Genomic DNA, 288,358 nt, shown 5'->3' on the forward strand with positions numbered 1-288,358 from the left:
GAAACAGCTATCTCATTTTTCTGTGTATTCCTAGTACCTTTCCCCTTTTGGCTGGGCACAATGCTGAAATTTCATCATTCCATTTTGTTTCCTTTAGGTCTGTATTAGTCAGGATTCTTTTGGTTGTAAGCAGCAGAAACTCAGCTCAAACTAGTGTAAGCAATAAGAGGAATTTACTGACTCACCAGATCCAAGGAAAATTTGAACAACCAAATTATGTGAAAGGCAGGGAAAGCTGAACTTCAGGAAGAACCGGCATCAGGAACTTAGTGCCAGGATTCTCCTCCATCCCCTTTCTCAGTATGTTGACATCATTCTCACTGCAGACCAGCTTTTTCTGTAAGGTGGTGTTGGAGGCTATGCCAATGTACCACGAGGTGTCCTTGAGGTGACCATGAGAATGTGACTCAGAGATCCCCCGACTACAGAGAGCTGCATTGACCAAGGGCTACAGCTACTGTCTTCTGAAGGTCATTACCTGTGTTTGCCCTGAGGCTACACTTCCCATGGGCTATTCTCTTCCTCCCTTCCCATGGGCTACTCCCTTGCCACCATCTAATGTGGCAAGGACACTAAGACAAGTCCATTCCTGGAAGATCCAGGAACCCTTGATGACTAATTTGGCTTAAGGACTCCCTAACAACCTTGCCAAACCTTCCTCTCATAGGTGACTGACCTAATAAAATTTTTGCACCTTCAATCCTGCCTTAGTGTTGGCTTCTCAGGGGGCTGAACTAACACATTCCTTCAAAAGAGCCTGCTGTGGGGTGCAGAGTTGACCAAAAGGCCTATCTGCACCCTTCTGGATCCTCATAGTTTCCCCTCAGACTGCTTCCAGCCAATAACTGAGCATGGTGCTAGCCTGGTGCTATGGACAACTTTGGCTTGAGGACTCCCACTGGCCTGACTAAAACTTTCTTAGAACTGTGCTTCAGTCTGAGATTCTTCCTATCCCATCTTCCTTTCTTCCCCCTCTTCTTTCATAGGTGCCAGAACTGTCCTACTCCTGCTCCCTTCCCTTTATTGTTCCAGGTGTTTCCCTAAGAAATCTCTTGTCTAATTCTATGTTGGCATCTGCTTATCAGAAGACCTGAACTGGTAAAGATGGTAAAAAGTCTTGCGTTTTTCCCTTATAGCTCCCATTAACATAAAAACTAGTTATTAATCTTTATTCTAAAAAAAAAGAAACAAACTCCCAGGGAAAGATTCTGATTGGCTTGGCCTGGGTTAGGTGAACGAATCAAGTGTAATCAAGAGACTGAGTCATGTAAAAATATGGCAGCCATGTGGGTGTAGTGTGGGAGAAAGTTTCAAGAAAAGATGAGGGAAGAGAATGCTAGACAGTGTAATAAACATTTTCTGCTGGGTCTTGGTGCCATCCTGGGCTCTCAGAGTCCCTTGGAAAATCCATGGCCTTAAGAGGGGGATAATTCTTAAATCTTATCTGCTGGTATTTTGAGGTTAATGAAGATTGTTAACCCAGAGCAAAGCATTATGGGTAGTGTTCAGGGGAGAGCAGCAGCATCAGGCCTGGGCCAGTGACCCTGGAATGGGAGTGGGAAGGCAGTAGAGGTGAACTTGTATCTTCTTTACCATTCTGTTGGGACAAGCCTTATCTTTGTCCCCATATTTAATGGAGAAGCAAAGGTATAGTCCTTTAGCATTATAATGGTTAATATGTAAAAATATTATTTTTTTTTTTATATATTGCTGTTGTTGTGTGTTGTTGAGTCAATTCCTACTCATAGCAACCCTATATGACAGAGTAGAACTGCCCTATAGGGTTTCCTAGACTGAAATCTCTGTGAAAGCAGACTGCCACATTTTTCTCCTGCAGAGCAGCTGGCAGGTTTCGACCCCCAACCTTTTTGTTAGTTGCTGAGCATCTAACCATTGCACCACCAGGGCTCCTTGTATCATGTACACAATGGTTAAATATCAAAAATGATTCAGGAGACCTGAAGTCCAAATGCCAGAAACAGAGACAAGCTGAATGAAATCCAAAAGGGGTCAGAAGCAGGTATCAAAGTCAGGGAATGGAGCCAGGAGCTCAGAGCAGGGAGATCGGATTGATCTGAGTGGGCTAGGATCAGATAGCAGTGGGGATTGGCTGGCCTTGAGGGATTGCCCAGAGTACCAGCTACTGTTTATAGCTTGCTTTTAAGATCTAGCAGGAAAGTGGGGAGTGGGTGGGATGGGTTTATTGAAAGGTCCAGGGTGGAACAGCCACAGCACAGTCCAAAATGCACACCCTGAACTCTTACTGTGAGCCAAATTGAGCCACAATTATAGATTAGTATATTTGAAGCCTTAATGGAATTTTCCAGGGGGATTCAGTGCTGGAAAGCCCTCTACTCTCCAAATAGGAATCCGTAATTCTTGGGTATTGGAGATTTTGGGAAATAGAAGGAATAACTGCAAAAGAAGATTTGGGATATTTGTTTTTTTATAGGTCTTCTGAGGAAACTTTGTGACTGCCAGCTGGGGAGGGTACAAATACAGGCTCACAGGCTTCAAGCTGTGGAAGTCAGAGGTCTAGGACCCTGTGCCTATCCTGTACGGTGACTGAACTGTCACAGCCCCTCTCTTCTGAGCACATGCCAGGTGCCATCCCTGCACTTACGATCTGCCAGACATCATACTAAACAACGCAGAAAAACCCTATAAGGTAATTACCATGATTACTCCCATTTTGTAGATAAAGAAATTGAGGGTCACAGAAGTGAAGTCAATTGCCAAAGTCACACGGCTAGCAAAAAAGTGAGTCAGGAACTTCAGCATCAAAGCCTGTGTGATTAATCATCCCAGCATACTCCTCCACCCTGCTTTCAATTCTCTCCACATCTGCCTTTGATGCCCACAGTTGTCCTTTCAGCTGTACCCTGGATCTTATTGACTATTATTAAAAACCATTTTTTGTTTGTGCTTTTTTGAGCTTGGGTTTTCTTATTTTTTAACTTTTAATATAGGCAGTTGTGGATCAGTGGTACGATTCTCTCCTTCAATGCAGGAGGCCCAGTTTCAATGCCCAGTGAATGCCCCTCAAACATAACTACCACCCGTCTGTCACTGGCGGCTTGCATGTGGCTATGGTGCTGAATAGGCTTCAGTGCCGCTTCCAGACTAAGATGGAGAAGGAAGAAAGTCCTGCAGATCTATTTCCAAAAGTCAGCCATTGAAAACCCTGTGGAGCACAGCAGTCCAATCTCATTGTGCATGGCGTCACCATGAGTTGGGGGCCAACTCGACAGCAGCTAACACAACAATATAGGCAAATGATACAAAATTTAAAGATGCAAAAGGGCATATAGGCATTTCCTCTGCCCCCCAGTCACCCAGTTCTCTTATTATGCATAAAGTTTAGAAGCCATTTGTATTTCCTTTCTTTCACACTGTTATCTATCTTGCTATAGCACTGTCAGTGTTTTTTTTTTTTTTTTTCTTATTGCTATACAGGAGCGTTTAATATATTAAGGACATTAGTGCTATTTTTGTGGTATGAGTTGCAAATATTTTTCCCAGTTTGTCTTTCGCCTTTTACAAAGTTTTTTTTTCCACCATGAAGAAACATTATGGTACTCAAATTTACCTTCTTTTTTTTTAATTTTATGACTTCTAGGGTGTATCAATTCTTAGACAGCTATACCTCACTCCAAGATTACAAAACAAAAATTTCCACATTTTTCTTCTAGTACTGTTTTGGTTTTGATCCATCTGGAATTTCTTTTTATGTAATGTGTGAGATAGGGATTCAACTTAACTTTTTCCCCAAGATAACTATCCAGTTATCTCAGCAACACTTACTGAATAATCTTGTTCCCCCACTGATTTGAAATGCCACGTTTATTTTATATTAAATATCTGAATATATTGGAAACCCTGGTGGTGTAGTGGTTAAGTGCTATGGCTGGTAACCAAAAGGTCAGCAGTTCAAATCTACCAGGCGCTCCTTGGAAACTCTACAGGGCAGTTCTACCCTGTCCTATAGAGTCGCTATGAGTCGGAATCGACTCGATGGCAGTGGTTTTTTTTTTTTAATCTGAATATATTAGGTTTATTTCTGAACCTTTTCTTTATCGATCTGTCTGTGACTTGAGGCACAAGTTTCACACTGTCTGAATTACTGAAGCTTAGTAACATGTCTTAATGTCTGGTAGAGCTAGTCTCTCCATTTCTACTCTTCTCTTTCAGAATTCTCTTAACTATTCCTGCTTGTTTATTTTTTCATATGAATTTCAGGGTCTATTTATCTAGTTCACCCCCCAAATCTGTTGGTATTTTATATTGGAATGGTGTTAAATTTACAGACTAACTTAGGAAGAAATGACATCTTTATGATGTTGAGTCTTCCTATCCAAAAACATAATACATCCTTCCTTTGTTCAAGTGTTCTTTTGTCTCCCTTAGTAATCTTAGTTTTTAAAAAATAGAGTTTGCACACATCTTGTTAAGTTTGTTGATGGATAATTGAGCCTTTTTTATTGCTACTGTGAATAATTTTTTCCCTTCCAGCCTATTTACTAACTGGATGTTGTTTTGGCAACAATTTTAACTCTCCACTTTGGCTGTTTTACCTCAGGATGTCTTGGGGAACTTCCTATCTGATTTGACCTGGGCTCCAATTCCCATTCCCATTTGCTGGCAAGACTCAGACCTCTTGAGGGATAGATGGCATTGGAGGGTTCTGAGCAGAGGGGATGTCCTATACTGAAGGAACTCTAGGATGGGCGCCATGGATGCTAAAACAGGTTGATGATGTTATGAATATTATAAATAACTACAAATCTGTATGAATCTAGTGCCATTTTGTCCACTGTGAGGTGTCCACACCAGGGCAGAGACGGCAAATTAAAGCTTATATTGCTTCAATCTGAGACTCTTTAGATAGACTTGTCTCTAGTGTCCTGAAGAGTGGTCACCTTGAAGAATCTGAGGCAGCCTTCAGTATTATATTTGGCACTGTATTTTCCTCAAATCAGGAAAGGCAATAAGGTGTCCAGTGTCCTCCCAGAAAAATGGAATCTTCGGCCTCCCAGTAGACCCCACTAACTGCCTTTGTGGCCAACATTGGAATTAGAAGTCAATGCTTGTTAGTGTCCTTAACCAATACTACCATTCAATGGGCACTTGCTATCTATGTGCCATCCTGTGCTGGGAGTCAGGGACACAGAACTGAATAAAGCCACAATGTCTTCCCTAGAGTAATCCACTGTCCAGTGGGGAATCAGGCAGAAAGTCAGTATAATGCACATAAATACCCAAAAGAGTTTTGTTCAACATGCCCTGGGAATGCAGAGCAGGGAGCCGTGGAATTTGTTTGGGATTATAGGTGGTGACTTCTGAGCTGGACTTTGAAACATGGGGAGTAGTTATCTAGATTGTCAAGGGTAGCAAATGGTATTAGCGCACTACCCAAACCCCCTCACCGTGAACTCTACTTGAGAATTTTCTCTGGTGCAGAAATGTGCCTGGCCCTTGCACATGGCAGGCTGCTGGGAAGTTAACACCCCTAGGAGCAAAATGCAACCTATCTTGAATGGAATTTAGTAGATAAATGCTCTAGCTCAAGTGGGATGTCTTCCAGATGTGTTCTATAGTATCTCACTGGGATTGAGCCCTAGTAGCCAAAAGCGATAAACACTCACTGATCAACCTTGTGCTGGCTTCCTTCCCTTCCCTATCTCACTTCCCCCGCAATGGAGCCTCCTGGGATCGCTTCTCAAGTAAACTATTTGCACTCCAATCCTAGTCAAATCAAATCAGGGTCTGTTTCTGGGAGAACCAAACCTAATACAGCAAAGTGAGGGCACAGAACATTCTAGAAAGAAGGAATGGCATCAGAAGGGGCACAGAGGCATGGTAGAAAGGAGCTGAGTATGGCTGAAGAGCAGTTCAAGGAATTCGAGAAGATGAACTAGAAAGGTAGGATGGAGAATCATGAATGCCTTGCCAACAAGTGGCTTTACCTTCCGTGGAAGGAAGGATGGTGAGATTAGAATGGAATTTTTTAAGAAGTCCCTCAGATGATTTGGCAGTGGGCAGGGCACTGTCTGGAGCAGGAAGAAAAAAGACCCTCTGTTCCTCCCTGGCTCAGTTGCCCAATGCTCCAGGCTCTGTGCTCCAGCTCTGCAGAGCTCTGGGGCTCAGATCCCCACTCCAGCCTGACCTCCTGCCTTTCTGCTTAATTTGTAGCTGCCTTCATCACTGCCAGGCTGAGCCTGCTGGGCTGCGGCACAGTTGCTGGGGATGGGCGGAGCTCCGGTCGGCCAACAGGCGGCCACACTTGTTACCAGGTCTGGGGCTGCAGCTTATCCCCACAGGCTCTGCACGCGGAGTTTTCCTTTCTGCAGCCATGCTTTACCGCGCACCCCTTGCCTGTCTCCACCCTCGCTGCAGCGCGCATCCGAGGGTTCCCATTCGGCAGTCATTGATATTCCTGTCTTGTTGTTGGCTCCTGTCAATGGAGAATTGGGAGGCATTTGCCCAGTAGGCTGGGGAAGGACCAGGTGCTTTTCCGGTCTGCCTGGATACAGAGATGGGAGATTTGTTGGAGCAGGTTTTGATAAGCAGTTCTGTGCCTGGTTTTCTGTCCCTCCTGTGCTTCTTTTACTTTAATTCTTTCTTTCTCCCTTCCTTACGCCTGCCAGGCCCTGGACAGACATTCAGGATTCTGAGATGACTCAGACAAAATCTCTGCTGTCAGAAAGACCCCAGTCTAATGGGGGGAAACAGAACATGAACCAATAATTACAATATTGTGTGCTGACTACTATGATTGAGTTATTTACGTATTTTGATTATTTGTTGAATGAAGAAATGAAAGAATGTTAGGGTAGGGACAGGGAGGCCCAGGCAGGGAAGGCTCCATGGAGGTGAGGGCACCTGAGCTGCATTTGGAAGGGCTGGTTATAGTCAGGAGCGTCTGCTGTCAGCACCATACTAGGCTCTTTGAGCTCCAGTGCTCACGAGAACACTATGGGGTAGATAGCCCTACTTCACAGAGGAAGAAACCCCCAGGGAGATTAGATAAATTGCTTGAGACCATAAAGGAGCAAGTGGTATAGTCAGGATTCCCAAAACAGCTCTGTCTTCCAAAAAGCCTGGGGTTATTCCACTCCACCATACTGCAGGGCCTGGGGAGCAGTTTGGGCAAAGGTTTGGAGGCACATCAAAGATGACACAGGGGCTGATTTCTGGGACCCTTGGCTGCCATGCTCTCTAACCCCCAGCACTTTCCAAAGCTCTCGCTATGGCTTGTAGGAAAAGTCTAAGTGGCCAGTGAATGAATGTTCAACCCTTCTTCCTAAAGTTGGGAATTAGAGTTTGAACCTCAGCTCTTCTGTGTAGGCTTTGTGACGTTAGGGAAGTCTTCTCCCCTCTGTGAGCCTGTTTCTTCATTTCAAAATAATAGTACGATTATTATCCTGTAAAGTAGTGAGAATTCAAGGGAAGATATGATCTGTTCAAGATGACATTAGGATACCCGGGGCTGGCTCCCGATGGAGGGGTTGGCTGAATCATCAACCGAGGGGACTTTTAAATAATTGGATGGAAGATGTCTACTATCTGCCAAGAAATGAGAGTGCTGGCAGAAAGCCTACAGCTAGCTTGCTTCGAATGGACCAGATGCTATTTCGGAGATGAGAAAAGGCATTCTCTTGATACTGGCAGTGCTGGGAGAAGATAAAAACCAGAGAATAGGAATACTGACTCACTCCTGAGCAGTAACACAGGTAGGCAAGCCAACCAGGTGCCTTCAGTCCTCCACCCCGTGTGTTGGCACAGTCCTGCAAGCATGCAGGGTCAAGGGGAGGGGGCGGAGAGAGAGTGTTGACGGGCTTTCAGGGAGAATCAAATTCAGTGAGACAACAGTCAAGTATTCGACCTTGTACCTTCAGATCCCTGGAGCTGGCTGTTTCCAAGAGCAGAAGAAATGGGGCCATCTGCTCAGAGCTGGCCCTGGCACTAAGGAACCTTTCCCTGGGGACAACTGTGTGGGAACTCACACAGTGTGGAGTCATGGGGTAGGGCTAGGGAAAGCTTTCTTCTTAACGTACCACCACTTACACCAAGAGCGAGGATAGGGTTGGTTCATTTTCACTTTGCCACTTACTAACACGTTGCTCTTCTTCCTTAACTGAAAATTTGTGAAAATGATTCCTACCTCCTAGGGTTGTTATGAGGATTAAATGAGAGAACAAAAGTTTTCTCTTACAATGCTTAGGGCTTAGTGTTGTTAGGTGCCATTGAGTCGATTTCAATTCACAGCGACCCCATGTGGCAGAGTAGAACTGCCCCATAGGATTTTGTAGGCTGTAATCTTTACAAGAGCAGATTGCTAGGTCTTTCTCCTGTGGAACTGCTGAGTGGGTTCAAACTGCCAACCTGCCAGTTAGCAGCCAACCACTTAACGCTTGTGCCACCAGGGCTCCTGAAAAAACCAAACCTGTTGCTGTTTGAAGGAGTGGCTGGTGGATTTGAACTGCTGACCTTTTGGTTAGCAGCGGTACTGCTGCACTGCTAGGACTCCATACCAGGGCTCCTAAAAAAAAAAAAAAAAACAACACATCAAGTCGATTCTGACCCATAACAACCCTATAGGACAGGTTAGAACTGCCCCATAGGGTTTCCAAGGAGCGGCTGGTGGATTTGAACTGCAGCCGTATCACTTAACCATTATGCTACCAGGGCTCCCCAGGGCTCCTAGACAGTGCTCGATAAAGATGGCTATAATTCTGACCTTATGCCATCTCACCAATAAAGGAGAGCTCAACTTTTTTGTTTTTCTTTTTAGCCCAAATCAGCTTCCCAAGAGAGGTATTAGAATCACACTTTAAAAATAAAATCTTCACATGGAACCTCATAGGTCATCCCAATCCTTTCATTTTACATATGAGGAAACTGAGACTCAAAATAGAATTGACTTTAGAATATTACATAGGTATTAAGCAGTAGGAGTCCCTGGGTAATGGCTGAGTCCCTGGATTCATCTGTTAACCAAAAGGTTGGGGGTTCAAGTCCACCCAGAGGCATCTTGGAAGAAAGGCCTGGTGATCTACTTCCAAAAAAAAAAAAAAATCAGCCATTAAAAACCGTATGGAGAGCACAGTTTTACTTTGACATACAAGAAATCACTATAAGTCAGAGTTGGCTTGATGGCAACTAGTTTTTTTTTTTATTAAGTGGTGAACCAGGGATTCAAATACATTATCTGTCTGTTTCATTATGTTTCTTTATTTTAAAAAATTGTAGCTATCATGTTCCAGACACTGCATCGGGCACTTTTCACACATGATCTCATTTTAATATTCTGTGACAACTCTGCAACAAATGATTAATCCCACTTTGCAGATGAACAGCCTGAGTCTCATGTAAGAAACTACATGAGATGGCATTGCTAGTGACTGAGGCAGAGGATAGAACCACGTGGCCAGACGCTCAAGATCTAACTGGCCCACAGTCTGAGAGTCTCCAAACAAGGCTGGGGGAGTCAGGGGCTGCCTGCTGACTCTAAACCAATAGCGTGTGTATTGGCTACTTGTAAATATTTCTTGCTACCACCTGCAAGGTTCCTTCTTGGAGAGACGCTGTAGCAGAGGTCGAGGGAGGGGATTGCCTTCCGCACTGACTTGGTACAGAAAGCTCAGCTGTGACCCTGGGGTGCATCAAACGCTGAGTGTAAAGGTTGCTCTTTCGTTCATCTTGAAGTGGTGTGATGTTGGTGCTGGGAAACAGTCTCTAATGAATCCTATGAGTTTCTCAGATGGGTGAAACCCACTCTTTGCTGCTCATGTGTGCATGACAGAGATGTTCCTCTGTCACCATGGCAACAGCCAATACACTGGCATCCCACAAGAGGCCAGAGCTGCTCTGTGGGGAGCTGTGGTCCTAGCTAGGCGGGGGAAGAAGTAGGGTGGAGTGGTGGTGGTGGTGGTGGTGGTAGTGGTGGTGGTGGTGGGATGTCTCATCAGCTAGATTCTTTTTGCTTGAGTCTAGCTCATTCCTGGGGCAGGAATGTTTATACAGGGTCGCTGCTGCACAACCCTCCTATGTCTGCAGGATTTGGGGCAAAGGGAGATGGCAGGGAAAGTTACAAGGACAGTCCTGGAGGGTATATTATTTCTCCTATGGCTTCTGATAAAAGTGTTTATTAGGTAAGCTACTGATGGATGGCACCTTTTGAGGGGTCTGTCAGTATATCATAATGGAGAATCTCATGGGTTTTGCAGGCAGCCAGGCCTGCCTTCCAGCCCTGCAACTTTTTTTTAGTTCTAAGATCTCATGTTTATTGGTGTAACCTAAGTCTAAATTGCTTCTTTGGTTAAAAGGGGCTATTCAACCCCTCCCTTGTGAGAGACTGAATGAGATAACACATGGGCAGTGTCTGGCAGGCAGTAGGTATCTAGTCAGTAGTAGTTATTATTGTGTCCCCAATACTGTGAGAGAAATGAAGATTTAGGAAGGGGACCATCTAGACTCTCTTAAGTCAGGGGCAGACTTGGAATTAGAATTCATGTCACCTGTGCTTCTCCTGGGCTCCTCTGCTTCTCTCTCTCCCTAAACCATCTGGTCTGTCAGTGTTCCGTGCTTGCTCCCCAGATTTGGCTCCTGTATGCCTTGGCTGAGCCCAGTAACATCAGGTGATTGTTTCCCTCTGTGAGGCTCCCCTCAGAGAATCTCGCAACACTAGACCTTGGGGATCACCCAGCACAGCTACCTCTCCCTCATCTCCAGGCCAGGAAATGGAAGCCTAGAGAGAGTTGTTAAGTGCCTTGGTCAAGGTCACCTAGGAAGGTAGAAGCCATTAGTCGAAGTGGTTGTTTCGTTTATTTTAGCAGATATGACTAAGCCAGGGAGTCACAGAAGAGAATCAACCTCATGTATGCCTGCATTCTCTTGAGTGTTTGATGTTGAGATAAGTGTGTGGGGAGAGTCCTTCTTTGTGTTTTAGTTGTGGGGCTGGCAAGCTCTGAGATTCCCTTCGTGTCATAGGTATTAATAGCTAACATTTGCACAGTGTTTTACAGCTTATAAAATGCACTCATATACTTACCTCATTTAGTCCTCACAATAGTGCTTCAAGGTAGTTATGATAATTATCATTCTTCTTTTACAGATGGGGAAACTGAGGTTAAAAGTGACTTGCTCAAAGTCACACAGTTACCAAGTAGCAGATTTTGGAATTGAGCTTATATCTGTGTGATTCCTAACTATAGCAAACTGGCCCTGTTGACATGGGGTTATCTTTGGGGAACTTAATTTTGGGGGCATAGCTGTCTTCTGCTGACCCTACCCAGAAGTAAAGAGGGAAGCATCCACAGGGATGACTGCAGCATTGTCAAGAAGGCCCACCTGAATGAAGATTGGGTTCTCCAAAACGTTAGCTAAAGTGCTTTGTCACTTTCTAAAGTGCTTCCCAAGGCAGACACTAAAAGCCAGTTGCTGTCAAGTCAATTCCAACTCATAGCGACTCATGTGTTTCAGAGTAGAACCATGCTCCACAGGGCTTTTAATGGCTAATTTTTCTGAAGTAGATCTCCAGACCTTTCTTCGAAGGTGCCTCTGCGTGGGTTCAAACTGCCAACTCTTCAGTTAGTAGTCAAGCACGTAACTATTTGCACCACCCAGAGACTCCAAGGCAGACACTCTGTCTGTCACTAATTGGGAAGTCAAAGACTGGAATTGCAGATTGGAATTGCAGAGCCGGGACTAGAAGCCACAATTTCTGACTCTTAAATTCTTTCTGCTTCTCTTTAGGACAGGTAGGTTCCTGATTCTGAGAGGTGAGCAGGGACCAAGGATGGCATGGCTCCAGAAAATTTCCTTGTCTAACAGGTAACCCAGACAAGCATTTTGCCAGGTGGCTGGGTGCCGCAGGTTTTCCTTTAAGCTAGGATTTTGAGCTCTGCCTACAGAAGGACACTCAATTCCGTGATGTACTCAACCTTCTCCTTGTGAGCTTTTCCACAGCATTGTTGCTCCGGGGAAGAGAGAAATCAGAGAGGCGAAAAAGCATTTAAATTAGTTCCTGATTTTAGCAGGATTCTTTCATCTGCAGTCTCCAGATGTTTACTTGTGTTTACAGTTCAGTGGAAAGATGAAGAAAACGCAAGAAGAACCTCAAAGAGTCCTGGGCTGCCAGAACTAGAAGGGACTCCCGAGATTCTGACAGTTGGCTGAGGCGGTGGCTGAGTGATGGAGAAAGTGAGGGGAGACCCCTCCACTGATTGCTCTGGGAGAAGTGCCTTCCACCTGGAGACAGGAGAATGGCTGGTTGACCTCAGAGTGATAGGCAGAAAAGGCCCTGACTGCTCCAGAATTCTATATTTTGTAGAACTTCCTGGATCCAAATCCTGTTTCTCCTTCAATTCCAGGGAAATGGCGGGACATAAAATAGACTGATGTTAGCTGCCGCTGAGTCAGCCCCCAACTTATGGTGACCTCATGGACAATGGAGTGAAATGCTGTCTGGTTCTTGGTTGGGCCATCCCCTATGATTGCCATGACTGGCAGATCAGACCACTATTATCCATCAGATTTTCACTGGCTGATTTTTTCAGAAGATTGTCAGGGCTTTCTTCCTTGTCCATCTTAGTTTGGAAGCTCTATTGAAAGCTGTTCAGCATCATAACAACATACAAGACTCCCCTGACAGACCGCTGGTGGCTGCACGTGAGGTGCATAGGCCAATACTGCTATAATATTCTCCCTGAATTTGGAATCTGGATCTACAGGTAAGAAAAAGGGAAAGATTTTCATTGTAGCTGACTACAATTCTAGTCCATTTATAATAAAACATCTTTGCCTGCTGCAAAGACACTTCTTGGTGAAGACTCACTGGAACATGGAGGATATTTGTTTAAGCAGATATGATTTACGGTTGTACCAACTAATGAAAGACTTCTGATCATATACAACTGATTAATGATCACCCGTGCCCAATTATTAGACAATATAGTCTGTTCTTCCATAATAATAATATTATTATTAAAACCTACTAGAGAATAACCGAATAATTTAATGGAATATTTGATAAACATTTTTAATGGTCACGTGGGTGTCTATGGTTTCAATGAGGAATCTAAAGAAGCTCTCTGGGAACATCCTGATCCTGCTCCCAAGATTGGGGCACTTGCTGTGTGTTGGATGTTATGTCAGGCTTTGTGGATTTTTCCTGAGGGAAGCAGAAGACAGAATCCCTCACCTTGAGGTGCTTGAAAAAAATCTAAGCTGGATAGACAAAAGACTATCCATAAACATACACATACACATACACATACACGTACACGTACACGTACACGTACACGTACACGTACACGTACACGTACACGTACACGTACACGTACACATACACATACACATATACACAAGTACAACCTCTCAGAGCCTCCCCAACAAATGTTTGAGTACATACTACATGCCAGGTGCTATTTATTCCAAGGCTTAGGAAATATAGTGTAAACAACACAGAGAAGGTCTTTTTCTTCAAGGAGTAGATCTACACATTCTTACAACTTCCACAGTCCAGCCTCCCTGACTTTCTCTTGCCACCTCGCCTGTCTTGGTTGCCTTCTCCACTCTTTCCTGCCTGTCTGCAGTTCATCCATTTTATAAGACCTAATCCCTACCTCCACTGTGAAATCTCCTACTCCAGAGATCTCCTGTTCCTCTGGTTCCTTCAATACTCACTGTCTGCTCCACTTTCTGATCACTCACAGAATGCTCTAGTTGTATGTTGCTAGTTATGTGTTCACTTGTTTATGAGCTGTTTTCTTAAGGGCAGAATTTGGGTCTTATTCATTCGTGAATCCTCAGTAGCCTTCAGTACCTAGCTTAATGCCTAGCACATATTAGGCATTATTGATTGGCTGATTTTTTCTATTATACATACACTATAAGCTTAATGGTTAAGGGGAATTATTTAGTGAAACATAAAAAAGTAAAAACCCACTGTGATCATTAAGTTTGTATGTCAGCTTGGCTGGGCCATGATTCTCAATGGTTTGGTGGTTATGGTGTAGTTTGGCAGTCATCTAATGATGTGATCACCTCTATGATGAGATTTGATATAATGTGATCACATCCATATGGGATCAGCTATGAGTAGCCAATCTGTTGAAAGGGAGTTTCCTTGGGGGTGTGGCCGGCATCCAATATAGGTGAGCTTTCTGGCAAGGCTAGGGGGCTTTTGCTCGCTCTGAGTCTTGCAGCTGGCTCCTGTTTGTTTGACTTCTGGTTCTTGGGACTTGAGCTGCTGTCTTGCCTGCCAGTCTTAGGATTCATCAATCTCCACAGCCTGTGAGCCTGGTGAAGCCTCCAGTCTGACTCACAGACTTGGTACTCTGCAGCCTCTACAACTGTGTGAGCCATTTCCTTGATATAAATCTCTCTTTATGTATATATTTATAGAGATTTATATCAAAGAAATGGTTGAGTGCTACGGCTGCTAACCAAAGGGTCGGCAGTTTGAATCCACCAGGCGCTCCTTGGAAACTCTATGGGGCAGTTCTACTCTGTCCTATAGGGTCACTATGAGTCGAAATCGACTCGAGGGCACTGGGTATGGGTATATATATTTATATGCTTTACTGGTTTTGCTTCTCTAGAGAACTCAGCCTAAGACACCCTCTATCAAAAAAAAAAAATTGAAGTTATGCAGTGTCTGAAATCCCACCATTAGAGAATCATGTCTTTGGATAAGATTCCTTTGATCATCTTAAAAACACTCCTAGGAAGGGCAATATATTAAATTAATTCATATTATAAATGACGTATCAGCTTTTTTTCTCCAATAGACACAAGAATTGAATTGGTTAAGAGTACAGTTCAGTTCTCAAATAACTGAGTCCTTACTATGTGCCAGGCACTGTGCTTGGTGTTGGCCTATCTTTGAAAAGCTTACATCCTAGTTAGGGAAAGAAAAGAGTTGCCAGAATATTTTATTATAATTTCTTTGGGGCTATGGCAAAGTCACAGGATATGAAACACTTAGCCCAGAGAGTTGAGGGAAGGCTTACTAGAGGAGTCATCAACTTGTGTACCTCCATGTCTTCTCTGTCTGAGTGTTTCCCCCTTCTCTGCTGGTAAACTCCTACAGCTGCCTCAAGACCCATCTCAAATGTCATCTCCTCTGAGAAGCCTTTCCTAACCCTCACAGGCAGAATGATCACTCCTTTCTTGGTGTTCTTAAACTACCTTGCCCAATTGTATTATACATCCAATTGTGAATCATTGTTTCTCTGTCTCTCCTTGCCCTCTTAATCCCCCAGTTCACATAGATTGTGAGCTTCCTGCAGGTAGGGACCACTTTTCATGCATTTCAGTCTTCCCAGTTCTTACCAGTGTGCCTGGCACATGGCAGATGGGAAGACTACTGCATTAGTATAGTTGCGTAGAGGCCTCTCTGACACCACTGGGTCTCTGGCTCAGAGCTGGATTGTGTATCTCCAGGCCCCCAACTGAGTGCCAGCTGTGACGCAGGGAGCATGATCTGCCTGCCAATATTAGTGACAAGCCCCTCATTGATTCCATTCAGCCCAGTAAATACTTCCCGAAAACCAATTCAAATAAGAATAAGAATTCAGCCACCACTACTGTCATACCTACTGTGTACCAGGTGCTTTACATACATTAAATCCGTGTAATAACTTTGAAAAGTGTTATTTGTCCCCTTTTGTGAGCTGAGGAAAAAAAGGCTCAGAGGGGCAATTTGCCCAAGGTCACACATTACCCAGGGCCGCCTGACTACAAAGTATATCTGCCATATCCTGCTCCAATACAACGGAGGTAATAAGCGTATCTCATGAGAGGTGAAAACGAAGGTTCAGGGGTCACACAAGATTTAGTGAGTACACATGGGAAGACTATCAGAGAAGTCTTCATGGAGGCTGAGGCAGCTGCGACCAGTGAATGACCTGGGAAAACTAACAGAAAAATTTTGAAGAAATGGCCTTCCTGGTACTACATAGGATGGCAAGGTATGTCAACAAAGCAAACACTGGAGGGCTGGGGAGTCTTAGATATCCCACCGGGGGCTCCTGCGCGGGGCGGGGGATAGGGGCGGCAGCAGCCTTACCCGTGCTCTCCTTTCTCTGGTTAATGAGGAGGGGGAGAGGAGTACGAGCTGTCAGATGAGCCATGCATAAAGTGCAGGCACTGGAAATGCACCCCATGCCCCCTTCCAAAGCAGGGTGGAGAGAGTCCTCTGGATCCGTTTTCCCCCATCCAAAGTGGAAGAAATAGCCCTTTCCATCCCTACGCGGATGGGAGGGGGTAACTTGCCTCTGTCACCTTGGAGTAGGGGAGATGTCTCCTTTTCTCCCCAGCATTGAGGAAAGGGTAGTTTTTTTTCTTCTCACCACGGGGTGTGTGTGTATGGAGGAGGGGGGCGGATTATTCCTTTCTGTTTCACCTGGGGTTGGGGAGACGGCACCTTTCTCCCCAGCATTGGGGAAGGAGACAGTTCTTTTTTTTCTTTATATACGGTGTGTGGGGGGTGTGTGTGGGGGGGGGTGTGCGTGCGTGTGCGTGTGTGTGTGTGTGTGTGTGTGTGTGTGTGTGTGTGTGTGAGGGAGATGGCTCTTTTCTCCCTCACCTCAGGGCAGAGAAGCTGACGCCTCTCTTCCCTCCAAAGGGGGTGGGAAAGGTTCCCTTCGCTTCCATCTCGGGGGAAGGGAGACATGGCTCTTTTCTCCCATCCAAAAAGGTGGTAGGGACTCTGGGCCCCCTTTCCCTCCCTTCGGGGACAAGGACGGCTCTTACGCCCTCCCCACACGCACACAGGTGGCAGAAGGGCTCCCGGCGACGCGCTTCGCGCGCCAGCGGCAGGTCGGGGCGGGGCCGGCTCTGCGGCGCGGGGCGGGGCTACCCGAGGCCCCGCCCCGCCCCGCCCCCGGCCGCCCGCCCCCTCGCGCCGAGCGCCGCGCCGCCCGGCTCGCTGGCCCAGTCCGCGGCGGCTGTCTGCTGGGCTCGCGCCGCGGGGTCTGCCGGGCTCGCGCCGCGCGGGCCGCACCTCAGCCGCCTCGGGCGCCGCCTGGGTCTCGCCCCCCGCCCCTCGTCCGCCCTCCGCCCGCGCCGCCGGCCCGCCGCCCCGCGCGCCCCAGCCCCTCCGGCCAGATGATGAACTTCCTGCGGCGCCGGCTGTCGGACAGCAGCTTCATCGCCAACCTGCCCAATGGCTACATGACCGACCTGCAGCGGCCCGAGCCCCAGCAGCCGCCGCCGCCGCCGCCCCCCGGCTCGGGCGCCGCCCCGGCCTCGTCGGCAGCCCCGGCCGCGTCGCCCGGCCCCGAGCGGAGGCCGCCGCCCGCGCCGCAGCCCGCGCCCCAGCCCGCCGCGGCGCCGTCGGTGGGCAGCAGCTTCTTCAGCTCGCTGTCCCAAGCCGTGAAGCAGACGGCCGCCTCGGCGGGCCTGGTGGAGGCGCCCGCGCCCGCCGCCGCCCGGAAGGCCAAGGTGCTGCTGGTCGTCGACGAGCCGCACGCCGACTGGTGGGTGCCGGCCGCCGGGCTGCGGGGCTCGCGAGGAGGAGCGGTCGCGGGGCTCCGGGGAGGGGTTAAGGCCCCCCCAAAAAGGGGCCCCGCGCTGTCCCGCGGGGGGGACGAGGTGGGGGGCAACGCGTGTGCACTGGGGGTGACCCCGCTTGGCTGCAAAGGGGAACCCGAGCTAAAGCACTTCGTCAGTTGGCTCAAGCCCCCAAGAGAAATCAGAGGAGGAGCTACTTTATGCAACAGAGACGGCTCTTAAATAAGAGTTTCTTTTGGGGGGGAGGGGTTTCACACTTTTCAGCTTAGACATCCAAAAACGGAGGTGAAAATGGTCCCGAAGGGGCGTTTCAGGCCGATAAGAAAGGTCCTACTTTAGGGGGCACGGAGTGGGAACGGACCTGGGTATTTTTTTGAGGGGAAGGTGATGGTGTATTTTAACCCGGACCTCAGAAGGCCGACAGCAAGGTTGATAAGGTGACAGGTGGCGGCCCAGGGGTACTTGGGCTTGTTCCCCCCGAGCGTGTTTGTATTTTATGCAGCAGGAAGGGGTTTGTGCATTTGTCTGTTTTTGGATGTGTGTGTGGGGGGAGGGTTGGAAATGATGGTGGCTTATTTCAGCTGAAAAGATGAAGACTGAGGTTAAAAAATATTCTGGATCATGAGAAGGACACAAATAGAAAAAGAAGTCTACCTGAGTGCAGTAAACGGGGAACTTCAAGAAATTGTTTTTCCTTTTTTTTTTTTAAAGGGAAGCGTAGCATTTTTCCAACTTAAAATGGTGAAGGATGGGGGGAAATGTTACCTCTAGTTGTTGGAAGCACGAATGAGGTCCCAGGAAGACAAATGAATTAAAAGAGGATGTATTTTACGCAGCAGAAGTTACCCCAGGGGATGGTTTGGGTGGGTGGTGGTGGTGGAATTGACTGGTGAAGGGACAGACAGCTTGAAGAAATGACAGGTGAGGAATCTGGGTTGCTTTTTCTTCAGGAATATGGGGAAGAGTTTTTTTTTTTTTTCTTCCCCCTTTCTCACAGGGTTTGAGGTTGGAGACTGAACCTGAGTGCCCCCTCCCAAGAGGGAGGCACAGAGGGACCACAGAGATGTTTATTTCCATTTCCTCTTTTGGCTGCTTAACTGCTTCTCTCTCTGTCATTCTCTCATTGGGAGATGGGAGAGAGGGAGGGCGGGCTGGTGTGGGTGTGATGGAAGTGAGATGTACATACATGCAGTGGAGATGCCCTCCTGCTGGCCGCTGATGTGACCATTCTGAACAGTCATTTGGGAGACTTGTGTGTTTGGCCTTTTCTCTTCAAGACAGAAAGTAGAAAATCAAAAGGGACCTTTTGCCAGGAAATGACAAAGACACAAATAAAAGTTGGCCATTGGCAGCCCCCCAGGACAATTATTCTCACTCAGTTCAGATCAACAAGTACTTATGAACAGTTTCATGATCCAGTTATTTTCTGCTTTGAGTTTTTTGTTGATGCCATGTGTTTTCATTAATGGAAGTATGCTGAATCATTGCGTGTGTCTGAATTTTTGGTAGGTGATAGGGATTTTTTTTTTCATTGCCCCCTCCCACAAGGAGGCATATGATATACTATTAATTCTACCCCAGAGTCCCCACCAGAGTCTACTGGTACATGTGTGTAACAAATAAAAATTTTCCAAAAATTTCTATTTTTCCTACCAAAAAATCAGACACCTCATATAATAAATACCCTGTAAAAACAGTAATTTGCAGCACACACCCGTTGCTTTGGTTTCAAACAGCCATAAAAGCCCCTGTCTTGTGGTAGCACACACTCTCAGTGGTACAACAGCTTCCCAATAAGCCCCAGAGGCTGAAAAAGTTCATGGTTGGGATACACAAACACTGGGCACAAAAGGATTAAAGAGGAAGGGAAGGTAACTAAACTTTAAAGGACGTCCGTTATGGCCAAACAGTGTTCTAGGAGCATAATATCTCACTGAATTCTCACCAGGAAACTGAGGTTTAGAAAAGGTAAGTAATGTGCTCACAGATAGACAGGCCAGCCAATGACAGAACCAGGATTTGAATTTAGGCCCCTCTGACTCCGCTATTGCCACTCCACTGTGTTATATTGCCCTTCTATTATCATTATTAGAAATATTAACAGTAAGCTCTTTATAAGTGCTAGGCAGTGTGAGGGCTTTAAGAAGAGCTCACACTCAAATTTAGGAGACAAGCAGGATACATGAAACAGTTAACAAAAGGAATCTTAAATTATTGGTTGAGACATTGTTTCAGACATTCAATAAACAGAGTAATTAGTGAGAATCAGGGTTATTGGGGAGGGCTTCACAAAAGTTGAATCTTGAAGAAAGGCCAGGAAAAGAGAGAAATGGAAATGAGATTGGTGCGTCATTTTTCCATGCAAGAATCTGACCCTCCTGCACCTTGTCCTGACCGCCTATCCTGTTAAAGATGTTTGTTTGTTTTGGGTCTAATGACCACTTACCTGAAGCCACAGCTAGGTAGATACGCATTTGTATGGGTACTATGAGGTTGCTGCAGACTTGTGTTTGGTTCTGAATGCCTCAGTGGTGTGAGCTTGGAAACCCTTTGGAGAGTAGTATTCTCTAGGAAGACTGTCTGCGTGGACCAGAGAATTTGCCTTTTTTTTTAGACTTAGCTTCTCATGGAAGTAGTACAAGCTGCTTTTTCTGTGGGCTGACTTTCAACTGTTTTCTGATTTTCTCTGAAGTAATAACATTGATTTAATGAAACCCAGTTTGAGTCTAGTGCCTGACAGCAGTTCTGTGTTTCTGTCCTTAATAGCAGTTCCCAGAATTGCAGAGTTTGTGTTCTTCTAACATGTGTCTCAGATTTGTTAAAAAAAAAAATCTCAGTTAAATATTGATGAACAGTTTTATTATTGAAAGGTCTCTGTGAGTTAAGGAGCAGGTGCCTGCTTATGACAAGTATAGTAACTTAAAAGGGTGCTTTTTGCTGTAAAGACTGATTTTAGATTAATTTGACTCATAGCTTAAGCAACCTAGATAGTATTCAGGGAACAGGTGTCATGTATGCCCAACATTATTTTCCTGGTGCTTAAATAGAAAAGCAGAGTGGAGCCACCCAGTAGAATTTAAGAATGTTGGTCCCATCTGAATTATAGAATGCTATTATTAAGGAGGATTTTAACAGGTATTTAAATAATTGGCGATTTAAAAGAAGGGCTTAAAATAGGCGGCCTCTCGGAGCAGTCTTAATACACAGCAGATTACTTTGAACTTCCATCAGTGTAATTGTGGGCAGTGGAATGGAAGTCCCTGGGTGGCACAGATGGTCAAGTGCCGGGCTGCTAGCTGAACGGTTGGCAGTTTGAGTCCACCCACACGTGCCTGGGAAGAAAGGCCTGGCAATCTACTCCCCAATAAAGCAGCCTTTGAAAGCTCTATAGAGCACAATTCTACTCTCACACACATGGGGAGTCCACTCAACAGCAACTGGTTGTTATTTTTTTGGGGGGGGGGTGGGGGAGACCTGATTAGATTGATAGAAAAATTGAGGACTGTTCTTTTTGTCTGTCTCTGTCCCATTCTAGCTCAAAATGTGTTTTCATGGTTTGCCTGAGATCTTTAGATTAATTGCACACTCAAGAATCATTGAAAAATATATCTGTGCCACTAAAAAATGAAATCAAGCTCATATACATTATTAATAATTGTTATTAGTGTTTTTTATGTCTCCTTTTAAGGTTCATTCCTAAGTTTGAAGCGCAGTTAAGACTGAACTTTAATGATCTTCCTGCCTAAGCAAGGAACAGGCATTCATTCGTGTGTGTTGTTTTTTTCTTCTGTGTATTTTAACTGGTGAAGAGGTAATTTTTCTTTTCTCAGAGTTGCTTTTGCCTCCATTCCAGGGACACGTGAGATTCATGCGTTTCTGATTCCAGTGGCCAGGTGAGCTCTTTGATCTAGCGCATCTGTGTTTAATTTGAAAATCAGCATAGCACAAGCACTCTTGATTATCTAGAGACTGCGGGTATGCTAAGTCAACAGATGTTTATTGAGCACGTTCTCTGTATAGGGTAGGTATGCCAAGAAATACGAGACATAGTACCTGCTTGCTAGGAGCTTACTGTCCAGGTGAGTAGATAAGATTTTTTTTTTTTTTTAAGTTTACTAAAAACTAGCCCCTTGTATTCAAAGTATGGTCCCTGCCTCAGCAGCGTTAGCATCAACCAGGAGCTTGTTTAAAAAAAAAAGACCAGTTGCTGTCCAGTCAGTTTCAACTCATGGCAACCCCACATGTGTCAGAGTAGAACTGGGTTCCTTAGGGTTTTCAATGGCTGATTTTTTGGAAGTAGATTTTTTTTTTTTTTTAGATAGCCAGGCCTTTCTTCTGAGGTGCTTTAGGTAGACTTGAACCTCCAGCCTTTAGGTTAGCAACTGAGCGCATTAGCCATTTGCACTAGTGGATCTACGAGCTTGTTAGAAATACAGAATCTCGGGTCCCATCTCACATCTATTGAATCAAAATTTGCATTTGAACAAATCTTCAGGTGATTCATGTGCACAGTAAATTCAAAATGTGCTGAATTAAAAGATATGTGATTAGTGCTAAAGTAGTAGCCACACCCCAACTACTATCCATTATTCAACAACTGCTATGTACCAGATGTACTTAGGCCTTTACAAATCACATTTAATCTTTACAATAGCAATCCAAATGGGAACTACTGTAGAAGTTTAAAAGAATAAGAGATGGATGTGGGTTAGAGTGGGAAGGGAAAGTTTCACGGAAGAAGTGAGATTTGAACTGAGCCTTGAATAATTTTTTTTTTATTGTACTTTAGATGAAGGTTTACAGAACAAACTAGTTTCTCATTAAATAGTTAGTACACATATTGTTTTATGACATTGGTTAACAACCCCACGACATGTCAGCACTCCCCTTCTCGACCTTGGGTTCCCTATTACCAGCTTTCCTGTCCTCTCCTGCCTTCTCCTCCTTGCTCCTGGATTGTTGTACCCCTTTAGTCTCATTTTGTTTTATGGGCCTGTCTAATCTTTGGCTGAAGGGTGAACCTCGGGAATGACTTCATTACTGAGCTAAAAGGGTGTCCAGGGGCCATATTCTCCAGAAAAAAAAAAAAAAAAAAGAGCCTTAGATAATTTGAATCCAAAGAAGTAGTGTTGATTCAGTCCAGACAGTAGAGGGCATAAGGAAAATACAGTGGCAAAAAAAGAGGGAGACAACTAAGAGCCGGGGTTAATGCATTATGTAGGCAGCTCCTGTTCCCATTCTTTTTCTGGCCAGCCTTTGGGCATCTCATTAAGAATAGGGGAATTTGAAGTGCATTAGTTAGTTTGGATCAGGGCTTGTGAGTGGCTCTGGAAAAATCTATGGGTTGGAACTTGGGGAAAGCTCAAGTGAGGTTTGGAGTATTTCTCTGCTAAGTATTTATATGTCCTTGTTTCTGACTAACACAAGCATACGGATTCCATAGAACTTTATTGTTTATAGCAGCAGTAGCCTATACTTTAGAATTCTAGAATATTAGATTTGGAAGACCATCTGGGTTACTTTATATATGGGGAAGTCTTGGTCTGGAGAGAGGAAGTGGCTTGTTCAAAGCCACTCAGCTCATTAATGCCAGAAACCAGAACTAGAATCCAGAACTTCATTCTCTCTACCAAGCTTTTTTCACTATATCATAGTACTACAGTATCTTTGTATTTTTATTGCCTTTCTGCCTTCCTGACTTATCTTTCTGCATCCCTGATTCAAAGATCAGTGGACACCATTAATCTTATAATGATAGCATTTTGAACTTGAAGGACCGGAGTGCTCATCTAGCCAAGAGAAATGGAATAATTTGCCCAAGGTCAAATAAGTTAATGAGAGAGTGAGAACTAAAACTCACCGTCTTCTGACTCCAGCTGAAGTTTCTTTCTACTTTTATGTCACTCTTTCAGTAGATCCCTCAAATATATCCTTTTTCTTCTTAAAAATACTGTTTATGTCTTCTTGTAAAGACTCATTGTGGAACTGTTAGTAAATGCTTAAAAAAGTACCACATGAACACTCGTAAAAAACGTGTTGCTGTCGAGTTGATCCCAATACATAGCGACCCTATTGGACAGTATAGAGCTGCACCTTAGGGTTTCCAAGGAGTGGCTGGTGGATTTGAACAGCCAACCTTTTGGTTAGTAGCCGAGCTCTTAAGCACTGCGCCACCAGGGCTCGCACATGAGCACATCACACTATAACCACACCAGCAATTACACTGTTTTTATTTGTGTTACTATTGTTTCAGTGTAGTCATTCTAAAGTAGTTGAAGGAGACTCTTAGAGACCTTGGCATTGAAATCCAACTCTCTGATAAAGTTAATAGGACCTGTGTTGCAATGATGACTTTCCTTTCAGGAACCTGTTTTTACTGTAGTGTCCTTGTCTACCCAAGATTGCTTACTATATTTCTGTACTGAAGTTCAGATCTGTGGTAAGAATAAGCCATTACCGTTGAGTTGATCCTGATTCATAGCATAGTCTTTTTAAATATTGTGCTGCACCCCCTACAAAGGAAAAAAGTAATGGAGGCCTGAATAGGAAACTTGTCAGAAGTGCATACCTTCCCTTCAAAATTTTTTAAATAATATTTTATTGTGTTTTTGGTGAAAGTTTACATAGAAATTAGGTTCCCATTTAACAATTTCTTTACATACTGTTTAGTGACATTGGTTACATTTTTAATAGTTTATCAACATTCTTGTTTCCCTTCTGGTTGTACTGTTCCCATTAATCTAGCTTCCCTGCCCCCTTTACATTCCCATCTTTGTTTTAGGGTAAATGTTCACTGTTTGGTCTCATATAGGATGATTTTTCAAAAAGAGCTCAGTACTCGCTGGTGGTATTGTTTATTTTATGAGCCAATCTGTTATTTAGCTGAAAGCTGACCTCTGGGTGTGATTGTAATTTCAAGTTGAAGGGTATCTCAGGGCAACAGTCTTGAGGGTGTCTGTAGTCACTACTGGTACAGTAAGTCTGGTCTTTTTTAAGAATTTGAGTTTTGTTCTACATTTTTCTCCCGTTCTGTCTGGGACCATCTATTGTGTCCCTGGTCAGAATTGTTGGCAATGATCTAGTTCTTCTGGTCTCAGGATAGATACGTGCTATTAATCCTGCAGAGTAGTTTCTTCTATGAGTCTTTGAATTCCTTCTTTCTCTTTTGTTCCAGAGGAATAGAGACTAATAGTTAGAAGGCTGCTCACAAGCTTTTAAGACCCCAGATGCTACTCACCAAAGTAGAATGTAGAACATAAAGTTTATTGACTATGTTATGCCAATTGACAGAATTGTCCCCCAAGACTATGATAATAAACCTTTAAACCCAGTAAACCAGTCCCTTGAGATGTTTGGTTATGTCTAGGAAATACCTGTAATTGTGCCTCCTGTGTGGTTTATTATATATGTGAACGTATATCAGCACACGCAAACATACATGTACATATGCCTGCCGACGCACCAGTATATGCATATGCATATACTCACATATGCTTTTCCATACACATATGTGCATGCTTATCTACCTATGTGTTATGGATTGAATTGTGTCCCCCAGAAATATCTGTCAACTTGGCTGTCATGATTCCCAGTACTGTATGATTGTCTACCATTTTATCATCTGATGTGATTCCCTGTGTGTTGTAAATCCTATCACTATGATGTAATAAGATGGATTAGCGGCAGTTATATTGATGAGATCTGTAGGATTAGTGTCTTAAGCTGATCTCTTTTGAGATATAAAAGAGAGAAGTGAGCAGAGAGACATGGGGACTTCATACCACAGAGAAAGCAGTGCTGGGAACAGAGCACATACTTTGGACCTGAGGCTCCTGCCTTGAGATTCTCCCAGACCAAGGGAAGACTGATGACAAGGACCTTCCTCCAGAGTTGAAAGAGAGAGAAAGGCTTTCCCTGGAGCCAGTGCCCTGAATTCAGACTTCTAGCCTACCGAAGTGTGAGAGAATAAACTTCTCTTTGTTAAAGCCATCCACTTGTGGTATTTCTGTTACAGCAGCACTAGATGACTAAGACACTATGTAAACACACACATATTTTTTGGTCGTTGTTGCTGTTGTTGCAAAATTGCATAATATTTGCCAAAACATCCCTTATTCTTGTGTACTTCTTAGTGTCATCATTTACCTTGGTCAGGTTGTGCAGACTTCACCTACACTTGATAGTGCCTTTCCCATCACCAAAAGTAAGAATTATCTACTTTCTAGAAAGTGATTCCCCCTCCCTCCTCCTCTCATCCCCGGTAACTAGTAAAGAACATTTTTTGTATATGTATACCTATTCTTGTCTTTTTATAAAAGTGAGGCCATACAGTATTTGTCCTTTTTGATAGACTTATTTCACTCAACATAATGTCCTCCAGATTCCTTCATGCTGTGTTTTGAGAACTTGTCATTATTCTTTATAGCTGTGTAGTATTCCATTGTATGTAGGTACCACAGTTTGTTTACCCAGTTACCTGCTGATGGGCACTTGTTTCCATCTTTTTGCTATCATGAATAATGCTGGAATGAACATAGGTATGCATATGTTTATTTGTAACACTGCTATTAGATCTCTAGGGTATATACCTAGGAATGGGATTGCTGGATCATAAGGTATTTTTATTTCTGGCTTTGAGAAAGTGCCATACCATTTTCCATAATGGTTGTACCATTTTACAATCCCAGTGAATAAGGGTTTCAATCTCCCCACAACCTCACCAGAATTTGTTGTTTTTGGTTTTTTGATACTCAGTCCTGTTTTTGCAGGGGCGAGGTGGTATCTCATTGTACTGTTGATTTGCATCTCTAATGACTAGTGATTCTTCTCCTCAAATTTATAAAACAGTTTTACCTGTGATATGGTTCTTTTTTTTTTTTTTTTATGGTTCAGTGCAAAGTCTCTAGGTACTTTACTGCTAACCTAAAGGTTGGCAGTTGGAACCCACCTAGTAGCACTGCAGAAGATAGACTTGGTGATTTGCTTCCATTAAGATTAAAAAAACCCTATTAGGGAGTTCTACCCTGTAACACTTGGGGTTCTCACAAATCAGAATTGACTTGAGGGCAACTAACAACAGCAGCAACGTGGTTCGATGCAATTGAGCATCTGCCATAAGCCAGGTGCTTGGGTTTATAAGGATGAGTTGGGCATAGGCCTTGTCTCCTGGGAACTTCCAGTTCAAATAATGGAAAAGACACCATTTAAACAGAATTTTAATATAGAATGGTAATTAGTGTACAGAGGGTGCTGTGGAAACATAGAGGTCGGCTATCCTGAGGGGTGATGATATGGTTGTCCGAACCTTAGAAATGCTTGTTCAATAAAAACATGCTACCATGTATTTGGAAACCCTGGTGGTGTAGTGGTTAAGTGCTGCCAATGCTAACCAAAAGGCCAGCAGTTGGAATCCCCCTGGCGCTCCTTGGAAACTCTATGGGGCAGTTCTACTCTGTCCTGTAGGGTTGCTATGAGTCAGAATCCACTTGACGGCAACGGGTTTTTTTTTTTTTTTTGGTTATCATGTATTCTTATGTAAACCAGTTTGTGTCTTTGGACTTTGATTCTCTAAAGTCTATTGAATGAAAGGATTGGAACAAATATTCTCTAAGATCCTTTCCAGCACTACATCATTTCCATGGTGCAGTTTTATGCCATTTTCTTTTATAAATTTTAATTCTATAATTTTTTTCTATGTGGTAATGCTTGTAATCTTTGCAAGAGGAGACGTATGTCAGTACATGACTAAATATTTCTTTCTTAGATATCTAGTGTTACTATAACAGAAATACCACAAGTGGATGGCTTTAGCAAAGACAAATTTATTCTTTCACAGTCTAGGAGGCTGGAAGTCCGAATTCAGGGTGCCAGCTCTAAGGGAAGGCTTTCTTTGTCTGTTGGTTCTTGGGGAAGGTCCTTGTCATCAGTCTTCCCTGGTCTGGTTGCTTCTCAGCACAGGAAGGTTAGCCTTTTGGTTAGCAGCCGAGAGCTTAATCATTGCACCACCAGGGCTCATTTGACCAAGAATGACCCATTGCTGTTGAACTGATTCCGAGTCACAGCGACCATATAGGACAGAGTAGAACTGCCCGTAGGTTTCCAAGGAGCAGCTGGTGGATTCAAACTGCTGACCTTTTGGTTAGCAACCAAGCTCTTATCCACTGTGCCACCAGGGCTTCTTGACCAAGAATAGGAGGGTACATATTGGCCTTGATGTTTGTCCCTTGACAGCCGGCATTTCTGAAATTATAGCTAGTTTGGAGTAAAATTATAAAACAGATTAAGATTATAATTCAGTCTCCCTACCCTTTTCTCAACACAATGATCTGTTTATACATCTGCCTTCCCCCACTAGATTGTGAGCTCTTTGAGGACAGGCTTAGTATTTTGTTCATTTTTGTATCCTTAACATTCAGTCAAGTGCCCGATACATAGTTTGAAGTCAATAAATCTTTGCCAAGTTGAGATGAACAGAGAGAGATTTAGAAAATGAGGAAAAGGATAGAAGAGAACAATGGAGAAAAGTATTCTAGAATTAGAGATATATGCTATTATGTTGGAAGTCATCTTCATTCACATCAAATACAAGCTTTAGAATGCTTTTGCTCTTACTTATGTTCTGTGAAATACAAATTAACTTAATTACTAATTTTTAACCACTGCAAATTGTAAATCTTTAAAGACTTAGTTCTGAATTAAAGAATGAACCAAGTGGGCCAAATACTGGGAAGTATTTAGTCCATGGTAGCTATGGGCAAAGCGAAGGCCGAGTGGAATAACACGATTTCTCTTCCCTAGTCTACATTGACAGTTGGCTCTCATGGAGTCTGTTTTTCTGAAATTAACACTGCCTTCTTGCCATATACCCACAGAACTTGTACCTCAGTGTGAAATTCCAATATTTGTCCACCCAAGCTGCTTGTTTCTTTCTATTTAGTGGAAGTTCATTTGTGGTACTGGTTTGCCTCCCATCATTAAAGTTTTATGTGGCTTCTTCTACACAGCTTTTTTGAACCTCAAAAAAGCTTCCTTTTGCCTCAACTGCATAGTAGGAGTATGGGAATGATTTAACTTGCTGATCTCTAAGGGCTCTTCGAAACTATCACAGTATATTCGTGTTTTTGAAAATAAAAAAAGCTTAAATGGTCGTAAATAGTATAATGGTAGGATAGAGTTTGGGACAACCAAAACAGTATTATGACTGAAAAATGTCAAAAGTACACAGCAAACCCTTTATTATCTGACTATTTTTTCAGTTTTACCTTTCTTTGATTTCCTCACCCACTTTTCTAAAAAAAAAAAAGCCATGACAAACTGCTTAGAATTAACTGAGTGTGCCAAGCCCCTATGTCTTTATTTATACTGTTACCTGGAATGCTTTTCTTCTTCTGTATCTTTGCCTGGATAATTCTTGATCATCTTTAAAACTCAGGTCAGTTCTTGACTCTTCCAGCCAACTTTCTTTAGTTCTTAATTCTTTCAATTTGTCTTAAAAAAAAACAAACAAACCCAGTGCTGTCGAGTCGATTCTGACTCATAGCGACGCTATAGGACAGAGTAGAACTGCCCCATAGAGTTTCCAAGGAGTGCCTGGCAGATTCGAACTGCTGTCCCTTTGGTTAGCAGCCGTAGCTCTTAACTACTATGCCACCAGGGTTTCCCAATTTGTCTTAGAAACCATAATATACTTGTGTATCTCTCACAGCAACTAACTCAGTATATTGTAATCAGATTTTATTTGTCTATCTCCTCATCTCTCTACCTTCAACAATGCTAAGATCCCCTTGAGGGCAATGACTGTAACTTTTATATCAGTATCCTCAGGCATTTGGTATGACAAAGGAGGTTGAACTTATAAATGACTCATGAAAGAATTATGAAATTACAAATGATGAGCAAAAGCAACTCTTCATTTCCTTGAAAATATGAACAATTGGCAACTACATTAAACGAAGTGATTAGTCAAGAAGATGTGGGATACATAAAAATCTTTATAAACTGTAAGGTGCCATAAAAGCCTTAATTATTGTTACTTAATTATTGCAGGATGTAAGCTAGTATGTTTACACCCTCCCTCACATGAGGGTGATGTGTACCTGTCCCTCCGTCTCTAATTCATCCTTCCCTGATGTGCATAAACACCCCATGCTTGCCCTTTCTGGAGTGCAGCTGTTATGCTCTCTGCTTGTTCCCCTTGCAGCCTAGGCACCATGATGTCGTTGTTCACTTAACTTGGTTGGGCCTTTCCCAACAAGTCGTATGGATTGTTCCTTTTTTTCTTCTTCCTGTTTAGGGCTATTTTTCCATTCCAGTCCTCCCAAGCACAACTATAATCCCTTTTCCAGGCTACATCATACCTTTTATCTATTTCTCCATTTAATGGATCTAACAACTTTATACAATAATTTCGGCCTGATTTAATCCTGCACGAAGAGGCTTGGGCTTTGTATGATGAAATTGAGGTCGCCTTTCTTGGAAGGCCCCAAGGATTCATAATGATCATATCATAATGTTATAATGATAACTCAGCTAAAGACTGTTTATTTTGTACCTCTAGGTTTTAGTGATCTGAAGTTAGTCTTTTCTTTGTTGGTCCCTGTGATGTGACTCTGGGGATATGTATGAATATATTTCCGTCTTCTGCCCCATCTCCCCTGGTGAATTGCTGATGGTGAGAAATTAAGTTCTACAAATTCATGTTTTCATTAACATTTTAACCGTCATATAAAAGGGCATCAATGAAAGATCAGTCAGCTCATCGATCAGCAAATAGCTATTAACTCTAGTGTGGCAGTTGCCACGGTGGTTACAAAACCAGCGAAATACTTGGAATCAGATAATTATAGCATATATGCTTTCAATTTTTTTGTTTTTAATTTTTATTGTGCTTTAAGTGAAAGTTTACAAATCAAGTCAGTCTCTCACACAAAAACTTATATACACCTTTCTACATACTCCCAATTGCTTTCCCTCTAATCAGGCAGCCTGCTTCCTCCCTCTGCGCTCTCTTTTCGTGTCCATTTCGTCAGCTTTTAACCCCCTCTACCCTCTCATCTCCCCTCCAGGGAGGAGGTGCCAACATAGTCTCAAGTGTCCACCTGATCCAAGAAGCTCACTCCTCATCAGCATCCCTCTCCAACCCATTGTCCAGTCCAATCCCTGTCTGAAGAGTTGGCCTTGGGAATGGTTCCTGTCCTGGGCCAAAAGAAGGTCTGTGGGCCATAACCACTGGGATCCTTCTAGTCTCAGTCAGACCGTTAAGTCTGGTCTTTTTATGAGAATTTGGGGTCTGCATCCCACTGCTCTCCTGCTCCCTCAGGGGTTTTCTGTTGTGTTCCCTGTCAGGGCAGTCATGGGTTGTAGCCGGGCACCATCTAGCTCTTCTGGTCTCAGGCTGATGTAGTCTCTGGTTTATGTGGCGCCTTCTGTCTTGGGCCCATAATTACCTTGTGTCCTTGGTGTTCTTCTTTCTCCTTTGATCCAGGTGGGTTGAGACCAATTCATGCATCTTAAATGGCTGCTTGCTAGCGTTTAAGACCCTAGACGCCACTCTCCAAAGCAGAATGCAGAATGTTTTCGAATGCAGAATGTTTTCTTAATAGATTTTATTATGCCAATTGACTTAGATGTTCCCTGAAACCATGGTCCCCAAGCCCCCGCCCCTGCTACGCTGGTCTTCAAAGCATTCAGTTTATTCAGGAAACTTGTTTGCTTTTGGTTTAGTCCAGTTGTGCTGACCTCTCCTGTATTGTGTGTCGTCTTTCCCGTCACCTAAAGTTGTTCTTGTCTGCGATCTAATTAGTGAATACCCCTCTGCCACCCCCCGCTTCTTGTAACCATCAAAGAATATTTTCTTCTCTGTTTAAACTATTTCTCGAGTTCTTATAATAGTGGTCTTAAACAATATTTGTCCTTTTGCAACTAATTTCACTCAGCAGAATGCCTTCCAGATTTCTCCATGTTATGAAATGTTTCACAGATTCATCGCTGTTCTTTATCGCTGCATACTATTCTTTTGTGTGACTATACCATAATTTATTTATCCATTCATCCATTGATGGGTATCTTGGTTGCTTCCATCTTTTTGCTATTGTAAACAGTGCTGCAGTGAACATGGGTGTGCATATATCTGTTTGTGTAAAGGCTCTTATCTCTGTAGGATATATTCCCAGGAGTGGGATTGCTGGATTGTATGGTAGTTCTATTTCTAGCTTTTTAAGGAAGCACCAAATCGATTTCCAAAGTGCTTGTAAGATTTTACAATCCCACCAGCAGTGTATAAGTGTTCCAGTCTCACCACAGCCTCTCCAACATTTATGGGTTTTGAGTTTTTTGGATTAATGCCAGCCTTTTTGGAATGAGATGAAATCTCATTGTGGTTTTGATTTGCATTTCTCTAATGGCTGATGATCGTGAGCATTTCCTCATGTATCTGTTAGCTACCTGAATGTCTTCTTTAGTGCAGTGTCTGTTCATATCTTTTGCCCATTTTTTAATTGGGTTATTTGCCTTTTTGTAGTTGAGTTTTTGGAGTATCATGTAGATTTTAGAGATCTGGCACTCACTGGAAATGTCATAGCTAAAAAATTTTTCCCAGTCTTTAGGTAATCTTTTTACTCTTTTGGTGAAGTCTTTGGATGAGCATAGGTGTTTGATTTTTAGGAGCTCCCAGTTATCTAGTTTTTCTTCTGCATTGTTAGTAATGTTTTGTATACTGTTTATGCCATGTGTTAGGGCTCCTAACATTGTCCCTATTTTTTCTTCCATGATCTTTATCGTTTTAGATTTTATATTTAGGTCTTTGATCCATTTTGAGTTAGTTTTTGTGCATGGAGTGAGGTATGGGTCTTGTTTCATTTATTTGCAGATGGATATCCAGTTATGCCAGCACCAATTGTTAAAAAGACTGTCTTTTCCCCATTTAACTGTTTTGGGGCCTTTGACAAATATCAACTGCCCATTTGTGGATGGATTTATTTCTGGATTCTCAATTCTGTCCCACTGGTCTATGTATCTGTTGTTGTACCAGTACCAGGCTGTTTTGACTACTGTGGCAGTATAACAGGTTCTAAAATCAGATAGAGTGAGGCTTCCCACTTTGTTCTTCTTTTTCAGTAATGCTTTACTTATCCGGGGCCTCTTTCCCTTCCATGTGAAGTTGGTGATTTGTTTCTCCATCTCAGTAAAGAATGTCGTTGGAATTTGGATCGGAATTGCATTGAATGTATAGATTGCTTTTGGTAGAATAGACATTTTTATAATGTTTAGTCTTCCTATCCATGAGCAAGGCATGTTTTTCCACATACGTAGGTCTCTTGGTTTCTTGCAGAAGTGTTTTGTACTTTATATAAGTCTTTTACATCTCTGGTAAGATTTATTCCTAAGTATTTTATCATCCTGAGGGCTACTGTAAATGGTATTGATTTGGTGATTTCCTCTTTGATGTTCTTTTTGTTGGTGTGTAGGAATCCAACTGAGTTTTATATGCTTATCTTGTATCCCGATACTCTGCTGAACTCCTCTCTTAGTAGCAGGAATAGTGGTAAATCATTTTTTTGATACGTTGTTGAATTCTATTGGGTAGAATTTTGTTGGGGATTTTTGCATCTAAGTTCATGAGGGATGTAGGTCCATAATTTTCTTTTTTAGTGATGTCTTTACCTGGTTTTGGTATCAGGGATATGCTGGCTTCATAGAATGAGTTTGGGAGTATTCCGTCCTATGCTCTGAAATACCTTTAGTAGTAGTGGTGTTAACTCTTCTCTGAAAGTTTGGTAGAACTCTTCAGTGAAGCCGTCTGGACTAGGGCTTTTTTTTGTTGGGGGAGTTTTGATTACCTTTTCAATCTCTTGTTTTGTTTTGGGTCTGTTTAGTTGTTCTACCTCTGTTTGTGTTAGTTTAGGTAGGTTGTGTGTTTGTAGGAATTCATCCATTTCTTCTAGGTTTTCAAATTTGTTAGAGTACAGTTTTTCATAGTAATCTGATATGATTTTTTTAATTTCAGTTGAGTCTGCTGTAATATCGCCCATCTCATTTCTTATTCGGGTTATTTGGGTCCTCTCCTGTTTTTCTTTTGTCAATTTGGCCAGTGGTTTATCAATTTTGTTGATTTGTTCAAAGAACCAGCTTTTGGTCTTGTTAATTCTTTGAATTGTTTTTCTGTTTCATTTAGTTCTGCTCTAATTTTTATTATTTGTTTTCTTCTGGTGCCTGAGGGTTTCTTTTGTTGCTCTCTATTTGTTCAAGTTGTAGGGATAATTCTTTGATTGTGGCCCTTTCTTCTTGTATGTGTGCATTTATTGACCTCTGAGCACTGCTTTTGCTGTGTCCCAAAGGTTCTGATAGGAAGTGTTTTCATTCTCATTGGATTCTCTGAATTTCTTTATTCCATCCTTAATGTCTTCTATAATCCAGTCTTTTTTGAGCAGGGTATTGCTTAGTTTCCAAGTGTTTGATTTCTTTTCCCTGCTTTTTCTGTTATTGATTTCTACTTTTATGGCCTTATGGTCAGAGAAGATGCTTTGTAATATTTCGATGTTTTGAATTCTGCTAAGGCTTGCTTTATGACCTAATATTTGGTCTATTCTAGAGAATGTTCCATGTGCACTAGAAAAGAAAGTATAGTTGGTTGCTGTTGGGTGGGGTGTTCTGTCTGTGAGGTCAAGTTGGTTGATTGTGGCATTTAGATCTTTCGTGTCTTTATTGAACTTCTTTCTGGATGTCCTGTCCGTCACCGAAAGTGGTGTGTTGAAGTCTCCAACTATTACTGTGGAGCTGTCTATCAATGCTGATAGAGTTTGTTTTATGTATCTTGCAGCCCTATCATTGTGTGCATGAATATTTAATATGGTTATGTCTTTGGTATATTGTCCCTTTAGTCATTATATAGTGTCCTTCCTTATCCTTTCTGATGGGTTTAACTTTCAAGTCTATTTGTCAGAAATTAATATTGCTACTTCTACTCTTTTTTGATTGTTGTTTGCTTGATATATTTTTTTCCATCCTTTGAGTTTTAGTTTGTGTCTCTAAGTCTAAGGTGTGTCTTTTGTAGCCAGCATATAGATGGATCTTATTTTTTAATCCATTCTGCCACCCTCTGTCTCTTTATTTGTGCATTTAGTCCATTTACATTCAGCGTAATTATGGATAGGTATGAATTTAGTGCTATCATTTTGATATCTTTTTTTTAATGTGTTGTTGATAGTTTCTTTTTCCCACTTAATTCTATGTGTTGAGTAGATTATCTATATATATTGCCCTTTTCTCATATTTGTTGTTGTTGATTTTGTTTCTGCTGAGTCTCTATTTTTTTCTTGTATTTTATTTTGATGTGTAGGATAGTTTGTCTCCTTTGTGGTTATCTTTACCCCGATTTTTCTATGTTTAAACCTAACTTTTATTTCTTTGTATCACCTTGTCCTCCTCTCCATATGGAATATCTATGACTACATTTCGTAGTCCCTCTTTATTGTTTTAATGTTGTCTTCTTTTACATGATAATATCGCTGTTACCCTGTTTTGAGTGTGGTTTTTTTTTTTTTTTTATTATTTCCCTTTCTGGGATGACTTCTGATTGCCCTGCCCAGTGATCTCGTCTTGGGTCGATACCTGATGTTATTGATTTTCTAACCAAGAAATTCCCTTTAGTATATCTTGTAGTTTTGGTTTGGTTTTTATGAATTCCCTAAACTTCTGTTTATCTGGAAATGTCCTAATTTTACCTTCATATTTAAGAGACAGTTTTGCTGGGTATATGATTCTTGGCTGGTAATTTTTTTCCTTCAATTTTTAAAATAAGTCATCCTGTTGCCTTCGTGCCTGCGTGGTTTCTGCCACGTAGTCCATGCTTATTCCTATTGGCTTTCCTTTGTAGGTGACTTTTCGTTTATCCCTCGCTGTTCTTATAATTCTCTCTTTATCTTTGGTTTTGGCAAGTTTGATCATAATATGTCTTGGTGACTGTCTTTTAACATCTACCTTATGTGGAGGTTGATGAGCATCTTGGATAGGTATCTTCTCATCTTTCACAATATCAGGGAAGTTTTCTGCCAAGAAATCTTCAACAATTCTCTCTATATTTTCTGTTATCCCTCCCTGTTCTGGTACTGCAATCACTCGTAGGTTATTTCTCTTGATAGAGTCTGACATGATTTCTAAGGTTTCTTCATTTTTAAAAATTATTTTATCTGATTTTTCTTCAAATATATTAGTGCCAAGTGATTTATCTTCAAGTTCAGAAATTCTGCCTTCCACTTGCTCAGTTCTGCTCCTCTGACTTTCTATTGAGTTGTCTACTTCTGTAATTTTATTGTTAATCTTCTGAATTTCTGATTGCTGTCTCTCTGTGGATTTTTCCAGCTTATTAAAGTTTTCATTATGTTCCTGAATAATCTTTCTAATTTCTTCAGTTGCTTTATCTGTGTGTTCCTTGGCTTGTTCTGCATATTGCCTGATTTCCTTCCTAATGTCTTGAAGGGTTCTGTATATTAATCTTTTGTATTCTGCCTCTGGTAATTCCAGGAAGGCACTTTCATCTAGAAGATCCCTTGATTCTTTGTTTTGAGAGCTTGTTGAGGTGATCATGGTCTGTTTCTTTACATGACTTGATACTGACTGTTGTTTCCAAGCCATCTATAAGTTATTGTATTAATTTTATGTTTGCTTACTATGTTGTAGCTTCTTGCTTTGTTTGATATGTCCAAATGCGTTGCTTGAGTGAGCTAGCTTGAATATTTTTGCCTTTGGAACTCTGACGTCCTGTCCCCAGATGGCTAGAGCTGTTATCAGGTATATCAGGCTAGGAGTCTATTCAGTTTTCTTGTATGAATTCAGCTCAGGTTTCCAGGTAGCTGATCATCAAGTGTGTGGTACAGGCTCTGTCCTACAGTCTTAGAGGGGCAGGAGTTATTGGTGTAGGTACCGGGATCTGGTTGCAGAAGGGGGTCACGCTCTGAACAAGGCAGGGGGCTGAGAACCGTCCCACATGTATCTCTGAGGAAAGCATGTCACTGATCCCTAGGGTGTACAGCTGGGTGGGTTCTACAGAGGGACTATGGGCACCCAATGTTTTTGGTTGTAAGGATTGGGAGGTACCAGCTATCCTTGGACCCCTGTTGCAGGTGACTGGGTTATCTGAGCGGAGCTACCAGTCCTTATGCCCCTGATGTGGGCAGGTGAGGACTCTGTTTAATAGGCAAAGCAATGTCAAACATCAAACGCCCAACTCTCTGCCCCACAGCTGAAAAGGTTGGAGTCTGCCAACAAGGGTCTAGTCTCCTGAAACAGGCCCACATAGGGCCACGCAGAGGGGAAAGCTACTCAAAGTCCATGGACCGTTTATGCCTGGACAGGAGCCGCTTCTGTCCTGAGCTCCCCCAGTTAGTACCACTGGCAAATTATCTTTTCCCCCAGTTGCAAATTTTTTCCTTCTCCAAGGCCGGGAGGATGGCTCTAGGCGCTCAGCAGGGCCTATCTCAGGCCCAGGGAATTCAGCCTCTGAAGCCGGCTTGGGGGTGGAGGGCACAGTAAAAATATACGCAAGCACTTAGCTTTTGCTGAGAGCGCCATTCTTCTCTGGTTCCGAAGGTGTGAGTAGGCTGTGTGGCTGGCTTCTTCTCCCTGAGGTAACTGCAGCCGATCCCTAGTACCAGCCTGCCGCCACTTCGGGAATGGTGCCTGAGGGCTCCCTACGATTCAGGTCCAGTAACTCCTCTCTGCTTCTGAACCGTCTCTTCCTCCCCCTGCTCTTCGGTTTGTTTTCTAAGCTTGCCTTTCATTCTCAGGGATCCTAGCTTGTCATAAATTTACTTGTTTCACTTGTTTTTTCAGGTCTTTGTTGTAAAGAGGGCTCCCTGGAAGTGTCTGTCGATTCTGCCATCTTGGCTCCATCTCCTGCTAATCTATGCTTTCAGTTTTGAAGACTCGTGGGATAACATGTCCTGCTCAGTGCACTGTAACTTTGAGACAACACTTCAAACCTGCGTAGCACTCACAGGCTGTACTGGTTTCTGGATAGCCAGGAGGCCATTAGAAAAAAGGGCACTAATAACTATATGAATCACTCCAAAAACACCATGTCCGTCTGACCAGATCCTGAACACATGCTAGCATATGGAAAGGAGCTTTTATTACTTATGAGAATCAGACATCTTATAACAGAAGAAGTTCCTTTGCAAGAGTCACCCCTCGAAAGCTCTCTGGGCACAGATGATGACTCTTTCTTGCTTACCCCACTTTGTGCCATGGGTTAGGGGCCTTAATGGGACTCTACCTACTGCCAGTCTTCCCCTGGGCAGGTAGGTCCACTTCGGTGGACTGTAAGCTTATGCTGTGTGCCCCATCTGCCCCATAGCTGTGGAGACTAAGAAAACGTCCTCTCCCAGCTATTTTATACTCCCAGTATAAGTGACTAATTGTATCTTTTTAACCCTACTAACAAACATCCTACTGTATCATGTCCCCCTGACTTCCTCAGGAGGGGAGGTAGTTAGCCCAGGATTGTATCTGTTTAACCCTGTTAACAACCATCAGGCCTCAGTAGGGGTGGTAGTTTGTTCTGAGGCCAAAAGATGCCAGCAGGGGGTGGAATGGTGAAAACCATGGCTGTCTGGCTTGTCCAGAGCATTTGCTCCTCACAGGACTCCTACAGAACCTCAAGGGAAACAAAATTAGGATATTATAGTGGACCTGGTGGTCTGCTCCCATAGAGATTATGACCTTGAAAATCCTATGGGAAAGTTCTACTCTGTCCTTAGGGTCCATTGGGTCAGAATCGACTCAACAGCACACAACAAGAAAGTGGAAAGAGCAATGCTAACACTTAAAACATCTGGATTCAAATCTTGACTCTGCCAACTAAGTTTGTGTCACTGTAACAATTTAATTTTTTAAGCCTTAATTTCTGTTTCAGAAATTAGGGATTTGGGCTAAATTGTCTGTCTTTTAGCAGTGATTTCTAAAGGTTGAGTTGTTTGACAGTATAAAGAGTTCAGAAAAGGAAAAAAAAATCATGTAGGCTGGAGAAGTAAAAAAACGTTTTGTATGAGGGGTAGATCTTAGCTGGGCTTAGAAGGCTGGGTGGAATTTAGATTTGTGAGGAAGGAGAGAGGCGTTTCAGTTAAAAGGAAGAGAAAGAGCAAAAACATAACAGTAATGAGTAAAATATGTGTAGAGGAAATTTAGGCTAGTTGGCATAGAGGTTTCAGGGGAAGAAAAAGAGAAAGAGGAGTTTGGATAGCAAGGTGGAAGAAATAATGATAACAATACCTAAGTATGGGGTACTTACTATGTTCTGTTGTTGTTGTTAGGTGCCATTGAGTCGGTTCAGACTCATAGCGACCCTATGCACAACAGAACGAAACACTGCCTGGTCCTGTGCCATCCTTACAATCGTTGTTATGCTTGAGCTCATTGTTGCAGCCACTGTGTCAGTCCACCTTGTTGAGGGTCTTCCTCTTTTCCGCTGACCCTGTACCCTGCCAAGCATGATGTCCTCCTCCAGAGACTGATTCCTCCTGACAACATATCCAAAGTACGGAAGACACAGTCTCGCCATCCTTGCCTCTAAGGAGCATCCTGACTGCACTTCTTCCAAGACAGATTTGTTTGTTCTTTTGGCAGTCCGTGGTATATTCAATATTTTTCGCCAACACCACAATTCAAAGGCATCAACTCTTCTTCGGTCTTCTTTATTCATTGTCCAGCTTTCACATGCATATGGTGTGATTGAAAATTCCATGGCTTGGGTCAGGTGCACCATAGTCTTCAGGGTGACATCATTGCTCTTCAACACTTTGAAGAGGTCCTTTGCAGCAGATTTGCCCAATGTAACGCGTCTTTTGATTTCTTGACTGCAGCTTCCATGGGTGTTGATTGTGGATCCAAGTAAAATGAAATCCTTGACAACTTCAATCTTTTCTCTGTTTATCATGATGTTGCTCATTGGTCCAGTTGTGAGAATTTTTGTTTTCTTTATGTTGAGGTGTAATCCATACTGAAGGCTGTGGTCTTTGATCTTCATTAGTAAGTGCTTCAAGTCCTCTTCACTTTCAGCAAGCAAGGTTGTGTCAGCTGCATAACGCAGGTTGTTAATGAGTCTTCCTCCAGTCCTGATGCCCCGTTCTTCTTCATATAGTCCCAGCTTCTCGGATTATTTTTTCAGCATACAGATTAAATAGGTATGGTGAAAGAATACAACCCTAACGTATACTTTTCCTGACTTTAAACCAGTCAATATCCCTTTGTTCTGTCCGAACAACTACCTCTTGATCCATGTAAAGGTTCCTCATGAGCACAATTAAGTGTTCTGGAATTCCCATTCTTTGCAGTGTTATCCATAGTTTGTTATGATCCACACAGTCGAATGCCTTTGCGTAGTCAATATAACACAGGTAGACATCCTTCTGGTATTCTCTGCTTTCAGCCAGGATCCATCTGACATCAGCAATGATATCCCTGGTTCCATGTCCTCTTCTGAAACCAGCCTGAATTTCTGGCAGTTCCCTGTCAATATACTGCTGCAGCCATTTTTGAATGATCTTCAGCAAAATTTTGCTTGCGTGCAATATTAATGATATTGTTCTATAATTTCCACATTTGGTTGGATCAGCTTTCTTGGGAATAGGCATAAACATGGATCTCTTCCAGTCAGTTGGCCAGGAAGCTGTCTTCCATAATTCTTGGCATAGACGAGTGAGCACCTCCAGCGCTGCATCTGTTTCTTGAAACATCTCAGTTGATATTCCATCAATTCCTGGAGCCTTATTTATTGCCAATGCCTTCAGAGCAGCTTGGACTTCTTCCTTCAGTACCATCGGTTCCTGATCATATGCCACCTCTTGAAATGGTTGAATATTGACTCATTCTTTTTGGTATAATGACTCTTTGTATTCTTTCCATCTTCTTTTGATGCTTCCTGCATCATTTAATATTTTCCCCATGGAATCCTTCACTATTGCGACTCGAGGCTTGAATTTTTTCTTCAGTTCTTTCAGCTTGAGAAACGCCGAGCGTGTTCTTCCGTTTTGGTTTTCCATCTCCAGCTCTTTGCACATGTCATTATAGTACTTTGTCTTCTTGAGAGGCCCTTTGAAATCATCAGTTCTTTTACTTCATCAATTCTGCCTTTTGCTTTAGCTGCTCGACGCTCAAGAGCAGGTTTCAGAGTCTTCTCTGACATCCATCTTGGTCTTTTCTTTTTTTCCTGTCTTTTCAGTGACCTCTTGCTTTCTTCATGGATGATGTCCTTGATGTCATTCCATAACTCGTCCTGTCTTCGGTCACCAGTGTTCAATGCGTCAAATCTATTCTTGAGATGGTCTCTAAATTCAGGTGAGATATACTCAAGGTCATATTTTGGCTCTCGTGGACTTGCTCTGGTTTTCTTCAGTTTCAGCTTGAACTTGCATATGAGCAATTGATGGTCTGTTCCACAGTTGGCCCCTGGCCTTGTTCTGACTGATGATATTGAGCTTTTCTGCAGTACGACAAACTGGCAGACATGTGGGGGTACTACATTCTAAGTAGATGTATTTTTTTTTTTTTTTTGATCTGTAGTCAATGCCCATGAAAGCAGCAATCAGGAAATCAAATGATGTATTGCATTCAGCAAATCTGCAAAAGACTTCTCTACAGTGTTTAAAAGCAAAGATGTCACTTTGAGGCCAAAGTGCACCTGAACCAAGCCCCACGGTATCTTCAGTCGCCTCGTATGCACGCAAAAGCTAGACAGTGAATACAGAAGACTAAAGAAGAATCCATGCATTTGAATTATAGTGTCAATGAAAAATATTGAATATTTTTATGGACTGCCAGAAGAACGAACAAACCTGTTTTAGAAGAAATACAGCCAGAAGGCTTCTTAGAAGTGAGGATGGTGAGACTTTGTCTCACTTACTTTGGCCATGTTATGAGGAGGGACCAATCCCTGAGGAATGACATCATGTTTGGTAGGCAGAGGGTCAGCGAAAAAGAAGGAGACCCTCAACAAGGTGGATTGATGTAGTGGATGCAACACTGGGCACAAACATAGCAACAACAACTGGGAGAATGGCCCAGGACCAGGTAATGTTCTGTTATACATAGGATCACTGTGAATCAGAATGGACTTGACAGCACCTAACAACAAGTAGATATATTAACGTATTTGCCAGATTATGAACTAGATTGCTATTATTAACCTCATTTTACAAATAAGGAAACTAAAGCTCACAGTAAATCTGAGATTTGAACCCATGCAGCCTAACTTCAGAATTCATTCTCTTAGTCACCACAGTCTGTAATCACTGGATCCTAGTGTTCCAAACTTCTTGTCGCTAAACATCTTCTTGTTTCTTTTCCTCAATGATAAAGACATATGCTTGACCTTGGGCAATTTCTTGATCTCTCTGAACTTCAGTTTCTTCATCTCTAAAGAGGAGGTAATGTATAAGAATTCTTATGAGAATCAATTGAAATAAAGCCAGAAAATGTCCAACATAGTGACTGGCACATGAATGATGTCCAGTATATCTTCCACCATAACAAGCAGATTTTCATAGCTGCTTTAAGACGACAACTTACCGTATGAGTATTTATAGGATTCTTCAAGTCAAATACAGTCGTTTATGGAAAGGCTTCCATGACACTAAAAATGATTATGAAAAATAGAACAAACCTTTATGAATAATGAATTTTCTTTCATTTTGGTTGGACTGGTTCGTTGCATATAGTTTAGAAAACACTGATTTCCAGTGTTTTTAAAACAGTCTTCAGGGAAGATGTTTTTGACTAGTTTATTTGTAGAAACTTTATACTTTGAGCACTATTACAGACATTGTTTCATTTAATCCTCCACACAATAGTATCTGTAAGGTTGTAATTAATATTTTTATCATTTTACATATGAAGATTTAATCAGGGAGGTTAAGATGGTTATCTAGGTTCACATAGCCAGAAAGTGGTAAAGTTAGGTAGAACACAGGTCTTTTGAGATCCTGGGTATATTTCTACAGACTTTCTAGACTGAGTTTCAGTATTATAGAGCTACGTGGAATTACTAGGTGTGTAGTTAGTCTAGTTGGAAACTCGTATTAAGTGGGCCAGAGTATCAGTTCTTCGAGGCATTTTCCAGGCTTCATTGTCTTCCAAGGTCATTTAGTTTATTGGTCTTTCTTTTGTGATAGTTTGGGATTCTCTTGCAAAACCTTCTAGATACTGACACAGAAGGCCAATAACAGTGCTATGGAAGGTTGGGACTGGTGTTTATCTTCTCTGGAGAGAATGGAGGTAAAAGCATCATGGTGGTTCTAGAAAGCACAGGAGATTTGGAGTCAGAAGATCTGGGTTTAATTCAGACCATGAGCAAGTTGCCATACCTCTTCTCTGAATCTTAATTTCCTCATTCTTAAAATTGGAGTAATAATACCTGCCCTACTTTCTTCATAAGATTGTTGTGAGGTCACATGGAACAATGTCCATGAAAGAGCTTTGCAAATTATAACACACACTACAGACTTAAATATAGATGGGCTGATACTAAAGCAACTCGTGGGGCTGAGGATAGATATGAGGAGGAATTCCCCGTTTAATTCATTTGTAAGTATTGTCATGAGCAATTTTTCTAATTATTAGGAGTAAGAATTTAGGGGAAAAAACAGGTTTTCCTTTGTATCAGGACTGCTGATTGTAGTCAGAACTGTGGAAGTAGATATATTTGTTTTTTACTTTTTTTGTGCCCTCTGTCCCTGCTGACGCTTCTCATTCTCTGTCCATAGACATATGTCCTATGAGCTGGAACTCATGCCAGAGGTGAACATATTTTCTGAAACAAAATTGGTACATCAGGCCTGGGAGACTTTAGATGCTGAAATGTGGGAATTTTGAGAAATGCTGGCGATTGAAGAGTGTGAGACTTAAAACTTGAAGTCAGCAGGTTCTTGGGAGATGTAGGACAAATTGTTGGCATTATCTGTTTGTGGCCCTTACTTTTTGGCAGTCTGAGTTAACCTTAGCTCAACTATGAGCTGTTAATGGCTATTGGCAATCCCTATTGAGGTTTTGCATTTACATACAAGAAGCTATAAAATATAAAAGCTTCTCTAACCCTAGGAATGACTTACTAGTAGCGGATACTAAGATTGGGTAGAAAGGAGAATCATTTTTTAGAGCCACCTGCCTACATGAAACGTCTCTCTTTGGAAGGATAAACCATTAGTTGATTTGACAGAGTGGGCGAGGCTGATCTTCCTGCAGCCACTAGATGATTTAAACAGGTTTGGTTGAGAAATGGATTCATTTCACCTTCGACTCTGGAAGCAAATTATAACATTTAGTGGGTTATGATTCTTTAATAGGTCATATATTTAATTAAAATCTTAAAATTATTATGTACTTTGACTTGCATGCATCGTCTCATTTGTCACCTTAACCTTGTAAGGTAAATTGGTATAAATTCCTGTTAAGATTAGTAAACCAAGGCTTAGAGAGATTGTAATTTGTTTAATTGGAGTAGGTAGAGCTACATCTAAAATCTAAATTCTTCTTACCTTGTACCTTTTCTCCTTACTCAATACCCTTTTTCTCTGTGCAGCTAAACTCCTGAGCTCTACATTAGTCAATTGATGATGTTTTTGCACAGAAGTACCAAGGATGAATAAAAAATTGCTTAAGCTGGAAAGAGCCTTTATGGTCTGTGACAGGTGCTGTGTAGGTTGATTGAAAAATAACTTAAAGATTGTCTCCTTTTCCTGTGTGTTTTTGTTAATGCTTATAATACTTTTATGGCTTAGAGTCCTTCTGGTGCTTCTGGTATATTTCAGACTGATTTTGAGTTGTCAGGAAAGGGGATTTTCACTCCAGAGCTCAATTCTTTTAAAGCTTCTTATGTTATTTTGTACCTGGAAATTTATTTCTTTGTCAGAGCTCAGGGTGGTGTCAGCCTTAAGTTTGTACAAAAAAGACTGTTCCCTGCTGATCTATTTTTTTCTGCCCCCCTCCCTTTTTTTTTTTTCAAGGCACTCTGTCTTGCCTACCCCTCCCCACAACTTACCTCCAGCTGTACTTACGTAGAAGATTCTGGGAGTCAAATGGCAGTGAGTTTTGGGGCAGGGAAAGGTCATGAAGCTCCTGTTCCTTCTGACTGTTTTTCTCTTCCCAGAAGATCATGGAAGTACTCTGCTGCTGTACCCACCTCCCAAGACCCTGTGCCTTTCTCCAGAACCTTTAGGACCAAAGATCTGGGCAGTGGCCTTGAGGGAAGAAAGGCTTCCCAGAAATTCTTGAGTGGGTTGATTTGGGTTTCTCAGAGTTGGAAATTAGAGATGAGCCTTATGTTTTTAATGATCCATCCCTTCTCCTCTTCTTAAGGGTGTTTATTTTGAGGATTCTTGTGTATATTTTATTCATTCTATCATGAATTATTCAGTAGAAACTGGTGTGATTATGCTGAGCACAAGAGACATTGTCCTGTCTTCACAAAGCTTATGGTCTAGTGGAGAGGACAGGCAATTAAACAAGGAAGGTAATAAAGGCAATTAGACAAAGAATGTAATTAAAGAAAGTTTTAAATAGAAAATGTTTCTCTCATAATTTCACCATACAAATAGAGCAGCTGCCTTCACATTTTTCATATTCTCTTCTAATATTTGCCCAAATGTAAACATTTTTACATAATTGTGATTGTTGTCTAGCTACAATTTAATATTTTGTCTTTTCCACTTATAAATAATTTTTACATGTTGTTACACAGTCTTAATGATTATATTTTTTCATGGCTGATGTACCATGATTTAACCAATTGTATTTCTATTAGAGAACTACATTGATTTCCAGTTTTTCACCATCATACATAGCATAGCCATAATCATTCTTAATTTTCAGGAGAGGAACTACTTGATCAAAGATTATGATGACTTATGTAGCATTATTGCTATATTGCTTTCTAAAAAAGTTTTTTCCTATTTGCAGCCCACCAACCATTTTAACTTTACTTGCCTGTCATAGTATTATATTTTTTTAAGTGTTAATATAATAGGTATAAAGCAATATTTGACTATTTTAACATGTATTTCTATGAGTACAAGTAGGGTTGAATATTTCCCCCAGTATTGGTTTATAAATATGTGAAATGTCTGTTCTTGCGTTTTGGCAGTTTACCTGTTGGCATCGTGGTGATTTGATTTTGAATGGAGCTGTCATTGTCAATGAAGAGGAATGTATGGCAGTGGCTACACTGTCTCCTTGAGGATTTGCTTGAACTTGGCAAAAGAGTTCAGTGACTGTAGAGTCAAGAATCAGATTCTTGACAACATAACAACAAAAAGACAAATAACCTAGTCATAAAATGGGGAAAGGACTTGAATAGACATTGACCAAAGAGGACATTCAAATGGCTACCAAACACATGAGAAGATGCCATCAAGAGATGTAAATCAATGAGATACCATTTCACTCCCACTGGGACAGCTAAGATTTAAAAAAAACAAAACAAAATAAAAAATGTTGGCAAGAATGTGGGGAAATTAGAACCCTTATCTATTGCTGGTGGGAATACAAAATGATACACTCATGGAAAACAGCATAGCGGTTCCTCAGAAAAGTAAAAGTAGAACTACCGTATGTCCCAGAAATTCCATTCCTAGGTATATACCCACAAAACTTGGAAGTTGGGACTCAAATAGAGACTTGTACATCAATGTTCATTATAGCACTATTCACAATCACCAAAAGATGGAAACAACCTAAATACCCATCAACAGATGAATGGTTAAACAAAATGTGGTACACACATACGATGGAATACTACTCAGCCAGTAGGAGAAACAAAGCCTTGATACATGCTACAGTATGGATGGAGCTTGAAGACGTTGTGCTGACTGAAATCAGTCAATCACAAAAGGACAAATATTGTGTGACCTCACTTATATAAAAAGACAAGAAAAGGCAAATGTACAGAGACCAAAGTTTATGGGTGGTTACCAGGGGTGGGGAGGAGGGGGAAAGGGGGGGATTAACAGTGATGGAAAAATCACATTGAATAAGGATAGGGTTGCACAGCCAATTATTGTAATTGCTGCCAATAAATGGTATACCTGTAAAAAGTTGAGTTGGCAAAAGTTGTGTGATAGATATATTTACAACAATGACAAAAAAACAAAACAAAGCAAACAAACAAAAAGGGTATCTGCTGAGGCCGCTTATGTACAACCAAAAACCTATGGGATTTGGTTCCTTGGTTTGGAGGTTTAGGGTCATAGTTTGTCATGCGACATCCTAGTTAATTGGCTTAATAACAAGTTTAGTGCTTCTGTTCTACCTCATAGTTCATTGCATAGTGCCTGGGGTCTTAAAAGCTTACAAGGGGCCATCCAAGGCACAACAATTGGTCTCTATTTGCCTGGAGCAACAGAGGGAGAAGGAGAGTCAGGAATAGGAGGAAGATATGGACTATATGGCTGGTTGCCTCCATGAACAACTGCCTCCTTTGCCATGAGACCAGAACTGAATGGTGCCCAGCTACCATTACTGAATATTTTGATCAAAAGACTTCTTAGAAGAATCCTGATCAAGAGGGGGGAAATGTAGAACAGAATATCAAATTTCCATGGACTCCAGACTTTCTGGAGCCATGGCGCCTGGCTGAACCCTTGAAACTATTGCCCCAAGATAGTCTTTAAACTTTAAACCAAAAATACCCCCTGACGTGTTCTTAAAACCAAACAGTAGTCTAACTTAACTAGTAAAAAAAGTCTGCCTTGAGCACAATGCTTTTTTAAGAACTCTTTATATTATCAAAGTGACAATAGCAACTCAAAAGATTAGATAGGAACCTAAGGGGGCAGTAAGTTTATGTTAATGGGGGAGGAACAACTCAGAAAAGAGTAGGAATGGTTGTACAACTCAGAGAATGTAATCAATGTCACTGAATTGTACATATAGAAATGGTTGAACTGGTGTATGTTGGGCTGTATATATTCTCAACAACAACAAAAACCCTTTAGGGCGGTTCTACTCTGTCACATTTGATTGCTATGAGTTGGGTTCTGCTCAATGGCACCTAACAATGACAACAATCAAGTATATAGGAGTCCATGGGTCATGTAAATGGTTAAGTGCTAGATTACTAATCAAAAGGTTGATGGTTTGAATCCACTTAGAATACCTTGGAAGAATAGTCCTGGTTACTTGCTTCTGGAAGATTGACTCACTGACAACTGATTTTTTTTCGTATCGAGTATAGAGAAAAATTAAAAAAAAAAAAACTAAATATAATAAATTAGCTACAAAAAAAGAAAATCAGATTCTTTGAGCTAGAGTTGATCCTACATGGAGGATTGATGCCTGTGGGGACTGTATTAGGCTCTGAGTTCCTTCAGGGCAAGGACTATGTTATATTCTTTTCCTCAGCATTTAGCAGCCTGGCATATAATAAGCCTCAAAAATTGTTAAAGAATGTGAAGTTCTTGGGGGTAGTCATAATCTCCTACAAATATTATTCGCATGTCTTTTTACATTGTCTACACTTTCACAATCTAAGATTTACTTTTTGGGTCTTAAGGACTTTTTAATTCTGGAGTCCTCTAGAAAATTATTAATACACATAAGAGGATAAGTATGATGGTTCTGGGCAACATGTTGGGGATTAATATCACAATATGATAGCATCGTGCTGTTGGGATGGAATACAGAATAGACACTTGTGGGAGGTGTGGAGATGAGGTGAGAGAGATGCTTAGAAGGGTAGTAAGAATTTGTCAGAAATAAACCTCATCTAGTTCAGAGAATTCTAGGAGTATGAGAACTAGACAGTAATCTTAGTGATCACCTAAGCCTTGGTATTCTTATCTAAAAATGTGAATGAAAATGCCTTGTTTCTAGGGTTATTGTCAGGTTTTATTGAAATAGGTTATGACAGTGTTCTGTAAACTCACATATGCTGTACATGTAAAAAATCATTGTGGTCATCATCATGATGTAGGAAACCAAGGAATAGAGGGATGAAATTACTTTTATTTTTTTTTTTTTGCCAGGAGTTCTATTTATTCTTTGTACTTTGCAGCTAATCTTTTATCATTTCAAGATGAAATTGGAATTTCTAAAGTAATATTTTATCCCTCTAGAAATAGTGAAGGATGAAGGATGGGGAGATAGTTTTGGGGAATGTATAGCCTTGGTTGGAAACCCTGGTGGCATAGTGCTTAAGTGCTGCAGCTGCTAACCAAAGGGTCGGCAGTTTAAATCCACCAGGCGCTCCTTGGGAACTCTATGGGGGCAGTTCTACTCTGACCTATAGGGTTGCTATGAGTCGGAATCGACTTGAAGGCAATGGGTTTTTTTTTTTTTTTATATAGCCTTGGTTAAGCTTTTGATCAGTTTTGCAAGTGAATACCTTCTTTTTAATCACGCCCTTTTCCTAAAGGAGAATGAAGCACAGTGAAAGGGGGAAGACAAAGGAAAACAAAATGACGAGAGTGTGGTCACGATCAGAGGCAGTGAGTGTTTGATTTGATAGAAGCAGTGGGTTAAGATAAGGAGGAATCATGAGTTGATAGTGGAATAGTATATTGGGATCAGATAAGAAGAACCTGAAATCCAAAACTCAGAGATATTTACTCTATCCTGTAGTCAGTGGGGAACAGTGAGGTTTTGGAGCAGGGGAGTTACTTGATCAGTGTTGCGCTTAGGAAGGCTTATCTGGAGACAGCCTTGAAGACGGGGAGGAGAAAAAAACTGTTCAGACCTGCAGAACAATTAGGGGGATGTTTGGATTGTCCATCTGTGAGGTACTGGAGACTTGAAATAGGACCACGGAAGTAGAGAAGGAGGGATGGATACAAGGATGTCAGAGAGTGTAGTCATAGGCTAACAGAGCCGTGGGACCTTATGATCCTCAATACGTTATCTCTTGCAGAGAGTCCCCCCCACCCTCTCGCCAGTAAAACTTTTGAAAATTGAAGTATAAAACTTACATAAAAGTGCCTGACTAACAAGTGAACAGTTCAGTGACGTTTTACAGAGTACAACTACTGTTCAAGTCAAGATATACAACATTACCAGCACCTGCTTATCCTCTGTAATACCCCTTTCAATCATAACTTCTTTTTTTAAATTATATTTTATTGTGTTTTTGGTGAAACTTTATGGAGGATTTAAGTCCCCCCCCCCTTTTTTTTTTTTTAGCAATTTCTGTACATATTGTTCAGTGACATTGGTTGTATTTTTCTTAATGGTCAACATTCTCATTTCCATTCTGGTTATTTCCTTTCCATTAATCTAGCTTCCTTTACTTAACCTTCTCATCCTTCACCGTTTGGTCTCATATAGATAATTTTTTAAAGGAGCACAGTACTCACAGTTGATATTGTTTATTTTTTTTTAGCCAATTTCTCATTTAGCTGAAAGATGTCCTCCAGGTACGGTTTTAAATGGTGTCTCAGGGCAATAGTCTTTGCGGTTCCTCTAGTCACTACCAGTCCAGTAAGTTTGGCCTTTCTTAAGAATTTGACTTTTGTTCTCCTTTTCTCCCATTCTATCTGAGACCTGGTCAGAGCAGTTAGTAGTGGTAGTCAGGCATCATCTAGCTCTTCTGCTTTCAGAATAGGTGAGTCGGTGGTTCATGTAGGCCATTATTCCTGTTGACTACTTTCTTTTTTGAGTCTTTGGTTTCCTTCTTTCTCTTTTGCCCCAGATGAATAAAAAAAATAGAGACCACTAATTGCTTTTAAGACCCCAGATGCTGCTCACGAAACTAGGATGTAGAACATAAAGTTTATGAACTTTGTGATGCCAGTTGACTGAGTTGTCCCATGAGACTATGGTCCTAAGCCTTGAAATCCAGTAAACCAATCCTGAGAGGTGTTTGGTTATGTCTAGGAAATATCTGTAACTGTGCCCCCTTTGTGCTTTATTATATATATATGAATTATATATGCAGTACACACATACATGTATATATATATGCCTAGATATATATTGTACATCTACCTGTATATACACACATACACCTACCATACATATATGCGTACATATATACCTATGTAATCACACACATATTTTTTGGTTGTAAAATTGTGTATGTTATACCGTTTACCAAAAATGTCCCATATTCTTATGTACTTCTTAGTGTCATCATTTACCTTGGTCAGCTTGTGCACACTTCACCAACATTTGGTATTGCCTTTCCCATCATCAAAAATAACAAATTTCTACTCTTTATAGAGTGATTCCCTCTCATCCCTGGTAACCACCAGTGAATGTTGATTTCTGTATGTTTACCTATTCTTGTCTTTTTATAAAAGTAAAATACAGTATTTGTCTTTTTGATTAACTTATTTCATTCAGCATAATGCCCTCCAGATTCAACCATGTTATAACGTATTTTGAGAACTCATCATTATTCTTTATAGCTGTGTAGTATTATATTGTATGTATGTACCACAATTTGTTTATCCATTCATTTATTGATGGGCACTTAGGTTGTTTCCATCTTTTCGCTATTGTGAATAATGCTGCAGTGAACATATGGGTACATATGTCTATTCATGTCAGTCACTGCTATTAAATCTCTAGGGTATATACTTAGGAGTGGGATTGCTGGATCATAAAATATTTCTATTTTTAGATTTTTGTGGATACACCATACCATTTACCATGGTGGTTGTACCATTTTCAATCCCACCAGCAGTGGATACCAGTTGCAGTAGCCCCCAATCTGCGAGGTTCCAGTCTCTGCACAACCTCACCACTATTTGTTGTTTCCTTTTTTTTGTTGTTGTTAATCAGTACCATTTCGCAGTGGTAAGGTGGTACTCATTGTAGTTTTGATTTGCATCCCTCTAATTGGAAACCCTGGGGGCATAGTAGTTAAGTTCTACTTCTGGTAACCAAAGGGTCGGCAGTTTGAATCCACCAGGCGCTCCTTGGAAACTCTACGGGGCAGTTTCTACTCTGTCCTATAGGGTTGCGAGTTAGAATCAACTCAACGGCATCGGGTTTGGGTTTTTTGGAATGGTTAATGATTGTGAGCATCTTTTCATGTGTTTGTTGGGCATTTGAATGTCCTCTTTGGTGAAGTGTCTGTTCATGTCCTTGGCCCATTTTTTAATTGAATTATCATTTTGTTCTTGAGTTGTTTAAGTTTTCCATGTATTTTAATGACTACAGCAGTGGGTCGTTTAGTTGGTTGGTAGACTCTTAACAGATCAGTCATTTCCCAAGATTTTTTCCCAGGTGGTAGGTTCTCTGTCTACTGTTTTGATAAAGACTTTTGATGAGCATAAGTATTTCATTTTTAGGATGTCCCGGTTACCTAATTTGTCTTCCCGTTGTTCGTGTATTTGTAGTTGTGTTTGATAATCTATTTCTGAAAAAAATTAGGTCCCATAGTTTTGTCCCTATGTTATCTTCCAGGAACTTTATAGTTTTAGCTTTAACATTTAGATTTTTGATCCATTTTGAGTTCATTTTTATGTATGGTGTGAGGTATGGACCCTGCTTCATTTTTCTGCAAATAGATACTCAGTTTTGCCAGCAGCATTTGTTAAAGAGACTCTTCTTCCCCATTGAACGGACTTTGACCCCTTGTTGAAAGTCAACTGCCCACAAATGGATGGATTTACTTCTGGGTTCTCAATTCTATTTCATTGTGTGTCTGTCATTGAACCGGTACCAGACTGTTTTGATTACTATGGCTGTATAGTATGTTTTGAAATTAGGAAGTATGAGGCCTCCTAATTTGTTCTTCATCAATATTGCTCTGTCTTTTTGGGGCCCCTTTCCTTTCCATATAAGGTTCCATTTCAGTAAAGGATGTTGTTGAAATTTGGATTGTATTACATCTATAGATTGCTTTGGGTAGCATTGACATTTTCACAATGTTAAGTCTTCCATGAGCATGAAATGTTCTTCCATTATGTAGGTTTCTTTTAGTTTCTTGCAGTAGTGTTTTATAGTTTTCATTGTATGGGTCTTTTACATCCCTGGTTAGGTTTATTCCTAGGTATTTTATCCTTTTGGGGGCTATTGTAAATGGTATTGTTTTCTTGATTTTCTTTTCAGAATTCTCCTTGTTAGTATAAAGGAACCCAACTGATTTTTGTGTGTTGATCTTGTACCCTGCCATTTTGCTGAATCTTTCTTTTAGACCCAGTAACCTTCTTGTGGAGTGTCTGGGATTTTCTATGATTAAGATCATGTCGTCTGTGAATAGAGATAGGTTTACTTCTTGCTTTCCAACTTGGATACTTTTTATTTCCCTTTATTGCCTTATTGCTCTGGCTAGGACTTCCAGTATAATATTGAATAAGAGTGGTGATAATGGGCATCTTTGTCTCATTCCCATTCTCCTGGGGGAAGGCTCTCAGTCTTTCTCCATTGAGAATAATGTTGGTTGTTGCTTTTGCATATATGTCCGTAATTTTGTTGAGGAATTTCCCTTCTATTCCTTTTTTTGGGGGTGTTGGACTTTATCAGATGCCTTTTCTGCATCAATTGAGATGATCATGTAATTCTATTCCTTTGTTTTACTTATGTGGTGAATTACATCGATTGATTTTCTAATGTTGAACCACCCTCTCATTCTTGGTGTGAATCCTACCTGATCATGGTGTATGATTTGCTTTATAGGTTGTTGAATTCAGTCATTACTTCTTCTGCCCCAAAATGTAATCATGATTTTGACTTTCATCACCATATATTATTTTGAGTTCTATATAAATAGATTGTACAGTATAAACTCTTTTCTGTTTGGCTTCTTTTGTATGACGTTATGTTCATGAGAGTCATCTGTTTTCTTTTATGTAGCATTAGTTTATTCTTTTCATTGCTGGTTTGTATTCCATTTTATGAATATAGCACAATTTTTTTAACCAGTTTTTTTTAATGATGTCTTAGTTATCTAGTGCTGCTGTGACAGAAATACCACAAGTGGATGACTTTAACAAACAGTAATTTATTCTCTCACAGTTTAGGAGGCTAGAAGTCGAAATTCAGCGTGCCAGTTACAGGGGAAGGCTTTCCTTCTCTGTCAGCTCAGGGGGAAGGTCCTTGTTATCATTTTTCCCCTGTTCTAAGAACTTCTCAGCACAGGGACCCCAGGTTCAAAGGATGTGCACCACTCCTTCTTGCTTGGTGGTAATAAGTTCTTCCATCTTTCTGCTTGCTTCTCTCTTTTATATCTCAAAAGAGACTGACTCAAGGTACAACCTAATCCTGCAGATTGAGTCCTGGCTCGTTAACATCATAAAGGTTAGGATTTACAACACATAGGATAATCACATCAGATCACAAAATGGTGGACAGCCACACAGTACTGGGAATCATGGCCTAACCAAGTTGAAACACATTTTGGGGGAACTCAATACAATCCATAACAGATGAATACTGAAATTGTTTCCAGTTTGGGGCTATTATGCATAATCCTGTAATGAACAGTTCTTCTTCATGTCTTTTGCTAGATATAAGCTCTTATTTTTGTTGGGTATATTCTCAGGAGTGAAATTTGCTAGGTAATAGAGCCTATGTATGTTTAGCTTTAGTAGGTACTACCAAACAGTTCCCAGAGTGGTTGAACCAGTTTACACTCTCACTAGCAATATATGAAGACCCTAAGTAGATGGCGTTGTCACTACCTTAAATTTCAGAGGCTTTTATGTTATAATAAACTTGAAAAGAGTGAGCTGTACTTAACACAAAGGAAGAAATGGACTACTGTTATTAATTGCTTGCTATATACCAGGTACTGCCTAAGTACTTCTACTTACATTGTCTCATTTAATCACAGTAATGCCCATGTAAACTGTGAGACCAGTGTTATTGTATTGATTTTACAGGTCAGAAGACTGAGACTCACTGGTTATTAGTCAGGCAGCTCATAATTGCCATCCAGAATCCAACCCAGGTCCACTTGAGTCCAAACCATTGCCATTACAGTTTGTGGGTGAGGTGTTTTTGTTTTGTTTTGGTGAGTAGAGGGGTTTGTCCTGATAACCCTGAAGCCCACCACATAGGCGGCCCCCTTCTGAGATGGAGTGCTTATTTGGCCCTGCAGGCAGCAGCCTCCCAACCAGGAGCCTCCTCCCACCCTGTGTTCTTTCTTCCTCCCCACTGAATCTTACAGCAACCAGTCATTAAGACTGTCTCAGTGTAGATATTACACTGGCACATCCTCTGCTCCAGCTGGCAGGCTGGCAAAAGAAGCTCCTATTTGAATTTTTAAGGCCAGCCAAGAATCTTATTTCTCTTTCACTGATTTTCTTCATGTAGTTCCCCCACCCCCCAACGGCTGGAATGCAGAAATGACATGTACTAGAAAGAGCTGGAAGGCAGGAGACTTAGGTCCTGATCCTATTACTAAATTGTTGTATAACTTTGAATACCTCATTTTGCTTCTCTTGGCCCAGATTTCCTAATTTATAAAAAGAATGGGATCAGTGGTTGGAATAGGATCAGTGGTTCCATGGACCCTCCTCAGGGGCTACTGTGGGAAGACCCAAGTAGAAAATACCTTGGGTCCCCTATATCTTATCACAACTAGAGCAGCTCTGGTTTTATTTGTTGTGTGTATTGAACTTCCTCCTAAAATTTTAGCTAAATCAAAGGAATATATGACAAATATATGCTTGAAATCCACTAGACTAGATGATCTCTACTAATTGTCCTATCTTAGTGAGAGATTTTGAGTGATGAAAATAAAACGAGCAAAATTTTCACCCTTAACATGTTCTTCATGTGTACAAGGCCTTCATGCTACCCTCTAACCATCATGGGGGGAGGGAAGGAGTATAATTTTTCCTAGGTTAGGAGGTTGAGGAAAGATAAACAAAAGAGGAGACATCTCAGCTGGACTTAAAGGAAGAGTAGAGTTTCACTAGGTGTATAAGGAGATCAGAGGTGTAAGGCATTTCAGGTAGAGGAGTGAGGCAGGAAGGCAAGAGAAGACATTGCTATTTTGGAAATTTTTGTTGTGGATATTGTGTATGACGAAAAGGGAAAGAGTGAGGAGTGCTAGGAAATGAGGTTGGGAGGGTCACTGAGCCAGTTTGTAAAGGGACTTGAATGTTAGAGTGATGGGGACTAATGAAGAGTTGTAAATATTGTATGAATTAGCACTGCCTCATTCTATGAATTTTGGGCTCCTCTAGACTCAGAATCCCTGATCCACATAGCACAATTTGGATGGTAGCTGTGGCAATGGCGATGCTCACGAACTCAGAGGTGATTCTGATTTGAGAGAGCCTTGGTGACCAGGGGTCTTCATTGGCTCAGGGTAGTGAATATGTATATAATGCTTATGTAAAACAAAAGGTAGAAGAGTGGGACAGGCTCTGTTGATGGACACCATGTCTCCACACTGTAATAAACTCAGTGGTCTTGCCATTTAAACACATCATCAGAAGGGAAGTGGCAAGATTGTAATTTTACCTCCTGTGTGAAAAATTAGAGTTGGCCTTATGGTTCAGCCTTCTCAGCTCGTCCCCATAACCGACCTCCTCATTCTGTCCCTGGAAACGTATGTTCGTTTGTAATACACTCCATTTGTGGTAATTGGATCAGTAGGCCTTTTCAGTCTTCTGTCAAACACCCGTCTCCCTTCCTAGAGAGCTTCAGAGCTGATATAATGAGTCTATGAATTGCTTTAGGGTGGGAAACAGATTCCCAATTAAACACATCTGGAGAATGTCTACCCCATTCACCTCCTTTTTTTCATTTGTGACCTTAGAGATGTCCTTAGATCCCACGAGATTCTGCTTGAGGAAAGATTTCAAATTGGGGCACAGTTCCTGATGAGTTGAGGCCAATGTCAGCTTCATCTGTCTTACAAAAGAGTGAGAAGGACTGAACTGACATTGATTGAAAAGTTATTATGACCAGACACTGTACATAGGTTAGCTCATTGAACCCTTACACCTTCAAGATGTCATCTCCATTTTACGTGTGACAAACCCTAAAAGCCAAACCTACTGCCAGAGTTGATTCTGACTCATAGTGACCCTATAGGACAGAGTAGAACTGCCCCATAGGGTTTCCAAAGACTGGCTGGTGGATTCGAACTGCTGACCTTTTGGTTAGCAGCTGAGCACTTAACCAGTGTACCACCAGGGCTCCTTTTACATGTGAACTGGTGGTAGTTTCTCCAAAGTTGCACCATCTAGTTCTTCTGGGCTTAGGCTGGTGGAGGCTCTGGTTCATGTGATCTCTTATTCCTTTGGACTAATATTTTCCTTGTGTCTTTGGTTTTCTTCATTCTCCTTTGCTCCAGATAAGATGAGACCTATTGATGCATCTTAGATGGTCACTTGCAAGCTTTTAAGACCCCAGATGCTACTCTCCAAAGTAGGATGTAGAACATTTTCTTTATTAACTATGTTATGCCAGTTGACCTAGATGTCCCCAGAGACTATGGTCCTCAGCCCTCAGCCCCAGTAACTCGGTCCCTCAAGGTGTTTGGATCGTGAGTTACTTCTGATAAACCTAGCTTTATGTATGCTGTAATAGAGCTAGACCTGCTGAGGACATCAACGTAGAGTAGAAATCCTGTTTCAGGCCAGGGGTTGAGGATAGGGGAAAGAAATACAAGTTTTCTTAGTTGTATGGACACCAGTTTTTGAGATGAGGTAGGATCAGACTTTAGCTTCTAAATTGGAGCTGTCTTTAAGCCTCAGGCTTAAAGACATGTTTCCTGCCTTTAAGTACTTGATAGTCTAGTGTGGATGACATGCAAGCTGTACAGTGAGGTTTGGGCCTTCAGCAGTGGCCCGCATTAGCCAGGTAGGCGTTGTGTTGAGAGAGCCTGGAATACTCATTGTGTACTTAGTTAATGGTAAAGTGTAGCATGATTAGGTGTAAAGTATACCAGTTTGGGATACAAGTTGCCTAATCGTGACAATCCAACTGTTGAACATCCATGGAATCTCTCCTCCTCAAATGTGGGCACAAATCTCCTAAATCACTAAATTCAGTCCGGATTCATCCTCCCAAAGATGATTAGGATTTGATGGGAGATGGGCTGGCGAGGGTGGAATTGCAGACAGAAAAGGCAAATGAAAGTACACTTTGGAGTGGAAAAATAGGAGGTAGGAGGTCTTTGGATTAGCAGTTACACTAGTTCTGATAAGCAGGGGAGAAGAATGGTAAATACAACATTCTGCATAGTAGTTATCTCTGATGGAGGTCAGGGTGAGACAGGAGGGTTTGATAGACAGCTTCAGTGGTATTGGCAAGTTCTGTTTCTTAAAGTGAGTGGTGGGTCCATGAGTGTTCGTTTTCTTGCTGTACCATACCTGTTGCCATCCAGTTCATTCCGACTCATAGTGACCCAATAGGCAGGGTAGAACTGCCCCATAGAGTTTCCAAGGAGTGCTTGGTGAATTCAAACTGCCGACATTTTGGTTAGCAGCTGAGTCCTTAGCTGCTATGCCACCAGGGTTTCCATTTTATTACTAGGCATTATAAAAAAAAAAATGCCTAGGCATTATAATTTCCATATATGTCACATTTCTTAATAATATAATATTTAATTGAAGAAAGAGGGGATAAAAGAAAGAAAGATAGATGGATAAAGGAAGGGGATAAAGTCTCAACAAGGGACTGCTGGTAATGTTTCAGTGATAGAAAAGCCAGGCCACCTTTAATGTAGGTCATATTATAGTCATCTTGTCCATTTGGAGTTGTTAGAGGGATATATGCTCCTCTATTTTCTTCTATAACCTATAACTGAGAGGTAATTTCTTAGAATTTGGACTTGGGAAGGAGAAAAGATGAAGCTCTGAAACAGATTTTGTTTCTGCTTTTCAAAGGCGAAAAGGGTGTGTGGGAGTGGGAGCTCATGTGTCCAGGCATCAGGCTTGGCAGACAACTCTCTCAAAGCAGATGGAGTGAGGATTTCATCGCCTGACAAGCTGACTCAGACCTGCCTCCCTGCAGCCAGCCACTACTGGGTATGGCCTGAATCTCATCGAAAGCCAGAGGATAAATGCCATCTCTCCTTCCACTCTAGCTATGGCTAACTCTAATCTTCTCAAAGGAATAGCTGCCCAGAACGCATCAGCTTTTGGTCTCTGTTATTTGCAAGGGCAGTGATTTTGGTGAAATGGGCATGTCTGAGGCTCAAGTGTTTAAGCGGAGGCTGTATGACTGCCCCGATCTGTGTTGCTTTAGAGAGGGTTTTTACATTAGATTGGAGCTTTTTTTCTTGCCTGAAAAATATGAAATGGAGGCTTCTATACAGTCCAGTGATTGGTTTAATGAGGCCAGCCCAGGAAACAGCTCTGGGAAAGGCTTAGAAATAATGCCTAAGAAGTAAACAGCTTCCCAGAAGCTGCAGATCTTGCTGCTAGTCACGATTTTAACAACCAGTGAAGATGAACATGTTCTGGATTAGGGCCACAGCCTTTTAGTTGGTGCCCTTGCCTTTATCCTCTCTCTTGCCAGACTAAGCTGTAAATGCTGCCAGGCTCTTTTCCCTAAAACCCTGCCATCATCATTGGCATTCTCCATTCAGGTATATCCAGTAACTGCTGCTCTGCATTAAGTCTAGTCATACTGTCTAGTTTTGAAATATGTTATATTTGGCCTTATGTCTTATCTTCCTCCCCAGCATTCACCGTCTGCTCCTGTCAGGCAGGTCTTCTCTCTATCCCCCAAGACACGGTATTCATTTCCACCTACATCCCTTGCTTCACTAGCTTAATCTTACCCGTCTTTTAAGGCTTAGCTCAATTTCTGCCCCTTCAAGCTAACATTGATCACTGTCTTCTTGGTTCTACTGAACATATGTGATGGTTAAGGTTGTGTGTCTACTTGGCTGAGCCATGACTCTTAGTGGTTTGGCAGTTATGATGTAGTTTGGCAGTCATATGATGTTGTGATCACTTCCATGATGAGATTTGGTATAATGTGATCACCTCCATGATGGGATCTGCTGTGAGTAGCCAGTCAGTTGAAAGGGACTTTTCTTGGGTGTGCAGCCTACATAGAATGTAAGTGGACATTCTGGAAACAGTAGGGGGCTTTTGCATACCTGGGTCTTCCAGTTGGCTCCTTTTCATCTGACCTGCGGTTCTTGGGACTTAACAGCTTACCTGCAGTCTTATCTCCTAATCTTGGGATTCATTTATCTTCGCAGCCTGCGAGCAAAAGTCCTGCTCTCTGACCTGCCAGTCTTGGGTTTGCTAGCCCCTGCAGCTATGTGAATCAGTAGAAGCCTCTATTCTGACCCATGGACTTGGGATGTTCCAACCTCTACAACCATGTTAGCCATTTCCTTGATATAAATCTCTCTTTATGTATAGCTATATGTTTTACTGGTTCTGCTTCTGTAGAGAGCCCAGCCTAAGACAACATATATAAACAAAACCAAACCCATTGCTGTTGAATTGATTCTGACTCATAGCGACCCTATAGGACAGAGTAGAACTGCCCCATAATGTTTCCAAGAAGTGGCTGGTGGATTCGAACTGCCATTTTTGGTTAGCAGCCAAGCTCTTAACCACTGCACCATCAGGGCTCCAAACATGTATAGTAATTTCCAAATAATTTAGTGGTCAATTGTTTCCTAATTTTTATTTATGTATTAGTGTTAGACTGAGAACCCTTTGAAGTAATGGACCATATATTCCTTTTCTTATCACCCCATGATATTTAAGGTGTTTCCTGGCACATATCAGTATACTTTGTTAAATAACTAAGTGTCAGAATTTTATAAATAATAAAAACTAGTATTTAAATATCATTTTACACTTCATAGAATGCTTTCACATTTATCTTACTTAATCTTCTCTCAGGTTTTTTGATGTTCCTATTTTAAGTTGAAGAAATTGAATCTCAAAAAGTTGAAATTGTTTGCCCAAGGTCTCACAGCTAGTAACTGGTAGAGACAGGACTGGGGCTCAAGTTTTGGGTCTGTTGAAAATGGCAGCTTGCCTCAGGTTTTCTTAAAAGCTTAGTTTTCCTTGAGATATTTGTAGGTATTGCTACTCATGACTATGGAAACATGCTGGGGCTTAATGAAAAGCTGAAGTCTCCCTGTGTATTTAACCCATTGCCACTGAGTTGATTCTGACACATAGCGACCGTATAGGGCAGGGTAAAACTGCCCCATAGAGTTTCCAAGCAGCAGCTGGTGGATTCGAACTGCCAGTCTTTTGGTTAGCAGCCGAGCCCTTAACCACTACGCCACTGAGTGTTTCAGACTCAAACAGACTCAAAAGGTGTCATGGGTTGATTATCATTCCCCCCAAATTTGTGTTCACCTGGAACTTTAGAATGTGCGCTTATTTGGAAATAGGGTTTTTGCAGATGTAGAGATGAAATCATCCTGGATTTAGGCCCTAAATCCAATAATTGGTGTCCTTATGAGAGAAAAGGACACAGAGACAGTCAGAGGGGAGAAGGCCATGTAAAGATGGACACAGAGATTGGAGTTTACACAGCTACTAGCCAAGGAACGTCAATGATTGCCAGCAGCTGCAAGAAACTGGAAGAGGCACAAGGAATGGATGGTCCCTTAAAGCCTTTAGAGGGAGTATGGCCCTGTCAGCATCTTTTTTTCAGACTCCTAGTCTTTAAAACTGTGAGACTACATTTCTGTTGTTTCAAATCTCCAAGTATGTGGCAGCTTGTTACAGCAGCCGTAGGAAACTAATACAAAAGGGAAAAAAAAATAATATTTATTAAAGGTCTCTTACATACCAGGCATGTGCTAGGCACTTAAATATGTTATTTTATTTACTCTCACAACAACCTTATGTTATTTATCATATTTTATAGATTAGGAAAATAAGACTCAGAAAGATAAAATAGAAAACTCATCTCTGAATATTTTCTTACTGTGTATTCGGACATATACTTTCTTCTTCTGCTTGATCTTTTTTGCCCAGGTATATCGTAGGCCTCTTGAGGATGAGGATCTTGTGTTGCTCATTTTTATATCTTCCAAATTACCTCCAGGAATCTCTATGTTTTCCTCCTCCCTCTCTCCCCCACCTTCCAGGTTCCAATGTAAACCCTTGAAAGGCAAAGTTCATCTTGCCTAGTTTCGTCCTACCTTCTTTCTTAGTGACATCCTCATCCCTCATGGTGTACCTCACACCCTCTCTGGGCCTTGTTGTCTGTTGACTGTCACATAATTCGAAGTGATTGTTGTGCTCTATCCAATATCATTTTATAAAGAGACCTATCATAGTACCTCACAATGCTTTATAATCATGTTGCATGTTTGCCTCCCCAATCAAACTGCAAACTCCTCAAAGGGAAAGGTTTCTTCTTGCTCATTTTTACACTCCAAATGTTAGTTTTTTGTGTCACATTCATTAAATTTGTTCAGTGAGTAAATTAAAGGTGTTTACCTTCCTGGGATATCTGTATTTTCGTAACAAAACTGGAAGCCCAATAGGCCTTCCAAATCCAATTGAATCTGGTGATTAAAAAAAAGAAAAAGGGTAAGTAGTGAGGTAGTGTTCTGGGTTGGGGGCCTCTTGATTCACCTAAGATTCAACCTTATATTTTCCCCTCTATTTGATACGGCTGATCCTGCCAGATAGAGATGGAAGTGATCATTAGACCCAGATCATCTTGATAGGTGATGCTGCCATTCGATATGGAGCAGGATTACTTCCTGGAGAGCTTTGTGAAGATATCTTTTTATGAAATAGCTTTTAAGAGGCAAAGCAAAACATTTTAAGCTTCAGATGATTCAGAGGTTAGAGTTTATTGAGATCTGGTTTTATAGTTTCTTCCTCTAAAAAAAAAAAAAATTTTTTTTTAAAAGAAAGAACACTGAATTGGGAGCCATAATACAAGTTCTGGTCCTACATTTGACTCTAACTAGTTATGTGTTCATAGTGGACTTTTGTTGTTTTTGCCTCCCAATATCCATTTCTCCTCCTTTTAGTACCAGCATCCAGATTTTTCTCTGGGAAATCATCTCCCCAGCATTGAGGCCTTCTGCTTCGGACAGAGTCCACTTCACCCGTGGCTCCAGGATGGCCATGTGGTTCATGGCTTGCTAATTACAGTATTATATTCTTCTGATCATGGAGAATGATCTTGGTTTGGATCTGTGACTTTCAATCTTTTTTTTAGGGAAAAGATGTATTCTTTTTACATTGGATTTGAATCTCAGAGGATGTGAAACTGGGGCCCTCAGAAGAAGTTCTGCTTGGGAGTGAAGCCAAAACAGAGATGAAGACAGTCTTAGTTAACTAGTGCTGCTAGAATACAGATACCACAAGTGGGTGGCTTTAAAAAACCATAATTTATTGTCTCACAGTTTTAGAGGTTAGAAGTCCAAATCGGGGCATTGGCTCTAAAGGAGGGTCCTTCCTTGGTAGCTCCGGGTGTTCTTTGTCTTTCTTTGGCTTGTAGAGAGACCTTCACGTGACGTGTCTCTTCTCCTTTATAAGACATGTCTCTCTTCTCCTTTATAAGACACCACTCATAAGGGATCAAGTCTAGGACCCACCCCACCTGTATGACTTTATCAACACAATAAAAGAAAAACTCTGGTTCCAAACAGGGTCATACTCACAGAGGCTAGGACCTCGTATCTTTCTGGTGGACAAAATTCAATCTGTAAAAAAGAATAGGCAGGTCCTTTGAATTCCTAAACTATACTATGCTCAATACTTGGACTTTTCAAATGTGTGATTCAGTAAATTATTCTTTGGCCTAGGTTACACTTTCAGGTGTTAAGGAGTCCTAACGGGAAAGTGACTTCAGACAAGATTTTCTGAGCCTTTATTTCCTCATATTTAAGATGTGTAGACTGGGCTACGAAGCCACATTAGGTAGTAGATTTACTTATATCTTTATACCCGTTTGAAAATAAACTGGGTATTTTTTCATTAGAGCAATCCCTATTGGTGCCCTAGATATCCTTGATGCCGCTGAATTGCCATTGTGTTTCCCTATAGTTAAATCTGACCACTGTGACCACTGATGTTTCATTGTTTGTAAATCATAGCCTGCAGTTACCAGCTCTGTAAACTTGGACAAATCTTTTTAGCCTCTCTGAGCCTTAGTCCTCTCTTAGGATGCTTATAGCTGTCTTGCTCAATTCATGAATTCAGATGGTGAAATGAAAACAAAGATCCCAGCAGAAAAATATGATTTGGGCCTTAAAGGATAGGTAGGATTCAGCTGAGGAAAGGGGAGGTAGGGCATGAATATGAACTTAATGAACAAATGCAAAAAGAATGGGAATTCTTTTGTAGTAGTCCAACTTGTTCAGACTCAGGATAGGATATTATATTTCATTTAGTCTTTCCCACTTCATGAATAACTAGGATATTGACAAATTTGAAATAATATCCATGAGGAAAAGTAAAAGCTTCTGGAAATACAGCTGAAAACTTAGCAACTGTCTAAAATTATTTTGCTCTGTGGTCAAAATAATTCTGAACAAGTATTTTCCATTCTTTTAGAGGGAAGAACTAGGGGAATGGATAGGAGATATTTGGAATCCAGTAGAGACATTTGATTAAACATTGTTGTTAGTTGCCGTCAGTCAATTCTGACTCTATGACGACCTTACGTACAACAGGACAAAATGTTGTGCGGTCCTGCATTGTCCTCACAATCGCCAGCATGTTTGAGTCCATAGCTGTAGCTTCTATACCAGTCCATCTTAACGAGGGTCTCCCATGCCATTGTTGGCCCTCTGCTTCACTAAACATGTCTTCCTCTAGCAACTGATCCCTCCTGATGTTGTGTCCAAAGCAAGCAAGACAGTGTTCTGCTGTGATCCATAAGGTTTTCATTGGCTAATTTTCAGAAGTAGATTGCCAGGCCCTTCTTCCTAGGCTGTCTTGATTTGGAAGCTCTGCTGAAAACCTGTCCACGATGGGTGACCTTCTTGGAATTTGAAATGCTGGTGGCATAGCTTCCAGCATTGTAGCAACATGCAAGCCACCACATTATGACAAACTGACAGATGGGTGGTAGATTCTTAATTCTCCTCAAAATAGGAAGAGTTCTTTTATCTTGGATCATGGTCATCTAGTTTTATAGAAATGTGTGGAGGCACTAGATTTCTAGATGAGCACTTGGCATCCCTTTGAACTGTTAACCTATGAACTACAGTGTATTCCTGTTATTGGGGATAAGGACAATATCTATAATACAGACTTGCTGTATTTTATTGTGCTCTGTGGCATTGGAAAAAAAAATTTTTTTATGGCATTGGGTTTATAGAATTCGTAGGACTTTAGAGCTCAAAGAAATGATAACAAGAATAATATAGCAAATATTTGTTGAGTACTAATTGTGTGCTATGCAGTGTGCTCATCTCTCTGCATACTTTATTTAATCCTCGCAGTTACCCTATGCGATAGGTACAATTATCATTCTCATTTTATAAGTGAGGAAATTGAGGATTAGAAGGTTAAGAAATGTACCCAAGGACACACAGCCGTTAATCGACAGAGCTGCAACTGTTAAAAACCTGATTTTATGCCTGTGGTCCAGAGGTTCCCCATCTGTGCCTCTCTGCGCTTCTAGTAATTCTAGAAACGGGCATTGGTCCTTTTCAATCCAGTGTCTTTCCACGCTACTACCACCAGGGGGCCTTATACATGGTGCAACAAAATCTGTGCTAAAGTGGGGGTTTGATGTATTTAGTATTTTAGTGTTTGTTTTTTTTTTTAATTTCAGCAACTGCTTAATGACTGAGGTGTGATTATAATAAATGAGTGAGAACTGTCAGACTTTTAAGGTTTTTCTGATGCAATAAAAGGACTGGATATAAAGTAAAATATATAAATTAATTTGTCCTTTGCTGCAAGCAGAAATTTTGTTTATAAAATGCAAAATGAGTTAAAACAAGATGCCAAGAATGAGTGAGGAGAAATGTGTGTGTGTTTTTTTTTCCTCAATTAAATCAGTAAATAACTCTACTGTTTTTCAGTTTGAATAGATGGTTTCTTGTCCTTGGGGGATTCCATTGCTTAGAGAGAGCACCACCGCTATTACTACCACCAGCAGTTAACACTCATTTGAGTAGCGCTTTGCATTTCAGAGGGTACTTTCACTTGTTTTATTGCCCTGGAGAAAATTAAACTTTCCATCTGTGTTCTTGCTCTGTACTGTAGTAATTTATTCGTAAGTCATTCACCCCCCACAGTCCCTGTCCCATCAGAATCTTCAAGAACCGTATGCATGGTGAGCTGATTTGTGGGTCCTGTGGAGTTAAGAGTATTGCCCTGTTGAATGCTGGGGAGCTCAAGACTGCCTCCCAGAAGCACCAGAGAGAATTATGTAGAATTTGTGTCTGTTGGAGTTGTTAAGAAGAAAAAAGTTAAAGTCAGTTATGCTGAGGATTTAAAATGAAGCTTGAATTTACAGCATGATGTAATGGGGAAAAAGCATGGGATTTGGAGTTAGAAGACCTGAATGTGAATTCCCTCTTCTTCCCATTTACCAGATATTCACTCATTTTCAAAGCACCTTGCTAATTCTTTATTTATTACAACTGTAATTAAATAATTATTTGTCTAATAATTAAAATTTTCCCTAGGATATAAGCTTAATCAGGAAAGAGATGTCAGTATTTTTCACAGCTATATTCTCTGCATCTAGCAAAGCAGCTGGTACACTATAGGTGCTTGATAAATACTTGTTGAATGAATAAATGAGTATGGGGGGAGGGAGTTCAAATAAGCTTCACCGAATCTAGGGGATTGGAAGAGGTTTCACTGAGGATGTTAAATTTAAATTGAGACTTGAAAGATGAATTAAGAGTTGGTCAGGCAAATAAGAAGAACATTCCAGGAGTAATAACATCTTATCTGAAGTTCCTAGAAGGGAAAGAACATACTTTGTTAGTCTGAAGAAATAACGTTCACATTGTTAGTCTGAAGAAATACGTTCTTGCGTAACTGGAATGTAAGAAGGGGGAGAGTGTTGTGCAGTGAGGCTGGAGTAAACAGAGGCTAGATCGTGCAGAGACTCAGGCTTTGCTAAGGATTTTGCACTCTATTCTGATAGAAATAGAAAGCTATGTAAGAGTTTTGATGCAAGAAAGCCATGATTGGATGCTCCGTTTAAAATGACTGCTCTGGCTGCAATCTAGTGGAGACTGGATTGGAAGAGGGGAAAAGTGGATGCTGAGAAACCGTTAAAAAGGCTTGTGCAGAAGCTCAGATGAGAGATGACAGTGCCTTGGACAATGTTAGTGGTAGTGGAGATGAGGAGAGATGAAATAAGAAATATTTAATAGACAAGACTGTCAGAACTTAATGATTGATTAGATGGGGAATGAAGGAGAGGGAGGTATATCAAAGAATGTCAACTAGGCTTCCGACTAAGCAGCTAAGTGGATGGTGGTGCCATGTACTGAGATGAGGAACACTGGGGGAGCCTGAAGGGACAGATTTTAGGGGGAGATGATGAGTTTTGTTTTAGACATGTGTTTGAAGTACCTATAAGACCTCCAAGTAGAGGGTGTCCAGTAGGCTGTTGCAGGTATGGGTTTGAACTTTAGGAAAGCATATTGTATACTCTATAACTGTTCCATATCAGGTCAGAAAGGGCCACTTATTCTTTTTTCATGACTGCGTGGTATTTCATTGTGTATACTAAGGTACCAGTTATATGGCACAATTAACTTACGTGAAAGGTAAAAGATATGGACATAGAAGAATAATTGATGAGTTTTCTTTAAAAGAGGGAGGAAGTGAGGTCCAGCTCACAGGTCGAGGTTTTGGCCTTGGATAATAGGAGGGCCACCTGATTTATTATTTTAACAGAAGGGAAGGGGGAGAATATGGGTGAAGAAACAGAAAGCTTTGTATTGTATGGTAGGAAGTTGAAGAAGTATCCATCTGGTAGCTTCTATTTTCTCTGTTATGTAGGAGGTTAGGTCATCTACTGAGAAGGGGGAAGTAAGATGGAAGGAACTCTATTTGAAGGAAATGAATAAGATTTTAGGTCATCTTTGTCATTGACCAGACAAGCCCATGGTTTGTTGAAAGTTGAGGGCCCTGTTGAGGTTGGTGCCAGTCTGCCCTATTTTCTTTTTGGCAGTCCTTAGCAGCTTGAGGGCATATTTGGAGAAAGTGAGTAACTGAGCTCATCAAGTGTTTTAGAGGTTTTAACAAGTAGAGAAGATGAAAGGGAGAGGAAATTTACGTTACCAAAATACTGAGATAGAATCCAAACTGAATAGAGAGGCCAAGTGGGGAGCGATGGACTGGACAATGGTTCTCAGACTTTATTGTGCATCAGACTCATATGGAGGGTTTATTAAAATACAGATTGATGTCATATGTAAAACAGGTTGGAAAGTTCTGGTGCCTTTGTAGGTATTAAGGAGGCAGCATGTGAATGTTCTCTTTAATTTAAAGAGAGCTATTAACATGTTTTTGCTCTGACTTAGCTGTTCAGATTTAAAGTGATTCAGTAAGTTAACAAGTAACACTGGGTGTGAGAGTACTTTGGTTTCCTTGGTACCTGATTGTTAGACTCTCTACAGGTTGCATATTTTGTGTATTCCATAATCTTGCTTCTGACTTTAATGCAAAGTATCTATTTTTGCCTCTAGTAGATTGAGCATTCTTTATGACCTTCAAGTTAGATTTATCCTCTGTGTATCTTGTTCAGTATCACTTTTAAAATTGTGTTAACATGTATACGTATATTACATATACATATGTGTATGTGTGTATAATCTAGAATTAGCCATTTTAACCATTTTTAAGTGTACAATTTAGTGTCTCTGTACCCTTTTTAAATGAGGCAATGTTTGCTACCTTTTACTTGCCCCAAGGGGATATTGTGCGATTTCAGGTTTTTTTTTTTTAACTACAAAATTCCTTTAATTTCTCTAGGCTGTTTGCCATATATGAAGTCTTTATTTTAGTCATAGAAGCCAGTGATCTACTGTAAATATGGTGAAAATGAAAATGGTGATAGCTAACATTGAGTACTTTTTGTGTGTCAGGCACATAATGAATTAGACCATCAAAGGAATGCCTTCTTAGTAAGTGATTGAATATATTATCTCATTTAATCCCTCTAGCAATTTTATGAGAGTGTATTCTATATTTCCCCCATTTTACATATGTTAAATGAGGCCTAGGTAAGTAAGTAATTTGCCCAAGCCATTCAGCTAGTAAATGATAGCTGAGGTTCAAATCCAAGTTTGTCTAACTCCATACCCCTGCTCATAATCACTGTACTGGAATTGCAGAAATCAACAGTAGTGTCTACTTTGGGCCATTATATCAGCTTGTTTATGAATTTTGCAATCACATCCAGACCCATAAGCCCTGGAGCCTGAATGTCAGTCTTTTGAATTCTACACGAGACAGTATTATCAGGACTTTGTGAATACACAGGTGAGACCCTGTAAAACAGGAGGCACTCGAGGTCCAGGGGTGTTCATGGACCCATCGTTCTCATTCATTCAACAGACATTTACTGAACATTTGTAATATGCCTGCTATTGTGTATGGTAAGTAAGACAGTCAAAGTGCTTACTGATTTAGTGTAACTTTGGGATATTTAATGTTGTGGCTCAAAACAGAAGCAGAGGAGTTGTGGAAAGCACAGTAGATTGAAGCCTGAGAGACCTGTGTTCTAGCCTAGTACCAGAGTTCTATAGATGGTTTGGGGAATGAATGGGAAATGTACTGTACGTAACGTAAAGTGGTCGGTAAATGTTGAGTGAAAACCATGGTTTGGAACTCATTTTGTTTTCCAGTCCCGTGATATTTTCTGCTATGACATTCTTCTCTTTTATTCACTCATGTATCAGTTGGGCAATGCATTATTTTGGGGCCACACCTCTCCTGGGTAGTTAATGGATTTGGAAACACGCGTGCATCTGGAAGAGTAAAAGGAAGGGCGGAAATCAGCCAGAGATGGAATCAGTACCCTGGAGAGCTCCAAGCAGGCACTGGAACTGAGCAACACAAGCCCATCTCAGCAGTTCTTTGGCTGTGTTAATGATTATAATCTCTGCAAGAATCTTAAAATCTTAGGGTTTATGAGAGCATATTCTTGAGTTTTGTTTTCTTTAAACCATTTCTTTAATGTGGATTCCTTGACAGTGATAACTGCAGTTTGGAATGATTTCATAGATTTGCAGATTTGGAAAGATCTTTGGGATCACCCTGCCTAACTTCTTCATTTTGAATGTAGAGAAAAGAGAAGGAAGAGCAACAAAAGGGTAAGTAAAAGGCAGCAAAAGTCATTAGGAAAGTCTGGACGAGAATTCAGTTCTTTTGACTCTCAGGCCAACACTTGGTGTGTGGTGATGGACCTAACCATCTTTGATTCTTTAAGTTTCCTCTCAATAAAAAGCAGTTCAGATTGGAAGATTAAAAGAAATAATAAATCCTGAACAATGTTCTTAGCAAAAAAAAAAATATAGCTCTCTGGATGAAGAGAAATTTAAGATGACCTGGTGGGGTTGTGGCAAGGGAATATGTAGTTCCAGTTTCTTTAGGTTCTCTTGATGGCTCTCAGTGGACAGTATTCTTCTTTATTGTTGAAACATAAGCAGACGGTATTGTGCACAGAGCTGAGATGTTACATTGTTTGACATCTCTGGCAGAGACATGGGGACTGATAATTTCTTCTCCAGAGCTAGTACTGGTCTTCTAATTTCTGGTGATGATGGCCTCAAATTGCTGCTGCTCCAATAAGTATTCTTAGCACAGATGAATCACCAGATGTCAGAACTGGGAGGTCTTAGAGATCTCGTGACCTACCCCCTTCATTTTATGGAGCCCTTTTTGTTCTGAGCTACTCTCTGGTATTAAATGCATCCTGGGGCTCTGAAACTAAACACATAGGCTTATACCTCTGTCAGCCCATTTGGAAATGGCTTATCAAAGATCTTCCCTAGACTAGAGTGAATATTCCTTAAATGGGTCAATTGCAAAGAATGCCCATTGGAATACACTGTGTAACAGTATCTGTTTCAAGGCCATATGTGTGCCTGAGGTGTTAGGATCTCATTCCTGCAGGTGTGAAGTTTCTCAGCCATTCATTCAGCTTCTCCCAGAAAGAAGCTTTGAAGAAGCCAGAAATCTTATTAAATCCACCACTTATTTCACTGTGTTGGCTGCTGCTTCTGAGTTGGCTCCCTGCTAGTTTCTTTTTTCATTCTTTTTATTTATGTTGAATTTTTTAATGATAATAATTTTTCACCTTGTCAACTGTTTCAGTTTTAAAGTACATTGACGTATACTTATTTAATCCTCATGCCAGTCATATGGAATGGAAATGGGTATTATTCACATTTTAGTATTTACATTCAGCTAGCATTTATTGAATGCCAGCTATGTGCTAGGCACTGGGCTAGACCCTCATATACATCATATTTTAAAGTCTCAAAGCATCTCTGTAAGGTATTATCCACATTTTACAGAAGAGAAACTAGAAGCTCACAGAGGTTAAGTAAGTAACTTCTGTTCATTTCTTTTCTGTTTTTTATACCTACCCCCTGATTAGAATTGCGCTTATCACTTAGAGGAAGTTTAAGATGTATTTGCTGTTCTCCAGAATTCATGGGATGCCTGAAGGAGTCAAGATTTGCAAAAATGAGTAGAATTTGATCAAGTGTTAAGAGTTAATTGTTGGTTATATTTCCAAGAAAAAGAAAATTTAAGTTTACGGCTGAAAGAGGGCAAAAAAAAAAAAAAAATCCAAGTGAACCAAAGAAATTAATACATGTTATAGAGAGGAAGTAGAATTTGAACTGAGAGATTTGGAGCCATTGTAGGCCCCTGATCTGGGAATTTCTGATAAAGTGTGACTGTCAAGCTAGCTAGATGGATTGATGGGAAGAGAGACTAGAAGTAGGAAAACAAATTAAGAGGCTGTTACAATCAAGGTTGACCGCAGGAACCAGGCCTGGCCATGTCTTCATCCTTTGGGAAAAGGAAAAAAAAAATTTTTTTAATGCTTAAGAATCATAACATTTTTTAAATTCTTGGCTTTGCCCTGACAGTTTAACCTTTAAAGAAGTGATAGGTTAAGGTATTTTGGTTCAGGTAGTATCAAGACACTGTCTGTTTTGTAACTCTCTCCATTTCTTTTCCTTTGACACAAAAATGCTACTTTGAACTTGCTGCTGGTACTTGAACTTGTGCTTCTTCTGAAAGATGGCCTTTCTGTGGATTTCCATATACATTGTTTCATTTCCTCTTTACAACTACCTGCTGCAACAGATGTGGAAGGTATTATTCCGATATGAAAGATAAAGAAAATTAAACAACTTGTCCAAGATCATATACTGAATTACTTCAGAGGTAGGAATAGGGTCCTGATTAGGTGATTTTTTGTTCTTATTACCTGGTAGATGTGAATTTAGCTCTCACACTTCCCCTCTGTACCCCATCCATCACTTAGAGTTATTCCACAATTTCTGTTTATATCACCGATCAGTTGTTTACATGATTAAAACCTAACTAGTTGCCATTGAGTCAGTTCTGACTCATGATGACCTCATGTGTGTCAGAGTAGAACTGTGCTCCCTAGGGTTTTCAATGCCTGATCTTTTGGAAGTGGCTTGCCAGGCCTTTCTTCTGAGGTGCCTCAGGGTGGACTCGAATTGCCAACCTTTCAATTAGCAACTAAATGTGCCCATTTGCACCACCCAGGGACACCTTTACATTATTATATCTATGTAAATATTATTTTCTGCAGAGCTAGGTGATACACTGAAATGAATTTCTTCATGTGGCCTTTCTTTGAAAAAGAAAAAGAAAACAGCCTGGGTGATTTTTCCCCTGGGCCCTGAGAAGTTGTTACAGTTGCCCTTATAACAGTTGCCCAAGTCCTTTGGAGAAGCTTGTTACTTTTACCCAGGGAAGAAGCCAGTCCCTGCCAGCAGAAATGTCAGGTTTTATGCAAGTAGATGGAGCCAATTGCAAGGGGATTGGCCAGCTTAGTCCAGAGAGAGAATTGGTCAGTTTTTATGCAGATAGGGTGTGTGAAATCCTCCCAATAGGATTGAGCCACTTGCCTATATAAGCACTCATCCTACAGAGGTTTCAGGGGGGACCTCACTATCATCAAGAAGAAGAGCCTGGAATGGAGCGCATCCTTTGGACCTGGGGTCCCTGTGCTGAGAACCTCTTAGACCTAGGAGACAGAGCTGTAACACTGGAGTGGCAGCAGCAGAACCAGGAGACCGGTGCAAGACGGTGCGGTGGGCTTCTTGGCCCATGGAGTGAGGTGGCTACTGTGTGCTTGCCTACCCCCAGAGCAAGAGAGCTGATTGCCTTCAGGCAGAAGACTTGCTGGTGGAGTGGAGTGCCTTGGGCACTTGTCACTGGAGCTAAAAGGGCTTGCCAACCTATGGAACAAGAGAGCTGAGGGCTTTTGGACAGGAGGCTTGTCGAAGGAGTAGGGTGCCTCCAGACACTTGTTGGTATAGCTGAAAAGCTTTAACACTTGCCCAAGCAGGGGCCGATGCCAAGCTCGAGCAGGGGCCTGGCAGTAGCAGCCAAGAAGAAGCTGTCCTGATCAAAGACCTGTATCCTGAGTTATTCCTGTTACTTCCAAATTAATCCTTATCCCATGTTACTTCCTTAATAAACCATATAGCTGTGAGTATGGTCTGTGAGTTCTCTGTGGCCATTGCAACAAATTATTGAACCCAGTAGAGAAGCAGAGAGTGCCATAGAGAGGACGGCTGGTGTCAAAATCAGTAAAAAGGTTGTAGAGTAGAGGTATGTCTGACCTCTACCTCGTAGGAATCAGCTTTGGGCTGATGATGATGGTGATTCTCATTCTCCCTAGAGTTAGATGAGGAATGACACTACCACTACCCTGTTACAGCTGCACTATGATTACAATTCTTAGCTTTTTTTCCTCCTTAGAGTTAATAGTTTTCTCATGTTTTATATGTGAATAAAATTAAAAATTTTCATATTGTTTTTCTAAAAGCCACCATACACCTGTTACTTGGTCCATGTTCCTCAGGAAACAGAACTTAAGGCAAGGATTAAATGCTGATATTTTATTGGGAGATGTATCATAGGACAGCAAGAATGAGGGTAGAGGGAAGTGGAGTAGAAAAGATGGGAAGGAAATGCAAGGTGACCCATTACTGCACTGGCTTCTGCTTCACAACAAGCCATAAAGTGATACAGCAGGTCATCTGATAGCTACACCTACTCATGCACTCAGGACATTTCCACAGGGGCTGTGCTGAAAACCGTTAGAGCTATCCATCTTAAAAAGGCTTCCCAATGCACATGTCCCTTTGACGGCTTTGGGGGAAGCACATTCTTATGATTTGTAGTGTGGCACTTCACCTAAATCTGGAAGTGGTGGGAGGGACCTGAGACTCAGGGTGTACAGCTGGTTGGACTCAGGAGGTACAACTATATGTACCCACACAGAGTCAATATGGTGGCAGCTAAGGCAGAGTGAGCAAAGCTGAAAGAATCTGTGGAGGCACAGAAGTGCCTGGTATAACCAGTTAATAACAATATCAGGAAAATTGACCAGTTCTCCCCTCTCCAGTCCCATGCCTAGAAATCTCCTTTCCAGAGCCTTCTATTCTGTTTCAAAATGGACTATTTGTTATCAAGGCCTATTGCATTCTGGGACTTCTTTTTTTTTTTTTTTTTAACTTTCTCCTGGGAAGTAGTTGCTGTTACCTTTTTGCTTTACTCTCTTTGTGTAGTAAAGTTTTTCAAGAAAGAGTGCCTGAGATAAACTTTCTGATAAATTACATGTTCAAAATGTCTTTATTCTACCCATACATTTGGTTGACAGTTTAGTAGAATATAAAATTCTAGGTTGAAAATTATTTTTCTTCAAAAAATTAGAAAATTATTTCTTGCCTTCTAGCATCCTGTGTATTATTGAGAAGGTCAAGAGGATAAAAAGCCAACAATATAGAAGATGAACACCAAAGTTAAAAAGCTTGATGCTTGACCTATTGGACATTGAAAAAAAAAAAAAAACCCGTTGCCCTCAGTCAGTGGATTCCAACTCATAGCGACCCCACAGGACAGAATAGAACTGCCCCTAGGGTTTCCAAGGAGCAGCTGGTGGATTCCAACTGCCTACCTTTTTGGTTAGCAGTCAACTCTTAACCACTGTGCCGACAGGGATTGTTTATATAGATTTTTTAATCTAAAATTTTAAGTACATGGAACATTTTCAAAAATTAATTATGAATAAGTCATAGAAAATGTATCAACAAGATTTAAAAATAGATACTGTAAACAATAATCTTTAACAGCATAATGAACGTAGAAGTTACTACAAAAAGATAATCTTTAAAAATTCCCCATATAATTGTAAATTTGAAAACAGTGCTAAATAATTAATGTAAAATTAAAATACCTAGAATTAAATGATAATGACAACACTAAACCAAACCAAACCGAACTCTGGACAAATGCATCGTAGGTGGTGTATTGAAGAAAATGTGTGTTTCATATACATACATTAGATAAGCTTTAAAATGAATGTGCGAAGTGTTTTATGAAGTTAGAAAATGAAGAGAATAAACTCAAAGGGGAAAAGAAATACATAAAAAAAGAATGGATTTCCACACTCATAGAAAAGACCTTCTGGGATTTTGGAATTGCGTTCTCTGTGGATGAATTTTGGGAGAAACGACACCTTCGCAATGATGAATCTTCTAGTGCATGAAAATGGTGTGTGTCACCATTTATTTTATTTTTCTTTAACTTCTGTCAATTATGTTTTGTGGTTTTTCAGTGTGGAAGTCTTTCACGTATTTCGTCATCTTTATCCTTGGGTGTTTGGTGTTTGTTCAATGCTATTATGCATAATATTATTCTTTGGATTTCATTTTCTATTTATTGGTTACTGTTATAAAGAAATAAAATTGACTTTTGCATGAAAGATGATAAAAACAGAGTATCACCATTTTGCAATTTCCAGTGAATTAATGCGTCTAGACATTGAGCATCAACAACTGTTATAATCAGAAAAAGAGAGGCAACCTGACATTATGAGCATTCTGATAAAAGAGCATAAAGTGATCTAATGTGAACTGGACCAGCTGCCAATTTGTAGGAAGCACAGAGAGCCAAGGAACATGTTGATCTTCCCCATGAATACGCAATAGGCAAACTCAGACTGTAGGAAATTCTACATACGGGTCAAATGCTCCAGGTTCTTCAATGGATCACCTACAAGGAAAAGAAAAGGGTGAAGCAGGGGAAAGCTACGGATCAAAAGAGATTTAGAAGACAATTTTTTTTTTTAATGTGCAACTCTAAACTACAATGTCTAAGGATGTATGTTTGAATGCAACCATAAGGAAGCGATTACTATATAAGTCAGGATAGTGGTTACTTTGGGAGGGAGGGAAGAGTTTGAGGTTGGTTTGGGGCACCAGAGAAGCTTTCGGGGTAGCTGGCAAAGTTCTTTTCCTAAATTTTGACGGTAGGTACATGGGTGTTTGCCTTATAACAACTCATTAAGCAATACATTTTTTGGTGTGGTTTTCTGTATCCTTGTTTTATTTTACAACATAAAGGTTAAAAAAAAAAGTCTTCTGTGGCTTGAACTAATGAGCAAGAGGACTAAAGTGGGCAGAGGGGAGAAAAGAGGGGAGCTTGTATATTAAAACAATTTTTTTTTTACTACTTTATGGTAGACTTTGTGCTAGGGAATTTCACAGATATTATCTCTATTTTATAGACGTTCAGAGAGGTTAAATAACTTGTTCATAGTAGTGAGTAGCAGAGCAGGAATTCAAACCAAAACCGGGTCTAATTCCAAAGTACAGGCTTTTTCTACTTCCCTCATTGACTAATGTTGGAAAGAAGTGTGATAGATGCACCAGCTTCTCCCTAAACCCAGGGTCTATGTATTCTTCGGAAACCCTTGTGGTTTGGTGGTTAAGAGATATGGCTGCTAACCCAAAAGATCGGCAGTTCGAATCCATTAGGCGCTCCTTGGAAACACTATACGGCAGTTCTGCTCTGCCCTATAGGGTCGTTATAGTCAGAATAGACTCAATGGCAGTGGGTTTGGTTTTGGGTTTTTACGTATTCTTTAGTTAGCTGCACTTCTGAAAAGTTTTGTGTATATTAAAAAGCCATGAAAGTGTGTAAATTAAATTCACTTCTTCTGGCTGATCTACTGTATAAAAAGGCCAGTTGTGTTTATCATTCTAACAGATAAAATGATGTTTCTAAGAAGACAACATGAGATATGAAAATACAGCCACAACTCTGTATCTCATGTTTTTGGGGGATTTTTTATTTTCTTCTAGCAACACATGAACAAAGATATTTGAAATGAAATTCAAATACAGTCCAACAGCTGAGCAATACCAGAATAATCTTAAACAGAGAAAAATAGGCTATGGAAAGGGATTTTATTTTTGATCCTTTTAGGTAGTGTTGACTTTAGCCTTGAACGATGTATTAATTAACTTGCATTAGACATGCATTAGGTGCCTGTAGCTGGTATTTCTTTGGTTGCAGCTTGATTTTAAAAAGTTGACTTTATAGTTTTCATTCTTACTTAGATTTATTGCTCTTAGTGTCTTATTCAGTCTAGTAACTGTGTTTGTACTCTTAATTTACAGGGGCCTAACCTGTTCCACTCTCTCTGACTTTCTACCTTTCTACTCCCTTGCATTGTTTTACTGTTACTCTGAGACAGTTAGGGAAGATTTTATAATAAAATATCTTGAAGATACTTATATAAGCACACAAATTGAGTTGGGTTCTATAATTTTAAAAGAGTGTTAAAGCTAAAAAATAATTGTATGGGTATACTTGAAACATATTCTTTATTTTGATCATTTTAGAGCATAGTTTTTCAAAATGGGGTCCTCTGGCTACCTGTGTCAAAATCACCTGGGATGCTTATTTTGAAAGCATATTCCTAGGTCTTACCCCAACTTTTATTTTTATTTTTATTGTACTTTAGATGAAGGTTTACAGAATAAACTAGTTTCTCATTAAACAGTACCCATATTGTTTTATGACCTTAGTTAACAACCCCATGACATGTCTGCGCTTTCCCTTCTCAACCTTGGGTTCCCTATTACCAGCTTTCCTGTACCCTCCTGCCTTCTAGTCCTTGCCCCTGGGCTGATGTGCCCCTTTAGTCTCGGCTTGTTTTATGGGCCTTGTCTAGTCTTTGGCTGAAGGGTGAACCTCAGGAGTGACTTCATTACTAGGCTGAAAGGGTGTCTGTGGGCCATACTCTCAGGATTTCTCCTGTCTCTTTTAGGCCAGCAAGTCTAGTCTTTCTTTTTGAGTTAGAATTTTGTTCTATATTTTTCTCCAGCTCTGTCTGAGACCCTCTATTGTGATCCCTGTCAGAGAAGTCAGTGGTGGTAGCCAGGCACCATTTAGTTGTACTGGACTTGGTCTGTTGGAGGCCGTGGTAGATGTGGTCCATTAGTCCTTTGGACTAATCTTTCCCTTACATCTTTAGTTTTGCTCATTCTTCCTTGCTCCCAAAGGGGCGAGACTAGTGGAGTATCCTAGATGGCCACTCACAGGCTGTTAAGACCCCAGACGCTACTCACCAAAATCGAATGTAGAACATTTTCTTTATAAACTATGTTATGCCGGTTGAGCTCGATGTTCCCCGAGAGGTTCCCACAGCCCTCAGCCCAGCCATTCAGTCCCTTAGGGAGTTTGGATGTGTCTATGGAGCTTCCATGACTTTGCCTTGTACAAGTTGCGCTGGCTTCCCCAGTATTATGTACCGTCTTACCCTTCACCAAAGTTACCACTTACCTATTGTCTATTTAGTGTTTTTCTATCCCTACCCTGCTCCTGCCCTCCCTTGTAACCATCAAAGATTGTTCCTTTTTGTATGTAAACCTTTTCATGAGTTTTTACAGTAGTGGTCTCATACAATATTTGTCCCTTTGTGATTGACTCAGGATAATGCCCTCCAGACTCATCCATGTTATGAGGTGCTTCACAGATTCATCGTTGTTCTTTATCATTGCATAATATCCATTATGTGTAGTACCATAGTTTGTTTATCCATTCATCTGTTGGTGGGCATCTAGGTTGTTTCCATCTTTTTGCTATTGTGAGCAGTGCTGCAGTGAAGATGGGTGTGCATATGTCTCTTTGTGTGATGACTCTTATTTCTCTAGGATGTATTCCTAGGAGTGCTACCCCAACTTTTCTGAATTAGAATCTCTGCATTTTTAAACAAGTGCACCTGCCAAGAATTTGATCCTTATCTTTTTTCATTTCGCAATTAATTTCTTTACTTTGTTTGAATTTCTTACATACAGCATTCAAAAGAACATTGTAGATATTACCAGGCCATCTGGAAGTTGATTTTGATAGACCATTTGCATGTTTTTGAAACAACAGATATCTGATGTAAGTTGAAAATCTTAAATACATTTTATTTTCAGCAAATTAATGATATATTTAATGATAGTTAAATGATTTCTTAATCATTCCCAGCTGCATTGTCAAGGACATTAAATTAAGATATATTTTTATGCTGTGTATGTATAGAACTAAAAAAGGAATCAAGACTCGGGAGTTTTTTTCCCCCCAAAATGTCAGTTATCCCAGTCATTAACCTTAGTGTGTTGTGTAGTGTAAGATAACAGTAATTTACTTCTTTTCCTGTCTCTGTATATATATGGCAGTAGCAGGAAACCCTCTTCTGAGACAAACTGTACCTTCCAGTGCTAGACAGTTTGCTTCTGTAATTTCTACTTATTAGTTCTAGTACCAGCCCTTCTTATAACATATTAACCTCTAGTATCTCAAAGTGGACCCAGTGCATAATTCAAGATAAAAGCACTGAGAAAGAAGAATTGGAAGGCAGTACTGAATGAGGAGAAACATAGGCAGAGAAACAATCAGAAAAGAGTATGGGTGCTAGAAATCTATTTGATAATTTTGTTCTCCCTGATCTAGTCAAAAGATTCGGTTGGGGGCTCATATAAGTGCTGAGTATGGCTTCTACAAGGAGCACTCACCTTTACCATTTCTTCATCCATCTTCTGAGTGTCCCTTCTCATTCCAGTTCCGTGCTGGTTCCAACTACTTTCTTATCTTGTAAAACCAACCTCTGGTGAAAGCACTTGAGCCCCACATCCCTACCAATTTGTCTAAGAGCTGTGCCCCACCACTAAGGCATATATCTAAATCAGATTCTTTGGTTAGGAGATCACATGCGTTCTAAGTAATATGTTACCACAGTGATTCCTCAAGAGGCCAATTGATTAAACCCTAAGGATGAAAATGAAAGCAGCAGTTGTCAGCTCAATATGTAGTAGAGTTTGGAAGTCATCACTCCCATCCTTATAACAAGAAAATGCTGGACAGTGACTTTTTTTTTTTTTTTGACCCACCAGAGAACTGAAGATTAAGGGCAAACTGCCACCCCAAAATCTGGAGAGAGGCAAATCCAAAGAGTCACAGCTGAGATCTGCTTACTTGGAGCAGAAACTTCTAGATCTGTAAACTAGTAGAAACACTTAAATAGTAATTTTGATGAATTTTTGGAGGCTAAGTGTGGACTACCATGAGAGTGAGAAGCTCCCAAAGACTGCAATCATAGGGTGGCCACCATGGTTTGTGAGTTTTACTTCCAAGAAACTCACCAGATTCCCATGGTAAATAGCCAAGAAAGATTCTGTCTTGGTTCTGGCAAGAGGAGGGAAAGAGTAACTACTGTGAAATGCACCCAGAGACTTCTTCATAACAGAAGAGACTTTCTCTCTATGGAAAAAGACTTTACCAGACCCTTATTCCACCTGGGGGAAGGATATTTCTATGACCTCGCCTTCCTTTAACCTTCCTGTCTCACCCAAGGGGAGGGGAGAGCTAAAAGCAGCCCTGGGACACAGGCCCACTAAAACATTGAGACTGAATCTTAAGATTCTAGAACACATCCCTTCCTTCACATTTTATGACACACCAACTGGATTTAAAGAGCTGCAAGATGCAGACTGTATCTGAAGAGGAGTTCTGAGGGAGCCCAAAGAAAACAGGAGGCAAAAACAAGGGCACCAGAGGAATTTGAAGCCTCTGGCACCTACTGCTACAACAAACGTTAATCACAGCCAAACTCTTAGCCAGATTAACATAAAACCTCATACTGACAGCCTGTTTACCTCAGTTCCTATTCCTGGTACATCATATGTGGTTTCCAGCCAAAAATTATAAAGCATACTAAAAGGCAAGAAAAAACACAGTCTGAAGAGACAAAGCAAGCACTGTTTTGAATATACAGAATTTTATACTTTAAAGGGGTGTTTAAAAAAATCAACATTCAAAGAAATTAAAATTATAAGGTTTATTCTGAGCACTTATTCTATGTGCATATAGGGAGACCATTCTGATAAATTAAAAAAAAAAAAAGCACATGTTTCAAAGTACATAGTTACAAAGAGGCTTATAAAGAGAAGAGTAGGGAAAAGGATACAAGATCAACCATTGGCTAATCTTAACATGTGGAAACTGTACATAGACCAAGAGGCAGTTGTTAGAACACAACAGGGGGATACTGAGTGGTTTAAAATCAGGGAAGGTGTGCATCAGGGTTGTATCCTTTCACCATACTTATTCAATCTGTATGCTGAGCAAATAACCCGAGAAGCTGGACTATATAAAGAAGAACAGGGCATCAGGATTGGAGGCAGACTCATTAACAAACAACCTGCCTTAAGCAAATGATATAACCTTGCTTGTTGAAAGTGAGGAGGACTTGAAGCACTTACTGATGAAGATCAAAGACTACAGCCTTCAGTATGGATTACACCTCAACATAAAGAAAAACCCTCACAACTGGACCAATAAGCAACATCATGATAAACAGAGAAAAGATTCAAGTTGTCAAGGATTTCATTTTACTTGGATCCACCATCAACACCCGTGGAAGCAGTAGTCAGGAAATCAAACGACATTCATTGGGCAAATCTGCTGCAAAAGACCTCCTTAAAGTGTTAAAAGGTAAAGATGTCACCTGGAGGACTAAGGTGTGCCTGACCCAAGCCATGGTATCTTCATTTGCCTCATATGCATACAAAAGCTGGACAATGAATAAGGAAGACCCAAGAAGAATTGATGCATTTGAATTATGGTACTGGCAAATATACCATGGACTGCCAGAAGAATGAACAAATCTGCCTTGTAAGAAGTATAGCCAGGGTGCTCCTTAGAAGCAAGGATAGCAAGACTTTGGAGGATAGCAAGTACTTTGGACATGTTATTAGGAGGGACTGGTCTCTGCAGGAGGACATCATGCTTGGTAGAGGATTAGTGAAAAAGAGGAAGATCCTCAGCAAGATGGATTGACACGGCACCTGCAACGATGGGCTCAAACATAGCAAGGATTGTGGGGGTGTTGTAGGACCACTCAGTGTTTCGTTCTGTTGTACACTAGGTCACTGTGAGTTGGAACTGACTAAATGACACCTAACAACAACAAATGTTGGCTTCACTGTTTTGGTTCTTATCTATGAATCTGCTAGAATATTAAATTTATGGATTATTTAGGATACCTCCATATTATATAGTTTCTTTTTGTGGAATCTATGGGAGAAATTCCTCTTAGTTCTCATTATGAGGAGTAGTTATGCTTCTCCCAGATCACTGATTTGTTTTTATTTAATGATGCTACAGGTCTGATTGGTTTTCCCTGCTCTATTTGTTGTAAGGAAACTGACTGCCAAATTTATTGTACAACTGTAGCAAATATCTAGGATTTTATACATGTGTACTGCTCTTACCCCTGGCTTCAACATTTTCTGTGTGGTAGCGCACTGGTTAAGAGTTCAGCTGCTAACCAAAAGGTCAGTGGTTCAAATCTACCAGCTTCTCCTTGGAAACCCTATGGGGCAGTTGTACTCTGTTGTATATGGTCACTATGAGTCAGAATTGATGGGAACAGGTTTGGTTTTTTGGTCCCTTGCCTTAACACTGCCAATAATTTATTTTTTGTTCTTCTCTGTTGTATGTGAATTGGGAAGCACTCTCAAACCCTTTATGAAAAGATTGTAGGTGGTGTGGTAAGAGCATTAATTAGGAAGTCAATAGACTTGTGTTAGCTAGGCCACTCACTAGTCTCAATTTCCCCACTTGTAAAATGAAAGAATTATCTATATAATTTCTAAGGACCTTTCCTGATCTAAAGTAAGTGCGTATGTCAGTCTCATCCCACTATCTGAAAGCTCCCTGACAGCAGAAATTGTTCTTATTCTCTGGCAGAGCATCTTGCAAAGGGCTGAGAATACCTGTTAGGATCTTAATAAATTCTTTTTGAATTGAACATTTTTCAAGGCCTTTGTTTCTGCATGTGGAGTCATTGTTATTGAGATTTGCAAGTCAGATCTCATTTTTGCTAAAAGGTGGGAGGGTACATTTACTTCCTAAAGACCTGGTAATCTGCTCCTGTGAAGAGTACAGCCCAGGAAACCCTATGGTGCAGTTTTATCCTGTCATATAAGGTTGCCAGGAGTCAGAATTGACTCGAAGGCATACGACAATATAGCATTGAGGAATGCAGACTTTTCTATGCTGCAGGCATTGTGAACTGTTTGCACATATCCTGGGGCTTCCTGTAGGGCCACTGAAAATAGGTGGCTGCACTTGTGCCAAAATCATTGATGTTTTATTATTTGGCTTATTTACTAACTGAGTTATTTGTGACCTCTTTAGTATACACTGATATAATAATATAGCATGTCAGGCATTGAGAGAGGAGGTAGAAAGTATAAAAACCTGTTATTATTGATGAAAGGCAGCATAGGAGGAAATGTAAGAGAATTGAACTTGGCCTTATAAGTTTTAGTTTTGGCTTTCTGTCTGATTTTTTCTCCCCCAAACAGCAAAATTTTGTTTGATCTGATCCCAACGTTGTTGATCCCAAACTACTTTATACAATATTTCTGATCTTCTTTTAACTTTAGGAGAATGGTTATACCTCTCAAGTCCTTAGATTCTTCATCTTTAGCTGAGGAACATAGACGAGATGATTGTTGATGTGCTTTCCAGAACTAATATTTGAAAACTTCCATGGTTCAGGTATTAAGTTAAAGATATTTGTTAGGATTTGCTTGGAGCTCCTGATGTGTGATAAAAGTTATCAAGAATAACAACTACATTCATGATTTGAGCTTAGAGCCCTGAGAGAATCAGTATTTTCTCTCAGACAGTACTCCTGCAATGACTGCCTCTTCTCTTAGCTCTTCAAGCACTATCAGCAGTATTACTTCCAACAGATTCACTTCATGATCTTTGCAGCTCTAGAACATCCAGATTTATATGAAGTTGCATGAATCTGGCCTACCTAAGGATCTGATTGGAATTGGTACTGATGGTGTTCAGAAAATTTCCAAAGATTCTGAGCATCTCTGTTTATCTCCTTAGAAAGCTTTATGCTGGTATAGTGCAGTTTTATAGAGCTGATAGAGAAGACGTTTCAAGTAGCATCAATTTCTCCCTCTACTAAATCATTCCCATCAGCATATTACATGCTCCAGAATCACTTATCTTAAACAGTCGAACAATTAAAAAACAGAAAAACAAACAAAAAAACCCCAAAACCCAAACAAACTCCCTTGACTTTCACACTCTTCTATAGCTACCATCCAATTTTCCTGTTCCCTTCCTAGGAAAACTTCTCAGACTCAATTTGTCTTCATGTCTTTGCCTCCTAAGCATTCTTTAAGTTTTTTAAATTAAATTTGGAATGAAGTCAAATGTAGTAAGTGCATTTGGTACGTACATACCATTTATTTTGGGTCTTGTACTTAATTGGTAGCTTCCTGGCTAAGAAGTCACTTTTTCCTTAGAATGTTGAAGGCGGTTATCTTCTGATTCCAGTATTGCTCCTGGGAAGTTTGAAGCCACTTTGAGTGCTGATCTTTAGTAGGTGATCTCTTCCTGCCATCTTCTCTGAAAGCTTTCAGAATTTTCCCTTTGGCCCTGCTCTTCTGAAATTTAAAATGATAAACCTTTTTGAGACTTCGTTTTTATTCATTGTACTGGGATCTCTGCGAATACCTTCAGTCTGGAAAGTATGTGGTTCAATTCTGGGGAATTTGCTTGAATTCTTTGTTGATTTCCAAACCTTCGTTTTCTGTTCTTTCTTTCTGGAACTGTAATTATATGGATAGGGAACCTTCTGAACTGATCAACTAATTTTCTTACTATTTTCCTTTCCACCTCTGAGCTTTTCTATGTTTTAAATTTCTCTTGAGACTTCTTCTTTGACCTATGTATTATATAGAAGTATGTTGTTTAATCTCCCAATATTTTGGAATTTTCTAGCTATCTCTGTTATTGATTTCTGGTTTAACTCCATTGTGGTCTGAAAGCATACTTTGTGTGATTTCTGTGCTTTTAAAGTATATTTTATGGCCCAGGATATGATCTATCTTGGTGAATGTTCCATGTGAGCTTGAGAGGAATGTGTATTCTGCTGTCGTTGGTATCAGTTAGATCCGGTTAATTGATGGTGCTATTCAGTTGAACTATTTTTATGCAGTTGAACTATACCCTCACTGATTTTTGGCTTGCTGGATCTGTAAATTGCTGATAGAAGGGTGTTGAAGTCTCCAGCTGTTAATAGTGGGTTTTTCTATTTCTCCCTGAAGTTCTATAAATTTTTGCCTCATGTATTTTGACACTGTGATTAAGTGCATACACATTCAGAATTGTTGTCTTCTTGGAGAATTGACCTCTTTATCATTACATAATACCTGTCTTTATCCCTGATAATTTTCCTTCTCTGAAATCTGCTTTGCCTGAAATAAATACAGCTACTATAGCTTTCTTTTGATTAATGTTAAATGGTATTCCTTCCTCCATTCCTTTATTTTTAATCTGTCTGTCTTTATATGTTTTTAATAATTTTTTATTTTTGTCATTGTTGTTGGAAATATTCACCAATTCAACAATTTCTACATGTACAATTCAGTGACATTGGTTACATTCTTCTAGTTGTGCACCTTCCTTTTCCAAGTTGTTCCACCCCCGTTTACATAAACTCACTAAGTTTCCTATCTAATCTTTCAAATTGCTGTTGTCAGTTTGATCCCGTATCGATAGATTTTAAAAGAGCATAATGCTCAAGGCAGGTATTTTTTACTAGTTAAGCTAAACTATTCTTTGGTTTTAAGAAGGCTTCAAGGGATATTTTTGGTTTATGGTTTAAAGTTTAAAGATTATCCGAGGGCAGTAGTTTCAGGGATTCATTCAGCCTCCATGGCTCCAGAAATTCTGGAGTCCATAAGAATGTGAAATTCTGTTCTGCATTTTCCTCCTTTTGATCAAGATTCTTCTATAGAATCTTTTATCAAAATGTTCAGTAGTAGCCGGGGATCATCCAGTTCTTCTGGTCTCGTGGCAAAGGAGGCAGTTGTTCGTGGAAGCAATTAACCACATGTTCCACATCCTCCTCCTATTCCTAACTCTCCTTCTTCCTTTATTGTTCCAGGCAAATAGAGACCAATTGAATGGCTGCTTGCAAGCTTTTCAGATCCCAGGCACTACACAATGAACTGGGAGGTAGAACAGAAGCACTAAACACATTTTTAGGCCAATTAATTGGAATGTTCCATGAAACCATAACTCTAAACCTCCAAACCAAGGAACCAAATCCCATGAGCTGTTTGGTCGTTGTGTCTTTATATTTAAAATAGGTTTATAGACAACGTATGGTTAGGTCTTTTTTTTTTCCCCACTCTGATAGTCACTGTCTTTTAATCGGTATATTTAGACCCAAAAAAACCATTGCCATCCAGTCAATTCTGACTCATAGTGACCCTATAAGACAGAGTAGAAGTGCCCCAATAGGGTTTCAAAGAGCAGCTGGTGGATTTGAACTGCCGACCTTATGGTTAGCAGCCACACTCTTAACCACTTCTGCACCAGGACTCCACATTAAGATCATTCAAGTGGTTATTGATATGATTGAATTAATATGATATCTGCCATATTTACAACAGTTTTCTATTTGTTGCCTTTGTTCTTTTTTTTTTAGTAGTTGCCCCAGGTTTTGCAATATACATTTACAACTAATCTAAGTCCACTTTCAAATAACACCATACTGCTTCACGGTAGTATAGGTACCTTATAACAGAGTATTCCCAATTCCTCCCTCATATGCCTCACAGTATTCCTTTATTTCACTTACCTGCAAGCTATAATCATTCACTATATTGTTATTATTATTATTTTAAACAAAATATTATCTGTTAGATCAGTTAAGAATAAGGAAAATAAAAGATTTTATTTTACCTTCATTTATTTCTTCTTGAATGCTCTTCCTTTATGTAGATCCAAGTTTCTGATCTATATCATGTTCCTTCTCTCTGAAGAACTTCTTTTAACATTTCTTGTAAGGCCAGTCTAGTGGTGACAAATTCCCTCATTTTTTCTTTCCCTGAGAAAGTTTTTATTTCTCTTTCACTTTCAAAGAATAATTTCACTGGGTACAGAATTCTAGGCTAGTGGCTTTTTTCTTTCAGCACATTAAATATTTCATTTCACTCTTTTCTTGCTTGCATGGTTTCTGAAGAGAACTCTGATGTGATTCTTATTTTTGTTTCTTTATGGGTAGTGTATTGTTTTCCTCTGGATTTTTTCATGATATTCTCTTTGTCCTTGATTTTATGAAGTTTGAATATGATATGCCTAGATGTAGATTTTTTGGTATTTATCTTGGTTGGTGGTCTCTGAGCTTCTTGGATCTGTGGTTTGGTGTCTGTCAAAATCTTTGGAAAATTCTCAGCTGTTATTACTTCAAATATTTCTTCTGTTCTTTCTTCTCTTTCTGGTATTCCTGTGATGCGTATATTACACATTTTGCAATTGTCCCACCAAAAACCAACCAAACCCACAGCCGTCAAGTTGATTCCGACTCATAGTGACCCTATAGAACAGAGTAGAACTGCCCCATACAGTTTCCAAGGAGCACCTGGCAAATTCAAACTGCTGACCTCTTGGTTAGCAGCCATAGCACTTAACCACTTTGCCACCAGGGTTTCCAATTGTTCCACAGTTCTTGGATAATCTGTTTTTTCTCTTGGTTTTTCAGTTTGGGAATTTTTTTTTTTCTTTTTGACATATCCTCAAGCTCACTGATTCTTTCTCCAGCCATATACAGTCCACTAATCAGCCCATCAAAGGCATTCTTCATTTTTGTTATTCTGTTTTTTTATTTCTGGCATTTCCTTTATTCTTTCTTAGAGTTTCTGTCTTTCTGCTTACATTACCCATGTGTTCTTGAGTGGTGTCTGTTTGTTTTTGTTAGAATCTTTAGCATATTAATCATAAAATCATAGTTATTTTAAATTCCTGGCCTGATAATTCCAAAATCTCTGCCATATCTGAGTCTGATTCTGATGCTTGCCCTGTCTCTTTAGATTGTGCTTCTTATTGTGCCTTATAATGTTGTTTTTTTGAAAGATGGATGTGATGTTTTGGGTAAAGGAAGTAAAGTCCTTTCCTTTTTTTTTTTTTTTTTTATGAAGGTGATGTTGATGTGGTGGTAAGGTGTGGGTGAGGGAAAGTGTACAATAATCCTGTGATTGTGTTTTAGCCTTTTAGTGATTCTGCCCCCTTGAGTTGTGACCTTTACAAATGCTTCTCTGATTTTTTTTTAACCACTTATGTGAAACATGAATGCTAGAGATGACTGAGTTGAATGTTTCCTATAGGGTGCTGGGGCTAGGTATTTTCCTTCCTCCACTGGTTCCTATTCCCCTTCCCCCTACTAGAACCAAGAGAGGATTTTTTTCTTTGAGTTTCACAGTGGGAACTTGGAGCTTCTGGAGATAAAACTCACTAATGTATGGGGCTACCCTAAGGCTGGATCTCCAGGGTTTTTGTTTGTTTTGCCTCTCAAGCTCATCCATATTCAGTCTCTAGCGATTAGTCAGTTACACTTTAAATATTCCTACCTGATGCTGGGTCCAGCGTAGGTGTTTTCTGCTTCTAGTAAATGGTGATTCTTTGTATGACCTTGTCTGTCTTTCTAGTTTTTAGGGTGGTGTTTTGCCCTGTGACCTCAATTCTTTGATGGATGCAAGGAGAGTTGTTGATTTTCGGTTTTCAGCTTTTTTTTGTTGTTGCTGGAGGACAGGGCTGATGACTTTCAAGCTCATTTACACGTCAGACCAGAACTCTTTGTATATTTTTAGAGTTTCTTAACCTTTTTTTCAACCTTCTCATTGAGTTTGCTTTCTGCTATCATGTATTTTCTCATTTAAATTTTCTTCACATTTGAAGTGTGTAATTCAGTGATTTTAGTACACTCAGAGTTGCACAACCATCCCTATAATCAATTTTAGAACATTTTATCACCCCGAAAAGAAACACGATACTCATTAGCAGTCACATCCCATTCCTTATATCTCTGTGAATTTGCTTATTTTGAACATTTCATGTAAATAAAGCCATACAATATGTGGTGTTTTGTGACTGGCTTGTTTCACTTAGCATAATATTTTCACCAAGGTTCATCCATTTTGTGGCATGTATTGGTACTTCATTCCATTTTATTGCTGAATAATAGTCTATCATATAGATATACCATATTTTGTTTATCCAGTCATTAGATGAAATACATCTGGGTTGGTTCCACTTTTTGACTGTTATGAATAATGTTGCTATGAGCATTTGTGTACAAGTTTTTGTATGAACGTATGTTTTCAGTTCTCTTGAGTATATACCTACAAGTGGAATTGCTGCGTCATATGTTTTTTTTTTTTTATGGTAATTTGGGCGGGTGGGGGTTATGGTAATTCCATATTTAACCTTTTGAAGAACTGCCAAAGTATTTTACCATGTGGTTGCACTGTTTTACATCCTCATCAACACTTGTTATTGTTTGTCTTTTTTTATTATAGCCATGCTAGTGGGTATGAGGTGGTATCTATTGTGGTTTTGATTTGTATTTACCTAATGGCTAATGATCTTGTTCATCTTTTCATGTGCTTGTTTGCCACTTACATATGTTCTTTGTAGAAACGCCTGTTCAGATCCTTTGCCCATGTTTTAATTGGGTCGTCTTGTTGTTGTTGAGTTGTAAGAGTTCTTTTTATATTCTGTACACTACACCCTTATCGGATATATGTTTTGAAAATATTTTCCCCCATTCTGTGGGTTGTCTTTTCACTTTATTGATAGTATCTATTGAAACACAAAAGTTTTAAATTTTGATGAAGTCCAATTCATTAATTTTTTTCTTTGGTTGCTTGTGCTTTTGGTGTCATACCTAAGGAACTATTGCCTAATCTAAAGCCATGAAGGTTTGTGCCTTTGTTTTCTTCTTAGAGTTTTATAGATTTAACTCTTACATTTAGGCCTCTGAAATATTTGAGTTAATTTCTGTATGTTGTGTGAGGTAGGGGTCTAAATTCATTCTTTTGCATATGGATATATAGTCGTCCCAGGGCCATTTGTTGAAAAGACTCTTCTTTCTCTATTGACTTATCTTAGCACCTTTGTCAAAAATCAATTGACCGTAAATGTGAGGTTTGTTTCTGGGCTTCTGCTATTTATAGTTTTAATTTCCAAGAACTTCGTTTTTTTATAATCCTTCCCTTTTTTTAATCCTGTTTTTGTATCATGGATGTAACATTTTCCATTATCTTTCTGAGGATATTAATGATAGCCTTCAATGTTTTCATTTCCCTGCATACTCCCTGTTTCTCCAAGTTGCTTTGTTTCTGTTCATTGGTTTGATCTCTTTCTTTCATTTCATAGTGTTTTCTAAAATGTATATTATTCACAATTCTCTGCTCAAGTCTAAAAATGAGACACTAAAGGTTGGAAGAACTCTCACTCAACCGTGTGCTGGAGGTTCTAGCCAGAGCAGTTAGGCTAGATAAAGAAATAAAGGGCATCTGGATTGGTAAGGAAGAAGTAAAAGTCTCTCTATTTGCAGATGACATGATCTTATACACAGAAAACCCTAAGGAATCCTCAAGAAAACTACAGAAATATAAGAGTTCAGCAGTGTATCAGGATACAAGACAAACATACAAAAATCAATTGGATTCCTCTACACCAACAAAAAGAACATCAAAGAAGAAGTCACCAAATCAATACCATTTACAGCAGCCCCCAAGAAGACAAAATACTTAGGAATAAATCTTACCAAAGATATAAAAGACCTATGCAAAGAAAACTACAAGACACTACTGCAAGAAACCAAGAGACCGACATATGTGGAAAAACATACCTTGCTCATGGATAGAAAGACTTAACATTGTAAAAATGTCTATTCTACCAAAAGCCATCTACAGATACAACAGAATTCCAATCCAGATTCCAAAGACATTTTTTAATGAGACGGAGAAACAAATCACCAACTTCATATGGAAGGGCAAGGGACCCCGGATAAGTAAAGCATTACTGAGAAAGAAGAACAAAGTGGGAAGCCTCACTCTACCTGATTTTAGAACCTGTTATACTGCCACAGTAGTCAAAACAGCCTGGTACTGGCACCACAACAGATACATAGACCAGTGGAACAGAATTGAGAATCCAGACATAAATCCAGCCACATATGAGCAATTGATATTTGACAAAGGCCCAACGTTTGTTAAATGGGGAAAAGACAGTCTCTTTAACAGATGGTGCTGGCATAACTGGATATCCATCTGCAAAAAAATGAAACAAGACCCATACCTTGCACCATGAGCAAAAACTAATTCAAAATGGATGAAAGACCTAAATATAAAATCTAAAACGATAAAGATCATGGAAGAAAAAATAGGGACAATGTTAGGAGCCCTAATACATGGCATAAACAGTATACAAAACATTATTTAAAATGCAGAAGAAAAACCAGATAACTGGGAGCTCCTAAAAATCAAACACCTATGCTCATCCAAAGACTTCACCAAAAGAGTAAAAAGACTACATACAGACTGGGAAAAAGGTTTTAGCTGTGACATTTCCGATCAGCGCCTGGTCTCTAAGATCTACATGATTCTGCAAAAACTCAACTACAAAAAGACAAACAACCCAATTAAAAAGTGGGCAAAGGATATGAACAGGCACTTCACTAAAGAAGACTTCAGGCTGTTAACAGATACATGAGGAAATGCTCACGATTATTAGCCATTAGAGAAATTCACATCAAAACTACAGCGAGGTTTCATCTCATCCCAACAAAGCCAAATAAATAAAAACCATTTATTTGGTTTTGTTGGAGATTCCATTTCATTCCAACAAGTCGGCATTAATCCAAAAAACACATAATAATAAGTGTTAGAGAGGTTGTGGAGAAGCTGGAATACTTATACACTGCTGGTGCAAATGTAAAATGGTAAACCACTTTGGAAATTGGTTTGGCACTTCCTTAAAAAACTAGAAATAGAACTACCATACAATCCAGCAATCCTGCTCCTTGGAATATATCCTAGAGAAATAAGAGCCTTTACACGAACAGATATACACACGCCCATGTTCATTGCAGCACTGTTTACAATAGCAAAAAGATGGAGGCAACCAAGGTGCCCATCAACGGATGAATGGATAAAGAAATTATGGTATATTCACACAATGGAATACTACACATCGATAAGGAACTATGATGAACCCATGGAACATTTCATAACATGGAGGAATCTGGAAGGCATAAGTTTTATTTTAGGTGAAGGAAACGACAACACACAATACAGGAGAGGTCACCACAACTGGACTAAACTAAAAGCAAAGAAGTTTCCTGAATAAACGGAACACTTCGAAGGCCAGCATAGCAGGGGCGGGGGCTTGGGGACCATGGTTTCAGGGGACCTCTAAGTTAACTGGCATAATAAAATCTCTTAAGAGAACATTCTGCATCCCACTTTGGAGAGTGGCATCTGGGGTCATCTAAGATGCCTCAATTGGTCTCAACCCACCCGAAGCAAGGAATAATGAAGAACACCAAAGGCACAAGGTAATTATGAGCCTAAGAGGCAGAAAGGACCACATAAACCAGAGACTACATCAGCCTGAGATTGGAAGAACTAGATGGTGCCTGGCCACAACCCATGACTGCCCTGACAGAGAACACAACAGAGAACCCCTGAGGGAGCAGGATAGCAGTGGGATGCAGACCCCAAATTCCCATAAAAAGACCAGACTTAGTGGTCAGACTGGCACTAGAGGGTACCCAGAGGCCATGGTCCCCAGGCCTTCTCTTAGCCAAAGATAGGAACCATTCCCAAAGCCAACTCTTCAGACAGGGATTGGACTGGAATATGGGATGGAAAATGATACTAGTGAAGAATGAGCTTCTTGGATCAAGTAGACACATGAGACCATGTTGGCATCTCCTGTCTGGAGGGGAGATGAGAGGGCAGAGAGGGCCAGTAGCTGCCTGAGTGGACACGAGGAGAGTGGAGAGAAAGACTGTGCTATCTGATTAGGGGGAGAGCAATTAGGAGTATATAAAAAAGCAAGGTATATATAAATTTTTGTATGAGAGACTGAGCTGATTTGTAAACTTTCAATTAAAGCACAATAAAAATTAACTAAAAAAAAAAAAAAGACTAGATGAAAGCTCTGTGCATTTGGGTGGAGCTTATCTACTGTGGGCTTTACTGTTGTATAATCTGTCTGGACCTAATCAAACTATCTTTTGTTTTGTTTTGTTTTGTTTTTCACTTGAATAGCTGCGAAGACTCTCTCATTCATTTTCCTGGAAGGCTTAATTATGGCTCCTGGCGTTCTGGAATGTCAGTGGGGCATAGGCTAGGGTTTTTAACAGAAAGTAAGCTTTCACTTAATCTCCCCTGTTTTTAGTTGAGTATTTTACCTTTAAATGTGCCTAAGTTTTTGTTTTTTAATGACCCCTAGGCCTCAACTCTTCCCCCACCTTTTTTTTTGTTTTTTACTTCTCCAAAAAACAAACTCCAGTTTTCTGCTTGAATAAAGGCGGACTGGAGAAATGAGTCACCCAACCAAGTGTAGTAGTTGATAGGATGTGGAGGCCTAATTGCTTCTTACCCAGTGGGTCTGCTCGCCTTTACCTTAAACTTCTCTTCTGCAGGCCTGTACCACCAGTTCTTCAGCCTTTTGAAAGTTCCGTGGCATACACCAGGCTGCTGGCTAAGGATTCAGGTTTCTCAAGTGTACTAAGTCACCACTCCTTCCATTTTTCAGTGTCCAAAATTCTGTAGTTCTCATGCCTTCTTCTGTTCTCTTTGTCCGTATGGATTTATATCTTAAAAAGAAAATCAAAACCACAGCAACCCTTTACCTTTATTATAGCTGCATTTCTGATGGTAACAAAGTTAATAGTTGTGTTAATTTGTGTCATTTTTCACTAAAAGACAATGTTAAAAAATATTTTTGTTATTGATTTCTAATTTAGTATACTGGAGCCAGAAATTGCATTTTTAAATTTTGTTGAGGCTTGCTTTTTAGCCTTAGATAGATAAATTTTCAATGTGTACTTGGGAAGAATATAAATTATTTTTTAGTATCTGAATCATTTGTTGACTCAAGCTTGCTAATTATTATACAAATATTCTCCCTACTAGACTTGCAGATTTGTTCGTTTCTCCTTGTAATTTTATTTATTTATTTGGAATCTATGAATTAAAAGTCATACACGATTCCAAGTAGTTATATCTTCTTGTTAGATTTTCCTGTTAATTATATGTAATATCCATCTTTATCCCTCCATCAGTGCCTTTCGTCTTTAGTTCTGTTTTGTCTGATATATAGTTTTGTCTGGTATTTAGTCTGATATAATTTTTCACCCCTTTATTTTCAACCTTTCTGTATTTATATATTTTAGGTGCTTCTCTCGTAAACAGCATATATAAATGGATTAAAAATTCAATCTGACAATATTAGTCTTAACTTTAAATTTTGTTATAATTACTGATACATTTAGTTATTTTTACAATTTTGTTTTACACTTAGCTACCCTGCTTTTTCTATTCATCATTTTCTTTTTATTCTTTGCCTTCTACTAGAGTTCAAGCATTTTGTTTTGTTTTTGTTTTTCTGCCTTTTTTCTACTCATTAGTTTTTAAGTTAAACATGGTACCGGTATTCTTTTAGTATATACCTTAAAGGGTATTTTAAACTGTAGTTTAAACTTACAGTTGACTTAAAGTCTAAATTCAATCAGTTTCTTTATCCTTCTCTAGAACAACTTAACAATTGTATTCTGGTTACTCCCCTCTATCCTATGTGTTGTTGTCTTCCAGTTTTTATATAGGAAGTACCCAGGTTATGGGTTACAAATGTCTGATTACATATAACCCGTAGTTAGGAACTATTCCACTAAAGCCTATTATATTAAAAATTCTAGGTATGTACAATGGTTCGTAATAACAAATGGGTACTACTTTGTAATGTCTATCAAAATATTCTTCTTATTATTATTACTGTATTTTTATGTTAAAGATGTTTTAGCGTATCTGGAAGTGTTTTTTAATTTTTTTTTTAGCATAGAAAAGTATGTCATATGCTATGTACTATATACTAGGACAAACTTTTGACTAACTGACATTAGATACGAATCGCATCTAATCGTGCCGACTTACCAATTTGACTTAAAGATAGACTTAGGAACTCATTCGTAATCCAGAGACTGCCTGTACTTGTTTTTATATTCATTAAATTAGTCATTATTATTATTATGGCTTTATACAGGAGTCATAGTTCCAGTGTCTGCCTTGTGCAGACCTAAGGCTTCATTTCTGGTTTTCAGTTGCGCATCAACATCAAGTCTATGTTATCTGTAATAACGAAAGATTGGAAAAAAACCAGTTGCTTGTTATTATGATACATCCAAACATGGTATGCTATGTGGTGGTAAAAAGGAATATGGACTTACCTTCCAGATATAGTATATAAAAACAGCAAGGTACAGACAGTATTATAGTATGCTTTTGTTTAAGAAATAGAAGAAATATGAATATATATTCATTTACTTATTTTTCAAAAACCAACACTGGGAAGAAAAATGAAAAATTAATAAAAATGATGACCTGTGGAGGGTGGGGGTTGGGTAGTGGAGAACAGTGTAGATGGGGAAGGACTGAAAGTAGGACTTCTTTGAATATACTTTCTTAATCAGGATCAGGCCACAAGGAAACTAATATTTAGGGGTTGGACAAAAAAACAGGAGCAGCAAAAGGGATTGAGAAGGCATGATCAGTGAGGTGGGAAGAAAGGCCCTCTCCTGACTTTATCAAACCCCCACACTAAGTGCTAGAGTTCCTCAGGATCTGGTGTTGGGTTTTCTCTCTATCTCTACTCTCCTAGGTAATCTTCACACCGTTTATGGTGATGGCTTCCAAATTTATATCTCTTCTCCAGACTGCTGTGAGCTCTGGACTCATGCATCCACCTGTCTACTTTTCATCTTTACTTGGATGTCTAGTGAGCATCTAAAAGTGAATTTACCCAAAGCAGAACTCTTGATTGCCCTCTTTACATGTTTTTTCCCCATTTTCTCCCATCTTAGTAAATGTTTCTACTGTCCTCCCAGGTGCTCAAGCTGTAGATCTAGATGTCAAAAAACAAAACAAAACCAAATCCACTGCCCTTGGGTTGATTCCAACTCACAGCAACCCTATAGGACAGAGTAGAACTGCTCCATATGGTTTCCAAGGCTGTAAATCTTTATGGAAGCAGACTGCCGCATCTTTCTCTCCTGCAGAGCAGCTGATGGCTTTGAACTGCTGACCTTTTGGTTAGCAGCCAAGCACTTTAACCATTGTACCACCAGGGCTCCTGTATCCCATATCTAAAAACCAAAAACCAAACCCTTGCCGTCGAGTCAATTTCAACTCATAGCGACCCTATAGGACAGAGTAGAACTGCCCCATAGGGTTTCCAAGGAGTGGCTGGTGGATTCAAGCTGCCAAACTTTTAGTTAGCAACCGAGTTCTCAACCACTGTGCTACCAGGGCTCCAACCCATATCTAAAACAACAAAAACAAACCCATATCTAGAGGCATCTAATTCTGCTTTAAAATTTATCTCAAAGCTGCCAACTTCTCTCCACTGTCACCCTGAACTAAATCACCACCACGTCTTGCCTAATTTATTTTAATAGCCTTCTAATGGTATTCCTTGCTGTCTTTTTTTTTTTTTTTTTTTTTGGCTTTCCTTCAATGTGTTTTCCATATTTTGAATATTCATGAGAGATATCTTTTGAAAGTATAAATTAAGTGCCATCACAGCCCTGCCTAAGAGTTTTCCATGGCTTACAAGGTCCTTCATGGTCTAGCTCTTCCCTCTCTAGTTTTATTATATTCCACTTTTCCATTTATTTATTATACTTTTGCCACACTGAGTTCTCATCTGTTCTTTGAATATGCCAAACTTTTTCCCAGCTCAGGGCCTGCAATTAACATTTCTTTTGCCAGGAGCGTACTTTCCCCGATTCTTTGCTTGACTGTTTCCTTCTTATACTCAGGACTCAGCTCAAATCTTACTTCCTAAGTAGCCCTTTCTTTGACCGCCCTACCTAAAACTTCCCTACCTTTCCACTTACTGTCACATTGCCAAACTTATTTCCTTCATAGTGCTTATCAATGTGAGTAATTATTTATTTGTATACTTGTACATTTTTTCCCTTTCCCTACTAGAATGTAAACTCCATGAGGGCTTCTGTAGTGCTTAGAATAATGTTTGGAACATAATAGGCTCTAAGTAGTAATTGTTGGTGTAAGGGCGTGATTGATTGCATGCCTTATTTGGGGAGCATAAGCAGTTCAATGAGACATATTATAATTGGCATGTGTTAGAAGAAGTGTAGGTAGTTGGGCAAGATGAGGCTGGAAATTGCTTTAACACTCAGAGCCCAAGATTTTTAAAAACTGGATTCATCTCTTTTGAGCTGTAAGGATATTAAGATACTAGACTTAATTAATGGTATAAATAATTTGCCTTTAAATATGCTTACATTTCCCCTGCTCCCTGTCTCTGTGGTCACACTGCTATGACCTTAAACCTGGAAGAAAAATATATATGTCCTTCCGAGCATTATTAAAAATATTTCTAATTTTCCGGTGTTTGTCTAGCTCATTATACTCTCCTTTTTCTAAGAACTGTTCTTATTGCCTCTACTCAGTTGATAAGACCAGGGATGAACACCTAAATCAAGTCAGACCAACCTCTGGAACTTGAAATTAGGCCTGAGGAATACCAGTTTAAGCAGAAAAAGCCAGAGATGAGAGACAGAGCACCTTTGGTTCCTCATGACTTTGCAGTTTCTGATTCTAGTTCCTCAAGAGGCCTAGCTTTTAGGTTCTCTGAGATATCCCTGTATCCTTTCAGTAATTTCTCATTTTTTGTCAAACTAATTTATAGTGGGTTTCTTTCCTGTTATCAAAAGAACTTTGAGATGTCACTTTCCTTTCCAGCTTAATTTCTCATTTTTTGTCAAACTAATTTATAGTGGGTTTCTTTCCTGTTATCAAAAGAACTTTGAGATGTCACTTTCCTTTCCAGCTTGTCTAATGACACGGTAATTCTACTTCACATTCGCTAAATACTTCATAGTTTACTAAAAACTTTGCCATTAATTATCCCATTCTCCTCACAACATAAAAATTAATGTTTTCTCAGTTTGATAAATGAGGAAACTGAAGCCTAGACTGATAAAGTGGCTTACCCAAATTTTCATAGATAATGGTTGATGAGTTTAGATTAGGTTTTATTTTAGGCCAGTGGCTTTGTCTGCATCATTCTTTCTCTAATACGCCTAAGGCTGTCACAAATGTTGTTTTCATAACATTCTTATCTTCTCCAAAAAAATAGAATTGAGATCACAGGAACAGCTTTCATATTAAATGTTTAGACATATAATGATAAACCTGTTTTTCTATTTGGAAGAAAATTACTTTGGATGCAATTGATATGATATCAACTGATACATAGGCTTTTATCTACCTAACCCAGGGAAGGCTTGTAATAGAAGTGTTCCCTGCTGTTATAGTCAAACCAAAACCAAGTGCATTGTGGTCAAGTCTGTTCCAACTCATAGCGACCCTATATGACAGAGTAGAACTGCCCTGTAGGGTTTCCAAGGCTGTAATCTTTACAGAAGCACTTTGTCACGTTTTCTTCTGCAGAGCAGCTGGTGAGTTCGAACTGCTGGCCTTTCAGTTAAGAGAAGAGTGCTTAACCATTGGACCACCAGGGTAGAGGAATGAAATAACTTGTGGATGCTGCTGATTTTAGCCTTGCAGTTTTCTTTAAAAAATTAAATCTTCGGGGTCACTAATTAAAAAGATATCCTCTTCTTCTTTTCCCTATAACAAATTTCTTATACACTAAGAGTTGGTAGGGCAATATTTTTTCTTGTATTTGGCCGGTGACTTAAAAAGATGGTTTTCAGCTCTGAAATCTCATTAGAAATACATAAATGCTTTTTTAAAATTCATAAACTTATTCAGAAAAGCATGCACAATAATGCTGCACAATATTTACAACACTAGGCCATATGTGAGATTTCTTTTAAAAAGGAGCTCGTTGGGGACTTCTGATTTCTGCTCCAAAATGTAAAGAGTTTGGAAGTTATCATTCCTATCCTCAATACAAGAAAGAAGCTGAAAAACTGAAAATCAGCAGTTCTTAGATCTATTGGGGAATTGAGGTCACAGGCCAAACCACCACCTGAAAACTGTAGATACAGCCAGATACAGAAAAATGACAGTTTACTGGGAGTAAAACCACTGATGGACCCAGTAACTAGTCGAAATACTTAAGGGTAATTGACTAGTTGTTGGAGACTGTGAGTAGACTAGCTTGAGAAATAAAAAATCCTGGAGGCCCAGCCTTAGAGAGGGGACACACTTTATGAGTTTTACTTTCAGGACCCCCACCAGGTTCTCACTCTTGAACCTGGAGAAAAATCCCTTCCTACTTCCCACATGGGAAAGGGAAAAGTAACATTCTGAAACAGACCCAGTGCACTCTGCTATCCTTAACATTGGCCTAACCTTAAGGGAAACTTTTATAACAACCTAAATGTAAGCTTTACCAGAGTCTGATCCTTGAGGCCCCCACGTGTCTGTCAGGTTGTCATACTGTGGGGGCTTGCGTGTTGCTGTGATACTGGAAGCTATGCCACCAGTATTCAGATACCAGCAGGGTCACCCATGAGGACAGGTTTCAGCTGAGCTTCCAGACTAAGACAGACTAGGAAGAAGGACCCAGCAGTCTACTTCTGAAAAGTATTAGCCAGTGAAAACCTTATAAATAGCAGCAGAACATTGTCTGATATAGTGCTGGAAGATGAGCCCCCCAGGTTGGAAGGCACTCAAAAGATGACTGGGGAAGAGCTGCCTCCTCAAAATAGAGTCGACCTTAATGACGTGGATGGAGTAAAGCTTTCAGGACTTTCATTTGCTGATGTGGCGTGACTCAAAATGAGAAGAAACAGCTGCAAACGTCCGTTAATAATCAGAACTTGGAATGTATGAAGTATGAATCTAGGAAAATTAGAAATCATCAAAAATGAAATGGAATGCATAAACATTGATATCCTAGGCATTAGTGAACTGAAATGGACTGGTATTGGCGATTTTGAATCGGACAATCATATAGTCTACTGTGCTGGGAATGACAACTTGAAGAGGAATGGTGTTGCATTCATCGTCACAAATAACATTTCGAGATCTATCCTGAAGTACAGTGCTGTCAGTGATAGGATAATAGCCCTATGCCTACAAGGAAGACCAGTTAATACGACTATTATTCAAATATACGCACCAACCACTGGGACCAAAGATGAAGAAATAGAAGATTTTTATCAGCTGCTGCAGTCTGAAATTGATCGAAAATGCAATCAAGATGCATTGATAATTACTGGTGATTTTAATGCGGAAGTTGGAAACAAAGAAGAAGGATCAGTAGTTGGAAAATATGGCCTTGGTGATAAAAACATGCTCGGGATCGAATGATAGAATTTTGCAAGACCAACAACTTCTTCATTGCAAATACCTTCTTTTACCAACATAAACAGTGACTATACACATGGACCTCACCAGATGGAGCGCACAGAAATCAAATTGAATACATCTGTGGAAAAAGACGATGGAAAAGCTCAATATCATCAGTGAGAACAAGGCCAGGGGCCAACTGTGGAACAGACCATCAATTGCTCATATGCAAATTCAAGCTGAAACTGAAGAAAACCAGAGCAAGTCCACAAGAGCCAAAATATGACCTTGAGTATATCTCACCTGAATTTAGAGACCATTTCAAGAATAGATTTGATGCATTGAACACTGGTGACCAAAGAAGGGACAAGTTGTGGAATGACATCAAGGACATCATCCATGAAGAAAGCAAGAGGTCATTGAAAAGACAGGAAAGAAAGAAAAGACCAAGATGGATGTCAGAGGAGACTCTGAAACTTGCTCTCGAACGTCGAGCAGCTAAAGCAAAAGGCAGAATTGATGAAGTAAAAGAACTGAACAGAAGATTTCAAAGGGCGGTTCGAGAAGACAAAGTATTATAATGACATGTGCAAAGAGCTGGAAATGGAAAACCAAAAGGGAAAAACACGCTCGGTGTTTCTCAAGCTGAAACAACTGAAGAAAAAATTCAAGCCTCGAGTTGTAATAGTGAAGGATTCTGTGGGGAAAATATTAAATGATGCAGGAAGCATCAAAAAAAGATGGAAGAAATACACAGAGTCATTATACCAAAAAGAATTAGTTGATGTTCAACCATTTCAAGAGGTGGTATATGATCAGGAACCAATGGTACTGAAGGAAGAAGTCCAAGCTGCTCTCTGAAGGCATTGGTGAAAAACAAGGCTCCAGGAATTGATGGAATATCAACTGAGATGTTTCAACAAACGGATACAGCGCTGGAGGTGCTCACCTGTCTATGCCAAGAATTATGGAAGACAGCTTCCTGGCTAACTGACTGGAAGAGATCTATATTTATGCCTATTCCCAAGAAAGGCGATCCAACCGAATGTGGAAATTATAGAACAATATCATTAATATCACATGCAAGCAAAATTTTGCTGAAGATCATTCAAAAATGGCTGCAGCAGTATATTGACAGGGAACTGCCAGAAATTCAGGCCAGTTTCAGAAGAGGACGTGGAACCAGGGATATCATCACTGATGTCAGATGGATCCTGGCTGAAAGCAGAGAATACCAGAAAGATGTTTACCTGTGTTTTATTGACTATGCAAAGGCATTCGACTGTGTGGATCATAACAAATTATGGATAACGTTGCAAAGAATGGGAATTCCAGAACCCTTAACTGTGCTCATGAGGAACCTTTACATAGATCAAAAGGCAGTTGTTTGGACAGAACAAGGGGATACTGATTGGTTTAAAGTCAGGAAAGGTGTGCTTCAGGGTTGTATTCTTTCACCATACCTATTCAATCTGTATGCTGAGCAAATAATCCGAGAAGCTGGACTATATGAAGAAGAACAGGGCATCAGGATTGGAGGAAGACTCATTAACAACCTGCATTATGCAGCTGACACAACCTTGCTTGCTGAAAGTGAAGAGGACTTGAAGCACTTACTAATAAAGATCAAAGACCACAGCCTTCAGTATGGATTGCACCTCAATGTAAAGAAAACAAAAATCCTCACAACTGGACCAACGAGTAACATCGTGGTAAATGGAGAAAAGATTGAAGTTGTCAAGGATTTCATTTTACTTGGATCCACAATCAACAGCCATGGAAGCAGCAGTCAAGAAATCAAAAGATGCATTGCATTGGGTAAATCTGCTGCAGTGGACCTTTTCAGTGTTGAAGAGCAAAGATGTCACCTTGAAGACTTAAGGTGCGCCTGACCCAAGCCATGGTATTTTCAATCTCATGCATGTGAAAGCTGGACAATGAATAAGGAAGACCGAAGAAGAATTGATGCCTTTGAATTGTGCTGTTGGTGAAGAATATTGAATATCCCATGGACTGCCAGAAGAACAAATAAATCTGTCTTGGAAGGAGTGCAACCAGAATGCTTCTTTAGAAACAAGGATTGCGAGACTGCATCTTACATACTTTGGACATGTTATCAGGAGGGATCAGTCTCTGGAGAAGGACATCGTGCTTGGCAAAGTACAGGGTCAGCGGAAAAGAGGAAGACCCTCAACAAGGTGGGTTGACACAGTGGCTGCAGCCATGGGCTCAAGCATAACAACAATTGTGAGGATGGCTCAGGACCAGGCAGTGTTTCGTTCTGTTGTGCATAGGGTCGCTTTGAGTCGGAACGGGCTTGACAGCGCCTAACAACAACAACAGGAATCCATGAGGGAGAAGCCCTGGTGGTGCAGTGGTTAAGCGCTTGGCTGCTAACCAAAGGGTTAGCAGTGTGAACCCGCCAGCCACTCTACAGGAGAAAGATGTGGCAACCTGCTCTGTAAAGATTTATAGCTCTGGAAACCCTATGGAGCAGTTCTGCTCTCTCTGATAGGGCTGCTCTAAGTCAGAATCGACTTGACAGCAGTGGGTTTGGTTTTGGTAATCCATGTGGGGGAAGGAAAAGACCCAACTCCTGCTCCCTCTAGCCTTCCTGCCACAACTAACAGGTATGTGCATGGGGGGTGGAGGGAGCTGAAACTTGTGAAGATCACAGCACAAGGGCACAGGGGCATAGGCTCACAAAAAGGCTGAGACCTAATTGTAGGATTATAGAATGCCTCCCCTTTTCCCACATTTTCCCAGCACATCAGTAGGGCTTCTGTGCAATAATAACAGGGGATTACAGCTGAGGAGAAGTACAAGATTCAGACCCTATAACTTGGCACAGCGGTTAAGTGCTATCCGAGAGGTCCTTGATCTGAACCCACCAGTAGCTTTGTGGAAGAAAAGCCCTGGCAATCTGCTCCATAAAAAGATTGCAGCCTAGGAAACCCTATGGGACAATGCTACTCTGTCACATGAGGTTGCTATGAGTCTGAATATTCTGGGTGGCACACAGCAACAGGAAAACCCAGAGACAACAGGGAATACGCAAGGACATCAGAGGCAGTGGTGTGCTAGAGGTTTAGGGGGTGTGGATTTTACCCCCTAACACTGTCAGAGGGTATGACACCAAAATGATCCCAAAGTCCATGGCAGCCATGGGTATTCCAGTGCCACAGGTGGCGGGGGGAGGGGGATCACCAAGGCAATGATGTCACTAGGTTTGGTGTCACCTATCACCCAGTGCTGTAACTCCTCACCCATCCTTCCACCATCACCCACCAGTCTGGGTTTGGGTGGCTGGGCAGTGGCAGCCACATTTGGGTGGAGAGGAGGAAGCAGCAGCAGGGGGTGGGCCCTGGAGGGGCGGGGCTCTGCCACACTATGCTCAGCCCAGCCCTAGAGGTGGAGCGGGGCCAGGCCACTCTACTTACAAGGGTGGAGTGTGAGGTATTTACTGGCCAGCCCCGCCCATGGGGGGCTGACACCATGAGTCACCACACTTGGTGACAGCAACCCTAGTGAGGAGACTGACCAGAGGAATTTTTTTTTTTTAATTGTGCTTTAAGTCAAAATTTACAAATCAAATCAGTCTCATACAAAAACTTAAACACACCTTGCTATGTACCCTCCCCCTAATGAGACAGCACACTCTTTCCCTCCACCCTGTATTCCCCGGGACCATTCAACTAGCATCTGTCCCCCTCTGCCATCTCATCTAACCTCCAGATAGGAGCTGCCCATGTGTCAACTTGAGCCAGGAAGCTTACTCCTCAACCGGTATCATTTTCTGTCTTACAGTCCAGTCCAACCCATGTTTGAAGAGTTGGCTTCAGGAATGGTTCCAGTCTTGGGCTAACAGAGGGTCCAGGGACCATGACCTTGGGGATCCCTCTAGTCTCAGTCAGACCATTAAGTCTGGTCTTTTTATGAGAATTTGAGGTCTGCACCCCACTGTTCTTCAGCTCCATCAGAGATTCTCTGTTGTGTACCCTGTCCGGGCAGTCATTGGTAGTAGCCAGGCACCATCTAGTTCTTGTTTACCAGAGGAATTTTTAGCCTCTAATACTTACAGCTACCCATAACACTATTGCCATCAAATAGATTCCAAGTCATAGTGGCCCTATAGGGTAGAGTGGAAATGCCCCGTGGAGTTTCCCAGGCTGTAAATCTTTATGGAATCAGATTGCCACATCTTTCTCCCACAGAGCACCTGGTGGGTTCAAACCACCTACCTTTTGGTAAGCAGCTGAGCACTTAACCACTTTGCCACCAGGGCTCCTTCCTGAACCTATCATAAATAGTAAATAAAGCTTAACTTCTAGACAGATAAACATAAAGTCTTACATCAAAGGCCTTTTACCTCAGTTTCTTTTATTTAAAAACATCACGTCTGGCTTTCAGATGAAGAGGGAGGTGTTGGAAATGAAGTTACAGTTTCCTCTCTGATTTCTTTCTGATTAGTTTTCCTGCTCACTCCAGGTTTGCAGAGGACAATCTTGCTACAGTGTCTCCTTTGTAATCTAATCTCTAGAGTTGGTTAGATTAGCAGATTAGATTAAATTTTGAGCTTGATAAGAAGATGAATTGATGCCAGTGGCTGTAACAGTGGGTTCAAACATAGCAAGGATTATGAGTATGGTGCAGGATTAGGCAGTGTTTTGTTCTGTTGTACGTAGGGTTGCTATGATTCGGAATCTGGGCTCCACAGCATGTAACAACAACATCAGCAAAGCCAGTGACTCAATTGAGATGGATTTACTCCCAGGGCTGTGGCCTTTACAAATACATCTTGGATTTTTTAATTCTTCCTCCTATCCCTTAGAGTGAAGGAGCCCTGGTGGCGCAGAGGTTAAAGCAATCGACTGCTAAGTGAAAGGTTGGAGGTTCGAAACCACCAGGGAGTCTGCGGGAGAAAGATGTGGCAGTCTGCTTCTGTAGAGATTTATAGCTTCGGAAACCCCATTGGGTCGCTTTGAGTTGAAATTGTTGACTTCACAGCAGTGGGTTATCCCTTAGAGTGAGGCAAAAGGCTGGAGCAAGCTGGAGTTGGGCATTTCTCTTTCCAGGAGAATTCATGTGGAATAACTCTAAGGCTGGCCACAGATTTCAATGAAAGCTTGCATAGAATTTTTTCAGGGTATTTGCTGTCCCAACTGTGGTAGAAGAAAATGTTAACCTTTAAGAATTTGAAGGGTGATTGTTTAGAAAAAATATGATTTAATTCTTAAGTAGTATGAAGAAAGTAAATAGCATTATCTATGTATTTCCACTCATGAGAGGATTAATCATATCTGGATTTTAGCACTCACCTTTTTTAGCCAGCGAACAACAAAGTTTAGTCAAAGGTTAATCTGCAGTGCTGGCCTGGTATAGTGCTTGGCATGTAAATGCTTGATAAATGCTCCATGAATTATCCAGAGAAAAGCTGCCATTTACTTATGCACACAAAATTGTCTCTTCTAGTACAATGCTCTAAGTGTGTTCATAATATCAAACAACAAAACACTCATTTGAAAGGGAAACGCAATATGTGATATTATCTTCTGTTGGTTTCAGAAGGAATGAGCTATTGTTCCATTATTTTGCATTTCTACAATAAAAAGATAGCTGAAAGATTCATTTTTTTTTGCATTCCATATTTTAGTGCATATTAAGTTGTTCATTTTGGATATTTAAGCTGTTAGCTTCTTCCAGTAATTTGCCATCTATCCATCTATCTGTCTGTCTACCCATCTATCATGAGAGAGAGAGATTGAGAGAGCAAGTGCTGGTGGCCCAGTGGTTAAGCACTTGGCTGCTAACTGAAAGGTTGGCAATACGAATCCATAGGCTGCTTCACAGGAGAAAGATGTGGCAGTTGGCATCCATAAGGATTTATCGCTTTGGAAACTCTATGGGGCAGTTCTACTTTGTCCTAAAGGGTCCTGTAGGGTCACTTTGAGTCAGAATCAATTTGATAGGAATGAGTTTGGTTTTATATGTATATATATATATGTATACACACACATATATATATGTATCTCCCATTGCTGTTGACTCATACGTCTGTCAGTTTGTCATACTGTTGGGGCTCGCGTGTTGCTGTGATGCTGGAAGCTATGCCACCGGTATTCAAATACTAGCAGGGCCACCCAGGGCTGACAGGTTTCAGCTGAGCTTCCAGACTAAGACAGACTAGGAAGAAGGACCCGGCAGTCTACTTCTGAAAAGAGTTAGCCAATGAAAACCTTATGAATAGCTGCAGAACATTGTCTGATATAGTGCTGGAAGATGAGCCCGTGGAAGATTGGAAGGCACTCAAAATACAACTGGGAAAGAGCTGCCTCCTACATCATGCTTGGTAAAATAGAGGGTCAGCAAAAGAGAGGAAGGCCCTCAATGAGATGGACTGACACAGTGGCTGCAACAGTAGGCTCAAGCATACCAACGATTGTGAGGATGGCACGGGACCGAGTAGTGTTTCGTTCTGTTGTCCATAGGGTCACTATGAATTGGAACAGACTCCATGGTACCTAACAACAGCAGCATATATATCCATACGTATATATGCATTTATGTGTGTGTGTGTGTATATATATATATATTTGTGTGTGTGTACATCCCATTGCCATTGAGTCGATTCTGACTCATAGTAACCCTATATGACGGAGTAAAACTGCCCCATAGGGTTTCCAAGGCTGTAATCTTTACGGAAGCAAACTGCCAGATCTTTCTCCCATAGAGCGGCTGGTGGGTTTGCACTGCTGACCTTTTGGTTAGCAGTGAGTGCTTTAACCACTGTGCCACCAGGGCTCATGTATATGTGTGTGTATATATGTATATATATATATATATATTTTTTTAACCAATGCAAATCCCAATGTTCTGAAAGAATACTTGAGAAGGCAGTTTAGATAGTGACCAGTCTTTTGTCATAGACCCAAAGAATGTACTCTGAATGTACCTGGGGTTAAGAGATATTCTATAATTGCACTGATGGTTTTTAATAGTACTTGAAAATTAGAGAATCAGAATCTCAAAAGAAGTGTTTTTCTCCCTAGCCATTTAATCTGTCCTTCTGGTACCACATATGCCTCCTCACCAACTGCCAGCTTTTTTCTGTGTTCAAACTGCCTGCCTGAATACCTAAATCGATTGGTCTGTAATCTCTTGGCTTTTCCTACCTCTGTATATGTTGCTTTTTCAGGTCCCAACTTAGATATTATTCCATTTAGTAAACTTTCCTATAGTTCACACTGGTTTGTTGTGTATGTGTTTATTGGGTTTGTCATTAACTTTAGCATTTGTGTGAAGAGGTAGAAAACTGAAGGACCAATGGGCAGAAAATAAGGAAGACGCCATTAGCTCAGTATAAGTCAATTGTTCCCAAGACCACCCCCAGGTTCAATGACTGTCCAGGGCTCAGCATATGGACACGCTCACAGCTAAGATTTATTATAGTGAAAGCATACAAAGCAAAATTAGCAAAGGCAAAAGATGCGTAGGGCGAAGTCTGCAGTATACCAGATACAAGCTCCCAAGAGTCCCCTCCCAGTGGAGTCACACAGGATACACCTAATTCCTTCAACAGCAAGTTGTGACAACACATGTGAAATGTTGCCTACAAGGAAAATTCATTAGAGCCTGGGCTTTTATTGGAGCTAGTCATGTAGGCATTCTCTGCCTAGCATGTACCAAAATTTCAGACTTTCCAGAAGGAAAGCAGGTGTGCATATAAGCCACATTGTGCAAATAGTGAACCACTCTTATCAGTTCTGGGAACTGATAACACTCTTAAATCCAAGTTCTCAGGCACCATCCTAGGGCCAACCTTGCAAACAGGCCTTTCTAAGGATAGCAGCCTCAGGCCTGCTATGTTAACTCTTTTCTGCACAGCATGATATGAGGAAAAACTTTCTCAAGTGCCATCAGAGGTGAAATAGGATAACTTAGGGAGTCATGAATACCTTGTTACTAAGAGGTGTTTACAAATAAATTGGACAAAAACCTGCTTAAGAAGTTTCAGAGTAGATATATCCATTTGGTACTATCCAGCCCTGGGACTTTTATAATCCCACAAAATACATTATTTTCTACGTTCTTTTTTCCATGTGTTAGTCCTTTATTATACAGGAGGAGAATGGCACTGTGTTAGAAGTCAGGAGACCTGAGTTTTGACTTAGTGCTGTCACTCTGCTCCTGTCTCCTGATTTTTCTTAATTTGTTTATAAAGGACTTGAACTTTTTGATCTCAAAGGTTTTTTTCTAGCGCTCATATTTTTGCCCCTTGAGAGAGTCAATTGAATTACTTTGTGAAAATGTTCTTGATATTTGGGGTGATTAAAAAGTTTTGAAAATAAATAGTGGTGATGGTCACACAACATTGTGAATATAATTAATGCCACTGAATTGTACAAGTAAAAATGATTAAAATGGCAAATTCAATGTTATATATATTTTACCACAATAAAAGTTTTAAAAAGTTCTTAAATATATTGAAGTAAAGTCTACTTTCCTATAATGCATAACCATTCCTATAATTCTTAATTATATCTTTTGGAGTCATTCAGATCAAATCTGCTCCACTTTTCACCTAGAATATCTTTGATCAGACTAAGAATCCTACCATTCTTGACAACGGTGCCAACAAATCTTGCAGACCAACATTTGAGTTTAGCTTCTTTCCCTAGGTTGGTGGAATTGGGTAAGAATTGGGAGAATTCAAGGGGAGAGCTAAAGACAATAGAGATGTTTATTCCTTTCTCCCCAAATTTTCCCTTACAGTTGGAAAGCCTTCAGGTTTAGGAAGACACTTAGAAAATACTAGAAGTGCTTGAATGTTCCAGAAATTCCTGTATCCCTAAAACTTCTGTCTCTGTGTAGAGTCGTGATTCTCCCTGAGCATAAAGAGCTTACATGTGGGCTGCTTCCTCCCACTGAAGATGCCCCTTCATCATCTCTTCCGCCCAGTGGTCTCTGGTAAGGATGGTGCAGAGTCCAACCATCTGCTAGTTTAATTTGTCTGGAAACAGGAGCCCATCGAGGTTGAGTAAAACCCACTTCTTCCATCTGCCTACACTCTACAAAGTGGAAAATGACCAAAACCGGGAAACAGAGACATCCTTTGAGGCTGTATAATGTGTTTCATGGGTTGAGTTGAGGAGAGGAGATTTCTGGGACTGTACTCTGCCATGACATGTCTCTCCCCATTCATATATCTGAGAAGTCCTCTTTCCAGCACCCTTGTTAGGTAGTCATCTAGGTTTTAATAAAATGTTTTTTATTGATCAGGACTTTATTTCTGCCCTTGAGATAATCCATTGGATCACTTTGAATATTCCTTATAATGTCAACTTGAAATCTGCTTCTCTGTAATATCTAACCATTTTAATTTTCCTAATTCTGTCTTTTCAAGTCAAACTGCATCATTTTTCTCTGAGAAGGTCTTCAAAATATTAAGAGGGTTTTATTCCTTTTTTTTTTTTTATCGGTATCCTCTTGTACCCTGAAAAACTGCCTCTGGGAGGGATAATCCATTGAATCCATATGCACATTAATTAATCAGGTTCTCCTCCTGGACAATGGATCAAATGAGATTCCAGAAGAAATAGTTAATTTTGGAACAATCCTGGATGAATTGTGTTGTCGCAGTCTCTAGGGAGCCTAACGGCGTTAGGAGTCTTGGGGGAGCCAGAGAAAAACAGTTTGGCAGTAATAGAGGGTATACAAAGGAGGGACAAGATGTCCTAGATATTGATTGCCTATTGCCTAAGGGTGTTTTAAGAGTCCTGGATTTTAATCTTGCTTTGCTCCTAATGAGCTGTGTAATTCTGAGTAGCCGCTTCTGGTTCCTAGTTTTCTTACCTACAATGTGAGTTGGATTAGGTAATTCAGTAGGCGCTAGGTTGCCCTGAAAGCATTATAGGCAATGAATCAATTGCAGAAAATAGACTAACAACATTTTAAGAAATTTCTGCCCAGATGTCTGACTTGGCCCCCAGGACAGTAACAAATTTAATTCTGAACTTTTTTTTTTTTTCCTTTTGATAGGCCACTTAGTCTTTATGGGTTATAGACTCAACAGCTCCGTAAGAGATCTATACCCAGAAAACCTGAGTTCATGTAAGCTAGAGCATCCCCAAAAGAGAGATGATATAATTTAGTGGAAAGAATACTGAATTGAGAACCTGAAGACTCAATTTAAGTCCTGAATCTGCTACTTCCTTGCCACTAAGACCTTGGGGTAGTGAGTTTACTTCTCTGTTCCTCAGGGTCCTCAGGTATAAAATAAGAAAGTTGAGCTAACATTCAGGCTTTACTAACTGAGACTTGGCAACCAAGAAGTGAAGGAATGGAGCTAGAAGCCCAAGGACAGAAAGTCATCTGGGATAGCAAGCTATTGCTGGCCAAGAGCTTGATACTGAAGCTTTCTTTCTGATTGTACCTTGGCCTAACTAGAGTCAGGATGCTTTATCTGATTGCCTTACTGGCTGACTGGCTTGTTGTTGTTGTTAGGTGCTGTTGAGTAGGTTCCGACTTGTAGTGACCCTGTGTACAACAGAACAAAATATTGACTGGTCCTGCACCATCCTCATGATCATTGTTATGCTTGAGCCCATTATTGCAGCCACTGTGTCAATCCGTCTTGTTGAGGGCCTTCCTCTCCTTCACTGACCCTCCACTTTACCAAGCATGATGTCCTTCTCCAGGGACGGGTCCCTCCTGATAACACGTCCAAAGTACGTGAGACAAAGTCTCACCATCCTTGCTTCTGAGGAACATTCTGGCTGTACTTTTTCCTAGACAGATTTGTTCATTCTTTTGGCAGTCCATGCTATATTCAACATTCTTCACCAGCAGCATAATTCAAAGGTGTCAGTTCTCTTTCAGTCTAACTTATTCGTTGCCTAGCTTTCACATGCGTATGAGGCAATTGAGAAAACCTTGTCTTGAAACAGGTGCACCTTAGTCTTCAAGGAGGCATCTTTGCTTTTCAGTACTTTAAAGAGGTCTTTTGCAGCAGATTTCCCAATGCAATGTGTTGTTTGATTTCTTGACTGCTACTTCTATGAGCATTGATTGTGAATCCAAGTAAAATGAAATCTTTGACAACCTGAATATTTTTTCTGTTTATCAAGATGTTGCTTATTGGTCCAGTTGTGAGAATTTTGGTTTTCTTTATGTTGAGGTGTAATCCATACTGAAGGTGATGGTCTTTGATCGTCATTAGTGAGTACTTCATGTCCTCTTCACTTTCAGCAACAAGGTTGTGTCATCTGGATAATGAGTTAACGAGTCTTCCTCCTATCCTGATGTCGTATTTTTCTTCATATAGTCCAGCTTCTTAGATTATTTGCTCAGCATACAGATTGAATAAGATTTGAATAATTTTCAAATGCCCCCTACAGATATCCCAAATGAGAAGAAGGTGAACTCATTCGGGGGAGGGAGAGCATCATAGCAATAAAGGTGAGTGTGGAGTGATAGATTCAAGCTGAATGATAGATTATATTTAAATGTTATATGAAGAAAGACTCATGTAGATTTTGCATTCTATATTTCATTGTATTCTGTAATACATTTGTGCTTATTTTAATATCATCATCGTGTTTTAAATTATTTTTAGGGAAAAGAAAACTTTTCTGTCTCTTCCCATCATAATCTTGATAGATGGCAGAGTTAAGCCTAGAAGAATAATAAAAACTAAGCTGTTTATTATAGTTTATTTCAGAGGAGAGATTGAAGGGGACTATCATTTAAATTCCTATTTTTATGTTACTTGAATTTATTACAAGTATGTAATCTTAAAAAGTGACTTTTTAAGAACACATATTTTTTCTCCCCAAAAATCATTGAGTAAAACCCGTACTGCAGGAAGAGTCTCTATGCTTTTTCTGTGGGGCTGTGTACTTTTTGATGCATTATTCCAATATAAGAAGCATAGGGCTAGGAGAAGATGACAGCCTTGTCCTGATCTTTTCTCAGAAATATATTGATGGTTCATAGGCTGAGTGATAGCTTTTAATATTAGTGTTTCCCAAACTGTTTGCTATAACCTATTATGGGCAAATTTGATAATTTCAACTATGGGAGGTTGAATAGGAGGTCTGATTGTCTCAGTCTTTTTAAGAGAGCACGCTATAGTAGAAGAGGACTGGGCTTTGGAGCAAAAAAAAAAAATGCAGAAAAACAACACAAAAGCAGAACAACTTGAGTTCTATTTATGAGTTATGAGGCCTTGGTAAGATAGCTAACTTCTCTAAACTTCAGTGACTTTATTTAGAAATGATCCGTATTATCTCTTAGGGTTGTTGTGAAAATTAAGTAAGATAATGTGTGTGTAAGTGCCCAGCATAGCACTTGGCACAGAATAAGTACTTAATAAATATTCTTTTCCTTGCTTCTTTCTTTTATTGAGATGCACTTTATTTCTTTCAGAGAGTTTTCATGTTCAAGGTCTATTTTGATCCTCACAGCTCAAGTCATGCCATCCTAACCTTGTAAGTGAGGCCCAGAGAGGGAACATGATTTATGTGAGATCACATCCAGCATTAGTGGAAGAGCTATGACTTGAAACTAAGTTTTTCAACTTGTCTCAGGCTCTTATTCTGCACTTAATTTGGAGAATTTTTTTTATTATTATTTAAACTAGATTATAGGTATTATTTATGCTAGGAATTTACTTCTGTCAAAATAATGAAGCCTTAAGACTTAGTGAAAATTTAACAGTGGTCCAGCCTCTGTATCTTGAGGTTTACTCAACAGCTCTGCAGGTTATGTGTTGGAAAGGAGGGTTAGGCCATGAGATAAATGTAAGGCAGCAACTATGTAGAATGGTTTCCTTTAAAATCTTATTTGGAGGTTGAGAGGCAGGTGTGGTATAACAAAATAAGCCCCAGGTCTCCTAATAAAAAATTCTAGATTTGAGTTTCAGAACTACTTTGGCCAAGTCAAAAAAATAATTGCACTGAACAAATGTTAACTGTTAATGAAGGAAGATGTCATCATCAACAAGTAATTAATTAAATAATTAAGGCAAATGACTGCAAATCAGCCATTATTCTTTTTGTCAAAGAAAATTTATTTTTTTTTAAAGAAAAACCTTTTTCTTTCTCAGATATGTCTAAGATCATATATCAGAGGTTTCTTAGAATTTTAACTTCTTAGAGTTACCTATGGAAAAATAATGAAAAATTTTTTATATAACCCCTTTATATTTGGCAGAGTACCAGTGTGCAAACTTTCTTTACTATTAAGCAAAATTGCTAAAGATAATTGCAGTTGAGATCCAAGTACAGAAAAAACTATGTGCTCTACTTTCTTTAAGAGGTGGTAAAGACACAATTCCTGCTTTCCAAGAGGTGATTCTAGTAGAGATCACAGATATGTAAGCAATTAACCAGTCTACTGAGAGAAAGACATATAAGGAGGAGCACACAGGAAGATATAAATAATTCTATCTGGAGAGATCACATCTGAATGGCTTTGAAGGATGAATAAAATTTCTACAGAGAGACAACGAACTAGTGGAGGTAGGGCAGGAGATTGAGCAGTCCAAGCAGACGGAATAGCATATATAAAAGCACAGCAGTGTGAAAGTACATATTTTAAATGGGAGATCTTATGGCATGATTTGAATATATGCCACATGGAGTAGAGCTGGCAGAAGATAACTTAGAAAGGCAGGCTGGACCTAAGTTTAAAGATCCTTGAAAGCCAAGCAGAGCAAAAAGTTCAGGTAATATGCTGAGCTAGGCCTCTATATACTGAGTCTTTGAACCCCTAGATTTTAAGGATAGTATTTCTGACCTTCAGAGTTAGTTCTCTGCTTAGTTGGAATCAAAAGTCATTAGGCTTGGAAGGGCCCTTAAGAGTTATCTAGAAACCCTATGGGGCAGTTGTACTCCGTCATATAGGGTCACTATGAGTCAGAATTGACTCCACGGCAACAGGTTCGGTTTTTGGTTGGTTTTAGTCTAGCCGTTATTAGGTCTTACTTGTGCATTAGAATTCCATGTAGAACTTTTTAAAATAAAATAAATATTCCCAGTTTCTACCTCAGATATCTTTAATCAGATATCTTGGGATCCTTTTTTTAAATAAGCTTTCCAGGTGATTCTCATTTTTGGGGGGGGGGGAGGGGCTCATGTAACTAGTCAGAGCTGTGAGCCAGTGTTTGAGAACCATGGGTCTAGACTAATTCCCTTTCTCATCCAATTCCTGCCAGTACTTGAGCCCCTACTTCAAGAATGGAAAATTCACTTCCAGCTTTCTTGTTTCCTACTCTGTTCACGTCTAGGCATTAACTCACTTCATCCTCACTTCTCCAGCATTTTCTTGACCCAGCACTTCCCATCACATGCCTAATTTCAAACAGAAAACAAAAACAAAAATTTGCTAAAACAAAACACTCAAAACCACCCAACCATTTATTGTCTATCTAGTATATCCCTGGATAAGCTAGGTGCTTATCCATATTAGTTTATAATTCTTATAATAACCCTGTGCAGAAAGTATTATTATCCCCATTTCTACAGAGGCTAAATAACTTGATCAAGGTCACATCACTAGTAGGTGACAGAACTGAATCTTGAAACTTGGGTTATTTTAACTCTGTTTTTATTAGTATTTGCTACTGCTTCCAGTCTCATCTTTTGTTGTTCTTCATCTGAATAGACCTCTTATTCATCCTTAGCTTTGGTCAGGCCTGAAGTGTCTCCTCTGTCTTCTCTCCTAGCCAAATCCTTATCCTAGCCAAGTCCCTGTTCCTCCATGAAGTCTTCTGCCTACACTTCTACCTATTGAGATCTTTTCAAGCTCCTCTGAATGAAAGCACTTACTAGCTATACAGCATACTTTGTATCCCTGGACCAATCTTAAATTATTTCATTTCTCATGCATTATTATGTCCTCATCTAAACTGTAGGCTTCTTGGGCTCAGGGACTATGGTTCATATATCATTAAATTCTGTACCCTGCAATGCTTCAGAATGTTTTACCTTGTTGGTACACAATAAATGTTTGTTGATCGACCAGCTGGAACATTTGAGAGATTTCTCCTGTCCATGTCAAATTACAGACATGGAAGAAGGGACTGTTGTGCCAGAAATTGGGGTGATTTTGAAGTAATCTTTTAGAGCTCTTCATCAGTACCAATGAGCCTTTGTAGCATGGAGAGTAGCTATATAACATTTTTCCTTTTTTTCTATTTTCATTACTACTCTCAGAAGCTCTCTGTGACTGTTCTTCTTCAGGGTCTGTTAGCTATCCTGATCGACGCTTCCTCTTCTTCAGGGTCTCTTTGACCTTGAGTTTATCACTTTCTCCCTTTGGGCTTCTGTGTCATCATTAGCAAATAAGATCAAAGTAATCTTTAAGTTCCTTTCCAGCTGTAATATTTTATGTTGCCAGTGTCTAGAAGCTCTGCTGAATGGTAGAGTAAATTATGTATGTTTCTTTGTCATAGAAACCAAATTGGTTTATTGAATAGGCTCTGCAGAATAAAAATGTCTTAATCTAAGCCCCAGACTTAGTTGGCGTATTAGTATTGATGCTCTCTGTGGGTTTTTATCAAAAGAAAACTTTGGACATAAGAGCTGTGATGCTTGTCAGTGTTATAAGCTACAGCTGAGAAATCCATGCTAGGAAAAGGTGACTGACATCATTAGGCCCATTTTGACAAGTATGATATTGTTTTCAAAGCATACACAGCATTTGAGTTATTTTTACCTCATTTGGGTCAGAGTCTGGGGCTTATTCTCCTCTCCTGGGAAGGTGGGTAGACAGCTTAATGATGGCTCTGCCTGCCAGGAACATTTGGTCTTAATAATGGGCTCAAAATTTTTCCTTTGTTCTGTTGGGAATTTTAACAGTAACAAGGAAACTTAGTTGAAAAATACTTCAGTTTGGGAAAAAATAAGTGCCTTAACTGAAATTCGGTTGCTATCAACACTGACCCTGAGCATGTATTCTTTTTCCACACAAGTATCTTTTTTTCTAACTGTCCTGCCCTTCTTTGCTTGTATCCTAACTATATATCCTGACTGTTCTAATAGAACCTAATAGAAAGAGCAGAGTAAGATGTCTTGAGTTCTGAAGAGCTGTTAACATTTAAAGGTGAGTAGAGGATGACCCAGCAAAGGTGGCTGAAAAAAGACAGCTGGGTAGGTTGGGGAACCAGAAAATTATAGGGTCACTGAAGCCAAGGGAAGAAAACATTCATGAAAAAATTGTCTACACATGAAGTCTTTTTTTCTCACCTTCCATTCACTCTTAGACATACTACACTGGCTTCTGTACCAACCCCCATCAACTGTAGTGAAATGGCTCCTTTCAAAGGACCATCACCCCCAACTGCACAAATTTGGTGGACATTTCTCTATCTTCATTGAACTTGCTGTCTCAGGAGCATTCAGCACAGCTAGCCATTCTCTCCTTCTTTCTTCGACCTCAATGATTCTTTTTTTTAGTATCCTTCCCTGGTTCCTCCCCCCTCTGCCTAATCTCCAAATGTTGGGGTTCATCCGAGTTCAGACTTGAGCCCTTTTTGCTTCTCTCTGTAAAAACTTTTTTTTACATGACACCAACGATTGCTATAGGTTTTGAACCATCTTATAAATTTATATCTCCAGTAAGACTTCTCCTTTGAATTTCAATTATCTAGTTGACAGTTCCACTTAGATGCCTCATATACATGTCCAAAACAAACTCTTCAGATTTTTTCGTTTCAAATCAGTCTTCTCTCCAACAGTTTTTTTCCATTATAAAAAATAGTACCATCATTCACCCAGTCAAACAAGAACTTTGGAATCAGGTTTGTTCCCCTCCACCATTCTAACAACATAATCTAATACCAAGTCAAGCCTGTTCTACCTCTAGAATTTATCTCAAATAACTCCATTTCTTTCTAGTCCAGGTCACATCCATTTTCACTTAGACTCTTGAAGTAGCCTCCTAAATGATCGCCCTGTGTCCAGTCTTGCCTTACCTGTAATTTTTTTTTCATATAGCAGGGAAAGAGATCTCCTAAAAATAAAAATTTCATAGGGCACTCATAAGTTAATGATGAAATTAAGCACGTTCACATTAAAGGACAGATTCTTGTTGGCTTCTTCCAAATCCTACAACAGGTCAGATGTGATTTCAAAGAGAACCCAGGTGTCCTGACGACCAGTCCACAAGCCTAGAAGGCCATTCTCACTATTCTAAGTCCAAATGACATTTCCTCAAAGTTAAATAAAAGCAAAACACTTGACTTCTTTGTTTATTCTGTTAGTTGTAAGGCTTCTGCTATTATATTGTATCATAAAATTCATTAGTAAGCAGAACTACTGCTTATGTCTTAGGGCTCAGAGCCTTAATGAGATTGGTTCTTACTCCCAATAGAGTGATAGCTTCTTTACTGAGAATCAATTTTAAAAATTTCTTTGTGCTAGACTTTAGATATACAAAAATGAATAAGGTACAACATCTGCCCACAAAGATTTATAATATAGTAAGGCATACAGGGAACATTAAATAGTAGCTGTAAAAAAATGTATATAAAAAAAATTTTTTTTTTTTTTTATAGTAGAAGATGAGGAGTGACTGATTTGTCCCAGGGTTAGATGAAGTGAGGAAGACTTAACAAAGGAGATGATATTTGAACTAGATCATGAAGGATGAACAGATGTTTGCAATAAAAGGGAGAAAGTATTTTGGAAGGTACGAGCACAGGTGTGAAAATACATCAGAAAATAATATGGAAATGTCACCTAAAATTGCGCAGTGACCCCTAGATTCAAAGGGAAAGAAATTGTGCACCAGAAGATAGAGACCCTGGGAAGGAGGGATAAGGAAGGATGAAAAGGGATGAACTTAAAAAGAAGAATTGCTGTCAAGAATGAAATGAGGCATTGCATCAGTCAGAATGGTAAAGACCTCTGAAAATCCCCTGCATAAAAGCAACAGGAACACTGGCAAAAATTGTCAGGATCAACTTTTTCAGAACTTTGAAAATTAACAGAAGGCTTGCAGCAATCCAGGGAGCACTTATTCAAGAAAAACAGCTGGAACACCATAAGAACAGCAAATTTTGTGGCATTGTAACTTACCCTATTTTGTCCCCACTCCTCAGCTCCACTGTAGCCTTGAAAACCAAGAGCCCACATTTACCATTAAAACCAGCAGCCACCAGAAGGGGCAGAATGAGGTTGGAGCTCCTTTAAAACCCCATTGCCATAGAACTGCCATTATTTGACCTGTCCGGTGTTTCTCTGGAATACCTCACTTACAAAGCTTGTCTTTAATAATCGGACTGGGAGTTAGTTCAGTGCCAAAAGTCTTTTTCCTGGGGGCATTTGTCCAAAAACAATCATTGGCAGTTGTTTAACATCATTACTGCCTAAGTTGGTAGAAGATTGAAAGGAAAATCTAGGGAACCATAAAACAGATCTCAATAAATTTAAAAGGATTAAAATCATATGAAGTATGTTCTCTGGCCACAATAGACTGAAATTAGAATTCAATAACCGAAGGAAATTTGAGATATTCTCAAATATGTGTAAATTAACACAGTCTTACACAACCAGTGGGTCAAAACAGAAATCACAAGGGAAATTAGAAAACATTTTGAAATGTGTAAAAACAAAAATACAGCATACCAAAACTTAAGGGATGCAGTGAAAGCAGTGCTTAGATGGAAAGATATTAAATCAATAACCTAACCTTCTACCTTAAGAAACTAGAGGAAGGCAAACAAATGAAACCCAAAGCAAGCAGAAGGAAGAAAATAGAGATTAGAGCAGAAATAAATGAAGTAGAGAATAGAAAAACATCAGAGAAAATCAGTGATGCCAAAAGTTGGTTCTTTGAAAAGATCGACAAAATTAACAAAGCTTTAGCTAAACTAACTGAGGAAGAAGAAAAAAAGACTTAAATTACTAAAATCAGGAATGGAAGAGAGGGCATTCCTATCAATCTAACAAAAATAAAAAGGATTATGAGAGAATAATGTGAATAATTGCATACCAACAAATTAAGTAATCCAGATGAAATGAACAATTCCTATAATGACATAGCATGCTGAAACTGACTCTGAAAAAAGAAAATTAAAATCGACCCATAACATTAAAGGTATTGAATTAGTAGTTAAAAAAGAAACTTCACACAAAGAAAAACTTAGGACTACACAGTTTCACTGGTTTCAAAGTTTCAAACTTTTTTGAAAAATAGAAGAACATTTTCCAACTCACTTGATTAGACCAATATTACTCTGTACCAAAACCAGACAAAAATATCGTAAGAACACTACAGACCACCATCCCTTATGAATATAGACAAAAAAATCCTCAATAAAATAATAGCAAATTGAATTAAGCACTATATATGAAGGATTATACACCATGACCAAGAGAGATTTATCCCAGAAGGCAAGGCAGGTCCAACATATAAAAATCAGACAATGTTGTTGTTGTTAGATGCCAATGAGTTCGTTCTGACTCATGGTGACCCATGGTGACTCATGGTACAGCAGAATGAAACACTGACTGGCCCTGCGCCATCCTTGTGATAGTTGTTATGCTTGAGCCCATTGTTGTAGCCACTGTGTCAGTCCATTTCGTTGAGGGTCTTCCTCTCTTTCACTAAACTATTTTACCAAGCATGATGTCCTTCTCCAGGGACTGACCCCGCCTGATACTATGTCCAAAGTATGTGAGACGATGTCTTGCCATCCTTGCCTGTAAGGAACCTTCCGGCTGTATTTCTTCCAAGACAGATTTGTTCATTCTTTTTGCAGTCCATGGTATATTCAGTATTCTTCACCAACACCACAATTCAAAGGTGTCAGTTTTTCTTCAGTCTTCCTTATTCATTGTCCAGCTTTGGCATGCATATGATGTGACTGAAAATACCATGGCTTGGGTAAGGCTCACCTTAGTCTTCAAGGTGACATCTTTGCTTTTCAACATTTTAAAGAGGTCCTTTGCAACAGATTTGCCCAATGCAGTGTGTTGTTTGGTTTCTTGACTGTTTCTTCCATGGACCTTGATTGTGGATCCAAGTAAAATGAAATCCTTGACAACTTGAATATTTTTTCTGTTTATAATGATGTTGCTTATTGGTCCAGTTGTGAGGATTTTTGTTTTCTTTATTTTGAGGTGCAATCCATACTGAAGGCTGTAGCTCTTGATCTTCATCAGCAAGTGCTTCAAGTCCTCTTCACTTTCAGCAAGCAAGGTTGTGTCATCTGCATAATGCAGTTTGTTAATGATTCTTCCTCCAATCCTAACATCCCATTCTTCTTCATAGTCCAGCTTCTTGGATCATTTGCTCAACATACAGATTGAATAAGTACACAATACACCATTTTTATAGAATAAAGGACAAAAACAAAACGATCATCTCAATAACGCAGAAAAAAACATTTAATAAAACCCATTGCTCTTTCATGATAAAAATACTCAACAAACTGGGAATCAAAGCAGACTTCCTCAAACTCAAAAACCCACAGCTAATCCCATAATAATAGTGAAAAATTGAAAGATTTCTCCAAAGATCGGGAACAGGACAAGGATGTCCACTCTTATCACTGCTATTCAGTATTGTACTGGAGGTTCTAGCCAGGTCAATAAAAAGAAATAAAAGACATCCATATTGGAAAGAAAGAAGCAAAGCTGTATCAACTGCAGATGCCATGACTTTGTATATAGGAAATTCTAAGGAATCCACAAAAAACTACTAGAGCTAATAAACGAGTTCAACAACGTCGCATGACACAAGAGCAATATAAAAATATCCATTGTATTTGTATACAGTAGTAATGAATATGTAATCCAAAAATGAAATTTATAGAGCAATTCTATTTATGATAGCATCAAAAAGAATAAAATACTTGGAAATACTTTTTTAAAAAAATGTAAGATTTGTACACTAAAAGCTACAAAACATCATTGAAAGAAATTAAAGAAAACCTAAATAAATGGGAAAACATTCCATGTTCATAGACTGGAAGACAATATTGTTAAGATGGCAGTACTCTCCAAATTAATCTACATATTGAGCTCAATCTATGTCAGAATTCCAGCTGGCTTTATTTTATTTTATTTTTGCAGGAATTGACAGCTGACTTTAAAATCATGTGGAAATTCAAGGGACTCAGAATAACCAAAACAATCTTGAAAAAAACAAAGTTGGAGGATTCACATTTTCTGATTTCAAAACTTAAAGCTTGATTATAAATCTACAGTAATCAAAATGTGTGGTACTGACATAAGAATAGACATATATATAAATGAAGTAGAATCAGGAGCCCAGAAATAAGCCCTTACATTTATGGCCAATTTATTTTTGGCGAGTGCACCAGGATGTGTTAGTGGAGAAGAATAGTCTTTTCAACAAATGGTGCTGGGCAGCTGGATAGCTACATGTAAAAGCGTGAAGTTGGACTTTTACCTCATACTCTATACAACAGTTAGCTCAAAACGGATCAAAGACCTGGGTGTAACAGCTGAAACTATTAAAGTTTTATAAGAAAACATTGCCATAAATCTTTGTGATCTTGAATTAGGCAATGATTTCTTCGATATGATATGAAAATCACAAGCAATAAAAGAAAAAAAGTAGATAAATTGGGCTTCATTAAGACGAAAAACTTCTGTGCTTCGAAGGACACTATCAAGGAAAGTGAAAAGACTACCCACAGAAGGGGTGAACATTTTGCAATCCATATACCTGGTAAGGTACTTGTATCTAGAATATATAAAGAGCTCTTACAACTAAACAGTAAAAAGAGGAATAACTCAATTTAAAAACGTGCAAATGATTTGAATAGACGTTTCTCCAAAGAAAATACACAAATGGCTAAGATGCCCATGAAAAGATGCTCAACATCATTAGCCGTGGGAAAAATACTAATCAAAATCATAATCAGATGCCACTTCACACCCCCTAGAATTGTTACAAATAAACAAAGCACAATAACAAATGTTGAGGATGTGAAGAAATGGGACCATGTATACACTGCTGCCCAGAATGTATAATGCTGCAGCCACTATAACCCAACAATTCCACTCTTTGTATATACTCAAGAGAATTGAAAACTTATATCCACATGAAAACTTGTGCACAAAAAATGTTCATAGTGGCAGTATTGCCCCCAAAATGGAATGAACCCAAATCACCATTAACTGATGAATGTGATATATAGTGGAGTATCAATCAGTCATAGAAAGGATACATGCCATAACATGGATGAATCTTGAAAACAAGCTAAGTGAAAGAAGCCAGGCACGAAAGTCCACCTAGTGTATGATTCAATTTATATGAAATGTACAGAATAGGTAAATCCGCAGAGACAGAAAGTAGATGTGTGTTGTTTGGGGTTGGGAGGAGAGGGCAATGGAGAGTGGTTGCTAATGGATACAAAGCTTCTTTTTGGGATGATTAAAATTTCTTGTGAAAAAGAAGAAGGCTCTCGGTGCGATGGATTGACACAGTGGCTGCAACAATGGGCTCAAACATAGTAGCAATTGTGAGGATGGCAGAGGACCAGGCAGTGTTCATTCTGTTGTACATGGGGTCACCAAGAGGCAGAACTGAATTGACACCACTTTTTAACAACAGCAAAACGTTCTGGAATTAGGTGGTGATGATGATTGCACAACTTTGTGATTATCCTAAAAACCACTGAATTGTACACCTTAAAAGGTGATTTTTATGGTATGTGACTTACATCTTAATTTAAAAAAAAAAAAGGAAATGAGGAAGCATAATGCAGAGATCTGAGAAGATAATAAAGGTGAGTTACCTGCACAGTTCTTTAAGCATGTTAGAGTATGGTTAACAATTCCTTATAGAGGAGATGGGACCTAATTGAATGGATCTCTGTGGAGATATATTAAATCCATTTAGGGCAATGGCAATATCACTATGAAGGCATTTAATCAACATTTATGTCTAAGTGCCTCCAGGATATAGAGATGAGTCAGACACAGTCTCTGCCATCTAGCTTAGCAACTAATTGTTAAGATAGAATACAGGCAGAATATGACCAGAGTATCAAATGATGCAGATGGTAAGAGCTAAAGGTAAATGAGAAATCAGTGTATGACTGGATAATCAGGGAATGCTCCCTGGAGAAGTGTTATGGATTGAATTGTGTCCCCCCAAAGTTTGTGTCAACTTGTCTAAGCCGTGATTTCCAGTATTGTGTGGTTGTCCTCCATTTTGTGATTTGAGGCAATTATCCTGAGTTGTAAATCCTAACATCTGTGATGTTAATGACTTAGGATTAGAGGCAGTTGTTAATGAGGCAGGACAGAATCCACAGGCTTAGGTTGTATTTCAAGTCAGTTTCCTTTGAGATATAAAAGAGATAAAAAATCGAGCAGCAATCAGAGGGACCTCTTACCACCAAGAAAAAAAAAAGCTGGGAGCAGAGTGTCTCCTTTGGACCCCCGATTCCTGTGCTGAGGAGTTCCTAGACCAAGGGGAAAATTGGTGCCAAGACACACAGAGATCTCCAAGGAATGCTGGGCCCACAGATGTTGAAAGGAGACAAGAACCTTCCCACAGAGCCAACAGAGAGAGAAAGCCTTCCCCTAGAGCTAGTGTCCTGAATTTGAACTTCTAGCCTCCTAAACTGTGAGAGTAAATTTGTTTGTTAAAGCCATCACGTGTGGTATTTCTGTTATAGCAGCACTAGATAACTAAGATAAGGAGGATGTGGAATTTTATTTGAAACTTGAAGGATAGGGCAGAATTTGGACGTGTGAAGAGTATAGGGAGGGGCTTTCTGACTGGGTATAGCTATAGTTTTGTTCCTGAAATACCACCAGCAGCCAAATTCCCAGCCATAGCTCCAGACCTGTTGAAAGTGTATCATTACTGATTCATTTGCCATTCTTAGATCTATTAAGAATGGTAGATATCATTCACAGATGGTACTATTGTTCAGTGTGGTTTTCACAAGGATTCAGAAACATCCTGGACACTTCATCTGTGTTTTCAATTAATAAGGGAATAATAGAATAACTAAGTGAATGTTTGGATAAATAATGATGTTGTGTCAGAGCCAAGGATTATTATTATCCAATTTTGTGCACTGTCCATTAAAAAACAAAAGAGAATAGCAATAAATCTCATTCTTTTGTTTTGTGACTGCCCCCACCTCAAACTGATCTTCAGTTCTGTTATTCATTCCTGGCTTTTAGTTCCCTAAGCCCTATTCCTTTTCTACATTGGGCCCAAGCCATTGTTTTGCTTTATCATTTTAATGCAAGATCTTGGAAACAATATGCTATAGTCAGACCATGTTCCTTCGGTTTGTTATTTCTTCTTCTTAGAGTCAATGGCTGAGAGTTGTTCTTGTCAAGAGTCTTTTGAATCAGCAAGTCATGGAACTCAGATGGTTTTTTGCTCGACTTGATACTATAAAAACTTAGGAGGCAGGACCAAGATGGTGGAGTAGTCAGACACTTCCTGTGGTCCCTATTACAACAAAGACCCCAAAAAACAAATGAATCAATTATATCTGACAATCTAGGAGCCCTGAACATCAAAGGCAGGGGAAGGGAGAGATGGTTCAGAAGCAGTGAGGAGTTGCCATAGCTGACCTGGCTGGCACCAGCACGCTGCAGGTTGGATCGGCTGGTGTGCGTGGTTAGGCAAGCAGTGGCGCTCAGGACACATTTTCCACAGCGGGAGAGACGGAATGGTGGAGAGCCTGCTCAAGTCTCCAGAACCAGCGTGAAGCAGCACTCAGATCCAAAAAACACCCCCTTTAGGAAGAACCTCTCCCCTATCTATCTGCCCCATCCTTGCTCTGTACCAGGTCCTGGTCTGGCTTCAGCAATTGCTGCTCCCCCTGGGCTGGAAGTAGGGCCCATCATGCACCCTGAGCCATTCTGCTGGCTTTGGAGAGGGAACAAATTAACAAACGGGAAAAATAACCTGCCAGCTCCCCTAAGCCGGGAACTCAGGGAAGGCACAGCCCCTTTGCCCAGCCACAGGCATAAGGGGTCCACAGACTTTGAATGCCTTTTATCCCTGCATAGACCTGTGTGGGCCCATTTCAACAGCGTAGGCCCTCATTAGGACAGTACAACAGGGTATATACCTAAAACCTATTTTCAACTATATCAGCTATAAGGGAGAGTGGCAGATTTGTGACATTTGACACCACTCTGCCCGTTAACCAGGGACCTTACCTACCCACATCAGGGGCCTGAGGACTGGTGGCTCTAGCCACACCACCTAGCCACCCATGACAGGGGTCCAAGAATAAGTGGTGCCTCGCAGTCCTAACAGCCAACAGCGTCAGGTGCCCACAGTTTGGCTGCAAAACCTACCCACCAGTGCACTCTAGGGAACAGGGACACACTTTCCTCTCAGACACTTGGGCAGCCATTAGCCCCTTGTCTTGCTCAGTGCATGACCCCCCTACTACAGCCAGATACCTCTGATACTCCAGTCACCCCTGCCCATCCAGGACTGTAAGTGAGAGCCTGCACCACACATTTGGTGACCGACTACATGGACACCTGAGCTGAGTCCATACAAGAAAAGTAAATGGACTCCTGGGCTCACATACCTAGTAACAGCTCTAACCACACCTGGTGACAGGACTCGGGAGCTTCAAAGATGCCAGTAATCAAACTAGATCTCATGACCAGCCTATATGGGCTTATCAAAACAAAACAGACCTGGAAGCTAGGATACAGTAAGCAGACATTAAATAAATAAATATAATAACTTATTGATGGCTTGGAGACAACAATCAGCATCAAATCACATAAAGAGGCAGACCATGATAGATAGCTTCAGCAAGCACCCAAAACAAAGAATCAAGAAACTTTCTGGAGGAAGAGAATTTCTTAAAGTTACCAGAGGTAGAATTCAAATGATTAATATGCAGAGCTCGTCAAGAGATGAGGAAGGAGATCAGGCAAAACACAGAACAAACTAAGAAACACACAGACAAACAATAGAGGAACTTAAGAAGGTTATATAAGAGCATAATGACAAATTTAACAAGCTGCAAGAATCCACAGACAGCAAACAGAAATCCAAAAGATTAATGTTAAATTTCAGAATTAGAAAACTCAATAGAAAGTCATAGGAGCAAAATTGAGGCAATGGAAGTCAGAATTAGTGAGATTGAAGATAAAGCACTTATACCAACTTATGTGAGGAAAAATCAGATACTATGAGAACTTGTAGTAGAGAGTAGAGTAAGATGTTTATTCAAGTCAAACTCAGGAGATGGAGTGAGAATAAGGTTAGAAGCTAGATAACGGCAGAGGCTACACTGGACTACAACAGACAGGATGGGGAAAGGAATCTGGTGAGTACATTGCCCTGAAGGAATGAAGAGCACTGAAGAAACTAGTGAGATTTCAGATGGCACATAAAATGAAATAAAATGAAGCTGCGAAGAAGAATGAGGAAGCTGTTTATACACTGATATGGAACAATTTCCAAGATATAGTTTTAAATTCTAAAAAAGTTTAAGCACAAAGGGCTGTAATGGAAAAAGTGGACAACATACAAGAACACATGGGTAATGCGGGCAGAGAGATGGAAACTCGAAGAGTCAAAAGGAAATTCTAGGAATAAAAACAAAAAAACAACAAACGAAGAATGTCTTTGATTGGCTCATCAGTAAACTGGACTTGGCTGAGGAAAGAATGAGTAAGCTTGAGGATGTATCAATAGAAACTTCTCAAACTAAAAAGCAAAGAGAAAAAAGAATGAAAAAAAAAAAAGACTATCCAAGAACTGTGAGGTAATTATGACAGGTATTAACATACATGTAATGGGAATACCAGAAGGAGAAGAAAGAGAGAAAGGAGTAGAAGAAATATGTGAAGTAATAATGGCTGAGAATTTCCCCAAATTGTTGACAGACACTGGATCACAGATCCAAGAAGCTCAGAGACCACCAAACAGGATAAATATCAAAAAATCTGCATCTAGGCATATCATACCAAACTTCAGAAAATCAAAGACAGAAAATCCTGAAAAAATCCAGAGGAAAAAAACACATTAGCTATACAGGAAGAAAGATAAGAATTACATCATATTTCTCTTCAGACATTATGCAAGCAAGAAAAGAATGGAGTGAAACGTTTAAAATATGGAATTTACAATGTGTCAGATACAGTCCTAAGAGCTTTATATATATTTTTTATATATATCAATTCAGCTAATCCTCACAACAACCCTCTGAGGTAGGTAGTATTTCTTATCCTCATTTTATTTATGAAGAAACTGAGGCCCAGAGAAGTTAAGTGAATTTCCCAAGGTCCACAGTTAGTAAGTGGCAGAACAAGAATTCAAACTCAGGCAGTCTGCCCCAGACTACAAATGTAATACTGTCTTTTAAGATGAGAGTAAAATACAGTTTGTTACCTAGCAGAGCTTTGCTTAAGGAATGTCAGGAAGAAGAAAAATAATTGCAGAAGGAAAGTCTGAGATGTAAGAAGGAAAGGTGATCATGGAAATTGGTACACTTTTAGGTAAGTCTAAATGAACATTGTATAAATAATAATAATTTTCCATAATTATAGAATTTAAAAAGACACAATTAAAACCCTGTACAAAAACAGCATGTAAATCTACAAAGGGGTAATTGAAGTATTCTAAGGCCTTGCTTTTTATCAGATATACTGAGTTGGAATCTTCAGTTTAACACACTCCGCAGGTGATCTGTATGTACGTTGAAGATTGAGAAGCATTCTTCCAAGATCGTTGAAATGTTTGGGAAAGGGACTTTCATATCAATTAACTTCAAACTTGGCTAAAGTCAATAATATAATTTCAAGATTAACCACTAGAAGAAGAGAAATAGCATGTGTTGTGGATTGAATTATATCCCCCCAAAATGTGTGTCAACTTGGCCTAGGCCATGATTCCCAGTATTGTGTGGTTGTCCACTATTTTGTAATCTGATGTGATTTTCCTATGTGTTGTAAATCCTACCTCTATGATGTTGATGAGGCAGGATTAGAGGCAGTTATGTTAATGAGGTCAGATTCAGTCTACAAGATTAGGTTGTTTCTTGAGTCAATCTCTTTTGCAATATAGAGAATTGAGCAGAGAGGAGAGGGACCTCATAGCAAGATAGCAGTGCCCGGAGCAGTGTGGGTCCTTTCAACCCAGAGTCCCTGCACTGAGAAGCTCCTAGACCAGGGGAAGATTGATGACAAGGGCCTTCCCCTAGAACTGACACAGAGAGAAAGCCTTCCCCAGGAGCTGGCATCCTAAATTTGGACTTCTAGCCTCCTGCACTGTGAGAATATAAATTTCTGTTTGATAAAGCCATCCACTTTTGGTATTTATGTTATAGGAGCACTGAATAACTAAGGCAGCATGTATATGCCTCGCAAATCAGTAGAGGGTAAAATTGGACTCAGAAAATTAACCCATTAAAAAAAGAAAAAGATGTACAGGGCAAATGAAAAGCACAACTGAGTTCAAGCACAACGGCAATCCCAACGTAACATCAAAATGCTAGGGTAGCCGTATTGTAGTTAGGTGCCATCCAGTGGGTCCCAACTCATAGTGGCCCTATGCACAGCAGAATCAAACTCTGGCCAATCCTGCGCCAACCTTAACATTGTTGCTGTTTGAGCCCATTGTTGCAGCTGCTGTGTCCATCTATCTCATTGAAGGTCTTCTTTTTCACTGACCCTCTACCAGGAATGATGTCCCTTCTTCCAGGGACTGGTCCCTGCTGATAACGTGTCCAAAGACATGAGACTATAAGTCTTGCCATCCTCACTTCTAAGGAGCATTCTGGCTGTGTTAATCTCAGACAAAATACACTTTAAGGCAAACAGGTTGAATTCATTTAGAAGATTTAATAATTCTAAAATAGCCTCAAAATATATAAAGCAAAACTGATAGAAGTACAACAAGAAATTAGCAAATTCAGTGTATTTAGTAGGAGATTTCTATAAGTCTTTCTCAATTATTTAAATATTGAGCATTAAGAAAAATCAGTGTTGTCGTTGGGTGCCGCCAAGTCGGTTCCGACTCATAGTGACTGTGTCTACAACAGAATGAAACACTGCCTGGTCCTGCGCCATCCTCAAAATCGCTGCTAAAAAAAATCAGTAAAGATATAAAACATTTGAACACAATTTACATGCATATATATAGGATGGTAGATAAATGTTAACTTGCTTTTCTTTTTAAATCTTTCCTTGATTTTGAGTATGACTTGCACTAAGTGAACACAATACATGTAATTGCTGTTTCCGAAACCTTGATCATCCCTGTGATACTCATCCACTTTTCCATCTGCAGACCCTGCGGTGAATTGAGAGGGAACTGCTTGTGTCTGACAACACAATTGAATTGTATGAGTAACGTGATTTCAGCTGTTCATAAAGTATAAATTAGGAGAATGCCAGCTTATGCAGTGGCTGCACTATTAGACAAAGGCTTTCTTTGCACTTGTTTCCTGGAGGGAAAGGAATAGAGATTTTAAAATTCTGGTGCCCAAATCCTTGCTTTAGCATTCTTGACCCCTAAACTTAGACCTCTTTGCATATCCAAAAGCTCAGTGAAGTAGTATGTAGCCTTTCCAAACACACCTTACCCCCACACAGCAAGAAATAATCTCCACCTCCTCGGACTCATCACAGTCCTTTCTCTGTGCACAATGTTTGACACAGGCCCTCTAACAAATGTTTTAATGAACGGATGGTGGAATAGAAAGGAAAGAAAGGAAAAGAAATCTATGCCTTTTAAGGAGTCCCTGGATGATGCAAACTGTTAATGCGCTTGGCTGCTAACTGAAAGGTTGGTGGTTGGAGTCCCCTCAGAGGTGCCTGGGAAGAAAGTCCTGGCAATCTACCTCCAAAAAATCAGCCATTGAAAACCCAGTGAAATACAGCTCTACTCTGACACACGTGAGGTTGCTGTGAGTCAGAATCTACTCAAAGGCAACTGGCATTTTTACGCGTCTTTTTTTTTTTTGTTTGAATCTTTTTATTTTATTAAAAAAATTTTTTTATTGTACTTTAGACGAAAGTTTATACAAATTAGTTTCTCATTAAACAATTAATACATATATTGTTTTGTGACATTGATTGTTAACCCCACAGCATGTCAACGCCCCCCGCTTCCCAACCTTGGGTTTCCTGTTACCAGCTTTCCTATCCCCTCCTGCTTTCTCGTCCTTGCCCCTGGGCTGGTATGCCCATTTAGTCTTGTTTTGTTTTATGGGCCTGTTTAATCTTTGGCTGAAGGTTGAACCTCAGGAATGATTTCATTACTGAGTTAAAAGAGTGTCCTGGGGCAATCTGTCAGACCAATAAGCCTGTTTTTTTTTTTTTGTGTGTGTGTGTGTGTGTGTGAGTTAGAATTTTGTTCTACATTTTTCTCCAGCTCTGTCCAGGTCCCACTATTATAATCCCTGTAAGTGTAGTCCGTGTTGGTAGCCGAGCACCATCTAGTTGTATTGGACTAGGTCTGGTAGAGGCTGTGGTCCATTAGTCCTTCAGACTAATCTTTCCCTTGTGTCTTTGGTTTTCTTCATTCTGTCTTCAGATGAGGTTTTGTTTTGTTGTAATGCCTTTTAAGGTTTTTGTTCGTTTTTCTGTCCTAGATAGCCCTAGGAAAGGAAAGAAAAGCTGACTTATCAGGGAACTGTCTAGCTCTAGGGCAACTCTAGTGCTTTGTAAAGAAGGAAAAAATCAGAAACCTCCAGTGAAACAATCCAGAGTGTTCTCAAAGACATTTAGCTGCAGAATTCACATGGCCTCACTTGATTTTCTTTCTTAAGATTTCAGGAGGACACATGGACTGTTACACAATAGGGAAAATATTTTTAGCCTGGCTTGAAAGGAGGTCCTGTGTCATCCCAGGTCTCTCTTGCCACCTTAATAAACACTCTTAAAAAGCCCATTGCTGTACAGTCGATTTCGACTCATCGCGACTCTACAATTCCTACGATTTCAACACTTGGTGACTGTTTGTTGTACTAGTTTTCTGTTGCTGCATAACAAATTACCACAAATTTAGCACCTCAAAACAACATCCATTTATTAGCTCACAGTGCTTGTGGGTCAGTTTTCTGACCCAGTGTGGGTGGGTTCTCTGCTTAGGGATCAGAGGTGCTGAAATCAAGGTCTTGGGCAGGCTTGAGTTCTCTCTCATCCAGAGGCTTTGGGGAAGACTTTGCTTCCATGTCATTCTTGTTATTAGCAAGATTCGATTCCTTATGGTTGAAGGACTGAGATCCCTGTTTCATTGCTAGCTATCATCCAGGGGCCATTCTCAGCTCCTAGAGGTGGCCTGCATAGCCTTCTCAGTCTTCAAATCAGCAGTGGCATGTTGGATCTTCCTCATGCTTGTCTTCTGTCACAAGCTAAAATAAACTTTCTCTTCTGCCACAAAGTGGAAAGAACTCCCTGCTTTTAAAAGGTTCGTGTGATTAGGTTAGGCCCATCTGGATAACTGTTTTATTTTAAGGTCAACGTTTTCATTGGAGTAAAAGCCGTTCATATCCAACAACCCCAAGATTAGGGCAGAAAATCTTGGGGCCGTCTTAGAATTCTACCTACAAGGTTGGTGTACATGTTTTATCTCATTTACTAGACACATAATAACACTTAGTAAATACAGATTCTTACATTATCAGTGACTAAAAATTAATATGGTAGAAATTATGTATGTGGACTACAGTCTTCATTCTTTTCCTAAATTTTATTTATTTTGTTGTCGTTGAGAATATGCACAGCAAAACTACACCAATTCAACAGTTTCTACATGTATAATTTAGTGATTGATTACATTCTTCAAGTTGTGCAACCATTCTCACCCTCCATTTCTGTGTTGTTTCTCTGTCATTAACATAAAATCACTGCCCCCTAAGCTTCCTATCTAATCTTTCGAGTTGCCATTGTCAATTTGATCCCATGTAGATAGTTCTTAAAAGAGCATAATGCTCAAGGCAGACATTTTTTACTAGTTAAGCTAAACAATTGTTTGGTTTTAAGATGACATCAGGGGATATTTTTGGTTTAAGGTTTAAAGATTATCTCAGGGCAATAGTTGTAGGGGTTCATCCACTGTCCATCGTTCCAGAAAATCTGCAGTCCATGAGCATGTGAAATTCTGTTCCACATTGCCCCCCTTTTGACCAAGATTCATCTTTGGAATCTTTGATCAAAATATTCAGTAATGGTATCTGGGGACCTTCCAATTCTTCTGGTCTCATGGCAATAGTAGGCAGTTTTTCATGGAGCGAGTTAGCTACACATTCCATAACCTCCTCCTGTTCCTGACTCTCCTTCTTCCTTTGTTGCTCCTGGTGATCTTATTCCCTTTTAAATCCCTGGTCTAGCATAGGATATGACTTATAGTATGAACCAAACCAAACCCATTGCTGTGAGTTGATTCTGACTTATAGCATTAGTAAATATTTAGATAAATAAATGAGTTAATAATTAATTATATAGCTCAGGGCTGTCACATGGTTATTATGTAGTACAATACATTTTTCTAAAAGAATGTAATTCAGTTTATAATTTCTTTGTAATTTTAATAAAATGTTAGAAAACAGATAGGGTCTTCTAGTTTGGTTTTCTTTTGATTTCTATTTTCAAAGCAACATTTTCATCTTGCTTATTCACATAAATATCGTCTATATTTTGTTCCTGGTATGAGAAAGGAGCAGTGGAATAGGAGATGAAAGTTGGATTCAGATCTTGGCCCTGTCACTAACTAGCTAGGTGTGTGTGTTTTAGAGGTAAGGACAATTTGGATTAGATAACCTTTTACATTCCAATGTCCTATGCCACTGTCTATTTTATAACCATGTGCCTTATATATCTTAATTCCAGATAACCAGCAAAAATATCCTAACTAAAGGAGTAGATACTTGAAGTTAGGCATCAGAGAAATTAACCATTTCCTCCTGGCAGACGGAGGCCAACAATAGCTTCCAGGACAAATATATCTTTGGAATTGAAAGCCTGTTACCCTGGGACCATCTAATGCTATTATCTTCTTCCTGTTGGAGTAGCTTTTTAACCTATAGTTTTGAGTGATGGGTGTTGTTGTTGCAATATAATGACATTTGCTTAGCCCTTATTGACAATCTGCTCAAAAAGTAGATTAGCAGATGCTTATCCCATCAGAGAGTTGTCTGCAGGATGATGTCACTGTAATCAGTCAGGCTTGGTAATGTAATACTCTGCTTAGCTCAGTTGCTAATGGTCATCCAGAGAGGTCATTCCAATCTGAGATGACGCATGTGGAGGCTTTTGGAAAATGGTACTATATTTTATAGACTGCCATATGAGAAGGGGCAATATGGCTTATTCATCCTCTCTAACGTTCCAGTCCAGGATGAGTTTAACCCAGCATTCTTTAAAGTCTTTTGACGATAGAATCCCTGCCACAGAACACCCCATAAACCTGAGAGAGTGACTTGGTAGCAGAGAATAATCCAGATGTCTTGTCTCTCACTTCTGTGATTTTCTCACTGTAATGCAGTTCTTAATAGAACAATAAAATTATATACCTAAAATGAGCCATAAGCACTTCTTTACTGAAGACGGCCATACCTTTAACATTGACTAGGCTTAAATTTGGGCATAGGAGTGGGAGGAGGGCTTTGACTTAAAGTATATACTGGTTTTATGTTTAAAGAACATCTCAAGATAGTAAGCTTTTTCCAAATCCAATTTTCTTATTTTTGTGCATAGAGACTCTCCTTTAACTACAGGTCTCTTCTTATCTCCCCTTCTCCCCTCTGGAGGAAACACTATCATTAAGTTATCAGACTCCGGTGTGAACTAATTCAGCCATCTGCTTTTCTAACAACTGTGCCATAGGATGGGCATTCCAAGGGGGGTCCTGCATCCTCCATAAATTATTAAATGGTTGTTCTTTTTTCTTATTTAAAAGAAATCAGTTTAGGAGCCAGTTTTCCCAGAGTTTTTCTCGACCATCTACTTTAAAGAGAGAGAGGGAAGAAATAGATGGAAAGTGTTGGGGGGGAGGCACAGAGGGCAGTGTGTGTAGAGAAAATTTAAGTACCTATTCCTAATATTGGGCTGTCCAATTAAAAAAAAAAGAGATGTGGCCTTTATGCCCAGCAATACCTTGCTCATGGCCTGAGATTCCGTCCCTAAATATTCCTCTGCCTGTTGAAGGGTTTTCATTCTTGCTTTCTCTTACCAGAAAAAGTGTCTTTATTGGAAATCACTTTAAGGAGTGTTTCATAGGAAGTTGGAATAGGACAGACATAGGATAAGAACATGTTTGGGGGACTGGGCACATGGGAAAGGTGTCCAGCAAGAAACAGAAAGGCACGGATGAGAGAGCTACCCAAGGTACAGCAGTGGGCAGAACCTGGACCCTGACTGAAGTCTGCAGACTTCTTGGTCTATGTCGTCTTGAACAAGGTATTTAATCTGTCTGGGCTTGTTGCCTGATCTCTAAAATGAAGATAATACCACCTATCTCCAGGATTATGAAGATTACATAAAACAAAATATGGGTATCTGTATCTAAAGTACAATAAAAAGAATATAGGTATATGTTATATTGTTCTATGTTGTTATATTCATCAAACTGACTGTAGAGTTTGCCTTTGGGAAGTGAGATTGAGGACGTTTTTTACTTTCTCCTTTTTGTTTCAAATGTTTGCAATGATTACATAATATCAGAAACTGAGTAAAGATATTTTCACTTTAATAATAGAAGGAAATATGTGAAGTGCTGACATTTAGTAAGTGCTCAATAAATGTTCTCTTTTCACCCCTCCTTTCTTTCTTTCCCCAACACATCCCCCATCTCTGAACTTTCTCAATAGTTTTCCTTGAGATCAGCTCTTTTCTCTGTAAGGAAGGGAATAAGATTTGACTATAATGACAGCTCCTCTCCTGGGTTTGGTGTAGATATAAGGTGAGAGGAAGAAACTGTCTAGGCTCTCTATAAGAGACAATAAAGTATATAGATAAAGCTTGCATTTGTATCCTGTGTTCTACTGTTGACTAGCTGAGTAACCTAAGACAAATTATTTGATGACATTTTTATTTCTTCTTTTAGCAATAATTATAATACTTACCTAATGGGGATGTGGTCTGTATATACTTAGCATAGTGTTTGACACATTGTGATACTCAGTGCACGTTAGTTGCCATTATTATTATTATCATCATCTCATCCTGTCCAGATCCCTTCAGGTCCTTAGGCAACTTTTTAAGGACTAGCAATTCCTAAGCAGTACTACAGATGGCTTGGAGAAAAAGTGGTTTCATCTTTTACTGGGTCTTCCTCTTTTTTATCTTAAATGGGATTTCTGACTTAAAAGCTTTGAATTTCCTTTTAGTGTCAGTTTATTGCCCACTCTATAAGCCTACCGAGCAGACCTGGTTAATGGGCTTTTTTTTTTTTTTTTAAGGAAGAGAAATCTGGAACCCCTTAGCCATCAGTTCACTGCATTGGGCCATTCAGGAAATCTCTGGGGATACTGACCACTGTTCCATGTTGAGGAATCAGAGAACCCTTGACCAGTGTACTGTCGTGGATCATTTTGGGACCCCCATGCATAATGTGGCTGGGAGAAGGAATCTTGGTGGCTGTTCCAGTGAAATAGAATTTGGGGTGTGGTATATCACCATTGTGTCAGTTAGCTTCTGGGAATGCAGCTTTCAGAAACTGCAGGAAATTGGAAGATGCTCCTAGATAAGACCCCTGAGTGATTGTTGGTGCGTTTGTCTCCCTACAATCTCTGCTAAAAAAGAGGAGCAATGTTTAATCCTGAAAAACATGAGGGTAGTATAATTTAGGGACAGGCTTGCCAGAGGTGTTTTGAGTCTAAATGAGAGAAGAGGTCCACCTTCTGTTGGGATCCGAAAGCACAGCACCTGTGCACAAGTGAAATGTCATGCTGCAGGTCACCTATCTGCCACCCCACAACCTATTGTTCCACTTCTTGGATCAGTTCTGTCCTATTTGAGGGCATGACTGGCAACTTTACAGTCAGATTCTGTTAATTCATTTTTTTTCATTCGGCACTGTCTACCTGAATAGTGACACGGCTAGTTAAGTCTTGTTTTAATTCAGTTCACAAATTGGGGGAATCTCTCCTGTGCTTAGACCCATGCTTCAGCTTTGGAGGACACAGACATACAGGTTGTGATTTCAAACATTTTGCAGTGAAGTTACAGGGCTTTTAACCCAAGGAAATATGCCAGAGATGAAGAAATTAAAGATTTTTACCAACTTCTGCAGTCTAAAATTGATCAAACATGCAATCAAAGATGCACTGATAATTATTGGTGATTGGAATGTGAAAGTTGGAAACAAAGAAGAAGGATCAGTAGTTGGAAAATGCAGCCTTGGTGATAGAAATGACACGGGAGATTGCACGATGGAGCTTTGCAAGCCAACAACTTCTTCATTGCAAATAACTTTTTTCAGCAACATAAGCAGTGACTATACACATGGACCTCACCGGATGGAACACACAGGAATCAAATCAACATCTGTGGAAAGAGACAATGGAGAAGCTCAATATCTTCAGTCAGAACAAGGCCAGGTTGCCTCTGAAGGAATAGGGGCAGGGATTGATGGGAAAGGGGTATGAGGGGACTTTCTGGGATGATGGTAATGTTTTATATGCTGATGGAGGTTTGGGTTTGCATATGCTATAGTCAAAATTCAGCAGATGTATTATTTGGGCATTTCATTGTATGTAAATTTTATATTAAAAGAAAAAATGAATCAAGTATTAAACGTAATGATATGCATGCTAACGTATTTAGAGGAAAATGTACTGATGTTTGCAGTTTGCTTTGAAATTCTTCAAAAAATAATGTAGAATAATGGGGGAATAGATGGACAGATAGGTGATAAAGCAAGTGTGGTATAATCTTAATGGTAGGATTTAGGTAGTGGGCCATTGTAAAATTCTTTCAACTGTCAACTCTACTGTATGTTCGAAATTTTCCATAATAAATATTGGAGGGGAACCAAATTCCTACCCACCTGCTCTTCAGTTTCACAAGATGGGCATAATGTGAGATAAAGGCAAATGCCAGCAAGATGAATGTAGCAGGAGTTCACTAACCAGGCTCTAGTAACCCTACTTCTGTTAGCCTATGACTCCCACGTTGTCACCCCAGTGCTGTCTCCTCTACAATATGTACTCACGAAACTTGCCTCTCACTCACCAATTTTATCCCTAATTACTGAACCTTTTTCTGTGGAGGGATGTCCGATTACTCTGAAAAAAATTTCACCTATATCATTCCAAACAATGATCTAATTTCCTTTTGAACAAAGACATTTGGGGGAAAAAATTAGTAGACAAGAGACTTGTATTCTAGAGCAGCAGACTCTGTCAGGCAAGTGACTTGTGCAGGGTCAAACAGTTGATAGATGGTGGATCCAGAATTTAAACCCAATTCCAATTTGTCATACTTCTGCTCTTTAGGACCTAAAGGAATATATGGTGGAATTTCAGGAGGCAAGGCCATTTTACCCCTGCATGAACAGCTACCTCGTTTAGAATCTAATCCTGGAAGTACAATCAACTTCTGGGCAAAGAAAGCCCCTAGCCAGTTCTTAGTTGCACACAAGAACAGTCTCAGCCTTCTAATCTTGAGATTGTTTTTCTACTTTGCCTACAAAAAGCACTCCCAGAAAATCTGCTATGAAAACCATGAATTTTTGTGCCATATGTCAAATGAAACCTTCCAGGTTCAGGAATCCCAGTGTTAAAATCCTCCTTGATCTTTTTTTTTTTCATTCAGTATTTTTAATAGGAGCCCTGGTGGTGCAGTGGTTAAGAGCTTGGCTGCTATTAACCAATTTAAGAGAAAAAAGATGTGCAAGGGACTACGAGGTCAATTTACATCAGAACTTAAATCCTGAGGGCTCTGCCTGGGGGATCTGCAAAAATTTTGCACTCCTAATTTTACACTAGGTTCAGAGATTGATTATGTTTGGGGGGTATTATTTTGCTCTCTAGAATACCACTCTTCTTCCCCTAGTTCTTAGGACACTATGTAGCATATAGTAGGCATTCTGTGAACTTTTGATGAATTGGTTAATTGTTGGCTTGCTCAGAGCAGACTGTGGACTTTCTCATCTCTGTATCCCCATCTCCTAGTATATAAGAGGTATTCAATAATTTTTTTAAAGAATTAATTGAATTGAGATTGTTACTTCTGTTTTAGGTGAGAGTCTGTCCTTTTAACTAGGCCTTTCTCATCCAAGAGCATCAGGGCCCTAAATGTTTCATTTGCCTCTGAATCACAGGGATAATGATAGACCAGAAAAGATAGACTGCACTTATTAGCTGCTTCATGGGGCTACACGTCGGCTCTTTTCGGGGGGTGGCCTAGATAAATCAAAGACTGGCAATAATGAGCCCATATCCCCAGAAAGCAAAATCTATAGATTTTGCTAAACTCCCAAGAAAGGAAATGTAAAAAAATAAAATCCTCTAAGCTTGAACCTGGGGATTTTTTGTGAGGATGCTGTGTCTTAGATTGTCAACATGGAAAAGAGAAGAGGGGAAGAGAATGGAGGCAGTGTTGGCAGAGGGAAATGTAGCTAGGAATGTAGAGGTAAAGAAAGATACCCTGAAAGGATACTGGCTTGGCCTCACCCTGGTTTGTGATGGGTCAGAGATATGGTGGCAGATGAACTTTTTGCTGGAGGGTTGTTGCCTCAGAGTGACCAGAATATTGACTGTTTTAGAGCTGACTTCAATAGTTACCACCCTCTCAAACCTTTTCTAGTCTTGCGGGACTTTGGGATCCAGAGAAAACTTTGCATGTTTTTGTAGAGAAAGAGGGGAGGAGGCATTCAATAACAGTTCTCCTTCCCCACAATAAAGATTCTCAGAGGAGCTCTCGACATTTTCAAGAGAATTCTCCCTTATTGAGGCAAATGCTGCTCTAAACTCTAGAGTCTAGGGCATTCTTGTTTGGAGTTTAGCCTCAGGGAGAAGCAAAAGTCATTGCAGCATCACAGTCACCCATGAATTTTCTGTAGAGTGAATACATTGGAAGAAGTTGCATAAAATCAGTACTGTAAGTTACAACCACATACCCTTTACCTCACCTTCACGGATACGTTAAAAACAAACAAAAAAAATCCTCAAGATGCACCGCTCACAGAAACTTCCAAGTACTTCCAAGTGTGATATAGGCAGATTGGGTCCCTCCCTACCTTTACCAAGGTACAATCCGTAGGAAAAGGAACACCTTGCTTAAATTTGGTCTCAAAATCTACAAAGAAATGCTGGAAATTAATTTAGATGTACTGCCTGGATTGTGTACAACTCAGTGCTGGCTCATGTAAGATCCCATCATCCGTTGTTTATGAAGGCCCTGAGAGACAGAGCTAACTCTATCCCAGCCCACCCTCCCAAGTAACGCCGGGAACTGGAACCAACAGCACTCTAGATGATACGAGTGGGTACTGCCAGAATCTATTATATAACCTGCTAAAAATTCTGCCTTGAGGTTGCAGTTAGAGTTGTCAAGTTTTAAATCTTTTCCCCTGGGTCTATATGTTTTCTGCCTTTTGCCCTTCTGGGAAACGATGGAACTTCCTGCCCTGAAGTTAGTGGCATCTTCCCTAGAGACAAGAGTCAGTCTTCCTGGAGTGAGTTAGAAAGTGGGGATTCCCAATTCTTCCCAACTTGGCCCTTTTGCCACACATTACTTAATCTTACTTCTGAGCTCCTAGTATGTGGGGGGTGTTAGATAACATGGTGGTTTGCCGAGGCACATATGATATGGATATTGCACTCAAGGAACTGAATCTTATTAGGGCGTTGAGACATGTATAGGAAAAGCTAAAGACAATGCAAGCACAGAAAGTCCTAGATGAGTGATGTTATGCAATTAGAGGTAGCATGGAATGATGGAAAGAGTATTGACCTTGGAGTTAAAAGACCCAGGTTTAAAGACTCAGTTTTATGTTCATGAGCAAGTGGACTTCTCTAGCCTTAGTTTACTCATCTATAAAATGGGGATAATGATCTTGATCCTGCCTAACTCAGGTTTGTCGTGAGGATCAAGTGAGATATTATATGAGAAACTTTGGGAAACACAAATTAAGATACAAACACAGGTGGAAACCTATCTCATCCCATTTTACAGATGAGGAAATAGGCATGGAGAAATGAAAATGCTTGCTCAAAGTCCCATGTGCTGGTGATAAGACAGCCCTGCATAGTTTGGTGCAAAATAGAATGACTTTTTCACTTTTCTGTCTCCTTCATAGACTTTGCTGCAAGACTGTTAAGTAGCCAGTATACTGTTGGCCCCTTATAAATTGTCTTTTAGTAGAGTATGAGGGAGTTCATCCTAAGGAGATTGGTTATAGAGATATTTTCTTGTTGTTAGCTGCTGTCAAGTCGGCCCCCAACTCTTGGCAACCCATGTACAACGGAATGAAACACTACCTGATAGTACTGTACCATCCCCATAATCAGACCATTGTGATCCACAGTTTTCAGTGGCTTTTTTTTTTTTTAGTTTATGCAGAGTTTATTTATATGAGACATCAGCAACACTGATAACAACCACACAGATAAAGCAGCTTACCAAATAAGTATATTTTTGAGATATATAACCTTTATAAACACAAAAGAAAACAAAATGCTGTCTATACCACAGCAGGTACAAAAGTAAAAAAAAAAAAGCAAATCAAATAAAATGAACAACTTTGCTACCTGATATGAACAAGTAATTGTTGATGAGGCAGAACTAAATCATTCAGCATCTGATTCACCCCAATATTGTGAGCATGCTTCTCTCCTTCAGAATTACAGATAATAAGATATTTTTGTTATCTTGACATTTCTTTTGACTGACAATGGGATATTATGTGTTAATATAAGTTCTAAATTATATTTACTCTATTTTAATTCATTTCCTTTTTCATAACTAATCAAGTGGACAACAGTGTATAGGTACAGTTAAAAGGCTCACATTATACATTCTTCAAATGAAGTCTCTACCATATAGTGTGAATTATATTTGTTTACTTTCATTTATTATTAAAAAATTTCAACTCTTGCTGCCAATTCATAATTTCTCATTTTTATCTGTAATTATACAGCTCCAAATTCATGTTTTAATATTTCAGTATGTTAGCCTAATAACAGCTTGAATTTCTTTTTTTTTTAATTGTGCTTTGGGTGAAAGTTTACAGAGCAATCACTGGCTGATTTTTTTAAGCAGATTGTCAGGCCTTTTGCCCGAGGCCATCGTAGCCTGGAAGCACTGTCGAAACCTGCTCAGCATCATAGCAACACATAAACCTCCACCGATAGTCAGGCAGGTGGTGGCTGCACATGACCTTCATTGGCTGGGAATAGAGCTGGGTCTTCACCATCAAAGGCGAGAATTCGGCCACTGAACCACTGTCACCTTATTCACTGGGCTTGGCCAAGCTTTAACATAGCACTGTCCAGTGGAAATATAATGTGAATTGCAAATGTGGGTCTTCTGTGAATTTTTTAATTTTCTAGTTGCCACAGTAAAAAAAAAAAAAAAAAGGAAAAGGAAACAAGTGAAATTACTGTATTTTATTTAACACAGTATGCCCAAGATAGTCCAATTTCAACATGTAATCAATGTAAAACAATAATGAGATATTTTACATTCTTTTGTTCATATTAGATCTTCGAAATTGGGTGTGTATTTCCACTCACAGCACATCTCATTTCGCATCAGCCACATTTCAGGTGCTCAATGGCCATGTGTGTCTAGTGACTACTCTATTGGACAGTGCACGTTTCACACAGGAAGCAGCCTTCCACAGTCTCCATTTTCTCCATCTTTCATTTCTGGCTTTCTAGCCTTCACTCATGTTCTCACTATTTTAAAGAGCAAAAAGCTAAACCCAATACGTCGAGTCGATTCCGACTCATAGTGAACCTATAGAACAGAGTAGAACTGTCCCATAGGGTTTCCAAGGAATGGCTAGTGGATTTGAACTGCCGACATTTTGGTTACCGGTGAAGCTCTTAGCCACTGTGCCACCAGGGCTCCATTTTCTTTTAATGAATCTGCTTATTTTCCCCTTTTTTGGGCCCTACAAAAGCAGGCTTCTTTTCTGAGTACCAGGTGTCCGAACTTGGTCAGGGAAAAAAAAAAAAAAAAACACAATCCTTTCTTCTAGCTATTATTTGAAATCAGCTAGTGTTCCCTGAACTTTGTCTGTGAACATTCAGCTCTTTTGAACTGAGCTTCCCATATCCCTTTACTTATATGACTGTCTCTTTTGCTAAATGTTGTATTCCTTGAGGAGAAAGAGAGTGTTTTATTCATTTCTGTAACCCCCGCAGCTTAGCACAGCTTATGGCTGCTAGCAGAAATTTGATAAATGTTTAATAATTGAACAAAGAAATGAGTAAGCTTTCCTGGCTGTATCAACCAGCTCTTTTCCTCCCCCTCACCAGTAATTTTTCTCTCTTAACAATAGTTTTTATTACTTACTATGCTGTGGCACATACAGGTAACCCTTTTATTTGTAGTTTCAGTTATTTGCAGGAAAACATATAGCTAGAGCATTAGACGTATTCCTCAGTTCTTTCCAGAAGCCCTTTCTTCAGTCACTTTTTAGGTTGTCTGATTTTACCTATGTCAGGAAAGCCTTTGAGGTCTATTTGAGGCCTGGCTCCTTAACTGCCTACTTTTTGATTCCTGGTGTTTCTCCCAGATTCACTTCTCCTTCCCTCAGTACCTGCCTTTGCTCTCTCTGTCTGGACCTTGCCCTCACTTTGAGTTCCTTATGCAACCCCAGCCCCAAGTGACCTCAAGGTGGGAACTCCCAGCTGGATCCCTAATAGCAACTTACCATGAAACCACAGAGTCAAAGACCACTGAAGTTAAAAAGGCTCATAGAGATCATCAAGTCCAGGGGTTTCCAATTTTTTTGGTGTAGCTGAAAAAAAAGAATTTTTTTTTCAGATTATCATGCAGAACCTATATACAAAACTGGTGAAAATGGAGCTGCTTTGGTTGAAATGGGATTGAGGGCTCCCTGAGATTCCCTGGGGCTCCACAGAACAAGGTCTGAAAACCACTAATTGAGTTCAATTCCCTAACAATACAAATGGCGCAACAGAGACCTCTAGAAGTGAAGCAAGTGCCGGATACACACAGCAAGCTAGTGACAGGACCTGGACCAGAACCCAGGTTTCCATTCCAGGCCGGTGCTCTTCTAACCACAGTTTGCTATTTAGAGCCCTGTTTCCCAAAGGGGAGAAAACAGTAACAATGAGTCTTTTATATTATTCCTCTTGATGAGAACTGACAGGGTCTACCTCCCCTTCCCCACCAATAAATCAAGTTGGCTTCCTATTGTTACTGTTTTCCTCTGGGACCCGGGCTGGGGCTTGTCTTGGCCTTTGTTCTGTACCCAGTTTTTATGGTGCCAAGAAGGATTGGGAGAGCAGATCCAGGCAGGCCGTGGTGGCACAGATGTCTCCTATCCCTTGGCCAGTCTGACTGTCTTTCCGAGGCAGCTGAATGCCATGGCCAGGTGTGTCTTTCAGGCCCTTCCAAGCCCTTAGAGGTGGTAGGTGTTTATAACCACAATTTCCTCATTAGCTTCTGTTTTCCACAGTCCTCTAGCCACTGCCTGAGGGAATACATCTCAGCCTCTACTCTGGGAGTCAGCAGCCATTCAAAGCTCTCTGAGGTCTGGCCATGACCTACCTCTGTATTATTTCTCAGTGTCCCCTTCATGCATCATTTGTTTTCTCCCAGGGCATGGGACACACTATGTTTTCCTGCTTTGAGGCCTTGCTTGTGTTGTTTTCTCCCCCTTCCTTCTCCCCTTCAGCTGTTAAAACCCTACTCATATTTCCAGATCCAGCTTAAATGCCACCTTCTTCAAGAGCTTTCTTGATTTCCAACCTTATGCAGTCTCCCTCTGTTGAAGTGTCATGACTTTTTAGCCTCACTTCCCATCATTCCCTGCCTCATGTTTTGTGCACAGCACCTTTGCTCATACCATGTTTTTTCTCACTTCTGTGCCTTGGCTTCTGCTGCCAATTTGCCCAGAATCCTCTGCACCAACCTTTTACTTCACTTTTGCATATGTAACTACTATTTAACATTTACGATGGACCCAGACCTCACTTCCTCCAGGATGTCTTCCTCATCCCTCCAAGCTGGGTTAGGCTCCTCTTATTAGGGTGTGCCTATCTCTGTCTTTGTACTTACTATATTTTATCTTTTTGTATCTGACTCTCACACTAGACAATGTCCCTAGAGAGAAATATCTATGCTTTATCTTTCTATTTCTAGAATCCAACAGCATCTTACTCATGGAATAAATGAATAAATAGCTTTTTGTACTATTATAGTGGTTTGAGTTGTATTTTACATGTTTTGCAGCTATTTGTCTACCACTAGGCTACAAGTTCTATAAAGGCTGGGAAAGGAATTGCATCGTATTTATCTTTTTGTCCCTGATAGGGCCTTGTTCGTAGTAAGTTACCAAGAAATGTTTGCTGAATTGAGTTGAAATATGCTTTTGAGCTTCTTGCCTGTGCTAGATACTCTGGGTGATAATAGAGAAGAGTCATACTTCTGTTCCCAGCAATAATTTGAACTCGGTAACTTGAAAATCCTCCACCACTAAATTCCTAACAACTCTGAATAAAAAATAATAGCATGCTTTAAAATGCATAACGGAGCTTGCAAGAAAGTAAGGGAATTTCCAGAGGCTGAAAATTAAGATAGAACTGGATGGCAAACCTGTAAAATTGTCTTATCAGCCCTGTTGGGATATCTGTCTTGGTAACTTTGGGGCTTGGATTTTAATACCCACACAAGACAGGAGATAAAGACTTAGGTCTTCACAAGACAGGAGTTAAGCTGAGATCTGCAAGTGAAGCTGGGACCCTAAATAAAATGAATAGAAAAGAAAATTTTCTCATTAATACGTAGACACAAGAAAGTTGTCTGTCTCAGCCTCTGCTCTGGGTAGGAAAAAAATCTGCCTGTGAGAATTAACTAGTACAGGTTTATCTTCACTTGGGTTTTGGCATTTGGATTTATTTGGACTTATATTACCTGTGTGGTCTGGGGTCCTGGCAAGTTGAATAATTAACATAAAAAGCACGCCCAGCCAGTGATACCCTTGGGACCCCAGCAGATGCAAACATAAATCCTTTTCAGTTGACAAAAAATTTAATTATCACTCTAAAAGTATATGTTTAAAATGATTAAAGACAAGAAAGAATAAAAAACATGAGGAAAGAACCAGATACTATAAAAAAAAAAGACAGATATGAAAAGTAGAATTTCTAGAAATATAGTCACTGAAATAAAAAGCATAAAAGTTTGTTTAAGTAAAAATTAGACACTGCTGAAGAGAATATTGATGAACTAGAAGATAGAGTTGAAATTACTCATGATCCCTCTCAAAGAATGAAAGAAAATATGAAAGCAAGACATGGAGGATAGAATGAAAGATCCTATATCTTCATTGTTACTATCATCATTATTCATATATTTTACATTTGTGAATTCACCTACTTGTTAAAATTTCTTTGTAACCCCCAGATCAACACTTGCAGTAATTTCATGGTCATTCATAGACATGCACAGTGCAACAAAAAATTTGAGTTGCCAGATGTGCATGTTCCCAGCTGAGGTAGAACGAAACTGCTCTGCCTTGTAGCTTTAGTTCTCACACTGTAAGCAAGTACCCTTTTCATGGTCTGCTTAGTATCATTTTTTTTTTTTTTTTGCATTTGTGTGCTTTTTGTTGACGATTTCGCTGTTTAAAATAGCCCCAAAGCATAGCACTCAAGTGGTGTCTAGTGTTCCTAAGCACAAAAAGGCTGTGATGTGCCTTATGGAGAAAATATGTGTGTTAAATAAGCTTCATTCAGGTATGATTTATAGTGCTGTTGGCCCTCAGCTCAGTGTTAATGAATCAGCAATATATATTAAATAAGGTGTCTTTTAAACAGAAGCACACATAAAACACGGTTATGTATTGATCGTTTGGCAAAAATGTGGCCAGAGGCTCACAGGAACCTAAACCTGTATTTTCCCATGGAATAATGGTTCAGTATTTGCCAATTTGGTATTGCAAGTGGCATTATAGAGCATAACTACTGCTAATAATGAGAATCAACTGTATGTTCAAAAATAGTTCTAGAAGGAGAAAATGGAGAAGAGACAATATTCAGAGATAATGGTTGAAAATTTTCCAGAATTGATGAAAACCATATTAGGAAACACTGAGTTAGAAAAGGATAAACTAAATTAAAGCCACATCTAGACACATAGCAATGAAACTATAGACCATCAAAGACAAAAAGTAGATCATAAGGGCATCTAAAGATAAGAGATATCCTACAAGGAATCAGAATTAGGCTGACAATAGACTTCTCAGTGGCAAAATAAACAATGGAATAATGTCCTCTGAGTCCAAGGGGTAAAAACCAAAAACCTGTCAATCCAGAATTTCCCACCTAGGTAAACTCTGTTCAGTAATGAGGGTAAAATAGGGATCATTTTAGACAGCTAAGTCATTAAGTTTACTTCTCAGAAATCCTTTCTGAAAGGACTACTAAGAATGGATGTTCTTTAGGAAGCTGGAAATTGAATCCAAAAGGTAGCCATGACATAAAATATGCAACAGTGAGCAGCCAAATTGGTAAACATGTGGGTAAATCTTTAAAAAAAAAAAAGAAAAAGAAAGAAAAAACTAAACTGTATAACAACAAAAATGATTATTAATTCTGGAAGTATTAGAACAAGGTGAAATTAAAATATTGGGCAGATATTAAAATGTTGGAAAGAGAAAGGTGAGTGATGAGCTTTAAAGCATACTAAAGCCTTTGTATTTTTAGGGAGGAGAGTAAGTTTATACTTTGGTAAGTAAAGTTAAAAAAAAAAAGTTAAGGGCAACAACAAAAAGAATAGAAACGAAAGGGGCCCCCTACATGAAAGATCAACTCAACTTTATTTGTAATAACAAACATTCAGAAATAACCTAAATGACCATCATTGCTAGAATAGATAAATTGTGGCAGATTCAAAGAATAAAAACAAATGAGCCAAAGATTTATGTATTACTATGAATACGTGCCAAAAACAACATTGAGTGAAAAAAGAGAGGTTATAGGCAGATAGATACAGAATAATGCCACTTGTATAAAGCCCTCAAGCAAGGAAAGCAATGCTGTATATAGTTTAGGGATGCATATGTATGTAGTAAAACTATATACTTATATGGAAATATTGTTAGCTGCCATCCAGTTGACTCCAACTCATGGCAACCTTATGTACAACAGAACAAAATGTTGCCTGGTCCTGCGTCATCCTCACAGTCTCAGCTTGTTTGAGTCCATCGTTTCAGCTATTATGACAGTCCATCTCCCATGCTCTCATTGGTCCTCTACTTTACCAAACATGATGTCCTCTTCTGGCAAGTGATCGCTCCCGATGACATATTCAAAGCAAGTGAGTTGGACGGTGTTCTGTTGTGGTCCATAGGGTTTTTGTTGACTGATTTTCAGAAGTAGATCCCCAGACCTTTCTTCCTAATCTATATTAGTCTGGAAGCTCCTCTGAAACCTGTCCACCATGGATGATCCTACTGGTGTTTGAAACAATAGTGGCACAGTTTCCAGTATCACAGGAACATGCAAGCCACCACTGTACCACAGACAGACAGGTTGTACCCATTGCCATCAAGTTGATACCAACTCATGGTAGATATGGAAATAATAAACATTAATTCAGAATAATTATCTCTGGAGAAGGGAGGTAGGTGAATGAGATTGAGGAGGAATGTATAAGAAATTTCAACAGTGTGTATCAATGTATTCCTTAAAAAAAATTTTGAAGCAAATGTAGAAAATATTAAGATTTGGCACAGTTGGGTAATAGAGAAATAGGTATTATATAATTCTCTAAATATTTATGCTTGAAATAGTTCTTCATTTAGACAAATAATAAATTTAAATTTGGAGAAATGTGCGTAGCTGCTTGACGAGTCCAACTAATTTTTTTTTTTTCACCTCAATAAGGCATAATATAAAATGGTGGCAGAAATTTCAATGGATACCACTGGGTCTGATTAGCATTCTTCACTTAAAAGAAATAAGCAGACCTGCATTTCTCCAAGATCATATTTTCCCTAAATGATAGCTAGCCAAGAGAAAACCGTACTGAATAAAATCTCAGATTTGTCCAACTTTGAATATTTGCTTCTTTACTCAATTTTGATCTGACCAATCCAGAAGAACGTCATTAAATTCTAAGTGTCATGTGCAAAGAACATAAAACCATGTCATGTGAGGAATGTTGAAGAGAATAGGGGCAGGGTGGCCTAAAGAAGTAAAGCCCTTCACAAGATGGACGTGTACAAGAAAGGCCCAGACTGGTTTTATGTGGACAGAGCCAGAACCAAACAGGAAACTACAAGATGGCAAATTTCAGCCCAGTTTAAAAATCAGCTATCTGAAAATGGAGAACAGACACACAAAAATAACAATCTCTCTGATGACCCTTTGTTAGGAACATTGTAGGGTGGATTTTTGCATTTAGTTGTGAGATGGCATTTGATGACCTAGTTTTTAGTTTCCTGGTTCAGGTTTCATACACATGAATGACAGAGACAGACTCTATCAAGTCTTTAAGTCACTCAAGTGAACTTAGCCATAGACTGAAATTGTTCACACAAAGCAGGAAGCAAACTTTGCCTCAGAATTTCAGCTTTATTTTAGGAAAATCCCCAAAGTACAGAATCTGGATCCAGGAAATAAATAACATTCAAGTAGAAAGTGCCCTTCTAGAGTGTTCTATCAAAGCCTCTGCTTTATCATCTCCAGAATTCCAAATCATTGGCTTCATGGGCCTTGGGTCTTCAGAGGCCCCTCTCCTGGTCATTGGCAAATGAAGGAGCAAGGACCATCACCTGTGTCTGTGTCCTTCCCTTCACCCTTATCCACACTTCCCTGTCAAGCCCTCTCTGCCACACGCATATCCTATATTATACCATAACTGCACCACAGCTTAGCAGGGGTTTGCAAATGCACTTTCATACTGCAATACTTCTGTTTAAGCCACTTCTCCTCTTGAAATGCCCTTCCCACATCTCACATTTAAGTCTATTAACTGTTTAACTCATACCATCACAGCCTGAAAATGCCTTTAGAAACCACGTTAACCCCTCCTTTACAAATGAAGAAAATGTCATCCAAATGAATTCCTAAGCTACAAAAGTCCACCACTTTTGAGAAATTTTCCCCAGTTCACCCTAATCAGAATTTATCACTCCTTTTTCTGCACTATAGCACGAACAGAAAATCATGTATGTAGAATGTATGGAAACTTACCTGTTCTACATTAATGATATATTTCAACTTCTGAGGTCCTAACTCTAAAAAAGCACAACTTTTAAGAGATGTTTTATCATGTAAGGTGTAATCAAAGAAATAAAGGAGTTTTGAAAGTATAAATGTCTTAGCTAAAAAGAAACTGTGAAAGCTTTGATTTCAAGTGTTGGAGAGTTTTTTAGAAGCTTAATGAAGGAAACATCTTAAAGATTTTTCTCTTGAAAGCCACAATGGGAAAAAAGAAGGGGATTAACATTTGTAATGGTTGATTATTAGTAGAAATGTACCAAATTGTACTTAAGTGTGTTGGTTGTCTTTACTATTTTGCATAAGTATCCATTTTTAAAGTTATATTTTTATTACAAAAATCATACTTCCTTGGAAAGACCTTAAATAGTAACAGAAATTGTTATACTCAAGTGGTCTTTTTTTTTTTTTTAGTGGCAAATTCCTTTTTGGCTTTTTAAAAAAACTGTACTAAGTGTGTGTGTGTGTGTATGTGTATATATAAAACATTTGCCATTTCAACATTTTTTTACATGTACAGCTAACTCAGTGACATTAATTACAGTCATCTCATGTTTTTATTACAATTTTTTTAATCAAGAGTCAGAAAAATAGAAAAAATGCATAAAAGTGAGTAGTTTAGAAAAGTATTAGTAAATCATGAGTTTTTTATGAATGCTCATTAAAAATACTTTTTGAATAATTCCACATTTCAGAAGTAGTGCAAAGTGATTAATACGATCTGCTCTAGAGTCAGATTGGCTCGTTTTGAATCCTGAATCCACCACCTAGTGGTTGTATGACCTAGCAAGTTAATTAAGCTCTCTGCCTTAAAAGTTACCTGTAAAATTGAGAGAAAAATGCTACCTACTTTATATGATTGACGTGAGGATTAACTGAATAAGGTCTGTGATGTGCTTAGCACAGCGACTGGGGCTTACTAAGTACTTAACAAATATTAATTAGTATTAATTTTATTGTGGTTGTTAGTATGATTCCAGTGCTTAGACCCAGGGGTAAATAATCTACCATACTTATGTTAACACTGATTTATTTGTATTTTTCTTTGTGTTAGAGCTGAGTGAAGTTTATAGTCTTTCCTTCCTCTACCCTCACCCAGGCCTTGCATAATGCTCGACAAATTCTAGGTAGCTAATCTAATGAATCTTCATTGAATGGGTAAATTAATAAGAATTATAGTATACTTAGAAGCTTATAGAATATATTTCAGTGTAACAGCACTGAATAATAGACTCTTTTTTTTTTTTTTTTTGAATAATAGGCTCTTATTAAAAGAAGTATGTCCAGACACTAAGGATAAAATGAGCTGAGTCTTCAGGCTAATCTGGGTTGGTTTTTAGAACTACTCTTTAAGGCTTATTGAGTGGGAGGAGCGCTTCAGTGGATCATTGGAGGTACTGAAAAGGATGGACAAATTCACTGAGGAGAAGAGAGCCTGAATGACACCATGTATCTTTGCACTTCTATACTAAGGCACGAGCTCTATTCAGATCCCATTGCCATCAAGTCAATTCCAACTCATAGTCACCCTACAGGACAGAGGAGAACTGCCCCATAAGGTTTCCAAGGCTGTAATCTTTACGGAAGCAAACTGCCACATCTTTCTCCTGCAGAGCTTCTGGTAGGTTCGAACCACCAACCTTTCAGTTGATTGCCAAGTGCTTGACCACTGTACCACCAGGGCTCCTTCTATCCAGATCACTCTGGGCTAAATTTGATGTAAGGAACAGAGCATTGGATTGAGAGATCAGGGTACCCTCAGCTTCCCATCTTATGGCCTTGGGCTACTTTTCCTCTTTAAGTCTCAGTGTCTTCGTTTTTAAAAATGAGGGGTTAGCATCTAAGGCCCATGTCTCCATTCAGACCTGAGTAGTGATTCCATGTTGCTAAACCCGAGTACATCTGGGAACCTATAGCATGTGTCTTCCTGAACAGTGCCAGTTTTCTCCCCCACCTGCCAAAATTCAGTTGTTAGTGCCTGTTCTGGTGAATAACAGCTCCCCCTGAATAAGTGCCAGTTGGAAAACTGTAGAATGGAATGTGCCACCTGGGTTTGGATTTGGAAATCGAAGGTGTTGTTGCCTTGAGGTACAAGGGTGTTTCTGCCGAGCCATGGTGATAAGTAGGCCAACGATACCAGCCATGGGAGTTTGCACTTGGACCAAGACAAGAGCGTCAAGTCTCCTTCGCTGATGAGAGCAGAATGTGGGTAGAGCTCATTTCTTATTTCCTTCCAGCAATTTGCTGTAGGAACCATGTGCTAGTGATGCAGAATCAATGCATCAGTAAAGTGACTTTAAAAAAAAAATCACAAAAGGACAAATATTGTATGAGACCACTACTATAAAAACTCATGAAAAGATTTACACACAAAAAGAAACAATCTTTGATGGTTACGAGGGAGGGGATAGAAAAACAACAGAAAATAGGTAAGTGGTAACTTTGGTGAAGGGTAAGACAATACACAATACTGGGGAAGCCAGCACAACTTGTACAAGGCAAGGTCATGGAAGCTCCAAAGACATATCCAGACTCCCTGAGGGATCGAATTACTGGGCTGAGGGCTGTGGAGACCATGGTCTTGGCAAATATCTAGCTCAATTGGTATAACATGGTTTATAAAGAAAATGTTCTACATTCTACTTTGGCGAGTAGGACCTGGGGTATTAAAAGCCTGTGATCAGGCATCTAAAAGATACTCCACTGGTCTCACCTCTTTGGGAGCAAGGAAAAATGAAGAAAACTAAGGATACAAGGGAAAGATTAGTCCAAGGGACTAATGGACCACAACTACCACAGCCTCCACCAGACTGAGTCCAGTACAGCTAGATGGTACCCATCTACCACCACTGACTGCTCTGACGGGGATCACAATAGAGGGCCCTGGACGGAGCTGGAGAAAAATATAGAACAAAATTCTAAGTCAAAAAAAAAAAAAGACCAGACTTACTGGCCTGACAGAAACTGGAGAAACCCGAAGAGTATGGCCCCCGGACACCCTTTTGGCTCAGTAATGCAGTCACTTCTGAGGTTTACCCTTCATCCAAAGATTAGACAGGCCCATAAAACAAAACGAGGCTAAGGGGGCACAACAGCCCAGGGGCAAGGACTAGAAGGCAGGAGGGGACAGGAAAACTGGTAATAGGGAACCCAAGGTTGAGAAGGGAGAGAGTTGACATGTCATGGGGTTGTTAACCAATGTCATAAAACAATGTGCGTACTGTTTAATGAGAAACTAGTTTGTTCTGTAAACCCCCATCTAAAGTACAATGAAAATTAAAAAACAAGTAAATAAAACTTCCTTGCACAAATAGTTAAGCACTTGACTACCAGCTGAGAGGTTGGTGGTTTGAACCCATGAGAGGCACCTAGGAAGGCAGGCCTGGCTTTCTGCTGTGGAAAGGTCACAGCCTTGAAAACACCATGGAGCAGTTCTACCCCGCACACATGGGGCTGCCCTGAGTTGGAATCGACTTGATAGCAACTAATAACAACACACTTCTATAATGCTTAGCAGTTCACATTCCTTATCTCACAAGCACACTGAATGGAGATCAGAACCTCAGTTTCTACATCCTATCATATCCATTTAGGGATCTCTGTTGAATACCAAAGGAGCCCTGATGGTGCAGTGGTAAGTGCTGGGCTGCTAACCAAAAAGTTGGTGGTTCAAACCCACCAGCTGCTCCACCGCAGAAAGACGTGGCAGCCTGCTTCTGTAAAGATTTACTGCCTTGGAAACACTCCGTGGCATTCTGTTCTGTTTTATAGGGTTGCTATGAGTCTGAATTTACTCAACAGCAATGGGTTTATGGGTTGATTTTTTTTAAAGTTCCCTTTCTTTCTTGCTCTAAGGAGGCGGCATGGTGGAATGGAAAGGGAACGCGTGCTCTGCCTCAAACCAAGTGTTTGAATTAGTCAAGTATTTCTTCTCTCTGGACCTCAGTTTCCTTATAAGTAAAATAACTGAAATGGCCCTAAGCAAAATTTCCCCTCCCAGAAGGCTATGGGAATATTATGTTGTTGTTAATTTCTCATAATATGATGATAGTAAATACAGTATATTTCAATAAAATGTATAAACATTTCAATAACAGTTGTAGCCAAAATTCAACATTCAGGTGGAGGATGGTGTCATCACACACTGGAGTAATTGACCATATTCCTGTCTATATTTATAAATACCTGGTCAGCATTCTAACAATGAGCCTACTTTGTTGAAATGTCCTCCAAAGAACCCACAAAGGACACTGTTAACTCAGGATTTCTACATAAAAAGGGAGGAGAAAAGGAGCTAACGTGTGGCTAGGTGTTGTGCTAGATACTTTACTCACCCCATTTATTCATACGACGAATGTTATTGATCACCTAACAAGTGGCGGGCGTTATAACATGGGGTAGATTCACGGCAACCACCACATCAAGGTGCCTGCTCTCAAACTGTGAGCAGTTTGGTTGGGGAGATAGTGAACAAATAGTCAAGGAAATTTCCAAATAGAATAACATCTATGAAGCTAATATGCAGAGAATGGCTGGGAAGGGAGGGGACCACTTTAGTTCCGGTCAGCAGGGAAGCTGTCACAGAGGGGGAATGTTAGAGCAGAGACGTGAGTGTTATGAAGAAGCAGGATGTGCAAAGAAGATCTGGGGAAAGGACGTATCAGGCAGCAAGCGCAAGAGCCAGAAAGGCACAGATATGTGTAGCCTGTTTGAGGAATACATTGAAGGCAGTCATTTAATCCAATCCTAACAAACTCTAGAAATAGGTATTATCTTCTGTATGAAGATGCATAGAGGTCATTTAATCCTAACAAACTCTAGAAATAGGTATTATCTTCTGTATGAAGATGCATAGAGGTGAAAGAGCCCAAGTTCAAATATAAGTAGAGGACCTGAGATTTCAACCCAGGTGAGCTTGGCTTTAAAACTTGTAAGTTTTTCCACTATGCTACTCATCCGTTGCTTAAAATGCAATGTTTCTGAGCTGGCCTGAATTGCTTGTTTCTGTGTAACCTGGTGTGGAAGGTACTCCTTCTTCCTTTTGAGCCAGGGAACATATATCCAGCTGAAAGTGTAAATGGCTATTTGTTATTAGCATTTGATGAACATACAGTATTGTGTATTCTCGTGTGACACACGGTTTTATATATTGGGGTTCCACGTTCCCAAAGTTCCAGGTGGGTGGGTGTCGTCTGCCACGGCTTTATTAGAATGTGCTTTGTATGTGGCAGTTGTGAGTGTGAGGGTGAGCATTTGGGGACCAAGAAGGAAGTATAAGACACATTGCATCTCCTCAGCAGGCTTCTGATACAGTCGGGAGGAGACATCCATGAAACATCAACTGAGAGTACTAGGCTGTTTATTTAAAATGATAAGTGAATGGGTTTCAGACTAGGCTTTCAGAAGGAGAAACCAGTGCAGGTAGGGAGGACAGGGAAGATTTCATAAGGGAGGCAGAACTTGTTTGGGACCTTGAAGAATGGGGAGGGAATGATTTCTAAGTGGGCAAAGGCACAGGGGCAGCAGTTTTACAAGAGGTAGTTTGGAAACTGAGCGGTAGATAGAGTAGGATAGGGCTCCTGTATATGTGTGTTGTAGGTTGTTTATTGCATAGGGCATCTGACTAAGGAGATAAGTGGGGGCAGAAATCTAGTCCTGCATTGTATTGCCCAGCAAGTGCCCAGGTGCAGGAGCGTGTCCATCCAAAGCAAGGGGAGCCCTTTTTCTCATCCACACAAAGACTCTGCAGCAGGCCTGCAGTGGGGAAATAGTGGGAGAGAAGTTTGAAATGGAAGGGTGGGGCCTGATCCTGGAGAACATTTCCTTGTATGTAGATTGTTATGAAACGATGGTAGTGGGGACTGGGGGGTGTAATTTGTCACCATATGCTGGAGGTAAGCCTGGAGCTTTGTCAGTGCTAGGAACCCTATTTATCTAGTATAAAATAAATCCATGTCTTTTGAAAACTATATTTGTCTGCTGTTTCTCCAAAGCAAACTTTATAACTGACCCACTTTACTTCGATATCAAATCAGCTTGATTTAATTTTGTAAGCTGGTCGTGGAAAAAGGACCTATCCCATGACTCCAAAGCATTCTGTTCTGTAGCTCCCCTGTAATTACAGACAAATGCCTCTAATCTTCCCATCATGTGTTCTCCTGAGTTACAGGAGTCTTTTTTTTTTTTCCTGTATTTGATAACCTTGTTATCTTGTGATACTGCATCATTTAATTATTCCCTAAAATAGAGGTCTTCAGAAAATCTTCCAGAAAAACGGATTTGCTGTTCCCAACTGAAGTCACAGCTGGGGTGTTTACTCAGAAATTAGTTATTTTCAGAGATTTGGAATTGTTGCTTTTCTCAAGGAGTCTCATCTGCCACCTAAGGCTATTAACACCCTCCTGGAGGTCACTCAAGGGAATTTCATAAACTTCTCTGGAGAAGGACTAAGTGGGTATCCTTGAGAGTTCTTCAAGCCCAGGACTCTAACAGATTGAGCATGGTCGCCCTTCTGATAAAATAATTAAAACCAAACTCATTGCCGTTGAGTCAATTCCGACTGGTAAAAACCCTGTAGGACAGAGTAGAACTGCTCCATAATTTCCAAGGAGCAGCTGGTGGATTTGAACAGCCGACTTCTTAGCGGCCTGAGTTCTTAACCACTGCACCACTAGGGCCCTTCTGATATTAACCTCTATATGTCTAGCTGTATTCAACTCAATAACTATAAATATTTCCTGAGCATCTACTAGGGGCTGAACAGGAGGACAGAAGTTGGGAATTGAAAAATGAATAGAGCACAGTCCCCATCTAAAGAATCTAAAGAAGTATTCAATCTCTAAACTTGATCATTAGAAGAGCCGGAATTTAATTTTACTCATTCTGCCACCTTTAAGCAAGTCACTTAATCCCTCTGGACCCCATTTTCCTATAAAATTAATGACGCTGAGATAATGTTCCCATGAAGGATGAAATATTGTGAAGATTAATTTGAATTGTCTGAGGATGAGTGGCCTTGTATGGAGTCGCTCAGTGTTCTCTTTCCCTTCCCCTTCCCACACTGTGTCCCCTTTGGATCTTTACCTTTCAGACTGCAGAAGACTCATTATTTTAACTTTTCATTTGGTTCCTTGTTTTTCTGTGAACTGTTTCTACTTTCATCATGGCATTTGAATTCAGATGAGTGGGCCTGATATCCTGTATCACAAATATGAAAAGTGCTACGGCTTGTACAAGATGAGATCAGAGAGAGAAAAGTTCTTTGTTTGATTTCCAATAAACTTGTTGACGATAACCACCGTTTTTTCACCTTTCTTTCTTTCTCTCTCTCTCTCTTTTTTTTTGTCTGTGACAGTCCACAAGATTGATGTCGTTCCAGGTTTCTTCACTGAATTCTAGTGGAGCATGCCAGTTCCTGATCCTCTGATAAGATTATTTCCCCTGAATGTGTTTTCTTACACTTACTCACCTTAAAACTCATCTGCCACTTTTCTGCCCACATCCACATCTTCTTGCAGTTTATCCCTAATCAGCTTGGCATTTCAATCCCTGTAAGAGCTGAATGCCATCTGCAGACTTGGCAGTTTCTCCGTGCTCTCTCCTCCAGATCATTTATGCGAACGTTAACACACCACGCAGCTTGCTCTCCGTCAGAGAAGGTCTGTAGTTGCAGAGCATTTGATTTAACAACTTAATCACTGAATTAATAGTATCAAGGACCAGCCACAGAACTTTGCCTTGATCCAGAAAAGTGCTCATTTCTTTGTGTCTTATTCCTAAACAGTTAACCATGACAGAAATTTCTCCATGTACTGAATGAAATTTTTATGGTTCTTGAATTAGATAAACAAGCCCAAATTTGGGCTAAGAACCCCTTTACCAACGCAAAGCCCTACCTGACTATTTTAGCTCTCACATTTCTGTTCTAGAATGTCTATGGTGGGAGGCCTATCCCACTGTCTGTCACCTCATTAAATCCTGTTTTTTATTGTCTCTGATGCTTCCCAGCTAACTTTGAAGTTCCCAGACCTAATCAATCAGGTGATTGATTGAGTTGCCAGGCCAGTGCTATGCGATAGCTATTGCTTTGCAAAGTGCCAGTAATGTAGCAAATTCGGAAGGCTAGTTACTATACCAGCTTTCCAAATGATTTCCTGGAGCCCTGGTTTGCTCCCTCCAGTCTCCTCCACATTCCAGACTAAGTGGTCTCTCAGATCCTAGTTATGTCGAACTATGTCACTTCTCTGCTTAAAATCTTTCAGAGCATTTTTGGAGACAGTTGGAAAAATTTGAATATAGACTCAGTAAAGATGTTAATACAAGTTTTTGTTAATTTTTTTAGGTGAGATAATGGCATGGTACTTATATTTTAAAAGCCATTACCAGTTGGAGATGACACTTAAATATTTACAGGACCAATGACATGATGTTTGATATTTGCTTTAAAATACTCCTATACTCTCAACAACAAAAAACAGGGAAGGTAATCGAATTATGATTGCAAAATGTTATCATTTTGAGGATAAATTTTTCCATTATAAAACGTTTTAAAAAAATCTTTTGGAGGCCACTCATTGAGTCCCAGAGCCCTGAGTTCTCACTCCAGCCTCTGGCGTTGCACTCATCTTTCAATTCTCCTTCCTCCTTCTCATGCGGTAAGTTCCTCCTCATTCTTTAAGACTCATGTGGGTCTCTGTGGAGCCTTCCTAGCCTTGTCCAGGCAGAGAGCACTGCTGTTCCTTTGGGTTCTCATAGCTCATACATCTGCTGCAGTGTATACACTGTAATACAATCTATTATTTATGTTTCTGTCTCTCCATTATCCTGTGAGATCCCTGAAGGTATATTCCTGTGCTATATGAATCATTTGCTGTTGTTGATACCTTGTGTATGTATCTTTAAATTTTTTTTTTTAAGGAAAAGATCGAAAAGTCACAATAAGAATCCTAGTTACAAATATTAGAGTTTGAAAGGATCTTAGCAGTTACTCAGATAGTTACCAGTCTCTTTTTCTAGACTCTGCTTTCTGTAGTTAGCAACTACTAATGCATTTTTAAATCCCTAGCACCTACCATTGTGTGCTTGGTAAATTTTTGCTGAATTTACTGGCAAACCAGGGCCTTTGTTTTTGCTGGCTGCAAAAAGCCAGATTTCTAGCTTGGGGTGTGTATGAATGCACACTTTTAGAAGAGACACTTAGTCTCCCCTCATGGTTTGTAAGAGCAGCAAATAAGCACCTGGAAGGGTCTCTTTTGGTCAGTGGAGTTGGTGGCTATTCTGCAGGCTCTGGGTGGTGAGCTGGATGACAGTGAATCTGCAATACTCATCTTACCAGTGGGTGGCAGTAGGTGCTCACAAACTCTCTTCAAGACCAAAAAAAGACAGGCAGGCTTGATTTTACCCTTGGAGTATACAGCGTAGGAAATAGGAATCTCCTTTTATTTCTAGTTTGTTTTCTAACTTCTTAAAGCCTTGAGATTCTTGGCTGAAAGAACAAGGCCTGAGTTAGAGATAGTGAGAGCCAAAAACTAGGCACCTTGCCAGAGATAAACACCTAGGCCAATGCTAGGCATTTACTAGGTGCTGAACTGATTTCCAGAGTTCTAAGAAGGTGGGTAGAAAACCCTCATGGTATAGTGGTTAAGAGCTACAGCTACTAACCAAGAGGTCTGCTAACCAGAAGGTCGGCAGTTCAAATCCACCATGTGCTCCTTGGAAACTCTGTGGGGCAGTTCTACTCTGTCCTGTAGGGTTGCTACGAGTCAGAATTGACTCTATGGCAACAGGTCTGGTTTCAGTTTTTTGGTTTAAGAAGTTAGGTAGTATAAACAGTTAACGAGCTCAGCTGCTAACCCAAAGGTTGGAAGTTCTAGCCCACCCAGAAGCACTTTGGAAGAAAGGCCAGGTGATCTACTTCCAAAAACACCAGCCACTGAAAACACTATGGAACATAAGGTTGCATGACTAGGCATCAACTTGATGCAACTGGTTTGGTTTTTGGTTTTGGTAAGAGGCCTTCTCCCCCTAAGTGCTTTTCAGAGCCTGCAAATGCACACTTAGTGCTTCCATCTCCTAGGCTGAGGTTTTGATCCTTGTGTAAATCTCAGTCACCTAGGGAGGATTTACACTCCAGGCTGTTTTCCGGTCCTTTAGCTCCAGTGTAAATGAAGGAAATTGAGAACAGATTTTCACGTGGAGTAAGAACATGACCACCTGGGTTTTGCACATAGGAGAGGAGAGAAGACAGCTTGAGCCTACAGGACAGACTTTGTCCACTAAGCTTGAAGGTAGCTTCTTCTGGTTTCCTACATGGCACTCCTAATATCTCCAGTCAATAAGCAAGCCATGATTATGAACCTACAAAGGACACCACTCAGTGAGGAATTTGGATATTTATAAATACATTGACTGTATTTTTATAGGACTTAGCTCAGAGAGTATAATCTAACAGCAGGACATAATCATATTTAAAATCCAAAACGTTCTGCAAAATCCAGGGTTCACATACGGCATGGTCCTTGCTCTCAAGCATTATTACATAATCTGGTGGTCCACGGCTGGGGTGGAGGGTTTTAGAGATTATTAGACAATTGACATTGAAAGTTGGTATCAAGTGATGGTGCTATGAGCCAAAAATGCAAAGACAATAAATGTTTTAAAAGTTCAAAAGAGGAAGAAGCCACGTTGGCTGTGGGAATAGTAAAAAGTATAACACCTGGCACATAAGTGTTTGTTGCATTTTGCTAACAATACTTCATATTTGCATAGTATTTCAGAGTTTTCCAAACATATTCTCATATGATTTCATTAAGTCTTCATGACAACCTGTGAGCCTGGTATTAAATAGGTAAAACAATTAGAATAGTATTTAGCACATAGTTAGTAGCTGCTATTCTTAAAACTGTTATTATCCCCATTTCATACATGAAGAAACTGAGACACAGAGAGACAATTACTTGCTCAGAGTCACGCAATGGAGAAGTGGTATAACTAGGCCTGAACTCAGCTCCCCTGGATCCTATTCTACAGCTCTTTCTTCCTTATCTCAAGCAAAAAGAAGGGGACTTAAGCTGGGCTTGCTTGGGTTGAGCCAGATTTCAAGGTGGCATTAGCAGAGAAGTTTCTTAAATCCTGCTTCTCAGCCTTACAAGCCCTGATTGGCAGGTGGATGGGAATTAATGAAGGTGTTCACTGCCTTGACTAGAAAGAGTTAAATCTAGAAGCCTGTAGTCATTTTAGCAGTAAAGGGAGATGGTTTATTACCTGATCCATAAGGAAGCTGCAAGCTATTAAACTCACATAGATCCTCAGCTGCTAGGCTTGTTAAGAAACTGTTACAATAGAGGGAAATTGACAACGCAGGCATCATAGATATTTTTAGTCTGTGTTTCAAGGATGTACATCTTGGGTCCTATTTAGAACTGAGCACAAGGGGATGAATTTGGATTAATTTGACAAGACTGCTGATCAGAAAGTCCTTACTGAACAGCTTTTCTGTGTCCAGTTTATGGAAGCGGGTGTGGGGAAAACTAAAGGAGGTGAAGTAACTTTTGCAAACTCTCAGACACGAGTGAGGGGGTGTCATCATTTTCTTATTTGGGGGCAGTTTGGCAATATCAGTAAAAACTGTTATTGTATCCATCCCTTGCACCAGCAATTCTGCAATGAGTTATTTATCCTATGAATAGATTCTTAAATGTAAGCCATTTTAGCACTGTTTGTAATAGCAAACAAAACACTGGAAGTCTAAATGTTCATGAGTTAAATATTGGTTAATTATTGCATACTGTTGAAATGGAATTTTGTGCAACTGTTAAAAAGAAATAAGGCCTAGCAACATGTGCTGAAAATATATCACAATGATGTATTTTTATGTGCAAAGTATATATATACCAACTTTCAACAAAGAAGTTATCTAGCATGTTGCCATATGTTTTTTCCCCCAATGCAAGGATGTATCTGACACTGATAATGGGGAGTATGTGTGATAGAGAAAGAATGGGGAAGGAGAAAATTTTATTTTTAATTTTGTTCCTTTAAATACTTTTGAAGAAAGATAGATTGATTGGTTTAACCATGTGACATACTACTTTTTAAAAATTTAAGTTGTTTGCCTAAGGTCATACAGCCAGGAAAATGTAGAGCTAAAGGGTACCCCAGACTGAGGTCCCAGAGCCCGTATTCTGGATTCTAGCACACTGCCCCCTGCCAGTGCTCTGTTATTACTAGGAGGTATTTCTGTCACTTACTTGTAAGTTACAATTTTTTTTCATGAAAATACCTGGAACTAAAATGTCTAAGAGCCAAGAGCTGTGAGAATGTGTCCCTTCTCCAGAAGAGGGCTCTGTGCCTCAGCTGCCTGCCATCTTGGCTCTTTTTCTGTAAGACTGCAGCTCAGCCAAGAGAGGTCAGTGACCCGGGGCCAGGAAACACAGACTGAGATTTCCAACAGGGCAAATTACCTTAAGGAAAAGGCATTAGGATAATTAGAGAGGTGGGGGTGGGGGGAAAGCATGAAAACAGTTTCATTAGCCAAGTTGGTCAATGGGCAGGTGCAGGAAGTAGCAGATAAACTCAGCCAGGATCTATAAATATACTTGAAATTCAGTGTTCAAAGGCCACAAAATAAAATGGGTGAATTAGACAACTTGGCAGCATGTTAGCATCTAGATACAAGTTCTGAGCTCTAGGCTTAAGGCTTATGAACTTTTCTGTGATTTGGGCATACCATTTGTCTGGTCTGGGTCTCAGTTTCCCCAGTTGATCAGATGGACAGCACTGTCTGTCCTGGCTACTTCACAGAGTGGTGAGAAACAAAGCAAGGAATGTGCTTTAAAAATGCAGAGCATCATACACAAAGGGGGTTATTTTTAATATCTCGGAGACTTACCTCACAGAAGGAGAGCTGTTTTGAGCCAGGAAGATGAGAGAAGGAATTATTGGAAAAGTATTGCTGGTGAGAAGGTAGACATACCTCACCAAGGCAAGAAAGCACTTGGAATCTGTAGGCAAAGATTCATGGAGCTGAAAGAGACCTCATGGGTCATTTCCTCCAGCTCCGCCTTTTTATAGTTGTGGACAAAGACTTACAGAGCCCAAGATCTGCAGAGCAGTGATAATGCCAAATGTAAATTCCTTTATTTAAACTGTAAATAAGACAGAAATATCCAAAGGGATGGGAAATGCTACAGGCCCCTGTCCACGGGGCTTGCCTGAGCTGTGAATGGTGATCAGGGTCCCAAAGCAAGCTTATGAGGCTTACTAAGGCATTGGGGCAGAGGTAGGGGATGGACTTCAGTGATCCAGTTTCAAGAGGGCTGAGTGCCTCTGAGGAGCAATTTGAGGGTGGCTAGGGACTTGGGTAGGACAAATGACGACTTCCTGGAACAGCCGGTTCCAGAGCCCAGAGAGGAAAGGAAATAGCCTGGCCTCGTCCTAGGTATTTGACAGGAACTAGGGTAGGAAGTATTTGTAGTGGGACTAGTGCTCACAACATCATTAAGTCTCTTTTAGATGGGAGAGGAAAAAATGAAAAAAAAAAAAATGCAACCCAGAACACATGGCAAGTCAGTTTTCTCAGTGGTAGAAGTGAGGACAGAGAGAATGAATCATGGAAATCATGAAGGGAGACAGTGCTGTGTGGTGCGAGGGAACTTGGACTCAGAGTCCTACAGACTTGGGTGTGAAAACTGGCTTTGTCACTAACTTGCTGTATGATCTCGAATGTGCCATTTTACTCCTGAATCTTGGTTTTCTCACCTCTAAAATGAAGAGCTTTCTTCCTACCTTTTAATTTGTTAGGAGGATTAAATGAGATGCTCTTGAAAGCAACTAGCACATGATTCCTAGAATATGATGTCCAATAAATATTATTTTATTCTTACTGGTTTATTATATTTATTATTATGATTTGGGGGAGACACTACCAGAAAACCTCTAGTGAAATGTGCCAATTTGAAGTTTCAAGCTCAGGAAAAGCAAGGCCAACCTAGCTAACAGTTACAGTGTAGAAAGGCCCTTGATACAAATGAAGAACCAGCCTAAATTAGCAGATAAGAAAATCTTATAGTCGGGGTTGGGGGCAAAGTCAGAGTGAATATAAACATCAACATGGTTGCTTAAAAGGGGCTATAAAGCCACTAATGCATGAATGTGAAATTCCTCCAGACCCATGACAAATTAGGAAGATAGGAAGCACTTATAACTCAGCTCAACTTGTTGTCTTGACTGCTTGGAAATACAGGGTAAGTTTTGTGTTCATTTGTAGTAGCTTCACTCAGCACATCCTCTCTTCCTCTTTTCCTATGGTGTAATTATCTTCCTCTCATTCATAGCTTGCCCTTTAGTCCTTATTTTGTTGGTTATATTTGCCTTTTAAATTACAAACGGCTTCAAATCCTTTTTGGAAGTACAGGTGCAGAGAGTTTCTTTAAAAACTAAAATTCCAAGGATGGAAACCAACTAGAAAATCAGAGTATAACACAGGGTCAGGGAAATAAGGAAACCATGGAGATTTGTAAGATTGGCCTAGTCCTTACCATGAATAGCATTAGCAATAATCTGCTTCTAGATTATTTTTGTAGCCAGCAGACCAGGGGTGTTATCATAAAAATCACAAACCCTGAATGTGAAGGGGCCCTTTGGATTACCTTAAAGCCAACCAAGCCAAATCCATTGCTGTCAAGTCAGCTCTGATCCATAGCAATCTTACAGAACAGAGTAGAACTGCCCCACAGGGTTTCCGAGGCTGTGTTCTTTACAGGAGCAGATCGCCAGGCCTTTTCTCCTGTGGAGCTGCTGGTGGGATTGAACCACCAACCTTTTGGTAAGAAGCCAAGAGCTTAACCACTGCACCATCAGGGTGCCTTCTGGATTACTTTTATCTCTTTTATCACCGTTGGGATATACATCTGCACACCAACATTTTCTGCCTATCAGGTTCATTGGGAAGCAGCTTGCCCACGGAGAGTACATGCTGCTGCAAGGCAGGGGCCTTTATGACTGTTTGAAACCAAAAGAAAAAAGGGTGTATGCCACAAATTACCGTTTCTACAGGGTGTTGTATGAGCTGTGTCCATTTTTGGTAGGAAAAATAGAAAATTTTTTTTTGGCTTTAACGAAGAGAAATTTTTTTTCTCACAGTAAAGTAGGCTTAAAATCCTAATTCAGGGTGTCGTCTCCAGGGGAAGGCTTTCTTTGTCTGCTGGCTCTGGAGGAAGGTCCTTCTTGTCAATCTTCCCTTGGACTAGGAGCTTCTCTGTGCAGGAACCCAGGGTCCAAAGGATGTACTCTGCTCCTGGTGGTTCTTTCTGGGTGGTATGAGGCCCCCTCCAAAACAGAAATTTTGAAAAAGAATTTGGGGATGCATATCTTCCAGCGGACTTGGGAACACTCTGGGGGGCAGAATTAGTGAGAAAAGTCCCTCTGGACTTATCTAAGGTTTGCTTGTGGGAGGGAGCAAGAAAAAAAATCCATACCATGTACCAAAAATTCAGATACATACATACAATGATTCAGCATGCGTCCATTACTGAAAGCACATGGTATCAACAAAAAATTCAAAGCAGAAAATAATTGGGTCTTGAAAAGGGTTTATAGGTGGGGTAAATTGAAGCTAAAAGAGAGGAAGTGGCTTACTTGAGGTCTCTTGGTGATATAACCAGAGTTACAAAACCTAGGTCTCTTAATTCTCATCCTGGGGTTCTGCCTGCTGTAGGCCTCTTCTTTGTGACAATAAGTTTCTGACCTCAAACACCTGGACAAAACTAATTCCTGTGGGTTTTTTTTTTTTTTTCCCTTCTCCAGGGCCAAGTGCTTTCGGGGCAGAAAAGTCCTTGGAGATTATGATATCAAAGTGGAACAGGTAATCAGCCTGAAGCTGAGTTGGATCTGCATCATCATTGTTCCCTCTTGGCATCCCAAAGTGAACCATCTAGTTCTGCCGAGCGGAGTACAGTGTCCATCCCTGGGTTCTGGGCCATCTACCTCCTCTTCCCCCACCCTTTCCCCTGGGCTTTTCTCTCCAACTGTGAGGTACAGGCCTGAAGACTGAATCTGTTAATTTCCCCAGTTCAATGATGGAAAGGCCAGCAGTGTGGCTTTTAGGGCCCTCTTCTAATGCAGGGCTCCTAGGCTGAGGAGAACGTCAGAGGGTGTCTTCCTAGGACACTGGTCACCCCTCCAGATTGTTAGTGTGGCAAGCTGGGTAGGCAAAGGTCTGCCACTCAGTTGTGCTGTCTCCAGTGATGCCTAACCTGGGCCATGAGGCTGATTGAGAGGGAGCTTAGAAAAAAGAACACCTCCTTATTTTAGTGCAGTGAAGTCCTGAAAGGGTAAAAAAAAAAAAAAAAAAAAAGGGTAAGGTGGCCCATTTTTTATCTTCCTCTCTCCTTGCTTCATGGTAAATAGTCATATCCATTGGAGGGGGCAGAGGATGGGGTGTTCAGTTTAAACAATGCATGTATTTTCCTTACACAGTGTGTCATGATTTATAAAGTACTTTCCTGCCCACATCACATTCAGTTCTTAAAACAACTTGTCAGATAGGGTTGATAAGAATTTTTCCCATTAAATAGACAAGGGAAGCTGAAACCCAGAGAGGACAAATAATTTGCCTGACATCTTATGCAGCTAGTTGGGTGCTGAACTAATACTCAGTTACCTAAACTAAAACTTAGTGCATTTATGTTGAAACTCACAAAAGGGACGTTTGCCGCACAAACACTCTTGCTCCTTAGAGAGGTAGCACAAAGCATGCTGGGCTGTGAGTCAATAGACCTGAGTTTTGCTCTTGTCTCTGCCAACAATGTGTTGCTTGTCCAGAAAAGTCCCTTGATTGCTCTGAGGCTCGGTTTTCTCCTTTGGTAAATGGGGATAATTATTTCTGCCCCACCTGCCTTATAGAGTTGCTATGAGATTCAGATGAGATGAGTATGTGAAAGTGCTTTGAAGACTGTAAGTAGATGTTTGGTGATGGGAGTGCTGCTGCTGTTACATGGAGGGCTTGGCAAAGTCAGGATTGTGGGCTTATTTCCCCACTGTTATTTTCCAGGCAGAATTTTCAGAGCTCAACCTGGTGGCCCATGCAGATGGGACCTATGCTGTGGATATGCAGGTACTCCGGAATGGCACGAAGGTGGTCCGGTAAGGTACTTTCTGTCCTCAAGGTCACTGTCACTGTCTCCAGAGTTACCACTTCCAGCTTGAGGAAGCAGTGTCAATGTCAGGAAATGGAGTGGGATAGCTGCTCTGTGGATGGTGTAGAGGAGTCCGTGAGGTGTGCCGTGTGGAAGTGGTAGAAGCAGGCAGAGAAGACCAGCTCCTGCCTTCAGGGAGCTCTTAGTCCAATGACAGAGAGAGAGGACCTTAAGCTTCACAGACTCAGAGCTCCCATAGAGGCAAATGAATTCCTGCCAAAGAGGTTCTGGGACCCCTGCCCCAACTCAGCCAATACAGCTCTGTGCTTTTATCTCTGCATAAATTTCTCCTGGAAAACAGGGTTCCGTTACTTAAAAAAAAAAAAAAGTAGGAAAACCTCTAACCTAGTTCAAACTCCCTTTACAGCTGATTTGCTCAGATTCAACTAGTGAGTTTATAACAGAGCCTGTATTCTGTGTGAGCTCTCCTGACTCCCAGTGCTGTGTTCTGTCAATATCTCTCACCCCTGGGAACTTGGAAGTCTGATAGGAAAGCCCAGGTTTGGAAGAGACATTGCAGGTGGAAGAGAGTTAGCAATTATTGAGCACTTATATATCAGGTATTGTGCTGGGTGCCTTACAGATGTGATCAAATTTAATACTCACAATTCTGTGAGGGTGGTGATAAGAATTCCAGATGGCAGAAAATGGTTCTCATAGTATAATCCTTCCGAGGAGCTCAGTATGGCTTCAGGTGTTCAGACATCACAGTCCAAGAAGAGTCTTCTCTACCTCACCCTGTCCCCATCTCAATCGGCAGTACTCTGAGGCCTCCAAGGTCTGATAGGAAATAGGTAAGTGGCAGGAAAGGCAAGACTGGGGGTGTGAGGTTGTCCATCCTCCGGTGGAGGACAGAAAAACAGATGTCCCTTCAGGTGGACAGTGAGAGCAGGGAGGTATTACAAGAGAGAATGGACAGGCTCCTTTAACTTCAGGTAGAGTGAGTCATGGAACTGCAGGCAGACAAGCAGGTGGTGACAGAAAGGTCCAGTGGCAGGACTCCTGGAGGGATCTGGGAAGACTAAGGCAGGCCCTTCCAAGCATCAGCATAGGAACTCAGAAGTTGGCCACAGTCTATATCTCAAACCCTATAACTGGGATACAGGGTTGGAGTTTGCTGTCAGGAATACAGCCGTAACCAACTTCCCAAAACTGGGGCACAAGGAGGTCAGAGTAGCTGCAGCAGATACCATGCTGACTTGATACTAAGTCCCCTGAATGACTCAGGAGGGCTTCTGCACCCTCACTCTAAAAGGCCAACTATTTAGCCTGGGGTGAGGCTGGATCTGTAGGTGGGGTTAGATGGGTGCCTGGGCACATGATGTGAAACCGCTGAGCCCTAGTGCTTTGGGGACAGATGCTGCCCCAGAACTACCTCTTTGGGAAGGTGGGGTTCCACCGAAGGCAGGGCATGAAGACAGGGGCCCCGGTCCTATGGAGCAATTGAAAGGAGTTTTGCTGGCTCGAGGTGAAATGCAGGGAGGTTTCCCACGCACGGGAACATTCTGTACTCTCAGTGCTTCCTGTAGCCGTTGCTCAACCTCAATTCTGCAAAAAATATTTGTACCCCTCCCTAGCGTCTCCTTTGGAAGAATAACATTGGGAAGTCTGGCATCTGTCCTCAGCCAGCCTGGCCCTTGCTCTCCTGCAGGCCTGATGAGGGCATTCCCTATTTTAAGGAGAAGTGTTAAGAACTAAGAACAGGACGCTGAGATTGGCGATCTCCCCGTGGCTGTGTGGTGACGTCAGCCAAGTGCGTTGACTTGAAAGTCTGCCGGAACCTACGTTGAGTACCAGCTCTGGAGCCACAAGGGGCCTCAGGTTCTCATACTGTCCCATGAAGACAGGGAACATTCTTTTTCACTTAAGGTGTAAGGGTCTAAAAGTGTTTCTTTCCTCTTGAGGGTATTTGTACCTTAGACAAAGGCACTGCTTGACCCAGAAGAATGAGGAAATTTTAGGATCTGTTCCCCAAATCTCCTTGGGAAAATGCCGATTGGCCATAAAACCTCATTTCCCAGTCCATAACGGAAAAATAACAAGAAAATGAGGGGCACGGACTGTATGTCTGTCTTGGGCTTTGGAAATGGGAGACAAGATGATGCCTGGCCCGAGGTGCTGGTTAATGGCAAGCCTGCCTCTGCATTCTTACCAGGTCCTTCCGGCCAGACTTTGTGCTCATCCGGCAGCATGCATTTGGCATGGCGGAGAATGAAGACTTTCGCCATCTGATCATCGGCATGCAGTATGCAGGCCTCCCCAGCATCAACTCGCTGGAATCCATTTACAACTTCTGTGACAAACCATGGGTGGTGAGTGAGTGCTCCCTTCCCCTGGCTAAAAGGGTAAGATCCAGGCCCTTCCATCTTCTAATTCCCTAGGAGGGATCATTCCCAGGAGGGATCTAGTCCCAGTGGGTACCAGCTGAGGATCTGAGAGGAGCTTCAGCTGGGATATGGAGCAGGGCACGATATCATGGTAGCACTTTATTACATGTCATGTGCTCGGTGACCTTTGCTACAGAGTAGACCTTTGGCCTCACAACACAGTTCTACAAAGATTCTGTGAATAAGCCCTTACAGGCCTGTGGACTCTGTCCTTGGCCATGGATTGCAACATAAAAATGCCTGTTTCTTGTCTCTTAGAATGGTCTAGCTATTGGAAAGGCCTGAGGCCATTAGGGACCAAGAGAATGGTCCGGCTCAGAGCAGTGTTAATCACAGAGTATCCTACCACCTGTTTCAGCAAACTTAAAATGAGATTTATCCACATACATGTGAATCAGACACTTAATGAGATGGAAATGCCCTTGGAGATCATCAAATCCTACTACCTCATAGTAGAAAAGTGAAAATTAAAGAAGGAAAGTAATGAGTATAAAACCACCTACTACATGGTGCCAACTTCTGAGATTTTCCTACATTAATTTCCTTGAATCCTCACAATAACCTTACAAGGATGATATTTTTTCATTATTATCACTTTTTGCAGAGACATGAGACCCAGAAAGGGTTAAGTAACTTGCCAAAGTTACAAAGCCAGGATTTCTCTAGAGCACACTGCCTCTCATCTGGAATGGGTTACTGTGTAAGGAAAAAGCTGGTCTGGTTTTTGCTTCCTTGGCCAGTCTGGAAATCTGGAAAAACAGTGGAACTTTTACAAAGAGAGGAGTAGGGGTAGTGGGACAGTGACCTGTGATGGCTACTAGGCACCCTGGCCTCCCCTCTGACAGCCGAGGGGATCCAGCTCCCCTCACTCTGCTGCTCCGGGCTAGCTCTCTCTGAGGAAACATCTACCCCAATCACATCTTTGTCTTCTTGTTTTGCAAAATCACATTTCAGCTGTCACACCCTCAGGCTTGTCTTGGTTCCAGGAAGTTCCTGGACTCCAAGCCTCTCCACTCCTCAAGGGCTGGAGATGGTGTTTTTTTAAACAATTGGATCCATCAACTCTGCTCTTGATCTTCCCCCCTCCCCTTACACACCTGAATAGCTTTCTTGTCCTCTTGGAAGCCAGGGAGACCTTACAGTGTGAGAGAAAGACCAATGACCAAGGAGTCAGAAGATCTGGTTGTTGCTATGGTTAAGGAGAGTGGCTTGGGTTCCAGAGCTCCACTTGTTCAGCCTTTCCCAGCGAGTGGCCCGAGGCACCTGGAATCCTAAGAGTTCTACAGGAACAAGGCTAAAAGGGTCGTGTGATTTGACTGTGTTGTTAATCATAGAGCACATGTGAGGCTTTCACCAAGTTTCTTTTCTGAGGACCTTCCCTTTCTCCTTAGTCACACGGCCATCCCTACTGCACATATTGCCCTCACCACCACCCCGCCCCCCGCCCCAATACCTGTTAGAATTTGGATCCCTCATAGCCATGCAGCTTTTTCTGGGTGATTTCACTACTTACCAGCACTATGACTAAACCTGTCAGTGCCCAAGTTTCTTTGTAGATTGGGAACAGTAGTAGTACCTGCCACTCTCCCAGACCTTCAGAGCCTGCTACCACTGCTAGGGGACTGTAACACCAGTCTGAATGTTATAGTCCCCTAGTATTCAGGATCTTAAAGAAACAAGTTCCCTGCTCTCTATTCCTAAACTGTGCCAGAGGCCAGAGGGGAGGATGGGGAGACCTGTGCCCCTTCTGGGATCTGGGGTCTGGTGAGGGTTCACATTCTCACCATTCACAATCCCAGCACATTGCCTTCAGCATTGCATGAGAACTGCAGGTCTCTCTGGCCAGACACCAAGTCTCCCTTCAGTTTCACTAAGCAGCTGACACACAAATGACATTTTTACATACTGTTCTCTGCCTGTTAATGGGAGTGGGCCATTGTGACTGTGAAGGGAGGGTCCCTCTGAGATGATGACTTTGGCTCCTGTTTTCTAAATGTCTTTACTGCGGCTGCTCAAGGTGTGAGGAGAGGCTTCAGTTGCACTGGAAAAGGCTCTGCCTTGCATCAGTGTGTCTCTGAGATCTTTGAGATTAGCCAGGGTAGGTACACTAGGGATTTCAGAAGCAGAAGTGAGCCTGTCAATGGAAGCAGCATTCCAGAGAAAGTAAGAATGCCACTACCCCTTATTATTATGAATGTATCTGAAATTCCTGTCGCTCTTTATGGGTCTTTAGGAGACAGATGCATCAGGGTTGAATTAAAGCTTTTTATTTCCAGGAGAGGTAAGGACAATATATTATTCAAACTGATCTTGAAATCCTATCTCTTTCAAGAAAGTCTTTCTTGATTCATTGGATAAATGGTTATAATGAACCTATCTTCCTCCTCATTGCCAATACCACTTCGGCTTCCAAATTCATTCTTTTGTCTATGCATAGAGGAAATAGCGCTTATCAGATACTACATTTATTTAATCAGTGACTATGTGGCCGTTACTTAGATTTTAAGTTTCCTGGGAGACAAGGGTTAGTACCTTGAGCAGACAGGTACTGCTGGAGTTCAGGTGTAGGGGGGTGGGGTGAGCTCCCAGGAACTCAACAAGTGCCTGGGAACTGGCTGCCATTTTGATGTTGGCTGCCCCAGGGCTCTGGGAGTCAGCCATGGGCTCTCTTGGCATCCGTGAGGTGTCTGTGTAGCTCTCCCACATGCTGGGAAGATAGGGCTCTGCATGGCTTGGTGGCATGCCAACATGTGGGCTGCAGCAGGACAGAGGTCATTAGGCAGAGCTGGCACCAGCACTCTGAGGATGCTGGAGAGCCTTGAAAGTTTAGGCAGGTATCCAGAGGCACAGCAGGAGTCCAGCCAGGCTCAGGTGGGCAGGCAGGACTTAAAGATCAGATTAGGTGGTGGGGAGAATATAAGAAGGCAGGAAAGGTCCGAGGGATTGGTCTTGATGGTCAAAGCAAGCTGAAAAACCAAAGAATGGTGTGACAGCAAGGTATAATGGAGAATGCGCTGGGCAAGGTGAAAAGAGACCTGGGTGCTGTCCCAGCTCAGCCCAACTCCAGGTGTGGTCTGGGAGCCTACCCTGTCCCTGCTTCCTAGCCTCAATCTCCTCATTTATAAAAGGAGAGGGCTAGTCTAGAGGCTCTCTAAAGTCTCTTTCAACAATAAAATCTTTAGAGGTTGAGAGCCCATGAATCATACTTTCAGTCCTGGAGGAGGCCTTAGGGATCTAGAATCACCAACTGTGTGTCACTAAAGGAGTAAGCCAAGAATTCCAGTGTTTTCTAGCATTTCAAAAATGGTGACAAAGTTCTATATTTACCCACAAAAGGACCACAACAAGTCATCACTTAAAATGCTGTTTTATAATGGAGTTTGAGAGGAAATATAACAAAAGGATTTTGTGTGTGTGTGTGTGTGTGTGGTAAAAAGGTTAAGGAACCAATCAAATTCAACCATCTCATTTTATATATGAAGAAAATGAGGCCCAGAGAGGAAAATTTGACCAAGGACACTTAGCAAATTAGAGGCAGAACAAGAACCAGAAGACTGCAGTTTTTTAACAACCCTGTTCTGAACTTTTACTGCCCTAGCCCACCTCACCTTCAATGGCTTATGTGCCGACATCCCTTTTAGAGAACAAGACATGAGCTTTTAAAAAATGTTCTAGCTTCCCCTTCTCTGGTAAAAAGAGATAATTTTGATCTGGCAACATTTTCTCCTAGGAATTCCAGATTCAGGTGGCATGGAGTGTGAACTAATCCAGTAGTACTAGAGAGAAGACACTGGATTCTCCCAGCTGCCAGGGCACCAGGGATGGGTATGTGGGTGGTGTATGAAAGGACTGAGCAGGGGTCCTTTGTGTTTCCTGTAGGAAGAACATGGTGTCTGCAGAGCCTGAAAGGCAGCTACTTGAAGGAGTAGGGAGAATTAAGGATTGGGAATAAATCTGGCTCAACTACCGTGTGACCTTGAGCAAGTGACTTCTGTGCCTCGGTTTCCTCATGTATAGAATGTGTGTGTGGCAGGGGGAGGGTAGAGGGTGATGCTAGATGTTGCCAAAGACCTTTTAACCCTGACACTGTATGTATGAGCTCCTCCTCACCATGGAACTGTTCTAGTTTCTCATAGGTAGGAGAAGTTCCAGTGAGTTCAGTCTTTGGATAGCTAGTAAGTCCCAGAAATACTGGGTCTGTCTATCCTGTATACTGTGACCATCTAAATCTTCCTGAAGAACAGGTCCACTCATGACATCACTGCTCAAAATCTGATGACTCCATACTGTGTATTGAAAAAAGCTACAGTTCCTTTATCTGACATTTGAACTCCCATGACTTGGCCATGAGCTATTCAGCTCATCTTTTACCATCATCTCGTGGGTCAAGAGACCCAAGTTTCAATCCTAACTTCACCTCTTTGCAGCTCTGTGACTTTAGATACGTTACTGACCCTCTCTGAGCCTTATATGTAAAATGAAGATGATAAATACCTAGTTCATCCATTTGATATGAGGATTGAATTAAATACCATTAAAAGTGGGTAAATAATGTATGTTAGTTCACTCTTTCTCCCTCCCCCAACTAAACCATATGTTCCTTGAGGATGGGAATTGTACACCTTTTTTATATCCTCAAAGCACTTAGCACAAAGCCCTCAACAGAGCAAATTTTCAATAAATATTTGTTTGGTTGACTGATGTTTTATCTGTCTGTTCCCAAAGTTGTCTTAAATAAACTTAAACATTTGCTTCTCTTTTGCAGTTTGCCCAGATGGTGGCCATTTACAAGACACTGGGAGGAGAAAAGTTCCCACTCATTGAGCAGACTTACTATCCCAACCACAAAGAGATGGTAGGTGGCTGAGTGGGGACTTTGGTCTCTCTGTTGTTTCCACTCCGAACTTAGCCACACGGTGACAATGGGGCCCTGGCAAGGGCCTCAGCATCTCAACCCCAAAGACCCCATTGGGGTTGGACTATGGAGCTGCATTATGGGGCGGGAGTGGCTGTATTTTAGCTTGTCTTCAAAATCTGGAGACAGGATAGAGAAGAGCAGAAACAAGGGAAGAAAAAGTAACAAACCTATGGACCAACAATCAGAAGTTCCCACTGCTCCGATTCTAGCCCGAGCTCTGCCATTGGACCAGTTACCCTCCCTCACCATCTGTCAGTGTCCTGAGAGGAGAGTCAAGTGGGCATAATTATTCCTGACCAGGATATCTAATATGGTACTTACAAAATTAAATGAGATGCTTTAAGTAATAGCCTTCTGGAAAAGTGTAAAGCACTCCCCAGATGTAAGGTATTGTTTCTGCTATTATTCACCAGACTCTTCCTTTCCTTGGCTTCCTCAAGACTGTGATAAGGCTCAGGTTAACCCTATGCCTTCTCAGGCCACCCTAGGATGTCAGAGGGAGCAGAAAGGTGCGATGATTGGTTGGTAAGGAGGCTATTGCTAATGTTTTTCCTCCACGGCAACCTAGAACTCAAAACTTTCTTCTTCTCCCATGTTCCCACATCCTCTGCCCCAGGCCTGTGTGGTCAGGTTGTGATCCTGCTTAACCCACCAGTGGAGATTTTCTGCCAAGTGTTCTAAGCGTTGTACTCTGGGACAGAGATCATGTTTGTTTCCCTTCCAACGCCCTTCTCCAAAACAGATCACCACCTGTACCATTTCTATGAATCCAGAGCCTTCCTCTGCCACATTGTGCATGGCTCTGCTCATCGGCAAACCACACACAGAAGATGAATAACAACCTTGGGCCTTTAAAAGAACCATCTCCTTCATCTTTGCCACAGCTTCCCCAGGGAAAAAGTCTGGAATTTTAAGCCCCTGTCCTTAATAAATCCGTGAGGCCAACATCAGGGCTTTCCCTTTCAGGCAAGTCAGGAAGCCTTGCAGAGGCTAAGGAGCCCTAAGAAGCCTCTGCCCGGAGGTCTCTGGGAGTCCAGGACACAGTGGTGAGGGGAATGAGCTGAAGGATGGGGGTGCTCTCTGGGGTATCAAAGCTGGCTTTTTCCTGCTGCAACACATACACAGGGCTGGCCACTGTAAAAAATAACAGTTGTAAAGTATATTTCCTACCTATCATATTTTATGTTATTTCTCTTCTGTCCCTCATCCAAACTTTGCCCTCAAGAGAGGACTTCATAAGATCTCTCTGGAGTGTCAAAAATCTGATGAAGAGGATTTAAATTGTACAAGAGAAAGGAATTTTGGTATTAAAAAGAGCTCTGAAGTGGGAACAAAGACATTAGTAATCTAGTAGAGAAGGACTCTTTAAGGGAGATAGGAGAACCTATCAATAATTACACTGAATGTAAACGGGCTAAATGCACCAATAAAAAGACAGAGTGGCAGAATGGATAAAAGAGATAGGAGAAAAGCCTTGTGGACATCATTTGAGGGCACTGGGGATAGTTAACCTGGAGAGTCAATATCTAAGTCTATTCCTGTCTAAAGAGATGAGTTAACTGGGTCGGACCCTCTGCCAGGAATGGTATAGTGGGGACTCCAGTATGAGGAGGGAGGTTAGACCCTTCTAGCTGTCATATTGAGTGACTCTCTACCCCCAAGTCACTCCTACAGACAGATGAAAGTATCTCAGAGGATCAGGATGAGTTGAGGCAGGAGGGGTAGAGGATACACAGCCATGGTATACTGTTCTTTTCATTGCCCCAAGTCAGCCTGTTTATGATACTGTCAACCACCTTCTGATGTTGTACATCACAAGACTACACCATCTTACATGTATAATATTCACCATTTCTCCCCTATCAAATCAGTTAAGACAAAAGAAAACACACTTTGGGGGGGAATGAATGGCTTTCGCAAATAAACTGAGCCAGAATCAAGGGGAAACTCTCAGTAAGAGGCACAAGCTAGACTAAAGGGGTTGAGAGGCAGGGGAGAAAGGCTGAGAACCGGACAGAAAAGTCATGTGACCTTCCCTAGCTCTTGACAGGTTCTGGGCTGGAATCTTGGATACAAGCTGTAATGTGCCCCCATCCCTGCCTTAAGCCCTGGCAGATTGTCCGCTTGATACTTCCCACTGTCTGGAAGTGATGAGGCAGGTGGTGATGGTCAGAGGTCTGCAGGGAAGAACTAGCTTGGTCTTCAGAACTCTCAGGGGGATGAGGTAGCCACTGGTCCCTAGGGCTGGATGATGTCCACAAACTCCTTCCTGAGGGGCAGGCGGCCCCGGTACCAGCTGCAGGTGCCATCAACATGCTTCACACAAACATAATTCTGGGCCTGGTACCCATAGAGCTTCCGCTGCAATAGCCAGTCTGTCCAGAGGCACTCGTTGGGGGCCGAGATGGTGCAGGGCACTGTATAGCAGGTGGTGATCTAGAGTCATGGCCATACAACATCAAAGTGAGAAGAGTGCCCTCCATGTGCATGGTACTTCTTCCTCCATTACTGCCTTTCGACTTCTACACATCCTTACAGCCCCTCTCAGTTGCCCCGTGCCTTATGAAGCCTTTCCTAGTCCCCAAACTTTCCCCTGATTTTTTTTCCTCTGTGTTCTCACGTGAAATTTTGCCTCCCTAACGGCATCTCTGGAGTCAGACAGACCTGAGGGTCTGACCTCAAGCAAGTCACTTAAAATGGAAATCTTAATTCCTTATAAAGACTAAATTAAATATTCTTTACAAAGTTGCCATTACAGGGTCTGGCAAAGAGCACACACACTATATGACAGCTGTTGTATTATTATTATCTCAGTCTGCCTTGTATGATGACCTCCTTCACAGCCAAATGGTAAGTACTTTGAGGTCAGGGACAATGGACCATCTTACTTTCCCATCCCCAGCTTCATACAGTGCCTGATCTATGGCAGATCTCCAGTAGATGTAGAAAAAAAAAAAATTTTTTTAATTATTTATTTATTTATTTTTTGAGCAAGTGAAAAAATGCATGCATGCAAGAAGGAACAGATGAAGGCTGTGCTGCAAGGCTCAGGGCCCTCTTCCCACCCCCAAAAGACCTTGGAAATGGACAATCCCTTACTTGGCAGCCACAGTTTAGATGGTAATGATGATTCAGACTTTCCCTCTGCAACAAGGACAGGTTCTCCCAGGGTTCGATGTAGTTGCACAGATGGATGAAGACTTTTCCATCATTAAGGACCTGACCTTTAAGGGGAGATGGAAGATAGCCTAGTGTCAAGCTCACAGTTAGCTCCTGGAACTCCAAGAGCCCAGCTTCTTGAGGAGCCCAGAATTGCAGCTTCTTCATCGGCATTTTGGTAGCAGTGGGTACATGGAGCTCAGTGAAGGAACTAGACAAACCCCTGTACCCTTTACAACAAGGAAATTAACAGATTGTATTTGTATGAAAGAGAGTTATGGGATCTGATGAATTCAAGGCCTTTTCTTTACCATAGTGCAAAGAGAATAGCATAGGTTTTGAAGTCAGACTCTGGTTGGGACACCCTTCTTTTCTATCATTTACTAATGGTGTGACCTTTAAAATGTCACAGAACCTCTCAATTGAAGATGAGGATAATAAGGTTGTTACGAGAATTCAGTGAGAGAATGCCTGTAAAGTTCCCAGCATAGTTCTGGGCCTACAGAAGATGTTCAATAAATAATAGGTCCCTCCACTTTCCAGCCCCATCCCACAATATCTACACAGGCCAGTTTCCCACCCCTTGGATACCTATTTTAGAAGTCTTTCCCCTTCCCCATAGGAATGCCCTCCCCTCTTCTTTGCTTACCAAACTCCTCCCCATCGTTCAAGGACCATTTGCAGTACTACCTCATCTTCAAAGCCATCTGTGACCACTCTAGCCCATACCTCTCTTTGAACTCACTGAGCTCCTACTCTGACCTCAAACCAGGAATGTAGAAATAAGTATAACAGGCTGTCTTCCCCCAAGGAGCTTAAAAACTAGTACAGTAGACAGATAAGTAGGCAAAAATTACACTATTGTGTGATTCTAGTAAAAGAACAAAGGAAAGGAATGTTATATCTGTACATAGAAGGGGCAGGGGGCAAGGAAAGTATCAAAGAGAAGATGATATTTAAGCTGGGCCTTGAAGGAATGGGTAGGCGTTCACCTGCTAGACAGTTGGGAGGAAGTACTTCTGGTCATTGGGACACTTCTGTGCAAAGGCAGAGGAACACAGCCCAACAGAACATTTTCTGCAACTGCAAGTAGTTTAGTTCAGCTCTAGGGCAAGCAAGGGACTGAGAACTGCCACTAACAAGAGACAGCTGGAGAGGACAGCAGTGTTCAGGTCACAAAGGGCTTTCAAGATCAGGTGAAGGAGCTTGTACCTTCTCCTGAAGGGCATGGGTGCCACTGATGACTTTTCATAGACTTGTGTTTCATCATTTATCCCCACACCCACCCTTGGTTAGACCTTGACCACCTTGAGGGCAGAGACCATGTCTCCTGCTGCCCCTGATGCACCTCAGTGCCTAGCAAAGGGCTAGACACACAGAGGGTAGATGCTTAGGAAGGAAGTGGGATAACCAAACTTGAAAGGCCTGGTCTGCTAGTCCTAGGACCTGGGGGCTCAGTGGCATGCCTGCTTTCACCTCTCCCATCCAGAGGCTCCCCAGCCCAGCCAAATTTCACACCCCTAGATGTGAAGGTAGGGGAGCTGGAGAGCTCCTTCTATTGTGGCCTCCAATGTCTACCACTTCCCAAAAGCCATGTTTGGACTGTGGACTCTTTGAGGACTGTGACTTGTTACTGAATCTCCACTCTCCCACCCAAGGCCTGGCTTATTCATTGCTGAAAGATGGATGGATGGTGGAATTCCACTACCTGCTCTCCTACCTCCTGTGGTTTTCCTTTTCCTCTCCCTCTTGCTAAATCTTTTAATCCTTGAGGCAAGTTTAGATCCTGCTTACACAATGAGGTCTTCCCTAGTCATGCGCAACCGCACAAATACCTCCTTTCCCTGAATTATTCTCAAAATAATTTTGCACTGCATTCATTCAATTATGGAGTCATATTCTCATGTAGTTCTTTAACTGTTTTGCCCCAAGAAATTCAGTATGAGGGAGACATGCCTGGGCCCAAGTTCATGGAGACAGAACCGTGTTAAACTACAGGCTCCTGTTAGGCTGTGCTTTGCTATGCCCCAGAATAGGCCTGGGCTGTGAGTCAGCCACACAGGCCTGCTGTGAGCCAAGAGCATGACCTGATGTGGCTGTACACGTAGGTTACAGTAAATATGGGGTGTGTGTGCACACGCAATCCTCCTTTACTCTGTGAGGCTAATACCTCACCTATGGTATTGTGTCCGGTTCCGGGCCTTGTGCTGCAAGGACAGGGTATAAAGGGTTCTGGGAACCATGGCTTACAAGGAAGAGCTCAGCCTGGAAAAAAAGCAGACCTCAAGCAAGGGTGCATGTGGCTATTTCTGCCATCATGGGGCAGAAAGTAGAGCTGAACCTTCAAAAGGTGACTTAAGAGGGACAGAGTTTGGCTCAAGGTACCAAAAAACTTATGCCAATTAAAAGTGTTTGCAAATGGAACCAGCTGCCCTAGGCTGGGAGAGCAAACTGTCCTTGAAATGTTGAAGCAGTGGCCAAAGTCACTGTAATAAGGATTCTTCCATTGAAAGGGAAGTTACCAAGGCTCCTCCCAACTCAAAAGGCTGCCCCAGTAGCCAGAAGCTGCCTCTCACTAACAAAGCTCCCTTCTACGCCTAAGCAAACGCCACTGGCTCAGCCTGCTGCCCAAGGAAGCCCCCTGGCTCCTCCCTGACCGACCTCCTCGCGAAACAGGCTCTATTAAGCCCAGTGGCTGGTCTTGAACTTACCAGTCAAGAGATATTGTTTCTGACTGTTGGCTTCTAGTTTCACACCACAGAGAGAGGAATCCAGAGGTGTATAGATATACTGAACATCCTTGACTTTCTCAAACCCTTTAAACATCTGAAAGGCAAAGCCGAATGGAGCCAGTGAGTACTTTATATCTTTACAGGCAAAAAGTTCTCATTCCTCAGTCTAACAAACTAAAGGCGAGTTCAAGAGTTGGTGTACACAGATGGCCCAGCTGGGTCATTTCTAAATAACCTTGGGTTATTCCAGTGAGAGGGGAGGTACCTCCAGTGGCCCTGAGCACGGAAAGCTATGGGACAAGATGGCCACTGAGGTACTATCTAGCACTGTCACTTGGATCCCATGGGCCCTGTTCCCAAGATCTCATCTGCTTCCATTTCAGCATCTATTCCCAAGGACCACTCACTGAACCAGGTCACCTGATACGTACAAGCCCCACCCCTCCCAGAACACAGACCCCATTCCCTCCGCCAGCCCAAGGGGATAAATGCTCTGTCCTGTCCTCATGTACCTTTATCTGTTTGATTTCATACCGGATCATTTTTTGGGTGTTGGCAGGGTCTGCACTGGCAGGAACTACCTTCTCACTGGCGATTTTGGCCCGGATCACTGCACAGGAAAAGATGGAACCTTCAGCAATCAGTGGGAGCAATCCCTGTGGGATCTGGATGTTATAAGATAGTGGGGCCTCTGGTGAATTTTGTGAGGGAGTTCTTGGCTTAGGTGCTGTTGGGTTGTAAGGAGGAGGACCGTGTATGTGAGTGGGGACTGGAAACTCCTCCCATGTAGTGGCTGCTCAGATTCTAAACCCCTCTGGCCTCTCAGGGGTCCTATAATCTCTTTCTGCCTTTTTGAACCTGTTAGTAATAAGAGCTCTAGTCCTCCATAGCCCTGGGCTGCAGTAGGATAAAGGTGGGAGTCAGAGGACAGGGAGGAAGAGGTGCCCCTTGAGGTCAGTGTGCTGCTGCTCAGTTGTTGATGTAGCCCCAGACCTCAAACAGTGCCTGCCAGAGTTGATACTAGTAAATACTTATTGAGTTAGAACATATTCTGAACCTGCACCAAGGCAGCCCATCCTTGCCATTGCAGCATTAGTCAGAAACTGCCTATGAAGTTCCTCCTCTGTGCCTGGCTTTGCACTAGGCACTAGGCCCATTGACCTAAAGCAGGGTCCCCCTCCTGCAGAACTCATGGTTTAGCACAGAATACACGTATAAAGAACGACAGCACAGTATAGGAGGAGCACAAAGATGTTAAGAGGTGTTGTGAAAGGACCAGGGAGGTAAGTGGGAGTCAGGACGCCTCAGGGAAGAGGGAATACCTGAGTTAGGCAGTGAAGGATGAACAGGAGTTTACCAGAGCAAAGGGCATTCCAGGCAGAGGGAAAAGAAATGTCAAAACGTGTTCTTTGGAGTGGGGGCATGGTGGCAACCACAGTTGCAGGCAAGGACGCTGAGACAGGATGTTTATAATGTAAGCCACCACTACTTCCACCCCAAGCCCCCGACACACATCCAGTAGTTCAGAATTACTGGATCGCTCTGGTGTCACTTCGTTCCGTATTGGAGGAGGGGCTTCCCCTCCCACTCCGCCCCTCCCCCAGACCCCTGACAATCATTATTTCTTTACAAACCAGCCAGGCTCTGCACTTGCACAGCTGCCCTTGCCCAGCAGGAGGCAAGGAGTGTGGGTATTTGAGCTCCTCCCTTTCCATCCCGAATCCAAGACTAAACAGATTAGCTCCTCAGCCCTATCCAACCCCTCACCCCCTGCTGTGGAGCTCGCGACCCGCGACTCACCTAGCGCTGAATAGCAGACGTGCTGCTGGGGGTGCGCAGGGGCGCAGCTGCACGCCTCGCTCAGCGCGGGGGGCCGCAGCAGGGCCAGCAACCGCAGCAACAGCGCCCAGCCTGGCGCAGCCTGGGGGCCCCGGGGCATGACACCGCAGAGCGCCGACCACGCCGGAGCCTGTGGGGTCTGTCAGACCAAACAGACCCTCCAGGACTCCTTCAGAAGGCGTTGGGCCCCTCGCCCTAGGCTTTATGGGCGGCCCAAGGGCCAGTCCCTCCCCGATGGACTCCACCCTCCCCTGGCTCTAGGCCACCCGAGGCTGCAGGATCCGAGGCCCTCCTAACCGGCAGGCTCAGTAAGATAAAAAGGCAAGTCAGGAGAGAGGCTCCTGGCCTCTGTTTCCCCGCCTGAGATATTAAGGCACAGGGAGAGGGAATGGTGTCACAGGCAGAAAAAAAGAAAGAAAGAGTGACAAAGATAAATGCATGAGGGCACAATGACCGAAGGATTGTGATTCAGGCAGAAGGAACATGAGTGAGGAGAGAGACAGAAAGAGTGAGGCAGGCAGAGTCAGAGAGAGGCAGACAGAATTACAACAGGCAAAAGAGACAGTGACAGAGAAGGACGGACCCCTTGCTGAGCTGCACACTGGGAATGAGACAAGCTACTCAGGGCTTCTTTCAGCTGCAGGAAGTGTTTTCAATGCCCTATTTATGAGGCTCCAAAGCAACAGCAAACAGTAATGGAATAGGACAGAGAAAGTTGGGGTGCGAGTGTGTCTTGGCTCTGTTGGCTGGGGGGTGGGGAGGGGTGTCAGAAAGCAGCCAGTGCTTTAGAAACCCTTTCCCATACCCAGATCCTCAGCCTCTGCGATGGCTGGGGGCAATGCTTTGGTGAGGGCTCAAAATAAAACCTGGGTCCTCAAAGCCCTCTCCATATCCTAGGCCATACTGATTCCTATCTCAAGACGCTGCTGTCTGGGGGCTTTGACATGTTATAGAAGGTGGGGCAGCTTAGAAAGGTGCTCAGATGGCTGGGACCTGAATATGAGTCTCCTGGCATCTAGTCTAGTGCCCGTTCCACTCCACTATGCTGCTTCTTCTATCGCCATTTTGTAACAGCTGGGAATTCTGCCTTTGAAGGATGATTCTTTTGGGTTAAGGCCTTTCCAGTTTGTATTGCTCCTCTATAAAACATTCTGAATTCTTGCAACAGCTGTTTTCCAACCTCAAAGCTGGCATACTAAGCCATGTTTAGTGGTGGGCTTGGGGAGTTGCTGAACAATGAAGAGAGTGTAGAAGAGGGAGATGAGGACCAGGCTCAGTACAGGAAAACTGGACATTTGGAGAGGGAAGGAGGGCACTGAGAGCTGGGAGAGGCACACCAAAAACGAATGTTAAGATTCCAAAGATATATTTTTTAAGTGAGGTTTTTTGAGGTATAATTTACATATATATATAATTTACTCCTTCAAAGATGCATTTTGTCGTGTTCTCTCTGGCTGAGGGCCAGTCCTGCCCAGGGTTTGCCTAATGCAGAGAAGACTGAAGCAATGAGTTTTAAAGATACGGTGAGTAACAACTAGGAGAAGCAAGGTTCTTGTATCTCCGCCACTAATAACGCTGTGTGACTTTGGGCATGCTACTGGCACTCTATGGGCCTCAGTTTTTCAATGTGTAAAGCAAGTAGCTTGGAATCATTTTTTAAAGGACCCTTTTTCCAAGGGTAGTCTCAATAAAAATATTTGTGGGATTCCACAGAGACAAACACACTCTGACCAATTCATTCCTTTTTCCTCTGCTTCCAGCTGACACTGCCTACATTCCCTGTGGTGGTGAAGATTGGCCACGCTCACTCGGGGATGGGCAAGGTAAGGCAGAGAGGTCTGCTGAGCTCCAGCGTTGAGGACTGAGACCAAGAAGGTTCTGAGAGAAAGCTCAAAGGGCACTGTACAGAGAGCTCACTTGTAGGCTGCTCTTCTGCCTCTGTTATTGATAAAGTCTTTCCAAGGAAAAGATGCTTTGGTCCCTTCTGAAGGCATGAGTGTTGCCAGACTAGGCCTCTTTCAACAAACAGAGTGCAGGCTACCTGCTTAGTCTCCTGGTCTCTGGCAGCAGGTGTGGTCTCTGGGCCCTGGGAAGGGAAGATAGAAAGGGCCTTGTAGGGAGTTGTGACATGCCAGTTTGCATCTAGAGTAGGAGTGCCTCAATGGGTTTGGCTCAGGTCTCTTATGACTTCTTAGCGTGTGTATGTGTATGTCTGCCTCTCTTCCCCTCTGTCTTGCTCCAACATTAGGTCAAAGTGGAAAACCACTACGATTTCCAAGACATTGCTAGTGTGGTGGCCCTCACCCAGACCTACGCCACAGCAGAGCCTTTCATTGACTCCAAGTATGACATCCGGGTCCAGAAGATAGGCAACAACTACAAGGCTTACATGTGAGTGAGGGGCAGACTCTCAGCAGATATGCTCCATTTTCTCCTGAGTCGGAATGGGGGAACTAAGCCTCCGGGTAGCAACCAACTCTAAGTTTAACCTCATCTGGCTTACAAGGTAGATCAGGGAGAGGGTGCCAGCTAAGCCAAGGATTATTAAACCGGGTTCCTTTTCATTGGAGGAGGGGTCCATGAACTTAAATGAGAAAAGAAATTAATATTTATTTTCACTAGCCTACAAGTAAAATTTAGCATCCCCCTCGATTGTGAACATAGATGATAGACCATGGTAGTCATAGCAGTACCTGAGACTTTGTCACCAATAGTAATCACAGATAATTTTGAATCACATTACAGATGTTACAGACACTTTTAAATACCATTTATTCTCTTCACCACTTCAAAATCATGGTAGTTATTAGACCTGCCACTGCATCCGATTGTTTACAAAGAAGCGTATATACTGCTAATCACAAATTTGTTTAATGTTTTGATAATTATTTAAAATGATTGGATTCCTTTGTATTTTATACATTTATACATCTTACACATGTTATACATCTAAGAAGTGACCCATAAACGTCAGCAGACTGCCAAAGCACAGAAAAATTAAGAAACTCCTGACGTAATATATAGCCCGGAAATGCTATACAGCATTAAAAGCCCTGTGGTTATGAAGTAGATGGCTTCTCCAGCTGACTATCCATTTGCCAGCATGGAGAGCCAAAGCTTTCTTCCATTAGAATTTAGAAAAAGAAAAGATTTCAAGGCTACCCGACCTTCCATAATTTACATAGGAATGCAAATGGTTTATAATTCCAATTTTGGAAATGTTACACCCCCTCCTGCTTCCTTCACCCCACCACAACTTTTTTGAAATTTACAGTTGTTTTTTTTTTTTCTTTACAAAGAAAGAACATTGTTAATATATGAATTTACCACTTGGGACTCCAAGGTTGAACAGCCTTCCCCATTTGATTCCATTTTTCTTTCCTTTTTCTCCCACCCTCACTCCTTTTTTCAGCATTTATACTCCCTGCCCCTGGTGGAAACCCTGGTGGCGTAGTGGTTAGGCTGCTAATCAAAAGGTCGGCAGTTTGAATCCACCAGCTGCTCCTTGGAAATTCTGCGGGGCAGTTCTACTCTGTCCTGTGGGGTTGCTATGAGTTAGAATGACTGGACCGCAAGGGTTTTTTTTGTTTGTTTGTTTTGGTCCCTGCACTCCTCAAATAACACCCTTTACAACCTCTAGTTTAGCCCTTTCGCTCACATGGTTTTATGTTGCTCTCCTCCTCAGACTCTGAGCTCCTTGTGGGCAAGAACAGTGGTGTCACCTCTGTGCCCCACCACCTTGTACAGCAGCAGGCACATGGTAAACCAAAAACAAAAAACCAAAGCCAAACCCGTCACTGTCGAGTCAATTCCGACTCATAGTGATCCTATAGCCCCTATGGGACAGAGTAGAACTGCCCATAGAGTTCCAAGGAACTCCTGGTGGATTCTAACTGCCAACCTTTTGGTTAGCAGATGTAACACTTTTTTTTTTTTTTTTAATTTATTCTGCTTTAAGTGCAAGACTACAAATCAAGTCAGTCTCTCATACAAAAACTTATATACACCTCGCTATATCCCCCTAGTTGCTCTCCCTCTAATGAGACAGCACAGTCCTTCCCACCACTCTCTATTTTCATGTCCATTTGGCCAGCTTCTGCCCACCTCTGCCCTCTCATCTCCTCCAGAAAGGAGCTACTGACATAGTCTCATGTGTCTACTTGATGCAAGGAGCTCACTCACTCTTCACCAGTATCATTTTCTATCCCATAGTCCGGTCCAATCCCTGTCTGAAGAGTTGGCTTTGGGAATGGTTCCTGTCTTGGGCTAACAGAAGGTCTGGGAACCATGACCTCTGGGGTCCTTCTAGTCTCAGTCAGACCATTAAGTCTGGTCTTTTTACAAGAATTTGGGGCCTGCATCCCACTGCACTCCTGCTCCCTCAGGAGTTCTCTGTTGTGTTCCCTGTCAGGGCAGTCGTGGGTTATACCCAGGCACCATCTGGTTCTTCTGGTTTCAGACTGATATAGTCTCTGGTTTATGTGGCCCTTTCTGCCTCTTGTGCTCATAATTACCTTGTGTCTTTGGTGTTCTTCATTCTCCTTTGCTCCAGGTGGGTTGAGACCAATTGATGCATCTTAGATGGCCACTTGCTAGCATTTAAGACCCCAGAAGCCACTCTTCAAAGTGGGATGCAGAATGTTTTCTTAATAGATTTTATTATACCAATTGACTTAGATGTCCCCTGAAACCATGGTCCCCAAACCCCCACCCCTGCTATACTGGCCTTCGAAGTATTCAGTTTATTCAGGAAACTTCTTTGCTTTTGGTTTAGTCCAGTTGTGTGATCTCTCCTATATTGTGTGTTGTCTTTCCCTTCACCTAAAATAGTTCTTATCTACTATCTAATTAGTGAAAAACCCTCCCCTTCCCTTCCTCTCTCCTCTCGTAACCATCAAAGAATATTTTATTCTCTGTTTATTTTTTGAGTTCTTATAATAGTGGTCTCATAAAATATTTTTCCTTTTGCAACTGATGAATTTCACTCAGCATAATGCCTTCCAGATTCCTCCATGTTATGAAATGTTTCACGGATTCATCATTGTTCTTTATCAATGCGTAGTATTCCATTGTGTGAATATATCATTTATTTATCCATTCATCCGTGAATGGCACCTTGGTTGCTTCCATCTTTTTGCTATTGTAAACAAAGCTGCAGTGAACATGGGTGTGTGTACATCTGTTTGTGTAAAGGCTCTTATTTCTCTAGAATATATTCCAAGGAGTAGGATTGCTGGATCGTATGGTAGTTCTATTTCTAGCCTTTTAAGGAAGTGCCAAATCAATTTCCAAAGTGGTTTACCATTTTACATTCCCACTAGCAGTGTATAAGTGTTCCAGTGTCTCCACAACCTCTCCAACATTTATTATTTTGTGTTTTTTGGATTAATGCCAGCCTTGTTGGGGTAAGATGGAATCTCATTGTAGTTTTGATTTGCATTTCTCTATGGCTGATGATCGTGAGCATTTCCTCATCTATCTGTTAGCTACCTGAATGTCTTCTTTAGTGAAGTGTCTGTTCATATCCTTTGCCTGTTTTTTAATTGGATTATTTGTCTTTTTGTAGTTGAGTTTTTGCAGTATCGTGTAGATATTAGAGATCAGATGCTGATCCGAAATGTCATAGCTAAAAACTTTTTCCCAGTCTGTAGGTAGTCTTTTTACTCTTTTGGTAAAGTCTTTGGATGAGCATAGGTGTTTGATTTTTAGGAGCAACCAGTTATCTAGTTTCTCTTCTGCATTGTTAGTAATGTTTTGTATACTGTTTATGCCATGTATTAGGGCTCCTAGCATTGTCCCTGTTTTTCCTTCTATGATCTTTATCGTTTTAGATTTTATATTTAGGTCTTTGATCCATTTTGAGTTAGTTTTTGTGCATGGAGTGAGGTATGGGTCTTGTTGCATTTTTTTGCAGATGGCTATCCGGTTATGCCAGCACCATTTGTTAAAGAGACTGTCTTTTCCCCATTTAACTAACTTTGGGCCTTTGTCAAATATCAGCTGCTCATATGTGGATGGATTTATGTCTGGATTCTCAATTCTGTTCCATTGGTCTATGTGCCTGTTGTTGTACCAGTACCAGGCTGTTTTGGCTACTGTCGCAGTATAATAGGTTCTAAAATCAGGTACAGTGAGGCCTCCCACTTTGTTCTTCTTTTTCAGTAATGCTTTACTTATCCGGGGCCTCTTTCCCTTCCATATGAAGTTGGTGATTTGTTTCTCCATCTCATTAAAAAATGTCATTGGAATCTGGATCGGAATTGCGTTGTATCTATAGATGGCTTTTGGTAGAATAGACATTTTTACAATGTTAAGTCTTCCTATCCATGAGCAAGGTATGTTTTTCCACTTTTGTAGGTCTTTTTGGTTTCTTGCAGTAATGTCTTGTAGTTTTCTTTGTATAGGTCTCTTACCTCTCTGGTAAGATTTATTCCTAAGTATTTTGTCTTCTTGGGGGCTACTGTAAATGGTATTGATTTGGTGATTTCCTCTTCAATGTTCTTTTTGTTGGTTGGAGGAATCTAACTGATTTTTGTATGTTTATCTTGTATCCTGATACTCTGCTGAACTCTTCTATCAGTTTCAGTAGTTTTCTTGAGGATTCCTTAGGGTTTTCTGTATATAAGATCATGTCATCTGCAGACAGAGATACTTTTACCTCTTTCTTACCAACCTGGATGCCCATTATTTCTTTATCTTGCCTAATTGCTCTGGCTAGGACCTCCAGCACAATGTTGAATAAGAGTGGTGATAAAGGGCATCCTTATCTGGTTCCCAGTCTCAAGGGGAATGCTTTCAGACTCTTTCCATTTAGGATGATATTGGCTGTTGGCTTTGTATAAATGCCCTTTATTATGTTGAGGAATTTTCCTTCTATTTTGCTGAGAGTTTTTATCATGAATGGGTGTTGAACTTTGTCAAATGCCTTTTCTGCATCAATTGATAAGATCATGTGGTTCTTGTCTTTTGTATTATTTATATGATGGATTACATTAATTGTTTTTCTAATGTTGAACCATCCCTGCATACCTAATATGAGTCCCACTTGGTCATGGTAAATTATTTTTTTGATATGTTGTTGAATTCTATTGGCTAGAATTTTGTTGAGGATTTTTGCATCTAAGTTCATGAAGGATATAGGTCTGTAATTTTCTTTTTTTGTGGTGTCTTTACCTGGTTTTGGTATCAGGGATATGCTGGCTTCATAGAATGAGTTTGGGAGTATTCCGGCAGACGTAAGTCTTGACCACTGTGCCACAGGACTTTCCACATGGTAGGCACCCAATAAGTATTCAGGGAGGAGCCCTTGTAGAAAACTGAGGTATAATTTTTTTTTTTTAACCTTTACTGACTCAATTCCTGATTTTGATGTGTTTATAATTTTGTATTTATAGGCTTCCTAGGAATTGAGGATTGCTTTAAAATTACACATGATGTAAAACAGGATATTTTAAAAAGCTGTTATAAAAACTAGCTAAAATAGATGATTCCAGGAACCTAGGAAAGCAAATTTCCTATTTTTTAATTTTAAAAGTCCCCTAAATAAAATCATGTATCTGATAAAGGTATAATATCCAGAATTTATAAAGAACTCCTAAAATTTAGCAAGAAAAAGACAAACAACCCAATTTAAAAACAGGCAAAGGACCTGAATAGACATTTCACCAAAGAAGGTATACAAATGGCCAACAAGCACCTGAAAAAAATGCTCAGCATCATTTAGTCATTAAGGAAATGCAAATCAAAACCGCTATGAGATACTACCTCACCCCCCACTAGAATGGCTATGATTAAAAAAAGAAAGACAAAAACAAACAGAAAATAGCAGGTGTTAATAAAGGTATAGAGATACTGAAACTCTCATTTATTGCTGGTGGGAATGCAAAATAGTATATCCACTCTAGAAAACAGTTTGACAATTCCTCAAAGAGTTAAACAGAGAACTACCTTAAGACCCAGCATTCCCAATTCTAGGTACATACCCAAAAGAATTGAAAGCAGGAACACAAAGAAAAACCTGTATACCAACGTTCATCACAGCACTCTTCACAATAGCCAAAAGGTGGAAATAATCTAAATGTCCGTCAGCAAATGAATGGATAAACGTACAGTGGAATGTTAGTTAGCCATAAAGAGAAATGAAGCCTGATTTATGCCACAGCATGAAGGAACCTTGAAAACATTTTGCTGAGTGAAATACATCAATTACAAGTGTATAGAGACAAAGGTAGATGGGTGATTAACAGGGGTGGGAGAGAGGGGGGAAGTGGGAGTCATTGCTTTGGGGAGTTTCTATTAATTGTAGTAGAATGATTTTGAAAAGGATAATGGTAATGGTGGCACAACATGATGAACATAATCAATGTCATTGAATTGTCTGTGTAAAAATTGTTGAATTGGCACATATTTTGTTATATATTTTTTTAGCCACATTTTTAAAGTCCCCTAAATAAAACAAAAATGTTTATTGATGATAATAGTGGAGTCAGAGTATCTTGATCCTTAAAAGGAGATGCCAAATTTTTAAGAGTTAGAGTTTCCAAAAGCAATTTAGAGCGAAGCATAAAAAAAAAAAGAGAGAGAGAGTGAATTCTCAAAGATTGATGAGGGGTTGGTGACCAGAACACCTTTAGAAAAAGTTTACTTTTTTATTTGTAAGAGACTGTCAGTTATTTGAGGGAATGCTTAGGTCCTCTCAGCTTCTCTCCACCACTCCTCTTCCCCCAACTTTTATCCATATCCTTGCTCTCAGAAGAAGGAATTGACCTGGCATAGCCAAGATAAGGTTTGGGATTTTCCCCTTCTTTTCCAGCTCTCCCCCTGGAAAACCCTGAGACACCCGTGTTTGGAGGAAAGAAGGTGATGTTCCTGTCTCCACTCTCAATGGAGGCCAGAAGACCTAAGAGTCCAGGGTGGCAGTGGGCCTGTCATTCGGTGGTCTCTCAATATCCCCTTTACTCCCACATGCCCCAGGCAGCCTGTCTGGGTCTGTGTCCTGTTTCCTGTGGTTAGAGAAGAGTGGGAAGTGAACTCTTAGGGAACTTTGTGAACTTTAAAGTACCATACAAATGTATGGGACATTATTACTATTTACTTGAAGTTTCTGAGACCCTATTATATATCATGGCTCTGTGCTGGGGAACATAGAAGTGAGTGACTCCCTATCCCTCCTCTGAGGAGCTCAGTCTAGTCACAGGACACATTTGTAAACCACCAGTATTATGACTACAAAACCAAAAAAAAAAAACCAAACCCAGTGCCGTGGACAGTGCTGTTTTATTATGATTCTGTCTTTGTGTTTCTGTTCAGGTTTTGCAAGCCCCTTGGCTGTTGTCGTTGTTTTTCTGAGCTACGTAGTGGGGTATAGGGGAAAGAGCATCACACTGAGGGAGCCAGGAAACCTGGATTTTTATCTCATAGCTGCCTGGACGAGATAGACATACAACCTTGGACAAGTCTCCTAGCCTTTCTGAGTCTTATCTCCTTGTCTGTAAAGTGAGGGAAAGAATCCTACCCTGCCCACAGCAGAAGGGTTTAAGTGAGGCTTTAGTGAGGGGTTTGGTGAGGAGGAATATTGGAAAGTTGTCAGTGCTGTACAAGTGTGAGGAGTAGTTATTCCCATCAGTTGGCTCACTGGGCCACCTCAGGCTGTACCTAGGTTTCTCAGTGTCTGGAGTCAGATCTCGGGGGAGGATATTCTTGGGAACTGCTGAGTGGAGATGAGCACATACAGTCTTCAGACAGTACTGAGTGATGGAGATGGAACATGAGGGCTCTGTCAGTGATGGGAGCAGGGCTTTTCTGCCCCTAGGTGATCTTCTTCCTCTTGACTGTGTCTAGGTTGAAGACTCATCATTAAAAAGATGTGGTTTTTGTGCTTTACAGTTTATTTGAGCCTATATCAATTGGTCCTCATAACAACCCTGTATTTACAGATAAGAGAGTCTCAGAGAGGTAAAGTGGTTTGCCGAAGGTCACTTAGCCAGTTAAGAGTAAATCCAGAACCAGAAATCAGGTTGTCTGCCTCCTGTTTAGTCCAAGTCTAGCCAACTCCAACATGTGCTCAAGGATGGAGGGTGAGGGGGGCACAACAGAGAAGAGGTTGACTGCTGGATGCCATCAGTTCCATTTGACTGATAAAGCAACTTAAGCCCAAAGAGGTTAACTGACTTGCCCAGAGTCACATTGTTAATGTGGTGGGCCCTCAGAAACTAACTGTTGAATGAATGAATGAGTGAGCCAATAAGGAAGCAATGGGAGATATTTACAAGAACTCTAAGGGATTACACAGGATCAATTCAATTCAGTTTGTACATACTGATCAGACATCCCGGATTCTGAGCAGGTAGACTCTGGGAATACACAATATATATCCTCGAATGATTACAGACCTGTGCATAAAACTTAGCTCAAATAACTAAAGTAAAAAGTGAATGTAGGTTTGTAGATGAGGTATAGGCATAGTATTGTAGGGGTGCTAAGGAGAGCAAGAGCTCATCTGGTTGAGAAGATCCAGGGAGCCAGAGAGGTCTAGGCTGGACCTTGTAAAGAAGAGGAGGGTATTGCAGATGGGGGTTTGGCAGAAGCAGCTGGGCTCTAGGCTGAGCAGACAGCCCCCCCGGGCTATTTGTGGGAGCAGTGGGTGGAGAAAGCAGCCTTTAGCTAAAATTCTGGAAGGTTCTTGTTTTTCTCTTGTTGGTGTGGCTCACTGCCTGTCTTGTCCTGGTGGGACCTTGTTGCAGGAGGACATCCATCTCAGGGAACTGGAAAACAAACACAGGATCTGCAATGCTGGAGCAAATTGCCATGTCAGACAGGTGAGTGAGAGGGAGTACCTGGTTCGGTGAGAGGGAAGCTTTCATAGATGAAGAGATTTAAGAAGTAAGCCCTGCCCAAAGGGAGCCTCTGATCTAACAGGACAAGCCCAAGCAGCCAGTTAAAAAGATCAGACAGGACTAGGTCATGTGTTAAATTATGGAGATAAAGACTATACAAGCTCCAAGGGAAGACTAGTTAGTATGGATTGTAATAGCCAAAGAAGGCATCCTAGAGGAGGTGAGACCTGCTCTGGGCCTGGAAAGATGAGTCAGCTCTGGAGAGCAGAGGGCAGGGCACTGTAGCTAAGGGAATAATCTCCATGAGGGGAGGGAGGGATGAGAAAGGGAGAGGGAATGGGAGAGGTGGAGGTGGCAAGAAGAGCTTGACCAGCAGGCCAACTTGATGGAAGCTAATGCCCCAGGCTCAGGACACCTTCCTGTCCCCTCCAGGTACAAGCTCTGGGTGGACACCTGCTCTGAGATGTTTGGTGGCCTGGACATCTGTGCTGTCAAAGCTGTACATGGCAAAGATGGGAAAGACTACATTTTTGAGGTAAGTCTGGCCCAAGGAGCATCTCAGTGAAAGACAACTCCTGAGGCTAGAGGCCAAGTTCTTGGCTTGAGAACTGTGTAGGCAGCCCAGACTGCATTTGGGTTAGTGTTCTGGGCCACAGGAAGATTCCCAACTGGCAGATCAGTGGCTGTGCATAGCAATACACCTCTGCAAGTGGGGAGTCATTGCTGCCAACTGGCTAGGCTGACCGACACCATGTTGTAGGAGATGCCAGATATGGCTTCCTGGGGCCCTAGCTTAATGCCATTCCTCTGAGAAAGGCTGTAGTGTTTTTACCATTCTCATTCTCAGAAAGTTGACCTTGGGATTCATTGGGTTCAACCTGCTCATTTTTCAGGTGAGAAAACTGAGGCTTAAGGCCAAGAACACATGCCCAAAGCTAGTGAATCAGTATCTCAACCTGGTCTCCTGGATGCAAAAAATTCTTCTTAGCATCTTACTGAGTCTTGGAGACATATTACTCAGCTTGGGTCTTTGCTAACTCCCTTTTCCTGAATTAAGAAAGGCAATGGCAGTATGAATCTTTCACACATATCCCTGCAGTCTTCTGAGAGCACAAAAAGCCTCCCTTTTAGGACTTGGTTGTATTCCCACAGTACTGGTGTCAGGATCCCTAAAATGGGCTTCAGAATCTCCTCCATGGCTTGCTTGGGATCTAACCTTCTGGGTGGTCACCTCCCCTCTCTGGGTAGCTCAGTTTTCTCATTCATAAATGAGAGAGGTGGGCTATAGTCTATGATACAAATAGGGCAAAAACTTCCTGAAGGAGGAAAACATTGATCTGGGCCTTGAAGGATCAGAAGAATCAGGGTTGGTGGTGAAAGAGGGAAGGCAGCCTGCCAGATAAGTAGCAGAGGCAGGAATCTAGTCATTTAATGAGTGGAGCATGTTTGGAGACAGAGATTGTGTGGGTGAAAAGTCACAAAGAGATGAAAACTGCCTCCTGTGACCCAGGGACATAAGGGAGTGTGTTGGCCAGATCTTTCTCTCTTCCTGCAGACCCCTTAGCCCTGGGGCTGCACTTTCTCCTTGCTCTTACCTCTCCCCACTACATTCAGCCATCAGTCTTTCAGACTAACTGAGTCCCGGTGTAGTTGAAGTTTGGGGGAAGGGCCCAAGGCTCAGGTTTGCAGGAGGAGGGGAGAAAGATCCTACTCCCGCTTAGGAACATGCTTCAAGCTGAAGATAAGAACATCAGCTTCACCTCCAGCTTATCTCTGTCAGTTTAACTCTTTCCCATTCTGAAAGACTGTACGAGGCCTCTTATGTTTCTAGTCCTTTTCCTCACTTGGCCACACCTTCCATCAGGTCATGGATTGCAGTATGCCACTGATTGGCGAACACCAAGTGGAAGACAGACAACTCATCACAGAACTAGTCATCAGCAAGATGAACCAGCTGCTGTCCAGGACCCTTGCCCTGTCTCCTCAGAGACCCTTAACCACCCAGCAGCCACAGGTAAGTGGCTGGGAAGAGACACAAGAGAGCCAAGAACCGTTCCAACCCTCCCACCACCCCCCACCCCCCTTGCTCTAGGCTTTGGGTCTAGGATGGAGTAGAGGTCAGATATCCTCAGGCCTGGATGTGATCTTAGAAGTCTTCTCCCTCTCCCTTTCCTTACCTTCCCTCCCATTTGGAGGCCTGATTATCTTCCACCACCCCTTATAGAGACCTACTTATTAGCAGTCTGCAGTACCAGCCGTAGAAATGTCCAGGGATGGAGTGAGACCTGGGTCTCTTCCCTATAAACTTGAAGTCTCCAGGGAACCAGAGCCAGTTTCCCCTGGGAGCCAGGATGCCCAGTCTTTTAAATTGGGATATTCCTGAGGAGGGGCTGGATAGGACCTCTTACCAACTATTTATGTCTGTGTGTGATGGGTGTGCCAAATTTGTGGAGAAAGAAGGGTCTTTCTGGGGAATCTGCTGGTCTCGACAGAGGGGAGAGTCAGGTCCCTCATTCTGGGAGAAGGTAACAAGGCAAAACTCCTGTTAGAAATCTTCTCTGCTTCACGAGGGAGAGGAGGCAGCCTTCTTCAGTGGCCTGTGATACATGACCCATGGCCAATCCCATTCACATGACATCGTACCAGCTGCAGGTTGAGTGGGAAACCCACGCTGAAGCTTCTGTAGAACATCAGGCCCTGAGGCCTTTGAGTGGACCAGAGAGAGTCAGGGACCCCGGGCCAGGGGTGCTTTAGTCCCACCTAGAAGTTACCTTACTTTTCAAAAATATCACAAATCTTCTTTTCACTGAACTTTTGTGTAATGAAGTGGTAAGAACTTGGGATAATGAATGAAAGGACCGAATCCTAGTCTAGTTCTGCCCCTACACAGATGTGTAACTTTGCGGGGGGTCGGGGGGAGCAGGAATTACTACCCTTTCTCGGAATCAAGTTTTATCAAATTGTAAATGAGAATTCTCTCAGAAGTCTTTCCTTTAAAATCCTGCTTCAGTTAGTGAGTTAGAATAGAATAGTGATCCAGAGTGTGGGCTTTGAAACGAAAACTTCCCGAGTTTGAATCCTGGTACCTCCATTTACTAGCTTTGTGACCTTGGACACGGTCCTTTTCTGTGGCTCATGAGAGATAATAACAATCCCTGGCTCACATGGTAGTTCAGAGTATTAAGTGAGATACCAAAACCAAAACCCACTGCCGTTGAGTCGATTCCTACTCATAGCGACCCTACAGGACAGGGTAGAGCTGCCCCACAGAGTTTCCAAGGAGCGCCTGGCAGATTCGAACTGCTGACCTCTTGGTTAGCAGCCACAGCAGTTAACCACTATACCACCAGGGTTTTCTAAGTGAGATAAGGCACCTAAAATATGGCATAGTACATATTAAGTGCTCAATAAAGGTTAGCCATTATTACTTGCTGCAAACAGTTAATGTGCTTGGTTGCTAACCAAAAGGTTGGAGGTTCCAGTCCACCCAGAGGCACCTTGGAATAAAGTCCTGGCAATCTGCTTTTGAAAAATCAGCCATTAAAAACCCTATGGAGCACAGTTCTACTCTGATACACATGGGGTTGCTATGAGTCAGAATCGACTCCACGACAACTGGCGTTTGTCTGTTATCATGTAAGTAAGCAACCTCTGGGCTTCGGTTCCTTAAGTCTCAGGCTTTGAAATCACCCTTCTCTTTTCTGCATATCAGTGCTCACTGAGAGTTTTACTGCAGCCAGAAGCAAAGGCAATTAGATTCTAGAAGTTCTTCAGTAAGAAAGAAGGCTGACAGCCTTACTCTGAAGGGGGAGTCTGGATTATTAAAGCAGTTTGGATTCTTTAGAATAGCAAATTACCTAGGTTTCTCTTCTCATCATTTGATTGTCACAGAATCATAGCATAGAAGTGTAGTTCGTGTTTATAAGAATGGGCCTGAATTATCAAGAAAGGGTTAAACGGTAGTCAGTACTGCGTATTCTGTTTACGAAGACTGGAAACATAATATATAAGAAGTATTTCCAACTAAAATAAAGTAATATGACGACTGGCAAGTCATTTCCCTCTCTGAGCCTCAGTTTCCCCATCTCTGATATGAGATGATATCTAAATGCCTTTGAGTTCTAAAAATTTCTTTGAGTGGAATACTGATGCTCAGGAAATGGGAAATTCTGGACTAAGAGAAGTTGACCGTCTGGGTGTCTGCATTGGGAGTAGCCCCATGCAGTGGGGTGTCATCATACGTTAGCTCTTGTGGGCAGTTCATATCTTCTGTAGCTGGCTCATACTTTGTCTGACTCCTAGCCAAGTGCCCTGAACTTCAGGGATTTAGTCACTAGAGAATTATAGCCAGGTAATTGGGAGAACAAAAATTAATTGCTTGTCAGAGATACAAGGCCATTATTTATATATTGTGCTTAACTAGAGGTGATGAAAAGAATTTCATGGTTAAAAACATAATCAGCCCTGTGGTTAGATTTTATAAATCTGATGAAGCCAAGATACTTGGATCCTAGTCCTGCCTTTTAGTCTACACTGACTCTGTCGATGATAGGATTGGCGAATTTTTGCTTGGCCCTCCCTAGAGAAAGAGTGACAAGTGATCCCCTTCTTCCCTTTAGCCCTGAGAAATACAGAGGACATCCGGTAGCCTCTTAAAGAATTTTTGACTGAGTAAGAGAGCCCGACTCTGCCCAGACAAGATAAACAGAAATGGGCTGCTCCAGGATTCTATGAGGGGTCCTGAAGTACTTCTGTAAGTGTGTACAACACTCTCTCAGCCTTCTGCGAGGGAAGTCATCCTGAACTAGAGGAAGGCTGTGCTGAGAACTGGGAGACTTGAGCTTAGCCCTGGCCTTGCTGCTGGCTGACCAGGTGACCTTGGGCAATTTCTCCGCATTTCTGTGCCTCAGCCAGGACCTTTGTTTGTAAAATGAGGGATAAACAAAAAAATCACCTTCTAGCAATAAAATTTAGATTATATGAAAATGATTTCTGATGCATAAAAGTTCAATAACAAGAGAGACATCGCACAAAAATATTTTCCATTCCAGAGATGTCACATAAAAGTATTTTCCATTTCACAGAAAGCACTCCTTGGAACAAGGCCCTTATTTTTATAAACATTAAATATTGCAGTTTAAACATTTTAAAGGGAAATCTATAATATATCAGAGTCAAAGCAGGAAGCAAGGTGAGGAATGAGCCTCCCTAAAGATGGGGCTCCTTGCAGAAATCCCACTATCCTTCGCTCAGCCTCTCATTAGAGGCTACAGCAGGATGTTGTGGGAAGCTTGCCAGGCTAGCAGTCGGGGTGCTCAAGCCTTAGTCCCTACTCTGCCTTAAGGTTGTGTGACCTTGGGCAAGTCACTTCCTATCTCTAGACCTCTGTTTCCTCACCTATTAAATCGAGTTGAATTAGATGATCTCTAGAGTCCTTCTGTGCTCAGCTCACATGATTAAATTGATCTTGTAAATGTTTCTCAAGTGCCTTGTAGGCAGGGGCCGTGCCTTATTCGTCTCTGTGTTCCTGCTGACTAGCACAGGCCTAGCCCAGAATGTTGCTTAACCTTAGTTTAAAACGGATGCTAGGCTCTAGGTCTTCTCCTTCTCTGCCTCCTTTGCTCACTCCTCCACTTCTGTAAATCTCTAAATGTCAATGCCCCAGAACTTGGTCTGTGTCTACTCCCTGGTGATCTCGGCCAGTCCATATCAATCTCCTGCCCTGACCACCCCTTTAAAATCCAGATTCACATTTTTAACTCTTGCTTGAAATCTTTACTTCAGTGTCTAAAAGGTATCTTAAATATAACATGGCCAAAGCAGATCTCTTGGTTATTTTTCCCTTAAACCTTCCCTTCCCCCCAGTTTTCCCCAAGCAGTTTGTATAGGCCCCTATCTGCCTCTTTGTCCTCAAACCATTGTAGCTGTTGCCCAGTCTGCCCTAGCCACGCTGGTAAGGGCCTTTGCCTTAGCTGTATGCTCTCTCTCCGAAATGCTCTTCCCCCTTATCCTTGCATGGCTGGCTCCTTCACAACAGTGTAACTAGCATTTCTTCAACCACCCCGTCCAAAGTTGCCACCTAGTCACTGGCTACCACCTCTCCCCTTTTTAATTTTCTGCATAGCACTCAGCATCAGCTAAGATTATTCTTGTCTATTTATTTCTTTGTCTCCTCCACTAGAATGTAAGCTCCTTGAGAGTAGGAACTTGTTCACTGCTGTATCTCTAGGGCCCAGCAGGGTACCTAGTACCTAGTAGCCATTGAGTACATTATGGGTGTACCAAGGAGGATAGATGGGAGTGGTCTGCCCAGGTGCAGTCAATCATCTGTAGAGAATTTTAACAACAATCATAAAACTAACCAAATGTCTACTCTTTATCATCACCTAGTTCTAACAATTGTATACAAACAACAGTGATAAAATGGTCCTCCCACCCAGGCAAACCACTGCCACTAACCCCTCCCCTTGATATGCCACTGCATAACTACCAGCGTATTGGAGTTGAGCCAGGATCCTATTAAGGATTTTGGGAGTGTGCAAGTGATACAAACCAGGGGGCATTACCTGGGTCCCAGCCAGGACTTTGCAGGCCCAACCAGCTCTTTGCCTGACCATCTGGGCCCTTAGATGCTGTCACTAATTCATGTGCCACTTCTCACAGGCCCCTCTTGCTCGCCTCTTCTGTAGCTCTGGCGGCCCAGGCTGAGTGAAGCAGCTTCTGGCCTGAGTCACAAGCCTAGGAGCTGCATCCTACCCAGATTTCTGGGCGAAGACTAGAGCAGACATCACTACCCAGTTGTTTACCTTTCTCTATATCTTTGCCTGCAACTCCATCATGAGAGCGTTTCTTCTTTGATTCTAGGGGAACACCTAAAGGACACTAGTTCAGTGGGGGAAGGGAGGGGGAGTGAAGCAAGGGAGAGGACACATCTTACCTTGTTACCAGCCAGCCCCTAGCTGGGATGGGTTAACTATAGCACACAAAGGGCACAGGCATGGGAGCGGGCCCAGGCTGCCTGCTGTGGTTCGGAGGTGTAGAGTCAGGGGTGTAAGAGGCCTTGACTGTCCTGAAACAGAGAGAAGAGTGGCAAAGGCTGATCTGGCTGATTACAGCTGAGCCTCAGCCTGCGTGGACTGCCAGCTTTGGGGGGGCCCTGAGAGTTGGCCTAGGCAGTGACCTTCTACACCAGGGGGCTCTGAAGTCCTTTAGGGAGACTGTTCTCAGGGCGGCAGTGACACCTGGTGGCCAGTGACAGCCAAAGCCTGCGGGCTAAATACCCACAGAGCCTCCTTCCTGTACTCCCTGCTCTGCCCTCTCCCCACACATGCCCTGACCCTTGGAGTCTGTCTTCTGGGATCTGAACTAGGCCTCTCATCTTGGGGCTCTGGAGAGACGTGTGCTGCTGTTGAGAGTCCAGGAACCAGGGAGGAGGCAGGTGGACAAAGCTTCCAGGTCATGCTGTCCTTCACGTGGCTAATCTTTGTTCGCTTCCCATTTTACTGTTCCCATCCCTTTTATTCTCCTGTAAAGTCTTCCAGAACCAAAGGACTGAATCGCTGATGCAGAAATCTCAGACACAGAAGGGTGAGGGGGAGACTGGTCTGTGTTCAGTATACAGAGTGGGCGTGCTATTTGGCTTGTGGGTTACGCCCATGGGGAGTGATTTTAAGACTCAGCCTTAGGAAGCATTAATACACATTTGGTGCCCAGCCTCTTCTACCCTGAGCTGATCAGAGTACATGTGAAACACTGTTTGCTGCCTGAGGGTCAGAGTGTGACAGGAACAAACTCTAACTGCAATGTGCTCAGTGAAGAAAAACTGGGAGGCAGATCTATTCTGTGAGTAAAAGTTAAAGGAACTACAATTGATTAGCAGTGGTTTCAAGGAGCACGTGACTTTATGTCTTTAGCTTTCTGGTCGCTGCCGTGGGATAGACCTGGTACTTAAAGGCAAACCTTCTGGAAGACAGGTTTGGACCCAGCATAAGGAATACGCTGTCTAGCACTGAGAGGGAAAATGGCTGCTCTGGCAAGAAGCGTGTGCCTCCCACAGCAATGCTAATCAAGTAGGGCAGTTGAAACCCTCCTCCTAGACATGGAGAGGAGTTGGCTGGGAGTGAGAGCTATTGGAGCCAATACATTTTAAAATCTTCTAGCTCTGAGATGCTGTGCTCAAGGATATGTGCTAACTACAGAATCTGGAAAAGGCAGTGATGAGAGCTCAGAATTGAAGGACTGAGGCCATACCTCTGGCCCTTAAGGGGACATTGCGCCAATCATTTTTATGGCTCTCTGGTCTAAGAAAATACTCCAAACATTTCCAGCCAGGTCCTTAGGGCCACAAAGGCTCATAAAGGTGAGGATTCTTTGGTGAGAAGGACCAAGGCTAAGAACAGGCTTCACTGGAGCCTAAAGAAGAGCCATGCATTTAGAGAGGGGGACACAATTGTTCCTCAAATCCCAAACATGGGAATAAGAGGGCCTCACTTGAGCTTCAAAGAGGTAAATTTAGGACAAATGAAAGGCCTTCCTGCTTCCCACAGTGGGCTGACATTAGGGAATTTGTTCCCCAGTGAGTGTGAGCTGAGAATGTGAAGAGATGTGAGGCAGGTTCAGATAGTCACTGGTGACTAGATCCCTCAACAGACTATTAAGGGAAACTATTTTGGGGCTGTCCTAACTTTTAAAGGACATCTTTAATCACTTGAAGCTGACATTCTGACCTCGAGTGACCTGGCCCTCAGTGCCCCCATAGGACCCATGGACTGCCCCCATGGGACATGTCTTGTGTCCTTAGGTTATGGGAGGGCCCCAGTCAACGAGATGAGCTCTGTCCTCAGAGCAGAAGAAGCAGCAGCAGCTCATCCTTGGGCACCTTTTACGACCTCTTTGAGGAAGGAAGGTGGCCCAGATGACTGCAGAGGTGAGCCCAGAAAGATCCCAAGGTGCCAGAAAGCCTGATGTCCCCTTTGCACTGGCTGAACCTACAGCCTCCAGACTACATTCCTTCCCACTGCCTCATTCCCCCTGGGGTCCCAGACCGGGGCAGTGGGGCCTGGGGGAGCTGATCAGAATAGTTCCGTGGCACGTCCGGCAAGTTGCTTGGCCTGGCCTCTTTCCTGGGGCCAGGCCCTGGGACCCTTTTCCAATTTCCTGTCTCAGAAATGCTGAGCAAGCACAGGCCCTTCCTCCTCAGTGGGAGTGGGGGCAGCTGGGCTCAGGCCAACAACCCTCAAGAATTGAGTCACTCAATGTCTTTCCTTCCTCAGCTTCTCGTCCTGCTGGGACCTTAGACGGGTACTTCTCTCATGTACCTTATCTACTGAAAAGGACAGGATGGGAATTAAAGTGCCTTTGACAGAAACCCACAAACCGACACCCGTGGGCTTGGTTTCTCTCCCAAGCCAGTGATTTCCTTGCCAATCACCTCAAAAGCTAATATTTACTATTTGTGACTGACTGTTCTGCTTCTGCAGGGACCTTGCTGGGACCAAGTCTGTGATCTCTTGAGGGCATGGGACAGCTCAGCCCTGAGCCATCTGAGTAGTCTGGTTTCAATTTAACCCCACAAACACTGAACTACTATGTACCAGGTGACAGAAAACCACTCAAAAATATCTTCTCATGACCACATGAGATTCTACCATTAGAGCTTCATTCCTTTGGATTGACATTTATTATTATTTAAATAATAGTGATGATCACTTACATTTGCCTAGTGCTTTATAATTTAAAAGTACATATATAATTTTGAGTCTCAGAACCCTTATGTGAGATGAATGGCCTAGTATTTCTATCTCTGTTTTACATATCAACAAAGAGAATGCAAGTGACTTGTCCAAGATCACACAGCTGGTAAACAGTGAAAGCTGGATCTTCTGGTCCCTAGTTAAGGGAGCTCTTAACCATATGCTGTGCCCTTTGGTGCTTCCGCCAGACCACAAGGGAAGAGAAGAATGGAGAGAGCTGAGCATTGTGACCTTGTGTAAGGGAAACCTTTGCTGTCCTCCTTTTGACAACCAAGTGATGGATCTGTCAACCTGGGAGGAGTCTCTGAGCGTCACCAAAACAACTAGCTGTCTCCCACCTCTCTGGCTTCTCTCATGACCAAAGCCCAGTGGATTTGGCATAGCAGGATACCCAGCTGAGTTAGCTTTGATGTAGGGCAGCAGTACTCTCTCCTTGCCAAGCGCCTCAAAGCCTGTGCCTGCAGGACACTCTGTACTAGCAGACTGACCGTGACCTCTCACCCCAGAAAAACTCCACAGCCCTGGGTCTTGCTGGACCCAGGACCCTGAGGCTAAGTAGAGATTGTTTTGTATTTCAGACACCTAAAGAACTGAAAAATTCATGAAAGAATTAATGGAAGCCCGGAGTCAAAAGGACATATAGAAGTCATCTACCTGCAACTACTTGAGCCCCCTCTACAGCATCTCTGACCAGAATGTATCCAGGCTTTGCTTAAATACCTCTAATGATAGGAAGCTCATTACTACCCAAGCTAGCCCTTGATAATATTCAGATTTACACTGGACTAATTTTGTCCTTCTAATAATACTAGGTGCTTCCATGGTTACCACATTTAATTCTTACAATCTCCCCATTTGGGAAACTGAAACTCAGAGATCAAGTAACTTGCCCAAAGTCACATGAGGAAAGATGTCATTTCCAGACTTCTCAGCATCGTCTCTGCCCCATGTACCTGTTTTATTCTGCTAGTGTCCCTCTTAAAAGAGGTGCCCAGAACTGGTCACAGTGCTTTCTCCTGGGGCTTGATCAGCCAAAAGAACAACAGACCTATGACCTCCCCTTGCTGAGACATTGGAAGCTGACACCCTCTGGGCTTGTTGACATCCTAGAATCCCAGGATTTTTTTTTTCCTTATGCTGCTATAGTGCCATTTATTCCCCTTCTTTTTTGTGTGCAGCGGGGCACAAGCACTGGACTTCACATCCTTACCTGTTTGAGTCAGTCCAACGTTCAGAGGGAAGCTGCAGCTCAGTCTGGCCACGAGTCCCTGCTGCAGCCTGGCTACAGGCCAGTCTTTGGCAGTGACGCCAGGGTGGCCAGACTTCTGTGGAATTCGGCATCCCAGGCCACTCTTGGTGACTGGAGACAGATCCATGGTAGCCAAACCCCACAGGGAATAGGCCCTCCGCCCCTAGCAGACAGAAGGCTTGTGGGTGGAGCCAGAGTGTCTCAGCCTGGCAGGGGAAAGTCCTTAGGGACTCTCCTCCCCGCCGCTGTAGTCCCTGGGAAGTCTTCCATCTGCAACCTCCGTGGAGCTGGGGACAGGAGAAGCTCCCTGGGCACCAGACGAGGGTGGCTGAGGCACATTCCCAGGCTCCAGTGAAGGACTGCCCTTGGGAGCTCTTCTCCTGAAGCATTTGGAAGGGAACCTTGAGCTCTGGTCATGCTTGGGGCTCTTGTTTGTATATTTCTGTGGCTAAAGAGAGCTGGGGCCTGCCTTCGTGGTGCGTGTACCCTTGTGAACTCTTCCCAGTGTCAGAGTTGTACCATTAGAGCTTAACTTAGGGGATTTTCAAAGTTTTCCCCGAAATCATAAGTGCTCAGAGTTGGAAGAAACCGCAGTGTTCGTCTAGTCCATCTCACATTTAATGGATTTATTAATTTTACCTTTTAAATAAATTGTTCCAGTATCAGGCCATGTATCCCAATTTTTCTTTGGAAAAAAAAAAAAAGAGCACTGCATTTGTTGGGCATTCATGAGAAGACGAAGACACAGTCCTTGCTCTCAAGGATCTGGCATCACTCCAGTCTACAGGATGACAAGATAGCACTAAAAGCACCCCCTTTGGTGGTACAAGTTTATTAGGTGCTATTACGAGATTTCAGAGAGGAGAGCACAGTCAACAGGGATAGTCAGAGGGAAGATTTCCTGAGTGGAGAGGAACTTGACTTAGGCATCCAGGATGTATTGGGTTGGATTGGCAGAAATGGAGAAAAGGCATTCCGGTGGGTACTCAGCCTAAATAATGGTGTGGGCTAGACTAGAGAATAAACAATGAGGGCTCAGGCCTGGAAGAGGTGTGTTTAGATAAGGCTGGAAAGGCCGATTAGGATCATGCTGAAGAAGTTTCCAATGCTAGCCTGAGGAATCTGGATGCCGCCCTGAAGGCAATGGGGAGAGAATGGCACTGCTATTCACTCTGGGCTCCCATCTCAGCTGCATTAGCTCCACTGTGGGACCTTGGAAATTGTTTGACTTACTTGGTTGGACCTCAGGTTCTTTACCTAAAAATTAGGAATGCTGATAATAATATTACCTACTTCATAGAGCTATTATGAGGTTGAGGGAGATATTGCATAAACATGCCCATCATATATAATAAGAACTCAGTAAATATTAGCTATAAATTATTTACAGTAGTAAAGTGACACAATTAGGAGAGGAGTTTAGGAGGGTAGTAGGTAGCCATGGAGAAGATAGATTGTAGAGAGAAGAAACTAAAGAATTTGGAGGCTATTATAGCAGCCTATCTCATAGCGACCCTGTTGGACAGAGTAGAACTGCCAATAGGGTTGCTATGAGTCGGAATAGACTAGAAGGCAATGGGTTTGTTTGTTTGGTTTGTAGTAGTCTAAACAAGAAATGATATAGGTCACCAGGGTTGCTCAAGAGAAGATGGTGGATCTGAGATGCCAGGAGGGAGGATCTGCTGGGTCTGGATGACAGCATGATCTCTTGCTGGCTAACTGGGTATGGGGCGTTTCAGTGCCAGATTCAGACCAAGCCTCATGGCTCCCATGAGAGTACTTGGAGGAAGGAGAAAAGAAGTGCTGGTGTTCTTGGTGTGATTGTGAGAGGTTGGGGTTATCGATGGAAAAGGCAATCACTGATGTGGTGGCTTGAAGGATATTTCAAAGGTCCCCTGCCTACTACTATCTGAAATTCTATTAGTAGAATGGTTTGAAGCAATGCTGTTATTGAAAGACTGGAAAAGGTAACACTGAAAACAGGCCTTGATAGGCAGGAGGCCCAGGGGAACAGGAGAGGCAGGGGAGGGCTGGGGGCATTTCACATGGAGCAAGGAGGACCAAAGAGGAAGTGGGAGGATGCCAAAGCCAGGCTCAGCCCACTTTGTAGCCCGCCTCAGAACCCCCCTCTTTGACATCACCATCAGCAGGCACACTAGGCAGTCCTTAGGTTTTATAGAGTATTTCCCCTGTGCTGAATTCAAGCTCAGGTGCTCACTGCGTTAAATACAAATATTAGACATACTGAAGTTACCTGAGTCTTTTGATCCTGTCAGGGCATCATCATAATCACAGCTGGGAGGAGAGGAAACGTGGGAGTGGGGCCACCCTATTGGGTGAAATGTAATTATGCTGTTTGAGAGGGAGGAACAGCCTGGCCTTGAGCACTTTCACAAACATTGGCGTCTTACTCCTGCCCTCTGGGTAAGGAGGGTTCTGGGAAACAAACTACTGTCTCCTCCCTCAAGGCCTTCCCCATAGGAATTCCAGCCCAGCCCAAAGAGTGGATCTAACCTGATTCAGCCCCAGGACTGAACCCATCCTGAGTTAACTCTAGCTGAGCAGTGAACCAAGTCTAGGCTAGTCACCTGCTCCAGCTTCACTGCCTTTCCTGCCCCTGGGGCCACCTAAAGCCCAGCCCAACCTCTGAGGTTGGTGTCGATCCTCCCTTTCCTTCAGGGAGCTAGTTCTGTAAGTATGGTGGGAGGTAGACATCAGGCAGGCACCAGCGAAGAAACTATATGGTATGAGAAGACACACGCTTCTAGAAAGAACAAGTCTAAATAAGGTTGAGGAGGTCTCAGACCATGCATATAGAGGGGTTCCAAGCCCCAGACTGCCTTCACCTGCCCAGCAACACCCGGGAGGCCGAGGATCCCTTTGAGGCCTTTCTGGCACGGTGGAAACATAAGGGCCCAATCCTGCTGGGTCCCCCTGGGGCCATGCCACAGAGTTTCTTGTTGGAATTCCTTTGGAGTTGGGTTTTTATCTATTTTGCATTTTTGTCTTCCAGAGCGGAACTCTTAAGGACCCGGACTCCAGCAAGACCCCACCTCAGCGGCCACCCCCCCAAGGTTGTTTACAGTATATTCTCGACTGTAATGGCATTGCAGTAGGGCCAAAACAAGTCCAAGCTTCTTAAAGGAATTGGTAGTTAATTTTTCCAAGCAGAAATTTTAAGCCAAAAACAAACAAAAAAGAAAGGCAAGTGGGGAGGGGAGCAACAGGCCCTCCCACCAGTGCCGTTTCTGCGCTCTTTCAATGCTGACTGGACTGTGTTTTTCCTATGCGGTGTCAGCTCCTCTGTCTGGTTGTTTACCTGTTCCTGTTCGTGCTTGTAATGCTCACTTAACGTTTCTCTGTATAACTTGTGATTCCAGGGCTGTTTGTCAACAGTATACAAAAGAATTGTGCCTCTCCCAAGTCCAGTGTGACTCTCTCTTCTGGGTGGTTTGATCGCATTTTTTGAAGTCTTACATAATGTGGGGCAAACTAGGAGTAGGGGGGTGGCAGGGGAGAAATGAGACCACAAGAAAACCCAACTCCCCTCCCCCTCTCCCCAGGCTCAGATTAGCCCCCGACTCCACCCCACATACCTCCACTAGTGTGCTTGGGATCTTCGTCAAACTGTGCTCTTTGCGTCCTTTCTGCATGACTAGGGTAAATAGAAGTTTAAGAGATTTTCGAGGTCTATTTTCCGTAGCTCCATCCAGTGAATTTGAAGGCATCCATCCACCTTTTTCTCCATTTGCTAAAATGTGCTACAGTTTGAGTTTCTGTGAATAGGCTGGCTGTGCCTGTAGAGCTCTTGTGTTTTCAGTGATGACGTGAAATATAAAGAACAAGCCTTTTCCAGGAATGTGTTCTGTATTCCACATCCCAGTGTACCCCTTTGTTTTTATTATTATCTGATTAGCTGCGAGATTTAAAAAAAAAAAAAAAAATGGGGCCGCTGATGTGCAATATCAAAGTGAATGTGTGAGTATTTTCTGTGTACTGATTTCAGTCCCCCTGAGTTGTTTCTTCTTTGTTGCTGTTTCTGAATTGGCCATACATGTGCTTCTGTGGAACTGAGGCTGCTTTGTATTCCTGAAGCTTTACCTGTGTACAGAGGTGAGAGCTACCGAAAGTCTGGGAAGAACCTGACATTCTGCTCTTGGCCTCTCCTGAGGCATCCTGACATGAGACCAAATCAAAAGGTCCCATTTCATCTGAGCAGGTCCACTGCCAACAGAACCCTTAGGTGGACTCCTGTTTTCGCTCTCAGCCATTCCTAAACCCCTCTGGAGCCCAGAGGAGCACGACCTGGATCTGCCCTGGGAAGAATTGTCTCAGATCTTAGCTTGTGTGTGTTTGCGGCAGAGGCCTTGCAGCCATGGCTTTTTAAGAGCCCTCCCCAGTGTGTCCTCTTCACTCTAGCAAGCCACATCTGGGCAGGGGTGGGGCCATTTGTTCAGGGCCTCCTCTCGCTCACCATCCCCTGGCACCAGGTACCCTCCCTGGGCATGCTGGTCTGCAGGAGTTCATGCTAGCAATTTGTCTCCTAGAAAAAATGCTTCGGGTTCTCCTTTTACATTCCCTCCCACCCCTGTATTGACAAGTCACTGTTCTGGATTACCAGGTCTGAAGAGTGATTAGTGTTGGTAATATGTAACATGGCTCACACGTCGAGGGGCATGTGCCCTGGTTTCTTCTGTGGTTGCTGGCAAATTCTGAGGCAGGGAAATGCATTGAGTGTGAATGTTCTGTCTGTGATCCCTCCCTTAGATGGTAATGGTAGTTGACCTGTTGTAAATATATACATATGTGCACACATACGCTTCCAGAGGCATTAACTAGGAATCAGGTTCTAAGTATCTCCCAGTTGGATGCAATGATAGACAGGAATAAAGCAACGTTTCCTAGGATGGAGGAATACTTTTTTTTTTTTTGTCCAACTGGCAATGGTGAGCTGATGGTGATGTTGCTTCTCTGCATGTGACCAGTGTGAACATTCAGGTGCTTTTCATGTGACATTTGTGAGCCACACATACAGATTCCCCATTTAAATTCAGTCAGGCTGCAGAGTGGTGTCAGCCAGGGCCTCTCAGGCGGGGGAAGACACTGGCTGTGGCTCCCACTGCCAAACGCAAGCAGATGGCAGGACCTGACTGTCACATGCCCTCAGGCAGCATGCCAAGGGACAACTCTGTGACCTGGGGGACACCTGTGTCACAGTATAGGACTTGTGTTCAGGTGTTTTGTACCCATTTCTTTTCCAATATTGTCCCTTTTTTTTGTACCAATCCAGCTGGGAGAACCTCAGCCAATGCTGGAAGTGTGATTGAAGTACCTCTCTTTTGTGACTCTCTTGTACAGCTTAATGTGCAATAAAGGAAAAAGTTATATCTGTCTTCAGTGTTAAGTTGTAAAGTTTCTGCCTACTCAAGTTATCTCTATCCAAGTGGGAAAGCACTCAGGTTTCTGGTACGAGAGGCTGAGCTGTCAACCTGTTTTACTTTATGAGAAAATGCTAATAAGAGGGATGCCAAATTTTACAAAACCCAAAAAAACTGATTGATGTGAAATAACCTGCTAATCTGCCAAGAGTCATCTTCACTAATTATTTGATTTCAACTTGAACTTCTTAAACACAAAAATTCCGTTTTTTTTTTATGTGTCACTAACCTTGGTATGAGTTGGTCATTGATGCTGAAGGGGAGCCGATGTCATGTGTGGGGAAATGGGCTGACAATCATGGCTGCACAGTGATGTAGATATACAAGTCTAGATCACCTGAGGGCACAAGTGTCCCAGTGTTCCCAGAAAACTAAGTTAAACACAACTTTAGCTGCTGTTGAGTTTCTGTAAGCCCACTTCTTCGAACAGGCCTCTGGATGTGGGCTCTGGGACTGAGGTTGAGAAATAGGATCTCCCAATCCAATTGTGCACCATTTTCACTAGTCAGAGTGTGCTGATGGGATGTCTTTTGATTTCTGAGTGTAGCCACTGCCCCTCCCCTCACCCGGGCAAAATCTGAGCATTCTGGTACCACACACACTGCTACGAACCCCCAGAGGGAGGGTGGCCTCGTTTCTCTTCAGGCTCCCAGATGGTATTCTGTCTCATGCTGGAAGAAGGGTGTGCTGGTCCTTTCTTGAAGCTCTTCTTTGCCAGAGGGTACCCACTAAATCCCCACAGGTGAATGGTGCTTGCACTTCTGGAGAATATCACCACATACACCTGAGAGGTGCATCATGATGAACCCCTGAGGATGGCACCAAGAGGCAAAAGAGTCCCTGGAAAAAGAGGACTCATCTTGGTATAGTGTGTGGCAATCAAACACATGTAGACTTGGAGCTAGATGAAGGCCAGCTTCATAAAAATCATACTAAGTCAATGATAGTTTAGGATTGTAAAGCATGGGATGTCTTTTGAAGAGCTTTCTCATCCATTATCATCTTTGGAACTTACTATAGTCTTGAAAGATATCTAAGACTAGGGCTTTCTTTTTAACAATATTATGGTTGGAAAAACTGAGGCCCGGAGGTATTTGGTGATTCGCTCTGTGAGTCACTGATAGACTATTTCTTGAGTTTTCTGATCCCCACTCCAAGGATCTTACCACCACCTTACGGAGCCCAGTGATGCCATGGTTAAGTGTTTGGCTGCTAACCGAAAGGTTGGCGGTTTGAACCCACTGGTGGCTCCACGGGAGAAAGATGTGGCATTCTGCGTCTATAAAGATTACAGCCTTGGAAACCCTACAGGGCAGTTCCACTCTGTCCTATAGGGTCTCTATGAGTCGGGATTGACTCCACAGCAATGAGTCTTTTATCCTGCATCTGTGGAGAGCAATGATGGTGCAGTGGTAGAATTCTCGCCTTCTGTGTGGGAGATCTGAGTTTGATTCCCGCCAGTGTACCTCAACTGCAGCCACCACCTGTCTGTCACTGGAGGCTTGCGTGTTGCTGTGGTGCTGAACAGGTTTCAGTAAAGCTTCCAGACTAAGACAGACTAAAAGAGGCCTGGTGATCTACTTCCAAAAAATCAGCCAGTGAAAGCCCCATGAATCACAACAGTCTGATCCCATTGTGCATGGGGTGGCCATGAGTTGGGGGCCAACTCTATGGCAGCTGACAACAGTAACGTCCTACATCTGCTGTGTGGAATTGGAATTTCCTGCTAGACCCTGGAGCAGGGTGGGCTGTACCTGAGGAACCTCTGGGCAAGAGGGATTTCCTCTGGTCTGGGGCCTTTGACTGAGGCTTGTTCATCCCATGGTTTCTTCTCTGTCCTGACTTCTGCTGGGACTGAGGTGCTGTGTCTCTGAGGAGGAACAAGTAGTGGTGATGTGTGAGCTCCCACACATCCAGACTCCCTTTGGAGCCCTTCAGAGCCTCCGGTGGTGGCTTCCTGTAATAGAGCTTATCCTTTTGGCAATTAACTAACCACACCCTTTGAGACATAGATTTTAATAAGGAAACCCTTTGATATGGTTAAATTATGAAGTTTTTCTTGTACTGAACCTAGGGGGCCCTGGGCAACCCCAAGGAATGCAACCCCCAGGCAAGGTGCTGCCTCCACGCCGGCTCCCCCCTGGACCATCACTGCCACCTTCCTCCTCCTCTTCCTCCTCTTCCTCCTCCTCTCCGGCTCCTCCTCGGCCAGGCGGCCCCACCACCCACGGAGATGCACCCTCCAGCAGCAACTCCCTGGCAGAGGCCCAGCCACCCCCGGCCGCGCCACCACAGAAGCCCCAGCCTCACCCACAGCTCAAGTAAGAGACGGCGCGGCAGCTCCCCCTTCCTGCCCCTCCACACAGGCCTGGGCTCAGCTGCTAGAAAGCACCTTCCACAAGCCTCCTCCTACAGATACTTTTGTGGGTTTTTTTTGGGGGGGGGGGGTCGTGGTGAGGGTTGTTTGAAGAGAGTAGGAAAGAGGGAAGTGAAAGTCTAACGTCTCGCTAGAAGCACAAACCTTCCCCTTTCTTCCCAGAGAGAGGCGTTAAGGCAGAGTGGTTCCTGCACCAGCTTCCTTCAGAAAAGTAGCTTACAGCTTTTTGTTTCTACCCTGCCTCCCACTCTTTTTTCCATTCCTTCTCTCTCTCTCTCTCTCCCCGCTCTCTAAAAAAATTTTTTTAAATCTTCTTTCCTGCCTCTGACTCACAGTTGAGGGTGTGCAATCAGCAAGGCTGCCCAGAAGAAAAATGGGGAAGTATTTAAATCCATTTCAACTTTTTACCTTCAGCTCTGTCTGAAAGGCGGTCAGCTTCCGGCACGGACCTCGGAGGGGTGCCCAGATCGACTCTGAGGAACTCCGTTCCCTTGGGCCCCCTCATCCCAACAGTAGCTCTAGAAGCCCTACCACACAGCCCTGCTTCGGAGGAGAAAACTGAGGACCCCTGGAAGACAGCACCTGGGTGTGGATGGTGGTCAGTCCCACCCTCTCCCCCTTAGCATGAGCCAGAAGAGATGGCAAACAGACATGTCACCACAGTGAGCAGAGGTAGCTGCACCTTAGGGGTGGAGCCACCCCTCTGTGCTTCTCAGTCAGGCCACAGGCAGTAAATGAACTTTCAGGAAGGGGCTGTAGGATTTTGGAGCTCAAACAAGCCACTTAGAAAGATCATCTAGAAATGGCACAGATGAAGACGCTTAACTCAGAGATTCGATTAATTTTCTTTTTCAAAGCCACCCTGTTAGTGGCAAATCCAGGGTTAGGGCTCAGGGCTCCTGATGACTGCTTTATCTGGGTTTTTGGTCCTATCTGATAGGAGAGCCACTGCCCCTTCATGCTCCCCAGCTCTGGCCTGCTCAGAGGGCAGGTCTTTGGCTTGTCACTGCCCCTGGACTGAAGGTGTTGAGCAGAGCCAGCCTGGGACAACAAGCTGGGGACTTGTAACCAGTGTCCTCTGCCTGTGTGTGCCAATGCCACCACCCTGAGGCCAGCGTGTGCAGGCTCATCCCTAGCCCTCATGAAAGGCAGGACATCTGTTCACAGGCTCACACAGCCGGATAGAAACTGCCCACAGTCCTGGAGCAGGGAGTTTCCTGGGTTGCACCCAGCATTTAGGGAAAGACTGGGAGTTCCAAGACACCCAGAGAAGCATTCGGGAGCCAGAAACCAACAGGAAAGAGGCATAGCGGGAGCCAAGGAAGAGACAAGATGGGCGACTAGAGCAGCCCAGAGAGCTTGTCCTCTTGTAGACTTTTGGGCTCTGCCTTCTACCACTTTCTTGCCTTCACAGTTTTCTCACTGCATCACTAGATTCTGAAGGGAAAAATAGGCCCCTACAATGTGTGTGAGCTGGGTTTTTTAATTAGAGAACTGTCTATATAGGCCCATATGGGCCTATATATATCTCTTTTGCCCCTGGACACCCTGAACCCCACAGACCCTATATTAGGGCTTTTTCTAAGGAAGGCTTCAAGGATGATTATGTCCATCTCAAGAACAGGGAAGCTGATGCATTAGAATTTGGGCCAAGCTGAGAAGGTTTTGGAACCAGAGAGAAGAACAGAATACAAAGAGCTGAAAGGGCCTAGCTATCATCTTACCAAACATCTACATTTCACGGATGGGAACCTGAGTCCCAGAAAGGCACGTACGTGTCTAAGGTCAAGAGTGAGTGAGTGGCAGACCCAGGACTTTGAACCTGGTCTTCTGAGCCACCACTTGATAGCTGATGGAAAGAGTCAAGAATCATAGCCCGTGCTTGCCGCGTCTCATCAGAGGGAAAGGGCATGAAATTCTTAGCTTAGTACTTTCCAAGTTGGGGCATCTAAACTTCAACTGTCAGGCCCTTAGCATTAAATAAAAGACACAACCTCTGAGTCAACCCTTCTTCCTTTTTCTCCTCTCCCTCTTCCCTTCTCTGTCTTTCCCCCTCTCCCTGGTTCCCACATGCCCCCATCCCTTCTTGGGTTAGCAGCACTGAAGGTGAGGGCCCTCCCCTGTCCTAGGAGTGCTGCCTTTTCCAGCTGCAGGCTCTTTCCTGTCACCCTGGCCTCCTTGGGGTGGGAGTGGGGTCTCCGGTTGTATATCCTCCTGTCACCATCCCTCCCTGCCTTGCTGGGAACACCACCCTTTCACATTCTCTCTGGTTTTTATCTTCAAGCAAGTCGCAGTCCCTGACAAATGCCTTCAGCTTCTCTGAGTCCTCCTTCTTCCGGTCTTCAGCCAATGAGGATGAGGCCAAAGCGGAGACCATCCGGAGCTTGAGGAAGTCTTTTGCCAGCCTCTTTTCAGATTAGCCCTCAGACACGCGGGGGCACCCCGCTCAACAAGGAAAGGCATCAAAGGCATTTGCCAGCAGTCAGCCACTTGGTAGATGTCCCGTGACCGTGATGTGTGTGGCCCCTTCCTCTGCTCCATCGTGCTCAGTGATGTCGTGCAGCTCAGAAAGGACCACATGACTGTCTCAGGGCAGGTGCCCAGCCAGCAAGAGGCACCTGACATCAGAGAGGAAAAAGCAGCTTTCCCATAGTCACGAAAGCTTCCTTCTGAGGTCCTCGTTAGCTATGAGTTTAGTGGCCTTATTGTGACAGTGCCATCATGTCTTATTCTTCCCTGTGAAGCCAGGATCACCTTAACTGAGGACTCCTAGCTTAACCTGGTAGCTTAACCTAGCTCAGATGCAGTGCTAAGCATGCCCCCCACCTTCAGTCAGCGCTACATATTTGGACAGTATAGGCTCACCTGAAAGTACTCTTGGCTCTAAGTTTTAGGAACTTACCCACACCTGGGTTCCTTGTCACACCTGTTTAACTGTTCAAACACACCTGCCTAACACACAAGATTCCTAGACTGCTGTCGTGGTGAAGCACCTTGAGCCTGCTGATATTCAAGAGCACCAGCATCTGCTGTCCCCTGTGCCCTCCTCTGAAAAGCAGGTCTTGCCTGGGCACTGCAGTGACCTAGAGCCCTGAAGCCGACTGTAGAGACGTCACTGTGACACTGTAACAGCAGTAGTATGCTGAGTTTTGTGTGCACCTCCAAATCAATGTTAAGACCATTGGTGTAAAATAAAAGCAGCAGCATTAACCAGCTCTGGATTTCAGCTTTCAGGTCTCCCCAAGGCCATTCTTTTGACTGAGAGGCTGTGTGTGAGGAATGGGTGTGTGTTTGCGAGTGTAGGGATATGAAAAGCCTACAAGGGCAAAGCTGTCAGTGGCAGCAGTGCATGAAGGTGTTTGCGTGTAAGTGTGATTGCAGGTGGATGTCTGGGTTCACAAGTGGTTGAGAGGTTTAGAGTAGGTCGGTGCTTTAGATGTCACTTATACTGGGCTTCCTGACTCTTCCCCATGAATGTATCTCCTCAGCTGGACTTTTCCAGCAACTCAGCATTTCTACTGATTTGACTGAATCTGTAGCCTTTCTAATAAGCATGCCACCCTTGCTCCACCAGCAGCCAAACTAGACCTACTTGTCCGGTCCACTAAGCTCCTCAGGTAAAGCCCACCCAGTGGTGCCAAGGAGACTGGACTGGGGTTCCACACACCTGGCCCCGAGAGTGCTGCGGAGTCCTGCAGTTGAGGTTGAGCTCCTAGGGACTTCACTCTGGCTTCTCAAGGACTCTCTGGTACTTAAGAGTATCTTCCCAAAGACCACAGTTGCTGTGAAATAGATACCACATCTGCACATATCCACATCTGATAAAAAGAAATCAGTACACTAACATTTCATCTAACATTTCTTATACATAATGACCATCCTATTAACTCAACAAAATGATTCTCATCCAAATGCCACCATCTTGCTAACTCCTTACAAGCAGTAGGCACTGAGAGGTCAGGGAATGAATTTCTCTGGTGCCAGGATCTCCTTTCTAAATAACTCAGCCCATGTTTTCAAGGTTCAAGGATCTAGAACTGTACTTCCTTACACTTAAAGAGCAGAAAGTAGAACCTCCCATTGAGTTACACCTAAAGGTGGCAGGCCCCCTCCCATCACAACACACGTTACTACGGAAGAAACTAACCAACTAAACAGAGGGAGGGGGATGCCTAGACTCAAGGTAATTGATCTTTAAGGTTCCTTCTATCTCCAAGCAAGAGTCTACCACTTGTAGTCAAAGAAATAGTTACCAATACTTGTATAGTACCTATATGTTCCACACACTGTCTTAAGCCCTTAACATATATCAACTCATGTGTTCCTCACAACAACCCTATTGTTATCTTACAAATGAGGAAACAGATACACCAAGGTTCAATAACTTGCTCTGGGTCACCCAGCTGGTAAGTGATGGAGCTTTGAACTCAAGCAGGGAAACAGCGGAGCTCAAGGCCTTAACTACTTTGCTGTAATTTTATTTAATCTAGCAACAAGATAGACTTTTATTAAAGTTTGCATGACATATCAAAATAAGAGATGTACACAAACATTCTGCGTGTCCATATCTACCTTCTTCCTTCACCTTCTCTCTATTCCCTGGCCTCAGGGAAAGGGCTGGGAGAAGATTAGGGGACTTGTTACCAGTGTTGACCCCTTATCCCAGAGCCATAAGTAACATACACATGTATCTTATTCTGGTCAAATATAATTCAGGTTCTTGAAAAATTACTCATTCTTCCACGTCATGTCAGACCAAAAACCACAGCAGCTTATTTAGAAAGTGAGTCAGCCTGAACTTCTGGGGCGACAAAAAGGGGAGGCATTTACCATAGTTCATGCAGCACCCAGTGCAAAGGACACATGGATTCTATCCAACCCTTAGTAATGGGGTGGGGCCGGGGGTGGGGGAGTTCCATTCAGAAATAGCCTTCTTGCTACTTAATAAACATGGCCCCAGAGACTGGGAAATCGGCCACTCACAACAATCAATAAATATTTGGTGAATACCATGATAAGATAATCTAAGGCTGGAGTCTCCAAAAGGTTGTTCACAGTTTACTGTAGACCTTGAAGCCTTTGGTCTACAGTCCAGTTGTAACACTGTGCTACGGTCTCTGCAGCTTATGGGGATTCCCTACCCACATCCTCACCCCAGATTAGTTGAGATACAGAGCCTCAGCCCTGCCCTCCTGGAACTAACCATCTATGGGGGAAGGTGTTAGGATGAATCAATTCTGTTTATCTATTTATTTGTTCATAATTCTTTTTTTTTTTTAATTTTTTATTGTACATTAGATGCAGGTTTACAGAACAAACTAGTTTCTCATTGAACGGTCTGTACACACATTGTTCTATGACATTGGTTAACAACCCCACAACATGTCAACACTCTCCCCTCTCAACTTTGGGTTCCCTATTACCAGCTTTCCTGTTCCCTCTGCCTCCTAGTCCCTGCCCCTGGGCTGGTGTGCCCCTTTAGTCTCGTTTTGTTTTATGGGCCTGTCCAATCTTTGGCTGAAGAGTGAACTTCAGGTGTGACTTCACTACTGAGCTGAAAGTGTGCCCAGGGGCCATACTCTCAGGATTTCTGCAGTCTCTGTCAGGCCAGTAAGTCTGGTCTTTATCTGTGAGTTAGAATTTTGTTCTACATTTTTCTCCAGCTCTGTCCAGAACACCCTATTGTGATCCCTGTCAGAGCAGTCAGTGGTGATAGCTGGGCACCATCTAGTTGTACTGGACTGTCTGGTGGGGGCCGTGGTAGATGTAGTCCATTAGTCCTTTGGACTAATCTTTCCCTTGTATCTTTAGTTTTCTTCATTCTTCCTTGCTCCCAAGGGGGTGAGACCAGTGGAGTATCCTGGATGGCCGCTCACAGGCTTTTAAGACCCCAGATGCTACTCACCCAAGTAGAATGTAGAACATTTTCTTTATGAACTATGTTATGCCAATTGACCTAGATGTTCCCCAAGACTATGGTCCCCACAGCCCTCAGCCCAGCAATTCTATCCTTCAGGGAATTTGGATGTGTCTATGGAGTTTCCATGACTGTACCTTGTACAAGTTGTGCTGGTTTTCCCAGTATTGTTTACTGTGTTACCCTTCGCCAAAGTTACCATTTATCTATTGTCTATTTAGTGTTTTTCCATCCCTACCTCTCCCCTCCCTTAAAATCATCAAAGGTAGTTTCTTTTTGTGTGTAAACCTTCTTATTAGTTTTTATAGTAACGGTCTCGTACAATATTTGTCCTTTTGTGATTGACTTATTTCACTCAGCATAATGTCCTCCAGATTCATCCATGTTATGAGATGCTTCACAGATTCATTGTTGTTCTTTATCGTTGTGTAATATTCCATTGTGTGTATGTACCACAGTTTGATTATCCATTCATCTGTTGATGGGCGTCTAGGTTGTTTCCATCTTTTTGCTATTGTGTTGTTCACAGTTCTTTATCGTGCACTTACTAAGTTCAATACATTTTGTGGGAGGAATGTAAAAATTAGTAAAGCAAAGATTTTGCCCTTACAAAAGAGGCCCTGCATGGCGCAAACAGTTGAACACTCAACTACTAACCAAAAAATTGATGGTTCGAATCTACCCAGAGGCACCTTGGAGGAAAGACCTGGTGATCTACTTCCAAAAAACCAAGCATTTGAAAACCATATGGAGCACAGTTCTACTCTGCAACACATGGGGTTGTAATGAGTTGGAGTCAACTCAATGATGACTGGGTCAACTAGGGTTGCCCTTAGAAAGTTTAAAGGCCAGTAGAGGAGGTAGCATATATACAAATATAATTTAAAGAAGAAAGTGATAAGTGCCATAAGATGAAAGTAGTCAAAATGTTAGTTGTGGGGTGGCGGCAGGGGTGGGGGGTGGTTAAGCTTGGTAGGTATTGCAAAAGGTATGGGAAGCAGAACTCTTACACATTACTAGCAAGAGCATATATTGGTACAACCACTTTAGGAAACAATTTGGCAATACCTGATGCACCATCCCTATGATTCAGCAATTTCATTTCTGGAGTCCACACTGGAAAAATCTCTTGCACATGTACACAGAGAGCCAAGTGAAAGGATATTGGGTGTAGCACTATTTGTGAAAAATGGAAATAATCAACTGTCTCTCATAGACATTTAAAACATAAATTATGGTTTATCATAAACTGGAATACTGCATAGGAGTTAAGTGAACTTAATATTTGAGGAATTCAGATACATTCGTAATACCAATGGATGAGACATGAATAAGATAAGCCAATCAAGTGTACAATGGACAAGAAGCACTAAGTGATGCTGGAGTCCAGCACAATTCTATTCAGGCTGGTCAGAGAAGGTTGCACCCAAAAGGTGGACAGAGGTGCAGCCAAGATGGTGGAATAGACAGAAGCTTCCATCAAGCCCTCTTTACAACAAAGACCCCCAAAAAACAAGTGAAACGAGTGTATTTGTGACAAGCTGGGAGCCCTGAGCATCAAAGGCAAGCTTAGACAACAAACTGAAGGGCAGGAGGAGGAAGAGGCCGTTCAGAAGTGGAGAGGAGTTACCGGACCTGAATCTCAGGGAGCCCTCAGGCACCATTCCCGGAGCGGCGGCGGTGGTGGCGTCGGGCTGGTACTAGCGTTCGGCCGCAGTTTCCTCAGGGAGAAGCAGCCAGCCACACAGCCTACTCACACCTCCGGAACCTGAGGAGAACGGCGCTCTTGGCAAAAACTAAGTACTTGCGTATATGTTACTGCCCTTCCCCCCCACCATGCCCAAGCCGGCTTCAACGGCTGAATCCCTGGGCCTGAGATAGACCCTGGTGAGCACCTAGAGCCATCCTACCAGCCTTGGGGAAGGAAAAAATTTGCAACTGGGAGGAAAAGATAATTTGCTAGCTCCATTAACTGGGGGAGCTCAGGACAGAAGCGGCTCCTGTCCAGGCATAAACCATGGACCTTGAGCACCTTTCCCTTCTGCATGGACATGTGTGGGTCTATTTTGGGAGAATAGGCCCTTGTTGGCAAACTCCAACCATTTCAGCTGTGAGGTGGAGAGGTGGGTGTTTGACGTTTGACATTGCTTTGCCTAATAAACAAGGTCCTCACTTACTCACATCAGGGACCTAAGGACTGGTAGCTCCACTCAGGTCACTCAGCCACGTGCGACAGGTCCAAAGATAACTGGTACCTCCCAGTCTTTACAACCAAAAACTTTGGGTGCCCATGGTCCCTCTACAGAACCCATCCACCAGCATGCTCTAGGGAACAGAGATGCGTTTTCTGCAGAGACACTTGGGGGTCGGTTCTCAGCCCCCTGCCTTGTTCAGAGCGTGACCCCCTGCTGCAATCAGATACCGGTATATATGCCAATCACCCCTGCCCCTCTAAGACTGTAGGACAGAGCCTGTACCACACACTTGATATCAGCTACCTGGAAACCTGAGCTGAATTCATACAAGAAAACTGAATGGACTCCTAGACTGATATACCTGATAACAGCTCTAGCCAGCTGGGGACAGGACATCAGAGCTCCAAAGGTGAAAATAATCAAGCTAGCTCACTCAAGCAACCCATGTGGGTATACCAAAACAAAACAAAGCAAGCAGCTATGACACAGTAAGCAAGCATAAACTAATACAATAACTTATATAGATGGCTCAGAGAAAACAGTCAATCTCAAGTCACATAAAGAAACAGACCATGATCACCTCAACAGGCTCTCAAAACAAAGAATCCAGGTATCTTCTAGATGAAAGTGCCTTCCTGGAATTACCAGATGCAGAATACAAATGTTTAATATACAGAACCCTTCAAGACATGAGGAAGGAAATGAGGCAATATGCAGAACAAGCCAAGGAACACACAGATAAAGCAACTGAAGAAATTAGATTATTCAGGAACATAATGAAAAGTTTAATAAGCTGGAAAAGTCCATAGACAGATAGCAATCAGAAATTCAGAAGATTAACAATAAAATTACAGAATTAGTTAGCTCAATAGAAAGTCAGAGGAGCAGAATTGAGCAAGTAGAAGCTAGAATTTCTGAACTCAAAGATAAATCACTTGGCACTAATATACTTGAAGAAAAATCAGATAAAAGAATTAAAAAAAAATGAAGAAACCTTAAGAATCATGTGGGACTGTGTCAAGAGAAATAACCTACAAGTGATTGAGTACCAGAACAGGGAGGGATAACAGAAAATACAGAAGAATTGTTGAAGATTTGTCGGCAGAAAACTTCCCTTATAATGTGAAAGATGAGAACATATCTATCCAAGATGCTCATCGAACTCCACATAAGGTAGATCTTAAAAGACAGTCACCAAGGCATATTATAATCAAGCTTGGCAAAACCAAAGATAAAGAGAGAATTATGAGAGCAGTGAGGGATAAAATAAAAGTCACCTACAAAGGAGAGCCAATAAGAGTAAACTCGGACTACTCGGCAGAAACCATGCAGGCAAGAAGGCAATGGGATGACATATTTAAAAAATTGAAGGAAAAAAATTGCCTGCCAAGAATCATATATCCATTGAAACTGTCTCTTAAATATGAAGGTGATATTAAGACATTTCCAGATAAACACGAGTTGGGGCAATTCGTAAAAACCAAACCAAAACTACAAGAAACACTAAAGGGAGTTCTTTGGTTAGAAAATCAATAATATCAGGTATCAACCCAAGACTAGAACACTGGGCAGAGCAACCAGAAGTCAACCCAGACAGGGAAATGAAAAAAAAACAAAGCAAGATTATAAAAAAATAAAAAGCCCAACACAGGGTAATGGCGATGTTATTATATAAAAGAAGGCAACATTAAAATAATAAAGAGGGACTAAGAAATGTAATCATACACCTTCCATATGGCGAGGAAGATACAGCAATACAAAGACATAAAAGTTAGTTTTAAATTTAGGAAAATAGGGGTAAATAATAAGGTAACCACAAAGGAGACAAACTATCCTACTCAACAAAATAAAATACAAGGGAAAAATACAAACTCAGCAGAAACAAAATCAACAACAACAAATATAAGGAAAGGACAATATATAAAGAAAATCTACTCAGCACATAAAATCAAGTGGGAAAAAAAACTGTCAACACACAAAAAAATGATAGCACTAAATTCATATATATACCTATCCATAATTACCCTGAATGTAAATGGACTAAATGCACCAAAAAAGAGACAGAGAGTGGCAGAATGGATTAAAAAATAAGATCCATCTATACACTGCCTACAAGAGACACACCTTAGACTTAGAGACACAAACAGACAAAGGATGGAAAAAAATATATCAAACAAACAACAAACAAAAAAGAGTAGGAGTGGCAATATTAATTTCTGACAAAATAGGCTTGAAAGTTAAATCCATCAGAAAGGATAAGGAAGGACACTATATAATGATTAAAGGGACAATACACCAAGACGATATAACTGTATTAAACATTTGTGCACACAATGACAGGGCTGCAAGATACATAAACTCTATCAGCATTGAAAAGGAAGATAGACAGCTCCACAATAATAGTAGGAGACTTCAACACACCACATTCGGTGAAGGACAGGACATCCAGAAAGATGCTCAATAAAGACACAGATCTAAATGCCACAGTCAACCAACTTGACCTCATAGACATATACAGAACACTCCACCCAACAGCAACCAACTATACCTTCTTTTCTAGTGCACATGGAACATGCTCTAGAAGAGACCACATATTAGGTCATAAAGCAAGCCTTAGCAGAAACCAAAACATTGAAATATTACAAAGCATCTTCTCTGACCAGAAGGCCGTAACAGTGGAAATCAATAACAGGAAAAGCAGAGAACAGAAATCAAACACTTGGGAACTGAACAATACCCTGCTCAAAAAAGACTGGATTATAGAAGACTTTAAGGATGGAATAAAGAAATTCAGAGAATCCAATAAGAATGAAAACACTTCCTATCAGAACCTTTGGGACACAGCAAAAGCGGTGCTCAGAGGTCAATTTATATCATTAAATGCACACATCCAAAAAGAAGAAAGGGCCAAAATCAAAGAATTATCCCTACAACTTGAACAAATAGAGAGCAACAAAAGAAACCCACAGGCACCAGAAGAAAACAAATAATAAAAATTAGAGCTGAACTAAACGAAATAGAAAACAGAAAAACAATTGAAAGAATTAACAAGACCAAAAGCTGTTTTTTTTTAAAAAAAATCAACAAAATTGATAAACCACTGGCCAAACTGACAAAAGAAAAACAGGAGAGGAAGCAAATACCCTAATAAGAAATGAGATGGGTGATATTACAATAGACCCAACTGAAATTAAAAGAATCATATCAGATTACTATGAAAAACTATACTCAAACAAATTTGAAAACCTAGAAGAAATGGATGAATTCCTAGAAACACACTACCTACCTAAACTAACACAAACAGAGGTAGAACAACTAAATAGACCGATAACAAAAGAAGAGATTGAAAAGGTAATCAAAAAACTCCCAACAAAAAAAAGCCCTAGTCTGGACAGCTTCACTGCAGAGTTCTACCAAACTTTCAGAGAAGAGTTAACACCACTACTACTGAAGGTATTTCAGAGCACAGAAAAGGATGGAATACTACCAAACTCATTCTATGAAGCCACCATATCCCTGATACAAAAACCAGGTAAAGACACCACAAGAAAAGAAAATGACAGACCTATATCCCTCATGAATGTAGATGCAAAAAATCCTCAACAAAATTCTAGCCAATAGAATTCAACAACATATCAAAAAAATAATTCACCATGACCAAGTGGGATTCATACCAGGTATGCAGGGATGGTTCAACATTAGAAAAACAATTAATGTAATCTACTACATAAATAAAACAAAAGAGAAGAATCACATGATTTTATCAATTGTTGCAGAAAAGGCATTTGACAAAGTTCAAGACTCATTCATGATAAAAACTCTCAACAAAATAAGAATAGAAGGAAAATTTCTCAACATAATAAAGGGCATTTATACAAAGCCAACAGCCAACATCACCCTAAATGGAGAGAGCCTGAAAACATTCCCACTGAGATCGGGAACCAGACAAGGATCCCCTTTATCACCACTCTTACTCAACATTGTGCTGGAAGTCCTAGCCAGAGCAATTAGACTACATCAAGAAATGAAGGGCATCCAGATTGGTAAGAAAGAAGTAAAAGTATCTCTGTTTGCAGATGACATGGTCTTATACACAGAAAACCCTGAAGAATCCTCCAGAAAACTACTGAAACTAATGGAAGAGTTCAGCAGAGCATCGAGATACAAGATAAACATACAAAAATCAGTTGGATTCCTCTACACCAACAAAAAGAACATCGAAGAGGAAATCACCAAATCAATGCCATTTACAGTAGCCCCCAAGACGATAAAATACTTAGGAATAAATCTTACCAGAGATGTAAAAGACTTATACAAAGAAAACTACAGTACACTTCTGCAAGAAGCCAAAAGAGATTTACATAAGTGGAAGAACATACCTTGCTCGTGGATAGGAAGACTTAACGTTATAAAAATGTCTATTCTACCAAAAGCGATCTATACATTTAATGCAATTCTGATCCAAATCCCAACGACATTCTTTAATGAGATGGAGAAACAAATCACCAACTTCATATGGAAGGGAAAGAGGCCCCAAATAAATAAGGCATTACTGAAAAAGAAGAACAAAGTGGTAGGCCTTACTTTACCTGATTTTAGAAACTTTTATACCACCACAGTAGTCAAAACAGCCTGGTAGTGGTACAACAACAGGTACATGGACCAGTGGAACAGAATTGAGAATCCAGACATAAATCCATCCACATATGAGCAGTTGATATTTGACAAAGACCCAAAGTTAGTTAAATGGGGAAAAGACAGTCTTTTTAACAAATGGCGCTAGCATAACTGGATATCCATCTGCAAAAAAATGAAACAAGACCCATACCTCACTCCATCACAAAAACTAACTCAAAATGGGTGTAAGACCTAAATATAAAATCTAAAACGATAAAGATCATGGAAGAAAAAATAAGGACAATTCTAGGAGCCCTAATACATGGCATAAACAGTATACAAAACATTATTAAGAATGTAGAAGAAAAACTAGATAACTGGGAAAAAAAAAATTTTTTTTAACTGGGAGCTCCTAAAAATCAAACACCTATGCTCATCTAAAGATTTCACCAAAAGAGTAAAAAGACTACCTACAGACTGGGAAAAAGTTTTTAGCTATGACATTTCTGATCAGCGCCTGATCTCTAAAATCTACATTATACTGCAAAAACTCAACTGCAAAAAGACAAATAATCCAATTAAAAAATGGGCAAAAGATATGAATAGACACTTCACTGAAGAAGACATTCAGGTAGCTAACAGATACATGAGGAAATGTTCACGATCATTAGCCATTAGAGAAATGCAGATCAAAGCTACAATGAGATTTCATCTCACTCCAACAAGGCTGGCATTAATCCAAAAAACACAAAATAGTAAATGTTGGAGAGCCTGTGGAGAGATTGGAACACTTATACACTGCTGGTGGGATTGTAAAATGGTACAACCACTTTGGAAATCGATTTGGCGCTTCCTTAAAAAGCTAGAAACAGAACTACCATACGATCCAGCAATCCCACCCCTGGGCTTATATCCTAGAGAAATAAGAGCCTTTACATGAACAGATATATGCACACCCATGTTTACTGCAGCACTGTCTACAATAGCAAAAAGATGGAAGCAACCAAGGTGCCCATCAACAGAGGAATGGATAAATAAATTATGGTATATTCACACAATGGAATACTACTCATCGATAAAGAACAGTGAGGAATCTGTGAAACATTTCATAACATGGAGGAACCTGGAAGGCATTATGCTGAGTGAAATTAGTCAGTTGCAAAAGGACAAATATTGTATAAGACCACTATTATAAGAACTTGAGAAATAGTTTAAACTGAGAAGAAAACATTCTTTTGTGGTTATGAGGGGGGGAGGGAGGGGGGTGGGAGAGGGGCTTTCACTAATTAGATATTAGATAAGAACTACTTTGGGTGAAGGGAAAGACAGCACCCAATACAGGGGAGGTCAGCACAATTGGACTAAACCAAAAGCAAACAAGTTTTCTGAATAAACTGAATGCTTTGCAGGCCAGCATAGCAGGGGACCATGGTTTCAGGGGACATCTAAGTCAATTGGCATAATAAAATCTATTAACAAAACATTCTGCATCCCAGCCTGAAGAGTGGCGTCTGGGGTCTTAAACGCTAGCAAGCAGCCATCTAAGGTGCATCAATTGGTCTCAACCCACCTGGATCCAAGGAGAATCAAGGATACAAGGCGATTACGAGCCCATGGGACAGAAAGGGCCACATGAACCAGCAACTACATCATCCTGAGACCAGAAGAACTAGACGGTGCCCGGCTACAACCGATGACTGCCCCGACAGAGAACACAACAGAGAACCCCTGAGGGAGCAGAAGAGCAGTGAGTTGCACACCGCAAATTCTCGTAAGACCAGACTTAATGGTCTGACTGAGACTAGAAGGACCCCGGTGGTCATGGCCCCCAGACCCTCTGTTGGCCCAGGACAGGAACCATTCCCGAAGCCAACTCTTCAGACATGGATTGGACTGGACAATGGGTTGGAGAGGAATGCTGGTGAGGAGTGAGCTTCTTGGATCAGGGGACACTTGAGACTATGTTAGCATCTCCTGCCTGGAGGGGAGATGAGAGGGTGGAGGGGGTTAGAAGCTGGTGAAGTGGACAGGAAAAGAGAGAGTGGAGGGAGAGAGCAGGCTATCCATTAGGGGGAGAGTAATTGGGAGTGTGTAGCAAGGTGTATATGGGTTTTTGTGTGAGAGACTGACTTGATTTGTAAACTTTCACTTAAAGCACAATAAAAATTATTTTAAAAAAAGGGGAGACAGAAGAAAATTAAAAAAAAAAAAAAAAAAAAAGGTGGACAGCTGGCAGGGTGGGGAGGGCATTCCAGCTAGAGGGAATGGTATGATTAAAGAATTCAGTGACTGAATTTTGCAGCTGGGAAGTTTCATCTAGCTCTAGCTCCTCATTTTCCAGGTGAGGAAGTTGAGCCCCAGGCAACTTAGGGATCTTGCCAAGGTCATGAAGAAAGTTAGTAATAGAAGAAAATGCGCCTCAGTCCTAGGTGTCTGGTGGGCCATTTGGGACATTGTCCTTCCTGAGATCAATGAAATGGGTTTGATTTCCAGAAACACCTCAGGAGGGAGAGGCTTAGCTGAGCCTTCCACAAAGTCCAGAGAGGGTGTGGAAAGAGACAGGGCTTTGAAATCAAATCTGAATTTAAATCCTGTCTCTGGTAATTATGAGCTGATTGCCTTTGATTATAAGTCATTTCACTTTTCTGTGTCCTAATGTCCTCATCTTTAAAATGAGGACAATAATACCTTTCTGAGGGGTGGTGTTAAGAATGAAGTAAGCTAGCTCCTATAAAGTCTGTTCCTAACAGTGGCTGGCACATGAGAGGATCACAGGAACCCTGTCTGTCTCAGGGAACACCAGTGTCAGCACCACTACCTGCCCCCTCTTTGCCACAACTCCCCCAGCAGCAGCACAATGAGCACCAATCATAACTTTCTTCATCTCCTGCAACCAGATGGGCATCTAGGGGAAGTCCAGCCAGTTGGATGCCTTTTTCTAGGGTTATGGCTCTTTTATATGAGGAGGCATTGATGGTTCGGTGGTAGAATTCTCACCTTCCATGCAGGGTACCCAGATTTGATTCCCCACCAATGCACCTCACGCGCAGACACCACTCATCTGTCCATGGAGATTTGGATTGCTATAATGAACAGGTCTCAGCAGAGCTTCTAGACTAAGATGGACTAGGAAAAAAGGCCTGCTGATCTACTTCTGAAAATCAGCCAGTGAAAACCCTATGGATCACAACAGTCTGATCCTCGTGATCATGGGGATTGTGCAGGACTGGGCAGCATTTCAGCCTGTTTGTGCATGGGGTCATCACGAGTCAGGGGCCAACTCTGTGGCAGCTAACATGTCTCTTTTAGGTTGAATTGGCCAAAAGGAGTTGAGGGTAGACAACTGGAGAACGTGGTGGGTGCCCGCATGAAGACCGGGGAAGCAAATACTGCTATCTGAGCATCCCACTAGCAACAAACACAATGAGAGAGAGAGCGAGCAAACACCACTGAAGCTACAGCAATAGCTGCACAAACCCCATGTGATGATGATGGACTGACTTTCAAACATTCATACCGTCCAGTCTGTCCTACAGTGGCATGGTTTCCTTCAAAGCACTTCTGCTGGAAGACTAAACATTTATTCCAACAGGCTGCTATTTATGCTCAGAAAAGAATTGCCCTAGGTCTGTGGTGTAGATTATTTTAATTTCTTTACCTCTTGTAAAATGAGGAGCCCTTCATCTGGGAATCCAGGGACTCCCGTGCAGACTGTTCTGTGTACTGTGCATTTCAGCAGGCCCTGCACACATAAAAGAATCATTGCTTTAGGGAATAAATTATTATTTTTTTAAACACTTAAAATTCTTTTGAAGTCAAATCTAATGATTAGATAATAACACGTAAAGTCCAAAATGCAATGTGATGGTAACCTAATGAGGTGATTCTGTGTGGCTTGTAAACTGGTTCTGAAGAAAAGTAATCCCTGAAAAGGAATCTCAGATCTGTTTTGAGAAGTTTCTCTTCGAAATAAATGTCCAGTCCCTTCAAGGTTATCAATTTTGAAAGTGAGAAGATGCATTTCAATGGGCAAATTCTCTTGTTTGTTAAAAATAAGCAACCTGAACATCCCAGTTAATTGGCCTAACAACATGATTCTTGCTTCTGTTCTACCTCATAGTTCGTTGCATTATGCCTGGGATCTTAAAAGCTTGCAAGCAGCCATCCAAGGCACAACAATTGGTCCCTATTCACCTGGATCCACAAAGGAAAAGGAGAGTCAGGAATAGGAGGAGAAAATGTAATGTGTGGCTAATTGCCTCCATGAACAACTGCCTCCTTTGCTGTGAGACCGGAACTGAATGGTGCCCAGCTACTATTACTGAACATTTTGATCAAAGATTCTGTAGAAGAATCTTTTTGATCAAAAGGGGGTAGCTGCAGAACAGAATTTCAAATTCTCATGTACTCCAGGCTGGATGAACCCCTGAAACTATTTTCCTGACATAATCTTTAAATCGAAAATACCCTCTGAAGTCTTCTTAAAACAATAGTTTAGCTTAACTAGTAAAGAATGTCTACCTTGAGCATTATGCTCTTTTAAGATCTGTCTATATGGGATCAAATTAGCAGCTTCAAAGATTAGATAGGAACCTTAGGGGGCCGGGAGTTTATGTTACTGAGAAAAGAACACACAGAAAAGGAGAATGAGAATAGTTGCACAACTCGAAGAATGTAATCAATGTCACTGAGTTGTACATATGGAAACTTGAATTGGTGTATGTTTTTGCTGTATATATAGTATATACACACATTTGTGCTTGTCTTGACAGCAACGCAAAAACAAAATAAATTATTAAAAACAGCAACAAAATAACATTATAACTGTCTAATTCCCAGATTACAGGCTACATTCAGAATAATGTTTTCCTCCTCAATAATCATAATCATTATCCCTTATGTTTGTACAGCATTTTACAGGTTGTATAATACCTTGCAGTTTAAAGGCACATTACAGTTTACAAAGCACTGATTCACCTATCATTTTGTTTGATCCTCACAATAGCCCCATTAGGCCATCCCTTAGTGTCTTTTTTTTAGTGCAGGTGAGCTTTTGGGTCACACTTGAATGGTACTTTTCCCTTGGACTTCAAAGCCTATTGGTTGTAAACATGTTTAAAAAAATTCAATTATTCATTCCCTCTGATTCAACAACACCCTATTACTCTTCAAAACTTGCTTCTTGTCTCACTCGGATAGCGATATAGTATACACACTTTTTTGCTTGTCTACGGGTCTATACTCTCCCAGCTCTTTTCTTCTCTTGCTTCACCATCCCTAATCTCCAGCCTGCCCTCATTATCAGGGAGATTACCTGGGAAAGAGGGGAGGAGGAAGCACCACAGGGCTGTTACTGGACTCCACCCCATGAGTAAATGAATGCTCCTCAGGAAACACTACCCTCTGGTCATTTCAGCCACCTCCATATCCACATACATCTTTTCTGGTAAGAATCCCTACCCTTCTTCACCTGACTCCTCCATGCAGTTCTCTGCAGAAAGCAAAGTCACCACAGTGGGTTAGGTTTAGTTCAGTGACTACTTTACCAACTCTAGTTGTTCTAGATCCAGTTCCTAGGAGAGGGGGTGTTTAGCTCTATCACATCTCAGGGGTTACTGCCTTGGCAGATTACTGGTGGAAAAACTCAGTTTGGACTTCCTGGATCCACTCTGGGGCTCACTGGTAATACTAAACCAAAAACCCATTGCCATGGAGCAAATTCTTCCTCATAGTGACCCTATAGGACAGAGTAGAACTGCCCCATAGGGTTTCTAAGGAGCGGCTGGTGGATTTGAACTGCTGGCCTTTTGGTTAGCAGCCAGGATCTTAACCACTAAGGCACCAGGGCTCCATACTGGTAATATCAGAGAACTGCAAAAATAGGCCTAGACGAGCCCCATAGGTGGTCCAGCGTATCCTGATTTATGATCCTAAAAACAGCCCAGAGACATGAGTGGCTTCAGTAGTGGACTGCAGTGACATTTGTGCTGTGCAGTTGCCTTTAGAGGTTTTTTAATTGTGTTTAGATGAAAGGCTACAGCACAAATTAATTTCTCATTCAAAAATTTATACACAAATTGTTTTGTGACGTTGGTTGCAATCCCTGCGTTGTATCAGCACTCTCCTTTTCCTTTCCACCCTGAGTTGCCCGTGTCCATTCATCCATTTTTCCTGTCCCTTCCTGCCTTTTCATCTTTGCTTTTGGGCAGATGTTGCCCTTTTGGTCTTGTATACTTAATTGAAGCATGTTCCTCACGTGTGTTATTGTTTGTTTTATAGGCCTGTCTAATCTTTGGCTGAAAGGTGGACTTTGGCAGTGGCTTCAGTTCTGAGTTAGTAGGGTGTCTGGGGGCCGTAGTCTCGGGGATTCCTCCAATCTCCGTCAGACCAGTAAGTCTGGTTTTTTTTGTGAATTTGAATTTTGTTCTACATTTTTCTCCTGCTCCGTCCAGGACCATGTATTGTGATCCCTGGCAGAGCTGTTGGTGGTGGTAGCCAGGCACCAACTAGTTCTTCTGGGCTCAGGCTGGTGGAAGCTGTGGGTTGTGTGGTCCATTTGTCCTTGGGTTTTGGTTTTCTTCATTCTCCTTTGCTCTGGATGGGATGGGACAAATAGATGTATCTTAGATGACGGCTCTCAAGCTTTTAAGACCCCAGAAACTACTCACCAAAGTAGGATGTAGAACATTTTCTTTATGAACTATGTTATGCCAGTTGACCTAGATGTCCCCCAAGGCCATGGTCCCTAGCCCTCAGCCCCAGTAACTAGGTCGCTCAGGGTGTTTGGATTTGTTTAGGAAGCTTCTGTGAGTTTACCTTGGTCAAGTTGTGCTGACTTCTCCTATATTGTGTGCTGTGTTTCCCTTCACCAAAGTTAACACTTATGTACTATCTAGTTAGTGATTTCCCCTCCCGCCCTTCCCCTCCCTCGTAACCACCAAAGTTTTTTTTTTTTTTCTTTGTGTAAGCCTTTTCTTGGGCTTTTATAACAGTAGTCTCATACAATATTTGTCCTTTCGTGATTGACTTATTTCACTCAGCATAATGCCCTCCAGATTCATCCATGTTGTGAGATGTTTCGCAGATTCATCATTGTTCTTTATTGCTGTATAGTATTCCATTGTATGTGTGTACTATAATTTCTTTATCCATTCATATGTTGATAGGCACTTAGGTTGTTGCCATCTTTTTGCAATTGTGAGTAATGCTGCAATGAACACGGGTGTACATATATCCATTCAAGTGACAGCTCTTATTTCTCTAGTATATATCCCTAGGAGTGGGATTGCTGGATCATATGGTATTACTATTTCTAGCTTTTTAAGGAGGTACCACATTGTTTTCCACAGTGGTTGTACCATTTTACATTCCCACCAGCAGTGCAAAAGAGTTCCAAGCTCCCTATAACCTCTCTAACATTTGTTATTTTCTATTTTTTTATTAGTGCCAGTAATATTAGGGTGAGATGGTATCTCATTATAGTTTTTTTTGTGTGTGTGTGCTTTAGATGAAGGTTTAAAGAGCAAATTAGTTTTCTCATTAAACAATACACATATTATTGTTTTGTAATACTGTTTGCCAACCCTACAACATGTCAACACTTTCCCCTTCTCGACCTTGGGTTCCTCATTACCAGCTTTCCTGTCTCCTCCTGCCTTCTTGTCTTTGCCCCTGGGTTGGTGTGTGCATTTTGTCTTGTCTTGCTTTTATGGGCCTGCCTAATCTTTGGCTAAAAGGTGAACCTCAGGAGTGACTTCAGTGCTGAGTTAAAAGGGTGTCCTGTGGCCATACTCTCCGAGTTTCTCCAGCCTCTGCCAGACGAGTAAGTAGTCTTTTCTGTGAGTTAGAATTTTGTTCTATATTTTCGCCAGCTCTGTCTAGGATCTTCTATTGTGATCCCTGTCAGAGCAGTCGTTGGTGATAGCCGGGCACCATCTAGTTGTGCTGGACTCAGCCTGGTGGAGGCTGTGGTCAATGTGGTACGTTAGTCCTTTGGACTAATCTTTCCCTTGTGTCTTTGGTTTTCTTCATTCTCCCTTCCTCCAGACAGGGTGGGACCAGTGGAGCATCTTAGATGGCTGCTCACAAGCTTTTAAGACCCCAGACACTACTCACTGAAATAGAATATAGAACATTTTCTTTATAAACTATGTTATGTCAACTGAGCTAGATTTCCCCCAGACCATGGTCCCCAGCCCTCAGCCCAGTAATTCAGTCCCTCAGAAAGTTTGGATGTGTCTATGAAGCTTCCACGGCCTTGCCTTGTACAAGCTGTGTTGGCGTCCCCATTACTGTGTAAATGTATTACCCTCCACAAAAGTTACAACTTTTCTGTTGCCTACTTAGCGTTTTTCCTTCTCCACCCCTCTCCTCCCTCGTAACCGTCAAAGATTGTTTCTTTTTGTGTGAAAACCTTTTCATGAGTTTTTATAATAGTTGTCTCATACAGTATTTGTCCTTTTGCGATTGACTTATTACACTCAGCATAATGCCCTCCAGATTCATCCATGTTGTGGGATGTTTCACAGATTCATCATTGTTCTTTATCATTGCATAGTATTCCACTGTGTGTATGTACCATAGTTTATCTATTCATCTATTTATGGACACTTTTCTTAAACCTGTTTCCATCTTTTTGCTATTGTGAATAATGCTGCAGTGAACATGAGTGTGCATATGTCTATTCAAGTGTGACAGCCCTTATTTCTCTGGGATATATTCCTAGGAGTGAGGTTGGTGAATCATATGGTACTTCTATTTCTAGCTTTTTAAGGAAGGACCATATCATTTTCCAAAATGGTTGTACCATTTTCCATTCCCACCAGCAATGCATAAGAATTTCAATTGCAGCCTCTCCAACATTTATTATTTTCTATTTTTTTGGTTCATGCCAGTAATGTTGGGGTGAGATGGTATCTCATTGTAGTTTTGATTTGCCTTTCTCTGTGATTTGAGCGTTTCCTCGTGTGTCTGTTAGCCACCCGAATGTCTTCTTTGTTGAAGTGCCTGTTCATATCCTTTGCCCATTTTTTAATTGGATCGTCTTTTTGTTGTAGAGGTGTTGGATTTTCCTATAGATTTTAGAGATTAGACCTTTGTTGGATTTATCATATTCAATTTTTTTTTATTTCTTTACTGTTTTGTTGAATCTTTTGATGAGCATAAGCGTTTAATTTTTAGGAGATCCCAGTTATCTAGCTTATCTTCTGGTGTTTGTGCATTGTTAGTTATGTATCCTGTTATGCCATGTATTACAGCCTCTAGCATTGACCCTTTTTTTTTTTCCTATGATCTTTTTAGCTTTTGGTTTTATATTTAGGTCTTTGATCTATTTTGAGTTAGTTTTTGTGTGTAACGTGAGGTATGGGATCTGTCTCTCTCTCTCTCTTTTTTTTTTTTTTTTGTGACTAGATATCCAGTTTTGCCAGCACCATTTGTTAAAAAGACTGTCTTTTCCTCATTTAATGGACTTTGGGCCTTTGTCAAAGATCAGTTGACCATAGGTGGATGAATTTACATCTGGCTTCTCAATTCTATTCCATTGGGCAATGTGTCTGTCATTGTACAAGTACCACACTGTTTTGACTACCATAGCTGTATAATAGGTTCTGAGGTAAAGTAGTGTGAGTGCTCCTACTTTATTGTTCTTCAATAATGCATTATTTATCTGGGGCCTCTTCCCTTTCCATATAAAGTTCATAATTAGCTTTTCCATCTCATTAAAGAATGCTGTTGGTGTTTGGATGTGGATTGCATTGTATTTGTAGATTGCTTTGGGTAGCAAAATGTTGAGTCTACGTATCCATTAGCATGCTATGTTTTTCCATTTATGTAGGTCTCTTTTGGTTTCTTGCAGTAGTGTTTTGTAGTTTTCTTTGTATAGGTCTTTTATATCCCTGGTTAGATTTATGCCTAAGTATTTTATTTTCTTAGGGGCTATTATAAATGGTATTGCTTTCCTGATTCCTTTTCATAGTTCTCTTTATTGGTGTATAGGAATCCAACTGATTTTCGTATGTTTATCTTGTATCCTGCTAATCTGCTGAATCTTTCTATTAGTTCCAGTAGTTTTCTTGTGGAGTCTTTTGGGTTCTCTATGTATAATATCATATCATCCGCAAACAGTTTTACTTCTTCCTTACCAATTTGGATGTGCTTTATTTCTTTTTCTTGCCTTATTGCTCTGGCTAGGACTTCCAGCACAATGTTAAATAGGAGTGATGATAAAGGGCATCCTTGTCTTATTCCTGTTCTCAAGGGGAATGTTTTCAGCCTCTATCCTTTAAGGATGATGTTGGCCATTGGTTTTGTATTATTGTTGTTGTTGTTAGGTACCATCGAGTCAGTTCCAACTCATAGTGACCCCATATACAACAGAACGAAACACTGCCAGTCCTGCACCATCCTCACAATCATTTTTATGCTTGAGCCCACTGTTGCAGCCACTGTGTCAATTAATCTCATTGATGGTCTTCCTCTTTTTCACTGACGCTTTACCAAGCGTGATGTCCTTCTCCAGAGACTGATCCGTCCTGATAACATGTCCAAAATATGTGTGGCATAATATACCAAAAGCCCAAACCTGTTGCCACCGAGTCCATTCCAACTCATAGTGACCTTATAGGACAGAGTGAAACTGCCCCATAAAGTTTCCAAGGAGTGCCTGGTGGATGTGAACTGCTGACCATTTGGTTAGCAGCCATAGCTCTTAACCACTATGCCACCAGGGTTTCTGAAACATATTACAGATGCCCTTTATTATGTTGAGTAATTTCCTTTCTATACCTATTTTATTGAGAGTTTTTTATCAGGAATGTGTATTTGTCAAATGCCTTTTCTGTGTCGATTGAGATGATCATTTGATTCTTTCATTTTATTTATGTGGTGGATTATGTTCATTGATTTTCTAATTTTGAACCATCCTTACATACATGGTATGACTCCCATTTGGTTGTGGTATTATGTTTTTATATGATGCTGAATTCTATTGGCTAGAATTTTGTTGAGAATTTTTGCATCTATATTCATGAGAGATACTGGTCTGTATGGCTGCTAACCAAATGGTCGGCAGTTCAAGTCCGCCAGGCGCTCCTAGGAAACCCTATAGGGTCGCTATGAGTCGGAAATGACTCGATAGCACTATTTTTTTTTTTTTTTTACTGGTCTGTAATTTTTTTTGTGGTGTCTTTGCCTGGTTTTGGTATTAGGGTTATGCTGGCTTCATAGAATGAATTAGGAAGTATCCCTTCCTTTTCTATGTTCTGAAATAGTTTGAGTAGTACTAGTGTAAGCTCTTCTCTGAATGTTTGGTAAATTCTCCAGTGAAGCCATCTAGGAGTTTTTTGGTTTTGTTTTGTTTTACCTTTTCAATCTCTTCTCTTGTTATGGTTCAGATTTTCGACTTCAGTTTGTGTTAGTTTAGGTAGATAGTGTGTGTCTAGAAATTTGTCCATTTCCTCTAGGTTCTCAAATTTGTTGGAGTATAAAAAGTAATGTTGGAGTATAGTTTTTCATAGTTCTCTGTTATGATCCTTTTTATTTTCATTGGGTCTGTTGTAATGTCCCCCATCTCATTTCTTATTTCGGTTATTTGTGTCCTCTCCTGTTTTTCTTTTGTCAGGTTGGCCAGTGATTTGTCGATTTTGTTGATCCTTTCAAAGAACTAACTTTTGATTTTGTTATTCTTTCTATTGTTTTTCTATTCTCTATTTCATTTATTTCAACTCTGATCTTTATTATTTCCTTTCTTCTGGTGGCTGTGGGCTTCTTTTGCTGTCTCTTTCTGTTTGTCCAAGTTGTGTAGCTAATGTTTTGATTTTGTCTCTTTCTTCTTTTTTGATGTGCACATCTATTGTTATAAATTGATCTCCGAGCACTGCCTTTGCTGTGTCCCAATGTTTTGATATGATGTGTTTGCATTCTCGTCTGATTCTAGGAATTTTTTTATTCCATCTTTGATTTCTTCAATTACCCAGTGGTTTTTAAGCAGGGTGTTATTCAGTTTCCATGTATTTGATTTTTGTTTCTTGCTCTTCCTATTATTAATTTTTACTTTGATGGCATTGTGATCAGAGAAGATACTTTGTATTATCTCACTGACTTTGTTGAGGGTTACTTTGTGGCCTAAGATGTAGTCTATTCTGGAGAACATTCCATGTGCATTGGAAAAGAATGCATACTTTGCTGCTTGTTGGGTGGAGTGTTCTATATAAGTCTATGAGGTCAAGTTAGTTGATTGTAGCCTTTAGATCTTCTGTATCTTTGTTGAGTTTCTTTCTAGATGTTCTGTCCTTTACCAGAAGTGGTGTGTTGAAGTCTGCTACTATTATTGTGTAACTGTCAATTTCTCTTTTCAGTGCTGTTAGAGTTTGTTTTATGTATTTTTGAATGCTGTCATTTCATGCATAGATATTTATTTGTTTATGTCTTCATGGTGGATTATCCCTTTAATCATTATATAATGTCCTTCCTTGTCATTTATGGTGAATTTTGTTTTAAAGTCTATTTTTTCTGAGATTAGTATTTCCACTCCTACTCTTTTTTGGTTGTTGTTTTCTTGATATATTTTTTCCCATCTTTAATTTTTAATATATTGATGTCTTTGTTTCTAAGTTGTGTCTCTTGTAAATGGAATATTGATGAATCCTCTTCTTTAATTCATTCTGTCACTCTCTGTCTCTTTACGGATGTGTTTAAGCCATTTATATTCACTGTGATTATTAATAGGTGTGAGTTTATTGCTGTCGTTTTGTAGTGATTTTTTTTTTTGTGTGTGGTGCTGACATTTTCTTTGTTCCTCTTACTCTTCTGTGCTGAGTTCCTTTTGTTTGTGGATTTTTTTTTTCACTTCTTTCATTTTTGTAGATTTTGTGTTTACTGAGACTTTATGTTTTTCTTCTTTATTTTGATGAGCACGTTTGTTAACTTTCTTTGTGGTTACCTTGAATTTTACCCCTATCTTCCTAAGCTTAAACCACTCTTTTATTACTTGATATTGCCTTGACTTCTTCTCCATTTGAAAGCTCTACACCTATACCATTTATTCCCTCTTTTATTATTCTCATGTTCTTGTCATTTACAGATTGACCTCTCTGCTTCCCTGTTTTAAGTCTTTTACTTTCGTTTTATCCTTGAGAGTTCATTACCTAGGTTGTATCAGGCTGATGCTGTCTCATGTCCTAGATTCAGGCTGTTCTCTGATGTTGTTTGTTCCCTAACCAAAGGACTCCCTTTAATAATTCTTGTAAGTTTACTTTGGTTTTTACATACTCCCTTAATTTCTGTTTATCTGGAAATGTACTAATTTCACCAGCATATATGAGCGAGATTTTTGTGGGGTATATTATTCTTGGTTGGCAATTTTTATCTTCCAAGTTGTTTTTTTTTTTTTTAATTTTTACTGTGCTTTAAGTGCAAGTCTACAAATCAAGTCAGTCTCTCATACAAAAGTTTATATACACCTTGCTATATAATCCTAATTCCTCTCCCCCCAATGAGACAGCACACTTCTTCCCTCCACTCTCTAATTTCGTGTCCATTCAGCCAGCTTCTGACCCCCGTACCCTCTCATCTCCCCTCCAGACAGGAGATGCCAACATAGTCTCATGTGCCTACTTTATCCAAGAAGCTCATTTTCACCAGTATCATTTTCAATCCCATTCTCCAGTCCAATCCCTGTCTGAAGAGTTGGCTTTTGGAGTGGTACCTATCTTGGGCTAACAGAAGGTCTGGGAACATGACCACCGAGGTCCTTCTAGTCTTAGTCAGACCATTAAGGTTGATCTTTTTATGAGAATTTGGGGTCCGCATCCCACTGCTCTGCTGCTCCTTCAGGGGTTCTCTGTTTTGTTCTCTCTCAGGGCAGTCATCAGTTGTAGCTGGGCACCATCTAGTTCTTCTAGTTTCAGGCTGATGTGGTCTCTGGTTTATGTGGCCCTTTCTGTCTCTTGGGCTCATAATTACCTTGTGTCTTTGGCGTTCTTCATTCCCCTTTGCTACAGGTGGGTTGAGACCAATTGATGCATCTTAGATGGCCACTTGCTAGCATTTAAGATCCCAGAAGCCAGTCACCAAAGTGGGATGCAGAATGTTTTGTTAATAGATTTTATTATGCCAATTGACTTAGATGTCCCCTGAAACCATGGTCCCCAAACCCCCACCCCTGCTATGCTGGCCTTTGAAGCATTCAGTTTATTCAGGAAACTTCTTTGCTTTTGGTTTAGTACAGTTGTGTGACCTCTCCTGTATCTTGTGTTGTCTTTCCCTTCACCTAAAATAAAACTCAACTACTATCTAATTAGTGAAAACCCCTTTCCCTCCTTCCTCTCGTAACCATCAAAGAATATTTTCTCCTCAGTTTTAAACTATTTCTCAAGTTCTTATAATAGTGGTCTTATACAATATTTGTCCTTTTGCAACTAATTTCACTCAGCATAATGCCTTCCAAATTCCTCCATGTTATGAAATGATTCACAGTTTCATCATTGTTCTTTATCGATGCATAAGATTCCATTGTGTGAATATAGCATTATTTATTTATCTATTCCTCTGTTGATGGGCACCTTGGTTGCTTCCATCTTTTTGCTATTGTAAACAGTGCTGCAATAAACATGGGTGTGCATACATCTGTTCGTGTAAAGGCTCTTATTTCTCTAGGATATATTCCAAGGAGTGGGATTGCTGGATCGTGTGGTAGTTCTATTTCTAGCTTTTTAAGGAAACGCCAAATCGATTTCCAGAGTGGTTGTAACATTTTACATTCACACCAGCAGTGTATAAGTGTTCCAGACTCTCTACAACCTCTCTAACATTTATTATTTTGTGTTTTTTGGATTAATGCCAGCCTTGTCAGAGTGAGATGAAATCTCATTGTAGTTTTGATTTGCATTTCTCTAATGGCTAATGACCGTAAGCATTTCCTCATGTATCTGTTAGCTATCTGAATGTCTTCTTTAGTGAAGTGCCTGTTCATATCTTTTGCCCATTTTTTAACTGGGTTATTTGTCTTTTTGTAGTTGAGTTTTTGGAGTATCATGTAGATTTTAGAGATCAGGCACTGGTTGCAAATGTCATAGCTAAAAACTTTTTCCATTCTGTAGGTAATCCTTTTACTCTTTTGGTAAAGTCTTTGGATGAGCATAGGTATTTGATTTTTAGGAGCTCCCAGTTATCTGGTTCCTCTTCTGCATTGTTAGTAATGTTTTATATACTGTTTATACCATGTATTAGGGCTCCTACCATTGTCCCTATTTTTTCTTCCATGATCTTTATCATTTTAGATTTTATATTTAGGTCTTTCATCCATTTTGAGTTAGCTTTTGTGCATGGTGTGACGTATGGGTCTTGTTTCATTTTTTTGCAGATGGATATCCAGTTATGCCAGCACCATTTGTTAAAAAGACTGCCTTTTCCCCATTTAACTGACTTTGGGCCTTTGTGAAGTATCAACTGCTCATATGTGGATGGATTTATGTCTGGATTCTCAATTCTGTTCCACTGGTCTATGTATCTGTTATTGTACCAGTACCAGGCTGTTTTGACTACTGTGGCGGTATAATAGGTTCTAAAATCAGGTAGAGTGAGACCTCCCACTTTGTTCTCCTTTTTCAGTAATGCTTTACTTACTGGAGCCTCTTTCCCTTCCACATGAAGTTCGTGATTTGTTTCTCCATCTCATTAAAAAATGTCTTTGGAATTTGGATCAGAATTGCATTTTATCTATAGATGGCTTTTGGTAGAATAGACATTTTTACAATGTTAAGTCTTCCTATCCATGAGCAAGGTATGTTTTTCCACTTACGTAGGTATCTTTTGGTTTCTTGCAGTAGTGTCTTGTAGTTTTCTTTGTATAGGTGTTTTACATCTCTGGTAAGATTTATTCCTAAGTGTTTTATCTTCTTGGGGGCTACTGTAAATGGTATTGATTTGGTGATTTTCTCTTCAATGTTCTTTTTGTTGGTGTGGAGGGATCTAATTGATTTTTGTATGTTTATCTTGTATCCTGATACTCTGCTGAACTCTTCTATCAGTTTCAGTAGTTTTCTGGAGGATTCCTTAGGGTTTTCTGTGTATAAGATCATGTCATCTGCAAATAGAGATACTTTGACTTCTTTCTTGCCAATCTGGATGCCCTTTTTTTCTTTATCTAGCCTAATTGCTCTGGCTAGGACTTCCAGCACAATGTTGAATAAGAGTGCTGATAAAAGGCATCATTGTCTGTTCCCGATCTCTAGGGGAATGCTTTCACACTCTCTCCATTTAGGAAGATGTTAGCTCTTGGCCTTGTATAAATGCCCTTTATTGTGTTGAGGAATTTTCCTTCTATTCCTATTTTGCTGAGAGTTTTTGTCATGAATGGGTGTTGAACTTTGTCAAATGCCTTTTCTGCATCAATTGATAAAATCATGTGATTCTTCTCTTTTGTTTTATTTTTGTGGTGGATTACATTAATTGTTTTTCTAATGTTGAACCATCCCTGCATACCTGGTATGAATCCCACTTGGTCATGATGAATTATTTTTTTGATATGTTGTTGAATTCTATTGGCTAGAATTTTGTTGAGGATTTTTTGCATCTACATTCATGAGGGATATAGGTCTGTCATTTTCTTTTTTTATGGTGTCTTTACCTGGTTTGGGCATCAGGGATATGGTGGCTTCATAGAATGAGTTTGGGAGTGTTCCATCCTTTTCTATGCTCTGAAATACCTTTAGTAGTAGTGGTGTTCGCTCTTCTCTGAAAGTTTGGCAGAACTCTGCAGTGAAGCCGTCTGGGCCAGGGCTTTTTTTTGTTGGGAGTTTTTTGATTACCTTTTCAATCTTTTCTTTTGTTACAGGTCTATTTAGTTGTCCTACCTCTGTTTGTGTTAGTTTAGGTAGGTAGTGTGTTCCTAGGAATTCATCCATTTCTTCTAGGTTTTCAAATTTGTTAGAGTACAATTTTTCATAGTAATCCGATATAATTCTTTTAATTTCAGTTGGGTCTGTTGTAATATCACCCATCTCATTTCTTATTTGGGTTATTTGCTTCCTCTCCTGTTTTTCTTTTATCAGTTTGACCAACGATTTGTCAATTCTGTTAATTTTTTCAAAGAATCAGCGTTCAGTCTTGTTAATTCTTTCAATTGTTTTTCGGTTTTCTATTTCCTTTAATTCTGCTCTAATTTTTATTATTTGTTTTCTTCTGGTGCCTGAGGGTTTCTTTTGTTGCTCTCTTTCCATTTGTTCAAGTTGTAGGGATAATTCTTTGATTTTGGCCCTTTTTTCTTTTTGTATGTGTGCATTTATTGATATAAATTGACCTCTGGGCGCTCTTTTCGCTGTGTCCCAAAAGCTCTGATAGGAATTGTTTTCATTCTCCTTGGACTATATGGATTTCTTTATTTCATACTTAATGTCTTCTATAACCCAGTCTTTTTTGAGCAGGATATCTTTCAGTTTCCAAGTGTCTGATTTCTTTTCCCAGCTTTTCCTGTTATTGATTTCTGCTTTTATGGCCTTATGGTCAGCGAAGATGCTTTGTAATATTTTGATGTTTTGAATTCTGCTAAGGCTTGCTTTATGACCTAATATGTGGTTTATTCTAGAGAATGTTCCATGTGCACTAGAAAAGAAAGTATACTTGGGTGCCATTGGGTACAGTGTTCTGTATGTAAGGTTGATTTGGTTGATTCTGGCACTTAAATCTTTTGTGTCTTCATTGAACTTCTTTCTGGATTTCCTATCCTTCACCGAAAGAGGTGTGTTGAAGTCTCCAAGTATAATTCTGGAGCTGTGTTTCCCACTTTTCAATGCTCATAGAGTTTGTTTTATGTATCTTGCAGCCGTGTCATTGGGTGCAGAAATATTTAGTATGGTTATATCCTCCTGGTACATTGTCCCTGTAATCATTATATAGTGTCCTTCCTTGTCCTTTGTAGTGGATTTAACTTTAAAGTCTATTTTGTCAGAAATTAATACTGCCACTCCTGCTCTTTTTTGATTGTTGTTTGCTTGATATATATTTTTTTCCATCCTTTGAGTTTTAGCTTGTTTGTGTCACTAAGTCTAAGACGTGTCTCTTGTAGGCAGCATACAGACACATCGTGGTTTTTTATCCACTCTGCCAGTCTCTGTCTCTTTCTTGGTGCATTTAGTCCATTTATATTCAGTGTAAATATAGATAGGTATGAGTTTAGTGCCGTCATTTTGATGTCTTTTTTGGGTGTTGTTGACCTTTTCTTTTTCCCACCTAATTTTTTGTGCTGAGTAGTTTATCTTTATGTATTATCTTTTCCTCTTATTCATTATTATTGATTTTGTTTCTGCTGAGTCTCTATTTTTTTTTCTTGTATTTTATTTTGATGAGTAGTATAGTCTCCTTTGTGGTTACCTTAATATTTACTCCATTTTTTAAGTTTAAACCTAACTTTTATTTCTTTATATTGCCTTGTCTTCCCCTCCATATGGAAGATCTATGACTACATTTCATAGTCCCTCTGTATTGTTTTAATGTTGTCTTCTTTTACGTAATAACATCGCTGTTTCCCTGTTTTGTGCGGTTTTTTGTCTTGAGTTATTTTTGTGATTTCCCTGTCTGGGTTGACATCTGATTGCTCTGTCCAGTGTTCTAGTCTTGGGTTGATACCGAATATTATTGATTTTCTAACCAAAGAACTCCCTTTAGTATTTCTTTGTAGTTTTGGTTTGGTTTTTATGAATCCTGTAAACTTTATTTATCTGGAAATGTCCTAATTTTACCTTCATATTTGAGAGAGAGTTTTGCTGGATATATGATTCTTGGCTGGAAATCTTTTTCCTTCAATGCTTTATATAAGTCATCCCATTGCCTTCTTGCCTGCATGGTTTCTGCCAAGTAACCCAAGCTTATTCTTATTGACTCTCCTTTCTAGGTGACTTTTTGTTTATCCCTAGCTGCTCCTAAAATTCTGTTTTTATCTTTGTTTTTGGCAAGTTTGTTTATAATATGTCTTCATGACTTTCTTTTAAAATCTACCTTATATGGAGTTCGATGAGCATCTTGGATAGACATCTTCTCATCTTTCATGATATCAGGGAAGTTTTCTGCCAACAAATCTTCAACAATTCTCTCTGTATTTTCTGTTATCCCTCCCTGTTCTAGTAATCTAATCACTCATAGGTTATTTCTCTTGATAGAGTCCCACATGATTCTTAAGGTTTTTTCATTTTATTAATTCTTTTATCTGATTTTTCTTCACATATATTGGTGCCAAATGCTTTATCTTCAAGGTCACCAATTGACCTTTCCACTTGCTAAATTCTGCTCCTCTGACTTTCTATTGAGTTGTCTAATTCTGTAATTTTATTGTTAGCCTTCTGAATTTCTTGATTGCTGTCTCTCTATGGATTCTTGCAGCTTATTAAATTTTTCATTATGTCTTGAAGAACCTTTTTAATTTCTTCAACTGTTTTATCTGTGTGTTCCTTGGCTTGTTCTGCATATTGCCTGATCTCCTTCCTGACGTCTTGAAGGGTTCTGTATATTAATCTTTTGTATTCTGCAACCAGTAATTCAAGGAAGGTACCTTCATCTAGAAGATCCCTTGATTCTTTGTTTTGAGAGCTTATTGAGGTGATCATGGTCTGTTTCTTTATGTGGTTTGATATTGACTGTTGTCTCCAAGCCATCTATAAGTTATTTTATTAGTCTATTTTGTTTGCTTACTGTATCCTAGCTTCTTGATTTGTTTTGTTTTGATATGCCCAAATGGGTTGCTTGAGTGAGCTAACTTGATTATTTTCACTTTTGAAGCTCTGACATCCTGTCACCAGGTGGCTAGAGCTGTTATCAGGTATATCAGTCTAGGAGTCCATTCACTTTTCTTGAATGGATTCAGCTTAGGTGTCCAGGTAGCTGGTCATCAAGTGTGTGGTACAGGCTCTGTCCTACAGTCTTAGAGGGCCAGGGGGGATTGGTTTGGGTACCCATATCTGGTTGCAGCAGAGGGTCATGCTCTGAACAAGGCAGGGAGCTGAGAACCATCCCCTGAGTGTCTCTGAGGAAAGCGCATCCCTCTTTTCTAGAGCGTACAGGTGGGTGGGTCCTGCAGATGGACCATGGGCACCCAATGCTTTTGGTTGTGAGGTCTGGGAAGTACCAGTTATCCTTGGACCTCTGTCCCAGGTGGCTGGGTGACCTGAGTACAGCCAGTCCTTAGGCCCTTAATGTGGGTAGGTGAGGACCCTGTTTAATAGGCAAAGAGGTGTCAAACATCAAACACCCACCTCTCCACCACACAGCTGATACAGTTGCAGTCTCGTAATAATGGCCTAGTCTCCTGAAATAGGCCCACTCAGGTCATGATATTAGGGAAAGGTATTTAAAGTCCACAGACTATTTATGCCTGGACAGGAGCCACTCTGTCCTGAGGTCCCCAGGTTAGTGGAGCTGGCAAATTTTTCCCCCCCAAATGCATATTTTTTCCTTCTCCGAGGCTGGGAGAATGGCTTTGGCATTTAACAGGGCCTATCTCAGGCCCAGGGAAATAACAGCCTCTGAAGTCAGCTTGAGGGCTGGAGGAGTGGTAAAATATACACAAGTACTTAGCTTTTGCAGAGAGCACCATTCTTCTCTGGTTCCAGAGGTGTGAGTAGGCTGTGTGGCTGGCTGCTTCTCCCTGAGGAAACTGTGGCTGAACGCTACCACCAGCCTGCTGCAGCCACTCCAGGGAATGATGGCTGAGGGGTCCTGATGATTCAGGTCCAGCAACTCCTCTCTGCTTCTGAACCATCTCTCCCTCCCCCTGCTGCTCAGTCCATTTTCTAACTTTGCCTTTGATGTTCAGGGCTCTTAGCTTGTCATAAATATAATCATTTCCCTTGTTTTTTCAGGTCGTTTTTGTAAGAGGGTTCACTGGAACTGTCTGGCTATTCCACCATCTTGGCCCCAACTCCTCCCAAGTTTTTATATATATCATCCCATTGCCTTATTGTCTGCATGATTTATGCCAAGTTTTTAATCAGCACTTAGTCTTATTGTTTCTCCTTTGTATGTGACTTTCCAGTTTTCTTGAGCAGTTCTCAGGATTCTTTCTTTGTCTTTAGTTTTAGCGAGTGTGATTATGATATGTCTTGGTGATTTTCTTTTGGGGTCTATCCCTTATGAAGCTTCTTTGAGCTTCTTGGATGGTCAGCTTTTCGTATTTCATGATATTAGGGAAGTTTTCTGTCAGCAAATCTTCAATGATCTTTCTGTGTTTTCCATTTTTCCCCCGTTCAGAAACTCCATTCACATGCGGATTTTTACTTTTGATTGTATCCTACATCATTCTCAGGATTTCTTCATTTTTCTTTCTTTTCTCAGATTTCTCCTCAAAGTGGTATCCAAGTATTTGTCTTCAGTTTCGCTCATCCTGTGTCCCGTTTTTTCAAATTTGCTCCTAAAATCCTCCTATTATATAGTCCATTTCTGTAATCTTGTTTATCTTTTGGATTTCTAATTGCTGTTTTTGTATAATTTCAAGTTGTTTGTTTATTTTGACATTTTGTTCCTGTATTATTTTCCTGAATTCTTCCATCATTTTGTCTGTCTTTTCCAGGATTTTGTCTATTTTTTCCTCATTTTTGTCTGCATTTTCCTTCATCAGGTAGTTCCAGTGCATTTTCTTCCACTGGAAGGTCATCTGGTGTTTTATTTTGGACGCTTCTTGGAGCCATCCTATTCTTTTTTTTTTTTTAATGTTTTGATATTGTCTCCTGTGTTTGGGACATTCGGGAATTATTTTCTTTGTTTATTGATTGTAAATTTGTTTGTTTTGTCATTCTTGCTGGTTGAAGTCCAAGATGTCAAGTCCACGCTGCATTAGCTGTTATGGCACCTCAACTTCACAGGTCTCTTCGTTCTCTGTTTTCTATCCATTTCTTATTCCATTAGGTGCTTGGCCGAGTTCTCTATCCCTTCATTGGATGCTTAGGGTTCCAGAATGACCTTTATATCTGTTTTACTTAGCTTTTCAGGTCTTTGCTATAGAGCAGCAGCTTGGTGTTTCTGTCTATAGCGCCATGTTGGTTCCACCTCCTCTTTCATCATAGTTTTAATGGCTAATGATCACAAACATTTCCTCATGTGTCTGTTACCCATCTGAATGTCTTCTTTGGTGAAGAATCTGTTCATAATCTTTGCCCACTTTTAATTGGATTATTTGTCTTTTTGTTGTTCAGGTTTTGAAGTATTTTATAGATTTTAGAAATTAGATGCTTGTCAGATATGTTTTACTCAAAATTTTTATCCCAGTTTGTAGGCTCTCTTTTTACTCTTCTGGTGAAGTCTTTTGATGAGCATAAATGTTTAATTTTTGGGAGCTCCCCATTATCTAGTTATTCTTTTGGTGTTTGTTCATTGTTAACTATGGCTCGTCTCATATTTATGACATGTATTAGGGCCCCTAACATTGTCCCTATTTTCCTTCCATGATCTTTATCGTTTTAGGTTTTATATTTAGGCTTTGATCCATTTCAAATTTGTTTTTGTTTATGGTGTAGAGTATGGGTCCTGTTTCATACTTTTACAGATGGACATCCAGTTTTGCCAGTACCATTTGTTAAAAGACTGTCTTTTCCCACATTTAATGGACTTTGGTCCTTTGTCAAAGATCAGTTGACTATGGGTAGATGGATTTACATCCAGGTTCTCAATTCTGTTCCATTGGTCTGTGAGTCTGTTGTTGTGCAAGTACCAAGCTGTTTTGACTACCGTGGCTGTATAGTAGGTTCTGAGATCAGGTAGTGTGAGACCTCCTACTTTCTTCTTCAGTAATGCCTCGCTTATCTAAAGCCTCTTTCCTTTCCATACAAAGTTGGTGATTAGTTTTTCCATCTCATTAAAGAATGTTGTTGGTATTTGGATCCAGATTGAATTATATCTGTAGGTTGCCATGGTAGGATTGACATCTTCACAATGTAGAGTCTTCCTATCCATGAGTATGGTGTGTTTTTCCATTTATGCTGGTCTTTTTTGATTTCTTGAAGTAGTGTTTGTAGTTTTCTTTGTATAGGTCTTTTACAGCCCTGGTTAGATTTATTCCTAAATATTGTATCTTTTTAGGGGCTATCATAAATGGTATTGTTTTCCTGATTTCCTTTTTGAAGTTCTCTTCGTTAGTGTATAGGAATCTAACTGATTTTTGTATATTGATCTTGTATCCTGCTACTCTGTTGAATCTTTCTATTAGTTCCAGCAGTTTTTTTTATGGAATCTATGTATGTATCATACCGTCTGTGAGTAGGGATAGTTTTACTTCTTCCTTTCCAACGTGGATGCCCTTTATTTCTTTTTCTTGCTTAGTGCTTTAGCTAGGACTTCCAGCACGATGTTAAGTAGAAGCGGTGATAAAGGGTATCCTTGTCTTGTTCCTATTCTCATGCAGAAAATGAACCCTTAATGTATTAATCAATCTAACATTGCCCAGTCAATAAATCAACAAATGCATACTGATAATCTACTTAAAAAAAAAACAAACAAACAAAAAGCATTTATGGTGGAGTCTATTGTGACTCATGGTGCTTCTATGTGTATCAGAATACAACTGTGCTCCATAGGGTTTTCAGTAGCTGTTTTTTTAGAAGTAGATTGCCAAGCTTTTTTTCTGGGTACCTCTGAGTGGACTCAAACCACCAGCCTTCCAGTTAGCAGCCAACTGCATTAGCCATTTGCACCATCCAGGGACTTGATCACCTACTACATGCCTGGTATTCTGCTAGGTCCTGAGAGTATAGTGATGAAAAAAAGAAATAAAGGCTCTGCCACTGTGGAGTGCACAGCTTAATGGGGAAGGTAGATATCAAGTGGATCATTACACAAAGTTAAATAATAAAGTACATACAGACCCCACTAAGTTTAGTGGGTTAAAAAAGAGATTCTAGAGAAGTCTTTCTGAAAACATAAGAACATCCCAAAGTTAACCTCAAACCCTTCTTGTTGCTCATCTCTGAAGACTTATATGTGAAATAATAATGTTTTCATTTTCTGCATGGATAAGTGACTTATGGTATGTAATTATTATTGTGAAAATAAGAGCTACCTCACAAGCTCCTCCAGAAGAGGCCAAATCCCTCATAATCACTGACAGAAAAAGTTTAAGGGGGAGCCCCTGGAGAAGAAAAGATTCTCAGGGACATGGTGGTGCCAGCCTGAGCCCAGGAGTCAAAGTTGTGAGCTGGAAAACATAGGCCTCTCAGGAGAAGGCAGAGATGCTCAGATCAGACCACAGGATGCTCATGAACTCAGGCAAAAAGAACTGCAGACTCAGGAGAAGCTGGACACACGGTGCCACCAAAGAATTACAGATGTAAGAATTTCATTAGGAGATGCACCCTGAGATGGGCTTTGTTGCTATTTTTAACATGCTTGTCTGCTGTTATGGATTCAAGTGTGTCAACTTGGATAAGCCATGATTCCCAGTATTGTGTGGTTGTCCACCATTTTGTGATCTGGTGTGATTATCTTATGTGTTGTAAATCCTAACCTCTATGATGTTAATGAGGCAGGATTACAGGCAGTTATGTTAATGAGGCAGGACTCAATCTACAGGATTGGGTTGTCTGTTGAGTCAATCTCTTCTGAGATATAAAAGAGAGAATTGAGCAGACAGGAGAGGACTTCATACCAACAAGAAAGAAGCCCTGGGAATGGAGCATGTACTTTAGAGCTGGGGTTCCTGCACTGAGAAGCTCATCAACCAGAGGAAGATTGATGACAAGGACTTTCCCCCAGAACTGACAGAGAGAGAAGGCCTTCGCCTGGAGCTGGCTGGTGCCCTGAATTTGGACTTCTAACCTCCTAGATTGTGAGAGAATAAATTTCTGTTTGTTAAAGCCACCCCCTTGTGGTATTTCTGTTATAACAGCATTAGATAACTAAGACATCTGCTAACAGAAAGACTGGCAGTTTGAGTCCACCCAGAGACACCTCAGAAGAAAGGCCTGATGATCTACTTCAGAAAAATCAGGCAATGAGAACCCTATGGAACACAGTTCTACTCTGACACAGCAGGTCACCATGAGTCAGAGTTGACTCAACAACAACTTGTTTTAATTTCCTAGCAGGCTGGTTATGTGTGAGTGAAACACATGTATGAAATTCCTAGAGGCTTCTGTCCTATTGAGTGATTTAAGGATTTTACCATTTCTTTTCAAAGTATGTTCTTTTGGAATCTATTTTACAGTCATAAGGTAAGAAAATGAATCCATGTCTCGTCTCAAGACCAGGGAGTAAGTCAGAGAAATATCAAGTCTTCAGGTTTGATCTTTAGACTTCTGAAACCAGAGTTTGGCTACTAAGCTAAACATGTGGATTGATGGAGCACATTCCCAACAAGAGCCTTCTCCCTAAGACTGTCATTTCAAAGAACATTTTATGTCCGGAGAGACAAGTGTTCTTGTTTCTTTTCTTTTTTATTTATATTACATTTGATAAAGAGGCCAATTGTAGATGACCTTAAAAACTGCTGAATGAATGGATGTCATCAACAGAGACATTTTATGAGTAGTTTGTATTATTGTTCCCAATATTTCCCTCTTCTTCCATATAGGCATTTCCCATTGCCCAGTGATTTGCCTCCCTGTCCTGTTGCCAGCAGGCTTGATCATGGAAATTGCTTTGGCCAATGGCATTGAAGCCAACAGAACTTACACCAACTCACTTGCTTCTTTCACTGCCACAAGAATGGTCAGACTGGCCCTCAGAACGGGAAGACAGAGCAGCAGAACCATGGCCAGCTTGCCACTGCCAGCATCTAATGGGAAGGGTAAATAAATGTTTATGTTAGGAACAATTGCCATTTTGGGGTTGTTTCTTTCTACAGCAAAGCTGACTGATACATATTGACAAAAATATACTGATAATAAGCCTTCCCTCAAGTTTTGCCTAGAGTGGGTAAGGATCCCTCAAAGAACTAGTTTTATTTATTTTGTTGTTGTTGAGCATATACACAGCAAAACATATAGCAACTGAACAGTTTTTACTTGTACAGTTCAGTGATGTTAGATCACATTCTTTGAGTTGTGCAACCATTCTCATTCTCCTTATCTGAGTTGTTCCTTCTCCATTAACATAAATTCACAGCCCCCTAAGATTCCTATCTAATCTTTCCAGTTGCCGTTGTCAATTTAATTCCGTATAGATAGTTCTTAAAAGAGCATAATGCTCAAGGCAGACATTTTTTTATTCTTTTTTGTGTGTGCGTGTGTGCTTTAAATGAAGGTTTACAGAGCAAATTAGTTTCTCATTAAACAGTGAATACACATTTGTTTTATGACGTTGGTTGCCAACCCCACAACATGTCAACACTCTCCCCTTCTCAACCTTGGATTCCCCATTACCAGCTTTCCTGTCCCTCCTGCCTTCTCATCCTTGCCCCTGGGCTGGCATGCCCATTTAGTCTCATTTTGTTTCACTGGCCAGTCTAATCTTTGGCTGAAGGGTGAACCTCAGGAGTAACTTCAGTACTGAGCTATAAGGGTGTCCAGAGGCCATACTCTCAGGTTTTCTCCAGTCTCTGTCAGACCAGTAAGTCTGGTCTTTATCTGTGAGTTAGAATCTTGTTCTACATTTTTCACCAGCTCTGTCCAGGACCCTGTACTGTGATTCCTGTCAGAGCAGTTGTTGGTGATAGTCGGGCACCATCTAGTTGTGCTGGACTCAGTCTGATAGAGGCTGTGGTCATTGTGGTCCATTAGTCCTTTGGACTAACCTTTCCCCTGTGTCTTTGGTTTTCTTCATTCTCCCTTGCTTCAGATGGAGTGGGATCAGTAGAGTATCTTACATGGCTGCTCACAAGCTTTGAAGACCCCAGACGCTACTCACCAACATAGGGTGTAGAACATTTTCTTTATAAACTGTGTTATGCCAATTAAGCTAGATGCTCCCTGAGACCATGGCCCCCAGCCCTCAGTCCAGTAATTCAGCCCCTCAGGGAGTGTGGATGTGCCTATGAAACTTCCAACAAGGCAGATATTCTTTACTAGTTAAGCTAAATTATTGTTTTGTTTTGTTTATTGTATTTTAGGTGAAAGTTTACAGCACACATTAGTTTTTCTTCAAAAAAAATTATAAACAAATTGTTTTGTAACATTGGTTGCAATCCCCACAATGTGTCAGCACTCTCCCCCTTTCCCTTTCCACCCTGGATTCTGCATGTCCATTCCTCTACTTTTCTTGTCCTTTCCTGCCTTCTTACCTTTGCTGTTGGGCAGATGTTGCCCATCTGATTTCGTATACTTGATTGAACTAAGAAGCACGTTCCTCACGTGCGTTGTTTGTTTTATAGGCCTGTGGCTGAAAGGCAGACTTTGGGAGTGGCTTCAGTTCTGAGTTAGCAGGGTGTCCAGGGGCCATAGTCTCAGGGATTCCTCCAGTCTCAGTCAGACCAGTTAATTCTGGTCTTTTTTTGTAAATTTGAATTTTGTTCCATATTTTTCTCCCACCCTGTCTGGAACCCTCTATTGTGACTCCTGTCAGAGCAGTCAGTGGTGGTAACTGGGCACCATCTAGTTCTTCTGGGCTCAGGCTGGTGGAGGCTGTGGTTCATGTGGTCTATTAGTCCTTTGGACTAACCTTTCCCTTGCGTCTTTGGTCTTATTCATTCTCCTTTGCTCCGGGTGGGATGTGACCAATATATGTGTCTTAGATGGCCTCTTGAAAGCTTTTAAGAACCCAGACCCATTACTCATCTAAGTAGGATGCAGAACTTTGTCTTTACAAACTATGTTGTTCAAGCACCCTATTTGAAAATAACATTTTCTTTCAAGCAACTGTCTTGTGGCATAGAAATCAGCAGATTTTCTTGATTTTTATTTGGAAATGTGGCTATAGACCCTCATACAATAAAACTTTAGCAACAGCAACCACAAAAGCGCCTCTTCCTATGGAGTGGTAGTATAACCCAGCAATGCCCTTTACATGATCTACTGAACCTTGGAGACTAACTAAAATTTAACAGGAACAGAATCAGAGGCATCCTACAAAGTCTTGAATTTCTAACTTATTATTGGGGTCATGCTGCTGTTTTAAAGCAAACATTGCCTTTGTTCAAGTCCCCTAATTTGGTATCCTCCTCATGGTCTTGCTGCTTTAGGCTTCATTACCCTGCTTTACCCATCTGTGCTGAAAAGCTAAGCCAGGGAAAGCCTAAAGCACCACTTTCATCATAATACATCCCCAACTCACACCCTCAGAACAGTTCCCCACTGCCTAGAGCATAAAACCCTAACTGTCCTCAGCATCCAGACCCTCTGCAAACCTCATGCATATCCTTAGTTTTCTCCTACACAAATCCTCTACTCCAGACAAGTGGTCTACTCACTATTCACCAAATACACCTCGTGTTTCCCTGCCTATTCACCTCTGCTCATGAGGTTAGAGCTGTGCTCTCTCATTCTCTTCTGTTTATCCAAAAATTCCCCAGTCTTCCAGCTCCAGCCACATTTCATACCTGAAGCCATCTCTGCCAATGCAATTTTAAGCCATTCTGGTCCTATTACTATGACAATGGACATGGGATCAACCAGGATTTTTGGAACCCCAGTGGTTTGAACCCACCCAGCAGTGCCAGAAAAGAAATGTCTGGCAACTTACTTCCATAAAGATTTGTTGTTGTAGAGGAGACTGGGGAGATGTGACAACTAAATGCAATGCAGTACCTGGGATGGGATCCTGGGACAGAAAGAAGGTATTATTGGAAAAACTGATGAAATCCAAATAAAGTCTGGCATTTAATTAAAAAAAAAAAAAGAGTTGTTGTTGCTAGATTATAGCCAAGAAAACCTGAGGGAGATCAGTTCTACTCTGTAACACTTGGGGTTGCCATGAGTCAGAATTGACTCAACAGCAACAGGCTTGGTTTGGTTTATTGCCTGACTTAATGAAGTCAAAGAACAATATCATTTTAACTTCTTAGGGGCTAAATCACTTGAGCAGAAGGCAAATAGAGAAACATTGCATTCAAGCCCATTCTATAAGGTCTGACTCTGTTTCCAAACTGCTAACTAACCAAGCTCCCATTAATTTAGGAACAAACACTAACACCAACACCACCTTTCCAAAGTAGTGGCTGCTGCTCAAGCAATCCTTTCAGAGCCTAGAGAACCAGTAAAGATGGCGTGTTCTCAAGGCACAGGGAGAGTGAGTCTTGAAGGGTAGAAGTGTATTATTACATAATACATAAGTATTATTTAGTCCAGTTGTTTTCAACAATTTTTTGGTAATAGAATACTTTTGTTCAAAAATTTTTTTGCATGGAACTTCAGTGTAACACATTAAAGTAAACTAAAGTTAATTCTGATTAAAGCAGGACAACAGCTCAGGCACTGCTATGGGTCAGTCTCTCTATTGTCCCTTCACCCCTAAGTGAGCCCCGTGTCCTTTCCAGTCCCTAAAAAACGCTGAGTATCTTCAATACGCCACTCTCGGAAAAACAGAACATCTAGAAAGAAACTCGAAAAAGACATAGAACAGCTAAAAGTCACAATCAGCCAACTTGACCTCATAGACATATATAGAACACTCCACCCAACAGCTGTAAAGTACACATTCTTTTCCAATGCACATGGGACATTCTCCAGAATAGACCATATCTTAGGCCACAGAGCAACCCTCAACAAAATCCAATACATTGAGATAATACAAAGTATCTTCTTTGACCACAATGCCATCAAGGTAGACATTAACAACAGGAAGAACAATCTTGCTTAAAAACTGCTGTGTAATACAAGAAATCAGAGGTGGAATTAAAAAATTCCTAGAATCAAACGAGAACGCAAACACATCATACCACAACCTTTGGGCACTGCAAAGGCAGTCCTCAGAGGTCAATTTATAGCAATAAATGCACACACCAAAAAAGAAAAAAAACACAAAATCAAAACATTAGCTACACAACTTGAACAAATAGAAAGAGAACAGCAAAAAAAAAAAAAAAAAAGCCTACAGCCACCAGAAGAAAGGAAATAATAAAGATTAGAGCAGAAAAAATGAAATAGAGAGTAGAAAAACAGTAGAAAAAAATCAACAAAACCAAAAGTTGGTTCTTTAAAAAGATCAACAAAATCGACAAGCCACTGGCCAAAGTGACAAAAGAAAAACATGAGAGGACACAAACAACTCAAATAAGAAATGAAATGGGGAACATTACAACAGATCCAACTGAAATAAAGAGGATCATAACAGAGTATTATGAAAAGCTACACTCCAACAAATTTGAAAACCCAGAGGAAATGGACAAATTTCTAGAAACACACTTCCTGCCCAAACTAACACAAAATGATGTTGAAAATCTGAACAGACCCATAACAAGAAAAAGATTGAAAAGGAAATTTAAAAAAACTCCTAACAAAATAAAGCCCTGCCCCAGATGGGTTCATTGGAGAATTCTACCAAACATTCAGAGAAGAGCTTACACCAGTACTACTCAAACTCTTCCAGAACATAGAAAAGGAAGCGATACTTCCGAATTCCTTCTATGAAGCTGGAATAACCTTGATACCAAAACCTCACAAAGAAACAAAAAAAAGAAAAAGAAAATTACAGACCAATATCTCTCATGAATATAGATGCAAAAATTTTCAACAAAATTCTAGCCAATAGAATTCAGCATCATACAAAAAAAATAATACACCACGACCAAGTAGGATTCATACAAGATATGCAAGGATGGTTCAATAGTAGAAAATCGATCAACATAATCCACCATATAGATAAAGGGAAAGAAAAGAATCACATGATCATCTCAATGCAGAAAAGGCATTCAACCAAGTCCAACACCCATTCCTGATAAAAGCTCTCAATAAAATAGGTATAGAAGGGAAATTTCTCAACATAATACAGGGCATCTATGCAAAACCAATGGCCAACATCATTCTTAAAGGAGAGAGGCTGAAAACATTCCCCTTGAGAATAGGAACAAGACAAGGATGCCATTTATCACCACTCCTATTTAATATTGTGCTGTAAGTCCTGGCTAGAGCAATAAAAAGAAAAAGAAATAAAGGGCATCCAAATTGGTAATGAAGAAGTTAAACTGTCCCTATTTGTGGATGATCTGACACTATACATAGAAAACCCAAAAGACTCCATGAGAAAACTACTGGAACTAAAAGAAAGATTCAGCAGATTAGCAGGATACAAGATAAACATACAAAAAAAATCAGTTGGATTCCTATATACCAGTAAAGAGAATGATGAAAAGGAAATCAGGAAAACAGTATCATTTATAATAGCCCCTAAAACAAGAAAATCTAACCAGAGATGTAAAAGACCTATACAAAGAAAACTACAAAACACTACCGCAAGAAACCAAAAGAGATCTACGTAAATGGAAAAACATACCATGCTCATGGATAGGTAGACTCAAAATTGTGAAAATGATAATTCTACCCAAAGAAATTTACAAATACAATCCAACCCTGATGGGAATACCAACAACATTCTTTAAAGAGCTGGAAAAACTAATCATTAACTTTATATGGAAAGGGAAGAAGCACCGGCTAGTAAAGTACTATTGAAGAAGAAGAATAAAGTAGGAGGGCTCAAACTATCTGCCCTTAGAACCTACGATACAGCTATGGTAGTCAAAACAGCCTGGTACTGGAACAATGACAGATACATTGATCAATGGAACAGAATTGAGACCCCAGATGTAAATCCATCCACCTACGGTCACCTGGTCTTTGACAAGGGTCCAAAGTACATCAAATGGAGAAAAGACAGTCTTTTTAACACATGCTGCTGGCAAAACTGGATGTCCATCTGCAAAAAAATGAAACAGGACCCGTACCTCACACCATACACAAAAACTAGTTCAAAATGGATCAAAGACCTAAATATAAAGCCAAAAAGTATAAAGTTCATAGAAGAAAAAATAGGATCAGTGCTAGAGGCCCTAATACACGGCATTAACAGAATACAGACCATAACCAACAACGCACAAGCTCCAGAAGATAAGCTAGATAACTGGGATCTTCTAAAAAATTAAACACTTATGCTCATCAAGAGACTTCACTAAAAGAGTAAAAAGAGAACCGACAGACTGGGGGAAAAAATTTGGCTATTACAAATCAGGCAAAGGTGTAATCTCTAAAATCTACAGGAAAATCCAACACCTCTACAACAAAAAGACAAATAATCCAATTTAAAAATGGGCAAAGGAAATGAATAGACACTTCACCAAAGAAGACATTAAAGTGGCCAACAGACACATGAGGAAATGCTTGTGATCACTAGCCATTAGAGAAATGTAAATCAAAACCACAATGAGATATCATCTCACCCTGACATTACTGGCATGAATCAAAAAAACAGGAAATAACAAATGTTGGAGAGGCTACAGGGAGATTGGAACTCTTATGCACTGCTAGTGGGAATGCAAAATGATACAACCATTTTGGAAAAAGATATGGCGCTTCCTTAGAAAGCTGGAAATAGAAATACCATATGATCCAGCAATCCCACTCCAAGGAATATATCCTAGAGAACAAGAGTTGTCACATGAATAGACATATGCACACCCATGTTCATTGCAGCATTGTTCACAAAGCAAAAAGATGGAAACAACCTCGGTGCCCATCAACAGATGAATGGATAAACAAACTGTGGTACATACACACAATGGAACATTATGCAAGGATAAAGAACAATGATGAACCTGCGAAGCATCTCATAACATGGATGAATCTGGAGGTCATTATGCTGAGTGAAATAAGTCAATCACAAAAGGATAAATATTGTGTGAGACCACTACTGTAAAAACTCATGAAAAGGTTTACACACAAAAAGAAAGAATATTTGTTGGAAGGATGGGGATGGAAAAACACTAAAATAGACAATAGATAAGTGGTAACTTTGATGAAGGGTAAGACAGTACATAATACTGGGGAAGCCAGCACAACTTGACTAAGGCAAGGTCATGAAAACTCCATAGACACATCCAGACTCCCTGAGGGACCGCATTGCTGGGCTGAGGGCTGTGGGGACCATGGTCTCAGGGAACATCTAGCTCAGTTGGCATAACATAGTTTATAAAGAAAATGTTCTTTACATTCTGCTTTGGTGAGTAGCGTCTGTGATCTTAAAAGCCTGTGAGTGGCTATCTAAGACACTCCACTGGTCTCACCCCTTTGGGAGCAAGGAAGAATGAAGAAAACTAAAGATACAAGGGAAAGATTAGTCCAAAGGACTAATGGACTATATCTACCACAGCTTCCACCAGCCTGAGTTCAGTTCAACTAGATGGTGCCCGGCTACAACCACTGACTGCTCTGACAGGGATCACAATAAAGGGTCCCTGGACAGAGCTGGAGAAAAACGTAGAACAAAATTCTAACTCACTAAAAAAGATCAGACATACAGGTCTGACAGAGACTGGGGAAACCCTGAGAGTATGGCCCCCAGACACTCTTTTAGCTCAGTAATGAAGTCACTCCCGAGGTTCACCCTTCATCCAAAGATTAGACAGGCCCATAAAGCAAAACAAGGCTAAACAGGCCAGGGGAAAGGACTAGACGGCAGGAGGGGACCAGAAAGCTGGTAGTAGGGAACCCAAGGTTGAGAAGGGTGATTGTTGACATGCTGTGGGGTTGGTAACTAAAGTCGTAAAACAATATGTGTACTAACTGTTAAATGAGAAACTGGTTTGGTCTGTAAACCATCATCTAAAGTACAATAAAATAAAAATTTAAAAAGTAGAAAAAAAAATGTTGAGTCTCTAACTCTGCCACCCAGTGCCTGACCATCTAGTGTAAACTATCCAGTCCACAATGTCCCTGACGACTCTTGACCCAACCTGTCACCCAGCCTGTGGGTGGTGTAAATAGGTAATGTGCTTGCTGCTAACCAAAAGATTTGAGGTTTGAGTCCACCCAGAGGCACCTGGGAAGAAAGACTTAGTAATCTACTTCCAAAAAATCAGCCGTGAAAAACCCTATGGAACACACGGGGCCCTTGGCACTTGGCTACTAATTAAAAGGTTGGCAGTTCTAACCCACTCATCAGTGCTGTGGACGAAAGACATCTGCTTCCATAAAGATCAAAGCCAGGACAAAAAAAGGAGGCAGGGCGAAGATGGTGGAACAAACAGATGCTTCCGGCAAGCCCTCTTACAACAAAGACCTAAAAAAAACAAGTGAAATGAGTATATTTATGACAAGCTAGGAACCCTGAACATCAAAGGCAAAGTTAGAAAACGAACTGAGCAGCAGGGGAGGAAGAGATGGTTCAGAAGCAGAGAGGGGTTACCAGACCTGAATCGCCAGGATCCCTCAGGCACCATTCCTGGCAGCAGCTGTGGTGGGCCAGTAGTAGCATTCAACTGCAATTTCAGCAGGAGGAAGCAGCCAGCCACACAACCTACTCACACCTCCGGAACCAGAGAAGAACAGCACTCTCGGCAAAAGCTAAGTACTTGCATATATTTTACCGTGCTCCCTGCCCCCAAGCCAGCTTCAGCAGCCATTGATTTTCCTCGGCCTGAGTTAGGCCCTGTTGAGCACCTAGAGCCATCTTTCTGGCCTTGGAGAAGGAATAAATTCGCAGTTGGGGGAGAAGATAATTTCCCAGCTCCACTAACCTGGGGAGCTCAGGACAGAAGCAGGTCCTGTCCAGGCATAAACAGTCCATGGACTTTGAGTACCTTTTCTTCCTGCATGGACCTGTGTGGGCCTATTTCAGGAGAATAGGCCCTTGTTGGCAGACTACAACTGTTTCAGCTCTGTGGTGGAGAGGTGGGTATTCCATGCTCGATGCCACTTTGCCTATTAAAGAGTCCTCGCCTACCCATATCAGGAGCCTAAGGACTTGTGGCTCCACTCAGATCACCCAGCCATCTGCGACAGGGGTCCAAGGATAACTGGTACCTCCCACCCCTCACAACCAAAAACTTTGGGTGCCCATGGTCGGTCTTCGGAACCCACCCACCTGTATACTCCAGGGAAGAGAGACGCGCTTTCCTCAGAGACACTTGGGGGATGATTCTCAGCCCCCTGCCTTGTTCAGAGCATGACCCCCTGCAGCAACCAGGTACCAGTACCCACACCAATCACCCCGGACCCTCTAAGACTGTAGGACAGAGCCTGTACCACACACTTGATGACCAGCTACCTGGACACCTGAGCTGAATCCATACAAGAAAAGTGAATGGACTCCTAGACTGATATACCTGATAACAGCTCTAGCCATCTGGTGACAGGACGTCAGAGCTTCAAAGGTGAAAATAATCAAGTTAGCTCACTCAAGCAACCCATGTGGGTATATCAAAACAAAACAAATCAAGAAGCTAGGATACAGTAAGCAACAGTCAATATCAAATCACATAAAGAAACAGACAATGATTGCTTCAACAAGCTCTCAAAACAAAGAATCAAGGGATCTTCTAGATGAAGGTGCCTTCCTGGAATTACCAGATGCAGAATACAAAAGTTTAATATACAGAACCCTTTAAGACATCAGGAAGGAAATGAGGCAATATGCAGAACAAGCCAAGGAACACACAGATAAAGCAGCTGAAGAAATTAAAAACGTTATTCAGGAACATAATGAAAAATTTAATAAGCAGGAAAAATCCATACAGAGACAGCAATCTGAAATTCAGAAGATTAATAATAAAATTACAGAATTAGACATCTCAGTAGAAAGTCAGAGGAGCAGAATTGAGCAAGTAGAAGGCAGAATTTGTGAACTTGAAGATAAAGCACTTGGCACCAAAATATTTGAAGAAAATCAGATAAAAGAATTTTAAAAAATGAAGAAAACTTAAGAATCATGTGGGACTCTATCAAGAGAAATAACCTACGAGTGATTGGAGTACCAGAACAAGGAGCGATAACAGAAAATAGAGCGAATTGTTAAAGACTTGTTGGCAGAAAACTTCCCTGATATCGTGAAAGATGAGAAGATGTCTATCCAAGATGCTCATCGAACTCCACATAAGGTAGATTTTAAAAGAAAGTCACCAAGACATATTACAATCAAACTTGCCAAAACCAAAAATAAAGAGAGAATTTTAAGAGCAGCTAGAGACAGCAGTGGGTGTCTGGGTAGGGATAAATGAAAAGTAACCTACAAAGGAGAGTCAATAAGAATAAGCTCAGACTACTCGGCAGAAACCATGCAGGTGAGAAGGCAGTGGTAAAGCTTATATAACGAATTGAAGATCAAAGCCAGGAAAATTTGAGGGAGCTCAGTTCCACTCCATAACACATGAGTCAGAATCAAGCAGATGGCAATAGGCTTAGTCTTTGGTTAGGTGGTGGAAACAGTTAATGCACTCAGCTGCTAACCGAAAGGTTAGAGCTTCAAGTCCACCCAGAAGCATCTGGGAAAGAAGGCATGGCAATCTACCTCCAAAAAAGGAGCACAGCTCTCCTCTGACACACATGGCATCAACATGAGTCAGGGTCGACTCGAAGGCAACAGGGTTTTTTTGTTGTTTGTTTTTGGTCTTTAAATAAAAGACCTTAGACCATCTGCTTAGCTGAATCTGGGCTAAGTTTGCATTATAATAGAGAGGCTGTTCAAATTGAAATCCGCAGGTCAGTTGGGGACCTCTAACGGGTAGTAACATATGTAGTCATCGTATTTGCTGACTGTACTCAGAGAGTGAAGAGGAAAGCAGTTCATTGTCAATCTCTGGATCAGAGCCAGCTGCCTCCAACCCAGGGAAGGTAGGGAGGTGGAGTTCGACAGCCAGCTTCTTGGAAAATGGGACTGGACTCCTTGGCAGTAGCTTTATTCCCTACAGTTGCTTCAAGCGTTGGGGCTGCTGGCTGCATGAAATATCATTTTAATTAAAACATCTACCGTAACAGCTGCTATACAATGAATGGTTACAACGGAGACTAGGGTAAGGATTATTAAAAAAGCGTTTCACAAATCACCAACTTCATATGGAAGGGAAAGAAGCCCCGGATAAATAAAGCATTACTGAAAAAGAAGAACAAAGGGGGAGGCCTCACTCTACCTGATTTTAGAACCTACTTTACAGCCACCGTACTCAAAACAGCCTGGTACTGGTACAACAACAGACACATAGACCAATGGAACAGAATTGAGAATCCAGATATAAATCCATCCACATATGACCAGTTGATATTGAGAAAGGCCCAGTGTCAGTTAATTGGGGAAAAGATAGTCTTTTTAACAAATGGTACTGGCATAACTCGATATCCACCTGCAAAAAAATGAAACAGGACCCATACCTCACACCATGCACAAAAACTAACTTCAAATGGATCAAAGACCTAGACATAAAGTCTAAAGTGATAAAGATCATGGAAGAAAAAATAGGGACAACTTTAGAAGCCCTAATACAAGGCATAAACAGAATATAAAACATTACTAAAAATGCCAAAGAGAAACCATATAAATGGGAGCGCCTAAAAATCAAACACCTATGCTCATCTAAACACTTCACCAAAAGAGTAAACAGACCACCTATAGATGGGGAAAAAATTTTCAGCTATGACATCTCCGACCAGCGCCTGATCTCTAAAATCTACACGATTCTGCTAAAACTCATCCATGAAAAGACAAACAACCCAATTAAAAAATGGGCAAAGGGTATGAACAGGCACTTCACTAAAGAAGACATTCAGGCTGCTAACAGATACATGAGGAAATGCTCTTGATCATTAGCCATTAGAGAAATGCAAATTAAAACTACAATGAAATTCCATCTCACTCCAACAAGGCTGGCATTGATCAAAAAAACACAAAATAATAAATGTTGGAGAGGCTGTGGAGAGATTGGAACACTTATACACTGCTGATGGGAATGTAAAATGGTACAACCACCTTGGAAATCGATTTGGCATTTCCTTTAAAAGCTAGAAATAGAACTACCATACAACCCAGCAATCCCACTCCTGGGAATATATCCTAGAGAAATAAGAGCCTTTACACGAACATGCATGCCCATGTTTATTGCAGCACTGTTTACAATAGCAAAAAGATGGAAGCAACCAAGGTGCCCATCAACAGATGAATGGATAAATAAATTATGGTATATTCACACTATGGAATACTACGCATCAATAAAGAACAGTGAGGAATCTGTGAAACACTTCATAACACGGAGGAACCTGGAAGGCATTATGCTGAGTGAAATTAGTAGGTTGCAAAAGGACAAATATTGTATAATACCACTATTATAAGATCTTGAGAAATAGTTTAAACTGAGAAGAACACATTCTTTTGTGGTTACAAGAAGGGGGAGGGAGGCAGGGTGGGAGAGGGGTATTTATTAATTAGACAGTAGATAAGAACTACTTTAGGTGAAGGGGAGGACAACACTCAATACAGGGGAGGCCAGCACAACTGGACTAAACCAAAAGCAAAGAAGTTTCCTGAATAAACTGAATGCTTTGAAGGCCAGTGTAGCAGGGGCCGGGGTTTGGGGACCACGGTTTCAGGGGACAGCTAAGTCAATTGGCATAATAAAATCTATTAAGAAAAAATTCTGCATCCCACTTTGAAGAGTGGCATCTGGGTTCTTAAACACCAGCAAGCTGCGATCTAAGATGCATCAATGAGTCTCAACCCACCTGGATCAAAGGAGAATAAAGAACACCAAGGACACAAGGGAATTACAAGCCCAAGAGACAGAAAGGGCTACATGAACCAGAGACTACATCATCCTGAGACCAGAAGAACTAGGTGGTGCCCAGCCACAACCAATGACTGCCCTGACAGGGAACACAACAGAGAACCCCTGAGGGAGCAGGAGAGCAGTGGGATGCAGACCCCAAATTCTCACAAAAAGACCAGATTTAATGGTCTGACTGAGACTAGAAGGACCCCGGCGGTCATGGTCCCCAAAAATTCTGTTGGCCCAGGACAGGAACCATTCCCGAAGCCAACTCGTCAGACATGGATTGGACTGGACAATGGGTTGGAGAGAGATGCTGGTGAGGAGTGAGCTACCTGCATCAGGTGGACACTTGAGAGTATGTTGGCCTCTCCTGCCTGGAGGGGAGATGAGAGGGTAGAGGGGGTTAGAAACTGGTAAAATGGTCATGAAAAAAGAAACTGGAAGGAGGGAGCGGGCTGTCTCATTGGGGGGAGAGTAATTGGGAGTACGTAGTAAGGTGTACATAAGTTTTTATGTGAGAGACTGACTTGATTTGTAAACTTTCACTTAAAGCACAAGAAAAATTATTTTTAAAAAAATGTGTTTCATATTGCCATTTTATCACTAACACCACTCCCAGGTCTCTCTCTTCTGTAATGATGTCAAAGACCTCAATAGGTGGGAATTTCCTGAATCACAAAATAGATATATTTTTCCTTGGATGAGAAAGGGATCTTAGAAATGAATAAGCATTTGGATGGCATTGTGGGAGAGGGATTCCTCCTGCCAAGTACCACATCCAAATGAATGAGAAAAAAAGTACTACATGGCAGATAACCATGAGTAAACACTAGCTGGAAATTGAACTTCCTGCCAGTGGTTTTCCAGAGCCTCCTGGTGTGACCACAGCAGGGTTAAGTCAGAGTTCCCACTTGCACCCCTGCTAGGTGTTACTGCTTCCTCATGAACCCTCAAAAGCCCCAGAGTAGTGAGATAGCAAGGTGGACAGTAAGGCACCAATCTGTATGAAAGGAAAGTGATTCATGTGTTTAAATACAATATTAAAGTAAATATAAAAAACTCTATCATGAGTAAGGGTGTGGCTGCTGGAAGCCAAATTAGACAAAAACAAAACAATCAAAGTTGACTTTGGGTAGGTATGTAGCAGGAGCCTGGGTGGCCCGAGTGGTTTGCAATGGTTGCTAACCCAAAAGTTGATGGTTTGAAGCCACCCAACAGCACCACGGAAGAAAAGGCCAGGTGATCTGCTTCCATAAAGACTGCAGCCAAGAAAACCCTATGGAACAGTTCTACGGTGCCACATATGTGGTTTTCATGAGTTGGGAGCTCGACTCAACAGCAGGTAACCCCAACAGAAGATCAGCAGTCCCCGAGTAAAACGCCAGCAAGGCCCCAGATGTATATCCGAGAGCGCAGAGGAGAGCAGTTTTCTGAGAAAGCACCTGATGAACCTGTTGTTGTTGTTGTTACTCAGGCCAATCTTATGCATGGATTTCAGGCAGTCAAACTGAACCATGTGACAAATTCATCAGCATAAATCCTACTGGCCAGCCTGTTGCCTCTGAATTATGCTGAAAGTAGTAGCTTTCTCCCAAATGTAGATGGTTTGTTATTTAATGAGAATCAAGAAGGTGCTGACAGAGGTGGTTACGTATTGTCTTTGTAGGGATAGGACTCCCTGGAATCCTTGCTGCATTATTTCCATGCTGGAGATATCCCAGCAAAACATAGTGCCTCGTGCCTTTCCTCTAATGAAATGACCCTTGGCTTTGTCCCGAGAGCAAGGGAAGGCTGTACTTGGTGATGGCCTGAATAGCATTCCCTCTTTCCCTGCTTTTGCCATCTCGACTTTATTCTAGACTCACCTCCATCAAGACATTTTCTGCTTGGCTGATGTCATTCCATTCTGCCTGACAATCAGACTAGGTGTGAGGCCCAGACTGAAGACATGATTTTTAATTTACATATACCTTTAGAATATTGAATCTTAGAATCGGGAGGAGTTTCAGAGGGCACCTTCCCAAAACTCACCTTTTACAAGCCTGGCATGAAGCTTGCAAAGTATAAACAGATAAACAGCAAAACTTCATTGCTTTCCAATTCTATTCTTTTGAATTTTACATTTCACAAGGGACGCTAAAGAATATACAGGAAAATAAAACGCTCTTGTCATTTATGATATTGAAAATACGTAAGCAGAGAGCTCTGTGTAAAATGGTGGTAGTAGTAAACTAGCATCAGAACTTGTCTAACTTCAGGGGTGGATGATGAGAATCAAGATCACAAGGCTGATTTCTACTAGGTGGAGGTCAGACATACCTCCACACTCCGACATTTTACCAATTCTGACAACAGCCTTCCCCCGCTCCCCATGCCGCTCTCTACTTCTCTTCAGTGTTCAATAATCTATTGCAATGGCCACACAGAACTCATAGACCTTACTTACAGTTAAATGGCTTTTTAAGGAAGTAAAACCAAACCGAAAACCAAACCCACTACCGTTGAGTCGATTCCAACTTATAGTGACCCTATAGGACAGAGTAGAACTGCCCAATAGAGTTTCCAAGGAGAGCCTGGTGGATTTGAACTGCTGACCACTTGGTTAGCAGCCATAGCACTTAACCACTACGCCACCAGGGTTTCCTTTTAAGGAAGTAACGGGATGCAATTTGAAATCAGAATCAACAGCCTATACAGCTTGCATCAGAATCAAGAAGCATGCAGGCATGCAGGCAAAGTCTCAGCTTTTCTCGGCCATGCAGGCCTCCTCTCAGGCCCCACAGGCCTCCTCTTGTCCTGCTAAGATGGGCTCCTCTTGGCCCTGCTGTCTGTCACCACTGACTCTGCTGCAGGGCCCCTTCCCAGCCTGCCACCTCCAGCTCTGCCACTGGACCTCTGCCAGGACTTGACCCGTGTTACAGCTCTTTTAGGAGGTTCCTTGGCTCCTTTTTCTCACTTCTCTCTTGCCTTTTATCCTTACTGCTTTTTCCTGCTTCTTCATGTCTGCAAAACCTCTGTAGGGTTGGCTGCATGTAGACACAAACTCCTCTTTAATTTCAAGACATGGCGCTCCCCCCAGGGCCACAAACTGACCAGTCCCCTCTTGATAGGTCACAGACACTTCATTTGCATAGTAGGCTACAGAGACTTCATTTGTATAGCCTTTTAACCAATCCCTCCAAGGTGCATACCAACCACAAGGCAGGCTGCAGCCCAGGACCAGACAAAAATTATCAAACCACAAGTAGTTTACAATTTACCTGGGAAATTTCAATCAACCTGGACAAAAGGAACAAATCCTCTGGGATGGAAAACTAGGGAAAAGGTAGCTCCTCAGGGCTTAGGGAAAAAAAATCTCTCTAGCTGTTTTTCCAAAGAACCAAGGCAAAAGGCCACATAAAACTCATTTCACTACACTGAGATGAAAGGGGAAATGCAAAATTATATTGCAGAATTTCAAGAAAATGGTGATATTGAGAACAGACATGTCAGAATCTCAGGGATAGAGCTAATCAGTGCTCAGAAGAAATTAATAGTATTAAATACCAATGTTAATAAATATTAAAATCAATGAATTAAATATGCAATTAAAATATAGAAAATAACAATATAAATGGAAAGAAAGCAGAAGAAACTAACAAGCATTCAAATAAAAATTAGTGAGTCAACTTTTTTTTTTACAAGGGGGAGAAAGCTCAAAGACAAAATAAAAAATTAAAAAAAATTTTTTTTTTTTTTTTAGGGCAAAATGACTGTCAAAAGAGGGGCTTAAAAAAAAATAAAACTACAACTCCATGCAAATAGATTTAAAAAGCTAGATGAAATAGATAACTTGCTAGGATGGCAGTTTTCAAACTTTTTGAATTCTTAAAAATTATTGACGAACCAAAAGAGCTTTCATTTATATGGGTTATATGTATCAGTATTTATGATGTTAAATAGAATTTACGATGTTAGATATTACATTTTCCAATTAAACACATATTTAGGTATTAATTAACTTAAAAATACTTGCATTATTAGTATATTTCCAATGTTTTTTTTTTCCAATGTTAGTATAAGTTAATAGATCCAAGCATTTGACAAAATTAAAAACTCATTCCTGGTGGAAACAGTCAATAAAATAGTAACCAATGGAAAAGAGAGGTAAAACTACCTCTGACTAGGAAAACTGAGGAGAAATCAACGGAAAAAAAAATACAAATAATTAGAGAAACATGGAAGTCTGTTTCTGAACTTTCTATTCTGTTCTATTGTTCTGTCTTTTTGTAAATACTACATTGTCTGAATTACTGTAGCTTTATAGTAAAACTTGCTTTACCCTGTGATATTTGTCTTCATCGGGATTGCCTTTGCTATCCTTGACCCTTTGTCTTTCTATAAAATTTAAGAATCATCTTGTCAGCTGCCACAGAAAGCCTTCTGGAATTTTGAATGAGATTGCATTAAACCTAAAGATCAATTTGGGAAGAATTAACATCTTTGCAATTTTGAGCCTACCAATCCATGAAATAGAGGTATATCCCTCTATTTATTTATCCCTGTATTTATCTTCGTTTTCTTCATTTCCTCTAATTAATGTTTTCTGTGTGAAGGTCTTGCACACTTTTTGCTAGATTTTTTTTTTCCTGGGCGTCTTAGGCTGGGTTCTCTAGAGAAGCAAAACGGGCGAAGCATATATGTATATATACACACACAGAGAGAGAGATTATCTCAAGGAAATGGCTCACGAGGTTGTAGAGACTGGCCAAGTCCTAAGTCCATGGTCAGGCATTAGGCTGGAGCTTTCTTCTGACTCACATAGCTACAGGGGCTGACGAACCCAAGATCAGCAGGTCAGACGGCTGGCTGCTGACTCACAGGCTTCGGAGGCCGATGAATCCCAAGATTGGCATGCAATATGGCAGGTTGACATCTCAAGTTCCATGAACCAGAGGTCAAATAATGACAAGCTGGATGCAGGATCCAGGTAAGCAAAAGCCAGCGAGCTTTGCCAGAACATCTGTATATATCAGACACAGATCATACCCCCGAGGAAATTCCCCTTCCAACTGATTGGCTGATCACATTAGATCACATCATGGAGATGACTACATTATATCACAAAATGGAAAATAACTACATCATTATGTAACGACCAAATTACATCATTGCATAACTGCCAAGCTACATCATTACATAACTTGCAAACCACTGAGAATCGTGGCCCAGCCAAGTTGACACACAACCTAAACCATAACGCTGGGTATTTTTGATAATAAATACTATCATTTTAAAAACGTCATTGTCTAATTGCTTATTTCTTGTATATGAAGATATGCTATGTGTTGGAATCGACTCGACAGCAACGGGTTATGAAGATACAACTGATATTTTTTAATGTTGACCCAATAACTAGCAATCTTGCTAACACCAAAAAAACCCAGTGCCGTCGAGATTCTTTTGGATTCTTTGTATGCAACCATGTCATCTGTGGATGGTGATGATTTTATTTCTTATTTTCCAGTCCTTACACCTTTTTTGTTTGTTTGTTTCTGGACTTATACTGGCCAGGACTTCTGGTATAATATTGACAGAAGGGGTAGTAGCAGATACTTTGCCTTGTTTCTGATTTCAGTAAGAAACCTATCAATATTTCACCATTAAATATAATATTTCCTGGGTTTTTTGTTGTTTCATTGGTTTGTTGGTTGTTTTTTAATATACCCTTTATCATACTGAGGAAGTTCTCTTATAGTCTTAGTTTATTAAGGATTTTTATCAAGAATGAATGTTGAATTTTATGAAAATCTTTTTCTCCTTCTGTTAAAATGATTGGAAATCCTAGTGGCATAGTGGTTAAGAGCTACGGCTGCTAACCAAAAGGTTGGCAGTTTGAATCTACCAGGCGCTCCTTGGAAACCCTATGACGCAGTTCTACTCTGTCTTATAGGGTCACTATGAGTTGGAATCGACTTGATGGCAGCAGGTTTTTTGGTTTATTAAGATGATCATATGATTTTTCTTCCTTATTCTGTTCATGTGTGAATTACTTTGATTATCAAATTTTAAATCAACCTTACATTCCTGGAATAAACTAGGTTTAGCCATAATGTATTATCCTTTTTACACATATAATTTCTTGAAGAGTCCATTTGTAGCCTTCAGAATATGTTTTCCACTTCTTTCGTTAAATATATTCCTAAGTATTTTTAAAGTTATTTAAATGGAATTTTTCTTTATTTCATTTTCAGATTGTTCATTGCAGGTGTATAGAAATACAATTGATTTTTGTATTTTTGTCTTGTATCTGGCAACCTTGCTGAACTACTTTATTAGTTCTAGTTGTCTTTAGTGGATTCCTTAAAATATTCTACATACAAGATGTCAACTGCAAAGGCCCCAACTCTTAAGGTGACATTAACTGAAAGCCTAGTGTATGCACTAGAGCCCCTCCTCTTTGGCAGGACCTGAACTATAATTTTCGTGTCTTGAGTTCATTGAGACTGCTGAGAACTGTGCCTTTTAGCCTCTTCGCAGATATTTTCTGCTCCATTTCTCCACCCTCTTGATATGTGCAGTTTAGGATTTTAGAAATGCTGCAAGGGAAAATAGTGACGGAGAACATCCCACGCACTTCAATATACTTTTATTCCCTGAAATCTTGGTCTCTCAATCCTAGTGCTTAGTTATTTGCCAATACCTTCAAATAGCTTGAATTTTTTAAATGCAAGCTTTATAGTTGTTCTTAATAACGTGATTGACCTGATTCAAGCTACTGCAACACAGCCAGAAAAAAAAAAGTCATTCTTATCTTGCCTTTTTGCATTGAAAAGAAACTGTAAAAGGGAATATCCTTATCTGTTTGTCTGTCTTTATATACACACACACACATATATATGTTATTGTGGCAAAATATATACATATAACAAAAAATTTGCCATTTTAACTATTTTTAAGTATATGGTTCAGTGATATTAATTACAGTCACATGCTGTGTAACCGTCCAAACACCAAAAACCAAACCCGTTTCCATAGAGTTGATTCTGACTCATAGCAACTCTATAGGACAGAGTAGAGCTGCCCCATAGGGTTTCCAAGGAGCAGCTGGTGGATTTGAACTGCCAACCTTTTGATTAGCAGCCAAGCTCTTAACCACTGCGCCACCAGGGCTCTGTATAACCATCACCACCATCTACTTCCAAAAATTTTCATCACCCCAGACAGTAACTCAGTACCCCTTAAACAATAATTCTCTGTTCTCCCTGCCCCCCCACCTTGGTAACCACTGATACACTTTCTTCTCAATGCATTTGCCTATTCCAGATATTTCATTTAAGTAGGATAATAAATATAATATTTTCCCTGTGTCCGACTTATCTCACTCAGCATAATTTTGTTCTGGGTTCATCCATGTTATGCATGTATCAGAAATTCATAGCTCTTTATAGATGAATAATAGTCCATTATTAAAGTTTTGTTTATACATTCATCTGCTGATGGACACTTGTGTTTTTTATACCTTTTGGCTATTGTGTATAATACTGCAATGAACATTGGTGTACAAGTATCTGTGTGAGTACCTGCTTCCAAATATTTTGAGTATATACCTAGGGGTGGAATTGCTGAGTCATATGGCAATTCTATGTTTAACTAATTGAGGAACCACCAAACTGTTTTATGTAGTGACTGCATGGCTGCACAACTTTACATTTCCACAAGCAATGCACACGGATTTCAATTTCTCCTCACCGTTGCCAATACATGTTATTTTCCATTTATCTGATAATAACCATTAAGTGGGTGTGAACTGGTAGCACACTGTGGCTTTGATTTGCATTTCCCTGATGACTAATGATGTTCAGCATATTTTCATGTGGTACTGATGATTTGTGTATCTTCTTTGGTGAAATGTCTACTCAAGCCCTTTGCCTGTTTTTTAATGGAGTTGTTTGTCTTTTTGTTGTTGAATTTTAGGAGTTTTTTTTATGTATACTAGATATTAAACCCTTATCAGATATATGGTTATCAAATATTTTTCCCATTCTGTAGGTTGTCTCTTTCTTGGTAAGTCCTTTGATGCACGAAAGTTTTAAACTTTGATGAAGTCCAATTTTCTTTTTTTCTCATGATTTTGGTGTCATATCTAAGAATCCATTGTCAAAAACTAGGTCCCAAAGCGTTACCCCTATGTTTTCTTCTAAGCCTTTTATAAGTTTTATTCTTATATTTATGCCATTGATCCATTTTGAGTTAATTTTTATATATGGTGTGAGGTATGGGCTCAATTTCATTCTTTTGCATGTGGAGATCCAGTTGTCCCAGTATCATTTATTGAAGAGACTATTCTTTCCCCCATTGAATGGACTTGGACTTGGCACACTGTTGAAAATCAAGTGACCATAGATGAATGGGTTTATTTCTGAAATCTCAATTTTATTTCATTGCTCTGTGTGTCTATCCTTATACTAGTACCAGATTTTTTTCAATTACTGTAGCTTATAGTACTTTTTGAAATCAGGAAGTGTGAGTCTCCCTATTTCGTTCTTCATTTTCAAGATTACTTTGATTATTCAGCATCTCTTGCAATTCCATACGAATTCGAAAGTTGGCTTTTCCATTTCTGCAAAAAAAAGCTGTTGAAATTTTAATAGGAATTGTGTCAAATCTACAGATTGCTTTGGGTAATGACATCTTAACAAAATTCATGAACACAGGATATCTTTCCATTTATTTACCCAGAAACCCAGTGCCGTCGAGTTGATTCCGACTCATAGCGACCCTGTAGGACAGAGTAGAACTGCCCCATAGAGTTTCCAAGGAGCACCTGGCAGATTTGAGGTCTCCTTTAATTTCTTTCTGCAATATTTTATAGTTTTCAGTGTACAGGTCTTTCACCTCCTTCATTAAATGTTTTCCTAGGTATTTTATTCTTTTAGATGCTATTGTAAATGGATTATTTTATTTTCTTTTCAGATTACTCATTGCTAATGTGTGGAAACACAACTGATTTTTGTGTCTCAATCTTGTACCTTTAACTTTCTTGAATTTATTTATTAGCTCTAGTATCTGTCTTGTGGAATCTTTAGAATTTTCTATATATTGGATCATGTCCTCTGCAAATAGGGATAGTTTTATTTCTTGACAGTTTCTCTTTACTTTCTGATATGGATACTTTTTATTTCGTTTTATTGCCAAATTGCTCTGATGAGAACTTCTAGTGCAATGTTGAATGAACCAGTACCAGTTGCCATTGAATCAATCAGACTCATGGCAACCCCATGTGTGTCAGATTAGAGCTCCATAGGATTTTCAGTGGGTAATTTTTCAGAATTAGGTTGCCAGACCTTTCATCTGAGGCACCTCTGGGTAGAGTCAAATCACCAACCTTTCAGTTAGCGGCTGACAGCATTAACTGTACACTCAGGCACACCCATAATGTTGAATAACAATGGTGGAAGTAGGCAACCATGTCTCCTTTCTGATCTTAGAGTGAAAGATTTCAGTCTTTCACCATTGAGTATGATGTTAACCATAATCATATCATGTTAGGGAATTTCCATTCTATTCCTGGCTTATTGAGTCCTTTTATTATGAAAGGGTGTTGGATTTTGTCAAACGCCTTTTCTGCACTAACTGAGATGATCACGTAGTTCTTTACCTTTGTTCTATTAATGTGGTGTATTACATTGATGATTTTTCTAATGTTGAACCATCATCCCTGCATTCCTGGAATAAATCCCATCTGATAACCGTGTACAATACTTTTAATATGGTGTTGAATTTGGTCTGCAAGTATTTTATTTAGCAACTCTATTCATAAGGGATTGCTGTTGTTAGGTGTCAGATATTGGCCTGTAATTTTCTTTTCTTGTGATGTTTTTGTCTAGCTTTGGTATCAAGGTAATGCTGCCCTCATAGAATGAGTTACCTTGTCTGTTTTTTTAAATAGAGTTTTTATATCTATGCTTATAACAAATGAGTTTGATTGATAATTTTTCTTTTATCTTAGTATCCTTTCCTGGTTTTGGTTTTTAGTTCTGCTGATCTCAGAGAAGTAATTGGACAGTTTTCTGTCTTTTTTGAAAGCTTACAAAATCATCTGGTTTAGCATGTTTGACCAGGGAGAACTTTGGTTATTGATTCAATTTCTTTGTTAGTAATTAGTTCTTGTCTTTTTTCTTCTTCAATCAAATTTAGGTTGTATATTTTATATCTTTTCAAATTTAATAGCAAAACCTTATTATGTTTGATAATTATATTTACATATCATATCTGATTCCAATTTAAATAACAACACATTTTTAGTATTAGTCTTCTATTTTCAAACCTTTACTGTACTCATAGCTATGTTTCCTTTACATTTCTAATATTATTTATTTATGCCTTTCCTGATCTGTCTTTCTAGTAGTATGTCTATTCTGTTAATCATTTTAAAGAATAGGCTTTCAGATTTTTTTTTAATCTTCTCTTGTCTTCATTTCATTAATTTATGCTCTTATCTTTATTTAGGTTTAATTCTATTGTCCTTTTACTAGTGTCCTGTATGAACACTTAACTCCATTTATTTTCAATATTTCTTGTTTTTAGATGAATGCACTTAGCTTGCACATATTTTGCATATCCACAAGTTTCCGTAAGTAGTATTTTCATTGTCATTCAGTTCTAAGTATTTTGTAATTTCCACAGGATTTCCTCTTTAATCTCTGAGAATCCTAGGGATTCATTTTTATTTTTGCTTTCACTAGCTTGACTATTATATGCTTAGGAATGATTTTCTTTGTTTTTATCCTGACTGGAGTTCACCGAGCCCCTTGAATCTAAATTTATGTTTTTCACTGAATTTGGGGGTTTTTTCAGCCATTATTTTTCAAATATTTTTCTTTCTCCTCTTTTCCTGGAACTTCAGTTACATTATGTTAGCCTTTTCGATATTGTCTCACAGGTCCCTGAGGTCCTGTTCTTTTCTGTCCCAAAATGTCTTCTTTCTGATCTTCAGATTGGGCAATTTCTATTGATCTATCTTTAAGTTCCTTGGTTCTTTACTCTGTCAACTCTATTCTGCTGTTAACATTATCCAGTGATTTTTTTTTTTTCAAATACTGTATTTTTACAGTATCTGGAATCTACCAGGTGCTCTTTGAAAACTCTAGGGGAAAGTTCTACTCTGTCCTATAGGATCGCTGTGAGTCCAAATTGACTCGACAGCCATAGGTTTGGTTTGGTTTTTGGTTCCCTTTTTATAGTTTCTATTTTTGCTGAAATTTTCTACATTTTTATTCATTATGAGCATTTTTGTTTTATGTCAATAAGCATAGTTATTATAGCTGCTTTTCTGCTGTACCTGTTATTGCCAACATTTTGGTCATCTTGGGTCAATCTCCATTGGTTGTCTTTTCCCTTAAGAATGGGTCACATTTTCTTAGTTCTTATGTAGAATAGTTTCGGGTTCTGATATTATGGACAGTTATGAATATTATGTTTTGGCAACTCTGGATTCTGTTTTATTTCTCCACAGACTGTTGCTGTTATTTTAGCAGGGAATAAATTTGATTGGACTCAAATGACAAATTCTGAATTGGGCACCAACTCAATTCTCAATTCAGTTCTTTTAGCCTTGGCTGGATGTGGAGACTGCCCTGTGCATATGTAGTTCAGGTATTGACCAAAGGTTTGGGCAAGTTTATACACAAGATTTGGTGCTCTCCCTTTCTGCTCTCTCCTTTATGGCAGTCCTTCCTCAGTTCCAGTGGCTGTGGTATCCCTGAACCCTATCCTCTTGTTCTTCAAGCCAGAAAGACTGCAGGTTTTTTATGACAGTTTTACTTGCCCTGAATGGTGCAGACTTTTTTTACCTGCTTTCAGGCAAAAAGCTTTAAAAAGGGAAATTTACCCAAGGCCCATTCATTTTTCCAAGTAACAATTCCCCTCTTGAGACTGCCTGTTTTTTAACTCTTCAGTACAAATAGTTTATACAATATATTTTGTTTTTTATATTTTGTCCAGAGTTTATACTTGTTAACTGTGGGAAGGTAGGTCTAATAGGAGCTTACTTAGCTATTATCAAAAGTGGAAACATATTACTGATTTCTAATATTTCACTGTGATCAGACTATATGGTTTGTCTGATAAGGATGTATAGAAGTGCGCTTACACCTCTTTTGTGAATGTTCCATGTATGCAATAAATGCATATATATTCTTTAATTGTTGAATGTACTCTCTGTTAGATTATACTAGCTACTTTTGTTATTAAATCTTTTCTATACTTACTAATCTTTTGTAAACTTGATCTGTCGGTTTATATTTGAGGTTTTTTATTTCTGTATATATTTCAGTACTGTGTTTTTAGATGCAAACATGTAGGCTTCTTACATATTCTTAGAAGATTATTTCCAATATTATTATGAAATGCCCTCCTTTGTTCCTTTTAATGCTTTTCCTCTAAATTCTAATTTGTCCTATATTTATATTGCTACAACAGCTTTCTTTTCATTACCATTAATATATTGTATCTGTGTATCTTGTAAATGGAGTCCTGGTGACAAAGTGGTGAAGAACTTGGCTGCTAACCAAGAAGTCAGCAGTTTGAATCTACCAGCCGCTCCTTGGAAACCCTATGGGGCAGTTCTACTCCTACTGGGTCACTAAGAGCTGAAGTTGACTCAATGGCAATGACGACCTTATAAACTACACATAGCTCAGTTTCTTTTGTATCCAATCTTATTATATTGTCATTTAAAAAGTGGTATTTAAAATTGTGGTTTTGATTTTCATTTTCCTAGCTACTAATGATGTTCAGTATTTTTTCAGGTGCTTATAGGCTGTTTGTATAATTTCTTCAGAGAAATGTCTATTTAAATCCCTTGACCATTTTTAAATTGGGTTGTATTCTACTCTGCCCTATAGGGTCGCTATGAGTTGGAATAGACTTGACCATGGTGGGTTTGGTTTGGGTTTTTTTTTAATTTTTGTGTTGTAAGAGTTCTTTGCATATTCTAGACACTAGACTCTTATCAGATACATGCTATGCAAAAGTTTCCTCCCATTCTTATGTTGTCTTTTCACTTTCTTGATAGTATCCTTTGAAGCACAGAAAGTTTGAATTTTGATGAAGCCCAATTACCTGTATTTTCTATGCTTTCTTGTGCTTTAGGTATCATATCTAAGAAAACATTGCCTAATCCAAGGTCATGAAGATTTACACTTATGTTTTCTTCTAACAGTGTTATAGTTTTAGTTCTTGCATTTAGACCTTAAATCTATTTTGAGGTTATTTCTTGTGTGGTATGAGGTAGGGGTCCAACTTTTTCCTTTTAAAATGAATATCCAGTTGTCCCAGCACCATTTGTTAAAAAGACTATTCTTTCCAACATTAAATTATGTTGGCACCTTTGGAGAAAATGGATTAACCATAAACATAAGGACTTTTTTTTATTTTGGCTTTTACGTGTTACTGTCATTTCTACGTGTCTAAAGCAGAGAGGGTGCATGGAAGTATGAACTTATTGTGGTGTCTTAATGGAAAGTCACTGTATTTATTTCAAAGTCTTCTGTTAGCTCAGGGATTAACGTCATTGTTGAGTTTGCTGCTTTTATATCATGCTGTTGATTTCCCTCAAATATTTGTTTGTTTTGTATATATGCTTTATGTTTGAGATTCCTTACTTGGATGCTTTTTCTGTCTGCCACTGTCTAATTCAGGTGCCAAATCAGAGGAGGCAGACTTTCTATCAAATGAGATATGCCAGTAGTTTGTTTGTTTGGGGGCTGTGCAGACTCTCTGTTTTTTCTGGTGGTTGACTTCTACTGGAGCACCGGCTTTTTTTTTTTTTTTTAAACAGTGCCCACATTCACGGCTTTTCTCTGGATGTAGTTATTGCTGACCATTGCTGAGAACAAGTGGGAATAGGGAGGAGCCCGTTAGCCCAATGCACCTCCCTAATTAATAGCCCTGATGCCCAAAAGCCTTTTCCAGCAACTTGCATCTTTTGATTTGCGCCTTGGAACTGCTCTGAGTTACTTATGCTTTTTCAGTTATATTCTCTTGTAGATGTTTTAATTACAGTTTCCTTTGAGGTTTTTTTTTCCCCTTCATAGATTTGATCAAATCTTCTTTCTTTTGTTCAAGCATTACTCAAAATTCTGGTCTATGAGCAGCTTTCTTACTTGTTTTCCATTACTATGTATTCTGGGTTTGGGATGTATTCTTTATACACAAATATCTTTTTGTCATTACACAGAATTTTGGATGAGAGAAAATATATATGCATGGATTTATGTAACTGTATAATTCAATCCACATATTTCAGTAGTGAGAAGAGCTTTATCATTAAATAGTTTTCTAAATAAACTGAAAATACAGAGCAGATCTTGGAAAGGACATTTAAGATATCTAAAAGAATGCCATCATGAACTTCAGATACATCTAATTATGAATAATTGATATAGCTAGCTGCAAATCATTGATTGTGGGGCCCAACAGAATGCCTTGAAATAATTAAAATATGTGAAATATTTGTTGAATGAATGATATGCATGAAGGGGTTTTCATAGGGCGGCCATCCCCAAACTTGTTGGTACATTAGAATCATCTCGGTTCCAGGGCTCCACTATGAGAGATTTAGATTCTAGATAGACTGTGACCCAGGAATCTAATTTTTAAAACACTCCCCCAGTGATTCTGCTATGCAGCCAGGATTGGGGACTACTGGTTTAGGGCAGTCTCAGGAGTTTGAATTTTATATGCTGAATTTTCAAAAGCCACAGCTAGTTTCTACTTAAGACTCTGTATATTTATAATGATAATAATCGGAATTTATATAGTACTTTATTCTTTGCAAAGGACTTTAATGTAGTTCTTTTATTCGAACCTCACAAAGTCCTATATTATACATGTAACTAAATCTAAAGTAAAAAAGGAAAGAATGCTAATATGTATTGTATCCCTTCCAAATACTGTGCTGATTTAATTTAAATCATTTCATGTAATCTTTATAACAGCCCTCCATAAATTATTCTTGCCTTTATAGACAAGAAAGCAGAGGCTCAAAGAGTTTATGTTACTTGCCAAAGGACATGTGACTAATGCATACCAAGTGGGAATTTGAGGCAATAGAGTAGAGTGGTTGAGAGTTTGGACTCCAGGATCATTTGGACTTGGATTCAATCCCTGGCTTTGTTAATTATAAATTGTGTAAACCTGGGCAAAGTTGCTTAACCTTTCTAATCCTCAGTTTCCTCATCTGTAAATGGGTTAGAATAACAGTACTTACTTCACAGCTTCATTATGAAACTTCAATAAAGTAAGTCATGAAAAGAGCTTAGTATACTGCCAGGCATCTAGTAAGCCCTCACTCAAAAAAAAAAAAAAAAAAGAGTTGCCCTCCAGTCATTTTCAACTCATGAAAACCCCATTAGTGCAGAGTAGAACTGTGTCCCACAGGGTTTTCAAGGCTGTGACCTTTAAGAAGCAGATTGCCAGGCGCCTTCTGTGATGTCTCTGGGTGGGTTCAAACCACCAATTGTTCAGTTAGTGGGTGAGCGCTTAGTTGTTTGCACCACCCACCCAGTGACTCCTAAGCCCTCATCTTAGTTATTATTTTTATTACTTATTGTTACTATTATGTTTGTCTCCAAAGCCCATACTTATTCCACCATGCCAATTTTTCTCCGTGAAAGAATGTGATAAAGACTTCTGCCCAACATCGCACTATAGATGGAAGCGGCACCCTGCCCCTCCACAGCAGAGACCCAAAAAACTAAGTAAAACAGAGACAAACATCAATCCTTGAACCCTAAGCATCAAATGAAGTGATAAGTCAGCCAAGCACCAAATGGAATAACTGGCAGAGAAAAGAGAACAAGGAGAGACACATGCGGAGGTCCCCTATCAGCTAACACAGCACAGATTCACCATCTTGGACTCCTGGCAGAGATCAGTGGACAGGGAGTACAGGAAAGCAGCTTCACGGAGCTCCCAGCAGGAGAGGGAACACCCGGTAACCAGCGATATACAGTTTCCCACTCCCCATCCTTCTACCCCCTGCTCGACCTCCCCTACTTCATAGATGGCTGCGGTCACTTTGCTGGCTGAGAAGTTCAGGATCCATGCCGCTTGGATTCATCCCACCCACATCAGAGATTCGCAGACAGGGAGTACAGGAAAGCAGTTTATAGGAGCACCTAGCTGGAGACAGAGCACCCGGTAACCAGTGATATAAGCTTTCCTACTCCCCCATCTTTCTCCCCCCTGGTGCTCAGCCTCCTCTGCATCCCACCAGCCGCAGTCTCATGGTCCAGAGGCACTGGCTTCAGCACCTTGGCACTTGGATTTGTCCCACGCACACTGGCTGGCTCCTGGACTGCCATTTGTTTTGTTGCTTATGTTGCTTTTTCCAACATCTTTTGGTTTTTTTCATGCCTCTCACCACCTCCCCCTCTTTCTCTCAAACACCTGGCTCCATGTGTCATCTTTCTTCCTCTTCAAAAGCTGTGAATCACCACTCTACTGGGGAACAGCGCCCCTGGCCTGCCGCCACACTGGTGAAATCCCCAGGGCTTTTTTTTGCTTTGTTTGTTTGTTTTCTTTTTGTTTTCAAGGCTTGGGAACCCCTTCTAGCCAGGCTGTACTGTGTGGCTTGGGAGCTACTTTCCCAGTTGTGCAGCCCCACCGGTGGGATCCCTGGGGGCATTTCTCTCTTTTTTTTTTCCCTCTCTTTTTTGTCTTTCTTGATTTCTCAGTTTCTCATCTCTCTATGTTTACCTCCTTTTTCTGTCTCCTGATTACCTGGTGCTGTGTGAAATCTCTACTCCTTCTAGCCAGGCTGTACTGCATGGCATAGGAGTCACTTCCACAGTCTTCACAGCCACACTGGTGGGGTCCCTGGAGGTTTTTCTTTTTTTTCTAATTTCTTTTTCTTTTTTTTTTCCTTTTGTTTTCTCTATTTCTTAGTTTCTCATCTCTCCACTACAACAGCAAGCTCCCTTAGCACTTTTTTTTGTTTGTTTGTTTTTGGCTCCTGTTTCTCTCTCCTCTTTCCCTACCCATCTTAGCTCCACACATCACAACCTTCCCCCTCCTACCTGCCTATCTGCACTGTGCACTGAACATCACACCCCTGAGCAGCACAGGCACGGCCTACCGGAACCTGCCCTGCACTGATTCCAGCCCACCCTGTTGGCCCTACATGTTCCACACACAACCTATCCCAGCCCTTCCCCTTTAGCTGGACCTGCCTTTCTGCATCATAGCTGAGCAACTGGCCCTGCCCATTAGACAAGAAGGTGAAAAGCATTGCATCCACAGACAAGGAAACAACAAAGAATGTACAGCCCACTTGTTCAGACATAACCAAATAAAACAAAAAATCAGGGTGAAACAAACAAATCTACAATCCATGAACAAAGAAAATAGCTACTGAATGTCCTGAAGACAGCAGACAATATCAAAACATATTAAAAAACTGGACAGGATGGTTCCAGTAAGCATCCAATGTAAAACACCAGATGACTTTCCAGTAGAAGAAAAGGCACTAGGACTACCTGAAAGGGAATTCAAATCTCTAATATTCAGAGCTATACAAGAGTTGAAGCAAAAAGCAGAGAAAATGAGGAAAAAATAGACAAATTCATGGAAAATACAGACCAAAAAATGGGATAATTCAGGAAAATAATACAGGAACAAAATCCTAAAATAAATTCACAACTTGAAATCATACAAAAGCAACAACTAGAAATCCAAAAGATAAACAAGATTTCAGAAATGGACAGTGTCGTAGAAGGTCTGAGGAGCAGGTTTGAACTGATGGAAGACAGGATCAGTGAAGTTGAAGACGAATACTCGAATACAACTCTGTTTGAGGAAAAATCAGAAAAAAAAATGAAGAAACCCTGATAACTATATGGGATACAATCAAAAGTAAAAATTTGCTAGTGATTGGAGTTCCAGAACAGGGGGAGAAAATGGAAGACACAGAGAGCATCATTGAAGAATTGCTGACAGAGAACTTCCCTAATATAATGAAAGATGAAAAGCTGACCATCCAAGAAGCTCAACAAAGCCCATATAGGATAGACCTCGAAAGAAAATCACCATGACGTATCATAATCACACTCACTAAAACCAAAGACAAAGAAAGAATCCTGAAAGCAACTCGAGAGAAACAAAAAGTCACATAGAGAGGAGAAACTACAAGACTAAACTCTGATTATTCAGCAGAAACCATGCATGCAAGAAGGCAAAGGGATGACATATATAAAACCTAAAAGAAAAAAATTGTCAACCAAGAATAATATATTCTGAAAAACTCTCATTCAAATATGATGGTGAGATTAGGACATTTCAATATAAACAGAAATTACGGGAATATGTAAAAACCGAACCAAACTTACAAAAATTATTAAAAGGAGTCCTTTGGTCTGAGAACAAACAACATCAGACAACAGCCTGAAGCTAGGACGCAAGATTGCACCAGCCAGATAACAACCTAGAGAATGAACTTGCAAGGACTATGCAAAACCAAAAGAATTAAAAAAGGCAACCAGAAAGGTTAATTTTTAAATGATAACAACATCAGAACAATAAAAGAGGGAATAAACGGTGTAGGTATAGAACTTCCTATTGCAGGGGAAGGCAAGGTGATATATCAAGTAATAATAGACTGGTTCAATCCTAGGAAGATAAGGGTAAGTTTCAAGGTAAACGCAAAGAAAGTTAACAAACCTACTTATCAAAAGAAAGAAGAAAAATGTAAAGTCTCGATAAAAACAAAATCTACAACAACAAAAGAAATGAAAAAAATCAACAAACAAAAGGAATTCAACACAAGAGAGTAAGAGGAACAAAGAAAACGTCAGCACCACAAAAAAAAAAAAAAAAAGCACTATAAAATGACAGCAATAAGGGGCGGGGGTTTGAAGACCATGGTTTCAGGGGACATCTAAGTCAATTGGCATAATAAAATCTATAAGAAAACATCCCGCATCCCACTTTGGAGAGTGGTATCTGGGGTCTTAAACGCTAGCAAGCAGCCATCTATGATGCATCAATTGGTCTCAACCCACCTGGAGCAAGGAAGAATGAAGAACACCAAAGACACAAAGTAATTATGAGCCTAAGAGACAGAAAGGACCACATAAACCAGAGGCTATATCAGTCTGAGACCAGAAGAACTAGATGGTGCCCAGCCGCAACCGATGACTGCACTGACACGGAACACAACAGAGAACCCCTGAGGGAGCAAGAGAGCACTGGGATACAGACCCCAAATTCTCATAAAAAGACCAGACTTAATAGTCAGATCGGGACTAGAAGGCCACCGGAGACCACGGTCCCCAGACCTTCTGTTAACCCAAGACAGGAACCATTCCCAAAGCCAACTCTTCAGACAGGATTGGTCTGGAATATGGGATGGAGAATGATACTAGTGAAGAACAAGCTTCTTGGATCCAGTAGACACATGAGACTATATTGGCATCTCCAGTATGGAGGGGAGATGAGCGGACAGAGGGGGCCAGAAGCTACCCAAACGGACACAAGGAGAGTGGAGGGAAGAACTGTGCTATTTTATTAGAGGGAGAGCAATTAGGAGTGTATAGCAAGGTGTATAAATTTTATATGAGAGACTGACCTGATTTGTAAACTTTCACTTAAAGCACAATAAAAATTAATTAAAAAAAAAGAATATTTGCAGTAAATGTGATTTTTTTCTGAGAAATAAATGCAGTGCTAATTTAAAAAAATGACAGCAAAAACTCACACCTATCAATAATTACAGTGAATGTAAATGGCCTAAATGCACCCATAAAAAGACAGAGTGACAGAATGGATTTAAAAACAGGATCCATCAATATGCTGTCTACAAGAGACACACCTTAGAAACAAAGACATAAATTTATCAAAAATCAAAGGATAGAACAAATATATTAAGCAAACAGTTACCAACAAAGAGCAGGAGTGGCAATACTAACATCAGATAAAATAGACTTAAACAAAATCCACCATAAAAAACAAAGAAGGGCACTATATAATGATTAAAGGGGCAATCCATCATGAAGACATGACCATAATAAACGTCTATGCACCCAATGACAGGGCTCCAAAATATATAAAACGAAATCTAACAGCACTGAAAAGAGAAACTGGCAGTTCTACAGTAACAGCAGGAGACTTCAACACATCACTCTCGGTAAAGAACATTTAGAAAGAAACTCAACAAAGATACAGAAGATCTAAAAGCCATAGCCAAACAACTTGACCTCATACACATATATAGAGCACTCCACCCAACGGCTGGAAAGCACACATTCTTTTCCAACACACATGGAACATTCTCCAGAATAGATCACATTTTAGGCCACAGAGCAACCTTCAACAAAATCCAAAACATTGAAATAATACAAAGTATTTCTCTGATCACAACACCATCAACGTAGAAATTAAAAACAGAGAGAGCAAGGAAAAAAAAAATCAATTACATGGAAACTGAATAACATTCCACTTAAAAACCACTGGGTAATAGAAGAAATCAGAGGTGGAATTAAAAAATTCCTAAAATCAAACAAGAATGAAAATACATCATACCAAAACCTTTGGGACACAGCAAAGGCAGTCCTTAGAGGTCGATTTATAGCAAGAGATGCATACATCAAAAAAGAAAAAAGGCACAAAATCAAAATACTGGCTACACAACTCAAAAAGTACAAAGAGAATAGCAAAAAAAAAAAAAAAAAAAAAAAAGCCTGCAGCCACCAGAAGAAAGGAAATAATAAAGATCAGAGCAGAAATAAATGAAATAGAGAATAGGAAAACAATAGAAAGAATCAACAAAACCAAAAGATGACTCTTTGAAAGGATCAACAAAATCGACAAACCACTGGCCAAATTGACAAAAGAAAAACAGGAGAGGATGCAAATAACCCAAACAAGAAAGGAAACGGTAGACACTACAACATAATCAACTGAAATAAAATGGATCATAACAGAGTGTTATGAAAAACTATACTCCAACAAATTTGAAAACCTAGAGAAAATGGACAAATTTCTGGAAACACATTACCTACCCAAACTAACACAAAATGATGTTGAAAATCTAAACAGACCCATAACAAGAGAAGAGATTGAAGAGATAATACAAAAAACTCCCAACAAAAAAGGTGACTTCACTGGAGAATTCTACCGAACATTCAGAGAAGAGCTTACACCAGTACTACTCAAACTATTCCAGAACATAGAAAAGGAAGCAATACTTCTGAATTCCTTCTATGAAGCCAGCATAACCCTGATACCAAAACCAGGCAAAAGATACAACAAAAAAAGAAAATTACAGACCAATATCTCTCATGAATATAGTTGCAAAAACTATCAACAAAATTCTAGCCAATAGAATTCAGCATCATACCAAAAAAATAATACACCACGATCAAGTAGGATTCATACCAGGTACGCAAGGATGGTTCAATATTAGAAAATCAAAGTAATCCACCACATAAATAAGAGGAAAGAAAAGAATCACATGATAATCTCAATTGATGCAGAAAGGCATTCGACAAAGTCCAACACCCATTCCTGAAAAAAACTCTCAATAAAATAGGTATAGAAGGAAAATTTCTCAACATAATAAAGGGCATCTATGCAAAACCAACGGCCAACATCATTCTTAATAGAGAGAGGCTGAAAACATTCCCTTTGAGAACAGGAACAAGATAACCCACTGCATCGAATTGATTCTGACTCATAGTGATCCTATAACAAGATAAGGATGCCCTTTATCACCACTCCTATTTAACGTTGTGCTGGAAGTCCTAGCTAGAGCAATAAGACAAGGAAAAGAAATACAGGGCATCCAAATTGGTTATTAAGAAGCTAAACTGTCCCTATTTGTGGATGATGTGATACTATTTGAGAAAACCCAAAAGACTCCACAAGAAAACTACTTAAAGATTCAGGAGATTAGCAGAACACAAGATAAACATACAAAAATCAGTTGGATCCCTATACACCAGTGAAGAGAATGATGAAAAGGAAATCAGGAAAACAATACCATTTATAGCCCCTAAAAAAATAAAATACTGGGAATAAATCTAACCAGGGATGTAAAAGACCTAGACAAAGAAAACTAGGAAACACTACTACAAGAGACCAAAAGAGATCTGTATAAATGGAAAAACATACCATGCTCATGGATAGGTAGATTCAGTATTGTGAAAATGTTGAACTCTACCCAAAGCAATTTACAAATACAATGTAATCCCGATCCAAATACCAGCAACACTCTTTAAAGAAATGGAAACACTAATCGTTAACTTTACAACGGAAAGGGAAGAAGCCCTGGATAAGTAAAGCACTATTGAAGAAGGATAAAGTAGGAGGACTCCCACTACCTGACCTCAGAACCTACTCTACAGCCATGGTAGTCAAAACAACCTGGTACTGGTACAATGACAGACACATTGACCAATGGAACAGAATTGAGAGCCCAGATATAAATCCATCCACCTATGGTCACCTGATCATTCTAATCACTAGTAATTATCAATGCATCCTGTTTGTATGTTAGATCAATTTCAGACTGTGGAAGTTGGTAAAAATCTTCAATTTCTTCATCTTTGGCCTCAGTGGTTGGTGCATAAATTTGAATAATCATTATATTAACTGGTCTTCCTTGTAGGTGTATGGATATTATCCTATCAGTGACAGCACTGTACTTCAGGATAGATCTCAAAATGTTCTTTTTGATAATGAATGCAACGCCATTCCTCTTCAAGTTGTCATTTCTGGCATATTAGACCATATGGTTGTCTGATTCAATATGGCCAATATCAGTCCATTTCAGCTCACTAATGCCTAGAATATTGATGTCTATATGTTCCATCTCGTTTTTAATGCTTTCCAATTTTCCTAGATTCATACTTTGTACATTCCACGTTCCTATTATTAACGGATGTTTGCAGCTATTTCTTCTTGTTTTGAGTCGTGCCACATCCGCAAACAAAAGTTCCAAAAGCTTGACTTCATCCAAGCCATTAAGGTTGACTGCACTTTGAGGAGGCAGCTCTCCCAGTCATATTTTGAGTGCCTTCCAGTCGGAGGGGCTCATCTTCTGGCACTATATCAGACAGTGTTCCACTTCTATTCATAAGGTTTTCACTGGTTAATTCTTTTCAGAAGTAGACCACTGGGTCCTTCTTCCTAGTCTGTCTTCGTTTGGACGCTCAGCTGAAATATGTCCGCCATGGGTGACCCTGCCGGTATTTGAATATCTGCGACATAGCATCCAGCATCACAGCAACAGGCAAGCCCCCATAATATGACAAACTGACAGACATGTACGGGTACATGAATAGAAGAAGACAAAATAGATAGATAAAAAAAAAAATGGGACCTTATAAAAATAAAGAAATTATGCTCATCAAGAGACTTTATTAAAAGAGTAAATAGACAACTTATAGACTGGGAAAAAATCTTTGGAAACGACTTATCTGATAAGGGTCTAATCTCTAAAACATATAGAAAAATGCAACAACTTAACAAAAAGACAAACAACCCAATCACAAAATGGGTAAAAGACATGAACAGAACCTTTACCAAAGAGGCCATCCAAGCATGAAACTAAAAGGTCAATAATTACTCAAAAACAAAGATGAGAAGATAAAAGGACATGAAAACTAGAGTACTGGAAGGGGAACAAACAACAGTTAAAGAGAATGTTGACACATTGTGAAAAATGTAACTAATGTCACTGAACGATTTGTGTGGAAATTGTCAAATAGGAACCTAACTTCCTGTATAAACTTACACCAAAAACTCAATAAAATATTATTTAAAAAAAATTACTACATATAAGTAGTTTATTTTAGACTATTACATTCCACTGATTTATAGGTCTATACATATATCAATACCATGCTGTCTTGATTACTATATCTTTGTACTAAGTCTTAAAGTCAGGTAAGTCCTCCAATTTATTTGTTTTGGCTATTCCAGGTCCTTTATATTTCCTTATAAATTTTAGATTCAGTTTGTCAATTTATTCAATAAAAAGTCTACTGGGAGACTTACATCATCCTGAGCCCAGAAGAACTAGTTGGTGCCTGGCCACAACCGATGACTGCCCTGACAGGGAGCACAACAGAGAACCCCTGAGGGAGCAGGAGATCAGTGGGATGCAGACCCCAAATTCTCACAAAAAGACCATACTTAATGGTCTGACTGAGACTAGAGGAATCCCGGAGGTCATGGTCCCCAAACCTTCTGTTGGCCCAGGACAGGAACCATTCCCGAAGACATGAAAGGGACTGGACAGTGGGTAAGAGAGATGCTGATGAAGAGTGAGCTAATTATATCAGGTGGACACTTGAGACTGTGTTGGCATCTCCTGTCTGGAGGGGGGATGGGAGGGTAGAGAGGGTTGGAAGCTGGCAAAATTGTCACGAAAGGAGAGACTGGAAGGGCTGACTCATTAGGGGGAGAGAAAGTGGGAGTATAGAGTAAGGTGTATATAAACTTATACGTGACAGACTGACTTGATTTGTAAACGTTCACTTGAAGCTCAATAAAAATTATTAAAAAAAAGTCTACTGGGATTTTGATTTGAATTATGTTAAATCTATAGGTCAATTTGAAAAGAATTGAGTGTTTTTACCTGTGAGCATGATTTCTCTCTTCATTTATTTTGGTCTTCTTTAGTTTCTCTTAGCCATGTTTATAGTTTTCAGTGTAAAGGTCTTATCCGTATTTTATTAAAATTTTCCCCAAGTAATATATGTTTTGGAACATTATTATAAATACATTGTTAAATTTTACTTTCTAGTTGTTATTTGCTAGTATATAGAAATACAATCAATTTTTGCCTTTTTATAGATTTCTTAGGATTTTCTGTGTACACAATCATGTCATCTGGGAATGAAGATAGCTTTATAGTCACCTTTCCAATTTCTATCATTTTATTTAGTATTTTTGCCTTTTTACACTAGCTGTAATCTCCAGTACAATGTTGAATGAAATGGCGAGAGCAAACATTGTGGCCTTGTTTCCAATGTTAGGGAGAATGTACTCCATCTTTCACCATTTAAGTATGCTGTTAACTGCAGGTTTTTTGTAGATTTTTCCATCAGGTTGGGAAAGTTTACTCCTACTCCTAGTTTGCTGAGAGTTTGAATCATAAATAGATGTTGAAGTTTTTCAAACGCATTTTGTGTATCTTTGAAATGATCATAGGTTTTTTTCTATTGTTAAGCCAACCTCGCATTCCATTTAGTCATAATATATTATCCTTTTAATATGTTACTTGATTTCATTTACTAATATAGTCAGCCTTCACTTTACATGGTAATACAGGATTTTAAAAATGTCCATGCAAGCTGCAACGGTGCAAAATTATCTTAATAATCAGTAGGACAATTATGATTATTTCATGACCTTTAAATTTTTTTGTCAAAACACAAGAAACTCTCTTAGCATTGATTATAAACATATAGGAAAACAGATAGTATAAGTAATATTCAATTAGTGTACT

General features: G+C 40.8%; 2 protein-coding genes across 6 annotated transcripts; one reads left to right on the forward strand and one right to left on the reverse strand.

Moving 5' to 3' along the window:
* Positions 1-16,960: 16,960 nt before the first annotated feature.
* Positions 16,961-214,755, forward strand: SYN2 (synapsin II). The gene is made up of 13 exons (XM_049861846.1): positions 16,961-17,486; positions 165,468-165,525; positions 166,714-166,805; positions 169,014-169,170; positions 174,011-174,100; positions 183,654-183,716; positions 184,142-184,284; positions 192,636-192,710; positions 193,161-193,263; positions 194,593-194,742; positions 206,743-206,803; positions 211,242-211,488; positions 213,829-214,755. The coding sequence occupies exons 1-13, from the start codon at positions 17,116-17,118 to the stop codon at positions 213,962-213,964; spliced, it is 1,746 nt and encodes a 581-aa protein (XP_049717803.1). The 5' UTR covers positions 16,961-17,115; the 3' UTR covers positions 213,965-214,755.
* TIMP4 (TIMP metallopeptidase inhibitor 4) lies at positions 93,326-182,445 on the reverse strand. 5 transcript variants are annotated; one of them, XM_049861876.1, is made up of 5 exons: positions 181,855-182,445; positions 180,567-180,664; positions 180,034-180,148; positions 143,123-143,209; positions 93,326-93,612 (listed from the first exon to the last, which is right to left on the reverse strand). In XM_049861876.1, the coding sequence occupies exons 1-4, from the start codon at positions 181,991-181,993 to the stop codon at positions 143,154-143,156; spliced, it is 408 nt and encodes a 135-aa protein (XP_049717833.1). In that variant the 5' UTR covers positions 181,994-182,445; the 3' UTR covers positions 93,326-93,612; positions 143,123-143,153. The 5 variants fall into 5 exon arrangements, with proteins under 5 accessions (XP_049717833.1, XP_049717834.1, XP_049717832.1 ...); XM_049861877.1 differs by lacking the exon at positions 93,326-93,612 and adding an exon at positions 95,046-95,143; XM_049861875.1 differs by lacking the exon at positions 93,326-93,612 and adding an exon at positions 129,298-129,374.
* Positions 214,756-288,358: the final 73,603 nt, after the last annotated feature.

Source organism: Elephas maximus, chromosome 20 (genome assembly GCF_024166365.1).
Source record: "Elephas maximus indicus isolate mEleMax1 chromosome 20, mEleMax1 primary haplotype, whole genome shotgun sequence".
Classification (NCBI taxonomy): domain Eukaryota; kingdom Metazoa; phylum Chordata; class Mammalia; order Proboscidea; family Elephantidae; genus Elephas; species Elephas maximus.

Coding starts and splice junctions, on each gene's coding strand:
- SYN2 (XM_049861846.1), top strand. CDS start 17,116: ATGATGAACTTCCTGCGGCGCCGGCTGTCGGACAGCAGCTTCATCGCC. Junction 165,526..166,713: donor ATGATATCAAAGTGGAACAG/GTAATCAGCCTG, acceptor GTTATTTTCCAG/GCAGAATTTTCAGAGCTCAA. Junction 184,285..192,635: donor AACAACTACAAGGCTTACAT/GTGAGTGAGGGG, acceptor ACCTTGTTGCAG/GAGGACATCCATCTCAGGGA.
- TIMP4 (XM_049861873.1), bottom strand. CDS start 181,993: ATGCCCCGGGGCCCCCAGGCTGCGCCAGGCTGGGCGCTGTTGCTGCGG. Junction 180,665..181,854: donor CGTCTGCTATTCAGCGCTAG/GTGAGTCGCGGG, acceptor TTTCCTGTGCAG/TGATCCGGGCCAAAATCGCC. Junction 177,388..180,033: donor GAAACAATATCTCTTGACTG/GTAAGTTCAAGA, acceptor CTCCCCTTAAAG/GTCAGGTCCTTAATGATGGA.